The 288,358-nt window shown below is 47.9% G+C and overlaps 1 long non-coding RNA gene across 2 annotated transcripts; it reads right to left on the bottom strand.

The window, feature by feature from the left end:
- Positions 1-51,325: 51,325 nt before the first annotated feature.
- On the bottom strand, positions 51,326-285,277 carry LOC130706128 (uncharacterized). Of its 2 annotated transcripts, none has more exons than XR_009006536.1 (6): positions 285,150-285,277; positions 192,076-192,177; positions 121,287-121,341; positions 57,839-58,094; positions 57,531-57,670; positions 51,326-51,447 (listed from the first exon to the last, which is right to left on the bottom strand). It is a non-coding gene; the product is annotated as an uncharacterized LOC130706128 (long non-coding RNA). The 2 variants fall into 2 exon arrangements; XR_009006537.1 differs by having other exon boundaries at positions 57,839-57,949.
- Positions 285,278-288,358: the final 3,081 nt, after the last annotated feature.

The raw sequence follows: 288,358 nt of genomic DNA, 5'->3' as shown, positions 1-288,358 counted from the left end.
TAATTATCACATCAATTGTCCCAGTTCAGTTAACCATTAAGATCTGATTCTCAACGATTAATGATACCAGTTAGTACAATTGTGAGGAAAACGGCCATTTCTAAATTCATACTTCAAATATTCATAGAACATTAATATATGTATACTTTATGGAATGACTGAGCTCAATAAAAAATATTTAGAATATAAATTTGGGTGATGAAGTCAATATAAGCGTAAACTTCATAAAAGAGCAAAATCGACTTCAAAATCCCCCATAATAGCTGGTATTTGCAAAAATCAAATAAGAAATAAAGAATAAAATAAATCAGAAATAAAGGGGCTGAGAAGACTCATCACTGAAAGCAGAGGCCATATCTCGGGGTCACTGGGGGGGAACGGGTGTGAGGAGATTGGGGGAGATTGGAGTCCACTCCCCAGTGGCCTCTGCGGAAAACTCCTTTTAAAATTTAACATCCTCCTCTGCCTCGTTTGAGGAAGAGTTTTCTATAATTGACCACATTTCTTGTCGCCTTGACCACAGTAAACCAGGAGTGAAACCTCATAACTAAGATCAACTGTAGCCGACATTCTTCCTCTTCCTTTTCTATGAATTTCAACAGGTATTTCGACAGGTACATTTCGATATAATTTATTTATAAGCCCATAACAGACCCTTTTAAAAAGAAGTTTTATTTTTAAAGTTTTAAAAGAATTAGATGAGGAAATAATACCTGAATTCATTTACCCCGTCTTCATTTCAAATGGTTTCAGGAAGAGCCTATTTTGAGTTCTCCTTTTCCCAAATCAAATTAGTCACCACTGATGATCTCCACAGAGTGCCATTTGGTTCCTACCAGGTTTTGTACTCCAGGTAAACTCTTACAGAAAGGAAAGAGCGTACAGCCGCCTCTCACATGATGAATACCACTGGTTACCAGGCAGCCCTCAAACAAGCCACTCTAATCTTTCTCTAGGAGACAGCCCATGGATGGGGGCACAGCTGTGCCGAGCCCGGCTTGTACCAAATGTGGATTCCTTGGCAAGTGTGCTCCACACGTGCTTCTCCTTCTGAGTTGAATCGTCCAGAAGTGTGTTATTAGTCTACCTCTGAGAGCTACGGTGCCCTCCGTGCGGATGCAATATCTCCTCCACTGGTACCCCAGATTTGCTGCTCCCACCCTTAACCAGAGCCAGACACTACTATTACCCTCCAAACACAGTATTTAAAAAACACAGAGAGTTATGTAGGAATGCGAAGACCAAAAAGAGTCAAAGAAGGAAAGGAAAAAATAGTCTGAAAAATGTTTTTGTTTTTTGCAAAAAGTCCATGAAATTGTTTTTGAATTATCAACACAACATACTTTAAGTGTAGTTAGCAACCTACTACTTGAGTTCTGTCTCCAAAAGATTAAAATAAAAAGTATCAGGAGGATGTCTATGTCAACAGCAGGCACCGTCCCATGTAGAGGAAGGCGACTCACATCTCTGCCTGCAGGGAGCCCTGACCTTTCACAGAAGAAAGAAGGTCTCCCTTCTCCTCCTTCCTTTGGGGGATTCCTCTTCTGATTCAACCCAGAGGTTAGGGGACGTTTTCCCGTCACCCTGATTAGGGCTGAAAAGACCAGGGAGACACCAGCATCAGCTCAGAAGCCACTCACTGCTGCAGAGATGGGAACATTTTGCTTCCTCTCTCTGACACTGCAGATGACGTGAAGTTCAGAACACGTGACAGTGTTTCCAGTTTTACCAAGTTCCTAGTTCAGGGGGCGACCTGCACTCAGGGAAGACTCAACCAACCATGAAAGAGCAGAACGGAACCAGAAATAAAAGAAACACACTGTTGATACATTTCTCCTAAAATATCTTAGTTAGCCTATTACTAATCAGAAATTTAGTAACAACAATAGCAATGGCTAAGCATGATCCATGTGAGGGAACCTATTAGGGGTACACGTGGGTTAGCATTTTAATGTTACCTAAACTCTAGGAGGTAGATGTTATTGTTATTATTACTACTCTGGCTGTTACTATTATTATTATTTCAGGAAATAGCACACATTAAGAAATGCAGCAGGGCTTCCCTGGTGGCGCAGTGGTTGAGAATCTGCCTGCTAATGCAGGGGACACGGGTTCGAGCCCTGGTCTGGGAAGATCCCACATGCCACGGAGCAGCTGGGCCCGTGAGCCACAATTGCTGAGCCTGCGCGTCTGGAGCCTGTGCCCCGCGACGGGAGGGGCCGCGATAGAGAAAGGCCCGCGCACCGCGATGAAGAGCGGTCCCCGCACCGCGATGAAGAGTGGCCCCCGCTTGCCGCAACTGGAGAAAGCCCTCGCACGAACCGAAGACCCAACACAGCCAAAAATAAATAAATAAATAAATAAATAAATAAATAAGAAAATCCTTAAAAAAAAAAAAAAAAAGAAATGCAGCAGGTTTAAACGTTATTATCCAGTTGTTTAAAAAAGTAGAACAATGTGTGAATGCAAATTTAATTCGATTTTGCAATCATCTCCAGAATAAAGCCTTATTTTAAATTTTAATATACCAAACATAATACCTGTGTATGCAAATGAGGTAATATACATATACTTTCATATTGTTAAACTATCAAGATCTCCATGGCTTCTCCATGTTCAAAAACATTCTGGATCTATGTATAGAATTCCAGGCAATATTTTACCCTCTTAAAGCAACGCTTAACACAATCCTTTTCCAGTACAACAGAGTCAAAAGGACAACTCCTCAGAGTGCCATGTAAGTGGATGTGTCCTAGTATGGATTTACCACTGATGAGTTGGTTTTTTAAACTTGATAATATGAACATCTGTGACTCGTAACTGGGGCTGAGGAAACTGGTTCCTTTGTGACCACCTAGAGGGGCAAGATCGAGCATGTGATTCAGGACCTCGGCTGAAACACGGTGAGCTCAGCACCATGGACAGAGCTCAATGGGCGCGCTCCCTCTGTCCCTCTCCCTCTCTGTGTCTGTCTCTCCCTGTCTCTCTCCCTTTCTCCCTCTCTGTCTCTGTCTCCCTGTCTCTCTCCCTCTGTGTGTCTGTCTCTCCCTGTCTCTCTCCCTCTCTCTCTCATCTCGCTTCCTCTCTGTCTGTCTCTGACTCTCCATATCTCTCTCCTTGTCTCTCTGTCTCTCTCCCTCTGTCTCTCTGTCTCTCTCCCTCTGTCTCTCTCCTTGTCTCTCTCCCTCTTTGTCTCTCTCCCTCTGTCTCTCTGTCTCTCTCCCTCTGTCTCTCTCCTTGTCTCTCTCCCTCTCTGTCTCTCTCCCTCTGTCTCTCTCCCTCTCTGTCTCTCTCCCTCTGTCTCTCTCCTTGTCTCCCTCTCTGTCTCTCTCTGACTCTCTGTCTCTCCCTCTCTGTCTCTCTCCTTGTCTCTCTCCCTCTCTGACTCTCCATCTCTCTCTCCTTGTCTCTCTGTCTCTCTCCCTCTCTGTATCTCTCTGACTCTCTGTCTCTCTCCCTCTCCATCTGTCTCTGACTCTCCGTCTCTCTCTCCTTGTCTCTCTGTCTCTCTCTGTCCCCCAGCCCCTCTCCTTTGTAACAAAACAAGTTGACTTCCTTACTATTGACTGCACTCTGCTCAAGCCTGAGAGCAGAGGGTGCTTTCCCAGGCATGATAGTTACCTTCACAACGCACACCTTGCACGAGGCCCCCAGGCTCCACCAGGGCGGAGGAGACCAGCCCCGGGGGGGGGCCCTGCCCACTCTGTGCCTGACAGCAAGCTTGGCATCAGTGGGAGAGAAAGCCACAAAAAGTTCTAATGTGGAGGTACACACATCTCCATCCCAGCGCCAGCCCACACGGAAACCCGCGGGCCACCGGGGGTCAGGCCCTCCCCACACTCAAGTCCAAGATGCAGGTTCTCACCCAGGCTCTGTCTCCCACCGGCCCCGTTCACCCATCTGTAGAACCGGGACCATCACAGCGTCACAACACTAGCAACACACCAGGAAGGATGATGCAGACCACGCGAGGGGGAGGTTAGAGATGACAGGCATTCGGGCACGTGTTCAACCGTCCCTTAACCACCTCCCAGCCCTTCATGACGCTGGGCAGCTGCCGGACGCTGCCCCACTGTCTGTCGGCTGGAAATGACTTCTTCCAATTCTGGTATAAACATCCCAGCTGCACTCCAAAGTCCAATCAAAACCTACTCCCTCTGTAAAGCTGTCACTGATCCTTCAAACCCAAATTAAACTGACTTCTTATCCGACGTCCCCATGGCACTGTGTCCACGACTTCTCAGGAAAGCTGTCTCATTTGCCCTGTGTTGATGCTATTTATGTCGGTGACCATCTTCCCAACTGGATTATAACCTCATTCAATATATGAATCATGTTTTAATTGTCTCTGTATCACCAGATCCTAGGAGTCTTCCTATTCGTGGTTCACAGTCAGTACATGTTCATAAAATAAACGCATGACTATAGAACCTACACCCTTGCTGGGGAACCTAGCTATATGAGTAAAGCTGCAAAAGACAGAGTAAGGTAGCACATAAAGGGGAAAACAGTGCTCAGCACACCATCTACTAGTCAGCAGGCCATAAACAACTGCTGCTAAACTGATTTAAATTTTGTTGAAACAGTTTCAACAAAAAAATCCAGAAGAAATGAAAGCATTACTACTTAAGAAGGTATACATTACTTAAAAAGATAAACCTATGTACTTATATGTATACATATACGTTTACCGTATATTAAAATAGTGCTTAAGAATGAAAAGGCAAGTCACAGACTGAGAAAAATTATCTGCAAAGCACACATCGGGTAAAAGACAAGTATACAAAGAATTCTCAAACTCAATGAGAAATAAACAACCCAATCAACAATGGGCAAAAGACTTGAACAGACACCTCACCAAAGAATGTATACAGACAGCAAACAAGCACATGAAGAGACGCCAACATCATACATACAGCCGCTCTGGGACACAGCCTGGCAATTTCTTGCAAAGCTAAACATACTCTTACCACGCAACCCAGCCATCACACTCCTTGGTGTTCACCCAAATGAGCTGAAAACTTATGTCCACACAAAAACCTGCACTCAAATTTTTATAGCAGCTTTATTCACAATTGTCAAAACTTGGAAGCCATCAAAATGTTCCTGAGTAGGTATGTGGATAAATAAACTGTGGTCCATTCAGACAATGGAATATTATTCAGCTAAAAAGAAATGAGTTATCAAGCCATGAAAAGACGTGGAAGAACCTTATAACTACATGAAAGAAGCCAATCTGAAAAGGCTACAGAGTGTATGATTCCAACTGTATGACATTCTGGAAAAGGCAGAACTATGGAGACGGTAAAAAGATCAATGGTTGCCAGGGGGTGCGGGGAGGGTGAGGTGAACGGACAGGACACAGAGGATTTTTAAGGCAGTGAAACTACTCTGCCTGATATTATAATGATGGATATATGTCACTATACGTTTGTCCAAACCCACAGAATGGACAACGCCAAGAGTGCATCCTGAAGTAAACTATGGACTTTAGTCAATAATCATATACTAATACTGGTCCGTCAATTGTAACAAATGCAACAACAACGCAAGATGTTAAAACAAGGGAAAGTTCCTGTGGTGGAGGGGGGTACTTTCTGCTCAATCTTTCTGTAAACCTACAACTGCTCTTAAAGTCTATTAATTTTAAAAGGATGGCTCTAGCTGCTGTTCTTCCTTCACTATTAATATTATTCTAGACACATGGATGTTCTGAACTAGGAGAAAATCCTCCCGGGAGCCCGCAAGTGGAGGGATCCGGGAAGGGTGGGAATCCAGGATCGTTCCCATTTCAAAGTTCAGGAAAATGACGGGCAGGGGATAACCAGCCCAAGGACCCAGAGGTATCCAACTTCACCTTGGCTTGACCTTCAAGTGCATAGTCCAGAGCTGGAAACAGCCACGAAGGATGCGGCCTGAGGACCCCTCTGGGTTTGGGAGCAAATGGAAACAGCCCTCGCCCAGGGCTGCCACTGGGAAGGACCACCCCAAGCACTTCCCTCCTGTGGAAGAGGGTGATCTGACAGGCTGAATCACACCACGGTGGGTGACTAAGGGCCACGGCTTAGGGGGGACTGCTCCTCTCCCCGGGAACAGCTGGGCAGCAGAAATATCTTAAAGGTTTCATGAGACGATTTGTAGTACAAAACTCAGATGTGGAATTCTGGCAGATTTCCCAATAAATGTGGTATGGCAATTGTCAGTTTAAAAATCCCTAGGCGTACATCCTCCCAGGCCTCAGGTGAGCATATGAGTTGATGTCGCGGCGATCGTTATTCTACGGAGGAATAAACATAGGCCTACGAGAGAGGACGCGTTCATCCCGTGCTGTAAACCCTGGCAACCGCGGAGTGGAGAATGGAATCGAGTTTCCAACGATCTTGTGCAAAAAGTACAACATCCCAGTGACAATCAGAATCGAGAAAGGGACTCACTTTAATAGCAAAGGCCATCACCCCACCACGGTCACCCTGCTCCCCAAATCACAGAGGCAACAGCATGGCTGTACCCTAAGACCCATTCCTACCGAGGGTTACCTGCTGACCGGTGCCCCTCCCACCAGACTCGCGGGTTGGGGTCCTGACCCCCAGCAGCTTAGACGTGAACTCATCTGGAGACAGTCCTCGCAGACGTGGTTCATTAAGATGGGGCCCCCCTGAGCCCCAGTGTCTGGACCAAGAGAGGAAGTTTGGACACAGACCCCTCCCCCCCAGGGAGACCACCTGGTGAAGACGAAGGCAGAGACTGGGGTGATGCATCTACGCTCCCGGGGAAGCTAATGATGCCAGCAAAGTAGGAGGGAGGCCTGGTACAGACCCCTGAGCCTCAGGAGGCCCCCGGGACACACTGGCCTCGGACTCCCAGCCTCCAGACTGGGAGACCACAGACCCGGCTGTTCAAGCCCACGTGCAGTGCCTGGTGAGGAGCCCAGGACCTCAGCCCTCAGGGCTCACTGGCCTGTAGCTCCGAGGACAAGACTTGTTCTTTCCCCAGATCTACAAATTTCAGGGAGGAGGGGAGCAGACACAACTCACGCGTGAGAACGGGAGACGGTGCAGCCAGGACAGGAGCCGGGGTGGGGGGCGGTGCTGGGGGACAGGGACACCCAGCCCCCCTCAAGGCGGCCCAGCCCCTCCATCTACAGAAGGACCAGGACGCAGGCCCAGCCTTTCTATCCACTTGAAGGTTTTCAAGAGAACTCTTTTCTTAAACACCTCTTCTATCACTCGCTGTTTGTAGGAATCACTTTTTCTCTCTGAAAGGCACACTTCACATCTGTCCTCAAACCACCCTCTGTGGATGAGGTAATCACGCTGAGGACTCGGTCCAGACACTGGTCCCGGCTACTTTGACACAGACCGTCCAGAGCCACGGGCGCTGCCTGCACAGACGCTTGTCCGGAGGGAAGCTCGGTGCCCGGCGACCGACTTCACGTGCAAAGGCCGCAGACCACACCGCAGTGCACCTGCATCTACTGCTGTCCTGGCGCTCGGTCTGTGCGCAGAGCTTCTGGTGTTTAAACGGCTCCTGCCCCCTCCCCACCGAGGAGAGGACGGGGCAGGAGGAGGTGGGCTGGACGGCAGCCGCCCCAACACCCAGGGACGCGTGCAGGTCGCTGGGGACGAAACGGCGCAACTGCCAGAAGCCGGCGGTCCTTCCCCGACGCTGCGCACGCGTCCGCCCGTCGACACCGGGCTCTGCCCTCGAACCATCAGTCTGGAGGCTCCCCTCCCATGAGTACGGACGCAGAGTCCACCTTTAAAAGGCAGCTTGACGGGTAAGGCGGGCGGAAGACACCCCCAAAGCTTTGCACAGCCCCACTTGTTAGAAAAGGAAGAGCTTTCCACTCGGCCCAAACAGGACCTTCCCTGGGTATAGAAAACCAAGAAGGGGAGAGAGAGACAGAGGGGGAGGGGAAGGGGAAGGAAGGAAGAAAGGAGTGAGGGAAGGAAGGAGGGAGGGAGACAGACAGGAGGTGTCCTCAAATCAATCCCTGGACTATTCCTCCTCCGGGCCCAGCTAGGAAGCGCGGCCTTTGCAGACACCAGCCCTCCTTCACCCCTGGGTCTCATCCTCAAGGACGACCTGACCTCTCTCAGGCCTGAGGCATCATCAGAGGCGGGAGGAGGGTCCACCTGACCTGGCTGTCACGGGAGCCCTGGCCTGTGTGGTCAGCGCTCACCCAACTGCCCCGAGGGCTTCGGCGTCGCACACCCGTCCAGTCGCTGGGACTGAGCACGGCCCTGCCGTACTGAGTCCAGGCAGGACCCCGCCGGTGGTACCAGCGTCCACTGGATGCTGGCGGTCCCCTTGCTAAGTGGTGTTGAATTTTCTTGGGTAGAAGTGAACTGAGTTTATACAACCCCAAAGAATAGATCAGATGACGTCTCAAAAGTCACCCCACATCTTAATTGTCTGATTATGGGAAAGATGAGTGGCGGGGACATCTCTTTCCATTTCCCCAAAGTTTAACACCCATGGCCAAAGAAATTAAGACACTAAGGCAGTTTCTCTTACCAGAAAACAAACAAAAAGATCTTTTGAAAAGTGAGAGAAATAATATACGTTATTTATTTGGGGCCAGTTGTGTCATGTTTAAAATTGAGCTCACAGGCTGGTTTTCATTCTTTGCTGAGTTACACATGTCCATCTATAAGTTTAACATTGATATACAAATATTTTTATTATAAAATTTCTACAGACAAAGGTCTGATACGCTCCATGGCCATTAGAGAGAAGGACACTCTCAGCAGCTATTTCTCCCTGGTTCCAGCTACAAAACTTCCTAGTTCCGGGCTATTTAATGGCTGTTTTTGCTATATTTTAAAACTTTAGTATTTATGGTAAATTTACAAAGGGAATGTGAACTGATGCACTCCGAAGGCAGGAGAGAAAACGATCTCAGATGTTTTTGTGGGGTTTATATTCAAGAATCGTTTTGGAAGGTGGAAAACCCACTCGCTTCCAAACCATGCCCAGGGGTGGGCATCAGGGCGGACCTTTCCTCTTTCAGTAAAGGAAGTGCCTTTCTTAACGATCCTGGTGACGTCATGGCAGAGGTGCAGTGGGGTGATAATTAGTGGGTTACAATTAAAAATCACAACGTGTCACATGGGAACTCCCTGATTAAATGAATAGAGTGACAGCGGCTTCCCTCGGAAATCATCACGATCTAGTCAGCAGGGAAAACTTCCAAGTTAGCACGTGGGCAGCATCCAAGTTTTCAAGAACACCCTTATGTTTGAGGACGGGAAGATTTCAACAGATCGAGTGCACACTCACGAGACACTCAACGCGACAGTGATGAACCACACAGGTGAGGCACTAACGGGCGGAAGCTGTTTTCTTACACGAATTACAGCACAGCCTCTAGCGGTCAGGACGGAAACGGAAGCAGGCGGAGCAAGGGCAGGCGAACACGTGATGGGGCCCCCACCCCCTGTGGCCCTAACGTCCTGTTCTTGACACTCACCTGCCCACCAGCCCTGCTCCGAGAACCCCATCCCCCCGGACAGAGACGCAGCTCCAGGCCAGGTCCGTGCCATCTACACGTCCACACGCACGGGGATCCTAGAACCTCACCAGACATGCACACCACGTCTTGGAAGAATTCCTTCTTTGAGTCAGTAAGTGGGTGATAAAGGATATTCGTTTCGCCCACATACACACATTTGAAAAATAAATTAAATAAAGTAGGAAAATAAATCTAAACCACATGCACGCACACATACACCTGGAAGCTGCATGCCCAAGACGTTCCTCGTAAGTTGGACGCTATCACAAATGCTTTAAAGAGAGATGAATTTTAGAAACTGGACTGAGTGAAAACCAGGAGGGATGAGGAAACCGGAAAGTCAGGCACAGAAAGAGGCGACTGAAGGGCAGCAGGACGCCTGTATTTTGCGAGAGGTGTGTAATGGAACATCTGCACGGTGGCCTCCCCTCGGATGCCCCAAGGCCAAGGTTTTGCTGAATCGGGTCCCAGGAGAGCTGTGCAGCCCTCCCCCCTCCATCCCCACAGGACCCGGGGGTCAGCCCTCCCCCCTCCATCCCCACAGGACCCGGGGGTCAGCCCTCCCCCCTCCATCCCCACAGGACCCGGGGTCAGCCCCCCCCATCCCCACAGGACCCTGGGTCAGCCCTCCCCCCTCCACCCCCACAGGACCCGGGGGTCTGCCCTCCCCCCTCCATCCCCACAGGACCCGGGGGTCTGCCCTTCCCTCTCCATCCCCACAGGACCCGGGGTCAGCCCTCCCCTCTCCATCCCCGCAGGACCCGGGGTCAGCCCTCCCCCCTCCATCCCCACAGGACCCGGGGGTCTGCCCTCCCCTCTCCATCCCCACAGGACCCGGGGTCAGCCCTCCCCCCTCCACCCCCACAGGACCCGGGGGTCTGCCCTCCCCCCCTCCATCCCCGCAGGGCCCAGGGTCAGCCCTCCCCTCTCCACCCCGCAGGACCCGGGGGTCTGCCCTTCCCTCTCCATCCCCACAGGACCCGGGGTCAGCCCTCCCCTCTCCATCCCCGCAGGACCCGGGGTCAGCCCTCCCCCCTCCATCCCCACAGGACCCGGGGGTCTGCCCTCCCCTCTCCATCCCCACAGGACCCGGGGTCAGCCCTCCCCCCTCCACCCCCACAGGACCCGGGGGTCTGCCCTCCCCCCCTCCATCCCCGCAGGGCCCAGGGTCAGCCCTCCCCTCTCCACCCCGCAGGACCCGGGGGTCTGCCCTTCCCTCTCCATCCCCACAGGACCCGGGGGTCTGCCCTCCCCCTCCATCCCCGCAGGACCCGGGGGTCTGCCCTCCCCCCTCCAGCCCCGCAGGACCCGGGGGTCTGCCCTCCCCCCCTCCAGCCCCGCAGGACCCGGGGGTCTGCCCTCCCCCCTCCATCCCCGCAGGACCCGGGGTCAGCCCTCCCCCCTCCATCCCCACAGGACCCGGGATCAGCCCTCCCCCCTCCATCCCCGCAGGACCCGGGATCAGCCCTCCCCCCTCCATCCCCGCAGGACCCGGGATCAGCCCTCCCCCCTCCATCCCCACAGGACCCGGGGGTCAGCCCTCCCCCCTCCATCCCCGCAGGACCCGGGATCAGCCCTCCCCCCTCCATCCCCACAGGACCCGGGGGTCTGCCCTTCCCCCTCCATCCCCACAGGACCCGGGATCAGCCCTCCCCCCTCTCCACCCCGTAGGACCCGGGATCAGCCCTAGAGCTGGACGGGGTGAGGCCCAGGTCAGAGCCGTCCAGTCTTCCTCAGATGGAGGTAGATGCATGTCCCAGCTTAGCAACCAAACCACAGGAAATGGCAGCGCAGGGGGGCAGCAGGGCCTGGGCCTGACGCAGAAGGATGGCGCCCGTGGCCTGGGACAGAGGAAGCCTGCAGGTCTGGAGGGCTTTCCGGGTGGTGATCAGGACACAGCTCAGCCAGGTCCAGCGGGGACCTGTCGGGTGACAAGTGATCCAGACCAGCTGAGCCAGCCTTCCTGGCTGCAGGGACCAAACATGCCATGTACGCAGCCCGAGGACACGGAGGGTGCAGGAGGGTATGTGTCCTGCAACCTCCACCCTCACAAGGGGTCCTTGTGGGAACAGCTGCGCTGACACCCCAGAGGCCACTGTCCCTTGGGGCCTCTGGGGCATGACCTGGGGGAGGGGTGCCCTTGCCCCTCTCACTGGCTGAGGAGGTGAGTGACAGCCCGCGAAGCCCAGCGGCTCGGGAAGGCCCTCCAGGGCCTCTGGGTCCAGCTCTCCAGATGGACCTGCCTATGGGACTCTCTGGGGACATTAGCGATTCAGATCCTCTGTCCGTGAGCTGCCCACTACGCAACCACACACGTAGATGGGAGAACCAGAGACGCAGGCCCCAGGGCGGTAGGGACCCTAAGAGCCCAGTGAAGAGAAGAGGGAATCAGACCCCTCCCGACCCCATGGGAGAGGCAGACGCCGGCCTCTGCTGAGTACCTGTCTTCAGTGAGAGGAGCCTCCAGAGGGTCAGCAACTCACTTTCCAGAGGCTCCACTCCTCACCCAACAGGTTTAGAAGCCAAACGCTTTGTGCTGTGTGATACGTGACGAAAACGAAAGATTCCCACCCAAATACGTCACTTTCGGGCCCTGCTGAACGTGGCACATTTTTCACAAATATGTGTGGACAGGAAAGCAGTTTCACAATAACTATTCTCTAAATAGATATGTTATGACTTTTTCCCCCTGACGCTAGTCAGAGGAAGAATGCTAATTTTACTACCAGTTATTATCTGGAAATAATCATGAATAAAATAAGGACCTGATGATCAAATTTCTGGCAGCTGCTATGTCTTTGGAAATAACGTACCGAGTCAGAGTTGAGACACCAGCCTCCCAGTGTGGGTCCCGGTGCACAGTCTCCCAGAGGGGGATTTGTGTTCAAATGGGGATGAAGGCCGTCACAACGAGCGTGGGGCGGGGGCGGGGGGGGGGGGTGTTCAGAAATACCGCGCACACGTTGTGCACCAGGTTACAAGCACACAGAGCGGGGGCGTCTGGTCCCGTCTGGAGACCCACGCTGCGCGGAGGCTGCAGGTGCACAGCAGCCGTCAGATGCCCTTCCTGTGCCTCCCGTGACAAGGCCCCAAGCGCTCGCACTCGCCTCTGCCTCCTTAGAAGGGTCTCTGCTAAACCAGGGGTGTGTGTGTGTGTGCGTGTGTGTGTGTGTGTGATGGGGCAGGGCTGTGTGTGTGTGATGGGGCAGGGGTGAGTGTGTGTGTGATGGGGCAGGGGTGAGTGTGTGTGTGATGGGGCAGGGGTGTGTGTGTGTTTGATGGGGCAGGGGTGTGTGTGTGTGTGTGATGGGGCAGGGGTGTGTGTGTGTGTGTGATGGGGCAGGGGTGTGTGTATGTGTGTGATGGGGCAGTGGTGTGTGTGTGTGTGTGTGATGGGGCAGGGGTGTGTGTATGTGATGGGGCAGGGGTGTGTGTATGTGATGGGGCAGTAGTGTGTGTGTGTGTGTGTGATGGGGCAGGGGTGTGTGTGTGTGATGGGGCAGGGGTGTGTGTGTGTGATGGGGCAGGGGTGTGTGTATGTGTGTGAATGGGCAGGGGTGTGTGTATGTGATGGGGCAGTGGTGTGTGTGTGTGTGTGATGGGGCAGGGATGTGTGTGTGTGTGATGGGGCAGGGGTGTGTGTGTGTGTGATGGGGCAGGGGTGTGTGTGTGTGTGATGGGGCAGGGGTGTGTGTGTGTGATGGGGCAGGGGTGTGTGTGTGTGATGGGGCAGGGGTGTGTGTGTGTGTGATGGGGCAAGGGTGTGTGTGTGTGTGATGGGGCAGGGGTGTGTGTGTGTGATGGGGCAGGGGTGTGTGTGTGTGTGTGATGGGGCAGGGGTGTGTGTATGTGTGTGATGGGGCAGATGTGTGTGTGTATGTGTGTGATGGGGCAGGGGTGTGTGTGTGTGTGTGTGTATGTGTGTGATGGGGCAGGGGTGTGTGTGTGTATGGTCATCTTCTTCTTCCTAATCAGCACTGAGGTCAGTGCAGCATGCAGTGGACTCAAAGGAGAAAGGAAACAGTCTCAAATGCTCCTCGTATCAGGCAGAGCCCAGCGTGTGGACAGTCCCCGTTCAGCCTGCGTTGAGTCTGTATTTTTTAGAGGATGTCAGTCTGATCCGCTACTGTAAAAACTCGCTCGTTGAGAAAAAGCAAGCTATGAAATTAAATAGTATTTAAACAAAAGCGATGTTGCTTTAGAAAACCAAAAAGCTCTTTGAAGTTACTGATGCCGGTTTGATCAAACCAGAGCAGAGAGCTAGCGTTTACCCGCCAAATGCACACCAGCCTCCGAGGGCATCTCTGGTTTGATTGTAGAAGGTCTGCTGTCTGTCACGTTCAAAGAACTGGGTGTGCATCTTGCAGTTACAGTTTTCCAATTTGAACAGTGTTACTATACAGACTTATTTTCAGGCTATTCATTATTGTTCTGGCCATAAACAGATTGAAATGAGTTGGTAAAAAAATATGCGATATTCATTACTTGCCAACACTTATTGTTGAATTAGTGCTGCAAACCCAGGCTGATGTCACCTGCTCTCCGGGTGGGCGTCTGCTCACACCCATGCCCAGACCTCGGCACACATGCAGTTGGTCTCAATCAAACTCGTTGCATGGCCCTGAATCCCACCAAGGCGCCCATTCCCTAACTGCCCCTCTGGGGACCGTGTAGGGCCCCGTTTCCATGAGTGACATTCGTGACCAGTGATCCTGGGCCAGCACTTGTTGCTGAGAAAAAAGCGTGATTCACAAGCCAGAGAAAGTCCCACTGACTCGTTCTGCTTCCTGGACAAGCTAAAGGCCACAAAATACTCCATGGTGACACGGAGCCTGTGAGTGGAAATGCACCTGAGCTCTGGGGACAAAATTATGAATGAAACAGTCAATATTCATCTAAATATGGGCAAACCAGTAACTGCTTCTTATTGGACGTGCCGGCTTCTGCACAGAGTGTAACATCTACACAGAAAGCATCTTGGTCGTTTATAGCAGGAACTTGTAAAACCAGTTCCCTAGATGCCTGAGTGAATAATAACCTCCCTAATCAACAGCCACTCTCGTTAGGAAGAGGTGGCTGCTACTATTTAGAGGGGGGCATATTTTTGCACAAGGTAAAGCAAAAGAAAAACGTCAGCAGAGCAGAGCAAGAAGCACAAGAAGAAACACCCTCAGCTCACTGCTCAAGGCTCGCCGGGCACCTGCCACCATGCCCCTGCCCACTGCCCTCCAGGGACCCGGCTCGCGGGGACCCTCAGCAAAGCACGTCGCTCTGAAACCTCAGCAATTCCCTTCACAGCCCAGCACCGTCACCTCTGCCAGGACAGAGGACGGCTGCTCGGCCAGCACCACACACCGAAACCTCCTGCTTCTGAAGGGGTTTACGGCTTTCATGGCATAAACACAAGGCAGCGCTTCCCAGCATCTCCAAGATCTTCCCCCTTCTCCTTCATCCTATTTAATGCAGCTGCAGGGAGCAGTGAGGTTCTGGCTGCAGCAGGCATTACAAAGGAAGCTGTCTTCACAGGCTCTCCTCCCCACAGCTTGCATAAAAAACACGGGTTTTAATAACTGCAGGTCCCTGGACTTACTCGTTCCCAAAGGGATGCTGAAGCCAGCAGCCCAGCTGCTGCATCTTTGCTTCAACAAATGGAGAGAGAGCCAGAATAGTTCTCGCCTTACCCATCGCTCGGATGTTCAGTGATTATTGGAATCAGGGTTAATTGGAGAATGAACTTGTCTTCTCAGAATGACAGCGGTGTCGTTCTAGACCGCCGTGCCAGTCCTCTCTCCCAAACCCTCCTCAGCAATTAAGACGCTCCCCTGCGGCTGCTACCGCGTCTATGGAGAGATGAGTATTTTACTTATAAAGGCAGAGCAACGTACGGTGGGAGGGAGGACAGTGAGAAAACCTGGTGCAAAGTGCCGAGGGCAAGCTGCTCCCGGAGACTAACTAGTCGGGTGCTAATCGCTCCTGGCTGCCTGCCTGATGCCACCGCACTAGTGGAAGTACATCTGAGCTGGGGAAAGTAAGAGACGAGTCATCCTGGACTTACCGAGGCAAGACTCCCGCCGTGCTGCCCGCAGCGTCCAAATGCACAGAGCAGGCGGCTTCTCAGCAAACAGGGAGACGTGCAATGGGAGGAAGGTTCAAAATCACTGCAAGAGAGCGAGGCCAGAGGCGAGCCGGCGTGCATCCGGGGCCGGGCAGTCACGGCGTGGACCAGGCAGCCACGGGGCTCCGCCAGACAAGTGCACTGCAGCACGGTGGCGGGCATGGGATTGCGATGCATGTCCCATATATTCAAGCATAATAGAAAACACGGATCTGGAGTCGACTCCATGTGGATGCGGGGGCCGCCCGGCACCGAGCAGGAAAGGGAGGCTCCCCGCTCGTAATGGAATCAGCCACGGGGGTGGACACCTTCATTATGGTGCAGCCCGAGCCCCCGGGGTATCGATTCCAGAGAGCAGGTGCCTGTGCCTCCTGTTTTTTTCAGAGAAACGTCTATAATCTCATTTCACAAATGATCCCTATTTAGACAGGAGCCACCTCTTGTGATGATATCATTTTAGCCATAAATGGGCAACTTCCTGGGGGTGTCACAGCACTGACGACACGGCCTCTGGAAAGTGAGTGGGCAGGGCACGCGGAGGCCCCGTCACCCGGGGCAGCTCCCACTCCCCGGCAGGGCTCCCTGAGGTCTGAAAAGTTATAGCCCAGGAAAGCCCTTCACCCAGAGGGCTCCGGACAACTCCTCCTCCTCCCGGGGAGGGGCCGCCTCCGGGCGGGAGGTGGGGGTCAGCCAGGGAGCGACACACCGGCCTCGGCCACAGGACCCCTCCGCCTGCCTCGTCAGGCAGCCCGCTCAGAGGGCCTCGGAAACGCTTTCTGCTGGCAGCGGAGGTTGGGGGGCTTGGCGCCGCTGCTCCTTGAAGAGCTGAGACCCCACCCCTGCTTCACCCACGCCTGCAGTACTCACTCTCCACGACACCCGGTCGGAGGACGGAGGCGGAGCAGGGATGTCCGGGAGGCTGGGTCGCCGGCACCCGTGCACGCAGCCTTGCCACGAAACCTCGGTCCTCTGTACGGGAGCACTGGAGTAGCCAGGGAGCTGGGATCTATTTACGTCCACCTCTGTCCCATCATCATCTGTGCCCAAAGGAGAGGGGACGGTGAGGATGCAGATTGAGAGTAAGAGGCCGCAGTTGAGTCACCACGTGGAGATAGTGAGAGAGGAGCCCAGGCAGCTTCTCATAACAAACCCCCGGAAACTTCCCTTCCACTACCCTGGTGACCCAGAGACCCACGTGGGAGAGGCAGCTTCCCACGGACTCGCTCACCACTGATGAGCTTGGTTAGTGCAGGAGGACGTCGGCTTTACTAAACGACGCTAGAAACGTACTTGAGTCAATCACGGAGGCTCTGGGGCGCCGTGTGTTTCTACGGGCTCGAGTTTTCATCTGACAAATTCCCAGCCAGGGTGCCAGCCGATGGGGAGAAGCCTGTCCTGCTGGGTGTTCACTCGAGTCCTAGGGGATGGCGGCACCGAGAACGTGAAACCCACACATAACGCACGATGCCGCATTTAGGACACAAAGTCATAACGGGTCCAAATGGATGGGGACTCGAGGTGCGTGACGTCACAGGGAGGGGGCCCATGGGATTCGCCTTGAGGACACACATCGGGCTGCTTCCAGGAGTGTCCTCTGGCCCGGTCTCAGGTGGCTTATGGAGGCCCCGACAGGAACCTCGCAGACCCCACTCAGGGAGGAAGGCGCCTGTCACAGCTGAGATGAACACAGGGTGCATCATGTGTGGGGAAGGCATGTCATCGTCAGTGGGTTGAACTGTGTCCCCAAACTTACATCCACCTGCAACCTCAGAATGTGACCTTATTTGGAAACAGGGTTTTTGCAGATGTAATTAATTAAGGATCTTGAGATGCAGTGACCGTGGATTTATGGTGGCCCCAAGTCCAAGGTCAGGCATCCAAGGACCTCCAGGGCCTGCCGGCCACGCCGAGGCCGGGGGAGAGCACGGCCGGACTGTGCCTCGAGGCTCCGAAAGGAACGTGCCCTGCTGACACCGCGACGCTCGACTTCCGCCTCCAGGCTGGGGCCAGCACGTTTCTGCTGTTTCACGCCCCCCGGCCGGTGGTCCTTGGCTTTGGGGCCCCAGGAAACACGTGACCCTCCTGTCTGTCCCGGAACATTCCCAGACTTGATTCAGGGGTTCGGCTCCCCTGGGACATTTCACACTGCCGTCACAAGGAGCTCAAGGTGCAGATCTGCGTCCCTGAGATCCTCTTGCCCGGCTCAGCGAGCTTCCCCAGCGTCACTGCTTTGCTGTCTGGACGTCTTCTCTAGGGTTTCCTGGAACCCCAGAGCCTAGAAGCTCCTTGAAATTGCCAGCATTTTAATACATGTGGTTTATACTATTGATAACGATTAGAATAATAATGCACATCGTTGCTGCATTCTTAGTCCTCCTAGCCTTCTCATTCTACTCCCGCTGCCTGAAATGCCTTCCATGGGCTGTGTCACCTTATTCTGGTGTGTCTGTGACCCTGGACAGAGCAAGACGCCCGTCCCTGCCTTGGCCGAGTGGGAGGAGGAGGGGACACAGCGGGGGAGGAGCCGCGGCTGCCCCAGGGCCCCCACCACGATGAGCCCGATCGCTCCAGCCTCCTGCAGCCTGTGACCCGCTTCACGGGGGAGACACGGAGGCGCAGAAAGTGCCAGAGCCCAGCGATGCGCCCACACGGCCTGGCTCGCGAACGCAGCCCCAGAAGCCGGGCTCCTGGCGGATGCAGCAGGCCTCCCGAGGGCACAGCTCGGAGAGGCCAGGAAGCCCCTGGGAGCCTGGGGACGCTACGGCCGAAGTGGGGACAGGCTTCTCCACTGAAGGACGTGACGGGGATGGAGGAGGGGGTGGGGGGCCTGGGCAACTCACAGGTTCAAGGTCCTGCCGGGGCACAGAGACCTGCGGCCATGCTGGAGGCCCCTGACTGTTCCCCGGAACAGGGTCTGCGTGTGCCTTCTCAGAAGGAGGGACTGCTTTGTACGTGACCGCAGATGACAAACAAAGCTTCGCTGAGCTGGATTTACGCTTTCCAAGCTCTGAACACCAGTTTTATTCGTTTTTTTCTGGGGGGGTTGGGGTATAGACACAGGCAGGCACTCTCATTGGGGAAGCAGCCCCAGAGGTGTGAGGTCATCTGCCTGCATCACGTCAGAGCACCTCTGCGTCCCACCCTGTGCTCCGAGGACTGGGCCTTGGGCCACGTCTAAGACCAGCACCGACCTCCCTCAGAGGCGCCCGAGGGGACTCTAGTCCAGCAACCACATCCAGGATAGGTCCACCCCCGGTGACAACCATAACCTAGACTTCAACAAAGCCTAACACGCCTGCCACCTCCACGCGACCTCCTTTCATCAACACCAACGTCTGGGCTGTCGTAATGCCACCCGAGACGTGAGAACTGCTGCACGAATGGAAATGAACAGCCACTCGGAACAGCCCCGTGGACTGACTGGTGAGCTCGCAACTCAGAACTCAACGCGCGATTGTGCTGCACGACGCTCTGGACAACTGCAGCCACGGGGCCCGGCCCTGGCAGGCGGCTAGTATCGGCCTGGGCTCCCCCGAGAAGCAGCACCGAGAGAGGATGGATACAGACACGGATACGGACAAAAGGAGATTCATTATGACGAATGGGCTCGCGTGATTATTGCGGGACTTCTCGGGAGGCCGAGAAGTCCTGCGATCTGCCGCCCGCAGACCCTGGACGGCCGGTGGAGCAATTCGGTCTGAGTCTGGCGGCTGAGAACCAGGAGGGGCGGGAGAAGGTGGACGTCTCAGCTCAGGCAGGAAGGGCGAGGCTTCTCATCCTACCTGGGCCCTCAACGGGTGTCCGCGTTGGGAAGGGCCGGTCTGCTTCACTCAGTCCACAGATTCACAGACTAACCTCCTCTGGAAACACCCTCACTGACACACCCAGAAATACTGTTTTACCAGCTACGTGGGCCTCCCAGTCAAACTGACACATAAAGTTAACCGTCATGTGTCCAACTGGGAATTCAGGCTTCTTCCCACAGCACAAAGCAAGCAACAACCTACATGCGACGCAGCAGCTCAGTCCCAAAAGGAGGAATTTCAGCAAAATGGCAAAAATGAGACCCTTTGTGAGTAAATCAGACCAAATGCCCAAGAGAATTCCATCCCTGAACCCACGGGCTCCACCTAACCCCCACGTGGAGACATGGAAGAGCCACACAACATCCATCCTTCTCGAAGCAGCTACATGTACCGAAACCACGCTCTTGCTAGTGGGTTGGTTTTCTTTTCTTTCTTTCTTTCTTTTTTTTTTTTCAAAATCATAGATTCTTGAAGAACTACAAATCTAAAAAAACAAGTTCTCATGTTGTATGCAGCTTTATGCTGGAATCCTAAGAGGTGAAGGATTTAAGAATTGGTAAACAGGTGAGCAGTAGCTCAGCACTTTTTTTATATCTCCAGTCTTAAGCATCAAAGCTTCAACAAGTACTTTGTTTTCCTTCATTAAATGAAAGATTATCTTTCCTTCTGTTTTCTTGGTCACACATTTTAACCTCTAGTGTTGGTATCAACGAACAGAGTCACAATTCTTAACGATGAAAGGCCGCAAGCTGTTCACAAATAAATCTCATTCAGAGAAAATCACCTCAGAGGCTCTCTTGTCTGCAGGGTCTCTGTTCATAACCTCCAGAAGGATTTTGCAGGTGTTTAGAATAGAGATCCCTAATCTTTCAGAGGTAGATGTAAGAAATGAAGAGAAAGTCCAGCTAGTAAGTTATGGGAACAAAAAATAAACTGAAGAATTCTTAACAGTAATGCCATTTATATCTACAGAAGGGAAACATAATTAGTTGACTGATGATTTATGCCCTTGCTGACACAACTATCACAGTGGAAAATAATTCAGCAGGATTGAAAATACATGCAGTACTTGAATCTTTGGATTAACCTGAACTCTATGTCATCCAAATTTGCCTGTGTTAGAATGTATTTTCATTTGCTCATGTTGCCTAATAACCTAAATTAATACAAACTACTAACTTCAATTTATCGTAACTGCATGCCTATCTAACAAGGACTCCATGTCAAAATTATTCTCCAGTTGAAGACTTTCAGACCTTAAAGATGAAACTTTGTAGGAATCACTTTACAACTCAAAGTCATTTTCATGGGGTGAAATGTCCCATCAAACCAGGGTCTGACCATTCCCACTGGCCCTTAAGTTCTCAGGCCGGACAAACACTGTCTTTAGTTCTTCAAGGAGATTCTCTCCTTACGAACATGTATAGACGTATAGAGGTCTATATGCTGGTTGCATTCATTGGAAAATGAAGGCAGAAAGGATTAAGTGCAGATTACTTCTTACTGAGCTGCCTACCGGCACTATCAGAAGTTGCATGGGTGTAATTGCATTTATTCAGTACGGCTTGTCTGGCGTAGGCGGTGGTGTCTCCAATCTACAACTGAAGACACTGAGGTCTGTTCAGAAAGTGACTTCTGGAGAGGCTCTCTGGCCCGGTCAGAGTGCTCGTCTCGCCCTGTCCCTCAAGTCCTGTCCTTGATGTCGCTAACAGGACTCCTTTTGTTAAACCACACCTGCCCTGAGTCCACCTGTCTGTGTGCACCCTCCCTCCTGGAGACGCTGGGATCCCTGAGTCAGGGTCCTGCTGGCTCGGGGGGATGCAATTCTTCTTTACTAGTCCAACAGCAACCAAGAGAAGAAAGAATAACTCCTTGAAATGCACATCCCAAACCAGAAAAACCCTAAAATAAAAACCAAAACAATAAGTACCCCAGGAAAAAGAGGAGAGCCTAATGGGAGGGAGCCGAAGTGATCAGAGCACAGAAACAGGCGGAGCGATGAGAACCAGTCCTTCCCCATGTGCACAGACTCCATCAGTGAAACAGAACTCTGAAACAAACAGGCTTTAAGAAGCTGTGCATGCTCTCACATCATAAGTGGATGACCCAGTGGCCGGGCCTCTCGGAAAATGATTCCACATTATGCACCCGACTGAGACCCTTTAATCAAAAGTTGTCACAAGAAACAGACTGGGTAGGTTTTCCTAAAACATGAATCATAATTTTTTAAAACCCTCTAATATTATTATGAGTTGCCTTAGCAACATAACAGAGGGATGGCCTTGCGATGAAACGTGGTCCTGACACGATTCCACCTGGAAGACAGAGAGCTCGCCCGCCATCCATGCCCACTGTCCACACCGGCTCCCCGCCACGACCCACCACGACTCACCACTTCTTGCATCTCAGCACCACCTTCACCAAGATTACACCAGCTTCAGCCTGTCCGAAGACTCTTTTCTGTGCTCAAACAGGTATTACTGAGAAGCTGAGGCTTACAGAGATTAAATATTTTGCCCAAACCTATGAAGTAAGAATCCAGGTCCAAACCCAGTTCTGTCAGACTCACACTGACAATATCCTCAGTGGAACCAGCTGTCATTCGTTTCCACGTCGGAGCCTTGCTGAAGTCTGACTCCTGGTGCAGCCAGACAAGGGCCGAGCAAAGGCTGAGCAACCGAAAGGGCAGTTTCCACTGTCGTAGAAGAGTCCTTAGCATTGAGAAAGGAGAGGCATTTGGCTGTAGATTTTTAATGGGAAACGTTTCCCAACAGGACTATTCAAAAATGCATAATGGCAGCTAAGTAATAAGTACAGAGTTTAAGTGGAAAAATGTATTTATTATCTGACTCAGATATTAAACCAGATAAAGCCCTAACACGCCCATGGGTGGAGAGCCTGGATCATTTATCACATTAATACTCAGAGCAGAAGGAGGAGACTTGAAAAGTCTGGATGATTCTAAATCACTGTCCTTAAGGTTTAAAACGAAAAATAAAAATCAATTTGCCAGTTTAATAAGTTGAAGCTGAAGTCCTTAATGAACTCACCTTCTTTCACATCCCCTAAAACAGATCTTACCAGTCCAGATCTACTACTAAACCACTTTATGTTTTGAGATTGTCATAGTTTCATCACATAATTAGACACGTAAGAAGGTGTCTCCTCTACCAAAATGTCTGTGCCATAGATTTGACTTCTCACTAAAATGTTTTGAAAAGTTGATCCTTATAAACATCTGAAACACATGTATAATTCATACACGTGGAACTGTTTTTCTGAGCCAGCGATACCTCAACGTGTGCTCCTGTAGGGGCAAACTATTTAGTTTTGTGTGTGTGACTTAATGCTCAGCGAAGAAAAATTTAGTTTTGTGTGTCATGGGCTAAAGGGGCTGTTAATTATTTTGTTTAAAGAAAAGCATTGAGATTTGAGATTTGTTCTCCTGTCTTCTCCTTGGCTGCCTTGTGAATAAGCCCTATCTTTGCTGCAAACCTCGGATGTCTCAGTGTTTTGGCTTGCTGTGTTTCTGACAAAGGGAACCTGGCTCAGATAAATCGCCCAGCAAAGAAAAATCCAACATACCACTCAGATTTGTACCACAGTTGTCTACTCTGTGTGGTTGACAGGGTCTTGGTGCTCCAGCTGGGTGTCGGGCCTGAGCCTTTGAGGTGGGAGAGCCAAGTTCAGGACACTGGACCTCCAGAGACCTCCTGTCCTCACGTAATATCAATCGGTGAGAGCTCTCACAGAGATCTCCGTCTCAACGCTAAGACCCAGTTCCACTCAACGACCAGAAAGCCCCAGTGCTGGACACCTCATGCCAAACAACTAGCAAGACAGGAACACAACCCCACCCATTAGCAGAGAGGCTGCCTAAAATCATACTAAGTTCACAGACACCCCAAAACTGACCACCGAACACGGCCCTGCTGACCAGAAAGACAAGATCCAGCCTCATCCACCAGAACACAGGCACTAGTCCCCTCCACTAGGCAGCTTACACAACCCACTGAACCAACCTTAGCCACTGGGGGCAGATACCAAAAACAATGGGAACTATGAACCTGCAGCCAGCAGACAGGAGACCCCAAACACAGTAAGTTAAGCAAAATGCGAAGACAGAGAAATACACAGCAGATGAAGGAGCAAGGTAAAAACCCACCAGACCAAACAAATGAAGATGAAATAGGCAGTCTACCTGAAAAAGAATTCAGAGAAATGATAGTAAAGATGATCCAAAATCTTGGAAATAGAATGGAGAAAATATAAGAAACATTTAACAAGGACCTAGAAGAACTAAAGAGCAAACAAACAATGATGAACAACACAATAAATGAAATTAAAAATTCTCTAGAAGGAATCAATAGCAGAATAACTCAGGCAGAAGAACAGATAAGTGACCTGAAAGATAAAATAGTGGAAATAACTGCCACAGAGCAGAATAAAGAAAAAAGAATGAAAAGAATTGAGGACAGTCTCAGAGACCTCTGGGACAACATTAAACGCACCAACATTCGAATTATAGGGGTCCCAGAAGAAGAAGAGAAAAAGAAAGGGACTGAGAAAATATTTGAAGAGATTATACTTGAAAACTTCCCTAATATGGTAAAGGAAATAGTCAATCAAGTCCAAGAAGCACAAAGAGTCCCATACAGGAAAAATCCAAGGAGAAACACGCCAAGACACATATTAATCAAACTATCAAAAATTAAATACAAAGAAAAATTATTAAAAGCAGTAAGGGAAAAGCAACAAATAACATACAAGGGAATCCCCATAAGGTTAACAGCTGGTCTTTCAGCAGAAACTCTGCAAGCCAGGAGGAAGCAGCAGGACATATTCAAAGTGATGAAAGGGAAAAATCTACAACCATGATTACTCTACCCAGCAAGGATCTCATTCAGATTTGACGGAGAAATTAAAACCTTTACAGACAAGCAAAAGCTAAGAGAATTCAGCAGCACCAAACCAGCTTTACAACAAATGCTAAAGGAACTTCTCTAGGCAGGAAACACAAGAGAAGGAAAAGACCTACAATAACAAACCCAAAACAATTAAGAAAATGGTATTAGGAACATACATATTGATAATTACCTTACATGTAAATGGATTAAATGCTCAAACTAAAAGACATAGACTGGCTGAATGGATACAAAACAAGACCCGTATATATGCTGTCTACAAGAGACCCACTTCAAACCTAGGGACACATACAGACTGAAAGTGAGGGGATGGAAAAAGATATTCCATGCAAATGGAAATCAGAAGAAAGATGCAGTAGCAATTCTCGTATCAGACAAAATAGACTTTAAAATAGACTATTACAAGAGACAAAGAAGGACACTACATAATGATCAAGGGATCAATCCAAGAAGAAGATATAACAGTTGTAAATATTTATGCACACAACATAAGAGCACCTCAATACATAAGGCAAATGCGAACAGCCATAAAAGGGGAAATCAACAGTAACACAATCATAGTAGGGGACTTTAACAGCCCACTTTCACCAATGGACAGATCAACCAAAATGAAAGTAAATAAGGAAACACAAGCTTTAAATGATACATTGAACAAGATGGACTTAATTGCTATTTATAGGACATTCCATCCAAAAACAACAGAATACACTTTCTTCTCAAGTGCTCATGGAACATTCTCCAGGATGGACCATATCTTGGGTCACAAATCAAGCCTTGGTAAATTTAAGAAAACTGAAATTGTATCAAGTATCTTTTTTGACCACAGCGTTATGCGACTAGATATCAATTACAGGAAAAAAACTGTAAAAAATACAAACACATGGAGGCTAAACAATACACTACTAAATAACCAAGAGACCACTGAAGAAATCAAAGAGGAAATGAAAAAAAATACCTAGAAACAAGTGACGATGAAAACACGACAGCCTGAAACCTATAGGATGCAGCAAAAGCAGTTCTAAGAGGGAATTTTATAGCAATACAATCCTACCTGAAGAAGAAAAATCTCAAAGAAACAACCTAACCTTACACCTAAAGCAATTAGAGAAAGAAGAACAAAAAAAAAAAAACCCAAAGTTAGTAGAAGAAAAGAAATCATAAAGATCAGATCAGAAATAAATGAAAAAGAAATGAAGGAAATGATAGCAAAGATCAATAAAACTAAAAGCTGGTTCATTGAGAAGATAAACAAAATTGATAAACCATTAGACAGACTCATCAAGAAAAAAAGGGAGAAGACTCAAATCAACAGAATTAGAAATGAAAAAGGAGAAGTAACAACTGACACTGCAGAAATACAATGGATCATGAGAGATTACTACAAGCAACTATATGCCAATAAAATGAACAACCTGGAAGAAATGGACAAATTCTTAGAAAAGCACAACCTTCCAAGACTGAACCAGGAAGAAATAGAAAATATAAACAGACCAATCACAAGCACTGAAATTGAAACTGTGATTAAAACTCTTCCAACAAACAAAAGCCCAGGACAAGACGGATTTGCAGGTGAATTCCATCAAACATTTGGAGAAGAGCTAACACCTATCCTTCTCAAATTCTCCCAAAATATAGCAGAGGGAGGAACACTCCCAAACTCATTCTACGAGGCCACCATCACCCTGATACCGAAACCAGAGAAAGATGTTACAAAAAAAAGAAAACTACAGGCCAATATCACTGATGAACATAGATGCAAAAATCCTCAACAAAATACTAGCAAACAGAATCCAGCAGCACATTAAAAGGATCATACACCATGATCAAGTGGGGTTTATCGTAGGAATGCAAGGATTCTTCAATATACACAAATCAATCAATGTGATACACCATATTAACAAACTGAAGGAGAAAAACCATACGATCATCTCAGTAGATGCAGAAAAAGCTTTTGACAAAATTCAACACCCAATTATGATAAAAACTCTCCAGGGGGCTTCCCTGGTGGCGCAGTGGTTGAGAATCTGCCTGCCAATGCAGGGGACACGGGTTCGGGCCCTGGTCTGGGAGGATCCCACATGCCACAGAGCAACTAGGCCCATGAGCCACAATTACTGAGCCTGCACATCTGGAGCCTGTGCTTCACAACGAGAGAGGCCACGATAGTGAGAGGCCCGCGCACCGCGATGAAGAGTGGCCCCCACTTGCTGCAACTAGAGAAAGCCCTTGCACAGAAATGAAGACCCAACACAGCCATAAAAAAAAAAAAAAAAAAAAAAAAACTCCAGAAAGTAGTCATAGAGGGAACTTACCTCAACATAATAAAGGCCATATATGACAAACCCAAAGCCAACATCGTTCTCAATGGTGAAAAACTGAAACAATTTCCACTAAGATCAGGAACAAGACAAGGTTGCCCACTATCACCACTATTATTCAGCATACTTTTGGAAGTTTTAGCCACAGCAATCAGGAAGAAAAAGAAATAAAAGGAATCCAAATTGGAAAGAAGTAAAACTGTCACTGTTTGCAGATGGCATGATACTATACATAGAGAATCCTAAAGATGCTATCAGAAAACTACTAGAGCTAATCAATGAATTTGGTAAAGTAGCAGGATACAAAATTAATGCTCAAAAATCTCTTGCATTCCTATACACTAATGAAAAAGAATCTGAAAGAGAAATTAAGGAAACACTCCCATTTACCATCGCAACAAAGAGAATAAAACACCTAGGAATAAACCTGCCTAAGGAGACAAAAGACCTGTATGCAGAAAACTATAAAACACTGATGAAAGAAATTAAAGATGATACAAACAGATGGAGAGATATACCATGTTCTTGGATTGGAAGAATCAACATTGTGAAAATGACTATACTACCCAAAGCAATCTACAGATTCAGTGCAATCCCTATCAAATTACCAATGGCATTTTTCACTGAACTAGAACAAAAAATTTCACCATTTGTATGGAAACACAAAAGACCCCAAATAGCCAAGCAATCTTGAGAAAGAAAAACAGAGCTGAAGGAATCAGGCTCCTGGACTTCAGACTATACCACAAAGCTACAGTAGTCAAGACAGTATGGTACTGGCACAAAAACAGAAATATAGATTAATGGAACAGGATAGAAAGCCCAGAGATAAACCCACACACATATGGTCAACTTATCTTTGACAAAGGAGGCAAGAATATACAATGGAGAAAAGACAGCCTCTTCAATGAGTGGTGCTGGGAAAACTGGACAGCTACATGGAAAAGAATGAAATTAGAACACTCCTTAACACCATACACAAAAAGAAACTCAAAATGGATTAAAGACCTAAATGTAAGGCCAGGCATTATAAAACTCTTAGAGGAAAACACAGGCAGAACACTCAATGACATAAATCACAGCAAGATCCTTTTTGACCCACCTCCTAGAGAAATGGAAATAAAAACAAAAATAAACAAATGGGACATAATGAAACTTAAAAGCTTTTGCACCACAAAGGAAACCATAAACAAGACAAAAAGACAACCCTCAGAATAGGAGAAAATATTTGCAAACGAAGCAACTGACAAAGGATTAATCTCCAAAATATACAAGCAGCTCATGCAGCTCAATATCAAATAAACAAACAACCGAACCAAAAATGGGCAGAAGACCTAAATAGACATTTCTCCAAAGAAGATATACAGATTGCCAACAAACACATGAAAGGATGCTCAACATCACCAGTCATTAGAGAAATGGAAATCAAAACTACAATGAGGTATCACTTCACACCGGTCAGAATGGCCATCATCAAAAAATCTACAAACAACAAATGCTGGAGAGGGTGTGGAGAAAAGGGAACCCTCTTGCACTGTTGGTGGGAATGTAAATTGATACAGCCACTATGGAGAACAGTATGCAGGTTCCTTAAAAAACTAAAAATAGAACTACCATACGACCACCAATCCCACTACTGGGCATGTACCCTACGAAAACCATAATTCAAAAAGAGTCATGTACCCCAATGTTCATTGCAGCACTATTTACAACAGCCAGGATATGGAAGCAACCTAAGTGTCCATCGACAGATGAATGGATAAAGAAGATGTGGCACATATATACAGTGGAATATTACTCAGCCATAAAAAGAAACGAAATTGAGTTATTTGTAGTGAGGTGCATGGACCTAGAGTCTGTCATACACAGTTAACTAAGTCAGAAAGAGAAAAACAAATACCATATGCTAACACATATATATGGAATCTAGAGGAAAAAAAAAAGGTTCTGAAGAACCTAGGGGCAGGACAGGAATAAAGAGGCAGATGTAGAGAATGGACTTGAGGATAGGGGGAGGAGGAAGGGTAGGCTGGGACGAAGTGAGAGAGTGGCATGGACATATATACACTACCAAATGTGAAATAGATAGCTAGTGGGAAGCAGCCTCATAGCACAGGGAGATCAGCTCAGTGCTTTGTGACCACCTAGTGGGGTGGGATAGGGAGGGTGGGAGGGAGACGCAAGAGGGAGGGGATATGGGGATATATGTATGCGTATAGCTGATTCACTTTATTATACAGCAGAAACACATCATTGTAAAGCAATTATACTCCAATAAAGATGTTTAAAAAAAAGCATTAATGAAAACATTTGATAATGAAAAATCTTTCTACATAAGTTATGGCTTTTCTTTACAATTTAATTATTTGGGGGAGTTTGTTCTCAGTCCACAAAAGAGTTTTAAATCTTGACAAATATAATAGCACAAAACTAGCACAATGCAAAACGGTAAATCTAAATGTTCTAAATAATCTTAGTTTCTGCTGAGAAATTGATTTCTGCTGTTTTGTTTTATTTAAATTAAGCAGTTGTTCATTATCTGACAACTCCTTTGCATTCAATCTAAGGGGGAATGACAAATTATTGTGCTTATTTTATTTAATTTTTATATTGTTAGGGAATTCCATGGAAAATGTAAGTATTTGCAGAAATATAATGTATTGTAATATACAGTGAGTTAGACTATCTTAATGATACTGTGATCCAAAGATTTATGTGTATATGATGGTAAAACCCCAAATCCTAACAGTAATCACTAACTACAAACTCAAGATTTTTGTCTAAGAACAAAGCTCAGTCGTTTAATACAGACACTAAAATAGCAGCACATAATTTTTTAATACTATGTTTGAATACATACATGACTACTGGGGTTTTATGCATGTATTTTTGTGTTTCTCTCTCTGTGTAGGTGTATGTGTTCTAACTGGGAAAAGAAATATACGAAATAAATAAAGGAACCCTCCAAGAAAGACTTTGCAGCAAACTCTTAGCTCCCAGTTTCAGCACTTTTGATGATGAACAGATCCCAGAAGTCAAATGTTAAATCTGAAACCAGGAAATGAAGCAAGTGTAACAACCAAATTTGTTGTAGCACTCACCACGGCATTCTTTACACAGAAAGACCCAAATAAAAGTTAAATTCCTCAAAAGGACCCTTTTCATCTTTTGGAAAATATAAACCCTACAGCCCTTGCTCTCAAAGCACTGTGGAACAACTTTCTACAAATAGAATGGGAATCCATTCTGCTAAGAAGGTTAAGTCACAGCGATGATAATGGAAAATAAAATATTAAAGTTTTCATTCTTAAATATTATAATGATTTTTTGCTGCTTGCCAACCTGCAACTGTTATGGGCTCTGTTGCTATGGCGACGTCCTGCTAGTCCCCAGTATGTTAGGCAGAACGACTGTGGGCCCTTTGCAATTCAATCCAAGAATTATCCTGTTTCCTGCTGCAACAGGCATCAACCATTTCAGTCCAGGAATTATCCTGTTTCCTGGTGCTGCATTCATCAACCAATTCCTGCTTGTCCTCAGGGCTCTTGCTTCCTGTTCTTCTGAGACAATCTTCATCGTTCACACGAGTTGCACTAGAACATTTCCCTTCTCACATCTTCACAGGACTGGTCTCAAGGATGTCTGGGGGGGGGAGGTCAGGACAAAGTCTGGGGTCCCACCTGCCCTCCTGTGCGAGCTCCTTACTTGCTTGCACTGAGTATGTATGAGACATTTGTATGTCGCCTGAAACCTCACAAGACTCATAGGAGGAAGGCATTATATAGATTAGGGGCCTGAGGTCAGGAAGGACTAAGTGATTTGCCCAAAGGGACAGAGGAGGGTCCACGTCGCCCGTGTTTTGGCCCTGATTCTTTTGAATCCCCCAAACTGCAAAATCGAACAGAAAGGATCACTTTACCACTTTCGCAAAAATGCAAACAGCAGTGCACATTATGCCTATTTCCTTGTGTCTGTAAATACGTACACGTATAAAATAAGGCTGACGTCTGATGACGGAATAACTCCACGAGGAGAAGGAATGTCGGCAAACTTATTAATTACGTCACATTTGCGGTTCTCTTCACAGGTTCATACATTTGCTTAACCTGTGCACTCCTGGGTTTGCTGTATAGACAGGCATTTGGGGAAAGATCCTGAGTTTGAACACTGCTACTATGAATGCGCTGGTGGACTCCGTCATCACCGGTGTTTCAGCAGGGCCTCCCCCGGAAATGTGAACCGCCTTTCCAGAACCTTAGAAATGAGCCCAGTATACGGAGCCAAGCTCCTCACAGACCCCCATAAGTCACCAGGTCACCAGAACAGGCAAACGTCCCGGGCGGCCGCTCCCATACAGGCACCGGCTGTCACGCTGCCCGGCTCTGCCGCGTGACCCCAGCCCTCCAGGGACTCTGCCCTGTGACTTACCCCTCTCCACGCGCCTGGGGTGCACCAACCAGCCCAATAGTATCCCCCTCTCTCTCAGGCCCTCCTCTGAGTCTTAGCACCAACTTTTCCCATGAACAGTATGTGTCACATTAAAATGACCTGTAAAAATGGTTTCTCCCTCCTAGTATCTTTGAGGTCCGGGGTTGCAGGTTATTCAACTTGGAACATCGCACAGCACTTGCCACGGCACCTTATGTAAAAATAAATCCTTCGCGTCTGTGGAAAGAAGAAATAAAGGCCCGGGAGAAAGAAGGGAAAGAGCAGGAAAAGGAAGGAGAGATTCCTGGGCAGTGACGGAGCCCATTCAGCATAGCACCGGCCGTCTGGCGGGGAGCCCTGCCCCCCCCGACGACACGCAGAGCTCAGCGCCCAACACCCTGCCCCGGAGCTGAGTCGGGACGGGGACCTGCTGTCACTCTGCAGGCTGCGCGTCGGGCGGGCTGACCCTGGCTTCCGCCTCTGCCTCCTTGGGCCATTGCCTGGTGTGCGCGGGAAATCGTAAACGCATCTGCGTCTGCACATTCCTGAGCTCACCGCAGGCCAGAATCTAAAGCAAAACAAGCCTCCGCTAGCTCTTCCAGCCCAGGCCTCCGTTCAGAGGGAGTGAGCCCCCCCAGAGAGGCCCAGGGCCCCTCCGAGGGGCTGCAGGGGGCTTCCCGGGGCCCCTGCACAAGCCCACGTGCTGAGCGGGGCTCCCCGACAGGATTAAGTCTGAAAGGTCCGAGCGACGAGGCGGATCAGACGCGACTTTACTGTCGACACAAACAACCGGTGCGCTGAGCGCTCAGGAAACGTTGTTATTAGGATGAATCGTACACGAGCAAATCCATTGCCACACGTGCAAACGGTCTAAATTCTCTCGTGTGTTTTTAATAGAATATTCTTAGTGCGCCATCTTCTACTGAGGGTATTAAAACTAATAAAACCTGTGCTGTGTGATCACGTTGCATCCGGGTATAAAAGGAGCTTGTGTTGAGGACACGTCACAGCCAAGACGACACGGCCCAGCGTGCTTTCAGCTACATGCCTCTGGAACGTGCTGTGTGGACACCGCCCGGGAAGCCAGCTCTCCCGGGACAGTCTGGGCCACAGGCAGGTGCCTGGACATCGCCCGGAGTGAACCACTCTGCTCTGCACGCCCGTCCCAGGCCAGCCCGCATCGGCCCCTTTCCCTCCGCGGCTGCGAGCCCAGCAGGGTCCTCACGGCTGTGTGTCAGAGTCTGTCAGGAAGCTCATGCAAAATGCAGGGTTTTCCATCCTCCGTGGACCTAATGAATCAAGGTCTCTGAGAATGTGCACTTCAAACCAGTTCCTGAGAAACCATCCAGGCTTTTCAACACGTGTGTGTTCTTAGATGTTGTTACGTGTAACAGTGAAAAATGTTGAAGCAATTTAAAGATCAAGAATAGGAGCAACAGGGACTTCCCTGATGGCCCAGTGATTAAGACTCTGAGCTCCCAATGTAGGGGGCACGGGTTCGATCCCTGGTCCGGGAACTAGATCCCACATGCCACACAATGCAGCCAAAAAAAAAAAAAAAAAGAAAGAAAGAAAAAAGAAAAGAATAGGGGACAACAGGGAACTCTACACAATACTCTGTAATAACCTATAATGGAAAAGAATCTGAAAAAGGATATATATATATATATATACCTGTATAACTGAATCACTGCTGTACACCTGAAGCTAACACAACATCACAACACTGTAAATCAACTATACTCTAATAAAAATTAAAGAAAGAAAAAAGAATAGGGGACAGAGTTGGAAAAAATCGTTACATGGACATGAAATACTCCTAGGTATTAAACTCATATAGTATAATAACACTTAAAACGGCTGCACTTATAAGTTACAATTTATGACTCATGTTTAAAAGTTGGTTAAGACCCTAGGCACACCACAAACTCAAGTTTGTTCTCTGAATGTGTAAGTCCAACGTGCATGTGTACACTCGTGTGTGGCGTGGCCGTGCGGGTCTGGGTCTGCGTGCACCTGTCACACGGAGTGGGTGTCATACAGCCTCGGTGACAGTGGTTATTTCAGGGGTCAAATATGGAAATCACAGAGCATATTCTTCTTCTACATGTCCTGCATTTACCAAAGTAAACATTATTTACAAAACCGGAGGAAAAAAGCACAATGAATTTAACTTTAACAAAGAAAGGAGAAAAAGGTAAGTTCTATCCTCATGGGATATTAAATAAGGAGTTTAGAAAGATGTCCAAACTTCTCTGGCTGGCTGGATACTTCTAACTGGGATGGGTTTACATGGCGGGACCCTGGGTGGGAACCACGGGGAAGAATATGTCCGTATCTTAAAGGCACTGAAAGTATAGAGGCAGAAGAGGCCTTCATACTAAGCATTTAAATTTCTAATACTGCTCACAATGTTACCATACATTTTTTTCCCAGTAACTTAAGAGACAATGAATATAAAATCTTTATGGTATAAAAACTCAGAGAGACACTCAATAGTTTTTTAACAAATTATTGATGACATCCTCCTCAACATCTTTCCCCAGGACATATTTATGGGAATTTATCTTAAAATGGGAGGTAACTTCTCAATGATAGACACGTCACTTTGTCAATCTCTTATCAATCTCATTCTGAAAATTCTGTAATTTACTGTATTTCCTGAAAAACTGAGTTCCAATTGTGACTCAAACGGTAGCATCATGGCTATTTTTTTGTTCTTCTCCCCTGCAGACAGCTGATGTTGTTTCAATACAGTTGTGGAAATCACTTACTCACAGTCATAGACACACTGAGTTTTAAAGAGAGAGAGTACCCAGGGGAATAGCTCATTTTAAGGAAGAAAATAAAAACCCATGAGGGGAAGGAGTTGATCCAGGACCTTTGGCTTCAGTGGCAGGAGCGTGGACAAAGCTAGACCCTTTGATGCCCTGTCTGGTCTCGGACGTCTGTCATCTTGGGACCCAAATCAAGCATATTGTTCCTACCCAACTAATCTGACCCGACCAATGACCCAACGTGTGTGGCCCAAGTAAACAAGCCAAGTATTCATCACTGTACTTTCTGGTTAGAAATCATTTCAAGCGGAAAGTGCACGTACTGTCATGCATCCCCGTGTACCTCGCGGGGATAATCTTGGGTCCCTGTTGGCTGGCAAAGAGTAAGTGTAACCACGCAGACAAGCCTTGTTACCACCAGGAGGCAAGTTTTAAAATCAGCTGTTATGACACCAGGAGAGGCCCAGCTCAGAACAGAGAGAACAACAGCTTTGTAGTCAGAAGGCAGTGCAGTCAAATTCTACCTTCTCCATGTACTTCCTGCTGCACCAGGACAATTCCCTAATTTCTGTGGACCTTCGTGTCCCCATATGTAAAATGGAGACAACAAATAACCTCACAGGACAGGGGGTTGAGTGAGAACACACACCCGGCACATTCTGAGCAATCTTTGTACGTTACACACCCGTTCCTACTTAAACCTCACGCCAGTTCTATCAGGGAGGTTTTTCTTTGCAGATTCAGAACCTGAGGCTTAGGTACTTGGAGAAATTTCCCTGGGCCAAACTGTTTCCAGCTGACACTCTAACCCAGGCAGGTAGGTGCCAGACCTTGAACTATTAATACAAACACACCGTAACAACGCTGAGTCCATCCCTGCACACCTTAAGGCTCTAAAATGTTCAAGCACAAAGGAAAGATTATCATCTCCTTACACAAGATAGACATGTAGATCTATGGACTAAATCTGAGAGCCCAAAAAATAAACCATTACAAGCGATTTTCAACAAGGATGCCAAGACCATTCACTGGGGAGAGAATTGGCTTTTCAACAAATGAACCTGGGACAACTAGATTTCCACACATAAAAAGAAGTTGGACCCCTGCCTCAGGCCATATGTAAAAATTAACTCAAAATGGATTGTAGACCTACATCTAAGAGCTGCAACCACAAAACTCTTAAAATAAAGCATAGGAGTAATTCTTTGTGGTCACAGATTTGGCGACGTTTTCTTAGGTATGACACAAAAAGCACAAGTGACAAAAGACAGAAATAGGTAAATTGGACTTCATTAAAATTCAGAACTCTTGTGCTGCAAATATACCATCAAGAAATTCAAGAGAGGGCTTTCCTGGTGGCTCACTGGTTAAGAAACTGCCTGCCAATGCAGGGGACACGGGTTCGAGCCCTGGTCCGGGAAGACCCCACATGCCACAGAGCAACTAAGCCCGTGTGCCACAACTACTGAGCCCGCGCACCACAACTACTGAAGCCTGCACACCTAGAGCCCATGCTTTGCAACAAGAGAAGCCACCGCAATGAGAAGCCCGCGCACCGCAACGAAGAGTAGCCCCCACTCACAGCAGCTAGAGAAAGCCAGCGCGCAGCAACGAAAGTCTAACACAGTCAAAAAAAAGAAAGAAAAAGAAAGTCAAGAGACAACTCTCAAAATAGGAGAAAATATTTGCAAATTATAAACTGATAAGAAACTTGTATCCAGAATATATCAGTTGTCTTTACAACTCAATAACAAAAAGACAAATAACCCAATTCCTTAAAATAAGCAAAGGATCTGAATGGACATTTCTCCAAAGAAGACATACAAGTGGTCAATAAGCACAAGAAAAGATTCTCAGCACGATTATCCGTCAGGAAAATGCAAGTTAAAACTACAAACAGATACCTCTGTACACTCATAGGATGTCTGCAACAAAGGAGACAGATAATAACAAGTGTTGACAAAGATGTAGAGAACCCTCGTGCTTCGCTGGTGGGGATGCAACATGGTGCAGCCACGTGGGAACCAGCTATGGGTTCCGCGGGCGTTAGGGTTACCATGTGACCCAGCAATCCCTCCCAGATTTATACCCAAGAGAACAGAAATCATACGTCCACATACATACTGTTCACAGCAGCATTATCCAAAATAGCAAAAAAATGGAGACAACACAAAGGTCCATCCACTGATGAACAGATAAATAAAACATGGTACATCCATACCATGGGATATTATTTGGCAATTAAAAAGTACTTATCTGTCCTAAAACACAGGTGAAACTTGAAGCCTTGCTAAGTGAGAGAAGTCATACCAAAGACCACCTATAATATAATTTTTTATATAAAATGCCCCATACAGGCAAATGTTCAGAGCCAGAAGGTAGGTTATCAGTTGCCAGGAGCTGAGAGGAGAGAACAGGCAGCAACGGCTAATGCACACAAGTTTCCTCTGCAGGTGATAGAACCTGTTCTGGAAAGAGAGCTGTGATGGCTGCCAGCTCGGCGGGGAGACTGAAACCTGCTGAATTGCGCATCTGAGTGAAGTTCACAGTATGTGAATTACATCTCAGTGCAACCGTTTTCAAAACCTTATATACTGCTGTCATAGAGCAGAATCAGATGCACACGGGCTTTCCCAGCCGAGTGTTCACCCAGTGGCTGCTCACTGTGGCCAGGGCACTGACACCTGGGCGTCCAGGTGAATAACAAGGTCAGCAGAGGACCAATAACCCACACACCCCTGGTCCTCGGGCCTCTCTTGCGCATCAGGGCTTGAAGGAGGTTACCCTGCGCTTACAATTGCGAAACCCCATACACGGCCAGAAGCTGATGTGAAGTGGACAGTCCACACACACACTCACCCACACTCACACACACGCGTGTGCTAGCACCTGTCACGTGGGATTCCGGGTCACCGAGATGGAGAAAACATGCTCACATCACGTAAAAAATCGCCAAAATGCCCACATTTGAGTATATTATTACTTGGGCCTCTCTGGTTAATTTTTTAGCAGAGGACGTTTCATTCAGCCAATTCCAAGGACACACCCACACCCGCAAAGTCATGTACACAGAGGGCTGGGGGCTGGCTGGGGGTTTAGGTCACAAATTCAAATCCGAAGAAGCAGCACCGTCCGGCCAAGAGATGACACAGAATGAGCACCTCGGTAAGACACATATTTTGACATTCTTGATGGAAAATAGCAAAGCCAATGTTTTTATACCGTACAGAGTCCATTCAGCAAATGAGAGACTGCATTAAAGGCAGAACAAAAATGAAACCACTAGGGAAATAAAGGTGATTAAACTCACATTATGCCTCAAAAATAATGTTTCTGTTAATAACCACCTGGCTTTATTCTATTTACCACCAATTTACCAGACTGGGCAGCTTCGATACTGCTGGGCTGCTTTTTGTAACTTTTAATAGAAAAATCTTCAGTAAAATTGAATAGCATATTTCTTCCCTTCCTGAGCTACTCCCTCCTTCACCAATCAAACCCGAAGCGCGTTTACGTCTTGCATCCCTTCACTTTGAAATAACTGGGACGCAGGCACCGAGAAGCTGGACCACAGATGCAGGGGTAACGCTCCCCACTGTGCAGACATCCCGGGCCGACTCGGGAGGTTCCCTCCTCTCACGATATTTACTGAGTGCTTATTACCTGCCAGGCCCTCTTCTGTGCGCTGGACAGAAAAGGCAACACGGCAGACAAAGAGCCCATCCCGCGGAGCTGACGTTCTATTGAAGGAAACGAGCAACAGAACAAATATGTTTACCTTTTTGTGGGGAGAAAAGAGGAGAAAGAGGTTTAAGTCTTGGGCCTTTGACACACTAGAGAACATGTCAAATGGAGATAAAGGCACCGAAAACTAAAGCAGGGAAGGCGGCAATGAGGCGGGTGGGGGCGGGGCCTGCACTTGTTTTCGGGGGCCGGGGACCTGCGGGGGGCGCGGGTGACCCCCAGGTCGCGGGAACAGGGAAGTGGTCGGGCTTGAGAATGTGCGTGGAGACCGGCGAGCCCGGGGCTGGGGGCACAAGAGAAGGCGGTGGCCATGAGGTCCGGCCTGTACGGGGGTGCGGACCCTGTGAGTAACCCTGTGGGCCTCCTGGGGCCTTTGGTTTTTCCAGCGAGTGAGCCGGGAGCCCTGGGTTTACTGGAAGGAGCGTTTAGTTGTCCTGTGTCTGGAGGGTCCCTGGGGCTGCCGCGGTGAGCGCTAAGGAGGGTTAACCCTGAGGCGGGGGGTGGGGGGGAGGCCAGGGCAGCAGGCAGGTGGCAGCAGGCAGGTGGCAAGGACGCGGCCTGGACGCCCCAGCAGGGGAGGTGGCACTGGGACACCGGGCGTGCACTGAAATTAGACCAGGATCTGCCGAGGGACGGGGTGGGGGACGTCAGAGTCCAGGGCAACCCCGAGCGAGTCACCGAAGCTGGACGGTCAGGGCCGCAGGAGTGGCCTTGGGAGGGGACGTGGGTGTGGACCGCATGACGCGGTTTAGACGTGACGCAGCTGGACGCGTCTCACCGAGCGAGGAAGTGGGTGGAAAAGAGGAGAAGAGAGAGGCAGGTGCCGAGCCCGAGGGCCAGAGCCCAGAGAGACCGGAGCGTAGCAAGGGGCGGCCGGGACGGAGTGGGAGCCGAGGGGGTCCTGGGATCCGGGGGAGGCCTGTGGGGAGCCGGGGCCGCCGACGGTGTCAGACGGCGACGGACCGAGAACGGGCGGGTTTGACAGCCTGGAGGCCGCAGGGCCCCTGCCCCCTGTGCAGTGGGGCTGCCTGAGCAGAGGAGGGAGGTGGTGACCCCCTGAAGGGGCAGAAGGACGGGGGAAGCTGAGGAGGAAGCATCGTCAAGAGAGATCCTTAAAGACGGAGAAACGCCAGCACCGCCATGCTTCGACGGGACGCCTTGCACGCTCACAGGCGACGGGGCGCGTCCTTGGGGCGTGGCCCAGTGGGGACCTGCGGGGGACGCGAGCGATCCCGGGGTCGCCGTAAGGCTGGGGTCACGCGGGTGGAGTGAGGCCCATCTGCGCAGCCCCGCTTCTCCCCCACCTCGCGCAGCCACGGGGCGGGTACGGGTGCCGGCGAGGCGGGGGCAGGGTTTGTGGGCTGGGATGCTGCCACGTGAGCAGGACAGACCCAGAGGCGGGCGGGGGGTCTGCGATCACGGGCACTTCGGTCCTTCTGCCATCTCGATACTCCATTTATCCGGGATGACACTAGTGACAGTTATTTAACAGTTTGCTGTATTTCAGGTTTTAAGGCGACCAGCTCATCTCGACACAATTGTAAGGAGCCTCTACTCTTGGCAAAGTGCTGGTGGGAAAGGGGGACAGAAGATGGACCAGAGTCCTCCCCCCGTAAGCTGAGAATCCAGCAGGGGGACCACGAACTACAGACCGAGAAACAGGGTAACCAGACGATCACTGCTCCACAGGACGCCCGTGGACCAGCGCTCCATCCTTGGGGCTTCAAGGAAAACGTGAAGCAAACGACCCGCGGTGTCACCACAGACCCTGCAGCCGAGGCCGCCTCCTCCCCCCGGATGCTGACTCTCGCCGGCCGCTGCATGGAAGCCTCACCACGTGCAGTCTTGTCCTCATTACTTCATTGTCCCCCCACCCCCGTCACCCAGTCTCTCTCAAAGGAGCAGATGCGCCCTGACGAGGCCCCGCCCGTCCCCTCGGCGCCGGCTCCGTCTGGTTGATTTATCCGAGGCACAGATGTGGGCGCGTTGCTATTTGATAAAGGGACGTGTTTTGGTCTCTCTTCCCCTCACACCTGGTCTAAGGGCACGCGGACCTGCCCGTCCCTCACTGAGAAGGAGCCGCACGTCCTATTCTGCCTTTCTGGTTTCCACCACCTCTGACCGACACCTTCACCATCGTCCCTCTGCAAACCGTCGCCTCCCGAGAATCCCCTGCAGCACCGCGGCTGGAGTTACCTTCACAGATCCCCAAGCCGACCAGCACTGTCAGGTCTGGGGACCGAGCCCCGACACGGCGTCTGTCTGTCTGTCTGCAACGCTCTCCCCTCCGTCAGTCCAGGAAACTGGCACAGGTTCCCAGATCCCAGGAAAGCAGCCCATCCCCGTGTTTCCTCTGACCTCGCAGGCAGAATCACAGAATCTTCTCTGCGTCCTGGTGGCATTTCTGACGCAGCCCGTCGACTACCGTGACGAAGGCACGAGTTACGTCCACGTGTCCGTCCTCTCCACACTCTGCCCGGGGTGGAGAGCTGTGTGCCGGGCTGTGGCGGTGGAAGGTGCCCCATCGAGGCCGCTGTCCCAGGCTGAGTGGCCCCTGGTGGTTTCCTCCCCACCACTTCCCACGTACACCTTTGGGTGACACCAACCCCAGGTACGGCTTTCCCCCCAGGATTCACTTTTACAAGATAAAGATAAGAAGTACTTTGATAGAGATTCAAGGTCAGAAATTAAATCCCGTGCAGCCTCCGAGTCCTCAGGAGCGTTTCCTAAAAACTCTCAGGAATCCAGCCTGGACGTGCTTCCTGCAGGGGCCACGTGTTCCAAGCGTCGGGGCCTCGACCCTGGTGCGCGTGCAGTCCACACGGACACCGGGCTCCACGCGTGCTGCGGGGAGGCGGCAGCTGGGGTCCAGCCTCCGGCCAGACGAGGCCTGCGTGGTGGGCAGGGCCCCCGAGAATGGCGGACGGACAGAGTCAACCTGCAGGGGCGACGCCCACTGGGCAAACACTGGGCTCCCCTCCCCCCCGTGGCCTGGCCACCTCTGTGCCCAGCGTCCAGCGCGAGGACCGCCACAGAGCCCCTCGCCGACAGGTCTGGTCCTGTGCTCTACAGCAGGTGGACGGCTCCATCTAGGGGACACACACGTCCTGGCCGGCGGCTCTCGGGGGAGCTCCTTCTGGCACCCACACCAGGCCAGGGGAGAGTGGTCACTCCGGGAAGAGGCTGCCATCGGAGATTCTCCTCTCTGCTGCCAGCGGCCAGTGGCACCTACGGCAGATGTGGGAGGCCCGTCGCCTTGGGGCCGATGACAGCAGAGACGATTGCAGGAGGAAACCCCTCCCGTCCCCACCGGCACTCTTCCCTCACCGGACGCTTCCTGGCACACGACCACCCTCCGACTTTCAGGGCACGCCCAGCATTTAGGCCACAGCTTGCAACTGCGAAGCAAAAGCCGGAAGCGGTGGAAGGGTTGATCCCCGTATGTCCACAGTCTAATCAGCTCAGCACTGACCTTTCTGTGTCGTCTTCGGCAGCATCACCACCACGCTCTGGTTTTCTGCTCCACCCCCGACAAGATGAGGCTTTTTTTTTTAAAAAAAGGGGGACCCTCTTAGCACACTGACAGCAGCAAGATGTGATGTGAAAACGTGCAAAAATGTTCCAGGAACCACAAGGGTCACATGAGGCCCCAAGTACGGCCATCAGAGGGTCAGCTGAGCCAGGCGAACACCCTGCCACCTCCGGGGCCCCAAGCCGTGCTGGCGAACCCTCCAGGACTGGGGACCTCACTCAAATGAGGAGAAAGGCTGGCGTCACTGCAGCAAAAGGAAAAGACACCTGCGTGTCAGGACAGGGGTCAGTGCCAGGTCTGCACGTGAGGCCGGCTGCCAACCACGCGTGCAGTGCTGCAGCCAGAGCGGGTCGGGTCCCAGTGGGCGTGGAGGGACAGAACACGTGAGGCAGAGGCTACGGGTCGGGTCCCGGTGGGCGTGGAGGGACAGAACACGTGAGGCAGGTGCTAACCGGACTCCTTCAGGAAGTGTGTGCTCAGAGCCCAAACACGCGGCAGACCCCAAGTTAATAAGACCACGGTGCCTGACCCCAGGGTTTCCGGAATGAAGGATAACGAGACGGCTTTGATGTGATGAGCTTGATGCTTCCATGAAAGAAGGCTTCCATTCCTTAGAAAAATCAGGCCAATAGGTGCTAATGTTGATCCTGTTTTATTTCCCCAAATTTAAATGATCCTACAGTTATATTTTGCGTTCCAATTTTATTTAAAATTAACCATATCAAGGGGTCAAGGATAGATACATGCCCTAAAGAAAAGGGGAGAGGATCCTGCACCACTCCCCAGATCCAGCAAAAATTCAAAATGCATCCTCCGCCCATTAACAGGAAGTAACTGAGGCAGAAGTTTGGGTGCATCTTACGCACTTTATTTATGGCAGCATCCTGCACCCATCCAGAAGTACCGCCCAGATCGCAGGGGCCGCGACCGGGCTGAGATCCATGCCAGGAGGAAAGGCTTCTCTTGGTCTCCGGTCAGGATGCCGTGAGCAGCTCTCTGCTGGGCTCACGCAGTCACTGTCCCCAGGCCGTCCTGACACCAGGTGTTTCCACAGGGATAAGCCCCATCCAGAGCACACCTGTCCGTTTTACAGATGAGGACATCAGGGCTGGAACGGAATTCTGGAAAATCACAGACACTTATTCACCTTCGGATCTTTCCACCAGGTCAGGGTCAGGCCTCTTAAAGGCGTGAGAATTGTGTGTAGCTCGAGACGGACAAACACCAGCCCCTCAAAGGGACAGAGACCCTGAGAAACCTGCAGGCACGTGACAACACAGACACGGGTCCTCAGACCTTCTTACGAAACAGTCCCATTTTCTGAGAAACAACTGAGTTTCCAGCGAACAAACATCGGGTTGTAGCTACGTGTACAATCCTTCCCGCCCACGAGGTAATGTGGACCCTCACCTATTTTCAGATTGGGCTGCAGTTCTATTATTCCTTCCAAGCCCCTAATTTCATACAGAAATGGAGGCCACAGGGAAGAAAGCCGAGAAATGAAACCACGAACCAGAGAGGGCTCTTAATTTACCCAAGTTGGCAAACTCATAACGGCCTTACTTCCTGAGAATTACTGCTAACTTTCAATCTTTATTTATTGCCCTAAATGTTATTTAAGAATTATCTCGTTCTGCTGCTCAGTTTCCAATTTGGTGTCTAGCAGAGGCTCCTCCAGGGGATGTGAAAATTGTAATTTCATGGGAGGCTGAGAGCGTTTTTCTCGTTTCTTCAAGTTCAGGGAGCTGTCCTTAGTGCTGTCTAATGCTCCTGGCACACAGGATACCTCAGACCCAGGGTCCTGGGGTCATTCTCGAACAGAACTCCCCAGAACCGAGCCCACCAGCCCTCAGAGGGAAAGAATTACCTGGCGTACTCCTCCCAACAGTTACCGTAACTCCATGCAGCATTGGATGGAGGACCCGGGCTCTCCATCTGCACAGGCTCTGCATCTACCAACCGGGGCACACGGATGTACATACGGTCCACCTAGCACGATACCCTGTCCACGGATGCACACACGGTCCACCTAACACAATGCCCTGCACGTGGATGCGCACGTGGTCCACCTAACACAATGCCCTGCACGTGGACGCACACGCGGTCCACCTAACACGATGCCCTGCACGTGGACGCACACGCAATCCACCTAACACGATGCCCTGCACGTGGACGTACACAAGGTCCACCTAACATGATGCCCTGCACGTGGACGCACACGCGGTCCACCTCACACGATGCCCTGCACGTGGATGTACACGCGGTCCACCTAACACGATGCCCTGCACGTGGATGTACACGCAGTCCACCTAACACAATGCCCTGCACGTGGACGCATACGCGGTCCACCTAACACGATGCCCTGCACGTGGACGTACACAAGGTCCACCTAACACGATGCCCTGCACGTGGACGTACACAAGGTCTAACACAATGCCCTGCACATAGACGCACACGCGGTCCACCTAACACGATGCCCTGCACGTGGACGCACACGCGGTCCACCTAACACGATGCCCTGCATGTGGACGTACACGCGGTCCACCTAACACGATGCCCTGCATGTGGACGCACACGCGGTCCACCTAACACGATGCCCTGCACGTGGATGTACACGCAGTCCACCTAACACAATGCCCTGCACGTGGACGCATACGCGGTCCACCTAACACGATGCCCTGCACGTGGACGTACACAAGGTCCACCTAACACGATGCCCTGCACGTGGACGTACACAAGGTCTAACACAATGCCCTGCACATAGACGCACACGCGGTCCACCTAACACGATGCCCTGCACGTGGACGCACACGCGGTCCACCTGACACGATGCCCTGCACGTGGATGTACACGTGGTCCACCTAACACGATCCACTCACAGCTCGTAAGCACACGAACCAGGCAGTCAGGCGGCCTCTGCAGGCCCCACGGCGGGTTCCCTTGCCCTGAACCAGCCCGCTTGGCTACGCGCACTGGAAACTCGCCACCTTGCTGTCTGCAAGGCCTCAGCTTAGACAGTGGTTCTCAGCTGTGGTCACCGGACCGGCACCTGGGCACCGCCTGGGAACTCACCAGAAATGCACCCACTGTGCCACCCCCTGGACGTACTGAATCAGCAAGTCTGGCGCGGGGGAGGGAGGGTTGCGGCCGCTTGAGTGACAGTGAGATCTCCCGGTGAGTCTGAGGCCATTAGTGTTTGTCGGACCAGCAGGACGGCATCAGCTTGAATATTTCAGTGGCCTCAGGAGGTTCCAGAAGCCAGGTTTGTGTGTTTCTCTTTGGTTAAACTTCTAGGATATAACAGCTCTCCAAGGAGCCAGCGGCGGCTCACTAAGCAACACATGCAGCTTCCAGGAACTGCAGGTGCTTAAAACACTGCTTTTGTCGTGTGCAAAAGTGCACCCACTGACGAGCCCTTCGAGAATAACGTGCACGTGATGCCCGAAACCCTTGCAGACAGAGCCCCGTCTCCCCAAGACATCGGGGAGAATACCACCCCCTTCAATCCACGAGAGCCAGACCCTGCTGGGCTCCGGGGGGCAGCGGTCATGGAGAGAGCCCCCCGGCAGCCTGACAATCAGATAAGAGTGGGGACAACGCTGGCCCCCAAGGATGGGCCTGCTCGCTCTACTGAGGGGTTTGAATAAGGGGTGTAGTTTGGATCAGATGAAAGCTTGAAGACAGCCTTGCAAAAGGGCAGTAAGTAAAAAGGGAACAGCAGGGTCAGTCGGGTGGGAGGGAGGGCGGGAGGGACCCCGCACCCCAGGGAGGCGGTGCCCCGAGCCCACGGGCGCTTCCTCGCTCCTTCGTCCTCAAGGGGACCCAGCTCGTCCACCTGCCCAGCTGCCCAGGCTGAAAACACACCACGTGGGGCAACTCTTCACGGAGGTCAAGTCCAGCCAGCGGGACACAGCACAGATTGCCAGATGCTTCCTGGCATCTTCGGGGGCCCCATCGGGAAGATGAGGAGGAGAAGCCGAGCCCGAGCGGCCCCAGGAGGAGGTGACGACACCCCGTATCCAGCAACAAGGCGCTGCTTCCAGACGTAACTAAGGGCAAAGAGTCGCCTGCCGTGATTTTCGAGGGCGCTTCCGTGGAACACATTACTGCGCTCTTTTACTTCATTTCACCGTCCCAGGCCCATCCCTCTCGATGGCCTCCCGGCTAATGTCACAGCCTCTGGCATGTCCCATTCATTCTGCCGGCCCCTCCCAGCCAGAGTGACCCCCAAGGACCCAGCCCCTCCTCCCCATACGAAACAGGCACCGAGCACCCAGCTCTCTATTAACCTGCCAGGCCCACGTCCACAGCTTCCTTGGGTGCCCAGGGAGCCGTTCAGAATCCCCGGGTACCTGCCTTCCCTCCACAGACGAAGGGAGAGCCCCGTCCCAACACACCTGAGTAATTCACGGTTGCCGCTGCGCACACCTGCCCAGCCCGAGAGCAGGCGCGCCGGCCCCACGGCACCGGGCACCCGCTGGTCTGCTGCTCCACCCGGGCGGTGGTCCTGGCATCTAGCATCCCGTCTACCCATCTCCAGAGCAAACACGGGAACGTGCAGGGCGGGCAAGGAGACAGCGCGTTGATGCACAAGCTCAGACCTGACTCCCAGGTTCAGGCTGAGTCTTTGGGCTTCGCTCACCTGCCCTCCTCCCAGTAACGTGGAGCTAAGTGGCCCGGCCCACGTGCCTGCCGTGAGGGTCCCGTTCATCGTTTCTGTCACTGGCCGCTGGGCGCACAGCCTGGAGCTCAGAGGGGGCTGGCGCTCCGAGGTCCGCTGCCACGCGTGTGGGCAGGGGGCCGAGAGGTGCCCCCCAAGCCCGCCCCTCTGCTAAGTCACCTGCCAGTCTATCATGTGCTCACAGCCTGGCAGTCCTTGTCTCCTCACAGGCAGCCTGACGGCCACGAGGACACCGGCGCTCAGGACAGAACACGCGACGGCAGACGGAGGCATCGTGATGCTTTATTTATCTTGAAAATCACCCCAAAATACACAATTGTGAACAATACTTTCATTCATTTTTTGAGGCCCAAGCCATAACTGCATTGGTCCTTAAAGCTACGACACTCCGGTGGCAAAGGGATGCTTCAAAGACAAGCACAAGACCATCTCCCTTCTCCAAAGACAAGGCCCTCTCTCCACTCTCGGGAGGGATTTGTGGTTTAACCTGAGGAGGAACTGACTCCAGTACTGAGAAATGGTCCCTTCCCGTCCACGTCCAGCGTCTGGCTTCTCAGATGTGGTAAAATCTTCTAGCACACAGCCACCTAAAAAGAAACCCAGATCAGAAGACGCTTCAATCAGCAAATCAAAAGAGTCCTGAGAGCTCCCCTCCCTGGGTGTTCTAATGTGTACTCAGCACATCAAGGTCGTTTTCACCAGGTGTGGCATGGAGTGACGCCTTTACTCAATTCGGAGACACGTGGGTCGTGCTGAGTCCCTGACAGGAGAGCATCCCCGGGTCCAGGTACCTGCTGCTCCCACCTCAGGGCAGCCGGGAAGTGCCCGGGCGTCGCCCTCACACTGCCACCCCGCCCAGGCTCCAGGCTACGGAAGCTACACCTGCCGCCGTTTTCCATAAATGAGCTAAACACAATGCCGGCCTGTGCTGAATGAAGCCGGCCAAACGCCCCCGAGGCAGAGGTCTTTTCAGAAGTGCAGGCGCTTTTACAGACGTTACTTAAACCACACGCTGGACACAGACTAAAACCATCGCTCAGCAGGGACGAAAGTCCCTGGGGCCTCATCGGAGGGCAGAAATTCCAAGTCGATGGGCAAACTTATTCTTTGCAAACTTTAGCGTTAAAGATCCAGATTTGGAAATGGTGGCCATCAGTGAACTCATTTCTAATGGTAATGGACTACTTTAAAAGGATTGTTTTTAAATGTAGTGGAGAAATCTTCTAAGCATCATAATGATTTTTATTGTTTTGGTAAAATTATCCTTAATAAAAATGGACTCATTCAAACATTTCCATCCTTTTGCATTAATGCTCTTTCTGAAAGGGATCATAGATTTCTGTGTGTGTTGAAAATGATCTCAGAAGGACACTTCAGAAAAGCCTGAGTGCCGGACCCAAGGGTGCTCGACCGGTCGGTGGGACTGACCAAACGGGAGGGCCTGACTGGGCCACCTCGTTCGTAGAAAAAGACGCCTCTAGCACTTCCACCTCCCTGGTGCCCGGAGAAGTCACGATGCCCCCTTGCTGCCTTGGTTCCCGGGACTTCTGCAAAGGAAGCCGAACCTGTCCTATACTCAGCGAGGCACAGGCTGCATTCTGACACAGCAGTGGGGCTTGTCTGATGTGACAGCAGAATCTGCTGAGGAAACAGCAGCGGGCGGGGGGCTCTGAAAACAGAGGAGACGGAAGACCCCCCCGCCTTGAGGGAAAGTAGCTTTTCTTAAAATCGTTATTATTTTTTAAACAACAAAAACAACTTACCATTTCCAGGAGGTTGTGTGGATCCGATGGAGGGTCAGGCTCACACCCTGGGCCCTTTCTTGGATTTCTCTTCAGACCCTCCACTGCCTGAGGTCAGAAACTTGCTCTGTGTTGACTCTTTTCCCTCTAAGAGAGACCGAAGATGCCATACTGGCTGTTTGGGCTGGTTTAGCTTAGATCAGTGAACGAAACCTTAAGAACGTCACCTCTCTAGATAGCGTCTTGCTTCCTGTCACTTGGGTGACATCAAGAGTACAGTTGCTTATATAAACGAAAACCGCAAAGCAACCAACACAAAGGAAATGTGGAATATGCGTCCTCAAATCTTCCACAGGCGGGCAACAGCACATTCGTTAACTCACTAAACGTAACGAGTACTAAAGATTAAAAACTAAAAATGTTTTTTGGAGAGTATTTTATGTTCCACGCTTTAAACCTCACTTCTTTCCAACATTTTAAGGAATGATAAAATCCATACTATGACAGACTCCAAGACTATCCAAATCCTTAAATGGAACAAGTGAACACGCGTCTGAGCTGCCCTCATCTTAGAATGCCATGTCCTGCAGCAGGGCTCAAGTCGCCAGAGCCTCGGTGTGTTTTGATCAGTAAGATTAATTCTGAACAGAATTACATTTGAAAAATATTTAAGTAGTTTCCTTTCACCTCAAGAAGAAAATACAAGGGAACCGAAGAGTTTGGGGGAAGAAACGTAACGCGTCACTCTTTATTTTTAGGAGGGGCCAGCTGTGTGTGGAAGTCGACGTGTGAACAGACCGCGGGCGGGAAGGCTCGGGGCGCCTGGTTCCCGGGTCCCCGCGGGCTGTGAGTCTACGCGATGCTTCGGCTTCACAGACGACCTGGGGGGTGGGGAGGGGCTGCGACATCAGCTACTGTCCCATCTGGTCAAAGGATCCCTTTCTTTAAAAACGTAATGGATTTTTTCAAATTCTGAAGTTGAAATAAAACTGAAATCCTGGTAATCAGACCGGTGAACGTGCGGACCCCCTGGGTTACAGCCGTGACCGGGCTCAGCCTTTCCCGGGCGCTGACCGGCCTCCAGCCACCCGTTACCAGCTTCTTCAGTGTCCAGCTCTCTCTTTCTGCTGGTTTCTGCCCACAAGGACTCAAACCGGTTCTTGTCTTTTCGGCTCACAAACACGCCCACCCCGGCCCACCTGCTGCTCTAACGCGGCCTCACCTTCGGGGACTGGACGTGTGTGCGGGGACCGTGCAGTAAACACGCCTCCCCCACTCCCTCCCAGCAGGGTCACCCACACCCGACGACCTCAATGCCGCTGGCTCTTCCAGCGTCCCACTGCACCCTGGCTACAGGTCCTCACCTGTCCCCTCCGCTCACCCCGCGTGTCTCACGGCTCCTCTCCCCTTCCTCACCCACGTCCTTTCTAGGAATGTCTCAGCTCCAGTCCACATCCTGATGCTGACGGATCTTCCCAAAGCAGCTCCAGCCCAGACCCCGCACCAGGACAGCCGAGGCCGCCCGGACGTGATGGTCCAGACGCACAGCCTCGGGACCAGGGCTGGGAGGTCAGCCCTCACGCCCCTGCCCTCCCCTGGCATCCTGCCCACATGTGAGGGCCACTCGGTCCTCCGGTCTGCTCAGCAGGACCCAGGGGTCAGCCTGGACCACCCCTTCTGTATCCGCGTCCAGGTAACTCTCAGCACTGCTGATTCCGCCGCCAACACCCCCTTCCCGTGGCTGCGGCTCCCCCGCTCTGCTCCCCACCCGCCCCCCAGGCCACCGCGTCCCCGGGTTCCTGGCAGAGTCTTTGGAGGGTCTCTCCGGGTCCCGTCCTCCGTCTGCACCTCTAACCCAACCTCTGTGCCACAGCCCTAGGGAGCGTCCGGAGATGCAAATCCCAGCCAAGGACGCCCAGCACAGAACAGCCCTGGGAGCTTCCCACTGCCTTTGAGACTCCAAACTCCCACCACGGTTCACGACAGGCTGCGAGCTGACCCCCACCCTCGCGCCCGTGTCCTCTCTCACGGCTCTCAGACTGCACCCCAGGCGCGAGAACCTCCTTCCGACACGGGTCCTGCCGTCCACACCGCGTCCGGGGCCTGAACAGCTACGCCAGCCCCGAGCCCGGACCTCACGGATGCCCAGCGAACATCTGCCGCGTTAACTAGCACATCAGGCCCCGCATGCTGGGGTTATAACCCTGTTCTAGAACAAGGCATGAAGTAACTGTGAACATGGGAAACGCCTCCATTTCCTACTGCCTTTCCTGGGAAGCCGTTCACTGAAGAATCGTAACTAAATTCTGAAAACCAAAGGCACGGCCCTCAGAGATGCACCTACCACAGAGAGTGCACCTACACAGAGACGTTCACCGTCTCCCATAGGATCCTGAGCTGGTTAACACTGAAGCACAAATGTGAGTGATTTTAATAATTTATACACCAGTCATACCTAAAAGAGCAGACATTTCTAACATTCAGTGATAATCTTTAGAATTCCAAAAGGAAAATGAGCATATATTTGTTGGGGAACAGTCACAATATCCATTTTAAAACTTCTCACTACTCTTGTGGGTATTTTAATAAATATTTCAGCTAAATAAGATAACTGAAAGATTAGATTGTCATTAAATGTTAAGTTATATATAAATAAAGTTTATATATAACTTAACATTTCACTTGAATAAGAAGTTTGAGTTATTATGGAAATAACTTAAGTGCCCATCGATGGATGAACAGATAAAGAAGATACAGTATATATATTACATATCATATATAATACACACACACACACACACACACACACACACACACACACAATGGAATACTATTCAGCCATGAAAAAGAAAGAAATCTTGCCACTGTGACAACATGGATGGACCTTGAGGGTATTATGCTAAGTGAAATAAGTCAGACACAGAAAGACAAATGCTGCATGGTGTCACTTATATTCAAAGCAAAAACAAAAAATAAGTCAAATTCGTAGAAACGGAGAGTAGCAAAGTGGTGGCCGGGGCTGGGGCTGGGGAGACAGCTGGTAAAAGGGTACAGACTCTCAGCGCTAAGTCTCAGGTAAGACCTGAGGACCTGATCTGAACATGTGATAACACTGCATTGTATCACTGACATTTGCTAAGAGAGTATAACTTAAATGCTCTCAAGGGGCTTCCCTGGTGGTGCAGTGGTTAAGAATCCACCTGCCAATGCAGGGGACATGGGTTCGAGCCCTGGTCCAGGAGGATCCCGCATGCCGCAGAGCAACTAAGCCCGTGCACCACAACTACTGAGCTCGTGTGCCACAACTACTGAAGCCTGCGTGCCTAGAGCCTGTGCTCTGCAACTAGAGAAGCCATCACAATGAGAAGCCCGCGCGCCACAATGAAGAGTAGTCCTGCTCAGAGAAACTAGAGAAAACCTGTGCACAGCAACAAAAGACCCAACGCAGCCTAAATAAATAAATAAATAATAAAAAATAAATAAATTAAAAAAAAATGTTCTCACCACCAACAAAAAAGGATAAATATGTGAGATGATAGGTATGTTAATTAACTAGAATAGTGGGGATTCCTTTACAGTGCGTACCTCTAACAAATCACCGTGACATACACATATATCTCACAATTTTCTGTCAATTATTCCTTAACAAAGCTGAAGTTAAAAGAGAAGAAATCTGAGTCAGACCAAATATTTTATAGACGTTTAATTTCACTTTTCAGTGTTTTTGATTCAAGATGACAAAATAAATATGTAAACAGTAACAGAACTTCTTGTGGTCTTCTGCCATTGTTGCGAATTTTTTCAGTTTCCAGATATGGAGATGAATGCAATGACAAATTAAGAAAACTGTCTTACTGTAAGTGACCTGCAAAGAAAAGAAAAACATTGTTAGAAAATCCGCGGCACAGCCAGTGTTTCAGATCACAGGGTGAGGGGGTCCGGGCATCACACACCCCGAGATGCACCCGAGGAACCGTGCTTCACCGTCTGCAAAACCAAACCTGGAACCAACCATTCAGCGAACATCAACGATTTACCGTGTACAGCGACCTGAAGTCACTGTGGGCTGTCAGAGGAGAGGTGTGAACGACACCTGGCGGGGGAAACAAGACGCTCTGCCCGTAACTGCAGAAGGGCCAGCACCGAGGAAACCGACGGCTGCCAATGTTGCCACAGAGCAGCTCGGGGTCCCTGGCTCTTCCTCGGCAGGATGGCTTGGTGGTCCGCGGTCTCTGGAGCCCTGGGGACCAGCTCCGTCTACCGCAGGTCCAGGACTACGCGGGCACCGACAGTACAAGGTGGCGGCCAAGCGCACGGGCGGCCTCCCCACACCCCCGAGGCGCCCGCACGCGGTGGTCTGCTCGCCCTTGTCACCTGACGTCTGGTCCAGAGGGAGCGTCTGTTGTGCCTTCAGCGCCCATGGCTGCCTACGAGCTCCCCAGAACTTCCCATTCTGTCTCTTTGTATTTGTTTTTCTCGTGGAGGCTCCAGCCAGGCCCACGATGCTCACGGCTAGGAAGACTCCGGGGCTGACAGGCGTTGAGGGCTCACTGCCCACACTGTGCGTTCACAGGCCCCCGTCCTCAGGACAGCCCCACACACCTGCCTGGTCCTGCCCTGCCCCCCGTGCTGCTGCTTCTCCCTCATCATGTAAAGTGCAGTGGCACGTGGCAGCCGCCAGGCGTGGCTCTGAGCCTTGGCGGTGGGAGAGGTGGAGGCACACAAAGCAGGACCTGCATGTGGGAGAGGGTCTCCTCCCGTCACCCCCGGGCCCTGGGGGCCGGAACTCCTGCCGTCACCCCTGGGCCCCGGGGCCCGGAACTCCGCACACTTGCTCCCGGCCCTTCCCTGACTCACCAATCGCTTAAATCAAAAACGGTTTCTTTAGCTACGGTGCCAGCTCTGTCTCTACTACTGTACTTATTTATATCACATTAGGATTATTTTCTAGATATCCCTTTCTAACCAGAAAATGAGCTGCTTTGAAAGGACCATATGTTACGAGTCTCTGCCATCCCAGTGCCTGGCACACGGGAAGTTTAGAGTGTGATGTGCTGAACAGACAGGAGACTGAGGTGAGAGCGTGCGAAACAGCCTCAGACACGGGGCCTCTGCTGTTATAACCGCACGAGGCCACGCAGAGTCTGGGAATCGCAATTGGACCCCAGGAAACTGACACCAAGGAGGGTCGCTCTTCTGAAAGTGGCTGAGGCTGTAATCTGAGAACGTTCTAGGAGAAGCCAAGCAACACTAGGGCAAACGTTCTTACCAAGATGGGGTTTTCCCTGGAGACGAAGCCCACACGCATCAATATGCCACCCAGGTCCTTTTCCAGTTTAGGTGACTGTGTGTGTGCATGTATGTACGATGTATGCATGCACATATATATGGGCAGACGTACATACACATAGATGCATAGATATGCACACATGTACATATCCATATATATTGATTCCTCCTCTGCCTGTGTATGTATACGTACGTGTGCATACACGTGTGTGTGTGTGTGTGTGTGTGTGTGTGTGTGTGCATACACGGACAGAGAGAGAGAGAGAGGAACCACTACATATCTGGAAAGAAGCAAAACCTTATAAAATGTAAGGCCCTACATCACATACGTAGGCAATTCAAACAATCTGTCCCGTCACCCCAGACTGTCCTTCCAGGATTCTGTTCCCAGCTGCTCCCTTATGACAAGGACTAAAGCATCAGGTCGGGCACCAGGGTCGGTCTTTGCTCTGGAAACTCCAGAGATCCCCAGCCTCACCCCTGAAACGTGACTTCGTGAGGTTCTTCTTCTCACACAGGCAAGTCCTGCTTCTGAAAAATGCAGGGTGACCCTTACCCGTCCTGAACGACACTCTGTGAACTCTATAAGCAAACGGAACAAACCCACATCACTGTCACACCCCCATCCAGGTGCAAAAGGACACGTTACCTTCTTGTAACTTTACTTCCGTCTCAAACCCACCAGGCCCGCAAGAGACAGGGATTCTGTTTGGCAGGGTCCCCACATCAGGCTGGGCGTGGAGCCAGCGAGAGCAGGGCCCCAGGCCGCCGTCCCCACGGAGAAGTTCCAGCGTCTCCACGAGGGGCCCGCTCGACTCGGAGCTCGAGCCAGAAGGAGCCCTCCTGCCAAGGACCTGGCTGTGCCCTCGCTGCCCTCCCCTGTGGCACCTTGGCGGGGGCAGATGAAAAGTGCAGCATCACCCCCGTTTATAATAAAGAGCAGCCGGGACTTTGCAGAGCATTTGGACAGCAAACTCCTCCCAAAAACTGTATTTAAAATTTGAGCGCTTGCAGATGGAAACACTACAGACTATCTGTAAACAGCAGTAAAGACAGACGTTGAAATGGACACGCCACATCTCACTGCAAAATCATGAGAGAGGACACCTTACGGGGTATCCACATCGAGACAGCAGAACTGGGCTAATACGAGGGGAAATGGAGCTGACGTGGAACCAAGGCTGCAAACAATGTCTTAGCCACACTCTGAATGGTCCCGGCCAGGTCCTTAAGTAGAGAAGACCTTGAACCCGCCCGTTTATTTATTGACTGTTTGTTACAATAAAACACACAGGCATACTTGCAACCACACACACGAAAATACTTCTCCTTTTAGAGTTTGTGTTCAGTCGTTTTCAATACATCATTTTTGGGGGTCTAAGACTTCTATAAGTTACTGCAGAGGAAAAAGTGCTCCCAGCCCGAACTGATCCCACTGGGGTTACAACCAGAGTTCAGGGCAGGTGGGTAAGTAACATCTTTTACCAATCCTCCTTAGTAAATGAGACTCTGTCCTGTATCTTAAAATATACTGATCTTCCTAAAAGTGAATCAGACAAATTTTTTTTTAAAGAAGCATCCAGAATTTAAAAGAATTCTTTATCTGGTCCTTTGAGAAAATTAATGCCCAGATGTAATCGCAGACACCCTGATAACACCCGATCGGAGATTCTCCACCCCTTTGTCCCTGGGGATCTAGACAAAACAGAATATTTTTATTAGCAAAAGTGTGTCCTTTGCACATTTGAAAACCAGTGTCTTGCTGATTCCTGGGAAGGGAAGTTCATGGCCTCAACCTCAGTGTCAGCGTGACCGTGTGTTGCACAGCGGGCCTTCTGTGCAGCTGCAGTGTTCTGTCTACATAGACATGTGTGCACGGTCAACGCCCTGCATGCAATCGGTGTGAGCACGTTCACACGACAGCCTCTAAATCCTGATCAAGGGTGTTTACCTTGGTCGCTGCTTCTCAAGGTCGCCGTCCCAGGGGGACGGGCGGCACCTCCTGAGTGCCTCTCACCCCCCGGGAGCAGCATCTGTGTGTTGCCCAGACTCTGCTCTGCACCTCTCAGTCAGCGGCAGCCCACTCATTCCCACAAGCACTCTGCACCACTCACCCCCCCGTGTGTCCACAGCTCCTCCACGTGGACAGTCTACAAGGGTCTCAGGGCCCTCCTCTAAAACCGGCAGTGACATCGAGCAAGGGGACGCTCCCCAGAGGCAGTGGTGACAAGATGGGAAGCACAGAGACCTCGTCACGGAGAGAAGAAGGAAAGAGCCCACTCTCCTCCTCACACCAACAGCTGTGCGTGGCCCTGACCGACCCCGCGCTGGCCAGGCACTTACAGACGGACAGACGGACCAGAGAATCCTGCGCGAGAACACACTGGCTCCCCGACCTTTTCTGCAGGGAAATAAACTCAGTAAAATCGTTTGACCCTAAGCCCTTCCGAGTCTTTAGCTGGGTTATCAATTTAGCAAATTATTTCGACTCCTTAACTCTTTTTATCACATCGATGGATGGTTTTTCCAGGCCTCTGACGGCCTACACAGGTTTCTGCCTGCCCATATTTGTTGGTCTATAATTACAGGAAATCACTCCAATAACTGGTCCACAGATGTTAGCTGAGCTCAGCAAGGCTGATCCACCCCTGCAAATAACAGGGTGTCTCTGCTGAAAGCCAAACAAGAGGAATGCCACAGGCCACCCCAATCATGTCTGTGTCTCACAGAGCATTTCCATCACCAAGAAATGAAATAGGTCATCTCAACTGTGCTTCCGTGAACATTTCCCAAAACATATTATATTTCATGGCTGGCAGCTTCTGATCTTGACATGCTGGAAAATTAGAAAACCCTATTAGGAGCCTGCTAATGTCGAGGGTAACCACATCTTAATATTTAAGATGTTGCCTTCACTGGAACTATTTATCTCTGGAGTGCATTCATACTGAAATTAGTATTGATTGCTCTGTAAACACATGACCATCACAGGAGCAAACGTCTAGGACAAGCCAGCGCTTTGGTTTTCCACCCGAGCTCTGACACCTACTCACAAGGTAACTTTGGGCAAGTCACCGGCCATCTCTGCCTTCCAGCTTCTTCATCTAGGAAATGTGTGTAATGACACCTTGTCCCAGTGGGAGAGTGACTAACCACTCTGCCTGCTCTCGGGCCTTGGGGAGAAGCCTGGTGATACGGGGTGAAGCAGGATGGACCACAGCCCATGCTGAGCCAAACAGACACCCCCTTTTAGAAACTTCAAATCTGCAGAGAGATTCTGTTCATTTCTGGAGTGTAGACACACATGCGAATCCAGAGCTGGAAGGCAGTGTGGTCCTCAGGCCTCGGGTTCTGGAAGGACTTGCCCAACATCCAGACAACCAGCTTCTCATCTTCCTAAAGACAGGCTGAGCGGGTTTTGGGCCCTTTAAACCCAAGGATCCCCAAGATCAGTGACCATATGTCCTGTGTGATCAGTACAGTCTCTGATCACATGGTTACCAGCATCCCTTTCACTCTCAAACATGCCCTGATTTAGCTAATAAATGACATGGTCATGATCTCTAAGGCCGCCTCCCCTTCTTAGATTCAGTGTAAAATCGAGCGAGATAACGTGTATGTGAGGTTTCTGAAACCTGTTAGGCTGTAATGTGTAAGCTCTTACTAATTAGGGCAAGTAGCAGAGGGTTTTACTTAGAGTAAGAAATCAGCAAACACCTGTGGAAGGAGAGAAATCTGTCTTCAAGCCAGCAAGGGCTTCAGGACGGTCTGAGGACAGCAGCGACGGGCACACGCGTCCTGTCAGGTTGACAATAAGCACGGGCCACCCCCGAGGGACCTCACTACCTCACGGCCAAGTTGGTTCCCCTGGAACTCAAAAATCCTTCAGAAACAGGATGGCCTCCTTGTATTTCAAAAGCAAATAAGTAAACAACTTGTGAGATAATCAACAACAGAAATGGCTCCACTCTCTATACAAACACTCCAGTAATCTTATGATTTATCTTACTTCAAAATTATGCATTTGCTTTCTAGAAAGTGTTTTGTAGCCATCAGATATTAATATATGTGTCTGCTTCCTGGTGTATCTCTTATTGGATGATAATTAAAATATCAAACCATAGCTCACGAAATAATTCTCTTGCACTGCAGGGGACGGGGCCTTTGTCTCTCCCCGCTGCCTTCACATCCCTGGCTACCCTGGAGGGGTGGGTGGTACCCTTGCTTTCCTTCTGTCTTGCCTCCCATGAGAATCAGGGGCTGCGCTCTACGTCCAAGGCGTCACGGTGTATCTCACCCTGGGCCAAAGGCAGAGCCGCCAGCCCTGCATCTGTCCCTCACTGGGAGGGAGCAGCAGGGCAGAGCACCTCACGGTGAAAGAATATGACAGAAACATCAGTTCCACTCATCTCTATAAATATAATCACACCAAAGCAAAGTCCTTAAAACAGGTGTAGAATCCAAAGTAGCAGAAGCCACTGGCCCACAAAATTACTAAATTCTGGTATCAATAACTCACCTTCCAACCCAGAAATGGTTTCCACCACTAGATGAGGCAGCGAATTCTTCTCGGTCCCCGTCCACAGAGGGGAGAATGTTATACTCAAGACACAGAGAGACAGAATTCTCTTTTACATAAGATTCTTGGTGAAATCTTACTTTGTGGAATTATCGCAGTGGAGCTGCTCTGGTCCAGGCACTTCTCAGCTTGGTGCAATTATCTCAAGATGGGAAACCATGATGGAGAGAGATGTCTGAGCTCCAAACAGCAAGACGTGTGAGAGCTGTGTACGAGCCACCTGTGTGCACGCGTGAAAAGGCAACATGTGATATGACACATTTCCCAGGTATGGAAAAGCTGTTCAAATTCGCCACGAAAGAATAACGCTTATATGGTAGCAAGCAACCAAGGCAATCATGATGGCGCGTGACATGCACGTCTCCAAAGACGTGTGAATGGGACTGACCTTGTCCGCTGGCCGACGAGGTGAGAGTGGGTGGGGCCAGCTCCCCGGAAGCGTGTCCGCCTCAGCTGCTGAGCCCAGGACTGTCTTCAGTAACACCTGCTTCAGCCGCATCTGCTCCTCATTGCACGTGTCAGATTCAAGGGTTTGGAAAGTAAGTCGCACAAAATAAGGCACCAAACAATTCTTTAACAGACGAGAAGTCAAAGTCCCAAACAGCAATGACGTTTGAGTTGAAGCAACAGTTGAAATGGGTTTCCTTTGAATTAACAAAATATTTCTGAGAAAGAATAAGATCTAGAATAAAGTAGCCAATGAACGTGAAAATTATGAAGCTCGTTTAAATATCACAAGTTACTAAGTTAAGGAGTCTTCAGTTTGGGATGAATTCACTTTAATTTCTGCCAAGAGGAATGTGAGTTTACAGCCCGATATGTGCAGGGTGGGGCGTGGGGGGGGGGGGGAGCCCCTGCTCTCCGGGACGGCTGGTCGACCTCCGCAGGGGCCTGGCTGGATCTGACAGCAAAGGCAACTCACAGAGCGGCCAAGAGCTGACGAGCTAACTGAGAAGATAGTAAATGTGGTTTGTTTGCAGGAGGACTTCCTGACTTAATGCAAAACAGAATCTCAGGAAACTACCCTGTGATCAAATCAACGCCTCATGCTTCTTCCTCTGCAGCTCGGACACCGACACGCTGACCGTCAACCTAGGTCAGCAAAAGAAGAAAGCCGTCGCTGCGGGAAAGTCTGAACCGGAGCGCTCACCTGACCAGAGCAAAGCATGATAAGGACGGAGGAGCACTCAGGGCAGGGGTCGTGAACGTCTCCTACAAGGGCCGGAGGGGACGTATTTTAGCCGCTGAGGGTAACATTCTCTGTCCCGCCTGTCTCGGTAGTGGGAAATCAGCCACAGCAACACAGAACAGTGGGAGTGGCTGTGTTCCGATAACACTTGCTTTACAAAAACGGGCAGTCGGATGCAGGCTATGGTTCGCCGGTCCTTAGCCAAAGCTGACCGAGGTCTGGACACGGGTGAACCTGCCGGTGTGGAGAGGACCCAGGAGAAGGGGTCCACCTTGCAGAGTCGGCCCGGTCCCTACCGCCTGCTCCCAGGGCCTCCGGGGATGCCCTGCACCAGCCCTGGCATCTGCAGGCCCCAGGAAACACAGCCAGCAAGGTGACAGCCCCACCTGCCCGTTTTCTAGGCAAGGACGGGCTGGCACTGCCCACCTCGGAGCCGCTCCGTGAGGGGTGCTGGGGCTGCAGGGGACCTCGCACCCCCTACCTGCTCAGATCCCTCCTGGTGCTTCCGCCTTCTCCGAAAGCCCTGCTCCTCCCTCAGGTATTAATTCCAAACTTCCTTCAAGACTCAGGCCAGCACCACCCCTAGTGATTACACACTGAGCTCTCCCCACCTCGAACCCTGCGGAACCGTGGTGGTCTCGACTACGCAAACCAGCACACTGAGTCTCTACTCTCTCTCCCCTGTTCTTTATTCTGTTCATCTGTTTCTTCTCATCAATTTATAAGAGGCTAAAAGGCGCTATGATATTCTGCTTGGGGGCCAGGACACAGCTGGTGTTTAACAAATGCTCTTCACGGCAAGTCCTCACCGCAGACACAAGCCCTGTGCGGAGAGGACCACGGAGACCTAGAAACAGCCGCCGTGAGCACCGCCGGCCAGGATGCATTTGTTTCGGGCACTTTCTATCACAAAGATGGTAGCAGATTTTAAAACAGGTTTCCAAGAGTGTTTTCTGCATTTTCTTTCTCAATTCCAGAGGTGGGGGGGGGACCCTAAGAAGAAAGCGGGGAGGGGGGCAAGCTGGTGGGAGAGGGAGGTGCCCAGGAGCCGTCAAAGGGGCCCTGAGGGTGGAAATGGAGGGGAAACTCCCCCGGGGGGACCACACAGCCGACAGGGCGCTGGACTGGACCCGGACACCCTGAGGGACAGAGCGGTGACCCCTCCTCGGACTCGGACGGCGTCCGGAGAGCTGGCCTGTGTGGGCGGAGCCTGCAGAGCAGCCCGAGGTCACCTCTTCCCCTGAAGCCGCACTTGTGGACACAAGCCCCACAGGAGCTGACCTCGTGATCAGAACGTGCTCACATGTCCATCCGCACACGTCCGGGAAGAGTTACAGGCGGATCCACACCCAGAGAACCAGAAGACCCCCGGCCAAGGACACAGACCCCAGGCCACGCCCTCCGCACCCGTCCCCCAGCTCTCCCACCCCAGGCTCATCGAGGGTCCTGCCCGACAGCCCCCGAGGGGAAGGACACACCGAGCTTTCTGTTTAGATTTCTGAGGTGTTGCTGAGGTCTAACTGGGGGCTCTTAAAAGCAAAACGTCCCCAAGACCCTCTGGAACTACTTTCTGAAGGAGGAAAACAAGCTTCATGACCGGAATTTGGGGAGAAATTCTTCCGAGGCCCCTCTGTCACCCTGAGGCCGTGCCTCCTGGCAAAATCGCATCCTCTCACCGGTCCTTCGTTAAGTCCCACTAAGGCTCCATCTGCATCACCCTCGGCAGAGCCGGAGCTGCAGAGTCCAGAGAACAGCCCCACGGCTGACCCTTCAAATGCTGTGTGTGTCTGTACACATACTCAGACAGCTGGTGACCAACCGATGAAGGCGTGTCTTTAAAATAATAGTTTGTCCAATATGAATAAGTCTTTAGCTCATTGACAGCAACAGCAATGAAGGGATAACACTCTCTTTAATTTAAAGCAGCACCTGGAAACTATCAAAAGCAAATCACGCTCTTATTCTTCAGATGCAAAAATGAAAGCACCTCCCTGGCTTACTGGTGAAAACCTGACATCAAGTATGATCTCCCATAAAGCTACTTTGAAAAGATAAATGGCTCTTTGTTATTGATTGCTGCTCCGGTTTAGATGATAATCTCCAAAATTATAATCTCTGCTTTCCTCTGCAGAGTGCCCTGGTCACAGAAGCAAAGACTAGACTCTTCCAGACAAGTGACTTGAGGCCCAGGTTGCAGGTGGAATGGAAGGTGAATCTCTGGTTCTTTAAAAGGCAAGTGCCCAGCAGAGCAAAAGGGCACATTTGGGCTAAGTCTGGGTCACGGGCTCTGCTTCCTGCTGACATGGGGTAGGACCATCCCACCCCATCCACCTCCTCCACTTCCATTTCAGCTGGAAAAAATCCAGTGTGTAAAGCTAACATCCTCACTTGAATTTTAAAAGTTCCACTTCATCATCTACCCTCGCAGAAAATGTCAGAGCATCAGTAAGGTCTGTTCCAGGTGTTAACCCTGAATGACGATCGAATAGAGCCTCCTTCAAAAAATCTAGTTCCTCAGGTCAAACCAACCGTCATTAAAAGAAGAGCCACTGGGGTTGATTACACGGTCACCTCCCCAAAGTCTACGAAATTTTCTAATAAAATGGGAACTGGCATCTCTTGACATACGTTCTGAGTGGAGCTTAACTGACAGGAAGTGAGTCTATTTTATTGCAGGAAGGGGAGGGGTGAGAGGCAGCAGGAAAAACAGAACTGCAACGTCAGTGAATCCGGGGACCGAGACTTATGAGGAGACCCCCCCAAAAAAGAACAGGGAGGCTTGAGCGACAGGACATTTTATAAAGGAAGCCATTGGACCAAAACAAAGAAGAGGGTCCCCTGACGCTGGGCATTCCATCAGGGGTCCCCCAACCGTGCCGATGACACACAGCACATAAAACTCCCATAAACGTAAATGAAGGCACGTGACACAGGCTTCCCCCCCTCACCCAACCCCGAGGGTCTCTGGGGGTCTGGCTGGGCGAGGACAGTGAGGAAACGTCGGGACAGGCCAGGAGCTCCGGGCACCTGCCCTCGGGCACCCACGGGCCCTGGTCTCTGCCACATCCTGCTCCTCTCTGCCCCCGTCCGGGTTGAGAACCGGTGCCCGGGGGCTGGCGGCCCCCCACGTCAGCACCAGCGCCCTTGCACGGGAGGAAGGGGGCCAGGGGAGCCCGTGCCCACCCCCGGCAGTCCTCGAAGGCTGGCCGGGCGCTGCCTGACCCTGACCGCGGGCCGGGGGAGGCTGAGCAGGGCGGCTGACCGTGAAGCATCACCAGCCCGCCTCTGAGCGTGGACGGCTGCCCACTGACCCATCGAGGCAGCGCCTGGCTACACAGGACAGCCTTTGCCACTGGAGGGCTCAGTCTCTTCAGCCTCGTAGGGCTTAAAATCATGTCTTTCGTGTGCTCAATTGTTGCCTATGTGGGAACAGCCGTCTGAAATTACAGGGAATCAGTAAGAAAATACGGTTTTATATGCAAACACTCACTTTGTTCCCATTTCAAGAACACACTTAATTCCTTTAAAAAGCTAAATCACATCGTACTAGAATATGACCATAATTCTGTTAAAATCATACGATGCAACTGGTGTCAGTTCTCACATTAATAGATACTAGTTGCAAAATCAGCGAGTGTCAAAGAAAACTGAAATAGTTTAACGTCTTCATAGAAACTAACGGCAATCAAATTTTTAAATGACCTTTTTAAGTGATATTTTTGTTCTAAGTGATCACTGCTGACATTTACCTCTTTATCAAGATCTTGACCCTGAATTTCTTAAATGCTTCCTAATTTCAAAAATAAATATGCCCAGAGGCAAGACAGATCAGTACTCTGCTTCACTAATCAATCTGGATGAAAAATGGGAAATACATAAAAACATACTTGAGCCTGGAGAGTCCTGTGACTTTCAACTAATAACCTGAAAGCACAGATTCACAGCCTCTCTAATCCGTAACAGTAAAAGAACACATCAGCTCCCAAAAGGAGGGCTTTTTTCCACCGGAGAGATAACACTTCTTCAAAAACCAAGCACCAAAGAATAGGTATTACCCTCCCCCATTATGGCATATTTTGTCTTTTAAAATGCCTTTGCTATAGTATCGGAGAAACATAAATTCTCGTGTTATTGGGCTCAAATTTAAGCCAAACCGCTGTCCCTAAAATCACAGTTCTAGTTGAGACAAAAAACACTTTGCCCCGGGACCGAATCAGTTGCCTTGCTGCTGGTTCCCACACGGCGGAGGTGGAGCTGGCCAGCTCTCAGGGTGCTTGCTGCCGCAAACCCCGAAACACCCGTGGAGAGCACGACCGGCACCTGCACCTTTACGGGGATCCCCCGCACCTGGGGCCACCTGACCGCACGGCTCTGGGTCCTTAGGCCCAGCAGCGAAGGAAGGAAACGTTTTCCTTCTAAGAGGAAATCAGGTCTCGGGACTCAGTCTGTGACTAAGGTGGTCACGAGCCATCAATACGAAAAGGCAGCAGGAAAGGCCGTCCTTTCTCTTCACCCTCCCATCCCTGCCTCGGTGACCGTAAAGCGACAGGTATCCATCCGGTCAGGCAAGACGTGGCACCGGGCCCTCCTGCCGATGCCCCCGGGAATCCCAGTAGCAGAGGAGGTAGTGAAGCGGGAACATGAGTGCCGGCGACGGAGCAGGTCCTGAGACGCGTGATGTCCACGGGAAACAGACGGTATAAAGGCACAAGCCTTTCAGAAACGCAGCGTCACGTGATCAGTTTTGGCCCAACTTCTCTGCGATCTCCACTGCTCTCCATTAAAACCTAAGTCCTAATCATGCCGGCTGTCAGACATCTGAAGCACGCTCCCAGAAAACCTTACCTGGGACACCAAATTCCAAGAGGGACACGTCGTAAGAGTGCGAGCGCAGAGACTGTCACAGCCGTGGGGTCTGCAGTCCCGACCACGTGAGGACGCTCTGGCCAGACGGGAGAGGGTCCAGGCATCAGACGCCTGAAGGGCTGCCCTACAGAAGGGGCGCTGGGTCTCCGGACCTTCTCTGCAGCTGTGACCCCCTGAGCGGGAAGCACAGGGAAGCAGGTCACTCCACCCCGGGCAGGGCGACAACCGTGCCGCCCTCCTGAGTGCACGCAAATGCCCCTTAGGGAAGCAGCAGAAAGGACGCCGACTTGTTAGGGCACCAGCGTGCCCTAACACGCTAACCGCTTTCAACCAGCGTGCTCTGAACTCCCTGCAGGCGTGCCGGTGAGGCTGTCTCCGGGTTGGATTGTGAAACGGTTACAGACCCGTAAGAGGCACAGGGGGTACAGAGCGCCCGGTGTGTGCCCCCCCGAGGCTGCCCCCGCACCCCCGCCTGTCCAGCCGGGGCAGGCCCAGACCAGGGAACCGACCTTGCCCGTGGCGAATGGCTGGCTCTGCACAGCTTCCCGCAGGAAGAGCTGTGTAAGCCCTACCGCGATCTGGACCCACGCCCTGGCGGTGCCCCAGACCCTCCTACCTGCACGGTGCCCGCGAGTTTCAGCCACTCTGTGATGCCCATGTTTTGACGCAGCTGGAGGATATAAAACGTGATGGCAGTGTCTCAACAGTGTGACGACCAGGGACAAGATTGTGCCTAGCAGCTCTTACAAAGCAGGGCAGAGAGTGCTGCAGGACGGGCCTCAAGTTGCTGGTGTAGTGGCGGCCTGGCATCAAAGAAAGCTTCTGCGCTTGCTGGAAAATGCTCATAACTTCCTAAGAAAGTGAGATTAGTTCTAGTCGGTGGTGGGCCCAGAGGTTCGGCGGGATGGCGTGGGTACAACCTGACGACTCTGTACGAGCCGTCAGATCATCTAAGACCCAAAGCGCCCCAGCACACATCTGGATTCTGGGACACTGCCTCAGTCTCTTTTAGTTCTAAGCTAAGTTACCCTATATGAACGTAACACTCCACCACACCAATGCCAAAACTGCACGTGTACTTAACAAGCTAGAGCTCACCTACTTTATATGGTGCGTAACAATAATCCCAAAATGCAAATTAAAGCAATAATGAAATGTCACTTTAGCTTATCAAATTTATGAAGACAAAAGACAAAATTTAAATCGCCAAGTGCTGGCTAAGCTGCTATAAAGAGTTCTCTCGTGTTTGCCAGTGGTGATATAAATTCCTACAGGCCCTGGGGAAAGTGTTAACTTGGAGATACATACCAAGAGTCTAAAACATGCATATACTTTGAGCCAGTATTTTAATTTCTAGGAACAATTCTAGGGAAATTTTAATTAGTAGAGGAAATTTTAAAATTATGTTTTTGTTTTTACATTGTAAAAGCCAAAAAACTGCAAACAACCTAAATGTCAATTCTGTTCTCATGTGTATTAGACACTTCCTTTGTGCCAGGCACCACAAAAAATAAAAAATGGGTATAAAAGATTTGAAGTAAATATATTTCTGGTATTGGTAAAGTTTATAACCTGGGGGGGGGCAGGGAGGGGTGAGCACACCAAAATAAAAATATAATTTCACTAAAACATGATGACAAAAACACAGCTGAGAAATGGCCTGTGGATCATCTTTTGCTAGAATGTCACGTAACTATTAACCCACTGGGTCCCACTTAGAGCCCAGCCACCACGTGGCAAAGCCAAGCCTCGTGGGTGGTGGGTGACGTGGAGGAGACGCAGGTGACCCAGTTGACAGCCCTCAATAACGTGCTGGCTGACGGCCAGTGTCACTGCATCCCTGTGGGTGGACGCCTGGGTCCCCCCCACCCGTCAAAGCGGCAGGTGACCACAGCCCTGGTCACACACAGAGAAGAACCACCCAGCTGAGCCAGGCACCCTCAGTCACTGGAAATGACAAATCGATGGCTATTGTTTCCAGCCACTGAATTTTGAAGTGGTTTCTTACACAGTCATAGAAGCCAAAAGAGATGGATTTGCTAGAAAATTATTTGGCCGAAGAAACACTCCATCCACTAGAGATATTTTAGAGTCCTCATTCTAGCAGCCTGGGCTCTGACGTCTGTAACAGGATTTACTGAGCCTTGGGCTGATCAGTGATGCGACAGATAACATTTTTGCAGACGCTTTTATCAAAACCAGCAGCCACAAGTGTTCACCAAAAGGTGAGGCCACGGCGGGGTTAAGACGGGGACACACCTTGGGCCCACGGCCACACACACACACAACGGCCGCCCCACGGCCATCATCACGCGAGGGTGACAGATGCCTGAGACCCAGCCTTTGGAAAGTGCCCCCCATAGCTGTGCTTCCCCCGACCGCCTTGGCCTTGGGACATCCCCGGGGGTCCTCACAAGGCCCCTGGCGACGTGGGGTGAAGCCGCGGAGGGACTGGCTCTGGACTGGTTGGCTCAGCCATGTTGCCGAGCTCTGTCCATCCCCCCTCAGACAGCTAGCTGGAATCCAGGTCCCCGTAAAAGGTGATGGAGCTAGAGAAGCACAGAACACACCTATGTGACAGGTGTGGCCTGGCCCAGTGGTCCCAGCTCTGGACGGAAGGCGTGTGTGTGACCCTGTCCCCACCGCGGCAGGCTTCACCCTCATCACCTGTCACGAACCCCCCAGGGGCCATCTCTTCCTATCAACTGCCCTCCCTGTTATCATTCAGGACTTCTCATTCTCACCCTGGTTTGTCCTTTCTTGTCCCTTTAGAAATAATAAGGAATCCGGGGGACATCGTCTCTAGGAACCGGACTTGGGCTTCAGGCCCCACTTTACAGCCAGCCTGTGGGGACCGCCCTCCACACCTGTGTGTCCAGGAAGGGAAATCAGACACACTCACCTGTTACCGACCTTGTCCGCGTTCCAGGCACCTGCCTCCAGGCCACACAGACGGTCGTGATTCCATAAGTAATTGTTGAATAATTTTTCCTGATATTTGCCCCACTCAAACCTGGTCTTCTTTCAAAGCTTGACTCTCTTCACAGAAAGTCATCCATTTCATGTAGATAATTTTCACAGCGTGGGTTCAGTTAAACAGGTTAACTGTGGCCATTTCAATAGGACCTCTTTCCCCTTAATTATAGCATGAGGTCACAGGACCCTGAGGAACTACTGAAAATGTCCTTTGAAAACCAGCAGGAAAAATTGCGTTTGTGTAACACGGTCTCTTCTCAAATGCAGTGACACACAAAAGAGCTCTGGGGCCCGACTGCCGAGGAAGGAACCCCGGACTCACCCTACGTTAACTCTGCAGCCATATCTGATGCCCTGAACTCAGACTCTCCATCTGTAAAATGGGGTAATAACAGCAGCCGCCTTCAACACACGGGTGGAGGCTGAGAAACCCTGCAAAGGACTCGGCACTGTCCCTGGAACAAATGACAAGTGCAGCACCTCCTGCACAGGAAAATGAACGCCTTTCAGAGTGGGGTCGATTTTCCTCATTCTTATTACTATTTTTTAAGTTCAAACAAATCTTTACACCCATCACTTCCCAAAGCAAGGCCATCGCTGAGACCAGGAGCGTCTGCAGTGATCTTCCTGCCCTTCAAATCTACGTCTGTGAAGTCCTGAATCACAAGACTTTGTCCTCACCTCCTGGTCTTTGTAACAGTGACAGAAATTTTGTGGGGATATTTAAATTTGTAAATACTCTGGAGAAATACAGAAAAAACAAATTGCTTTTGCTGCCAAACTCAGGAGCCCTGGTGACTTCTATAGCTTCTAAGACAAAATAGCCATGCTTCAATTAATTCTAAAATATTATTTCTGTTTTACCTGTAAAAACAGCCTGTTTTTTTCTTTTTTTGTCTCTATAACTCACCTTGGATATTTCAATACACTTACTCAAAACTTTAAGTATCAGAGTGCTTTATAAACAGAAGCACTTTGGTCGATAATGGTATCATGTCATAAATGTATTTTTATAGATGAAAAACTTGAAAAATTTTTGTAAACTTTATTTAAATACTTTGTTGTCAAGGGCTGGCCTAAAAATCATAAACGTTAGAAAAAAATGACATGAAATTGTGTTTTTGTTCAAAAATCGCTCAGCAGGCTTCTGGTTAAAATAATGTCAAGTTATCAGGCTTCTGGGTTGAGAAGTAGAGAAAAGCTATATCCAGTATATCCCTCTTTTGATCATAATAAAATGAGAGGAGATAATAGTAAAAGCAATTCCTCCCTCCCCCCAAATTGCAGAGGTAAAAACCTAAGTTAAGAATGAAAATAGCAGTATCACAAAACCAAGAAGTCAGACAGGACTAGCAACTATCAGAGCAGATACACATTAAAAGAAAATTCTTGACATAGAAGATTTGAGATAATCACACTGAAATCAAAGGAGAGGGAATGAGATCAGAAAAGTCAGAAAAAAGATAATAGATAGGACGGAAAAAGACAGTCCAGGATAAGGATAACTGGCATGGCTAAGGAAGAAAACCCACCTAACATCATCAAAGGAAGTAGAAACAAACAGGAAATAAAATAACTTCAAAGATACAATAGGAGGAAGTATCTATGACACAAAGAAAGCATTAAAAACCACAATTAAAAATAATGACACAGGGCTTCCCTGGTGGCGCGGTGGTTGAGAATCTGCCTGCCAATGCAGGGGACACGGGTTCAAGCCCTGGTCTGGGAGGATCCCACATGCTGCAGAGCAACTAGGCCCGTGAGCCACAACTACTGAGCCTGCGCGTCTGGAGCCTGTGCTCCGCAACAAGAGAGCCCGCGATAGTGAGAGGCCCACGCACCGCGATGAAGAGTGGCCCCCGCTCGCCGCAACTAGAGAAAGCGCACGCACAGAAATGAAGACCCAACACAGCCAAAAATAAATAAATAACTAAATAAAATTTAAAAAATAAATAAATAAATGACACAATATTCTAACAAATTTGAACAAAATAACAGATACCAAGAAATATCTTGATTATGTAAGTAAGAATTAAGTATAAATCTTTTCTCAAACACACAGGCATAAAGTCGAGGATGAAATTAACCTGGTGTGATACACCTCCAGAAGTTTACAGGTAAATGTGACCCCAGGATATCATACCCAGCTAAGTCATCCCTCAAGTGGAAAGAAGGCTGCGGTGGTCTCTCCAAACGTGAACAGTGTGGGCAACGTGGCACTCGTGTGCCTTCCTGGGTGAGGAGTTCAATTCATAATAAAGTCCAGCCCCCAAAATAGGAAGTGGAAAATCGTGGTACGAGGATTACTGTAATATTCTGTGCTAGAAGACAATGGGACAGTATATCAGGAGTGAGCACTAAAGGAAAGGAAGTGCATGACCCAAGAATTTAATCTCAGCCAAGTTTTCCTTTGAGACTAAGAGCAAAAGACAGGCATTCTCATCCAGGAAGAAAAATCAGAAAATAAATACCCATGGCCCATGTCGAAAAGAACCACTTGATAATAAAATTAACCAACCAAGAGATCAAAATAAAGAAGTCAAGTTGGAAAAGCCACAATAAAAGGAGTGGTGGGTGGGCATGGGCACTGAGTCCACGTGAATGGCTGAAAGAAAGGCTCTGCAGAAGTTGGGTTACATGGCATATATACTGTAGACCTCGTCCAACGGACTTACATGCGTGTGTGTGCACTCACACATGTGTATGTGTGTATATGCACAAACACATAATTCTATTCTTGTGGTAGAGGAGAGAATACAGGAGAAAATATAGAAATACTACTCTCATATTTCAAAGCTTCTTAATGGTTTTTTTCAATTTTTTCTTTTTTTATTCTTAGAAGGCCTTTTAAGAAACTATGTCTATTTTTGATAAAGAAATATTTATGTGAAACACAGTAATGAGGGGGTGGGGAGGAGAGATGGGGAGAAAGGGATAGGGCTGAAAAAGAGAGATTTCCGAGGAATTTCTAGACATTCCTTTGTGCTGCCAAAGTTTAAATTAAGAAGCAAAAATCACATTTCTTGTCCTTCATGTGAAATGAACAGCTAAGGAAACTGAGTTAGGCGGGTAATAAAAGAATCTCAGGCTGAGCGTTCGTCGAAGCTTCGGAGAAAAGAATGAAAAATTACACTTTGCCAAGAGACTTCAGGGCTTCAGTTTGCAAATACTGATATTTCTAGGTTTCACAGAGACCCTGAAACTAAAAGCTATGTTGCTTTTAAATACACATGTTTATAAAATTCCATCATGCATTTCAGGGTGATTTGGTACCTACCTCTTGGTCTGAATACCAAAGGGCACCAAGTAGATAAGAATATTTAGGGAGAGAAAATACACGCCCCGTAAAAGCCCTACGATTAAGTGCTGACATGGGAGATCGAGGAGACCGCGGTCAAAGTGCACTCAGGTCTCAGTGACGAGACGGAGTCACAGGTGCTTCCGACAAGCCTCACTGCAGCCACACGACCTCCTCAACGTGTACCGCATACGCTGCTGGCCACACGCAACACAGAACCCCAGGGGACTCGGAAATTAGCAGCCGAAAACTTAAGAGGCGACCCTTATCATTTTCTTATCGTATCCAGGAACCACTGTGAAGTAAAACTGAGATTTCTTGAAATAGTGACTGTTGGCAAATGGAAGCAAGGCTTGCTGTCCACTTGGACTGATTTCCAGCTTCTAGCAGAAGAGCTGAGGGTAGCATCACGGGGAAGAGAGCAAGGCTCCCACGAGCTACAAGAAGACCAGGCAGCCAACCCTCTTGACGCATAGGTAGTTCGTCCTGGTGGTTTGCTGGCTGGGTTTCCAGGGCAACCACAAGGAGAGATGTTGGAGAGTGGACGGCAGGGAGACCGCCGGGGTGTCCGGTGGGTTTTCGAGCAGCAGGTTTGCTTCTTCCTTGCGGGGCCAAGGATGAGTTGAATTTTTTAAAATCTTTTTTTATGGAGTTATCATTAACATACGACGTTATATTCGTTTCAGGTGCAGAACACGGTGATTTGATATTTTTACACCTTATGAAACGATCACCACAATAAGACCAGTCACCATCTGCCACCGTACAAAGTTGCTACAATATTAATGACCATATCCCCTGTGTGTTCATCATATTCCTGTGACTTATTGATTTTACAGCTGCACATTTACAAACAAACAAAACAAAACAGAAACAGACTCACTGATACAGAGAACAGACTGGTGGTTGCCAGGGGTCGGGGAGGTGGCATGGGGACAGAGGACATAGGGTAGGATCTGAGCTGCACAGGAGCAAGTGGAGACGCTCCCCCAGCAAGATTCCTGCGGGTCTGCAGCGCCGGGAGGAGAGCACCGCTCCTGGCCACGGCACCACGTCGGGGCACGTGGACGGACGCCCTCCCGCCCGAGATCAGTGACGTCACGGGAGGGCAAGGTGCCACCTGCCACCACAGCAGAGCAGGGAGAAGGCAGCGAGGACTTGGAACAGCAGGAAATGTCCAAGGAAGTGAGTAAAAAGACACGGTGGGTGGAAGCACGAAAAAATAAAAATTTGAACCTGATTCCTCCAGGAATTTGCTCATGATTTTATTTATTTATTTACTTACTTACTTATTTGCCTACTTATTTAGGCTGCGCCAGGTCTTAGTTGCATGCATGGGGGATCTAGTTCCCCAACCAGGGATTGAACCCAGGTCCTCCCCCCCACACTGGGAGTGTGGAGTCCCACCCACTGGACCACCAGGAAAATCCCTGCTCATGATTTTAAACTTCCCCCTTGTGGGCACAGATTGAATTAAACCACTTGCAGACTATCTGACACAGTGCTGACAGGGAGCGCCCAGTGGGCGTGAGACCCTTCTGCTACCCGTGGTCCCGCCTCCAAATCGGACCATCTAGGGGGCTGCTTGCTGCTGTTGGAAGCGCACCTTTCTCTACCTCTTGGCGTCTGGGAGAGAGTTTTAGTTGTAATTTTCCTTTCAAGTAAGAAACCATCATTGACGCAGCATTTAAGCCTAGGTGGCAGTGGGGAAACTGCATATACTGAGGTACTAAAATATCTAAGTGAAATTTAGTTCACATTTCCGTTAGCCTTCGGGAATCCACCCCAGAAGACGAGTGACTGAACAGGCCGGCACCTCGTCTGGCTCAGCTGTGCTCAGCCCCGTGCCGTCCCGACCCAGAGCCTCCAGCAGACTTCTCCCCACCAGACAGAGTCCCCACCAGACACGGTCCCCACCAGTCTCGGTCCCCACCAGACACGGTCCCCACCAGACACGGTCCCCACCAGTCTCGGTCCCCACCAGACATGGTCCCCACCAGACACAGTCCCCACCAAGCATCTTCCGGGCACGCTTTTCATTCCACCAAGAGCTCTGAGAGGACAGCGTGTGAAGAGGGTCTGGTCCAGATGCTCAAGCACGTGGGAGCTCGTGCCAGGGGTCAAGGGGATAAACTCAGTGACCGACCCACGTGGCTCCTGGCAGCAATGAGCACGCCTCCCTCATTCACACACCTGAGGAGGCGCTGGAATCACAAGGCCAAACAGAGTTATCTTAACACACTTCCCCCCTTGACAGATTCGACAGATTGCAGATTTTCAGGAAAAATAACCAAATTCTGCCATTGTAGGATGTCTTGTTCTCAGATATACGCTGGACTTTATTAGAATTTCATTTTGCTAAACTTAATTAAAAATCCTGATAAATTTAACTGGTCTACTCTCCTTTGAAACATAGTGACTCCTCTTTGCAAAGTTTTCTCTGCATTTAAATCATCTTGATTCGCCCAACAACTGGTGAATGAACAGGGAAATAATCATTTTTGAGAATATGTGCCAACCACACGCATTATCTTATTACGTCCTGACAATGCTGTTGCCCGTTTCTTTAACAACGGAAATGCAGGTTCTGAGAAATTAAATAACTTGTCCACACAGCATTAGGTCAGAGATGAGAACCCTGCCTGATTCTGAAGCTGGTGTGTCCACCACACTCATAACAAACCCTGCCTCACAAAGTCCTGAGGGGCACACAGGACAAAGGAAGGGAGTGGACAGCCCGGCCAGGCTTCTGTCCTTCGCTCTTGAGCCAATTCCAGAAGTCCCCCTCTTGCCGATCAGAATGAGACCTGGACATGGCCACACCGAGCCAAGCACGGAGGAAGCGTCAGACCAGCCCCGGTGAGTCATTGTCACGGGAGAGACGCCTGAAAACTCTGTGTAGACCATAAAGCACTTTACAAATATTTGCTTTTACTTTCCTCTCAAGATGTATTTGGAATTGTGTCTGAGACATGTAGCATATGTTCTGTTTAAGCTTAACGTTAAGATAAATACACACAGGCGGCAACTATTCTGAGGTGTGGCCTAGTGCTTTATGGTCTGCACAAGAGGTAGGGGTAGATGCTCAAAGGCCGCCTTTGGGACCGCGTGGGAAGGACCGCTGCTCCCCACTCCTCACATCAGCACAGGCTCCTGCAGGAACCCTGGAGCAGTGAAACGCCAGCAAGAAGATGCCCTGTGTGCCAGGCATCGGGCAGGGCAGTTTCACTGTTACCCGTTCCCACCCTCAGAGTCACCCCACTGACAGTGAGGAAGCAGAGCCTTGGAGAAGCGAAGAGACACCGGCGGGAGGTGGATGGTACCAGTGGACCAGAGGCTCCAACACCCGGGCCTTCCCGCAGCCCCCGGTCCTCAGGGCCTATTCCAAGGTCCACCGATGTCGGTTTTGAGGAGACTACATCTAAACCCTGATCTCGTGCTGTGTACCCAGACCAGCGGGTCAAAGACTTAGGCCCAACACACCCGGCCCTGGGCCGTATTCAAAGTGAACAATAGTTCTTATTTCCCAAAGAACTTACTGTCTTAAAGGGAAGGTGTAGATAGAAATATGACATGAAAGCAAATACATTCATTTGACGAATCTTTCTCAAGGAGGTGCCCAGTGCAAAGCCTGAGAGGGAATCAGAGACATAAAACAATTCCCTCCTTCCAAAGCCCTGCCGTGGATGAGGGCAGAGCAGGGGGTGCAAATGCCAAACCAGCAGGCAGTGTGTAATGGGGACCCACTGCATGTAACAGGGACCCACTGTGTGTAACGGGGACCCACTGCGTGTAACGGGGACCCACTGTGTGTAACAGGGTAACGGGGACCCACTGTGTGTAACGGGGACCCATGGCGTGTAACAGGGACCCACTGTGTGTAACAGGGTAACAGGGACCCACTGCGTGTAACAGGGACCCACGGTGAGCCAGGAGACTGCAGACAGGAGAGAACCCTGGCAACCTCAGGGTCTCGGGTGCCCGGCGGAGTCTTGTGAGAAGCAGCCAGTGGGTCATCAGCACTCACACAAGACGTCTTGAGACTCAGAAATCCTCAGATTTGCAAATGCCCCTCCAGCATTTATTTCTCTTGAGAGGATTTCTCTTTATAGCAAAGAATCCTCATTCTCTTAACCCTCCTAACCGTCTTTTCCTTCAGCAGCACAGCTGGCCTTCTTTACTGTGCTGTATTTTCCCCCATAAAGAAATGATTTCTATCACTTCATAAAAATTCCTTTTAAGTTCTTTCCTGAAAAAAATCCCCTTGTGTACAGGGCACATGGCAGTCATTCACATCCTTGGTCAACTGCTGAATATCTCTACTTACCCAAAGTAAAAAGAACTGGATAAGAAAAGAGACAACAGACATCAATACTCCAGTCCAGTTGGACAGAAAAAAACTCACAGTAAGAGAGCAGCACGTATTGAGTGCCTACTGCATGACAAGCAGGGCTCTAAGGGTCTTCCACACATTAAATACATTAATTTAATGTATACTCACCCTATGAGGTAGGTACCACTTTTATGCCCGCTCTGCAGATGAGAAGACTGAGGCATGGTAGGTTAAATAACATGCCCACACTCCCCACCCTGGAAGGCATCAGAGCTGGGAACTGACTCAGGCCGCTGGAGTCTGTCCTTAACCACTCACTGTATGGAATGTGCTGCACAGAAGGGGTCAGATAAAAACCAGGCAAGGGGCTTCCCTGGTGGCGCAGTGGTTGAGAATCTGCCTGCCAATGCAGGGGACACAGGTTCGAGCCCTGGTCTGTGAAGATCCCACATGCCACGGAGCGACTAGGCCCGTGAGCCACAGTTGCTGAGCCTGCGCGTCTGGAGCCTGTGCTCCGCAACAAGAGAGGCTGCGACAGTGAGAGGCCCGCGCACCGCGATGAAGAGTGGCCCCCGCTTGCCTCAACTAGAGAAAGCCCTCGCACAGAAACGAAGACCCAACACAGTCAAAAATAAATAAATAAATAAATAAAATTTTAAAATTTGGGAAAAAACCACAAAAACCAGGCAAGTGGACAGGGGGCAGCTACCTTCCAAGTGGCACAAAAGGACAAGTGTTGCCTGGAGATGACTCTCTGAAGTAGGAACAGTGTGTCTAATTTTCTGAATAGAGCAAGACACAGAGAAGAAACGTGGAATATCAAGACTTACTGTATTTCTATTCAATATTAAAATTCATGAAAAGGCAACCCACAGAATGGGAGAAAATATCCTCAAATCATACATCTTGGAAGAGATTAATATCCATAATACATAAAGAACTCCCAGAAGTCAACAAAAATAAAATAATTCAAAAATTGGCAAAGGACTTGAACAGACATCTCTCCAGAAAAGATACACGGATGGCCAAGAAGCACATGAGAAAATGCTCAACATCACTAGTCATCAGGGAAAAGCAAATCAAAGTTACCACGACATCCATCACTTCACACCCATTAGGATGGCTATTATCAGAAGAACAGAAAGTAACAAGTGATGTGGAGAAACTGGAACCCTCTCACATTGCTGGTGGGAATGTGAAATGGCGCAGACTCTGTGGAAAACAATTTGGCTTAAAAAGTTAAACATAGGATTACCATGTGATCCAGCAATTCCACTCCTAGGTATGAAGCCAAAGGAATTGAGAGCAGGGACTCAGATTCTGACGTGCCAACGTGTTTTGCATTCACAATAGCCAAAAGGTGGAAATAACCCCAGTGCCCATCAACAGATGACGGATAAACAAAATACCACATCTCCATACTGTGGAATATTATTCAGCCATAAAAAGGAATAAAGTTCTGACAGGTGCTACAACATGGATGAACCCTGAAAACGTTAGGTTGAATGAAATAAAGTCAGATACAAAAGGACAAATGTTGTATGATTCACTTATATGACATATCTAGAATAGGCAAATTCATAGAGACAGAATGTAGATTAGAGGTTACCACAGGCTGGGGGAGGGGAAGAGGGTACAGAGTTTCTGTTCAGGATGATGAACAAGTTCTGGAAATGACAGGGGTGATGGTTGCACAACATTGTAAATGTACCTAATGCACCTGAAATGCAGAGTTAAAAATGGTGAAAATGGTAAATTTCCACAATGAAAAAAAATCAAACTCCTTAATGTAGAATTCAAGATGCTCCCGATCTTCTACACCTACCATTCCAACCCTATTTCCTCTACACCCCTTCCCCCCAGGTAGTGCCGCCCTCCCCCCTGCCTGTATGAGGCTCCTGATTTACTGACTCTGTCACCTCTGCCCGTGCTATCCCCTCCATCCCCTAAATCCACGCATCCTTCCAGATCCCCTCCTCTGAGGGTTTCCTCTCGCTGTGGGTACCCTCTCCTCCCTAAGCTTTGCTAGGAGTTTGCCGGTGCATCCCTGGGAGCACAGTTACTGCAAACAGACTCTCTTATCCAGTACCATTAACTACAGGGAGAAGCTGTGTTGAATTCATCTGCGTGTCGTCAGAATTTAGCCCAGAGGCTGAACACAGCACATATTTAATAAACATTCACTGAATGCATCACGAGGAGGGAACGAAAATAAACATTAACATCATAGTTCCCAAACTGTGCTCCAAGGCACCCTGGGGTACCAGGGCCTGGCTGGAAAATTTTAAATTTCAAGGGAAACACAGCAATACCCCACTTCTGTTGGACCCCCAGAAGCCATTACCTCACTTATAAGTAGGATTACACTTCACCTGACGACCAGGAGTAACACTGTCCTGATGGGCACTTCCTTCTAGATGGAAAGGGTTTTCCCCACAACACGAGACCTCTTGCTCCCAGGCACGAGCCGGGTATTTGGGACTGAGAAAAACGTCACTGGATCACCTGAGAGATGGCACATTCTTAGGAAAGTAATGAAATCACAGAACGCTGTACTTGCTCCTCTGTTCAGTTCAAATCCTCGACGTCTCTCCTTGTGGGGCAGACGTAAGCCGGGTTCTCATTGGTCTCAGCATCTGTTCTCCCAGTTATTTGGATATCAGTGTATTTAATGCTCTAATCTCCATTTGCTTAACGTTTTTATTATTTTGTCATTATAATCCCATTAGAAGAGATTCTAGTTGCCATTATGGTCCTTTGTGGAGTCACCGTGACTGCTTTTGAAGGACTGTAATAACTTGGAACCCATCCAGACGTGAGAATAGCCATCACCACCCCCTAGATTTAAAATTCTTCTTAATGACGATGGTCACATCCCCTGACACCCCTTCAGAGCCTGAGGAGTGAGAAGGAAGAGTCAGTGGCTCAAACCCTCCACTGGGATCTTCCATTAATAGCACTGCTACAAGGATCACTGATTCATAAATGACCAGCCCATTCACTGGTGAAGGACGGGTTACAAAGTTATTTTTGTAATAAGATGTCTTACACTTTCAACTGTTAGTATTCAGGATAAGCATCATTTCATCTTGGAATGCTTAAGGAAACCTAGCTCTGTAAAACATATCAAAAGTTAAGCTGGTGTGCAAACGCTCTTTTGACTTTAGGAAAAAAAATATAATAACATCTTCGAAATGCCTTACCAAAGGGTCCACGTGAGTTGTGACCAAGTGAGAACCCAGCCCCTCCCTCCATTCCAGACAACCTTGCCTGCATCACCGAGACTCAACAATCTTGTAATAAACATCTACAAAAAGGGAAATGTGGGACTTCCCTGGCGGTCCAGTGGTTGGCACTCCACGCTTCCAATGCAGGGGGCGCGGGTTCGATCCCTGGTCGGGGAACTAGGATCCCACATGCTGCATGGGGCAGCAAAAAAAAAAAAAAGAAAAAAAAAAGGGAAATGTTCTAAGACTCTATAATGAATAAAGACAGTTTCACAGGCTTCACAGCTTTACAGTTTTTACAGAATCTACTAGGTATGAATGAAAACACGCATTTTGTCGCAACTCCTCAAAATAACCCAACGGATGCATGAGTTCAAAAGTAAAAATGTCAGACTAACTGGCAATAACTTGAAGCAGCAGCTTCATTAGGGGATAAGAGATTTTGCTACATTAGAAGGTGACATTAGCGATTAAACAAGCTTAACATAGGTTAAAATTTTTAAACTTGCATTCTAGCTTAAAAGAGTATTGCAAATTGTTTAAGCAGTGAAATTCTGTATTTGCTTAGAGGGCTTTAATTATGTTATCAATGTCAACGTGCTCTGGGGTCTGATATATGTCATGGAAAATGCACTGAAGTAAACACGTATGACTGGATTAGTTTTTAAGCCTGAAATCAAGGATTAGAACATTCCTGTCAAATCGCACACCTGACCTCCTCTCCTAGGAAGTCCTCTGTGATTGTCACAAATGAACATCTGTCGTCCTCCTGTCTCAGGAGATGATAAGAGGGTCCTCTCCCATGTCCGGAGGCGGCCAGACCTGCATCCGGCCCCTCTGAGCTCAGAAGGCTTCTCGGCAGAGGAAGGCTCAGTCCCCCATGGAAAGGACGGGTCCCCCAAGAGGGACACAGGCGGGAGGCGCCCCTCCACCCTGAGCTGGGTCCCAGGGACCGAGGTCCAGCCCCAGCGGGCCGGGGCCAGAGCTGCCCCAGAAGCAAGGGCAGCAGAGGGAGCTTCCCCCAGGGAGGGAGGGGGGAGGGGGCCCGGGAAGGGGGACCTGCAGGCAGTGGTGCCCGCACAGGACCCACCGAGGCCCCAGGACGGGCGCTGACCTTCTGAGCCGCGTCCTGTGTCCCCGACAGGCCCCGTCCACAGTCAGCACCCAAATGTACTTTCCAAGGACTGAGCTGAGGTTCCAGATGAGCATCTGAACTCTGAGATACTGTCAAGTACATTAGAAATTATTGCCGTTGGGCATTATGCTAAGTGAAATAAGACAGACAGAGAAAGACAAATACTGTCTGATATCACTTATACGTGGGAGCTAAAAAATACAACAAAATAGTGACTATAACAAAAAAGAAGCAGACTCACAGATGTAGAGAACAAACGAGTGGTTACCAGTGTGGGGAGGGGCAATAGAGCGGTGGAGGAGTGAAAGGCACAAACTACTGGGTGTAAGACAGGCCCAAGGATGTATCATACAACACAGGGAATATAGACAATATTCTGTAATAACTGTAAATTGAAATTTACAGTTTAGAAATTGTGTAAAAAAATTTTTTTTAATTTTTTAAAAAAGAAATAACTGCCCTTGAATTAGAAGGGTTTGAATTAGGCTTTGAATAAGACATTGAGTTATGACACAGCTCTGCCGTGTGTGGGAACGTGGACGGTCTCCAGGGCACAACCTAAGAGGAAAAGAAGGGCAAAGGCCGTCTTACCGCGTGATTCCACGGAAGACACATGGAAGAAGGTTGCAAGAATGCATGTGGCGTGCCCCCGAGCAAACTTCACCGATTCAGTTTTTATTTGTTGGCTTACAAATGGAGACATAGCTAGACACAGGTCACATGACACTTCGAATTAAGGTGAATCCCTGAATACATCAGGCTGCTCTGAAGTTTTGGGTTTAAGACCAGCTGTCTGCCTCCCTGGATTTGTCATGATGTGACGATCTTTTATACTAGCCTTGCGTTTGTTTTCTCAAGGAAAGTGTGAACTACCTAAATGTTTCTGTACAGTTTTATAGATCCCTGTCCTTGCTTCTGACTAATGCTTAAGGTTATTAAAATGCACACATCTGTGTCAACTAAACTGAATTTTAATAAGTGATCTTTAGGGGAAAAGACAAACTTGAGGCAACGTTGCAAACCATTTGAACTTGGTTTTACACTAGCATTGATGTTAAATATCACCTCTGACAAAATTTTCAAGTCAACAGTGATGGTGTTGTTCTCTGAAGCAACATTTACTGTAACTCCCAAGGTCCTTAAATGACATCAAGATCTTAAAAATAATATTAAATTAGTTAATAAGTGGAAAACCTTTGGTTACCTAGACAATTTTAAATAAATCAAAATTCAGAGAAAGAAAGAGAGAGAGAATAGGTCCTGGGTCATCAACCACAGGCTTTACTGTTTAAAGTTTCTTTTTGTAAAATTCTGGTTAAGATGATAAAATCAATCCCTGCATACACTATGTTAAGGGTGATTATATCTGAAAGCTCACATTAAAAGCTTTAAATAACACTGTCATCTCACTGCATGGAAATTCTGTATACACACAAAAGCTATGGTAAAATTAATATGCAAAAGCAGCTTTTATGTAGGAGGATACTGGTCATTCCAAGCTGGTGGATGCATTTGCTGGTGACAAGCCACTCTTGATTTTCCGTGTGGTTGGTCCAGAGAGCTAGGCCTCGAGAAGGCCCTCACTTGACAGCTGCTAGCTTTTGTTTTTTAACAAGACACCACACGTCCCTCACTTCTGAGTCAATTTTCTTTATTATAATATTGCTTCCGGAAATATTCATTTCCACATGTTGTATCGTTAAACTGGATTATGTGGAAACCACACAATATCCCCTGCCCTCTGAGGATGCTCTAGGGTATTTTCTTCCCACTGCTGTAGACTGAGTGTTTGTCTCCCCCGCCCCCAAAACTCACACACTGAAATCCTAACCCCCAAAGTGATGGCATTAGGAGGCGGGGCCTTTGGGAGGTGAGAGGTCATGAGGGTGGGGCCCCCATGCTGGGACCAGTGCCCTTATAACAGAGACCCCAGAGAGCCCCCAGCCCTTCCCCCACGTGAGGACACAGGGAGAAGATGCCATCTGTGAACCAGGAGGGGGTCCTCACCACACTGAGTCTTCCAGGGCCCTGACCTTGGACTCCCCACCTCCACAAGTGTAGGAAGTAGATGTCTGTTGTTTAAGCCCCCAGACTTGGTGCTGCTATAGCAGCCAGGACGCACTAAGGCACTGGGGTCAGATCCTGGGCTTTGAGCATGAGGCTCTCCAGGTGTTTGCTGTCCTGTCGTTTCCACCAACACCTGTGGTGCCTGCCAGTGGCCAAGCACCAGCAGCCAATTCAATCATCTGTGAAAGGCCGGGGGTGGAAAGCAGTGTGGCCTATTTGAGAGCCATCGAGCTGTCAGTGCTCAGGGGTCGGCCCCCCCAGGCAGCAGAACAGGCTGGCATGACTGCAGCCCTGGTGCAGCTTGAGGGCGGACAGAGCGCAGTCACAGAGGCCGGCACAGAGCCTCCCGAGAAGTCGCTGACGGTGGGGTGAGGTGCGGGACGCTGAGGGTGGCAGTGGGTCCGACTGTCAGTGAGGGTACTGCTCGGGATCCCCGGGACCCTCCCACTTCCGGGGGGACTCTGCGCTCCCCAATCTGAGGCCGCCATCGACCTCAATGCCCTCACAGTCGCAGCCGCTGCCCTGAGTGGGGTGTCCCCGGCAAGAAGGGCCTGAGAGGCATGGGGGCCACGGCAGGAGCCCCAGGACGGAGCAGACCCGCGAGCTCGGACTGCAGGGCACCCAGGACAGGTCAGGACTCCCGAGGCCTCACATCACGGGTGGGCAACTTCTGAAAGCAGCCCGCTGGCCCAGGTCAGGCTGAACTAAAGCTGACAGCACCAACGAGGTCATTTAATTTTATCTGATGCCCTCCTTTTTCTCTTTAAACCACTTTATGGAGGTATGATTGACATGTGAAAAGCTGTGTATGGTTAACGTGCACGACTCGATGAGTTTGGGGAAAGTACACAACCCGTGACACCATCGCCACCACCGAGGGCACAGACAAACCCCTCCTCCTCCCAGCACGCCCTCCGCCCCTTCATCATCATCATTATTGTTATTATTGTTGTTATTGTGTGTGCACGAGTGTGTGGTAAGAACACAACGTACGCTCTGCCTTCCTAGAAAGTGTTAAGTGCACTATGCTGGTGGCATATATGACATTTCTGGAGAAAGCGTAAAACACACTGATCCGCCTTGCCCATCACCATGATCATACACATGCAAAGCTTCTTTACTGAGCCCCATCGGTTTTCATGACAATTTAGTTATTTTTAGTTTCAATAAGAATCTAGGGCTTCCCTGGTGGCGCAGTGGTTGAGAATCTGCCTGCCAATGCAGGGGACACGGGTTCGAGCCCTGGTCTGGGAAGATCCCACATGCCACGGAGCAACTAGGCCCGTGAGCCACAATTACTGAGCCTGCGCGTCTGGAGCCTGTGCTCCGCAACAAGAGAGGCCCGCGCACCATGATGAAGAGTGGCCCCCACTTGCCACAACTAGAGAAAGCCCTCGCACAGAAACGAAGACCCAACACAGCCATTAATAAATAAAATAAATAATAAATAAATAAATTTTAAGAAAAAAAACTAGATTTGGGGAGTTTAACACCAAAATTAATTCCTTAAAAAAAAAAAAAAAGAAGAATCTGCTCTTCTCTGTACCAGAATAAACAGAAATATTTAGAAAAACAAATATTTGTAACCATAACAATTCCAGAACCCTGAGGTAAATTTCTTCTTTCAAATTTTCTATAATTTTGAGATAGTTTAACATGAAAACTTTTAAAAGAACATAAGAATACGATGCACACGTAAGGGCACTAACACCTTGGGCAGCTCTCAGCACAGCCCTGTCACTCAGCAAACACCTGCTGGATTACTGAAAATAATTAGCACAGACCGGGACAAACTTCACGAATGCAATAAATATCAGAAGTACTAAAGGTGTGCTTACCCTTTAAAATAGAAATGCACTACCTACTGACCGACCTATCTACCAATTCATCCTAAGGACAGAGGTAGTGTGTGAAGGGGCACATACAAATATATTGCTTGTGGTGTTTTTTTTAAACAGCAAAGTATCAGAAACAAGGTAGAAATCCCACAGATTAGTTGAATTATGCTTTAGGCACAATGGAATATTATAAATAATGTATTAGAAAAAAGAAACATAGAAAAATATTTACTGTACAATGTTAAGCAAAAAACTACAAAGCAGCATGCACATTCTTCTCCTACTTACATAATCCATGGATAAAGAAAACACGAATAAAAGAAGAATACAAATAACAGTGATTCTCTCTGGGCAGAAGATGTAGATACATTTTCCCTCTGCCTTAACTTAATCTCTTAATTTTTCTACAAGAAACATTTACAAATGTTTCTACAAGGAACATATAGAGTAATGCTCACTGTACAGATCGAGTTTAGATTCACTTCTTGCTCTGCAATTTACCAACTGTGTTATATTTCTCTCCAGACATGTTTTCTCAACTATGTAACAGAGAAAATGCTCCTATCTGAAAAGAGTGTTGTGAAAATTACATGAGTGCTCAATAAATAGTATCAGTTTTATGTATTACTTGTAGAATGAAAAGGCTGGGGGGGGAATGATATTGAATATTTTCCTCCGGAAAGGGCCGCACTGTAAATAACATCCCCATTGAGGTCTTTCTTATTAGGCAAATAAAATTGGCCGTATTGTATTTCCCTGCTCTTGGTAACATGGCATCAAGAAGCTGCATCTTCAGCTGAGCATGAGATTGAACACCCAACCCAGCGCCATCTCTGTCGTGGACCAGCTCTCCTGCTCCGAATGCATTTCCTTGCCATCGCTGCATGTCAAGTCCCGAGGCAGCTGCAGCGGCCGCGGGCAGGGCAGGGGGGTGGGTACGGAACGCCTTGGGGGCCCCGTGGTCCTCTGGAGATGCCAGTGGGGAACATACTGCAATGACTTGTCCGTCTGCCTTATTTCTGGTGCCTTGTTTAAACTGTCATTAAATGCTGCTGTGCCCAGATAAACACCTCCTGTGGCTCCTATCTTCCTGTTGGCAGAAAATCCACACTGCTCTTACCCACGTGGGAGGCCAGGTGGCCCGGGTCCCGAGGAGACCACACTGCTGCTCACAGTAACCCAGGCCCTTGGAGAGCACAGCGTCCAGATCCTCCCGGCCAGCGGCTCCTGCTTCTTGCCCTTTAGGTCAACTGTGCCCGTGACTGACAGCTGACCATCTGTCCGTGTCCCTGAAGTGACCTGAAAGACGGCTCCGGACACAGGATTTGTCACCGGGGAGGGGGCAGGGAGTCAGGGAGGAGACCATTCCCACTGGAAAGAAGGAAGCTGAAAGCACGACTCCGCTGACAGATGCAGAGTTGGAAGCCCCGCGAGTGTGTGTGTGCGTGCAGGTGTGTGTGCCCGTGGTGTGTGCACTCACACGTGCGTACCTTGTCCTGAGGGCAGGTGCAGGCTCGGTGTCTGCGCCCTCGGCCTCCTGTGCTGGGTTTCCTCCATCCTCTGAGTTGCAGCCCGGGGCTCACGGTCCAGGCCTCTCTCTTCTCTGCCCAAACTTACTCCCCGGCTCTCCTCCGACCCCGCCTCATGCCGTCTGCATGCGGTAGCTCCAGGGTCCATCTCCAGCCTGGCCTCTGCCTGGGTCCCAGGCTCACATCCAGGGACCTGCCTGATATTCGTGCTTGGACGCCTAACGGGCCACCCAAACGAGCATCGTCCAGAACTGAACTCTCGGTTCTTACCCCAGATGTGATCTCCTTTTCCTGCCAATAACTGCTTTCGATTGCTCGGGCCTGGCATGGACTCATGTTTTCCTCTGTCCATCAGCAGATCCTATCACTCCATCTCCAAAATATCGCTGGCCTGGCACTTCCTGCCCTCTTCAGGGCTACACCCCAAACGGCCCGCAGTCACCACCCCCAGATGACGGAAGAGCCTCCAAGGGCCTCCTGCCCCCTGCATCACCCCGTCTCTGGGGTGGTTTTCAAGTGCAGCTCCGGTCGAGATGCGTCTCTGCTGGAGACCCTCAGGGGTCCCCCCACCCGGCCCTCACCATGAAGCCGGGGCTGCACGTGACCGGTATGGACCCCTGCATCTGTCTCCCCAGCCCTCAGCCCTCCCCCTGCCGTGAGCCCTCCTGGAGAACCCAGGGCCTGCAGAGCCGGCCCCACTTCACGCTTCTTTCTGCTGAATGTCACCTTCTCGGGGGGCCTTCAAGGACACCCTTTCCTGCCATCCTCTCTGTCTCCCCATTTTCTCCCTACCAGGATGCAGTTCCCTTCTTAGCATGGGGCACCCCCGCCATATTACGTTATCCGTCTGTTATTTGTCTTGTGCTGAGCCCACAGGATGTAAGCTCCCTGACAGCAAGGGCCTGTGGGTTTAAGGCTCCTTCCCCAGGGCCGCCAACAAGCGCTGGACGCAGACGCCCCGAGACTATTTACTGGATAAGTAGTTCCAGGAGAGACAAACTTAAATAAGAGAAGGACAGGGCCACCGGGTGGACCAGACGAGCCTATAAGCAAAGAAGTGCAACGTGTTACAGTGAGCATGGGTGCAGGGAGACTCGAATTTAATGCAGAATTGGCACCACGAGTGCCCCGATGCTGGGCGAATCACTGAACTTCTGGCTCTTGGTTCCCTGACCCCCAAAGCCAGCACATTTGAGTGATTCATCTCTGGGCTCCATGACACTGAAGATGCTGGGGTTCAGCTGCTGCATCACAGGCTCCTGGTCCCTTGGGGTGAAGGTGCTGAGGTTCTATTGCTGCGTCCCAGGCTCCTGGGTCCCTTGGCGTGAAGATGCTGAGGTTCCATTGCTGCATCCCAGGATCCTGGTCCCTTGGCGTGAAGATGCTGAGGTTCCATTGCTGCGTCCCAGGATCCTGGTCCCTTGGGGTGAAGATGCTGAGGTTCCATTGCTGCATCCCAGGATCCTGGTCCCTTGGCGTGAAGATGCTGAGGTTCCATTGCTGCGTCCCAGGATCCTGGGTCCCCTGGGGTGAAGGTGCTGTGAAGATGCTGAGGTTCCATTGCTGCGTCCCAGGATCCTGGGTCCCCTGGGGTGAAGGTGCTGAGGTTCCATTGCTGCGTCCCAGGATCCTGGGTCCCTTGGGGTGAAGGTGCTGTGGTTCTATTGCTGCGTCCCAGGATCCTGGTCCCTTGGGGTGAAGATGCTGAGGTTCTATTGCTGCATCCCAGGATCCTGGTCCCTTGGGGTGAAGATGCTGAGGTTCCATTGCTGCGTCCCAGGATCCTGGTCCCTTGGGGTGAAGATGCTGAGGTTCCATTGCTGCATCCCAGGATCCTGGTCCCTTGGGGTGAAGGTGCTGAGGTTCTATTGCTGCGTCCCAGGATCCTGGGTCCCTTGGGGTGAAGGTGCTGAGGTTCCATTGCTGTGTCCCAGGATCCTGGTCCCCTGGGGTGAAGGTGCTGAGGTTCTATTGCTGCATCCCAGGATCCTGGTCCCTTGGGGTGAAGATGCTGAGGTTCCATTGCTGCGTCCCAGGATCCTGGTCCCTTGGGGTGAAGATGCTGAGGTTCCATTGCTGCATCCCAGGATCCTGGTCCCTTGGGGTGAAGATGCTGAGGTTCTATTGCTGCGTCCCAGGATCCTGGGTCCCTTGGGGTGAAGGTGCTGAGGTTCCATTGCTGTGTCCCAGGATCCTGGTCCCCTGGGGTGAAGGTGCTGAGGTTCTATTGCTGCGTCCCAGGATCCTGGTCCCTTGGGGTGAAGATGCTGAGGTTCCATTGCTGCGTCCCAGGATCCTGGTCCCTTGGGGTGAAGATGCTGAGGTTCCATTGCTGCATCCCAGGATCCTGGTCCCTTGGGGTGAAGATGCTGAGGTTCTATTGCTGCGTCCCAGGATCCTGGGTCCCTTGGGGTGAAGGTGCTGAGGTTCCATTGCTGTGTCCCATGATCCTGGTCCCCTGGGGTGAAGGTGCTGAGGTTCCATTGCTGTGTCCCAGGATCCTGGTCCCTTGGGGTGAAGATGCTGAGGTTCTATTGCTGCGTCCCAGGATCCTGGGTCCCTTGGGGTGAAGGTGCTGAGGTTCCATTGCTGTGTCCCAGGATCCTGGTCCCCTGGGGTGAAGGTGCTGAGGTTCTATTGCTGCGTCCCAGGCTCCTGGTCCCCTGGGGTGAAGATGCTGAGGTTCCATTGCTGCATCCCAGGATCCTGGTCCCTTGGGGTGAAGATGCTGAGGTTCCATTGCTGCATCCCAGGATCCTGGTCCCTTGGCGTGAAGATGCTGAGGTTCCATTGCTGCATCCCAAGATCCTGGTCCCTTGGGGTGAAGATGCTGAGGTTCCATTGCTGCATCCCAGGATCCTGGTCCCTTGGCGTGAAGATGCTGAGGTTCCATTGCTGCATCCCAGGATCCTGGGTCCCTTGGGGTGAAGGTGCTGAGGTTCCATTGCTGTGTCCCAGGATCCTGGTCCCCTGGGGTGAAGGTGCTGAGGTTCTATTGCTGCGTCCCAGGATCCTGGGTCCCTTGGGGTGAAGGTGCTGAGGTTCTACTGCTGCGTCCCAGGATCCTGGGTCCCTTGGGGTGAAGGTGCTGAGGTTCCATTGCTGTGTCCCAGGATCCTGGTCCCCTGGGGTGAAGGTGCTGAGGTTCCATTGCTGCGTCCCAGGATCCTGGGTCCCTTGGGGTGAAGGTGCTGAGGTTCCATTGCTGTGTCCCAGGATCCTGGGTCCCTTGGGGTGAAGGTGCTGAGGTTCCATTGCTGTGTCCCAGGATCCTGGGTCCCTTGGGGTGAAGGTGCTGAGGTTCCATTGCTGCATCCCAGGATCCTGGTCCCTTGGGATGAAGGTGCTGAGGTTCTATTGCTGCGTCCCAGGCTCCTGGGTCCAGAATCTCATCTCTTCCAGACCGTGGGCTTCCCTGTGGATTTCATCACTTTGCTCAAAAGGATCCACCGGATTCTGATTGCTGCCCGCATGGTCCTCCATGGGCTGCCACCTCCCCGCTGTCAGCAGCCGGCCTCTGCACCAGGCCTGGCACTGCTGGTCGCTGCCCCTTCTCCGGCTCCTCACAAAGCAAACGCCTAAGAGCCTCCCCGACAGCTCGCCCTGCAGGGTTAGGCTGGAAGCACAGAACCTCAACTTCCAGCCAGGATGGTGCAGTCGGGAGCCCCTGCCTTTACGCCTCTCGTTTTTTGTTTTCATTTTTAAGGAACTACAGTGTGACAGAAAGTGGCTGATGGTTTCACTGACTAAGAGCCCACTTGCAGAGACCTGAGCGTGACACCCGAGGGGCCACACGAGGCACAGGTTGGGGTGTGCCCCCCAGATGCACAGTCCAACTGGGAACCTGCACTCCGCTGAGGCCAAGACAAAGGGAAGCAGTGCCCTGCAGCCCGTTTCAGGTTCTGGCACTTCTCTCACGACCTGAGGAGGCAAGAAAAGACGAGGGATGGGCTTCTGATAAATCCGATTTTAAAAATAAACCATATAAGGAAACGTGGCATCGCATGTGCAAATAGTACAAATCCTTCATTTGACAGTTGAGGAGACTGAGGTCCAAAGGAAACGTGGCTGATTCACAGCCACTGAGTGACCCACCGGAGCGGGGGCCCAAGAAGCAGCAGCCCCTTCCCACCACGTGCACTGGGTTTCTTAGGCGAACACGTCGTAAGTTTGGCCACGACGGCATCTCTGCAGAGGTCACAGCCATTCCAGATCCTGCGTCTGCACCCACCCGCTCCAGATCTGCATTTCAGGTCCAAATAACCCCAGTTTGGGCCAGAGCACCACCCGAGCGCCTCTCCACATAATGCAGGGCCAAGCACGCCCTCCATGTCCAGCCACACAAGCCAGCACAGACACCACGAGTGTCACCGTGCGGCGTGGAGGTGACGGCACCCTGGGCTTCAAGATGTCTGGGGTGCGTCCTGGCTTGTCCACGGTCTCCTGTCGAGAGGCCATCTTCTCAGAAGCAGGAAGGGTGGGATTTGCTGCAGCCGCAGGGCTGAAATGTCTTGGCATCCTCAGATAACCAGGGCCTGAGAAGGCACCGCTCCCAATGCAGGCCGACGAGCAGGCTGACCCCAGAGCTGCCAGCAGCGCCCACCATCCCGCGATCCTGGCAAGTCGTTCCCGCTACTTCTGTCCCCTTATCTTTGCTGGTGCCTCGTGTGTGTTTATCTCTAAAAATCCACTCTCCTGTGTGTGTCTGACTTCAGCTCAGAGAGAAGGTTACAGAGGACCCAGCCCTGCACGCCCGGCCCATGGGGAGGGTTTGGGGAGTTAGGGAAGCCTCTTCCCGAGCCCTGTGGAGACCCCTCCTCGCAGTGGGCCCCCAGGCTCCGCTCAGCCCCATTCTGCACTCACCCGAGTGGGGCCAGGGTCTGGCCACCCCCTAGCAACGACCCGGGTGATGTCGCTCCAACAGCACTTGGTTCCTTCTGACTTCTGTCATCGTGATATACACAGGCACCACTTACAGTTTACAAGCTGCTGTCACACGAACTCGATGACACTAAAAGCCCTGGACTTTTACCCGGTGGCAAAACTGAAACCCCAAGAAGTGAAATTGCGCCCGTAGCTCAGACTTAGCGCACCGCGTGCAGGCCTCACATGCAAGGTCTGTGACCCCCAGGCCCTCGGCCGCTTCTCCCCCTTGAGGCAGCACCGTCCTCACGACCCCACGTCAGGACTTGCTGGGCTGCAAGCGGCCGGAGCATCAGGCCAGTCTGCCTCCCCCCGACCCAGCTGGTCAGTGTTGCCCGGGACCTTGGGCTCCGCCCAGCCCTGTTCATGCCTCTCCACGTGGCTCCTGCCTGAGGGGGCCTGGCCCACGGCCAGGGCTGCCCACCTGCCCGTGAGCTGGGAGAGGCTGCAGGGGAGCCCTGGGCTCTCGGCAATCAGGTAAGAACAGGACGAGGGATTCCCCCCAACACCGGCTTCCTGCCTGAACTTTTCTGTCACCAGGTCCTCAGGGCTGAGCCCTCATGTCCTGTCTGTCCCCTCCCCAAGGATGACGAGCTCCCACCCACGTACCCCCCCCCCCGAGCCCTTCAGGCACAGCCCAGGGGCCTGGGCATCACAGCCTCGAGGGTCCACGCTGCTGCCTTGTCCCCTGCAGAGATCCGGAGCCTGCCTTGCTATGAGCGTGGCCCCATCAGCATGGATGCCATGTCTCAGGACCCAGAGGCCCAGGTGCTGGCCCTTCGCTGTGAGGTTGGCGGGGTGGGGGGACACCTTTGGGGCCGCAAGGGCAGGGTGGCATCCACATTAACAACCGCTCCTACCATGCCGGCATCACCCTGTCCTGCTGGCCCGGCGCCCGGCCTCTCCCTCCAGCACCGCCCAGACAGTGCCTGATTTTCCCACCTCCTGCACTTGGATGCTGGCTCTGCCCCAACAGGGAATGGTCTCCTCTGCCCCTGCTATGGCCCCAGTGCCCGGACCACGCCAGCTGGTGGTGAGTGGGTGTCTGATGAGTGAATAACGAAGCTACTTCTAAGGTGACAGTAGTCAGACATGACAGGACACCCACCCCCTGCAGGCCCCTGTCCCCCTGCACCAAGCACACAGCACCACCTTACGTTCCTTCTTTCCTCTGCAGGGATCCTGTTTTCCCAGATACACAGGGGTGGCGTCACAGCCCCATGAGGGTCAGGACGCCCAGTATGTGCGACTCAGGGCTGAAACATTCCACTCAAAGTCCCAAATCAAAGTGAATAACGTCCCTCGACGGGCGGGAGCATGCAGCCGGGTCAAGACAGCGTGAGTGCTGCCACCCCGCGGGCCCCAGGCTCGCTGGGACGATCGTCCAGGCTGAGGAGGCACTCGGACACGGGACTCTGCAAGCGGCAGCCTCACATCAGCGTGGTCGGCGGATGGACAGGGGACCCGTGCTGCAAACACAAGGGGCAAAGCCTCCTCCGAGGGGCCTGGGTGCCGGGCAGGAGGTGCTGGGTGACAGGAAGGGCCTGGGGGACGAAAGCGGGGAGTGAAGACGCAGGGTCTTCCTGGAAGCGGCCGGGGATGGGGGAGGACAGGACTGGACGTTGGCGCTCCCGACAAAGCCCGTGGCAGACAGGACCTCGAGACGGGGCGAAAGCGGCCTCCGACCTGCAGGTCAGGGGTCAGCACGCTGCAGCCACCACCCGCTTTCACGAATCAAGCCCCCTGGAGCACAGCAGGTCCCCGAGGACACACCGCCCCCGGCGCCGTGAGTGCGACACGGGCAGAGCCCGTGGTGACAGACGGCCAGGGCAGGCGAGACCCAGGCCCCTTCTCCAAAATTACTAAGAATCTCAAGATGTTCTCCAGGCCCGCGGTCCCGCGTCCTGTGTGACAAACCCTAACACGCTGAGCGGACCCTCTGCAGCAAAGGAGGGCAGACCTCTGGTGGGGACAGAGCCACAGCGGCCGAGCAGGACGCCTGGGGACCCCGTCCTGAGACTGGGGACGCTTGGGGGGGGAGGGTTCGGACTATAACGTGGGGCCGCCGCCAGCCCCAGGGCTCGACGCCAGCCCCAGGGTTCGACGCTGCCACGTTTCAAAGACATAAGTCTTCCCGGAGGAGGCGGGGCTCCCGGGGGCGAGGGCCGTGCTCCAGAGGAGGGGGTCTCCCTCGGGGAGGGCGGGGCTGGCGCTGAGGCCCCTCCCCTCCAGGCACCTGCGGCAAAACGGCTGCTCGGCTCGCCCCCCGCGGCCACCAGGTGGCGCTGCCGCCCAGCCCTCCGGGAGGGACCGGCTGCCGGCGGCAGGGACGCAGCATCAGCACCACGGTCGCTGGGAAGAGGCACCGGGGGCCCCTGGGGTTCAGCTTCCTCCCACGTCTAAGACGGGACAGGACGGAGTCGGCAGCGTCCTGAGATGCTCGTTAGGCCAGGGGGAGGGCAGGCAGCCGCTTGTTCCGCTTTTTGCTTTTACTTATTTGGGGTTTACCAGGCTTCCAGTGTCACTGAAAGGCTGAGGCAGGCTGATGGTGGAAAGGGGCGCCGAGACATCACAGCCCCTCCTGGAGACACGGGCAGACATGGCGGAACATCACTCGTGTCTACAAACCCGCGAGCCAGCTTCAGGGCGTCACCGCGCACCCCATCGCGGCTATCCGAGCTGGCGCTTCTGGAGGCGTCACCATCTCCCGACTTCTCTCCTGGGCAGGGACAGCCTCTCGGTCAGTGGCTCTCAGTCAGGGGGGATCCCCTCGGCGCCCCCCAGCAGGGGCACGTGTCTCGAGACATCTCTGACTGGAGGGCCTGGTGGGTGGGGTTGCTGAACCCCCCGCAGGGCACAGGACAGCCCAGGGCAGAAAGGGACCCGGTCCCAAAAGCCCAAAGTGCTGAGGCTCAGAAACCTCTGTGCGGAATCACCAATTCCCAGCAATTCCTTGGTTCTGAGGGTTAAATAACAAGAGATAACTATTCAGGAAATTGCACGCAACCCGGCAAATTTCCAACACATCACAGTTATTATTGGCTATATGGTACCTATAATTTTGTCTGTATCTCTCTCCGGGTCTGATCGAGGTGGCACAGAAGATGGGTCTGGAACCCACAGAGCTAGCACAGAATTTCTCCAAGCCCTCACGAGCCTGGTTCTACTGATGCTGAGGACGGTAACACAGCCCACGAGGTTGCAGCGCTGTCACCACTCACCCCTCTCGTGCGACGACTCTAAAACCCATTTAACCTAGAAATAAAAGCAGAAGGAAGTCCTGTCTAGCCATTTATTGTCTTACATGCTGTGTGAGAGCTACAAAACCAGCATTATTCACAGAGAGGCATTAAATGATTCAGGCAAAGCCCAGTAGAAGTTTCAGGGGACGAGACACAGTATCGATTTGGCCACAGCAAACGCCCACCGGAGGGCGTGGCACAGGCACTGCCCAGGGACGCGGTCACGGCCACGCTCGCCGCGAGAGCCCCACCTCCCGCACGGGCCCAGGCCACGCGCGGCGGCGGACGTGGCTGCCTGGGTCTGGGGGCAGCTGTCCTGTCTCCACGTTCCCAGTTCCCAGGGCCACGCGGGCTTCCCGTGAGCCTTCAGGGCAGCCACACCAGCACGTGGGGGAGGGGGACGCTGAACGGGAGGGGCTCTGCTGGGGGTAATTCATGCCAATTTAAGGACAGAAGAGATGAGCATCCAGAGATCACAGAGCAGTGCGGGGCGCAGTCACTATCTGATCCCCACAGACCAGACTCACTTCCTCCGGTCACCCTTGTTGCCCTCGACTGAAACACGGAATTTCCACGGACACACATTACAGACGGAGCATCATGAGTGCAAGCGACTGTTGTGCAGTACCTTGAGGGGGGAGGAGCAGAGCCAGAGAGGACACACCTGGAGAAAACTGGAAGCTGCCAGCCGTCAGCTTCCCAGCAAAGACGCTGCTCCAGCAATGCCCCTTGACCCCCCCCCCCACTCCTTAAACGCACAGCCCACAAGGTTCTGCCCAGTAGCTTTTCTGGGAAGAAGAATCTTGCACAGAAACGAATGCACCTTACTGTTGCCATTTTCAGCTCCTCCGGGGCTGAGGCAGAAGAAAGGCAGAGGAAGGAGGTGACAGCTCCATGCGTTCGGAGCCTCGCTTCCTCCTGAGTTCAACATTGAAAACTCAGAAAATGTAAACTCTAACAGCAGACACGGAAATGCTACACGTTATTCAAGGTCAAAGTGTCAATTTCAAGGACATTCTAGAAGCTCACTCTCTTTCTCGAAGGCCAACGACCAGAAGACAAAGAGACCTGCTTCAGACCCCGAGGGGGGAGTGGGTGCAGCCTGTGGGGGGAGGAGGATGACAGCTTGTGAGGGCAGGAGCAGCAGAGCCAGTGCCTCGGCTTTGAAATAGGGTTCACACTGTTCAGAAATCAGTCAGATAAAGGAAAACCGGAAACCAGAAGTCATGCCGTGAGGGTGCATTTTGTGCACTGAATCCTAAATCTCCCTAATGTAAGTTTCTATCAACACGCCCCCAAAGAAAGTGTACAAAATGAGAAATGGGGTGGGGGGGATGTAGAGAAAGAACTCTGCCCTGGACTTCGTCACACCAGGTATATGGAATGTGAGGTAAATACCCAGAAAGCAGACCAGCAGCAAAATGTTTTCTCATCAGCAGTCACACGTATTACCTTCCTGATTAGGTCAATGCCAAACAGAATCCACGCCCAAACAAATCACAGAGTTGTAAAAGAAAAGTTGTTTGTTTATATTTGCAACCTCAAGATTAATCATCTGCAGGGAGATTTCGATGTTTTCGCCACAGAAAAAACAGAGACCAAGGTTGGCTTCCTGGAATTTAAGTGAGAAGTTTAAACACATTTAGAGAAATTCATATATTTCCACTAACTTCTGGCCATTTTAATTCTAATCAATGAATAACTTTTCACTACATGATGTCCTAACTCAGAACGTATTACTAGTTCTTCCATGTAACCTTATGTAAGTGGCCCTCCTTGTACATGGGGTGAAGAGCCCAGTCGGCAAGCACACCCTCTACAGCTGCCACATCCAGGACAGGGACCACTGCCACACAGGGGCTGTGCACTTTGGAATCTGTCTGGTCCTAACTCAGACGTCCCATGAGTGAAAATACACATTGGATTTCAAAGTGTATCACTGGATTGTTTTTTTGCAAATACACACACAAAAAAACCCCACAGTTGCAAATGTCTCCTTAAACATTTTTCTCTTGATTACACACTGTGCAGAGGAGAATACAGCAGGCCCGAGGCTGCTATCTTCAGAAAGGCCTGCCTGCAAAGCTGACCTTTGCGGATGTCTGAGAACTTGACTGGTGAACAGTTCCCACCCTATAAACTGATGTAAACATCCCCTAAATGATAAGAATGGCTCATTGTGCTTGAGCCCTTAGCATAAACAATGTGGGATGTGCAGAACACCTGCTTTTCCTTCTGGGAGTCTGGAATTTTAGTGACCGTGGTCATCACGCAGGCACTGGGCAGCCAACCCCCACCTGGACCCTATGCGAGCATCTCTGATAGACAATACTTCATGTCTTGTCCAAACTCACTGCTGGAGGAGCTGAAATGTCCTGTGGGACTTCACTGGGAGAGACCCTTGGAAACTGCACCTCGTTTCTCTGGACTTGGCCCCCATGCACCTCTTCCCTTGCTGATTTTACACTGCATCCTTCCCTGGGAATAAGTCTTATCTGTGAGTAAGACTACATGCCAAGTCCTACAAGTCCTCAGGAAGTCACCAACCCTGGGGTTGGCCTTGGGGACCCTGACACAGTTGGTGTCACAAGTGGGATTTGCTAGAACAATCCTGACTCTTCGAAATATGGTGAAAGCTTGTTTGGAAAAAGAAGGATGAAAGGGGAGGTGGCGGTGAAAGTCCTTTGATGCCTGGTTAGCAGCTGAGTTATCCTCTGTAAGGGGCAAAAGTTACCTATGAAATTCAGCTGTGACACGTCCAACCCAAGAGGCATGGTTCCGCTGGATTCTTGGACTGTTTTTGGCTGTTCTGGATAATGTGAGCGAGAAAAAGTGTGGCCCAGTGATGCACTTTTTTTGTTCTCCCCCAGGTGGGAAAGGAAAGACCCAAACATTCCTAAGGTGAGCTTTGGATGTGCTAAAAATATGAAAAGTCTGTGGCACCCTTTCCTTCATGTGGGAGGAATAAAGGTTAAGTCAGGTTACAGAGGCTGAAGCAAAGCTTTAGATAAACCAGGAAAAAAAAGAAGGAGAGAAAACACTCCAGGCGATGTGCACCTGGTCCACCTTGCTTTCCAGCCAGGATCTCCAGGCCGCTGTAACACCAACCCTGTAAGTGCTGAGTTTAATGCTAGGGATTTGGGTGAACCTGCAATGAGAAAAAAAGAAGGGGTTGAAAACTGTATTTTGTGGCTATTGCATCAGAATGCATAATAAAAACAGATGTAAACTGTGTGTTTGTCATTTCATAAATGCTAGAGGGCTCATCTCAATCAAAGAGAGCTACAAAAAGAAAAAAATGTTAGTGAGTCACAGCTTCTTGCTTTTCACCACTGGTGGCAGATTGGAATTTAAGCTCTTTGAATATTAGAAATAGACCAAATTTACATAACTGATGATGGTTGCTATTATTTTTTTCTATCAGAGCTTGTGGGAAAGGGATACAACAGGAAAAGAAGCACTCTCCAGTTGGGGACACACTTCTGAAGGTTTTTTGGAGTTTTCAAAAGCAGTTTTTAGTTTGTTAATGAGCTCTCGTGAAACGAGACATCTGCCCCTTCGAGGCTGATTACTTCCCAGCCTCTGAGCGGGTAACTCAGACCCCAAGACCAACAAAGAGAAGGGCTTAGGGAAGCCTGCTGGTCACTGGATGTGGGGCATGGCTATCCAGCCACATCACAGCCTGGCCGACTCCCAAGAAAAGCCACTGGCTGCTTTCATCCCGGCTTCACAGGTCCTGGCCGTCCAGACCTCACTCTAGGCTGTAACCTCAGCGTGGCTGCCGTGAGCTGGTCCAGACCCAATGCTCGCTGTGCAGAATGGAATCAGGGGAACGTGCTCTGCTGGGTAAACGTGCTCTGCTGGGACCAGCAGGTTTAGGATGCTGTTCTGCGGGCCGTGAACTGTGGAAACACCACGGATGCTGGCTGGCTGGTCTGGGTCACCTGCCCACGCCCCCAGGAATGTTCTCGGACCACCCGAAACCAGGCTGCTGATCAGCTCTACGTTTCTGATACACGGACGACTGCATCCCTAATGCCCGATGTGTGCAAAACTGGACGGCGGGGCAGGGCGGACAAGTCAGGGCGGTGACCCTCCCGCCCACTCCTGACAGCTGGCCCCGAGCCCCTGAGCCCCCGGGGCCACTGCTCCACTGCTGCGTCGTGTGTGACAGCCTCCCTTCCTGCCCCTCTCCTGGAGCACGCGGTACCCGGGCACGGGGTGACTAAACGCCCTGTTCCCAGACAGGCAGTGGTCTCTCCCAGGCTGCTCCCTGGGTAAATAATCGCAACAAAAGGGCTCAGGTTGTGTAAAGCTTTTTTAAATTTTTGTAAAAATTCATGATTTTTCCCTGACCCCTCCTGAACAGGATGCATCTTTCTGGTCACATTATGTAAAAACTTATTTTGTCAAAATGCACCTCAAAATGCTCCTCTTGCATCCAACCCTTTCTCATGGAAGGTCTGCATGAAAATAAGAAATAACTGGGCAAGACTGCAAAGTTATGATTACAGACTGGGACACGCTGATTTACAAAACAAAATAAAACAAAGGAGTAAAAAACCCCAAAGCCCCAGCACCTGGAGACACACGGGGAGGGAGGGCGTTAATGGACGTGTTTTCAAAGCCACTCCTGAAAGTTTTCCCTCCACCCCTCCCCCCAGAAGACAAATGAAGAAACGCCCTGCGCTGCCTTTCGAAGCAAATCCCAGCTCTCAGGTTTAAAGTGTCTGCACCTGGCAGGGCTGACCAGGGACAGTGGAACCTGCCCAGCTCCCGCCCCTCCCACGACACCCAGCCCAGACGCCGTCCACGCTCGAGCAGACGGTGAGCTGGTGTGATGGAGAAGCAAACCATCTGGAACTGACCGCCCCAGGCAGCCCTTGGAACGCCAGGCCTGGAGTGGGCGATTATGGCTGGACCAGGAGGGAGACCACATGGGGGCCCGTGAACCTGACGGCCAGGCTAGCGCCTGCCCAGCTGGGGCGCCTGGCGCCGCAAACTCAGTTCCCAGGGCACCTGCGTGTCCTGTGGCGGTACCCTCCTGGGTGAGTCTCTGATGACCACAGCACGGCCTCAGCCCCGAGGACACCAGCCTACTGGCCAGAGCTATGCTGGGTCTGAGCTGATGCCTCAGGCTACGTAAAACTGAATAAATAAGGTGATGACAAAAACTTGAGGATGCTGTCCCTCAGATTTCTAAGGCAGACCTTCGTTATTAATGGGACTGGCTTTAACTGGCTGAATCTAGGCCCCTAGGGCTGTGCAGGGGACAGTTGGTCACCAAGGGGGTCTAAGCCTGCTGTCCTCAGAAACGGCCACTTGCATGGCTGCCCTTGGCTGGGTCTGGGCACAGGACGGTGTAAAATGTTCCCTAAACGACAACGCCGCCTCGCTGGGCCAAAAACCTGTGTGCGATGGTGCGACGCAAGAGAAATGCTTTCCTCTGAGTCGGGAATTCGGTGGGTGCAGGGCAGAGGGTGTGGCCTCGCAGCACACCAGGGCTCGGTGGGCTTCCCGGGAGGACTCGATGTCACACGTGCCGTGTGTGGCCACAGCGTGCCGCTGGAGCGGCTAACTCGTCCCGTGTGACTCCCGGGAGGGGGTCTGGAAGCCCGTGCTGGCCCCGGACCTCAAGACGAAGCACAGCCGCCCTGCAGAGTCCTGGGAGGCCTCGGCTGTCAGAGCCGTAGGCGCTCTCTGGACCGATGACCATTTGAAATGATATTTTGAATACATCGGGATAAATCAACTGTATTATTAAAATTAATTTCACCTTTCCTTCCCTCTACTATGACCAGTAGCTACTTTACGATCACCAGCAGCTGCCACTGGGTGTCCAGCGGGCCTCCTGCCCCTGCCAGGCTCCACGGAGCAGGCACCCCACCGGGGACGTCAGGGCCCCACGAATGTCCTTGCCGACAAGAAGAGCCGTGAGCATCTTTCTCCCAGGTGTGCTGCAGGGCTTAAATGAGCTCGTGTATGTAGGGCCGTCGGAACAGCACCTAACGTAGTAATAAGGGGGTATAAATGTGACGGTTATTATTATTCCCATATATTTAACTGAAAAAATTGGAGTCAGAAAGGTAACTTTCTGTCATGACTAAAAGTGTGATTTGCATCCAGGTTTGATTCCAAAGTTATGTTCCTAAGAAAAGCATAAGAAAGAGATTTAGTATTTTTTATTATTTTCATTAGTATTTTCCCTCCATTAGAGCAGAACTAACTCCCTTTGAAAACAAGGGTCATGCAGACGGTAACCTCTTACTATTTCACAGTCAGTAGCGAGCTTCTGAAAACTCTTTTAGAGGCAAGCAGGTGCCCTGTATTTCACCAGATGCTCATGACACTCTTTCTACACCCGAGAAAAGCCATTCGATCGGAGGACTGACGTTGTTGCCATCTGATTGCACGAACAACAGGTTCCATCATTATCAAGTATCTACTGACACCAACACGAACTTTTGTGCCACGCGCTCTGTGTGCTATAACCACATACTGCATATATGTGCATGGTGCACGTATGTGCTACATACCACACAGTGCATATATGTGCTATATATGTGCTACACGGTGCATACATGTGCACAGTGCATATATGTGCTATATATATGCCACACGGTGCATACATGTGCACAGTGCATATATGTGCTATATATGTGCCACATGGTGCATACATGTGCACAGTGCATATATGTGCTATATATGTGCCACATGGTGCATACATGTGCACAGTGCATATATGTGCTATATATGTGCCACACGGTGCAGACATGTGCACAGTGCATATATGTGTTATATATGTGCCACACGGTGCAGACATGTGCACAGTGCATATATGTGCTATATATGTGCCACACGGTGCATACATGTGTACAGTGCATGTATGTGCTATATATTGCTACACGGTGCATACATGTGCACAGTGCATATATGTGCTATATACGTGCCACACGGTGCATACATGTGCACAGTGCATATATGTGCTATATACGTGTCACACGGTGCATACATGTGCACAGTGCATATATGTGCTATATACGTGCCACACGGTGCATACATGTGCACAGTGCATATATGTGCTATATACGTGCCACACGGTGCATACATGTGCACAGTGCATATATGTGCTATATACGTGCCACACGGTGCATACATGTGCACAGTGCATATATGTGCTATATATGTGCCACACGGTGCAGACATGTGCACAGTGCATATATGTGCTATATATGTGCCACACGGTGCAGACATGTGCACAGTGCATATATGTTCTATATATGTGCCACACGGTGCAGACATGTGCACAGTGCATATGTGTGCTATATATGTGCCACACGGTGCAGACATGTGCACAGTGCATATGTGTGCTATATATGTGCCACACGGTGCATACATGTGCACAGTGCATATATGTGCCACGTGGTTCACAATGTACATGTGTGCATGGTGCATGTACAGTGCATATATATGCATGGTGCACATGTGCTGTATGCTGCATAGTGTGTATGCATGACGGATGTATGTGCATGGTGCATACATGTGTTGTATCCTGCATGGTGCATGTACGTGCCCAGTGCTGCATGTACACAGTCTATACCACGTGGATGATAGAACATTAGTGTGTTAGAGTCTGCAGGGCATCCTGGAGACCAGCTGGTCCCACCTCTGCAGGTTTCAGGTGAGGAATCTGAGCCTGGTGAGGTACCTCTTACCCAGAGTGACACTACCTACGACACTTCGGTCCGAACCACCCAGACTCAGAGAAGACGCTCCATGATTTTCTGGTTCTCTTCCCGGCTCTGAGGCCTCACAGGGGCCAGCAAGCAGCACCTCACAACACGAAGTGTTTTATATGCATTTCCCGTTCATGTCACCAAGGCATCCTTCCACGCTGCCGTTTTTATTATCCCAATTTTAAAGGTGAAATGGAAACTCAGAGAATTTAAGTAAATGTCAAAACAGTCATAAAATAAGTAGCAAAACTCAAACATTAAGCCGGTTCTTCAGGCTCCAAGTCCCATGGTCTTTCCAGGGCTCTTGCAGACTTCATTTAAATTCCAAGCATTCTTATTGCTTTAATACCGGCCTAAGGCATTTTTAATTTTAAAGAGGAAGCTCATGATGCCCTTATATTCCTGGCTTTCTTTTCCTGGCAGTTCAGGGGCCTGGCAAGTGTGCTGCTCGTAACTTATGCACACATTAGTGATGGCCGCAGGTGGCCCTGTCACACAGGATGGCAGGCCGGGTCCCGCGGGCAAAGCCCTGCATCCGTCGCAGATGCTGAGCTTGCCGGCAGGTCTGGGTCTGTAGCCCCAACAGGGCCATTTTGCTGCTTCTCCACGGGTTAACATGCGAGGTTTCTAAACATGATTTTACTTTCGTAGGACGAAAGGGTGTCCTTTGCTTCTACCCTGTTTTCACTCTTCCTTGGCGTCTGAGGTAGAGGCCTGTGTGTCCCACTCGGTTTCCTTCACGTTTTCTCTCCGTGGCCCCGCGGCAGGATGAGCGCAGGGCCTGGGGCTCCCCTCGCCACGCCCTGGGCTCCCGCACACGGAGGGCCTGTCTCCCCGGAAGCCCAAGGCCAAGTAAGTGGGATACAGGTGGGGCAGACTCAGGCCTCGCCCTGGGTGTCCTCAGAGCCAGGCTCCTGGCCCGGCTGGCCCAGGGCCCCGCCGTCCAGGCTGCTCACGCGGCTCTCAGGAAGCAGGAGGTCCTGCCAGCGGCGTCCGAGGTCCTCCTGGCCCCAGCCCGGCCCGCAGACCCCGCTGCACAGCCGGCACTGATCCCCTTCCCGAGCGCTAGCCCCGCTGCAGACCCCAGGCCTCTGGTGTCTCCTCCGCCCCCAGTGACCCCTCCTCACCTGCACACCCCCACCCCCGGGAACTTGAGCTCATCCTCAGCACCCAGCGGGCCCTCTCGGGACTATCGTCCTGGACCGTCCCAGGCAGAAATGGACACACGGATGCTCCCAGCTCACGTGTCCATCGTGCTTCAGGAACCCATTACGTCCTGTCCTTCAACGGGCCCTGAGTTCTCTGGGAGCCAGACTGCCCTGCCGTGCAGCTCCTGGACAGTCCCAGACACACACACAAGACTCAGCGAAAATACGTCAACACGAACAAGTCCCTCCTCTGCCACCTCTCCCGTGTTGGTCCCGAGACCAAGTGATGGCTGTTCCTAGAAATGAATGACAACTAGACCTGACTTTTAAATAAGGAAAATGATGAAAGACTTAAAATACCATTTTGTTTTGAGTTTACAATGGCTTTGGTTAAACGCGTGCATGCTTCTGAATCAGTAATCAATAATCCATCACCGAGAACACACCCAACATTGAGACAATACCCGGAGACGGCAGGCACAGCTGTCCTCCCGCCCAGAGCGAACGCACCAGGTGTGCAGCCCGGCAGAGGCGCCGAGCAAGGCCACGGCGGTGCAACAAACGCCTCCGGGGCTTCACCCCAGCAGCCACCCAAATAAACCGGAGAACCTTCCTAAGCGATAAAATGTTCTTTAAAAAAACCCAAACAACAGCAGTCGCACCAACCTCAGGAGTTAGAGGCTGGAAGAACATCCTCAAGAGAAGGTCTGACAAGACATGGTGCTGAAGTGACGCGGTGTGAGCGAAGGTGCTCGGACCTTCACGGAGAAGGTCAGCAGGCCCGACACCCCCGGCCGGGCCAGCCACCAGCCCCGCGGCTGCGGAAAAGGTACAACTAGGCGCAGGCGTCCGGGAAGGACAGTGTCTGCTGCAGGTCAGCACCATGTGAAGGTGTGAAAGGCCTTGTTACAACGGCCTGAGATGGCCACGGCCGGGCGCGCCCTCGCAACACGCTGGCCAGGGCTTTATTCAAGGGAAATTGTGGGAGGCTGGCGAAGTGTCCTCTCTCACCCTGTCCCCAGGAACCAGGGGGACGTCAGCATCCCTCCCCCCACCACGCTGTGCCTCAGGCTTCGCATCTCCAGATGCTGCCCTCGGCCTCCAGCCGGGTGTGGGTCTGTGAACAAACGGGCGGGGGGTAGGCGGCATGGCCTCCTTCCTCCCTGGGAAGTTCTTAGGAAAGAAGCGGCAGACGGCTGGCAGGAAACGTGCTCGGAGGTCGTCCATCAGCAGATCCATCCCCCCAGCCTTTAATTTCCACTTTCGAAACCCATGTAACAGCCTCTAAACAATAGCTCCTTGGGGTGCCCTGTTGTTTCCTGGTGGAAGTTGGCCCTCGGCCCCGCCCCCTCTCCTTAACGCCCTTAACCCCTGGCGGCCCAGTGCCCTCTGCTCTGGGGCAGGTGAGCTGGCAGCCCCCCTGCACCCGCTGTAGCCTCGACCCCTCCCATCGGGCAACACCCCCAAGACTACACATGGTCCTCCCTCACAGCCCTCAGTCCTTTTCAAAGCCTCTGACTCTGATTCTTAACTTGTTCCTAATTTGCTAGAAGTAAAAACCGCTCTCCACTCTTATGTGCCCTCCTATTTTCATGAGACAAAAGCAAACATGATTTATAGACATGTTTAAATCACCATAGAAGAAGCACACAAATACTTATCCTCCCTTAAAAAACAACCCCAAAACTAAGCTAGAATAGTGTCCAGCAAGTAAGAAACACTCTGTTTGGGGGGAAGTTACATGAAATAGAAAATGTGGTTCCTGGGCACATGGAATATAAGACTCTTCTGAAGATACAGACTTAGAAATTGCCAACCACACAGAATCAGAGCAGGCACTAAAACATGCCATTTGCTGAAAGAGTCTAAAATGCTAGCAAGCCCCACTGTCCAAGAGAAATACAATGTGAGCCATGCATACAGTTTTAATTTATTAGCCACATCTAAAAAGAAAGGAAATAAGGGGGATTCATTTTAATATATTTCGTTTAATCCAGTATATCTAAAATATCTCATTTTTAACATACGGTCGACATAAAAATATTGAGATGCTTTACTTTTTTTCATGCTAAGGCTTTGAAATCTGGCGTGTGTCTCACACTGCGAGCGCCTCTTGGTTTGGACCAGCCCCATGTGGAGAGCCACCGGGCAGCACAGTGGGGCTGTTTCCAAAGGAAATGCGTGACTCGATGTTCCACGGTGGTGTTGTCACCTTGGTTCCACGGTGGTGTTGTCACCGAGCTCTCCATCCAGAGCAACCCTCCTGTGAGACATGGAGCCCCGGCCCAGGGGGACTGGGAAGACCACAGGCCACCAGGCAGGGGGGCAGCACGAGAACGAGGCATTTCCAAACACCCCGCACGGCTCTGCGGTGTCAGCCTCGCCCGCCCGCCCGGCGGGAACCGCAGACTTGATGCCGGCAGGTGGTCGGGGTGACCGTCAACACACTCAGCACGGACGCATGTGTGAGCTTCCGCGCCGGCAGAGGCCTCCTTAGAAGTCAAGTACATACACAACCTTCTGAATTCCCACACTAGAACCGATTTGGAAACGCTGAAGATTCCTTAGACTTTAAAGAGGCAACTGGCTGAGCTGCGCGGGGGAAAGGCTGCCAGGAGACCCAGGGCTGCTCTTTATTTCTCTGTGTCTGATTGGCTGTTCTTATTGATCCAGAAATAGCCTCAAACGAAGGGGATGTGGGAGCCTTTGCTCCCCAAATTTTCAGTTTCTCCCCAGAGCTGAGACACCAAGCTCCCGCGTGGACCGTACGTCAGTGTGAAGTGACGACGGGTCCCTGGACTCGAAACAGCTGTTCCCAGGGCTCCCGGCTCCGTTCTCACCACAAGTCAGGAATAGCTGCTTGCCCCGCGCACCTCAACCCCCAGAGCCTGCTTCCTCTTCTCCGAGGGACAGTCCCATCCCGGCAGCGCGAGAGGCAGATGGACGGAAACCAAGGCAAATGGGGGTGAATTTCGAGCCGTCCCACTCGATGGAGCCCTAAACAGAGCTATGCAAACAGGCCACCATCCAACCCAGGGGAGGGCAAGAGCAAGCCCAGCTCTCCTCCCCACGGCCGGTCCCCGCGCAGGACCGAGGGCTTGCCGAGGAAGCAGCAGGAGATGAAGAGCCCTGGACACGGGATGCACACGACCCGCAGGCCTCAGTCTGAGGTCCAACGCTGTGAGCGCCTCCTCTGAGTAAGGGGTACTCCCCCCCCACCCCCGCCGTCTAGGGCTTTTGCAAGAATGAAAGTGGACGATCTCGGCAGATACCTTTACAGACCAGCATAGCGGGGCTCAATGAAAATGTCAGTTCTGTCCCCCACAGCCTTGCCGGGGAGGGAAAAGAGCCCCGGCCCTATTATGTCCAGTGCTTTCCACCTTCCTCCCAAAGAGTCTAAGATCAGGCAGAAAGACCAGATAGAAAGCTGGGTTTTGAATGAGGAACTCAAAGTGCTGACTGATTTCCCTTCTACCTGTGGGTTACCAACATCTTCTTCATCTTCAGAAATGTTCTTTAATTTTGAAATAATTAGAGACATAGAGAAGAGGTGCAGAAACAATGCAGGGAATTCCCACAGACTCTTCCCCAGATTCTCCCCAACTCAACATTTTACCATGTTTACCATTCTTTCTCTTTCTGTCTGATCCATTTGAGACTATCTTGCAGACATAATAGTCCTTTATGACTCATTGTGTGTTTCCTAAAACCAAGGGCATCTGTCTTATAATTGCAGGAGAATTATCAAAATTGGGAGGGTGGAAACTGATGTGATACTATTATTTCATTGACAGACCTAACTCAAATTTTGTCAACTGCTCCACTCCTGAGTTTTACAGACGTGGTGAGTCAGTACCTATGCAGGGCCAGGTCGTGGTCAGGGCAATGAGCTACGTCTCATCAGAAACTCCATAAACAGGGGTGAAGGTGCCAGAGAAGGAAAGAAAACTGGGAGGAAGTAAGAGGCCCAGGTGGGAGCCGACAGTGAGCCAAGCATCTGAGCTCCACCTGCAGGAGGGACATTTCCAGGGGCTGCAGGAAGATTCTGGAATCTTGGTTGGGAGTCCCGCTCTCTCCAGGTGCCTGGGAATGTCAAAACCATCACAAGGTGGCGCCTTCCTGCCCATGTTCCTGACTCTTTTCTGGAGGCAGGAGGGAGGAGGGGCATCCTCTCAGCCTCGTGTGGAGGCCCTGCTTTCTCGTTCCCTGGGCCTGGCCAAGTCCACCCAGACCCAAGGAGTTAACACAATCGGGTACCACTTGGTGGAAACACAACCAGCCTGGGGTCAGCTGCACACACGGTCCCTGCTCCCCTTGGAGACCTGGTCCAGCAGGTCCCGGTGACTGAGGTCCACGGAGTCTGTGCGACTCGGGGGCGTACTGCCTCAGCCGTGTCCCCTATACACACGATTCTGTCTGGCTGCAGGAACGCCCTCTATCACTGCCCCATCCCGGGGAGACCGCTTCTGTGAGTCTGTGGTCTTCCCTGGGGACTGAAGGGGACTCGGAGCTCCTGCCCTCCCGCCACGCGGCCCACAGGCCAGGGACAGCCTGCAAAGTCCCCCAGTTAGCGCCGTCCCCACAGGGATTTCCAGGAGGAAAAGCTCTCCCTTCTGTTGCACAACCACCGGAGATGCGTCCGCGTTTCTTGTTTTCACAGGGACGGGACCGTCTCCACGGCCGGCGCCCCTACTGCTTTAACTTGTGCTCAGGCTCATGTCCCGCCCCCGCGTGGCTCTGGCGGGCCGTGTGCAGGAGGCCCCACGGCCCAAGATCCTGGCACGGCTTCTCCTCCTGCTCCGGTGTCTCCCCACCGTCGTCCACGGCCTTCTGTTCTCCACACGCATTTACTTCTCTGATCTCCACCTCCGGCCTCTGCACGTGCTTCCTCCGCGACCTCGGTCACCTCTCTCTGCCGGGCCATCTTCTCGCCTGGGACGCAGCTCCGCGTGCTCCGCAACCCTCCTCTGCAAAGCATCGCCCCAGGGCAGCCTCGGGCTTCTTCCCTGTGCCCTGAGTGCCCGGCGCTCACAGCGCGTGCAGCCACGATGACTCACGTGGCCGTCACCCCCAACACCCCGCAAGTTCCCGCCAAGCCGAGCGGTCACCTCACTCGCCCCACACACACGGCGAGAAGCAGAGAGGCTGGCGCACGGGACAAAGCCGACAAACCCAGCGAACGCGGGATGGCCAACCGGAAGGACCGGACCCTGCTGCCTTCATTCCTTTAGGAGGTGAGGGGCCGTGTGGCTCTGACCTGTGCCGTTATTACTTTTGCAAGTGCTGCAAAAGAAGGAACCAGGATTCTCACGGGTGACTCAGGAGCCTTAGCCTCAGACCCCAGGCAGACACACCGGTGTGGCCTTGTCGGATGGACATGCACAGTGAAATCATGACACAAAGGCAGGCCAATTTGTTCCTTCGTAACGTGGAAAACCAGAATAGCAATGGAAGGGAAAACTAACAAAGTTCTGAGATGAGAAAACAAAACCACGGAGTTAAATGCAATTTCTAGGGTTCAATGCATTTCGATCACATTGTCCACTGATGTGTCCTTACCTGGTAATGCAAGTGAGCGTGGAAATGAGTATAAATCATGGACCAGATCCAGGCTCTCCCTGCCATCCGACGGGCCCATAAAGCCAGGCCACTGTCTAGGAGGGCAAGGGTCTTCCCCCTTCAGACAAGCCCCGAGGGGGTGGGTGGGAGGGAAGAGCACTTGCAGATGGACCGTCCCCAAGGCTCCTGTGACCCCAGTGCTCTGTGCTTTCCAGGTTTTATCTCCAGCAAGGGGGGAGCCCATTCTACCCCACGAACACGGCTAGACGCCAGACGCTGGGCAAGAAAGAGACAAAAAGGGATGCTTTTAGAGCCTCATCCCCAACAACTTCACCTGGTTTGGGGGTTTTAATGCCTCCAGGTTAAAGTCTTGCTGTTTCTGGTACAGCCCACACTCTCCAGCCACCTTGTCGTGGGGGCTTGGGAGCCAGTTACCCCCCAGGGTCGTGCTGCGTTGTTAGTGTGGGATGGACCCAGGGTCCCCGAGTGAGGCTCTGCCTGTTTCTTCTCTCCACGAAGCCTGTGTTGACCTGGAGCCACGTTAAGGACTCAGTAGGTCCACCGCAGCCCCTAGAGGATGCGCACGCAGCCTCTGAAGGCCCCACCTTAGGAGAGAGGACGAGAGAATTCCCAGGTATAATACGGTCCATAGGTCTGATCTCTGCTCCAAGGCCCCCGGGGCCGACCGAGAACGCAGTGTGGCCTCACCGAGGGGCGTGACTCTCCCACCGACCCCAGACCCAACACTTGTCCCTTCCCTTGACCACAGAAGTGACCCTCACGAAGACCCGATACCGTCGCCCCGATCCCAGCACCTAACGCGCTGTAGCCTGACGGGAAGGTGACCTGGTCATGCTGCTAAACACAGTGGAGGGGGGAGCACAGATGCTCAGAGCACCCACGTGAGGCAGTGTCACTGATGATCCCGTGTCCCCGGGGACCGGGACGCCCTGGGGGGGACCCGCAGCCCGGGCCCTACATCCAGATGCCAGGCCGACCGCGCCCTCACTTGGGACACACACCCTCCTAAGTCACGACGGCACCCTCAGATCCGCGACAGAGGCTCCCGCCCACCAGGCCCTGTCCTTGGGGGCTTCCCTGCGGTCACAGTCACCAGATGCAGCCTCATCTTCCTGTTGGTCTGTCTCTCAGGGGACCCAGGATGGGGGGTCAGAGCCCCCAAGGTCTCATCACCCACGCCCCTGTTTGGCAGAAGCAGGGGGCTCCCGGAAGGTCGGTGACCACTTCCCACCCCAACCACTGTCCCTGCTGTTCCGTGTTTTGGGAGCCGCACCCAGATATCAGCCAATCCCCCACTTCACAGGGAAGCAAACAGTAATCTATATTTTATATATTTGTAAAAAGTTGAGTGCAAGGTGCACCGCTTTCAGGCACCAGGCAGGACCACAGAGCTGGGCCTTGCTCACGGGGTAAATTCCTCCCTGGGCTCCGCCAGGCTGGGCACTGACCTCAGGGCACTCAGATCTATGCTGACCCATCTCATTTCAGTGCAAAGAGCACAGCTCAAGACCCAGGGAAGCCTGGTTCCAAGTCCTGTCTTCACCCCTGCTGCTCACATGGCAGGTCCCAAGGCTCCCGGAACCCCAGCTTCTCTCGTTCGTGTGGAACAAGGTAACCCCACCCACCTCCCAGGGATTCTACAGGGACAACGAGAGGGCCTGCGTATCATGGGACGGCAGGTGTGCACACGGCGCAGAAAGGAAATGCGTGCTTCCCCAAACTTCTGCATCCTCCCCGCTACCCATCCCTCAGGTACCAGGGAAACCCTGAGTCAGCCCCACAAGGGAACCGCGGTCTGACCCTCTGGGCGCCAGGGCCTGGGGGTGGCTCGGCCCTCCCCCCGCTCTCTCCCCGCCCCCCTGCAGGTGGGGTCGGGTGTACGTGTCGATGTTGGACAGGTGGGAAGCTTGGCCCAGGCTAAGCCTGAGCGGACTCCCCTGGCATTTCGGGGAGGGCTGTCTGGCCCCCGGCCTGAGCACCTGCGTGGCCGCTGGAGCCTGGGGCTGGCCTTGCTCACAGGGCCTCCCTGCCTCAGGACCACGTCCTCCCAATGTCGGGGCTCAAGGGAGGAGCCCAGCTGAGTCCGGCCCAGGCACCTGCTCAAGGTGTGTCCTCCTGTGACGGGGCATTTATGCATCACCGTGACTGGGCCCTGGGGCCAGGTACTCGGGCCAACACTGCTCCGGGTGTTTCTGGCTGAGGTTGCCGTCTGAGTAAAGCAACACTCCCAGCGTGGGTGGGCCTCGCCCAATCAGCCGAAGGCCTGAGTGGAACAGAAAGGCTGAGAGAGAGGGGCTTCTCTGCCTGATGACCTTCAAATTGGGACGCTGGCTTTCTTCCTGCCTTTGGACTTGAACAGAGACACAAGGACAAGAGTCCTTGTCAGGCTCCAGAACCACATGAGCCAAAATTCCTTATAAGAAATCTAAATCTCTCCCTCTAGAAAGATAGATAGGTAAATACATATATTTATACACACACACACACACACACACCCCCTCTTGTTCCATCGCTGGGGAACCCTGACGGCCACACCTTCAGACGGAAGCCACGGAGTTTCTCATCCACCATGGGGAGAACCTCGAGGTACCACAGAGCTGCCTCTACGTCCATCCATGAGGCCTCCCAGGGGGCTGGCTCCTGGCCCACCTTCCACAGACAGCGTCCTTCCGTCTTCCCGTTCCACAGTCCAGAGAGAGGAATCTTCAAAATAAAAGGCGAGCCCGGTCCGTGTGTAAACGCCCAGATAACACGCCAACGTCCAAGCTGCCACCATCATCCTGCTCCCGTGTCACCTTCATTATCAATACGACTGTCTTCAATTCCTCAACTACTGAGATCTTCAGATGCCTGAAGTTAACAAACAACTAAGAACAGCTGGGAGCAAGCAGACAGGTCCCCTCCTGAGGCCCCAGAAACGCCCTGCAGGTGCACCCACACCTCTGTCCGGGTGGCACCAGCGTCCCTCCTTTACACTGACCGCCAGGCTGCTCCCCACAAGGCCAGCCGGGGCCCCTCCCCGCGGTGTCCACGCCTGGCGCTCAGAGGCTTCTGGTCAGAGACCATCGGTTTGCTGCCCCTTTGTTGCCGTGAGGACGGAGGGGGGTCTCATGGCCCATCCACGCTCACAGCCCAGGAGGAGCCCGTGTCCTCAGGACCGACTGACCCAACGTTACCTCTTCAGGACGTCAGCACTCAGCCCTCCACAAGCGGTGAGTAATCGGCTGACCTGGACCCAGTGCAGCCCTCGGACGTATGACCCTAACTGAACACCAGGGGACGTCCCCACGAGGCCCCCCTCGCGATGTGCACGCGCTCGTGTTCATGTGCTCATATGTCGTCATCAAGGTAGGGCTGATGCTGTAATTTTATTACACGGAACTCACAGCACTGTCCACAGATCAGCCATCTATTCCAGCAACACTGAACTGGTTGTCCCTTTGGAAGGTAACGTTTGCTTGAACCGACCCTGGAATCACTCACGCGCAGCAGCTAAACTACTCGTACGTGTGTATAACAAACCTCAGACCTTCGGCTTCAATTGATTAACTATTTTAAAACGAATCTCTGCGACATTTCCCCTAATTGGTTATGCTTTTCTCCTACATTATTTCTCCAGTAACAGGACACCAGTCGCCTGATAAAGGCACACGTTCAATTCAGTTCAATTTAAAATCGCTGTTATCAGCTGCCCACCGTGCACTTGTGCTGGGCGCACCCAAATCGGTAAGAGGCCACCCTGACCCTGGGGAAACCTATCGATACCTTTAAGAAGGTGCATTAAATGTCACCACTGTGTCCTTCTTAGCAAACATCCTAAGTGTGAGCGTCAGCGTGAGGAAGGGGATGTAAGGTGGGAAGTTGTCATTCTGACCCGGGGGGACACTAACGAGGAATGACATGGGAGGTTGGGGGTGGCAGCCGTGCTGAACCCGTCCTGGCATCAGGGTCTCCACACCTCACTCCAGAGAGTCTCCACCACTGGACCTGGCACACAGGACAGCCCATCGCCGGCTCCGACGCAGGTGAGACCTGTCGCCCGGGGACCAAGCCACCAGGACACGTGAAGGTGCAGCGGGACCCTCACCAGCGCCTTCCCAGGCTCCATGTCCCATGGGAAGCAGCCCCTCTTCCTCTCACTGTCTGTGTCTCTGTGCTTCACACTTCCACACGTTAACCGCTGCTCGTGCCAGGAAGAACTGTGCTATAAATCAAGTGTTTGCAGCATGATTCACGTGCCCCGAGTCCCTGCTTAGCAGTGAAATTGCACTGCTAAATAAGTAAGCCCTTGATGGAAACATCAATCACTGTCTTTATCTGGTGCTTTTGCCAAACTTTAAAGCCAGGATATTAAAATACACACTAAAACTACTTCTACTGTATATGGTTTGTGGTTGCAAACAATAAAAGCATCTCAGACACACATGCACACACACAATCATGCTGGCGCATGGATTCAGGCAGAGCTCAGAAATATTTTTTACTTATCTTTAAAACCTGATAAAATAATTTTCATCAAAGATGAAATAAATTCATTATTTCTTAAAAAGCTTTAACCTTTAATGCAGATTATTTTTACAATAAAATGACTTCCTGGCATTATTTTTAAATGTTGGTTTTGGCAAATATTAAAACTGCCTTGAATCCAAAACAAGAACTTCGGCATGTCTGGAAGAACTTTCGGGATCCCTCTCACATCAGGAGTTCAGGGCGAGCCCTCCCTTTCCTGAACAGCACCTCCCCCTGAGGACGCAGGAAACTGTGACCCATCCCAGAGGGGACGGTCACCAGGTCACCAGGTCGGAGGACACAGCAGGCTTCTTGTCTAAAGTGGCATCTGCCTGGCAGCTCTGACACAGCCTCTGCCGACTTCCACCAAAGTACACGTGAAAATGAGAGTAACGCACCCACCTCTGAGCACCAGGGCCGGTGATCACCTGGCCATGAGAGTCGAGAAGCAGCGTCCGCTAACCCGATGCCCACAGCACGGGTGTGCCCCCCTGCAGGGCTCTGGGCGGGCGTTCTCTCTGTCGGAAGCTCGGCCTGCAGGCCACTTCCACCCAGGACCGGCCCACCGTCGGGGAGCTGGCGGCTCTCTTGCCCAGTTCTCTGTCCACTTGGGGAGGACAGGCTCGCAGAGGAGAGCAGAGCCATCAGCGACCGTGCCCCTGCGTTGGGGCATGGCGACCACCAGCACGGATTCCCCTGGACAGGGCTGCAGCCCGGAGCGCCTGGCATCCTCACAGGCAGGGCAGGAGGAGATCCCCCGAAGGACAGAGCCCCCGCGAGGGGACACAGAGAGGCCACCTGCAGCAGCCCCGGGCCTCTCCCAGTACACACACAGCGGGAAATGCCACACACGCAAGCACACGAGAACACTGCAGCACGACGGGGTCTGACCAGCGCTCAGGTTCTGAACTTGGAAAGTGCGCTACAGAAACAGGAAAGAAACACTGAGAACGGCTTATTTTTGAAAAAAAAAGGTAGGAAAGGATGATTGCCAGGAACGGTAGACTGAGACGAAACAGGATAGAAAGAGATGAACGTGGCGAGTCAAAGAAGGAGTGCAGTGAAATAAAAAGCAAGAGCTGAATGAAACCTGTGTCCAGGCAGAAGCCGCAGTGCAGAGAGGTGAGTGTGCCCAGGGGGACGAGGTGAGGTGCGTCCCGGCAGGATGGGAGGCTGGCCAGGCAGCAAGACTGAGGCAGGACGGCGACGCAGAGTCCCCTCCCCCCGCCGGCCAGCACCTCATCCTTTAGGGAAAAAAGAAAGACTCCGAAATACGCTGAAAAGCGCACACACCCGCACATCCAGGCCTGACTCTGCAGCCTGGCGCCCAGCCCACCAGGCTTCTCAGGGAGGATTTTTGGAAGATCCCGGGTCACACATTGAGCCAATTTCAACGACCACATCAAATCCTGTCAACTCAATATCAAATTATAGTGCGTTTTCCATATCAAGGTTTTTAAACATTAATTACTTTTTTTATTGAGGTGACACTGGCTTATAACATTGTATATGTTTCACGAGTACAATATTGTATTTTGATCTCTGTATACGCTACAGGGAGCTCCTTTCAAAATACAGCTTCTAAGGCTTAGTGTACAGATGGATTTAAAGGTGTTTTTAAAAATAATATGCTTTGATATTTTCAATGACTCATAAAATATATATCAGTTTATCTTCAATTCAAACTAGTTTGTCTTAACCCAAACACCTATATGTCTAAAATGCATGCGGGGGAAAAAAAAATAAAGGATGTAACAATGTTTCTTTAGTTGAGAACTTAAACCAGCAGCTGCGGGTTAATGTAACTAAGGACAGGTCATGTAGGGGACACCGGTTCAAGCCCTGGTCTGGGAAGATCCCACATGCCGCGGGGCAACTGGGCCCGTGAGCCACAACTACTGAGCCTGCGCGTCTGGAGCCTGTGCTCCGCAACAAGAGAGACCGCGATAGTGAGAGGCCCGCGCACCGCGATGAAGAGTGGCCCCCGCTTGCCGCAACTAGAGAAAACCCTCGCACAGAAACAAAGACCCAACACAGCCAAAATAAATAAATTTAAAAAAATTAAAAAAAAAAAAAAGACAGGTCAACAGCAATGGCCACTTTATGGGAGATGTCACCACAGACCGCTGTCACAGACACTGGCACCTCTGGGGTATGTCATCTCACTGTCTTTTACAAGGAATCACACGCCGCCCAAGCCACTTGATCAGAGAAGGTCAGGGACTAAACGTGGACGCTATAAAAGCCCATCTCTCAGCAGAGGCTTCAGACGACTCTGTGCACCCTAGTTTCTACCAAAGGCTGACAAGAAATTACCAACACTCAGAATTTTAAGGGACCTTGACTGGCTGCAACCAAATGACATTTTAAACCAGGAGCCTTAAGCCTGACATTTTTGAACATCCCATAAGCACATGTGCAAACAAAATACTTGCAGAATTCAGCGGAGACTGAGGTTCAAGGTTCAGAAACGCTCAGAAGGGTGAGCGAGTTCACTGAGATTTAAACCCATGATTCCAACACCTCACCTGCAGCAGTGCACCTTCTCCGTGGCTTCATATACAAAACTGACCCGAGAATTTGTCTCCAAAAGTCAGGACACGGTCACAGTGTCAATTAACTTGGTAACTTTATCCACACTGACCAGCTTTACTTCACAAAAGAACCTCGTAGGTGCCGCCCCGGGATGATCACCAACAAGAAGAATGGAGGCTGGGAGAGGTCTCCTGGGGAAGCAGGTTCTCCCTACAGGGGACATGGCTCGGGACGCTCAGGTCCTGGGGGTGGTCGCCAGCAGTGGGGATGCTCCTCTCCGCTCACCCTCGGCTGCAGCCGCTGCGACTGATACCCTCGCGTTAACTCACCTACTGATGCTAACAGACCAGACCCGATTCAGTATCCGGAGTAACGACCTGTGTGCTCGTCCCTCCGCGGGTCCACAGTCCGGGCTGGGCTCGGCCGGGCGCCCAGCGTAGGACAGACGGCAGGAATGGCTCGGAGGCACAAGGTGCCTGCACTCACGCCCGCGGCCGCGGCCTCTCCCTCCCTGTGGATGTCCACCCCCTAGACGGCTACCCCAGGCCTCCCACCGGCCACACCCGCAGGCCTTGCTCGGAATTAGACATCATCGTTGCCGCCTAATTCTCTGGTCAAATCAAGCCCAGGGCTGAGGCCAGCCCAGATTCAAGGGTCAGGAACTACACCCTGCCTCCTGACAGGGCACCTGTCAAGAATTCTGGATGTTTTCAACCCACCTCTCACCGTAAGCAAGCTCTTCTGCCTGTAACTGGATTCCTCCCAATTGGGAAGACGTCTGAAAGCAATGGCCCAACCAACCTTGTGGCGCTTTACACAGAATTCACAGTGTCCAAGAAGAAGAGCATATCTGCCCACTGTAAGCGTGCAGTCGACGGGCCAGGGCTGCTGTGGGCCCCAAATCCACAGGTTGAGCCCTGGCCCCTGACCTGAAGGTGTCAGGAGGGGGCCTCTGGGAGGTGATGAGGTCGTGAGCGGGGGCCTTTGTGGTGGGATTAGTCCCCTTGTGAGAAGAGACCCCAGAGAGACACCCGCTCTCCCCTCCACATGAGGACACAGCGAGGAGATGGCTCGACACGCCAGGAAGAGGCCTCACAGGGACCTTGGTCTTGGACTACAGCCTCCAGATGGGAGAAACAGGCGCCTGCTGTCTAAGCCCCAGAATGGACTCGGCGGGGCTGCTGAAGCTCCTTCAGGGAGCAGAGCCCAGGGCCCCTCAGGAAAACCAGAGGTGGCCCTCCTGTGCTCCTGTCCCTCGACTCACGCCACCCCTCATCCGCGGGAGTCTCTTTGGAGACAGTGTTCACGTCCAAACCTCAGCAAGTATTCTTAGTGGGGAAATGGACCAAATGGATGACATAAAAAACTGCTTTCTTATTTACAGCCCTTCACTCCTGACAGTGTGTGGCTGAGGTTTCATTCTTCCTCGCAAGTAGGACGAGCAGTGGAAAAGCTGGCGACTCCACACGTGTCACACGTCTCACACGCTCCTGTCAGTCGTTCACCTTCTCCCGGAAGGGGCACGTCCCGGAGACCGGGTGCCCTTCTGGTGCAGAGGACGGCCAACGGCACGATCCTGTCCCTACAGGCGACGTGAGCCCCGGGGGCACCTGCAGACAAAGCTGAAGGTCTGCCTGAAGAAGCGGTTTCAGGTCCACCTGGCATCTAAGGGATAAAGAGCTCACAGCCCCACAGGTCTGCCCCACGAGACAGGGCATCGTTAGATCTGGTGTCAAACGCCAGGTTCACTCAGGAAACGTCTCAGCAAAGAAGCAGCCATAGAAAGTTCAGCCTTGAGCCACAGAACTTCCTGTCTGCACGTTAACCCGGCTGTAAGCGTTAACCTGAGTGAGTAGGTACATCACTTGCTCAAGGGTGAGGAGGATCCAATTTCTGCTCTGCACAAAAGCACCTGCTCCAGGTGAGCTGGGGCTGAAACCCAGCCTAGCTCAGGGTCCTCACCTCCCAAAGGGCTGACCCTCCCACATGGCACAAAGACACCAGCCCAGCTTTGAGTAGCCCCCAGGGTTAAGAATAAGCTGCGTGGAATAGAACAGCTCTGGCCTTAAAACTATGGATACACAGCCTTTCGTTCTGGCAGTAATTAACTAGCATGTCCAGTTGTCTAATAAAGCCATGTTCAGTGCATGAAATAAAGCCCTTTAAGCATATGAGGATTTTATCCATCTCCAGTCGGTGGACAGCAAGGGGGTGAAGCAAGGGGAAGCACGTTCTCACCCCAACGTGGCGGGATCATCAAGATACAGGCTGGAAGGAAAACCGTCGTCATGGCTGAGACATTCACTTCCCTCATCCAGCTCAGCTCGGCGCTGCCTTAGTTATTCTTAGTTTATGAATCATATCATCTGGCATCCTATTTGCACAACCACCATTCTTTTTGGAAAGAAAAAAAGGCATTATAAATAATTTCAGTCTCTGGGTAAAAGAAACTTACTTGAAGGATTTGATCTTCCAAAGACAAGACATCTTATGTTTAACCTAGTAAGTTACAATGCCATTCACCTGGTGTTTGGAAAAGTGAGGCACCCCAGGTGTGAAAATGTTCCACTTGATTGAACATCTTTTCAGCAACAGACCCACCTGGTGTACTCCCCCATCTCGCATCCTGAAGCTCCAGAGGCCCTGCCGGCTGTTCCTCCCCCTGTGCCCCTGCATTGGGATTCCCAGTCCACACCATTTTGTTCTTTCACCATATTTCATAGGAAACCCACCCTTGGAAGATTAAGGACTTATTAAGGGTCATGATGGAATCATATACTGACTCAGAGTGAAAACCTGCCTTTGGGTCTCAGCAAAATACTCAGCAGCTGTGACAGTGAAATTCACACACAGCTTTGGGTCTAATTACTGATCTGCAAAACGGGGGCAGTATTTCCCATCTCACAAGAAAACAGTAGGACTAGCCAGAATAAATATAAAAGAGCCTTATAAACCAGAAACACCGCAAAAACACAAGGTGTAATGTCCACCATTCATGTTAGAACTTAAACTGAACACAAGTCACATCACTGTCTACACAGATCTAAGAATCACATGTAAGTTAAGCGTGAAATTAATGAAACAGGGTTTTATTTCCCCAGATACACTCACTGCCAAACTCTTACCGGACCCGTCATTGGGCACAATTTCTCCTTCAGACAGCTCTGCAGCAAAGGGAGCAAACATACTCATTGATTTTCCTTCACTTGTCCACATGAAATTAAAGGCTTTTTATAACCTTCAGCACAAAAGAAACTTAGGGGATTTAGGACTCCTCAGAGCGGCCGTTCCCACTATTCCAACAGTTATGTCCCCTCTGCCTTTGACCTCAATATGCAAGCTTCCCATGGCCGTCCACATGGCAACAGCCCTGCTCACGGTTCAATACTGTGTAATTGGGTCCAGTGCCCCAAAGGCGTCTGAACCCTCGCGTGATGGAGCGCACACACTCAGGGCCCAAATGCAAGAGTCCTTGCTATGTAGCTTTTTAAAACTAAGCGCCCCATTGCAAACATTCAATTTTAATCCCAGATTTTATTTCGCCAACACACAACGGGGCAACCTGCCCCCACGGGGGGAGCACAGGCTGACCACGGCCCCTAAATTAACCCCTCAGGAGTTGGACACAGAAGTGAAGGCAAGAGCCAGGCTCGCTAGCTCTGACCACTGGTACCAGGTTCAGACCACTGGCATTCTGTCTGCTACTGGGACCTGGGGACAGTGAAGACCCCTCCCGAACCCATGTCCAGTAACCACGGCGAGGCGTGTGCACCCCAGACACGGGCCAACACCCCACGCGGCTTCCCGCCGCCCTCGCACCAGGCGCCGGAGGCTGGAGGTTAAGTGCCGGCCATCACATCACCGGGAGGAACCCAAGGTCGGAGTAACACTGAGTCTTCATGGACACCACGCCGCAGGTTGGCAAACACGCAGATCAGTGACGTAGAATATATGGAAAGGACTTAAAATCATTCCCCCCAGTTCTCATACAAAGCTTATTTCACAATCATTCTGCATTCCCTGTGGAGATATAATGTATCTCAAAAGTCAAATACTGCCACGTGCTTAATCCGCTTGATGCTTCATTATTTAGTTATTATGAAAGTCTGCATAGGTAAGTACCGCTGCTGCTTTACTGCAAAATCAGTCATTCACGTAACTTCCAGTTATTTGTACCAGTCGAGTAGGCTGTGTCCTGATACACGGGGGAGTAGATGCTGTGAGACCACTAAGCTCAGGGGCAGTACCCCAGCCCACTGTGTCGCCCAAAGAAAACAGAATTTACTAAGCTCACTCCTGCCTAGGCTTGATTTTCCCAAATGGCATGGAGATTCCGAGGGAACGGCACTGACAAACTGATACGGAATCCAGACCATGTAAGGACTAAGGAGCCCCAGCCCCTTCACTGGTCGAAGGCACACTGTCTGGGAAACACGCTCACAGGCCGTGTTCTCTCCTATAGAGGTACAGCTGATGCGTCACGTGACGGTCGTTACATGTAAGTCGTGTACGAACCCGTGAGACATGGAGCAGGAGAGGGAAGATAAACCAACCTGCCAGCCTCCCGCTGCAGCGAGGGGCCACCCGGCTCCTGGCCCTCCGGAGGCCGCTGCCCCCAGACAGGGGGTGAAGGAGGTCAGGACCCAGGGACGCCTCTCAGCAGCCGTTCTGACAAAGGTCATACTGAGACAGGCTGGGCCCCCGTGCTGCAGGGCCTGCACCTGGACACACGTCTCCTCAAGCAACAGATACAAAGAAGCTGTACGGCACTGAAAATAACTGCACGCTTGTGCAGTTGGGGCAAATTCTGGGCAAGATACAAAAAGACCAAAAAAGCCCAACTGCCACGTCTGAGGAGCCGGGAGCAAAAGCAGGGAAGAGGCCGACTGAGCCACCAGAACAAGGGAAGGGAGTCAAGGTGGATGTGAACGGGAAGAAAAGCTCAGAGCCTGGGGCGGGTCCGTGCATGTGAGTGTGTGATGGGGCAGGTGTGTGCGTGTGTAAGTGGTGGGGCAGGTGTGTGTGTGTGTCTGTGGTGGGGCTGGTAAGTGCGTCTGTGTGTGTTTGCGTGGAAGTTTTCTCCTTCACAGCAGACATGCTTTACGCACCCAACTCCCAGTGTTCCCAAGAAAAACGTGAAAAATAAGGTCATCTACAGAGGTGCTCAACAGAATTCAGTCTGGCTCTTCACATCATGAACCAAAATGATCACAGGTATCGAAACAGCAGGAGAAAGGATGAATTCTGTGTCCCACAGCAGCCAAGCTGACCCCAGAGCAGGGCGACCTCATTACACTTCCCCGCAGCCCCGCTGAGCATATCAGCAATGAGACACCAGAAAACAGGTGGGTCTTCTTCCAGACATTCAGCTACAACATACGTAAGTTACTGGAGCATACAGTACTTCTAAAATAAGTAAAAATCAAACAAAATGAAAAGCCATGATTCATGCCAAAGTCGATCTTTTTTTAAAATTGTGGTCAACTACACGTAACGTACAATTTACCATCTTAACCATTTTTGAGTGTTTAGTTCAGTGGCGTTAAGTACATTCACACTGTAGTGCAACCATCGCCACCATCCACCTGCAGAATGTTTTGTATCATCCCAAAATGAAACCCTCTACACAGTCCAAAGTTGATCTTCTTAATCAAAAATTTGAAAAGTCTTCTATAAAACCACTAAGGTAAAACCAAATTACATTCAAGTTCCTAAGGACCCTATTTGCCATTAAAATGCAAAAGCAATACCACTGTGTCTGAGTCTGAAGAAATTTCCAAACATTTCCTAAATAATTAAGCAGCTTCAGACATATTAGATCAAATTATGTGGGAAAAACTAAAATTCTCACATCTTTCACCTCTAAAAGCTATCATTTCAGCCAACTCCCTCTTTCTCCCCATTTAATACGATTCTTTCCCATTTCCACACCTAATGTCACAGCCTCAAGTCCTCGGCAGTGACTTCAAAGTGAAACACTCTATTATATAAAAATATTTTTAAGGAAACTGCCTAGCAGATGGCATCAATATTCAAGTCATAATGGAAGGCAGCTTTCTTGGTTCTAGAGTTTGGTTACCTGCATTCTTATGAAAAGCAAATGAAGCGTCTCAATTTGGAAATATTTGCTATATTAACTTGAAACTTCTTATATAACAAACTGTCTGAAAATAGAAAAAACTCATTTCAATATTTAAAATCCACTTAGATCCCCACAGAACAGTACTTAACTTTTAATTAATTTTATCATTATTTTTGATGCTTCTCAGAATCAGTAATGAACTCACCTGGAAGAGAGAAACTTATCTGGAAAATGCATTCCAACCTTAAATTGTGTTATACTCACAGTTGTTGATGGACACAGTTTGCAAAATCTTTGTTTCTTCACATGTGACTTGTTCATATTTTCATTACTAACCAAGACTTTCAGAAAATAGAAAGAGGCTCAAAAAAATATCTAACCATGTTCTAAACAAACTTCCCTATAAGCAGTAAATTTGCTCAAATTTGCAGCTGAGACATAATTGATTGGGGAGAACCAAAACAGAGACAGGTCTATGAACTTTTTTGAAAAATAATAGAGTCAGTAATATAATCTATCCATAATCATAAGTTTTAAAAAAACCTAAGATCTTATTTTTCCAAAATACTCAGTGTTTTACATTGGAATGCATGGTATAAAACAGTGCCTTGTCATTTACGAATGGGACCCCGGTAAACATACCAGCAGGTCAAGATGCTGTTTACGATAAAAGTAGAGAAATTCCCAACAGATTACATTCTTCTAATTATCACAGAAGAGTCCATTATGATTCATTTTGTTTAGCTAGAAAACACATAAGGAAATGTCAGAAGCCTCTGTTTCATATCCAGCAAAAGTATCCTGGGACACAGACAGACATATTTGGCAGGACACAACTGATTCTAGAAATGAATAAACTCTGATAAAACCCTGTGCAAAAAAGAAGCAGCATCTCGATCTTTTCCTCAGGACTTGAGTCTCTGAATAAAACACTTTAAGTTAGAGCGAGTGAGACCCAGATCCACAGGATAACACGCGTCACATAAATTATTCTGTTTGTTTAACTTTAAAACAGCAAAGTTCCAAAGGATTTTTTTTCAGACTTTTTTCCCTCCATCGTGTTTCCTTAAAAGTAATACAAACCACCTTACTTACAACCTCTAACCACATACATCTGCCTGACAATGAGAAATCACAGGGTCATAGAATCTCCCACTTCAAGATATCCATCCTATTGTTTCGTTCATTGAGATCCTCGAGGTTTGAAGAACATAACACCTGGCCAGTTCCTACCCTGATTGCAAGGAAAGCCTTGATTGCAAACAGGCTCCAAATCCATTCCATGCTAGCCAATAATGTGGTTTGCCTTAATAAATATCATCCACAAAGGAAACAACTTTGAAATTAATATATTCAGCTTTATAAGACGACCTGTTTCCCTTCAAATTCCAAGGCAACAATCATCTGAATCTATTTCCTTCTTCAAATAAAAACAGGTCTCTGAGCTCCGGTCACAACTCACTGTAGAACTGAATCATCCATTTTTTTTTTTTGCTTGTTTCAGTCAATATATAAAACAACCACCTTAGAAAACCAAGATATCTAAATTATGCAATCATATTTCTCAATTTTCCACAGATATAACACCAAGAATCTCAAATCAGAAGAACAAAATGCATTTACCTGTGTTCCTGTCTGGTAATATACAGCAATGCTTCTGCAGAATGCCGGGCAAAACCTGTTTCAAAACAAATAAATAAAAGACATGTGGTTATCATTCAGGTAGAGAAAGGCATCTCATTAACCGTTGCAAGTGTTTTTCTAATAAGGCCATTCAATGTTGCACAGTCATCATGCCCAGAACGATCTAACAAATTAAACAGTACTGAAAAATTCTGATACATACATTTTTCATCAAAGAGGTTAATCAGGTAAGTGTGCTGATTATATATGCTGCTCCTAGGACGGTAATGCAGTTCTGTTTTAATGTATGTCTCTAATGGGTCCTCAAAGTACCTTGAAAGCTGCACTCAGGGGACGCCTACAATAAGGTAAATGGGCCCACCAATTCTGTGATGGCTTTTAAAATATGAGATGCAATTAGAGCCTGAAAATGGAGGCTTGATGGGGACAGTTCCTTGAGTCCATCTTCTAGGATCTAAGCCAAGACGCTTTTATCAAGGATGAGTCACAAAGAAAATGTGAAAGAAAAGCCTGTGTTTACACACACAGTTTGGTAGGAAAAGGTGAAGGAAATATCTTATTTGATAAGCAAAAGGAAGGTGAAAATAATGGAAAATGGCTTTCCCAAGAAACTTCAGTACTGTGAGGCAACCGCAAAGCGCAGACGTAGAAAGAATTTGTGACTGAAGAGATCTCTGTGGGAAGTTCATGATTATGCTCTCTCAACTCAATTAGGGTAAAAGCTGAACTTGCATCTTAAATCCTCTACCGATGAGGCTGCAACCATTCCCCAGCCCTCCCTGATTACAAATCCCGACATTCTCAGCCAAGAAGCACGCGTTACCCCCCTCTGGAGCAAATGAATCAGGCAGTGGAGGGGAGAAGCGGGTGTTGCAAAGACGCTGCAGTCTCAACGCTGCCCTCGACCAGCTCAGGGTCTGCTGAGTATACAACAGGCTCTAGTAAATATGATCAATGAATGCAGAAGTTTTTCTCCAGAATAATGATTCCCTTCCCTTCCACACCCTCACAATGCCTCTACGTCGAGACAAGAAACCCTGGGACCATGTTTGACACTCATCTCTCCCAGCCCTCAATGTCCGACTGTGCAAACACACACACACAGACACACACACACTTCACACCCTGGGCTCCTTGTAAATCTGCATCCCTTCTGATTCCAAAGCTAACACACCCACTCACTGACTTTCTCCAGCACTTTCCAGAGGGACGCTCCTCGGCTTACCTATCCATATTTAAGACTACGGCCTAATCATTGTCGTAAACGTGGGATCAGACAGGAACGGTCAATGGGTGCTAAGGCTGGGGGGATTTTGATGAGGAGATCTGAGTGGTTTTAAAGAATCCTCGCAGAGCCCCAAGGGATGTGAAACAGTAGTAATTACACCCGAGAGAGACGTGACCAAAATAAGCATCTCTGTGAGAGGAAGTGGGCGGGGCCGAGGGAAAGACCCCTGTACAGCAGGAGCCTCCGCTGCCGGCTACACAGCGCCCTCCGTCTACAAGGCACCCTCTGACTCTGGGTCCTGGTTTTCTTCTCCTAACTCTTACATTTGAAATTATTTCCAAATATAACGTTTTTTTGAGTGTTGCTCTTGTTCCTTGACCATCCTCTGCTCTCTGGGCCCTTCTTTCCTGTGTCATCACTTTCGCTGGCCTCGTGAGGAAGCCAGGTGGGCTCCAATCAATAAGCCACTTTTGACTGGGCCCCCTCGGTCCCCGAGGTTCGTGTACAAGTAAAGAACTATGCTGTTTAAACAGGAAATAACACTGTTCCCCTCTGAGATGCAGATGGCAATTCAGTGTCAGGACGTTACTAATGTTCCGTTAACTGTTCTGGCCAATTGCACGTTGGCGAAGCCACCTTAGCTTAGTCTCCAGGAGAGGCCACGTCACCTCCTAACAGCTGCCCCCGCCACGTCGCGTCGCCAGGATGGCCGGTCCCACGAGGGTGTGGGGGTGCTCGCAGGTGGTGGTAGCAGGAACGCGGAGGCCAGGCGCCTGCTGGCGTCACCCCGTGAAGGCCGGGCGAGTCCTGTCCGCGACCCCTGGCGCTCACCCTGTGCTTCCTGCTCAGCTCCCCACAGGCCGAGGATGCTTGGTGCCGCTGGCTTTGAAGGGTGGAGGCCCCGAAGCCGCTGCCCGGACGGAGGGCGCAGCACACACGTGGTCCCCGTGTCTCTGCTCTCACCTCCCAGGCAGCTGGCAGGATGGACCGAGGGCACGCGAGCAGGACACCGGCCAGAGTGCATGGGACAGACGTGCTCAAGGGCAGGCGATGTCACTGCCCCTGATGTCGGGGCCGTCACCGCACGCAACCCCGCTCGTGAGCACAGGCGCGGGCAAGGCCGCGGCAGGAGGGCCGGAGCTGGGGTGCGGGTCAGGACTGCTCCGGCCAGGCGTTCAAACCCTGGGCCGTCACCCGGCAGGCCTGCACAGGGATTACAAGGACCAAAACCGGTAAAGTCACACCAGCCAAGGGGCAGAAACCGCCTGCGTGGGTGTCGCCGGGGGCTGCGTGCAGACTGCAAGGATCCCGTCGGGGACTAGGGGCCGGAGCCCCGGAAGTCGCATTCCTCTCAGCAGGAGGCCCTCCAGGTCCCCCGTGGTGGGGTGGTGTCCCCGAGACCCGCTGCAGGGGGCGCCCACTCAGCGGCACTGTCTGCACCCCGCGAGGTGCTCTCCCCACAAAACCGGGCGTGAGGAACCTCCTGGAGACGCGGGTGACCACGACCTTGACTGTGCTGATGGGCTCACAGGCGTGTGCAAGTGTCCAGACGCAACAAACTGCGTGCACTGAATGTGCGCAGGCTTTGTATATCAGTTATACCTCAGGACACTTGATAACAAGGTTTCTGCTCCAAATTCTCCATGAATTTCTGCTGTGCCTTTAAACACACACGTGTGCACACACACGCACACACACAGACACCGCACGTCTAACGAGCTCCCAGCGCTGCTCACCTGCTCAGCCCGAAGAACCACCGGCTCCCAGGCTGCGCCCAAGCAACACGGCGATGTGTCTAACGAAGCCGTCCTGTCGGTGCACGTGGTCAAGTTTTAGGTGGGCAGAGCGACTACAGTAAAAATCCACAGGCACAAAAAGAACAGGATGGGCGAGCACAGAAGAAAGAGACTGCAGCGTGTCTCTGTGAGATACAGGGCTCTCTCAGAAGAGCTGGCAGTCGGGGACCCGGCCGCCTCCGGAGAGGTGCCTGCAGGGGCCCCAAGGGCAGGAGCGAGGCCGCTGGAAACCTTCACCCAATGCGGCCCCTCCAGGTGCCCACACAGGCAGCCCAGCCCCTCTCCAGCCACCAGAGAACGAGCTGAACTAGAGGAAGCCAGAGCAGCGCAGGCTCCAGCGGAGCCCCGGGTGAAGACAGGAGAGCTAAGTGGCTGGCTGGCTGGCCCCCCTGGACCCTCCTCCCACCTTCCTCCAGAGTGAGAGGGGCGCGCTTCCCCCCACCCACCCTCCCTCACCCTTCCGTTCTCCTCTGGAAAACAGAAAAATACCCCTTATGACGCGGGCCTCCAAACGGAAACTCTGGCTCCCCATCAGGTCTCTGTGTGGTCAATTCCACCAGCCAACAAGCCCCATTCATCCACCAAAACATTTTCCACAAATTTTAATCTTTCACTTAATTAGGACTTACAGCTGAGGATTATCACACATTTAAAGAAAACTCCCACTTTGAGAGACACTAAAACAGACAGAAAACTGGAATTAGAGAAAAGAGAAACATTACAGGGGAAAAGAGAACATTTTCAAATAATGATAATTAATATTTCAGAAAGCGAGAGAAGATATTTCGTCCATGACTCAAGAAAAAGATGTTAAGTTTATGGAAGGAAAATTCACAGAACAAGATGGCGCTTTTGGAAGTTAAAAACAAGAGAACCAAATTTTTTACAAAAAATAAAGAGTTGAAAAAAATTCAAGGAAATAACCCAGAAGGTAGATTTAAAAAAAAAATACAGAGAGTTAGGAGAAAAAAAGAGAGAACAGAAACGTATTTGGCCATCCCTGGAGTATCTGACCAATGGTGCATCCAGAATGAAAGGTCCACGAAACAGAAGGGAACACAGTGCTGACAAGCCACAGCAGGCCCCGTGTCTAAGGGACAATTTCAGACTCGACAGGACCCCGGAGCACCCAACACAGAAGGGCCAGCCTCACGCACACTACAGGGAAACTTCAGCACAAAAGGAGGGTTCCAAACGCACCCAAGCGCAAGACCCTGGATGCCAGGAAATGCAGGAACAGGGCCTTGGAAATCCTAGGGGAAACTGCCCCCAACATCAGCCATGGATGAAAGAGAGACGAAGGGACAAGGAGGAGAACCAGATCTTCCTAAATGACCCACCGAACCCCCAAGAGGCAGCTGCCAGAGGACGTTCTTCGTGGCCACCGCGAGGACCCGAGGGGTCCAGAGGCGGGGGTGTCAGGGAGGGGCAGGGGTCCCAACGTGGCGCCTGGGCGGTGGGCCAGCACGCGGGGTGGGGGGACGTCGCCCAGATGGACAGCAGGCTGAGGCTGAACACGCAGAGAAGAGGTGACAATGCGACGGAGACATTGAAGAGAAAGCCAGGCCTTTTAAAAAAGGCAATTAACGGTGAATGAAAGATGTTACCAAAAAGGCACAATCTTATCAATTTAATGGGATATAAGTACTAACTATTAATGTATCCCAAAGTCAGGATGTAACCACATTGGGCATTTGGGGAGGGGGAGCCCCAGCCTCCCCCGGCCGCAGCGGGAAGTCAGGGGAGGGGGAAACGGTGAAAGAATGGGGACGGCGTCTCTGGGTCCAGGGCGAGGTATGAAGGGGGTATGAAGCAGCCGACTCTACTCTCTATCATAAGCCTCTTAAAACGACTCCTCTTTTTATACTATGTACATGTGTAAATTAAATGAACTTACAATTAACTCACGTAAAGTAGTGCATGGCCAGTCTGCATAATGATTTTTACAGCTACAGGAAAGCAGTACTAAAATGTCCTTAAGAAGAGAAAATTTAAAACGACCAAGACACCTATTTGAATTCAAGTACTTCTACTAGACATTTTTACATCTATCTCATTACAATTTAGATACATCTAGAAACTCAGGCTTCACCTACTTACTCAACACACACGTCCAGTAAATCCAGATAAAAGCAAACACACAGTTAAAAGCTAGAACAAAATCTGAGCAAACCCAGCCCTGACCCAGAGTCACTTTATGTTTATAAAGGGATATGGAATAAGGAGTTAAGAATGAGGCAAATGCTTATATTTAAGCGACAGTAATGAAAACAGTGTGGTGCTGGTGAGAGAAGAGACAAATGGATCAGTGGAACAGACGAGACCCCCATAAACATAGTCAACTGACCTTTGACAAAGGAGCGAAGGCAACGCAATGGAGCAAAGACAGTCTCTTCAACAAACGGTGTTGGAACAACTGGACATCGTGTGCAGAAAAATAATAATAATCTAGACACAGACATTACACCCTTCACGTAAATGAACTCAAAGTAGATCACAGCTTAAACGTAAAAGGCAAAACTATAAAACTTCCAGAAGATAACATGGAGAAAATCCAGATGACCTTGGGTGTATGGTGATGCCTTTTTAGATACAACACCAGAGGCGTGACCTATGAAAGAAATAATTGATAAGCTGGACTTCATTAAAATTAAAACCTTCTGAAAGATGCTGTCAAGAGAATAAGCAGACAAGCCACAGGCTGGGAGAAAAGACACATCTGATAAAACCTGTTATCCAAAATATACGAAGAACTCTTCAAACTCAATAACAAGAAAACAAACAACCCGATTAAAAAATGGTCCAGGGCTTCCCTGGTGGCGCAGTGGTTGAGAATCTGCCTGCCAATGCAGGGGACACGGGTTCGAGCCCTGGTCTGGGAGGATCCCACATGCCGCGGAGCAGCTGGGCCCGTGAGCCACAATTACTGAGCCTGCGCGTCTGGAGCCTGTGCTCTGCAACAAGAGAGGCCGCGATAGTGAGAGGCCCGCGCACTGCGATGAAGAGTGGCCCCCGCTTGCCACAACTGGAGAAAGCCCTCGCACAGAAACGAAGACCCAACACAGCCATAAATAAATAAACAAATACTTAAAAAAAAAAAAAAAAGGTCCAAAGACTTTGACAGCTCAGCAAAGAAGACATACATACAGATGGCAAGTAAGCAAGAAAAGATGCTCCACATCGTATGTCATCAGGGAAATGCAAATTAAAACAACAATGAGACACCACTACACACCTATCAGAATGCAAAACAGTACAGACACTTTGGAAGATAGTCTGGGGGTTTCTTAAAAAACTAAACATACTCTTATCCTATGATCCAGCAGTGAAGCTCCTTGGTATTTACCCAAAGGAACTGAAAACCTTTGTCAACACAAAACCCTACACACTTCATCCACAAATGCCAAAACTTGGAAGCAACCAAGGTGTCCTTCAGTAGGTGAATGGATAAATAAACCGTGGTCCCTCCAGACAATGGAATATTATTCAGCTAAAAAGAACTGAGCCTTCAAGCCATGAAAAGATATAAAGGAAACTTCGATGCATACAACTGAGTGAAAGAAGCCAATCTGAAAAGATTACAGACTGTGTGATTCAACTCTATGACATCCTGGCAAAGACAAAACTGTGGACAGAGTGAACAGAGGGAGCACGGAGGATTTTTAGGGCAGTGAAACTACTCTCTCTGACTCTGTAATGATGGATACAAGTCACTATACATTTGTCAAATCCACAGAATTTTCAGCGCCAAGAGTGAGCCCTGATGTAAGCCAGGGACTCTGGGTGATGATGATGTATCATTCATTGTAGGTTCATGGATTGTAACAAATGTCCCATCTGATGGGGATGGTGATAGTGGGCTGGGGGAGGAGCGGGGGACAGGGGTACATGGGAAATCTCTGTGCCTCACCCTCAATTTTGCTGTGAACCTAAAACTGCTCATGAAGTGAGAGTGGCATGGACGTATATACACTACCAAATGGAAAATAGATAGCTAGTGGGAAGCAGCCGCATAGCACAGGGAGATCAGCTCAGTGCTTTGTGACCACCTAGAGGGGTGGGATAGGGAGGGGGGGAGGGAGACACAAGAGGGAGGGGATATGGGGATATATGTATACGTATAGCTGATTCACTTTGTTGTACAGCAGAAACTATAACACACCATTGTAAAGCAATTATACTCCAATAAAGATGTTAAAAAAAGAAGTCTTTTTGAAAATGCATATATTTTACCTGAAGTTGAGGTATTTCTCGTTTCATCACAAAGTGAACAGACACTGCTGCCCCATGCCCCCCACTCCAAGCAGGAAGACAGGGCCTTTTGTTCTGTGGAGCTCCATCACCTTCCAGGACAGGTGGATCCCAGGTCACAGACACAGGCCACAGGGCGCTGGGCTCCATCAGGAAACCACAGCCTCCTACCTGGAGGACCAGTCTCTGCTCAAAAGGGATCCCGTCCCAGTTGCCGGGCGACCCTGCCCAGGCCCCTGAGGCTTGCTCTGCCTCCGCCCCCGTCTCCTTTCACGATCGTCTTTCCTACTTTTCTACTGTAGACAAGGGTGCATACCGGTCCCATCTAACTAAATGTTATTCAATTTATTTGCAGCGTAAGAAAATTTCAGTGCACAGACCATGTGTAACCAAGATGTTCACTTAATCGATCGCCTTTTCTGGGTTAAAAGGCAGGAAACCATCCTTCAGGGCTGTTCCAGGGTGTTTTTCTACAGAATGGAGAAAACTGCTGCGCTGGTTGGGTTTTCCAGGGAAGCAGAACCAACTGGATAACAGGATGTACAAACACTGCGTGTGCACGTGTGCATGTGTGTGTGCCTGTATGTAAACATACATATCTATGTGTACATACCTATCAGCCTCCATAATCGCGTGGCCGATTCCTCATAATTAACCCACCGTTCTCCTGCCGTGAATGAAGCTGCCGGGAAACGGGGGACAGGGACCTGCCTCCCTGCTCTCGGTTCTGCGGGTACATCCCTCGATCGTACGGCAGTTCTATTCCTAATCTTCCGAGGCACCTCCACACTGGCTTCCACGGTGGCTGCACCGTCTGACGCTCCCACTGACGGCGCACGAGGTCCCTTTTCTCCACGTCCTCACCACACCTGCTATTTTCTGGTTTTCTGATGGCAGCCGTCCTATCGGGTGTGAGGCGGCCTCTTCACCCACACGTTGCGGCGCTGTTACGCGACAGCACCCCCGCGGTCAGCTGAGAGCTTTAGGAGTGTCCCCACCGCACCCCAGCCGCGCCTCGGAACCTTTGGGATGTCTTCCTGTCCTTCCCCAGCCCCGGGTCGACTGCGGGAGGGATGCTCCTCACTCCAGAACGTGTCCCACAATTCCCTTTGCGACAGGACCCTCCGTCCCGCGTCCTTACCCATCATGTACCCTAGACGGTTCCCACGCCCACCAGGTACTCCCGGGACCCGCCCCCTCCTGAGGGCCTCGTGGGCTCCCAGACTGCCTCCCCACCTGCTCAGGGAACCCCCCTTGGGACTCCTGCGGATGAGGGGCTCCCCTCCCCACGGCCCTGAGGACGCCCGCATTTGGGGGTGAAAGGGTCACCACCCCGGCTGACCTCCTCCAGCCCCGCCTGCCACCTGATGGCCCAGGAGGACCGCTCGGACACAGGGAAGCCCGCGCCTCTGTCCTGCCTGCACCTGCTTCCCAGCTGCATCCTTTACATCCTTCCCACGGCCTGACCTTCCGGACACTCGCAGCCTCTCAACCCCCACCCGGCAACCTTCCTTCCTCTTTTCTGTCTATTGAAATCTCGAGCATTTTCCCAAATTAAGCTTGAATCAAATACCCTCCTTGACTTGTCGTGCCACGTAGGTCCTGGTCACCTTCATCACCTCTCCCACATGGCACTGTGTCCCCTGCCAGGAGCACCACCCCCGCGGGCTGCAGCTGCATCTCTTTATACCCGTGTTCCCGGCTCAGAGCATCGTAAGGCCCCAAACAGGAGGGCACCATCCACGGGCAGCCTGAGCTCCAAGGTGCGCGTGGGGGGGAATGGACCCACAGACCCTAAATGTGAGGACACTAACGGGAGGGGGGAGGAGAAGGGGGAAAGGAGGGAGGAAGAGGACAGAGAGGAAGAAGGAGAGACCACCACCAGGGAAACACGTCTGGGGGACCGGGAAGCGCCGGAAGCTGGGGAGGCTGGAGTCACGGGGCCCTGCCCAGGAGCACGTGTTCCATCCCCTGGAGACGGGGCGCTGTGCGGAAAGACGTCCGCAAGGCGATGTGACCCCGAGGAGAGCAGAGCACAGATGGGAGGTCGAGGCGGGTGGAGGAGAGCGACGCCTTCTGGAGGCTGGGAAGGAAAGTGACCACAACAGCACAGAAGCCGAGACGACCAGATTTCTAGCTCTCCACGCGGCTGGGACACTGTTTCTCAAATTACACTCCCATGGGGGAGCAGGGGGGAGATTCAGGGTCAGAGAAGGTGAGGAAACACTGGACACGCATCTCATCTCGGTGGCCGACAGTAACCATGAGCAACCCTGACGTCCCCACGACATCCTGAAGGAGGAGATTCTCCCCTGACGGCGGGGGGCAGCTTTTCTGAAATGTTTCTAGGAGAAAACGAACGTCTAAGGATCGTTTCTGTAACTTTCTGTGCAGCCACGGGATGGAAACAAGACAGGCCACGCTCCACCCGCCATGGCTCGGGGGCCCGCGAACCGTCCGTCCCACGCGGCGCCCAGGACCCACCCCACCCAGCCCTGAGTCCGCACGAGGGCGAGGACCGCGGGCAGAGGGCCGGAGCTTCTGCGTCCTGACGCCCTGGGCGACGGCTCACGCACCCGACGACACAGGAAGGACACGCAGCACAGGTGCGGGTGGTGCGTCTGCTGAGTGTGAGGGAGCCTGCCGTCCCAGAGCTCGACTCACAGACAGAAGCAGAGACGCTGACGGAGCAAAACCGCCCCCGTGGGAACGACCAGAAGTGACAGCCGTCGGGGCACGAGGAGGGAGCGGAGATGGGGTGTCGCACACCAGCCCCCGCAAGGAGCCACCTGGATAGATAAACCCGCTGGGTCTTGGTCACCGTCGGTGTGGGTGGGTGTGCGCGTGTGCAGGTGCCCGTGAGTGTGTGCGTAGAAACACACACGTGTGTCGGGAGGGAGGCATTTCTCACTCGGAATATTTATTAAGGCACCATTTCAAGTATTACAGACAAAGGTCCTGCCTGACCCCCGACACCAAGTTTCCAGGGCCCGGATGGGCGAGAGCAGCTCAGTCCTGGCCTTAGACGCAGGGACCACACTGACCCCTGGGACTGCTCGTGGGAAGGCCCCAGAGGTCCTGAGGAAGTCAGTGCAGCCAGGTGGGAGGCGGCTAACATCTTCTGTTACATTTCACAGGTTATTCATGGCCATCACAACGACAGACTGAGTGTTACCGATAAGAAGGGAGTTGGGCCGGTCAGGAGAGGGGAAACTTTGTGTTCTTCCACATTTATTTCTACTGATGTATTTCGTAAACGGTTTCAGTTGCAATTTTGCTTTCAAAATCTTATAATCTGAGAAATATGGAACAGAAGAGGAACCAGATTCTCTGGTAAAATATCCTACAACCAGCCAAATTATAGGGGGCAAATGTCTCACCTAAAACCAAGGGATAAATGAGATTCATGGGGAGACTAAGTCCACGCAGATCTATTAGTGCCCGGAGAGAGTTTTCCAGCTCAAAGAAAGCTTGTCTATTAATTTTCTAAAAAGTAAAAATCCCTATTCTAGGTTGCAGAACTTTGCTGAATTGTTTTACATTTTTTTTCTTTTGGCTGTGCCACTCGACACGAAGGATCTTAGCTCCCCGACCAAGGATAGAACCCGTGCCCCCTGCAGGGGAAGCATAGAGTACTAACCACTGGACCGCCAGGGAAGTCCCTTTGCTGAACTGTTTTAAAAAGAAGTATTCTACCTTAAAGTATGTAAGATCAGATTTATTACTGTTGTCACGCTGCATGAAATTTTTCCCAGTTCTTGGGACGATCACTGAGGCTCTGCGGGCGCGGGCGGATCACACTTCTCTGTTGGGCCACGTACGAGCCCCTGCCCGCTGTGCACCGTCTCTGGGGGATACAGCCGAGGGACCCGCGACGCGTGAGCACGGCACATGCAGGCTGTGGGTGCCGCTGCTCGGAGGAGATCTCGTCCGTGTCAAGACGCGGAACCTGCAGCAGGAAAGGGGCGACGTTCTCAGCAGAGTCCCGCCAGCGGTACGCACTGTGTCACCAGGACCGTGGCGGACACGGATGTTACATCACGGGGACTGAGCCCGCACGCTGTCCCGGGACCCACAAGGCAATGGCAGTGGAGGAGGATAGCCTGGCCGCCGGGGCCGAGGGCGAGAAGCATGGAGATGGGCTCCAGGGTGCGGTGGTCATCCGGCCAAAGGAGTGAGAAGAGGGGACAAACCTGACAGAAGGAGGTCAAAGGGAGGAAGGAGGGCCAGGGACACCGGTGATGAGAGCAGCCCCGGCGGGGGGACGCTGCCCTCCCCTCCCCCCCGAGGAGAGCCAGGGAGGAAAGGGGAGCCGGAGCCCCGTCAGCTGGGGAGGGAGGGGTGGGGGCAGAGCCTCTCCTGAGGGCCCGCCTTCCTTCTGGGAAGCAAGAGCGTGCAGGCAACCGGGGCAGGAGGGCCGGCACTACCGGCCCAGGGGGACGGGAGGAGGGGGAGCGCTGGTAGGACCACGAGGCTCCCAGTAGCGGCTCTGGGGCTGCTTGTCAGCGGCAACGACTCAAACACATGCTTCCCCAGCAGCAATCACGTCTTTTCAGTATCGAGTGGGGAAGATCAGTGCTGGAATTAATCCACTCTTGGAACTTTGCCAAGTAGGAGAAGGACAGACTGGGGGGGAGGGGGCAGTTAGTGGCAGAAATAACGACTTGACAGACTCAGGCGGGCTCTGCTCCCCAGGGACCACGGAGACGAGATGGGACAGACGGGGGACAAACCAGAGGGTTGGGGCCAGGTCCCGACTGCGGCAGGGCTGACCTCAGAGCAGGTAGATGCCCTCAGCACAAGTGAGAAGTGGAGCACGAGGGAGGCCTGATGGAGAAAACTCAGCACCACCAGACCTCAGGTCCCCAGCTCAGCACGCCCTGTGCTCCCCGAGAAGAGCCTGTCCCTCTGGCGGACGTTCCAGCAACAGAACGGCTGCTAGTTCAAGGCTGACGAGCCTGAAACTGGTCTTTGCAAATGACAGTCAGAGAGCAAAGAACCCTCCGCCCAGAGGCTGGGGGGTGGGGGAGTACATTCCTCCAGCCTCGTTCTTGTAGCCCATGGACTAAACAGGTCAGAACCCAACTCCTCCTGGGATCCTAGCCCAGATTTGTTCCGACAGCATCTCTCTCCGTGTAATGACGAAAAGGTTAAAATAGTAACCATGAGCTTTTTAACATATGACCAAGCCAGCTTTCATCAGCATGGACCCTGGAAGCCTCCTGGGTATATTTACTTTAGGTTTATTGAGGAGCAAGTGACCAATAACGTTGTAATCCAAAGTGTAGGCATGACGATTTGATACACGTGTACATTGTGAGATGATCACCACCATCGAGTTTATCAACACGCCCCTCACCTCCCAGAGGTGACTCCTGTGCGTGTGTGTGCGTGTGTGCATGTGTGCATGTGTGTGCTCTGAGAACACTTGGGACCTACTCTCAGCACCTTTAAAGGACACGATATGGTATTGTTCACTGTAGTCACCACGTTGCACGTTAGATTCCCCAGAACTTATTCGTCCTACAGCTGGAAGTTCGTGTCCTTTGACCAAGGTCTCCCCATCGCCCCTCCCCCAGTCCCAAGTAATCACCATTCTTCTCTCTGCTCGATGACACAAGCGTCTGTGTGTGTTTGTTTCTACATATAAGTGATGCCACACAGCACTTGTCTCTCTCTGTCTGGCTTATTTCACTTCGAATAAACGTCTGCCGGGTTCATCCATGTCGCCACAAGTGGCAGGATTTCCCGACCCTCACATCTTCTTTATCCATTCATCTGTCACCGAACACTTAGGCTATTTCCACGTCTTGGCTCCTGTGACTAATGCAATGAGCACACAGTGCAGATACCTCCTTCAAGATCCTGATGTCATTTCCTTTGGATGCACACCCAGAAATGGGATGGATGGACCATATGGTGGTTCTATATTTAATTTGTTGAGGAACCTCCATACTGGATGTACCAATTTATATTCCCCCCAACAGTGTACTCGGGTTTCCTTTTCTCCAACAAATAATCCGATTAAAAAATAGGCAAAGAGCATGAATAGACATTTTTCCAAAGAAGACATACAGGTGGCCAACAGGTACATGAAAAGATCCTCAACATCGCTGATCATCAGGGAAATGCAAATCAAACCACAGTGAAACATCACCTCACATCTGTCTGATGCCAGAATGGCCCTCATCAAAAAGACAAGAAGAAACTAGTGCTGTTGAGGACGTAGAGAAACAGACGCCCCCTCAAGCCGCCATCGACCAGCACACCATCCATCTGGGGCTCCAGGCACCACCAGTGTAACGAGATTAAGAGTGAATCCTGAGCCGAGTTAATAACCACTGTCTGCTGAAAAGTCGAGAATTAAAGCATGTGAGACTCCTCCCCTCCACCCCCTAACTGCAAATCCTAACTCACTTTCCTGGAAACGCCGGCTCCCTCTCACTTCCCAGCAGCTGTGGGAGCCTCACAAGCCCCCTCGGCCCCGCTGTGCCCCGACCCACAACCTTCGTCCCTGTCACAAGGAAGAGCAGAGCCGGCGACAGGGACCACAACACCGACGAGCCGTCCCCTGACCCCTGTGACATCAGAGATGCATCCCACGTACCTGACACTGAACCCCCAATGTGTCCTGGACACCACGTTCTCCTAAAAGGACTTGCGTCCCTGATGTCCCATCTCTGCCCACATATTCACCCAGCCCCCACCACTGACTTTTTCACACGAGCGTTTAAACAGGCTCAGATTTCTCCATCATTAGAAATGAGATCGGCTTCCAGCATGACAGCGCAAAAACCCCTGCTGCCCACTCCCCAGCAAAGGTGTGAAGATTATAGCAAAAAAATAAATGAAAACAACATTTCAGCCTCTGGAAATGGTCCTGAGGACAAACAGCAAGTGAGGAAAATCTATTCCAGAAAATCTGCACAAATTTGGGGAGAAAGATGAGAGTCCGTGGTACTGGAACTGAATCTGCTCCCTCCCGCCCCTCCCAGCTCTGGGAGGCCGAGCCTGCACCCGCGACGGGGCCAACACCAGTGAACGCGTGCAGGGTCGGGACCCCTTCATCCCCCTCCCCGGCCCCACGCGTGGCACCAGTGTGCTGAGGACAGGGGGCCCTGACAGCCCTGCCCACCGGGGATGTGCTGGTTCCATGTCGGACCGGCAAGCTGAGAGGACCCGAGGCTGCTGCCGCCCCCCACCAAGTGCTCAGTTCCTGGCGGGATGGGGTGCTGCTCCGAGAGAAGCCTGCCTTCTTCCCAACCCCCAGCTCCAGCAGCAGCAGCGAGAGCAGACAAAATAGACTTCGAAATAAAAGGTGTTACTAGACACAAAAAAGGACATTTTATAATGACAAAAGGGTCAACCCATCAGAACATATAACAATTATAAATATATATGCACCTTAATAACAGAACACCAACGTGCGTGAATCAAAGACTGACAAAAATGACATTGATAATAATAGCTGAAGACGTCAATACCTCACTTTCAATAACGGGTAGAACAACTAGACATAAGATCAACAGGACAGAAGACTTAAGCCGCGCTAAGTCAGCTAGACCTAAGACACATCTGCAGAACATTCCCCCAACAGCAGCAACAGAGTACACACTCTTCTCAAGCGCACCTGGAACATGCACCAGAACAGACCATCCGCTGTCATTAAAAAAGCTCAACAAATTTAATATGAGAGAGTTAACATAAATTATGTTCTCTGATCACAATGAAATGAAATTAGACATCAATAACAGGAAAGAAATTGGGAAACTCACAAATATGTGGAAATTAAACAAAGCACTCCAAAATAACCAATGGAACAAAGAACAAATCAAAAAGGAAATCAGAAAATGCATTGGGATTCATGAAAATGAAGACAGCTAAAGCAATACTTCAGGAAAATTAATAGCTGCAAATGCCTTTATTAAGAAAGAAGAAAGATCTCAAATCAATAAGCTGAACTTCCACCTTAAGACACTGGAAAAAGAAGAGCAAACTAAACACAAAGCAAGAAGAAGGAAGAAAATAATAAAGATTAAAAGCAGAAACTTGTGAAACAGAGAATATAAAAACAAAAGAGAAAAATGAAGTCAAAAGCTGGTTCTTTGAAATGATCAACAAAATCAACATCTTTAGTTAGACTGACCAAGAAAAAAGGAAAGGTTCAAATTACTAGAATCAGGAATGAAACAGGGAACATTATACAGACTTTACAGGCGGAAAAAGATTACAAAAGAAAACTATGAACAACTTGCACCAACAAATTAGATAACTTAGATGAAATGTACAAACGCCTCAAAAGACACAAACTACCAAACCTGACTCAAGAATAAAGAGACGATCTGAATAGACCTTATAGCAAGTGAAGACAATGAATTAGTAAACAAAAACTGTTCACAAAGAAAAGCTCAGACCCAAATGGCTTCTCCACTGAATTCTGCCCAAAAATTAAGGAAGAATTCGTACCAATTCTTCACAAATTCTTCCCAAAAATATAAGTAAAGGGAACACTTCCCAAACTCATTTTATAAGACCAGTTTACCCTGATACCGACACCAGGCAAAGACCTGTTGAGAAAAGAAGGCTAAAGATCAATATGTCTCATGAACATGGATGCATAAATTCTCAATAAAATACTGGCAGAACTAATCCAGCAATACAAAAATAATTACAGGTTCTTGATGAAAACATTCGACAAACTAGGGATAGGACTAGGGAACTTCCTCAACCTGATAAAAGACATCTACAAAAAACTACAGCTAACATCGTACTTAATGGAGAGAGACTGAATGCTTTCTCCCTAAGATCAGGAACAAGGCAGGGATGCCCACTCTCACCACTACTATTCAACATAGTCCTGGATGCCCTAGACAGGGCAATTAGACAACGAAAAGAAATAGAAGCATCAGATTGGAAAGGGAAGAAGTAAAACTATCTCTATTTGCTGGTGACATAATCTTGTACATAAAAAATTCTAGGAAATCCATTAAAAATAATTAGAACTAATAAATAAGTTCTACAAGATTGAAGGATACAAGATCAATATAAAAAATCAACTGTAATTCTATGTACTTGAACAATCTGAAAATAGAAACAGTTCCATTTATAATTACATCAAAAAGAATAAAATACTTAGGAATACATTTAACAAAAGAAATGAAATCTTATACTCTGAAAAATTACAAAATACTTTTGAAAGAAATTAAAGATCTGAACAAAAAGTAGCCCCATGTTCATGAATCAGAAAATTTAACTCTTCAAACCAACGTACAGATTCACTGTGATCCCCGCCAGAAATCCAATTGACTTCTTCATAGAAACTAACAACGTGACTCTAAAATTCATATGGAATTGCAAGAGACCCAGAGTAGCCAAAACGATCTTGAAAAAGAAAAACAAAGTTGAAGGACTCACAGGTGGATTTTGAAACTTCCTACAAAATAGTAATCAAGACATTGTGGTTCTGGCACAAGAACAGATCAGTGTAACAGAATTGAGAATCCAGACGTAAACCCATAGATTTCATGGTCAACTGACCTTCAACAAATGTGCCAAGACCACCGAATGGGGAGGGTAGACCTCTCAACAGATGGTGCTGAGACAACCTGACAGCCACGCACCAAAGTATGAGGTGGGACCCCAATCTCATACCATACACAAAAATTAACTCTAAATGGCTAAAACACCTAAACTCTTAGAAGAAAACGTCATGGTAAAACTTCATGACTTTGGATTTGGAAATAAGTCGATGATGATGAGAAAGGTCTGGAGACGATGGTGGCGATGGTTGCACAACAATGTGAACATCCCTGATGCCACTGAACTGTACCTTTAAAAATGGTTAAAAGGATGAATTTCATGTGATATATATTTTTCCACAATTAGAACAATAAAATTTTTTTAATCTTTAAAAACTAAAAAAGGGCCTCCCTGGTGGCGCAGTGGCTGAGAATCTGCCTGCCAATGCAGGGGACACGGGTTCGAGCCCTGGTCTGGGAAGATCCCACATGCCACGGAGCAACTGGGCCCGTGAGCCACAACTACTGAGCCTGCGCGTCTGGAGCCTGTGCCCCGCAACGGGAGGGGCCGCGATAGTGAAAGGCCCGCGCACCGCGATGAAGAGTGGCCCCCACTTGCCGCAACTAGAGAAAGCCCTCACACGAAAACTAAGAGACCCAACACAGTCATAAATAAATAAATAAAAAATAAATAAATCAAGTATAAAAAAAAAGAATTAATATTCCTGTTGTACAAAGGAAAAGAAAATAATTTAAAAAAAAAAAAAAAAACTAAAAAAGTAGAAATTTTAAAAAGAAATAAAGCTCTAATACAATGTGGATGAACTCAACCTTGAAAACATTATGCTTAAGTGAAAAACTCCCGTCACCCAAGACCTCATGTCACATGATTCCATTCATATGAAACATCCAGAACAGGGAAATCCACAGAGACACGCAGTAGATTAGGGGGCGCCTAGCACTGGGGTGGGGGATGGGAGGACAGGGGGATGAAAATGTTCTGAAATTGACTGTAGTGATGTTGTATAAACTAAAAATCATGGGATTATACACTCTCAATGGGTGAACTCTGTGGTGTGTTAATTATATCTCAACAGAACGGGTTTTTTTCAAATGAAAGAAAAACTTGCCCTGAGTAGAAGGAAAGTTTGCTCTTATTTAAAAGAGTGAGTGTAATGTTTTTTCACCTTTCCTAATAGTTCTTGCTTTGAAATTGAATTATCAAGAAACAGAGACTTCAATATATTATTTAAAATAAAACATAAACAGTAGAATAAATTCCTTCTAAATTTCTGGGGAAGAATGAGAAGAAAGCTCACAAAAGACACACAGCACAGAGCAAAGTATGTAATCTTTTAAAGTTTTCAAGCATATAAAAGCATATAAACTTAAACAACAGCACAAGACATATGTTACATTAAATAGGATAAAATCACCCAGAAAGAGAAAGACTAGGACTGTGTCAAAAAATAAAATCCAACTCTACGTTCTCCGAAACAGAGAGACATAGAGAAGAATTGAGATATATTATGGTTGAGCTCAGGACAAAACTGTCAAACATAGGAAGGAGATTTCATAACAGATAAATAGTAAAAGTCAAAATCTATAATGAATGCATATGCACTGAAATGGCTAAAGGAAAAATTGTAGAATATTTAAGAAGAAAGTCAACAAAAACACAGTAGCACACAGCTGCTACCGCCCATCTCGTGTAATATCTCAGGGAGCCAAGTAACACGAGGCTGTGAAGACTGAATAAAATACGAATAAAGATTATTTCATATATCCATATAAATGGAGACGTGCATACCACTATGTGATAGAGTCTCCCAGTGTCAGTTCTTCCTAACTTTATCTGTAAATCCAACATAATCCCAATCAAAATTCCAAACACGATTGCTTGGAAGCTTGAAACATGATTTTAAAGTTTATCTGGATGAATAAACATGTCAGGAAATGAAGGGGGATCACCCTGTCAGATACTGAAAAGCTTACTGTTAAAACAGTATGAAGTTGCTAGACCAATGGAAGCAAAGAAAAATCCAGAAACAAACCAAAGTACGGATGGAAATGCACAGCTTGATAAGGTTCCATCTAAAACTCAATTAAAATGGACAAAAGATGGATTAATCAATTAATTTAGGTGTGGACAACTGGACAGCCATTTGAAGAAAAATCAGTGGATCCTGGAATTGGTCTGTGATCTGATTAGATTTGCAGAGCTGGGTGACCCTGTGTCCGTGGTAAAGGGGGACCAGGGATCCACAGTTCGGGTGGCTGATGCCTATAATCTGATGCCAGCAGAAGAAAAGGCTTGAGGTCACTCGGTATTTGCTATCATAGAACATCTTAGGGGAGATAAATGGGGTCGTTCAGTTGTTTCTATTTGTTCTGAAGAACTAGAGGAAAGAAAATGATGAGCTGGGTGCTGAACATCGGCTGCATTTCGGAGCCGGGGAAACACACCGGATGGCCAGCTCAGCTCCGTGGGGAGGTGACCCCTGGCCCACAGTCAGTCACCCCTAACCCCAAGGAGCAGGGCAAGAGCACAGGTGGCAACACAGCCCCGCCAGGGCTCGGGAGGCGCCAACCTGCGACGCTCCTGGAAACCTCTCACCCAGAACAGCGGCCAAGACGTGAAATGACGGCCTGACCAGGGAGGGCAAGGAGAACAGGACAGAAAATCCAAGGACGAGGGTCTGTGGAGAAGAAGGAACCAGGAAACCGTGTCTCCCTCTGGGAAGTGGGGAGACAGCGAGGGGGAGGAACGGCCCAACCACAGGGGTGCTGCCCCCACCCACCCCCTGGGGACACGCCCCATCCTGGGAGCGAGGATGGAAATTCTTGGGCTTCCTCTGCAGGGAAGTGATGCCTGAAAAGTGTACAACGGCTCTGGGGACCTGTCAAGGGGGAAATGCAATGACAAAGCTGAAAAATGTCTGCATTTGAGGAAAATTGACAACGAAATAGCCGCAGAAGAAGGAAAATCGGGGCAATGTAGTATTCAAGTAGGCAGAGAGAAATGCTAAGGAAGCGATGGTTGCATGGATACAAACTGGTCAAGTGCGTTACGAAGAATGAAACAAGGGCCTGGAGTTTGACTTTTAACATCAAATTGTTTTGTAAATCAGTGGTGACACTTTCTCAGCCCGTCTCCAAACCCTCTGCTCCCTGAAGAAACCGCTTCCCTAGTCCTTCCCTCCTTCCCTCCTGGGGGTCGTCATGCTGTCCCGCAGGTGTCCTGCCCGCAGGGCGCGTGGAGGCCACCGGGTCCTTATTAGATGCCACTGTATCCAGACCGCAAGCCTGAGATTCTGGGGAACAATCTCTAACTCTCGTGGGTTCTCTGACCAGCTCCTGGTCCCTAAATGTTGCAGGTACGACTTGAGACCACGTGTGCACACTCGTTATGAAGCCCAGGGAGTCGTTTGTTTTTCTTATAAAATTTATGAAGTTCAACTTTATCCGGCCACCAGCCTGGGGGCAGATGGAAGTCTCCGGTGATTAAAAAGCCTTGAGACGTGGTTTCCTTTTAGTGATTATCAGTGACTGGCTGTCCCTTTCCACAGAGCAAACTAAGAAACATCTATTTTAATTACTGTACATTCAAGCTCTCAGAGTACACACATAAATGGAATTCTTCTTTTGCTGCAAAAGAAAATGTGCACCATAGCCTAAGCTGGAGAGAAAAACCCTGCACAATCTGCCAGGACACAGGACGGGGCGGGCAGGGCTCCTCTGGTGGGAATGAGGGGCACATTGGGAGGCGTGACCACAAGCCAGGCCCCATCGGTGGCTACTCCAAGGGCTTTTTTTTTTTAATAAATGTATTTATTTTATTTATTTATTTTTGGCTGCATTGCGTCTTCATTGCTACGTGCGGGCTTTCTCTAGTTGGGGCGAGCGGGGGCTACTCTTCGTTGCGGTGCGTGGGCCTCTCATTGCGGTGGCTTCTCTTGTTGTGGAGCACGGGTTCTAGGCACGTGGGCTCAGTAGTTGCGGCACGCGGGCTCAGTAGTTGCGGCTCACAGGCTCTAGAGCGTAGGCTCAGTAGTTGTGGCACACGGGCTTAGTTGCTCCGTGTCAAGTGGGATCTTCCCGGACCAGGGCTTGAACCCGTGTCCCCTGCATTGGCAGGCGGATTCTTAACCACTGAGCCACCGGGGAAGCCCTGCTCCAAGGGCTTTAAAGAACAGTCACCAATGAGACGAAGGCTCAGGCATGACTCCCAGCATGTAGGAATGGTTTGGGGGTGGCCGATGGGTCACAAAGGGGAAAATAATAAATTGCCTCCAAATTATGCAAAGCTGCATAGTAAACAAAGTGAAGAGAAGAGGCTAAGAGGCCTGAAAGGGGGAGCTGAGCGATGCTGGTGGCAGGTTGGGGCCGGGGGACCACGTGCAGCCACCTGGTAACTGGCTCCCTGAGTCCGTGTGCAGGTGATGGGGATGCCTGTGGAGACCTGGGCGTCCTTTTCTGTTGATGAAATTTAGACCAAGTTGGAATCACCGCTTTCCTAAGAGAGCAATTCCACATCTTCAGGTCCTTGAATGTCACTGTCTCCACGGAGGACCAAAGTGCCAGGGGACACGATGACGCTTCAGAATCGTTTCCGGACTGTCTGACACTCCTGCTCTCTAGCCGTTCCCCTCGAGGACTTGCTGACCTGTGACGGCATCACACCTGGAAGAGGGACAACCTGTATGTAGGGCGTGCGACCACGCGATGGCAGGATGGAGCATGTATCAGATGTATGAGACCTAGCAGACCACATCCCCCAAAGCACCGTGTCCTCGGAAGAGAAGTCACATCCCCAAAACTGGCATTCACCAAAATGTTTCTGGGGCGCTTCTGTAAAATCACCCTCAGAAACAAGAGCACGTCTCTGGATCACCCACCGTCGTGACAGATCCTCCTTCTCCGCGGCCGACTAGATTTGAGGTTAAGTATGAGTAGCGCTGGTCCTGGAGCTGTGACACAGTGTGTGTCCCACACCTCACGGGACCTCCTCCCAGGGAGATACTGTCACACGTGTTTCATGAGTGGCCACGGTGGCTCACGTCTCTGCGGATAAAGTTCCCATGGATTCACAGTCATGAGATTTTCTGAATCAGAAATCAGAACAGGAACAGTGGGCCTCCAGCTACGAGTTCAGGAAGGCTACAGTGAAAGGTCACATGAATAATGAGTGGGGCTGACGGCAGCTCCAAGTACATGACAGACCTCGTCTGCACCTAATGGATATAACCTCAAGGTCAGACTGTCACACGTGTGACACCTTATGACAAACAGAAATCAGAGTCTTAGGAATAAATAAGAACAATGTTCTTTCTCTTATATGCCCCTTTTTTCATTGTATCCTTAAGGTCAGGTATACTTCTTAAATACAAACAATAAAGGCAAAAATGTGAAAATATTTTTAATTAGCTGAAAATAAAGCATATAACCACTATAAAAACTGACATCTTTAAATAACTGACAAGTATCTACATTTGAAGCAATGGGCATGAGGGATGGAGCTGATGAGAAACTTTAAAAATAAAATTTTAAGTGTTGAACTATCTTCTCAGATGTTAATAAACTTTTTCAAAGTGAGTGTAAAATCAGTACAATTATCACACAAAAGTTGAGAAAAATATGTCTACAATATTCACTTGAGCAGAAGACAAAATATACCACTTAAGAAATGCTGGGTTCACCTCCTGGAATTTTACTCAAAACAGAATTACTCAAAGATTCATTTCCCCATTAGAAACCAACATGAACAGGGGATTACACACCGAGAAATCCTCGACATAAAGCATAGATGACGAGGTTAAAGTAATGTCTTAGATAAAATAAATTCTAACATGCGGCCAACATCAGTATGATTTGTTCATAATCATCAAAGCCCAAATCTAAAACCCTTTGTGTTTATCGCTAAAAGATTACTGTCACCAGGCTCAGTCTGAATCCAGAGCGAAAAAAATCTGTACGACTGAACTATAATAACATCGTCCTTCTTTCACTCTCAGATACCTTGGATATCACAACGAATCGACACTGTAATATGGACCCCAACACCTGCCAGAAGCATATACATGACCTCACATCCTCTGTTCCTTCTCCACCAAATTAGAGAAATCACAGCTTAAAGGGTTTACGTTTGCTAATTAAAACAATCAGGGGCATAAAGTTTAGATAATTAAACATACTTGAATTCAACACATTCCAACATAAAACTGTAAAAAAATAAATAAATAAAGCTGGTTGCTCCCGGGAAAGACACAGAGGAAACACAGGTTTTCTCTTGCACAGAACAAATCCTGATGGTCAGAGACAAAATTTAATTTGAAGATTCTGCCTCTGAACCCAGCATTCAACGGCCCCTTGATCTATGGTGACAGCAGGTAAGCAGCGTGCATATTGGAGTCCCAGGCTCGGACAGCAGAAACGCCTGACCGCTGCTGGGCATCCGTGTGACCGGCGGGAGAATGACCTTCACGATGGAGAGAAAACGAACAACGTGTAAACAAAAAATCGCAGCCCCAGACGGCTGAGGTTGTGAAAACGACAGAGACCCACCTGCCTGCAGACCTGGGAATCTGACCCCGTGCCACAGAGCAACAGGAAAAAACCATCTCTGAGTGGCTTTTCCCAAAAGTCATGTGGGACAGGGAGAGACCCAGAAAATTAAGAAGGCAAATGCCAGGCTGATTCATAGAAAGGGAGAAACGGCAAATCTAGGAATGAATGAGATTATGAGTGTGAGGCCCACAGGTAACAATGTTGGGGGGAAACACTTAGAAGCTGGGGTTGTGACCTTGAGAACCTGCGGCCCAGGCACCGCGGGCTGCCCATCCCCTTGGCGGGGCTGTTGTCCCCACCCCGCCCGGGGCCTTGTCTCCACCTGCTGGCGGGACACGCTGGGAATGAGGGTGGCAACAGCCGGACGGGAGCCAGGAGGGAAGCGCGGATGGAGACGTTGCCCTGGAACCGCCCTGCATGCGCCCAGCCTCCAGAGACCCCACCCCACCCCGCACCTGTCCCAGGTGGGCTCACAGGTGCTCCCGGACATAGTAGGGGGAGAGGAAACGGAGAAGAGGCTCAGAGAGAAAGGTTTGGTGCCACAGTGAAAGGCTCTGAACGACACGGGACAGGAAGCCTGATCCGGTGCCTGCTTTCTAGTTCCGGGAAGTTTTTAAAGAGGGGCTGACGGCCCGAGCTGAAAGCAATAAAGAACGCTGGAGACTGGGGGGATTCTGTCCTGCACTTAAAATAAAGCAATTAAGTAATTATCACACGCCCCCAAATATGGTCCTAAGATCATATTTTTTCTTCCATATAAAATTTAAGAGGAAACCCATGAGAGTGGATTAGAATATTGTGCCTCATCAACTATCCCCTCCACCTATTCTAATACAGATGGAACAGGGAGGGTCAGAAATAAAAAGGACGCTCTCGTGCTAAGGGAACAAATTAGACAGGGGTGCCTCCCCATGCACACCCACCTCTCCCCGCTGAGAGGACTAACGAGACCCAGAGGCTGGTGGCCAGCGGTGTGGAAGCTTCAGGAAGGCCGTCCTGCCTGAGTGGCCCCGGGACGCACGTCCGGCGGACAAGCTGCAGCCTCTCAGGAGAGGGGCAAAGGCGAGTGAGCTGGGACCATGCACTCAAAGCCACACTTAGGGGAAAACTTTATCTTTTCTCCCAAGCAAATGCCCCACAAAAGCATGTCCTGGCAGGAGGGGAGCAGCTGGGGGAGCAGCTGGGAGGGCAGAGGATGAAGAGAGTCCGGTGGCGGATGATCGCTGCAGCGACCGCACTAAACCCGGAGGGACATCGCAGCATCGTCAGTACAGAGAAGCATGAGGCTCGAGAGGAATCTGCAAGTGCAGCCGACAGTGCAAATCAAGAGAGAAAGCGCAGCTTTAAAGTACAATCCTGAAACCAATCTTACCAGCCAGAGTGGATACAGAAGCATCAGGCTGGGGTCTAAGCCGAGCATGAAGAGGCGACAGTAAGTTCCCTGTACCCTCCTGCATTAACCAGACTCCAACGGGGATGGATGGAAGGTCTGCTGAGGAGCTTTCCACTGGCCAGTCAGCCAAAGCACAGGTCAGAGAGCACAGGCCTGAGGGCAGCCCTGTGCAGCCCTCCCGGCCCACGTGAGGTTGTGTGTGTGGAGGGACCACCCCTCGGCTGAACACTGAACGCTCACCATTTCCAGATTTGAGAACCCATTCAAGGCTCCTCCATCTAGAAAAGACTCAGATTTTCAACAAGTTTATGTTTGAGATTCCTAAATCCATTCGGCAGTTTTCCTATATCTGCGAATCCAAACCACTCAAAATTCCAAAGAAAAGAGATGTGAAAAGAAGCAGGTGTATATTTATGCCTTATCCTCATAAATGACAAGAACATTGACTAATATAAATATTAATTTTTATTTTAAAATGCCTTACTATTTCGAATGATCCCTTAAAGAAATAAACTAGCAGTGTTAACGCAGGACCTGGCCATTTGTCAGTAGGTGCCGTGAATTTCCAACACAGATAACACTCACCATTTCATGACTGTAAATGTTTATTGAAAGGAATACTGTCTGACCGCCATTCTTGAATCCTACATTTCATAGCTCCTAACTCCCAGTGAGTGGAAATATATAAATTTTGTTGAATGTAAATTAGTATATTATATCAAAGCATCTTGACAAACAATCAAAGAGGGCCTCCTGCAACCACGAGAGCACCCCTCCTGTGTTTTCCTGCCCAAAAGAGATTCTAGAACACTGAGATTTTATTTCCAACAAGTATGGACATGAGTTAAATGCTGAAACGTGATGAGATGCCATATCTGTCTACCTGAAATGAGAACTAAGAAATTACCCTTCCTAGTGGGCCTAAGGTCATCAGATCTTAAATACTGGGGATTCAGTCATTATTTGTTGTTTAGAGCCGGCCACTCAAGCCAGGGAGAAAACGATGCTATTGGCATTAATGCATCCTTGGCTGACCTGGCCCCGTCCAGGAGCCCCGTCAGGGTCTACACCCTGACTCCCAGCTCCAATCCCAACACCATCCTGCTTGCTGAATTTCACCCGCCACATAACCACGCTGTGAGCAACAGGAATAATCCACACCAAAGACAACTCACGGGAACCACGCACTCAAATGCAGCAGTGCACACAGAAACAATTTACAAATAGTAAAGTACAACACAATTTTGGGGCATATACCTGCAGTCAGCTCGGCTGCCAACTTCACACCGATACACCTGAGGGACCTACATACCGACCCGACTCTCAAATGACCCACATCCTCTGTGGCAACAGAGAAGCACTGTGATTAATTTCCCCAATCCTGTCCATCAATTATATAAGCTACTGAATAAAACAGGAAATAATGTCCAGACACATAACCACGCATAGTGTGTATCTATCTGTGTGTGTGTCACCACCAGGCTTCCGGGAACAGGGAAAATCACCATTTCAAAAGCTGAGGCTTCAAATTAAATTACTTCCTTGTTTGATTCAAAAAGTGCGGATTCAGAAGCAACCCTGGTATGGTCTATTCTAAGTCTCTTATTTCACAGATGTAGAACCTGAGGAAAGGGTAGAATCGAGTGAATTTCCTGAGGCCATACAGCTATTTCCCATCACTGCTGATGTCCAGGGCTCCTGCAGGACCCCCAAGAAAGCGTCCATCAGCCATGGGACGCAGTGCTTCCCAGCCAGTCAGAGAGCAGCTTACAGGGCGATGACTCAGCCCGTGGCCCAGGTCTAACCGCGGCGCAGAATCTGCTGCCCACAAGGTATGCGGTGCTCTGTCCTCCGCTGTTTGCTCTGGTCCTAGTTGGAAACGAGCTACCTAACTTCTCAGCACTTCTGCTCCTTGGCGTCTGTGTATTACACGTTCCGACAGTTCCAGAAGTACTCGGAAGACAGGTTCTAATTTCTTTCTAATTCAATTCTATTTGGACCTACTTAGAAGAGCCACAATCATGATGAGTTTGTGAAATTATTGTTTCTACGTGTATTTCAGGAGAATTACAGAAAACGGTTGAAAACACTGATGCAGAAGGTTGTAATTTCTTTCAAAAGTCTGCTAATCTAAACAGTTGGTGGGATGTGAATTTATACTTAACTGCCTTTTGAAACACTTTCCTAGGACAATTTACATTTATTTACTTCGAGCCACAGAGTATTATCTGGGGAGTGAAATAGCACATAAACTACCAGCAGAGAATAATCTCTTGGCCAACACAGCAAAGCATCTGCCAGCAAATACCCTCCCACTTGGAGGGGCACGTCCTGCTGCTCCAGGACACAGATAACGAGCTGGTACCACTCCATCTTGGGCCCGGATCAGCGGACACTCACCAGGCCAGCCCTGCCAGCACGTCCAACAAACACTGCTGCGGTCAAGGCTGTCAGATACACTTCCTGTAATTTTCTGAATAATTCCCTAGCTTGTTTGGAATTCTAATTTAATTTCACAGTAAATGGTAGCAGGCTTGCAAAAGTCCTGTTTAGAAGAAAGCTGATCAATTATCTGTGAGTCTACTTGTTAACTTATTCTTTCACCAATACCCACAAAGCAGCAAGAACTGTGCTGGGAGCTGTGGACACAAGAAATATTTGTTCTTTAAAAAAAATGTCCAAGGCAGATTTAGAGTTAAGGCTTCAAACTTCTTACACAAGTATTTAGAAATTCTACTGCATGTGTGAATAGAGAAGAACTCAAGTTCAAAGCTGTAACTGTAAGAGAAAGAGTAAGAGAGATGAATTACTGACAGTGCTCAATTTTTTCTTTCCTTTTCACTCCTTTATAAATTAATTTTGAGCATATAGAATATGCTCCAGTGGCAAGTACTCCCTCCAAGGAAGCAAGTCGACATGAGTGCCATGAAGACCCCGGTCCACGTCTCCACGGGTGAGAGCAGAGGGCCATGTGTTCCTTCTCAATTGTCTATGTATTAACTAAAAATGAGAACGAAAACCTTCTAAACAGCAAGAAAATTAACAGACTACAAAGTTAATACAGAATATGGAAACAAAGAGATAAAATTCACTTTGCAGATAATACAACGAGCCATATAGAGGAGCCAAGAGAACCTACCGACAAACTGAGATAGTCACCAGGACGTCTGGGCACCAAATCAATAATGAAACTCAGCAGGTACGAACCCAAGAGGAGTAGCCAACCAGAATAAGCAAGAGATTTTTTAAAATTCTATTCACAACAGGGCCTAAAACTGTACAATGCTTTTCCAAGTATAAATCTAACCAAGGATGTCCAACATCTAAGTGTGGAAACTAACAAATATTATTTAGAACATAAAAGAAGTCCTAAATATGTGGAGACATACACTGTGCTTGTAATGGAGAAGACTAAATATTGTAAAGCCATAAGTTCTCCATTAACTACTCTATAAATTCTAGCTGATTTGAATCAAAATCTCAATAGTGTTTTGGAAAACTTGATAAGTAGTTTTCATGTGGAAAAAAGTAAGAGGTCTAGAATAATTAAATAATTTTTTCAAAAACAAGATGGGTATATTTGTCTACCAAGTATTATGTTTTAAAGGCATAATAATTAAGAAGATGAATTATTGCCAAAAGATTTACTAAATAGACCAAGGAAACAAAATAGAAAGCACTGGAATAGACCCATACTCACGTGGGAACTTGACATATAACAGTGATTGATGTATTTCATATTGATGAGAAGGTGACTGAATTGGAAGAACAGATTATCCCTGGTGAAAAATAAAATTACATCCCTATCTCACCCCAAACCAACTCTAAGTAAATTAAATATGTAACAGTGAAATGCAAATTTTAAAGGCTTAAGGAGAAATAATTGGCATCTTTATCATATGGAAGAAGGTGTAGAAGATATTCTAAAGAAAATTAAAAAACAAAAATTGCAAAACAAAAAAAGTCAGTTTTAAAATTTAACTAAAATTAACATTTTTAAACAGGCACAACAATAGACACTACAAAATGGTTACAAAAGAAGTCACAGCTGACAAAGGATTAGTATCTCAAATATATGAAGAACATCTATAAATTAATCAGAAAAGACAAATAAACCAATAGAAAAATGAGCCAAGGATATGAAGAGACGATCAACACAAAAGAAAATATGAAGAGTCAATAAACCTTAGGAAAGTATGTGCAATCTCATTAGTGATCAAAGATTCACAAACAGAAAAACACAATGAGACTACCCCACAGCATTCAAATGCCAAAAACTATAAGTGTTACAACAGCGACTGTTGAATGAGAACGTGAAGTGAAGGAGTTCTCACAGGCTGATAATGGGGGCAAACCACATTTTAAATCAAACTGAAAATAAAGTCAAGCTGAAGATGGTCTTACCCTACGACTCCAAGATTCCACTTCAAGGTAAATCCTAGAGCAGGTTCTCAAACTCTAGCTTGGATCAGAATCACTGGGGTGCTGTTTGAAAACCAGGTTTCTGGGCCTCAATACCAAAGTTTCTGGTCCAGGAGGTCTGGGGCAGGGCCCAGGAATTTACATTTCTAGCAAGTTCCCAGGTGATGCTGAGCTGCTGGACCTGGGACCCCACTTCAAGAATCACTGCTATGGGGACCGCTGCTCTTTCACCCAAGGACATGGGGAAACTGCACACCACAGCCGAGCTCTAATGCCCAAAACTGGACACAACCCAAATGCCCGTCAGCCTGAGGAAGGGTAAACCGAGTCATTACAACCGTGCAGTAGGCACAGACGTCCACCCGCAAACACTTGCAAACAACTCTACATGTTTTATTATTTACGGTGGAAACAGAGATGCCTTCTGTGACAAAAACACGCCTGGGGTGACATGAACCAGATGCCTGGGAGGACCGGTCCAGGGTGGGCACAGAGCGATGGAAGCGAGGGGAGGATACAGGAGCCTCGAGGAATCACATCCTTAAGGCTTCACTTCTTGGAAAACTGAAAGTATGAAGCACATTTGGCTTGATGTCAAAATTCAATAAACCTGAGCAGGGATGGAGTGGTGAGCCTTATGTGGTTCTCTATTCCTAGGTGTGCACTTGGAATAGTTTATAATAAAATGAAGAAAATCCTATATCAATACGAACTGTTTAAGAATCAACTGTACATAGTAAACGAATGCTTTATAAAAGCATTTTATTTGGATTAAACCTTACGTCAGAACACAAACACGTGACTTTGTAGCTAAGGGAGTTTCTCAGCCAGTGAGTCCCTAACGTGGTCCACAGGCAGGTGGGCACCTACTCTCTGCACGGCACCTGGGCACCTGGCCCCCCAGAAGCTTAGGGGTGTGTCCAGGGAGAGGGACTCCAGTGACCGGAACAAATGCTCTGCCAGAGCCACTGGCTGTGCCGTTAGGGAGAAGACGGGGGTCAATAAGAACTGGGGTGCACTTACAAAGGTGGGTTTTTAGTTGAACCTTTGAATTCAACTAAAAAAAGAGGAGCGATGTGTCAGGTAAAAGGTGGGGAGACGTCACCGCCTGCAGGAGAGACACACGTGCGAGGTGGTCAGGGAAGGGTGGGCTGTTCACCTGGAACCCAGGTTCTGACCCGGGGCCATCAGAACAGAAAACAGCGAGGTGACAGGAAACCGAGCACTTAAGAGAATCCAGTAAATGACATGTCGCTACCCGGCTCTAATGCCAAGCGAAGTTCACCTTGATGACGCTCTTCCTCGTACAGCTGCATCCAGCTAACTCATCACTAAGCTGTCAGCTCCGCGGTGAAGGTGCTTCCAGAACGGAGCCCCGTCCGCCGCCCCCTCTGTCCACACCTGGACGGGCAGAGCCTGCAGCCCCCAAGCTGCACAAACTGTGAACCAGCCCCCGCTCCCTGCCCAGAGCCCGCCCGCAGCTGTCTCCCAAAGGACCACCAGGCTCCGCGGCCTGACCGAGGCTGGAAGGCCCTGGGCCCCGCTCTCTGCTCCAGTGCTCTCCGTCCGCGTCCCATATGGTCCCGTGGGGCCTCGCTCCGTGGGTCCTTCTGTCTGGCAGTTGGCAGGTGCTCTCCCGACCCCCGAAGGCCTCTGGTCGACCAGGTGGCCGTCTCATCCACAACCACAGGCCCAGCAGCTTCCTTCCCCTGCTCCTACTTCCCACTCTCTTCACAGAAATTACAAGTTTGCTTACTACTGTGTCACTATTCGTTGCTTATCCTTGTCTCAACACATAGGCTTTAGATCGCTGAGCATTCACCATCAAGATGCGCGCCTGGGACACACAAGTGACAGAGAAACATTCTGCGGGATAAATGAGCAAATGACCAAACACTCGCCGTGTTTATGTTTTTGCAAAGAAACAAAAGAGAAAATGGTTTAAGAACAGAGTGACAGGTAAGGACCGGGAGCAGAGGAAGAACGCTCGCTGACCTTCCCTAAAGCATGTGAGCCCCGGCCACGGCCCCAGCGCTTTCCCCAGGGACCCGGACGCTTCACAGGCCCTAGGAAGCTGTTTAGGCCACGACAAGTGACATTCATTCCACCAGGATGGAAAAGCCAAGGTGATAAATAGATGGAGAATCTCGGAGAGGTCTTTGAAGTACAGTTTATTTTTAAACCCCTGCAAGCAGGCGAGTACTTTTGCCATTTGATAATATCAGGAGAGTCGGAAGCAACGAGTTATTAGTAATTAAAGTGATTTTTCTAAAAACCTGGGAAGTCTTCCCAGGACTCCATTCTAATTTCTAACCAGTGGATCTGAGAATTTACATAACAAAGGTCACACTTGAAATGTGGGGTGAGTACTACTAGAAGACCAGTGAAAAACTCCTTGAAGCCCTCACAGACTCTACAGCAACAGGGCAAAAAGAGCAAAACTCAAGAAAGAGTTACCCTGCTTGCTTTATTTCTTTAATTGGGAAACAGTGATCTAAAACATAAGCCAAATTTATTAATACTATGACAAGAAATCATCTTGGCTAACACTAATTTATTTTTTATCACCATTAACACTAAAAAGCTGCAAAAAAAAAAAAAGCAAAACCTGAATATTAGAAGTACGATGAGGAGCCTATTTTAAGCCCCACCTTTTTCAAGTTTATGTCTGTAACGCAACCACGTCCCTCCTCCGAGCACGTGCCCACCCTTCTGCACGGCCTGCATCCTCTCATCGGGATAGCACACTTGCAACTTGAGTACCTAGGCCTCTGGAAGGGAGCCATACGCCAGAGTGAACGCGGAGAAACGCCAGGATTCTAAGAACATTTCCGTCTGGTTTGTCAACCCAGCTCTTCACTAAAGGCAGTCACGTGTCCTGATGCCAAGACAGCAGACAACCTCACAAGATTTACACAGCCAAGAAAACAACGCAGCCCAAATGCTGATGCCGTGAGGTAATTAGCTAATGAAGTTCCGTGTTGTAGCAAATGTACTAATACCCGAGGTTCAAACCCCAGTTCCACCATCAACCGGCTCTCCAGACAAACAGCAGTCTCTCCACAAAGCCCCAGTCACCCAAACACAGGTTTTGTCCACCTCTCAGTTTTTTAGTGACAATAAAATACATGTGTAAACCCATTTTTTAAATAAATAGACTATTTTTAGAGCAGTTTTAGGAATGTAAAAAAATGGAGGAGTTCATATAGCCCCTTCTTCACCCCCCTGACCCTCCCCCCGTGTTATTAACATCTTGCAACGTACGGAACATCTGTTACAGCTGCTGGACCAATATCATATCAATACATTATTATTAACTACAGTCCACAGTTCAGTTAGGGGTCACTCCTGGGGTTGGACATTCTACAGGTTTGGACAAATGTATCCACCACTAGAGTATCATACAAAGTAGTTTCACTGCCCTAAAAACCCTCTGTGCTCCACCTCTTCATCCCTCCCGACAATCCCTGTAAACCACTGATCTTTTTACTGTCCCCATAGTTCTGCCTTTTCCAGAATGTCTTATAGTTGGAATCACACAATCTGTAGCCTTTCCAAATTGGCTTCTTTCACTTAGTAATGTGCATTTAAGGTTTCTCCATGTCTTTACATGGCTCAAAGGCTCATTTATTTTTAGCTGAATAATATTCTCTTGTTTGAATATACTACAGTTTATTTATCTCTTCACCTGCTGAAGGACATCTTGGTTGCTTCCAAGTTTTGGCAATTATGGATAAAATTGCTATAAGCATCCATGTGCAGGTTTTTGTGTGGACATAGGTTTTCAACTCATTTGGATAAATACCAAGGATTGTTGGATTGTTGGAACTTCAACTGTTCAATTGTTGGATCAAATGGAAGAGTGTAGTTAAGTTTTTTAGGAAACTGTTAAACTGTCTTCCAAGGTGGTTGTACCATTTTGCACTCCCATCAGCAGTGAATGAGAGTTCCTGTTGCTTCACATCCTCATCAGCATTTGGTGCTGCCAGTGTTCCAGATGTTGGCCATTCTGATAGGTATGTAGTGGTATCTCTCACTGTTTCATTTTTCATTTCCATGATCACATATGATGTTGAACTTCTTTTCATATGCTTATTTACCATCTGTATTCAGGTGTTTTTAGATTTTTTACCTACGTTATTTCTTCTTTGATGAGGTATCCATTCAAACCTTTTGCCCATTTTTAAATTGAGTTGTTTTTTTATTTTTGAATTTAAGAAATCATACTAATCTTTTATCAGATGTGTCTTTTGCAAATATTTTCACTGAGTCTGTGGACTGTCTTTTCATTTGCTTGACATTGTCTTTCACAGAGCAGAAGATGTTTTTATTTTAATGAAGTCCAGCTTACCAATTATTCTTACATGGATCATGTCTTTGGGGTTGTATCAAAAAAGTCATCACCATATCCAAAGACATCTAGATTTTCTATGTTATCTTCTAGGATATTTTTAGTTTTTCATTTTACATTTAGGTCTGTGGTCCCTTTTGAGTTTATTTTTGTGGAGGATGTGAGTATGTGTCTAGATTCATGTTTTCTGTGTGGATGTCCAGTTATTCCAGCACCGTTTGTTGAAGAGATTACCATTTTTTCCATTGTGTTCCCTTTGATTCTTCGTCAAAGATCAGTTAAGTATATTCAGTGAGGTCTATTTCTGGGCTCTCTGTTCTGTTCCATTGATCTATTGACAAACAGATATTTCACCAATACCACACTCTCTTGAACACTGCAGCTACATTTACAGCAAGTCTTGAAGTCGGGAAGTCAGTCCTGTGACTGTTCTCCTTCACTGCTGTCTTGCCTATTCTGGGTCTTTAGCCTTCTCTCCGTAAAAACTTTAGAATCAGTGTGTTGATATCCACAAAATACTTCGCTGGTGTTTTGACTGGGATTGCATTTAACCTATAGATCAAGTTGTGAAAAACTGACATCTTAACAATACTGAGTCTTCTTATTCATGAACATGGACTATCTCTCCATTTATTTGGTTCCACTTTGATTTCTTTCATCAGAGTTTGGTAGTTATCCTCATATAGATCTTGTACGTACTTTGTTAGATTTTTACCTATGTCATGTTTCAGTGCAAAGATAAATGGTTTTGTTTTTAATTTCAAATTCCAGTTGTTCACTGTTGGTATATAAGGAAGCAATTGACTTTTGTATATTAACCTTATACCCTGCAACTTTGCTACAATCACTTATTAGTTCTGAGTGGGGTTTTTCGGTTGATTCTTTGTGATTTTCTACATAAACAATCAGGTCATCTCAAACAAAGACAGTTTTATTCTCCTTTCCCAATCTGTATACATTTTATTTCCTTTCCTTGTCTTGTTTCACTACCAGGAATTCCAGTACGAAGCAGAAAAGTAGTCGTGAGAGGAGATATCCTCCCCTTGTTCTTTTTTTTTTTTTTAATTTATTTATTTATTATTTATGGCTGTGTTGGGTCTTCGTTTCTGTGTGAGGGCTTTCTCTAGTTGTGGCAAGTGGGGGCCACTCTTCATCGCGGTGCGCGGGCCTCTCACTATCGCGGCCTCTCTTGTTGCGGAGCACAGGCTCCAGACGCGCAGGCTCAGTAATTGTGGCTCACAGGCCTAGTCGCTCTGCGGCATATAGGATCCTCCCAGACCAGGGCTCGAACCCCTGTCCCCTGCATTGGCAGGCAGATTCTCAACCACTGCGCCACCACGGAAGCCCCCTCCCCTTGTTCTTGATGTTAGTTTATCACCATTAAGTATGATGTTAGTTGTGGGGTTTTTGGAGATTTTCTTTATCTGGTGAGGAAATTTCCCTGTAATCCCAGTTTGCTCATAGTTTTTATCAGGATTAGATGTTGGATTTGGTCAAATGCTTTTCCCACAGCTATTGATATGATCATGTGACTTTTCTTCTTTGGCCTGTTAGTGTGATGGTTTACATTAATTGATTTTCAATACTGAGCCAGCCTCCCACACTCGGGATAAATCCTCGACTTGCTCTGTACGCCTCAAAAATCAGTAACTTTAGTCCCTGCTCCCACTACCCCCATTCCACCCCAATCTGGCTCCACTCTCAGACAGCTGACAGTCACCCGTGGCCTCTGTGGCCCCAGTCTGACAGACGTGTTTCATCACCATCCTCCTCGGTGCGTCCACAACATGAGGCACAGCATGCACCCCCGTGTTCCTGGAACTCTTTCCTCTTCCTCAATTTGCCAACTTCCGGATTCTCCTTCTGCCTCTCTGATCACTCCTTTACAGTCATTCATTCATTCAACAAACCTTTCTAGACTTCATTCTAGACTTCAGCCCCAGTGTTACATGTTAGGCATGCAGTCCTGCCCAACACACGCATGCCCTGCTACAGCACCCAAGTTAGCGGAGAGCAGAAACGTTACAAAGGAAATGTTTACGACATGGCATGACGGGTGTGTCCCCCAAGGTATGTTGATGTTTTAACCCCGAATACTTCAGAATGACCTTATCTGGACATGAGCTCTTTACAGAGATAATCAAGTTTAAGTGAGGTTATTAGGGTGGGCCCTAGTCCTACATGGCTGGAGTCCTTATAAAAAGGAGGAATTTGGACACAGAGACAGACACGCACAGAGGGAACGAGATGTGAAGAGACACAGAGAAGAGACGGCCACCTACGAGCGAAGGGGGGATCCCTCCCTCGCAGCCCTTAAAAGGAACCACCTGACTGCACCTCGATCTTGGACTTCCAGCCTCCAGAACTGTGAGACGATAGATTTGTGTTGTTTAAGGCCACTAATTGTGTGGTACTTCATCACAGCAGCCCCAACAAACCAAAACACACAGTGAAAAGCACCTGGGCAGAGGGGTAAGAAAGTGCCGCGGCCAGGACAGGCCTGTCACCCAACACAGCGAAGTGCAGGGGAACCGGTTACCCCGCCGGGGACAGAGGAGGAAGCAGCACGTGACGGGACAGCATGTCACACGTCGTAAGCCACGGGAGCTGGTCCTCAAGCCATGAATACAGCTCTGTGCTGAGTCCCGAGGGTCCTCCCCGTGAACCACCGAAGCTGGGGGTCTCGGGGACCCTGACACAGAGCTGAATCAGGCATTACACTCAAGCTTTAGCACCCAGCATTATGAAAGTCCTGAATTTCTTCCTTATAGCATTTATCTATAATTATTTACTGTGTCATTACACAGCCCATCTCCCCAAAGATTTTTAAACCAGGTCTTATCTGAGTGTGAAGATCCAGCGTCTGGAACCAAGGCCCCACACGGCAAACATCTGTGGTGGCAATAGCTGAATCCATCAGTGGGTTCACATGTGAATACAGCACGAAGTGCAGCAAAGCCCTCTGTAAAGGCCCGGCAGCTGTGCAGTCAGGAAGCTGTGTGAGCACATAAAGCCACGCACGGCTCATGGATTCATCCTTTACGAAACTGTAGAAGTGACAAAGATGCTAAGGTGACAGTGGGTAAAACAATCAGTACCAACACTGCTGAGAACATAATATCCTATCTGAAATTTATACAGAAGCGTAAGAAGCTGGCGGATTTGGTTTGCTTATTCATCACAGGCAGACAATCCATTCGCTGGCAGGAGAAGGATGGAAATGACCACAGGATCCCGAGCAGAATAAAGGTGATAATTCACTGAAATTTACAGCCAGTGAGCAGATAAAAGACAGAGGAGGCACCACGACGGTCAGATTGGATTCACCACCAGCCTCCGTTCTTCCTGCTGGAAGGCAGGTGAGAGCAGGTGAGAAAAGCCCACCGGAGATTTCGGGCAGGCGGGTGGGACTTCATTAGTGCAGGACGAGACCGAGGAGGGTGATGACAGGCCCGGTCCCATCGGCAGTTCCTGCTGTTCAAACTCAAGACGCGGGAAGAGGGCACACGGAGGAGTGAGCTGGGGGCGGGGAGCCGAGCAGGTGCGGGGAGGCGGTTTATCATCCCACCACGTCGAGTCCTGACGCGGCAGCGCGTTGATTCAGCTTCAGCCACGCAGGTTCCCAGACCCGAGCGCACGGTGCGAGGTGGGTGCCCGTTTTTCTCCGAAGCACGTGCTGGTGCGGGAGAAGCGCGAGCGCCCGTGGCCGGGGTCACAACGGCTCAGCTCGGCCTCCGGGGGCTGGGCTCGGGGCCAGCGTCCTGCCTGGCGTTCCCGTGCGCCCACGGATGCAGGACCTTAAGAGAGTTCCTGAGTCTCTAGCGTGCCCTTGACAGTCAGGGAGGGATAGTAATAAAGACCCCTCAGGGAGAGAGCGGAGACGAGAGAGGAACCACACGGAGCCACTGGCACGGCGGACCGGCGCCCGGAGCCCCTGCCCCGCGGGCCCCGGGGCCACGGCACGCGCTCGAGGAGCTTCACCAGCTGAGGGGACAGCCATGCCTTCCCCCCGCGGCCACGTCTGCGCACCTGCCGGGGGTCTGTCCCAGCAGTCGGTGGGTGGATGAGAAAGGAGTGAACCATTGACGGACACAGAGCCAACTGTCCCCAGAAGCCCGCAGGCCCTTCTCAGACCACGTCTGTCAACACACGCGGTAAAATACACACTAAACAGCTACACCGAGATAGAGTAAGAGTCAAACATTTTAATCAAGCTGTAGCAACATAGGAGGCTGATTAACACCTTATTTTACATGATCGGGCAGCAGACATAACACTGGCCTGATCTCAAAGCGCTGCTGAGCAGGGGCTTCGCTCACTACATGACATGAACACACCTGCTGGAAACGCCGAGCCCCACTCAGAAGCTGCTGGGAACAAAGGCCGTTTCCCCGCACAGACTCACAGAGCGCTTGAGTTCCTATCTGCTCCCCCCTGAGGGGTCCATGCACCCCAAGTCCTGAACCCCTGCCCTAAACTAAGATGTGACGTCTTTATAGTCCTGGAAACATTTCACAGAATGTCAACACTCAGCTTTGTGTCACAACTATCTTAGAGTTTTTATCAACAATCTCGGGATATCAGTGTGTATCAGGGTCCCTGTGAGACTGCTGGCACTAACCAGGAGCTGGAGGAGAGTTTGGTAAAGAACCCACAGGAAAGTCTGGGCAGGAAGGAAAGTAACAGACATCGCAGGGCTGAGGGCAGTAACCGGTACCAGCCTCGGACCTGCCGGGGCCAGTGCTTTTTACTCTCAGATTCTTCGTCTGCAAAGTGGGAGGACACACACAGTACACACCGAAGGCGTCTTTGACAAGATGACAACAGACTCTACCCACGCTCATGCTTCATTCCATGTTTTTTCAGAAAATGAGTTGAATTACTTGGATGGCATGCAAATCAAACAAATACCCAGGATGCCAAGACGACAAAGCTGTGAACTCAGATCCCTAGGGGGGTTTTCTATATGAAAGCCAACAATGGAAGTATTTGTCACAGGGCGCCCTAAACTAATGGTGCCCATGCAATGAGACAGAATTTGGTAAAAATCTATACACAGCTAAAGCCCTTGAAATTTGCTGAGGAACAAGGACGATACATCCCTTCGAAAAAAAGCTTTGCCTGTCCTACCGAGTGTCTTGGTGATTTTTCTAGCGACTACATTTACAAAGCCAGCTGCTCCTCTGCATGTCACTATAGACAAAAATAAGAGCCTCAGAAACAAATCCTATGTCACCTGGTCTGCAAAGACTTTTAAAAATGTTTCCAGGAATGGGAGAAAACATTTGCAAATGATGTGACCAACAAGGGATTGATTTCCAAAATATACAACCAGCTCATACAGCTCAGTATCAAAAAACAAACAACCCAATCAAAAAATGGGCAGAAGGGGCTTCCCTGGTGGCGCAGTGGTTGAGAATCTGCCTGCCAAAGCAGGGGACACGGGTTCGAGCCCTGGTCTGGGAAGATCCCACATGCCGCGGAGCAACTAGGCCCGTGAGCCACAACTACTGAGCCAGCGCGTCTGGAGCCTGTGCTCCGCAACAAGAGAGGCCGCGATGGTGCAAGGCCCGCGCACAGCGATGAAGAGTGGCCCCCGCTTGCCACAACTAGAGAAAGCCCTCGCACAGAAATGAAGACCCAACGCAACCAAAAATAATAAATAAATAAATAAATAAATAAGTATATATATTAAAAAAATACAATTAAAAAAAAAAAATGGGAAGAAGATCTAAATAGACATTTCTCCAAAGACATACAGATGGCCAAGAGGCACATACAAGGATACTCAATATTACTAATTATTAGAGAAATGCAAATCAAAACTACAATGAGGTACCACCTCACACCAGTCAGAATGGCCATCATAAAAAAAATCTACAAACAATAAATTCTGGAGAGGGTGTGGACAAAAGGGAACCTTCTTGCACTGTTGGTGGGAATGTAAATTGATACAGCCACTGTGGAGAACAGTATGGAGGTTCTTTAAAAAACTAAAAATAGAGCTACCATACGACCCAGCAATCCCACTCCTGGGCATATGCCCTGAGAAAACCATCATTCAAAAAGAGTCAAGTACCACAATGTTCACTGCAGCTCTATTTACAATGGCCAGGACATGGAAGCAACCTAAGTGTCCATCGACTGATGAATGGATAAAGAAGATGTGGCACATATATACAGTGGAATATTACTCAGCCATAAAAAGAAACAAAACTGAGTTATTTGTAGTGAGGTGGATGGACCTAGAGTCTGTCATACAGAGTGAAGTAAGTCAGAAAGAGAAAAAACAAATACCATATGCTAGCACACATATATGGAATCTAAAAAAAAAAATGGTTTTGAAGAACCTAGGGGCAGGATAGGAATAAAGACGCAGACGTAGAGAATGGACTTGAGGACATGGGGAGGGGGAATGGTAAGCTGGAACGAAGTGAGAGAGTGGCATGGACATATGTACACTACCAAATGTAAAATAGATAGCTGGTGGGAAGCAGCCGCATAGCACAGGGAGATCAGCTCAGTGCTTTGCAATGACCTAGAGGGGTGGGATAGGGAGGATGAGAGGGAGGGGATATGGGGACATATGTATGCATATGGCTGATTCACTTGGTGTACAACAGAAACTAGCACAGTATTGTGAAGCAATTATACTCAAATAAAGATCTATTAAAAAAAACTGGTATTTAAATGTTTACAAAACTTTTCCTTGTTAAATCCATAATGCATTAATTGATCATGTATATAAGGTGCAAAATATATAAGGAAAGCCAACTGTTTAATGCTAAAATATAAATTAATTATTTAATAAATGCATAAAACTGAACATTAAACAAAATAAAAATTGAGGAAATAGTCCTCTCTCAAACAAAATTCCTTGCAAAACAAGAGAATCCATGAAGAATTAATGAAGTTTATCTTCCCAAGAGTGTGGCAGGCTGGATATTCTAATTACACCAACACTGGAAACAGATATTCAGAGCAAAATAACTGCGAAAATCTTTCTTAAATTTACAGATGTGCTGAAAATATATCTTTGAAAAGTTTAAAAGGCAAGCGGATCATATGCAATAAATATATAAGTAAATAATAAACCTCAAGCTATTCCTCACATCTTACACAAAAATTAGTCAAAAATAGTTGAGACTCAAATATAAAACTTAAAACTATATAATTTTTGGCAAAAATAATAGGAAAAAAATCTGTGGCTTTGGGACAGGCAAAGAATTCTTAGACACAACTCCAAAAGCACAGTTCATAATAGAAAAAATGATATACTACACATTATTAAAATTAAAATATTCTGTTGTTCAAAAGAAACTCAAGAAAAAAAAGACAACTCACAACTGGGGGAATATATTTCTAAACCACATAGATGAAAAATGACTTGTACCCAGAATACATAAGGAAATGTCAAAATTAAACATCAAAATACAAACAACCCTTTTTTTAAAGTAGGCAAAACATATGAACAGACCTTTCATCAAAGAATAAAGATGGAAAGTAAACATGTGAAAAGAGGCTCAATGTCATTAGTTATTGGGGAAATTCAACAAAAACCTCAACAGAGATGTAACCACCTACTGTCAGAAAAGCTGGGAGAGTCACCCAGCCTTAGAAGCCCAAGCCACAGGGACCTGCAGCCACGGGGACATGGAGCCACAGAGACCCAGAGCCATGGGGACACAGAGCCACGGGGACACAGAGCCACAGGGACCCAGAGCCATGGGGACACGGAGCCACGGGGACCCAGAGCTACAGGGACCTGGAGCCATGGAGACACAGAGCCACAGGGACCCAGAGCCATGGGGACACAGAGCCACGGGGACCCAGAGCCATGGGGACATGGAGCCACAGGGACCTAGAGCCATGGGGACACAGAGCCACAGGGACCCAGAGCCATGGGGACCCAGAGCCACAGGGACCCAGAGCCATGGGGACCCAGAGCTACAGGGACCTGGAGCCATGGAGACACAGAGCCACAGGGACCCAGAGCCACGGGGACCCAGAGCCATGGGGACACAGAGCCACAGGGACCCAGAGCCACGGGGACCCAGAACTACAGGACGGACCCAGAGCCATGGGGACCCGGAGCCACAGGGACCCAGAGCCACAGGGACCCAGAGCTATGGCGACACGGAGCCACGGGGACCCAGAGCCAAGGGGACTCAGAGCCACGGGGACCCAGAGCCAAGGGGACCCGGAGCCATGGAGTCACGGGGACCCAGAGCCACAGGGACCCAGAGCCATGGGGACCCAGAACTACAGGACGGACCCAGAGCCATGGGGACACGGAGCCACAGGGACCCAGAGCCACAGGGACCCAGAGCCATGGGGACACAGAGCCACAGGGACCCAGAGCCACAGGGACCCAGAGCTACAGGGACCCAGAGCCATGGGGACACAGAGCCACGAGGACCCAGAGCCATGGGGACCTGAAGCCAGGGGGACACGGAGCCACAGGGACATGGAGCCACAGGGACCTGGAGCCACGGAGCCATGGGGACACGGAGCCACAGGGACCCTCGTGCTTTGGGGGAGGCAGCACACAGGGAGAGGGTTTGGCAGTTTCCAAAGAAGTTCACACATGCTTTCCCTTCAACTGGCCCCCCATCCTGGTGCTGAAATGAAACCCCCATGAGAACTGAGGACCTATTTTCACATAAAATCCTGCACAGGAACATCCAGGGCAGCTTCACTCATAATCGTCGGAAGCTGCAAATAGCTCAAGTGTGTTTCCACGATGGAATCGACAAAGAAACGGACACAGTCACACCATGGAACACTGCTCAGCAAGTTTCCGAGCGGAACTCCTGGGGCCACAGCAGCGGGATGGACCTCAGGTGCACTGTGCTGAGGGCAGGGAAGCAGCTTCACAGGCTACGCAGTGTGTGGCCCCGTTCACACGGCATCCTTGGACAAGTGCATGTGCAGGGACAGGAAAACAGCCGGTGCCTGAGGCCTGAAGAATTCTGTCTGTAACCTGTGGAGCACAGCCAAAATTACACCTGCAAGTAAGTCTTCCCCCTTAAATCTTCATATTAACTAGAAATAGCACCATAAACAAACAAATAAGCTAAGCATCCAACCTAAAAAGCTAGAAAAGAACCACAGAACATAACAAAGAAAGGAAAGAGGAGGAAATAATAAAGAGAAAAGAAGAAGCTAATGGAAACTAAATAGAAAAAAGTGCACAAGAGAGATGGTACAACAACAAAAAGCCTGGTTCATTAAGAAATTCTGGCCAGAATTATGCAGAAAAAAAAGAAAGAGCATATAAATTATATCTCAATTAAGGTGTTATTTAAAATTGCTTTAATTTTAATTAAAAATTAAAGGCACTAAAAACCAATATCAGTGAACAGGAGAACATAGCTTAAAACAACACAGGGATCAAACAGATCCTAAGAGACAATGAACTTTTTCCAACAAATTTGAAAAAGAAGATGACATGGAAAAGTTTAGATAAATGAAATTTCCCTAAGCTGTCTCAAGAAGAAATAGAAAATCTGAATAGTCCCTAATCATTACAGTTATAGAGTCAGAGGTTTTAAATCTTCCCACAAAGAAAACACCAGGTCCACGCAGTTTTAATGGCAAGTTCTACAAAATATTTAAGGTAAAAGATGTCCAATTGTACAGAAACTATTCCAAAGCAAATAAAAAGCACCAAGCTGCAACTCACTTTATGAGACTAGCATAAATGTAGTAGTAAATCCTAACAAGAAAAATAGGAGAAGCAAAACAAACTGGCTAGTATCATGCAGCAACATGGATGGAAAATCATAAACAAAATAAAAGCAAGCTAAATATGGAAAGGTAAAAAAAAATGATACAAGGTGAGCCATATCCCACAAACATAAATCTGAGATTAGAAAATATATGAATACCCACCCCATTAACAGATTAAAGAAGAAACACCGTTTTATAATCTCAACAGAGGAAGAAAGAGCACTCGTGAAAATGTAATACCCATTCATGATTTTTAACCGTACTTAGCAAAACAGGAACAGAAGAGAACTTTTTAAGCTCAATAAACCTACAGCAAACATTCCATGGTGATGAGAAACCACACAAATGTGCCCACTAACACCTTTTCTTTTCATTAAAAGAAGAAAAATGAACAAAAAGCTTAAGGACTAGATAAAGCCCAGGGGAATTAAAGATGGAATGGTAAATGACGCAGCTTCTAGAAGGCAGTGCAGGAGGCTGCGTGGATATTCTGCGTGTTCCACCTGTTCCCGGGAGCTAAGCTCTGGGGCTGTCCCCCCGCCAACCCACCTCTGGCTGCCAGCTGGGGTTGTCCAGTTGACGATGGGCAAACGCAGGAAGATGGTAAGTTTGGGGCGTTTGCTCCCCAGCGCGCTCCCTGATGGTCGGGGGGTTCCAAACAAATTTTCAATTGTTCAAAGACACTAACAACCACAGCTCTGCCTGCAGCTCCCGTGGGCCTGCACCTTGTCCTTCTGACCTGAGAGCAATGGTCTCCCAAGTCCCTTCACCAAACTGTCCTCATTTCAGGGTGCCACCTGCTTCCCCACAGGACTTGGTGACATAACCACTAACCACAACGAACAAGATTAATGAGTGGACTTGACTAAACTTAAGAATTTCTGTTCATTAAAAGAAATCATAAAGAGCATGGAAAGACAAGTACACATTGGGAAGAGAAATTTGCAATATGTATAAATGATACAAGATTTGTATCCAAAATGTTAAGGATTTCTAAAAATCAGCAATAAGAAGATAATCAAGTAGAAAAATCAACAAAATTTTTCTATAAGCATCTATCACAGTAGGAAATATGTATGGCCGACAAATATAAAAAATAGCCAATCTCATTAATAATCAGAAAAATACAAATTAAATGAGATATCACTTCACATCCAAAAGACGAGCAAAAAAATTTTAATCTCACGATGACAAGTGCTGCCGAGAACTGAGAGAAACCCAGGGCCTCACCCATGCCCAGTGGGAGTGGACAAGGGTACAGTAACTTTGGAAAGCAGTTTAGCATCATCTAGTAACAATGAAACAGGTCTTCCACAAGACAAGGGCATACAGAAATTCACACACAGGTGTCAGGAGATACGAGCAAGAATACTCACAGCATCCCTGTAAGGACAAAACTGGAAACAATACAAAACTGGAAACAATGCAAATGTTCATGTAGCAGAAAATGGAGAAATCAACTGTGATATATTCATACAATTGAAATTTCTAACAAACAAAGCTCAGCTACAAGCAAAATGCAGATGAATCTCAAAATACTGAACTGTAAGATACAAGAGTAAATCAGAGAAGAAAAATACACCATGGTTCCATTAATATAAAGTTCAAATACTTGCAAGAGAAAGCAATATTTTGTTTAGGGATTAGAAATATTTTTAGTAAAACTACTTTTTAAGTTTTTTTTAAAAGGCAAGGGATTACCTCTGTGAGGCTCAAAGAATCAAACAGGGGGACATCCCTGGTGGCGCAGTGGTTAAGAATCTGCCTGCCAATGCAGGGGACACGGTTCGAACCCTGGTCTGGGAAGATCCCACATGCCACGGAGCAACTAAGCCCATGCACGACAACTACTGAAGCCCGTGCACCTGGAGCCTGTGCTCCAAAACAAGAGAAGCCACCGCAATGAGAAGCCCGCGCATTGCAACGAAGAGTAGCCCCCGCTCACCGCCACTAGAGAAAGCCCGTGTGCAGCAACGAAGACCCAACACAGCCAAAAATAAAAAATATAAATAACTGTATTTAAAAAAAAAAAAGAATCAAAGAGGGACCCAGAGAGAACTTTGAATAAAATCGTGAAGCCTCAATTTTTTTCTTAAACTGAGTTTTTATCATATCATTTTTTCATACTTTACACATATTTTAGAAATATTTTTATATCTGTACAATATTTAATGAAACCATTTTAAATGAAAAAGAATGCTACTGCTATTACAAAAACATGTCTAACAACCAAAAAACTTCCGTCAGCCCCTAAATGATAGCCAGACACCTGGCTATTTTTCCAGAGGAAAAAATAGGTTTCCACCATTCCAATTTCTTTTATCATTTATCCCAAGCAGGAAACATTATTAGCATCTGAATGGTGATCCTGTAACATTTGCTTCTATTCAAAGCATAATTCTAAATTAGCTTCCTGAAAAACCACTTTGAAAGACAGCTGAGTCCAGGCAACTTGAACAACATAAGTAAAATAAATACAGCAGGTGTGCCGCACTGCACAGTTTGATCTCGGTGATTCTGGAAAATACCATGGCTAACTGCTGCCCACCTGCCGGTCCAGGACGGTCCCTCGTGAGGCGGGCATTTAACACATGCAGGATCAGTGCCGCTGGACCAGGGTTCTCAGTGGGAGACTGTCCTCGGGGTGTCTGGCAGAGCTGAGAGAGCATTTTTGGTGTTTACCATGACTGGGGTTATTACCGGCTTTAAAGAGAAGGACCAGAGATGCCATATTTCCTGTAATGCCTGGACACCCTGCACAACAAAGACTGGTCCTGCCTGGCCCGCGACTTTGAGGTGGTTCTCCAGATGCTCCTGTGCGTCAGTCAGTCCAGCAGACCATTATCTGAGCGAGAACTTAGCTCCGTCGTTTAAAAAGTGCTTAATGTGTTCTGCTCAGGCTCACAGATATATAAGGAGGGCTGTACTTTGGCGTTTTTTTGAAGCTTTACAAAGAGTTTTGCCTTTTCTTCTTTTTTTTTTTACTATTTTGGAAAATCATTTCATGGAGGACAAAATGTTAAGATGGTATTAGAGTTGCCAAAACAGCTGCATTGATAGTGACCCTTTAAACTTAAAGAGATACACCTATGTAGCTCTTCTCTTTAATAGCAACTATGAATCAAATGTGTCAACTTTTACTTGAATATAAACAAACACGCTCATGCTAAGTTTACGCAAGCTTCTCCTTTTTCCATTAAGTCACTGACTATATGCACGCCTTAGCACATACTTATTAAAATATGTATTATTTTATTATAAAGTCTTTTCTTTTTATTTCACCTCTATAATAGGAGTGGGCATTATGTCAGTGTTTAGTTATGTATATTACAAAGTTATAATAGCTACATGTTTCTTTCTTTTTTAGCAAAAAAGGGAAAGTGCTGGACACATTCACAGTGTGAGACTCCTCCAACTGACCCCGGTGAACTTTGTCTTTCCCCTAACAGACAGACTTGTCAAGATACAGCCTGGATTGTTAATTGTGTCACTGGCATTTTTACAAACACATTTTTTTATATGTTCTTAACAAAAGGTGGAGGTTAAACACACACAAAAAAATATCCATTATTCAGCCTGATGCAGCAGAAATCAGAATTACAGGATCAGGAGACGTGTATTGAGAGAGGTAATCCCCATGGGTACCAAGAGACCCAAGAATGCAAGGCACCCACATTCTTTCCTTGGGGCATTTCTAAGTGTGGCGATTGCAGCAGAGCAATCCGCTCCCTTTGGGACCAAGAACAGATTCCTTAATGCTTGGGATTCCCCGAGCTCCTATTCCTCAGGTGACAGTCAAAGCCACTGCGTACGAGCAACCACCAGGGAATTTGGTTGGAGGGTCCCGGTGTTTGATGTTTTAATGAGTAATAAAGTCCTCTGTGACTGACCCAGGCACGCCCTATCTTCTTGCCAGCATCATGACACAGTAACGGGCTGCTTTATTAGCCTCTAAGATGTAAAGGCAAATGCCAGACCCAACACTGAGGTTCACGGCAATCTGCTGAATCCCCTTCTCTGTCTATTTCCTGATCTGAAAAACTGGGGAAATGTTACATAAATCACATGGACGATTTATGGAACCATGAAGCAGAACATGCAGGCACAATTACCATCTAGTTCCTCTGCTACTGAAAATAATGCTTCTAATTTGAAAGCCTTACTTTTCACAGTAAATTGACACATCATACACAAAACCAGTTTCAGACTGAGAGCAAATATAAATGAGGAAAGTAAAAACAAAAAAAAATTCAGGAAGAAAACCTAGGAGATCATCTTATGACCTGGGAATGAGAAGAGAATTATTAAATAACATAAAAAATAATGCCAGCATACAGGAAAAAATGATTATATTAAAATTGAGAACATCTGCTAATCAAAATATACCCTGAAGAAAGTTAATTCAATCACAGAGTCAGAAAAAGTAACTGAAATCAAAGATGGATAGCCAGAATATATAATCTATTACTATATAAATTTTTAAAAATACAAGGACAATAGCTCATTAGAAAAATGGGCAGAACATTTATATAAGCACCTTGAAAATGAGCCAAACAACCAAAAATACATATAAAGGTGCTTAACTTCATTAGCCACCAGATAACGCACATTAAAACTATAACTGGGGGGAGACCTTCAAGATGATGGAGGAGTGAGACGTGGAGATCGCCTTCCTCCCCACAAATACATCAGAAATACATCTACATGTGGAACAACTCCTACAGAACACCTACTGAACGCTGGCAGAAGACCTCAGACTTCCCAAAAGGCAAGAAACTCCCTGCGTACCTGGGTAGGGCAAAAGGAAAAAGAAAAGACAGAGACAAACAAATAGGGACAGGACCTGCCCCTTTGGGAGGGAGCTGTGAAGGAGGAAAGGTTTCCACACACTAGGAAGCCCCTTCGCGGGCAGAGATGTGGGCTGGCGGCAGGGAAAGCTTTGGAGCCACGGAGGAGAGCGCAGACACAGGGGTGCAGAGGGCACAGTGGAGAGATTCCCGCACGGAGGATCGGTGCCGACCAGTACTCACCAGCCCGAGAGGCTTGTCTGCTCACCCACCAGGACGGGTGGGGCTGGGAGCTGAGGCTCAGGCTTTGCAGATCAGATCCCAGAAGAGGACTGGGGTTGGCTGTGTGAACACAGCCTGAAGGGGCTAGTGCGCCACGGCTAGCCGGGAGGGAGTCCGGGAAAAAGTCTGGAACTGCCGAAGAGGCAAGAGACCATTGTTTCGGGGTGTGCGAGGAGAGCGGATTCAGAGCACCGCCTAAACGAGCTCCAGAGACGGTCACGAGCCGCGGCCATCAGCGCGGACCCCAGAGACGGGCACGAAACACTAAGGCTGCTGCTGCAGCCACCAAGAAGCCTGTGTGCGAGCACACGTCACTCTCCACACCTCCCCTCCCAGGAGCCTGTGCAGCCCGCCACTGCCAGGGTCTCGTGATCCGGGGACAACTTCCCCGGGAGAACGCACAGCGCGCCTCAGGCTGGTGCAACGTCACGCCGGCCTCTGCTGCCACAGGCTCACCGTGCATTCCACACCCATTGCTCCCCCCGGCCTGAGTGAGCCAGAGCCCCCTAATCAGCTGCTACTTTAACCCCGTCCTGTCTGGGTGGGAACAGATGCCCTCAGGCGACCTACATGCAGAGGCGGGACCAAGTCCAAAGCTGAACCCCAGGAGCTGTGCGAACTAAGAAGAGAAAGGGAAATCTCTCCCAACAGCCTCAGGAGCAGCGGATTAAATCTCCACAATCAACTTGATGTACCCTGCATCTGCAGAATACCTGAATAGACAAGGAATCATTCCAAAATTGAGGCGGTGGACTTTGGGAGCAACTGTAGACTTGGAGTTTGCTTTCTGCATCTAAATTGTTTCTGGTTTATGTTTATCTTAGTTTAGTATTTAGAGCTTATTATCATTGATAGATTCATTTACTGATTTGGATGCTCTCTTCCTTTTTTTTATATATAGATTTTTTTTTCCTTTTTCTTTTTTTGTGAGTGGGTATGTGTATGCTTCTTTGTGTGATTCTGTCTGTATAGCTTTGCTTTTACCATTTGTCCTAGGGTTCTGTCTGTCTGATTATTTTGTTTTTTGTTTTTCGTTTTTAGTATAGTTTTTAGTGCTTGTTATCATTGGTGGATTTGTTTATTGGTTTGGTTGCTTTCTCTTTCTTTATGACTTTTTAATTATTTTATTTTTAATAATATATTTTAAATAACTTTATTTTATTTTACTCTTTCTTTCTTTCTTTTTTTCTCCCTTTTCTTCGGAGCCGTGTGGCTGACAGGGTCTTGGTGCTCCAGCCAGGTGTCAGGCCTGTGCCTCTGAGGTGGGAGAGCCGAGTTCAGGACATTGGTCCACCGGAGACCTCCCGGCTCCACATAATATCAAATGGCGAAAGCTCTCCCAGAGATCTTCATCTCAACATTAAGACCCAGCTCCACTCAAGGACCAGCAAGCTACAGTGCTGGAAACCCTATGCCAAACAAATAGCAAGACAGGAACACAACCCCACCCATTAGCAAAGAGGCTGCCTAAAATCATAATAAGGTCACAGACACCCCAAAACACACCTCCGGACATGGTCCTGCCCACCACAAAGACAAGATCCAGCCTCATCCACCAGAACACAGGCACCAGTCCCCTCCACCAGGGAGCCTACACAACCCACTGAATCAACCTCACCCACTGGGGGCAGACACCAAAAGCAATGGGAACTACGAAGCTGTAGCCTGTGAAAAGGAGACCCCAAACACAGTAAGTTAAGCAAAATGAGAAGACAGAGAAACACACAGCAGATGAATGAACAAGGTAAAAACCCACGAGAGCAAACAAATGATGAGGAAATAGGCAATCTACCTGAAAAAGAATACAGAGTAATGATAGTAAAGATGACCCAAAATCTTGGAAATAGAATGGAGAAAATATAAGAAATGTTTAACAAGGACCTAGAAGAACTAAAGAGCAAACAAACAATGATGAACAACACAATAAATGAATATAAAAATTCTCTAGAAGGAATCAATAGCAGAATAACTGAGGCAGAAGAACGGATACATGACCTGGAAGATAAAATAGTGAAAATAACTACTGCAGAGCAGAATAAAGAAAAAAGAATGAAAAGAATTGAGGACAGTCTCAGAGACCTCTGGGAAAACATTAAACCACCAACATTCGAATTATAGGGGTCCCAGAAAAGAAGAGAAAAAGAAAGGGACTGAGAAAATATTTGAAGAGATTAGAGTTGAAAACTTCCCTAATATGGGAAAGGAAACAGTCAATCAAGCCCAGGAAGAGCAGCGAGTCCCATACAGGATAAATCCACGGAGAAACACGCCAAGACACATATTAATCAAACTATCAAAAATTAACTACAAAGAAAAAATATTAAAAGCAGCAAGGGAAAAACAACAAATAACCTACAAGGGAATCCCCATAAGGTTAACAGCTGATCTTTCAGCAGAAACTCTGCAAGCCAGAAGGGAGCAGCAGGACATATTGAAAGTGATGAAAGGGAAAAACCTACAACCAAGATTACTCGACCCAGCAAGGATCTCATTCAGATTCAACAGAGAAATTAAAACCTTTACAGACAAGCAAAAGCTAAGAGAATTCAGCACCACCAAACCAGCTTTACAACAAATGCTAAAGGAACTTCTCTCAGCAGGAAACACAAGAGAAGGAAAAGACCTACAATAACAAACCCAAAACAATTAAGAAAATGGTAAAAGGAACATACATATTGATAACTACCTTAAATGTAAATGGGTTAAATGCTCCAACCAAAAGACACAGACTGGCTGAATGGATACAAAAACAAGATCCGTATATATGTTATCTACAAGAGACCCACTTCAGACCTAGGGACACATACAGACTGAAAGTGAGGGGATAGAAAAAGATATTCCATGCAAATGTAAATCAAAAGAAAGATGCAGTAGCAATTCTCATATCAGACAAAATAGACTTTAAAACAAAGACAATTACAAGAGACAAAGAAGGACACTACATAATGATCAAGGGATCAAGCCAAGAAGAAGATATAACAATTGTAAATATTTATGTACCCAACATAGGAGCATCTCAATACATAAGGCAAATACTAACAGCCATAATATGGGGAATCGAGAGTAAAACAATCACAGTAGGAGACTTTAGCACCCCACTTTCACCAATGGACAGATCATCCAAAATGAAAATAAGTAAGGAAACACAAGCTTTAAATGATACATTAAACAAGATGGACTTAATTGATATTTATAGGACATTCCATCCAAAAACAACAGAATACACTTTCATCTCAAGTGCTCATGGAATATTCTCTAGGACAGATCATATCTTGGGCCACAAATCAAGCCTTGGTAAATTTAAGAAAATTGAAATCATATCCAGTATCTTTGCCGACTACAACACTATGAGACTAGATATTAATTACAGGAAAATATCTGTAAAAAATACAAACACATGGAGGCTAATCAATACACTACTAAATAACCAAGAGATCACTGATGAAATCAAAGAGGAAATCAAAAAATACGTAGACAAATGACAATGAAAACATGATGACCCAAAACCTATGGGATGCAGCAAAAGCAGTTCTAAGAGGGAAGTTTATAGCAATACAATCCTACCTCAAGAAACAAGCAAAATCTCAACTAAACAACCTAACCTTACACCTTAAGCAATTAGAGAAAGAAGAACAAAAAAAATCCCCAAAATTAGTAGAAGGAAAGAAATCATAAGATCAGATCAGAAATAAATGAAAAAGAAATGAAGGAAACAATAGCAAATATCAATAACACTAAAAGCTGGTTCTTTGAGAAAATAAACAAAATTGATAAGCCATTAGCCAGACTCATCAAAAAAACAAGGGAGAAGACTCAAATCAATAGAATTAGAAATGAAAAAGGAGAAGTAACGACTGACACTCAGAAATACAAAGGATCATGAGAGATTACTACAAGCAACTATATGCCAATAAAATGGACAACCTGGAAGAAATGGACAAATTCTTACAAAAGCACAACCTTCTGAGATGGAACCAGGAAGAGATAGAAAATATAAACAGATCAATCACAAGCACTGAAATTGAGACTGTGATTAAAACTCTTCCAACAAACAAAAGCCCAGGACCAGATGGATTCACAGGCAAATTCTATCAAACATTTAGAGAAGAGCTAACACCTATCCTTCTCAACTCTTCCAAAATATAGCAGAAGGAGGAACACTCCCAAACTCATTCTATGAGGCCACCATCACCCTGATACCAAAACCAGACAAAGATGTCACAAAGAAAGAAAACTATAGGCCAATATCACTGATGAACATAGATGCAAAACTCCTCAACAAAATACTGGCAAACAGAATCCAACAGCACATTAAAAGGATCATACACCATGATCAAGTGGGTTTATCCCAGGAATGCAAGGATTCTTCAATAGACGCAAATCAATCACTGTGATAAACCATACTAACAAACTGAAGGAGAAAAACCATATGATCATCTCAATAGATGCAGAAAAAGCTTATGACAAAATTCAACACCCATTTATGATAAAAACCCTCCAGACAGTAGGCATAGAGGGAACTTACCTCAACATAATAAAGGCCATATATGACAAACCCACAGCCAACGTCATTCTCAATGGTGAAAAACTGAAACCATTTCCTATAAGATCAGGAACAACACAAGGTTGTCCACTCTCACCACTGTTACTCAACATAGTTTGGTAAGTGTTAGCCACAGCAATCAGAGAAGAAAAAGAAATAAAAGGAATCCAAATCAGAAAAGAAGAAGTAAAGTTGTCACTGTTTGCAGATGACATGATACTATACATAGAGAATCCTAAAGATGCTACCAGAAAACTACTAGAGCTAATCAATGAATTTGGTAAAGTAGCAGAATACAGGTTAATGCACAGAAATCTCTTGCATTCCTATACACTAATGATGAAAAATCTGAAAGAGAAATTAAGTAAACACTCCCATTTACCACTGCAACAAAAAGAATAAAATACCTAGGAATAAACTTACCTAAGGAGACAAAAGACCTGTATGCAGAAAACTGTAAGACACTGATGAAAGAAATTAAAAATGTTACAAACACATGGAGAGATATACCATGTTCTTGGATTGGAAGAATCAACATTGTGAAAATGACTATACTACCCAAAGCAATCTACAGATTCAGTGCAATCCCTATCCAACTACCAATGGCATTTTTCACAGAAGTAGAACAAAAAATTTCACCATTTGTATGGAAACACAAAAGACCCCGAATAGCCAAAGCAATCTTGAGAAAGAAAAATGGACCTAGAGGAATCAGGCTCCCAGACTTCAGATGACACTACTAAGCTACAGTAATCAAGACAGTATGGTACTGGCACCAAAAACAGAAATATAGATCAATGGAATAGGATAGAAAGCCCAGAGATAAACCCACACACATATGGTCACCTTATCTTTGATAAAGGAGGTAAGAATATACAATGGAGAAAAGACAGCCTCTTCAATAAGTGGTGCTGGGAAAACTGGACAGCTACATGTAAAAGAATGAAATTAGAACACTCCGTAACACCATACACAAAAATAAACTCAAAATGGGTTAAAGACCTAAATGTAAGGCCAGACACTATAAAACTCTTAGACGAAAACATAGACAGAACACTCTATGACATAAATCACAGCAAGATCCTTTTTGACCCACCTCTTAGAGAAATGGAAATAAAAACAAAAATAAACAAATGGGACCTAATGAAACTTCAAAGCTTTTGCACAGCAAAGGAAACCATAAACAAGACGAAAAGACAACCCTCAGAATGGGAGAAAATATTTGCAAATGAAGCAACTGACAAAGGATTCATCTCAAAAATTTACAAGCAGCTCATGCAGCTCAATACCAAAAGAACAAACAACCCAATCACAAATGGGCAGAATACCTAAATAGACATTTCTCCAGAGAAGATATACAGATTGCCAACAAACACATGAAAGAAGGCTCAACAGCACTAATCATTAGAGAAATGCAAATCAAAACTACAATGAGGGGCTTCCCTGGTGGCGCAGTGGTTGAGAATCTGCCTGCCAATGCAGGGGACACAGGTTCGAGCCCTGGTCTGGGAAGATCCCACATGCCACGGAGCAACTAGGCCCGTGAGCCACAACTACTGAGCCTGCGCGTCTGGAGCCTGTGTTCCGCAACAAGAGAGACCGCGATAGTGAGAGGCCCACGCACCACAATGAAGAGTGGCCCCCGCTTGCCACAACTAGAGAAAGCCCTCACACAGAAACGAAGACCCAACACAGCCAAAAATAAATAAAATAAATAAATTTTTAAAAAAAAACTACAATGAGGTATCACCTCACACCAATCAGAATGGCCATCATTAAAAAATCTACAAACAATAAACGCTGGAGAGGGTGTGGAGAAAAGGGAACCTTCTTGCACTGTTGGTGGGAAGATAAATTGATACAGCCACTGTGGAGAACAGTATGGAGGTTCTTTAAAAAACTAAAAATAGAACTACCATACGACCCAGCAATCCCACTACTGGGCATATGCCCTGAGAAAACCATCATTCAAAAAGAGTCATGTACCACAATGTTCATTGCAGCTCTGTTTACAACAGCCAGGACATGGAAGCAACCTAAGTGTCCATCGACAGATGAATGGATAAAGAAGATGTGGCACATATATACAGTGGAATATTACTCAGCCATAAAAAGAAACAAAACTGAGTTATTTGTAGTGAGGTGGATGGACCTAGAGTCTATCATACAGAGTGAAGTAAGTCAGAAAGAGAAAAACAAATACCATATGCTAGCACACACATATGGAATCTAAAAAAAAAAATGGTTCTGAAGAACCTAGGGGCAGGACAGGAATAAAGAGGCAGACGTAGAGAATGGACTTGAGGACATGGGGAGGGGGAAGGGTAAGCTGGGACGAAGTGAGAGAGTGGCATGGACATATATACATTACCAAACGTAAAATAGATAGCTAGTGGGAAGCAGCCACATAGCACAGGGAGATCAGCTCGGTGCTTTGTGACCACCTAGAGGGGTGGGATGGGGAGGGTGGGATGGAGATGCAACAGGGAGGAGATATGGGGATATATGTATATGTATAGCTGATTCACTTTGTTATAAGGCAGAAACTAACACACCATTGTAAAGCAATTATACTCCAATAAAGATGTTAAGAAAGGAAGGAAGGAAGAAAGAAAGAAAGAAAGAAAAACTATAATCGGACACCATTGCAAACTCCCCAGGATGACTGAAATGAAAAGCATAGAATACACCAAGAGTTGGCTAAAATATAGAGCAACAAGAATTGTCCACACTGTTGATGGAAGTGTATTTGGGTAAAAACCACTTTGGAAAACTGTTTTGAAATATCTGTTCAACCTGAATACAGGCCAACGTATAAACTGTAACTTCCAATTCCAAGTCTATACCAAAAAAATGCAAACATATTTTCACTATAGGACAAATAAAAGAACATTCAAAGCAGCACTACTCATAATAGGCAAACCCTGTGCACCCACCAAGTGTCCACCAACAAGAGAAGAAACAAATAAACCGTGGAATAAATTAGGAGCAATTTACAATTAATGCAAGATAGGTAAATCCACAAACAAATGTTGAGGGGGAAAGAGCAAATAAAAGAAAATACACACCAGGTTTATCCAAAGAATGCCAGGCTGGTTTAACATCCAGAATTAAATTAGTGTAAAACTCCATATTAATAGAATAAAGGACAAAAAAAGAGATGATCAGAAAAAGATGATGGTGGTGGCCTAGGGCTGCAGCAGAGGTGGGAGGACTGGGTGTGGGTGGCCAAGGGATGTGCGATTTCTTTTGCGGGTGATAAAAATTTTATAAAACTGATTGTGGTGATGTTGGTACATCTCTATGGACATACTAAATAATACACTAAAAGCTGCTGAATTACAAACTTTGAACAGGTTAATTGTGAATTATATCTGGATAAATTTGTTCAAGAAAGTTAATATGTACGGTACAATTATATTTATATGACGTACAAATATAAGCAAATATAAGCAAAACTGATCTAAGATGTTAGAAGTCAGAACACTGGGGACCCTTGGTGGCAGAGGAAGAATGGTAACTGGGAAGGGGCACAGGAAGCCTCATGGAAACTGGGAATAGTTCATTTGTTGATCTGGGTGTGTTCCCCCCATGAAAATTCAGGGAGCTGTAAACTCAAGAACAGCACACTTTCTGTAGGTATGTTGTATTTCAATAAGAAGTTTCTCTTTAAAAAACTAAATTGATTTACACATGAACCAGCCCTATTATTTCTATCCAGTCCCACTTCCTGACAGAAAAATTACTGACCTCCACAACCTACAAACACACTTCCCTTCTACTTCATTTACTTCCAGGGAAAAGCTGAAGAAATACTATTATTTGTGCTACACCACAAAGTGATAAAATATTTTAAATAAATGAGAAATGTAGAAGAGCGCTCAGTATCAAAAATGCTTATGTCAATAGGTACCACTAAATGTCAAAATCATCTTCAAAATTATTTGCATCTGACATACCAAAACATATTACTAATATTTTAAAATATTTTATCTACTAAATAATCCATTAAAATATGTCTAAAACAAGCCAGGTTTAAACATATCTTTTAAATAAAGTCACAAATACTGAAAGCATTTACTTACTTTTAAAAGAATATATGTGAAATAAATATAAATATATTATATAGCAAGAATATAGTGAACATAAAAAATCACAAGATTTTTGTTTTTTAAGTTCTATATGAAAATGTATTAATAATCTTTAAAATCATGTATGTAGAATATGGTGAATATTTTAAAAACAGCAGCACAGTTTTTAATCTCCCCAAATCCCCACATCAGAACATACAAAGTAACAAGTTAGCAAAACACAAAAGCTCATGAATACCACTTACAAGAAAACTAGGTGAGGAGAGAGCCTGGTAAAGTACAAAATACAAGGAAACAAGCAAACCACCGGTGGTACCAGGAACTGCGAGGCTTTGTGTGCAAGGAAAGGAAGGGGGAAAGGACAGGGCAAAGGGCAGACTGAGAGCATCACCCTGCCCCCAGGGCTGACAGGTGTTCCCTGCACACGGGCAGCCAGCCTGAGCCGGGAGGGGGCTGGGAATGGAAGGGGTTTTACCCAATCCGACAGCCGTGATGAAGCCAATACGACCCCTATGGACTTGAGGTTGGTCAGCCAGACCTCCCGTCCAGGACAGGGTCCCACACTGAGAAGAAACTGCTCAGGCTGTAGGGGTGATGAGAGAGGAAAGAAACTGTCTGGACAAAGCCGGGGAGGGGGACAGAGCCAGGGAGCCTCAGAAACCAAGCTGCCACATTTTAACTCTCCATGCGAACATCAGGAGGGGAGAGATCAAGGAACTGGAAAGTTATCCTGGCCCTGCTTTCCTCTAAAGTTCAGCAAAATTCAGTTCACACAAAAATGAACAACAGGCAAGTATCAAGGTCAAGCCTGATATAAAGTTATTATGAGAAACAAAGTAGAAATATCTCAATAAAGCTGGGGAAAATTAATTTAAGAAGAAAAAGAAAAAAGAATCAAAGAAAGAAAGAAAAGAATCAAAGGAGCAGAATAACATCCCTACACACAATGGAATCCTACCAGAAAGACAAAATAAATTTTAAAAAACCACCTGCTACTCTAAGTTATCAGACATGAAACAACCATGTAGATCAAAATGAGGAAAACTTAGAAATGAAGTGACAGAACTCAGGGGAAAAAATTAGAAATAAACAGTAGTTCACTTCAGAAATGATGAATCGATTAGAACAAACATAATAAATGATGCATTAAGAGAAGGTAAAAAAAAAAAGGAAGGAAACTTGAAAATAAAAAAGAAGTGAAGTGGCAAATATTAAAGGCAGGCAAAGAGGATACAAAGAACAGATGATAGGAGTCACTACAAGTGGATATTAAAGCAGTAGAACAGAGCAAATGCTCACAGATATAATTTATGAAAAGTCTACTGAATTTAACAAAAAAAGGTTTGACTACGTATTGAAAGAACACACCACGTACCAGAGAAACTGACTCAGAACAACTAACACCATGGCACATTATACTGTAATTACTGAACATTAAAGAAAATTAAAGTCCTCTGGCATCTAGACAAAAAGACAAGTGACTTTATAAGGGAAACACATTACCTGCCAGCAGCCTTTGCCACAGCACTATGTTGCAAAGAAGGAAGGCAGAACATAAGATAAGCAGGGAAAGGAGACATAAGCCAGTGGTTTTCTACCCAGCAAAGCTGACCTTTCACGTATAAAGGACACAGAAAAACTGATGTCAACACGTAACAACTTGAGGATTATTGTTTCCATGAGCCTCTTTTGAAGAAATGACTGGACCACAGGCTCCAGGAAACCATGAAGACATAAGACCAGTAGTTGGAAGTAAACACATGTAGAACAGACTAAATGAGGGTTAAAGGAAGAACACAGTATTTAATGGATACATGTTCTGACAACACTGACAGCAATCAAAAGTGGAGGAAATGTGACAGCAAATGAGAAAGATCGTTCATGGTTTTCAGGGGTCCTGTTGGTGATAGGTTTCCCTTGTTATTTTAATCGTGCTGTAGGTATAATGTGGGATAGAGCAGATGCATAATAATAGATTGTTCTAACTCCATTACCTCTGTGCTCTTGAAAATCAGCATGGGAGAAAAGAGATACAAATGTAACATAAAAGAGGTGTAGTAAAAATTGCATTTGAATTGCAATTACCAGTATGAATTCAAAATGTAGTCTGTCTTCAAAAATTCACATTTTTCCCAGCTTTTCCCCTACAAAAACCTAGAAACAATGACCAACCTGCATCTCTAGAAATAAGAATGTGGTCTTGATGCCACTTTCACTAAATACAGCAGGTTTCCTAGACACTGGCTAATCCAAGTCTGGGACCAAAAAATGGACAATACGGGCATCTCTAAAAGACTCTAGGATTGGGTGGAAAGGCCTCAGATGCCAACTTGAAGAGACCCGCCCCCCGGCCAAAGACAGGAGTCACTAAAGTCTGAGCACCAACACGGATAATAATCTCAAAGGACTAAAAAATCATTAAATGTATTTAATCCATGACTTACAATAATACTTTTAAATGAAGGGTCATCTTTGCAGAGTGACGGGAACAATTCATTATTTTGCTATCTTGTAAATAAAGAGGAAGATAAAGCATTTATCTTGCCTGTTCTGTTGTAGAATGAAATAGCTGAAGGAAACTCTCTCATTATACAAACAACTCCAAAAGGATAAAGGGCAGCACTCGGAGTCTGATGCCGCCACTTAAGGTGACGTTAGAAGACAAACAGAAGAGCGCTCTGGGTGCCATCTAAGCCAGGAGGTGGGTGACCTGCTCTCATGGGAAAAGCCACCATCTCCTTAGCGATGCAGCCGTGGTACAAGGCCTGACCCGCTCTCCAAAGTCCTTCCAGCGACCGAGGAAGCTGCTGCCACTCCCACGAGGGCCTCGGACTCCCAGCTTCACGACTTATTCCTACAGAAACGCAAATCCACCAGCAGTCCTCTTAAAGGGGCCTCTGCTTCCTCTGCACCTTCCTGCTGTTCTGAGCCCAGATGACCACACCGGGCACCTCTGTGACCAGGCCCTGTGGGGCGCACCGAGGGGCCCTGCATTCAGAGTCTGTTCTGACCCAGTGCCGCTTCGGGGACAGGCCTGGGGCAATCCCACCGAGGACCCTCCTCCGGAGACCCAGGACTAAGCCAGGCCCCGCCCCCCAGCTCTGACTGACAATTAAGGGATACTGCCCATCACTTCATGACTCTTACGTTGTTTTACTCTAGTTCATTCTTTAGAATTTTAGGTCTTAGGCTGAGTAACACATCATTTCTCACACTGTCTCCATAAACTATCCCTAAAACAATTATTTGCCTTAATAGAGAAAATGTCCGGGTACCTAAGAGAATTGGATTCCTGTAGCCAAATCCCCACCAGTCACAAAAGGGCTTCCCAACAATCTCAAAGCACTACCTTCCTCCAAATCTCGCCCTCACCGTGACCAGGACCTCAACAAGGTGGACAAACTTTAAACTCTGCCAGGGACTTTGAAAGATTTATAATGTGCGTAGCTATGGGAAGCTCTTTCCCGCGTTTGCCCTAAATCCCTTGGCAGCAGTAAGAGCCTCGTGGAGTTCTCGAGCTGCCGTGTACCCCACGGTCCCCCACGGGTTTCCAAGGCATCACCCCTGAGAATGGTAAGTGTTCCCTGAACCATTTACAGATGTAGGGCCACCTCTAGGGCAGGAGCCAGAAAACTCTTTCCGTGAAAGGCCCAGCAGTAACTGTTGGAGGCTTTTCAGGCCACAAGCCGCTACCCACCCCATAGAGCCCATGTGCATCCATGAACACGCGGCCATGAATGCACAGCTGGCTGGACCTGGCCCGCAGGCCAGTTTGCAGCCCCAGAGGTAAGAACACACTGAACAAACTCAAAATGTCTTCTACCTGACAAACCTCCACCTACTCACAGGCCTTTCTTCTCCAGACAGAACGCACATCAGCTGTTCTCCACGGAACAGCCCCAGGCCCGTCCTGGCCACTCCTCGCTGAACGCACAGCAGGCCCTGGAATGGATGCGTCCCCTGGCCCCTCCCCTGGTCTCCCCTCCCTGGGGCCTCCCGCAAGGGAAGTTCATCCCTCTCCAAATATATTCTTAGTAAACAACCTTCTTCAGCTCTAAAAAGAAATGAGCCTTCAAGCCATGAAAAGAGAAGGAGGAACCTCCAATGCATATGACTGAGTGAAAGCAGCCAGTCTGAAAAGACTACAGACTGTGTGATTCCAACTCCATGACATTCTGGAAAAGGCAGAGTTATGGGGACAGTAAAAAGATCAGGGGGTGTCAAGGGGAGGGATGAGGAGACAGAGCACAGAGGATTTTAGGGCAATGAAACTACTCTGTTCGATACCGTCATGGTGACTTCACGTCATTATAAATTTGTCCAAAACCAAAGAATGTACAAACACCAAGCGTGAACCCCAATGTAAACCATGGACTCTGGGTGATGGTGATGTGTCAGTGTAGGTTCATCAATTGTAACAAATGCACCATCTGGTGGGGATGGTGACAATGGTGGGGGGGGAAGCAGTACATGGGAAACCTCTGTACCTTCCTCTGAATTTTGCTGTGAACCTAAAGCTGCTTTAAAGAATTGTCTTTTTCTAAAAAGTCAACCTTCTAACATATTTCCAGCTCTAGTGCCATATCAACCTCACCAAACAAACATTTTAACCTGCCCAGCCCCCCGCCAAAGATCAACCAAGTCAATCCGACATTTCCATCTTCCTCTCCCACCCTCAAAATCGGCTCGCCCACTGCACCACCCCAAGATCCTCCCAGCTCTGTCTGCAGGTCCACACATCCACGCTGAGCTGCAGGCAAGACACTGTTAACATTTGCTCAGTGCAGACTTCCTACCCAAACTCTCCTTAAAATTTCTAACCACCTACACCCCAGCATATGTATTTATTTATTTAAACGGCAATTCACCATGAATGACTGTACAAGTGGAAACATCACAGTTAAAATTCTGAGTGGCGTGAGCTCTGAGATGACATGCCTCTGGGAAGAAGAATCGCCCTTGTGAAGGACAGGACAGGGACCCACACGTCAGCAGTTTTATACAAAAGCAGGGCAACAAAGCCCATCACTCTGTCTGCCTCAAACCAGCTGCATCCAGGCCTTGTGCTTTGAGCGCTGGTTCCCCCAGTGAGTGCCCGCAGCACAGACAGGTCTAAATTTAAGACAGAGAAAAGGTTCTTCAGGACCACACAGCTGCTGTGTTACCGTGATGTCCTGCTGTCACAGATGGTTCTTCAAGTCCAGGCGCTTATTTGTTATGTAAGGACAGGTCCGTCACCCACCCAGAGACAGTCTTCAGAGGAAGGAAATGTTCTCAGATCAGAACCCAAGGTCTCAAACATGACCAGAAAGACCTGTGTTCAACCCTGAGATAAACGTGTAAGTGTCAGAGCCTCAGGACCAACTGACCTAACCCGAGAGTGTCCACGAATCCAAGGGCCCGGCCGACACAGGAGGAAGGTTTACATGTGAGGCTGGAAATAGCCCCAAACATAAAGAGACCTATGATTTCGTTATTCTAAGTATTTCAAGAATTTGGAGACTCAGACTAACATTGAGAAGAGAATTGTATTCCAGGTTCACACCTGAAGTTCATGAAGTGTTCTGAGCACGTCTAAGATCTCATACGCAGACACATAGACAAATACACATACACACACATGCACAGACACACACGGAGACACCCAGTCAGACATACACACATAGACACACACACACACAGACACTGACACACAGAGAGACGCCCAGGCGCATGCGCGCGCGCACACACACACCCGGATACAAAGACACACACACACATACCCAGATACACGCACCCAGACACATACACATACAGACACCCCCAGACACGCAGACATAGAGACACACACACACAGACACACACACACGCACAGACACACACACATACACACACGTGACACTTAACAGGACAAGGACAGCCCTACTTGAGTTAATAAAGTCTCAGTCCTGAAAGTATGTGATTTACATGAAATAATTTTTTGAGAAATAAAACAGAGCACATTTGGGAAGAATCTACCAATAAAACCGTCAGGATAACCGCCTTCTAAACCACGCTGGTGGGAGAATCAGACAACGACAAGGATGTGACCCAAAAGCTGTATTTCTAAGCAGCTCTTCTTTTTTTACACTGATTCCCTAGAGGAAGGCAGCTTTTTTTTAGGGCAAAAAGATCCAACCGCTCTAAAGAAACACAAATTAAAATGCAGAGAAGTGTGCACTGCAATGAAATTTACAGTTGTTTTAACTAGAAATCATTCTTCCCATTCAACAAAAATGTACTGAATAATAGTTCAAGGCACTAAGAAAAGGCAAGGAAGCCCTCCTCAGCCTGTGTCTGCTCAGGATCTGTTGGATGCCCTGCAACGATGGTGCACAACGCCTCCGGCGCTCACATTTTTCACTTCAAAGCCCACAAATGAAAGCGGTGTATCCGGGCACACCTCTAAACCCAGCCACGAGGCCTGTGAATTCCTAACGCACCACCATCCACCAGCCCGCGTCCTGCACACGCGCAGCCTGACCCCGGCCTCCAGGTAGGGGCTTGTCTCTGTGGGGCAGGTTCACAGAATGATTAAACATAATTACATCCCAGACAGTTCTTACCATATTCACCAAGTAATTCAACCTGGGTTTCCCTGTTCTCAGTAACAAATCCTGTGCTTGGTTATTTCATGTTTATTTAGGGCAACATCTTAACTACGTTTATATATGTCACCTAAGAGGAAAAGTCCACTGCTGGTGGTGAAATCACAAATCCAGGTCCTGCTGAGGGACCATCAGCCTCAGTAAATAATTTTTTCCAGTACTTTAAAAATGGTACAGGAGCTCTTCTTACCTGTTATGCTCTGAAATATAGATAAAAAGATGAAAAACTTACTTTGCAACTATTTTTCCAGGAAACGTAGAAATTTTGTTCAAATTCATGGTAAAAATAAAATCTCTAAAGATGAAAGCTAAATACAAATTTATAATATATTAGAAATAAATATCGGTGGAAAAGAAGAGTGACCCCAATTAGCATTTTCCCAAAATACAGAGAAAATCCAATATTGGAAAAGGTAATAGCACCATTTCTCAGTAAATGATAGCACAATAGCTCATTGCCCACTTAGTGGCAGAAATAAGTACAGCCTTTACTTTATACATAAACTACAATAAATCCAGAATAAAAGATTTGAAGGAAAAAAATGAAATAAAAATATTAAAGTAAAATATAGCTGAATGTTTATGCAAAATCTGGCAAACGAAGGCTTTTTAAGCATGACACCAAAGTCAGAAATCATAAAGGAATACATTCCTAGATATGACTGTGTGAAAGTTTACTTCTTGCATAAAAAATTGTAAAGTTGACCATCAACAGACAATTGGTACATATATACAACAGAATACCACACAGCCATAAAAAAGAATGAAATAGTGCCATTTGCAGCAATATGGATGGAACTAGAGGTGATCATACGAAGTGAAGTAAGCCAGACAGAGAAAGACAAATAACATATGATATCCCTTATATGTAGAATCTAAAAAATAATACGAATAAATCTATATACAGAACAGAAATAGACTCACAGACATAGAAAACAAACTTGTGGTTACCAAAGGGGAAAAAGGAGGGGAGAGGGATAAATTAGGAATTTGGGATTAACAGATGCATGCTACTATATATAAAATAGATAAACAACAAGGATTTACTGTATAGCACAGGGAACTATATTCAATATTTTGTAACTGCCTATAATGGAAAATAATCTGAATATATATATATATATATATATATATATATATATATATATATAAACTGAATCACTTTGCTGTACACCTGAAATTAACACAATATTGTAAATCAACTATATGTCAATTAAAAATTATAAAATTGAAACTTAAATGGCAATCTGAGAAGCAAAAAATATTTGGATCATAAATACAAGAAAAGAGTTAAAAACCCAACCATGCAATTCACACACACAAAAGAGGAAAATGAAGGAAAAAGCATATTCAACAGAATCACTAACCTAAGTAATAAATGAAATCACCCATTACGTGTCACCTGTCAAACTAGTAATTATAAAGAGAATTTTAAAAGCAAATACTGTTAAGTGTGTAATCTTGGTGGGAAGGCAAACAGGTGCATTTTTCTGTATTGAAATATACACTGAAAATCTTTTAAATCTTCATATCTTTTGAAACATTTTAACTCCAAAAATGTATTCTAAGGAAATAATAAAGTAACTGAATAGAGGTAATTCGTCCAAGCTTTATTTATATTACAGGAGAACTGGACATCATTGTCAACCTGAGAGGCTGGCTACATCAACTGAGGTGCACCAACCTAACAGTATTCATCTGTGGATAAAAACATTTTAGCAGCTACGAAGTACACCACTGTATGGGCAGACCTCAGTGGACATAACCAGCCCACCCGGGTGACAATGATGTATACAACGGAATATTACTCAGCCACGAAAAAGAAGGAAATCCTGCCATTTACAACAGTGTGGATGGACCTGAAGGTATTATGCTAAGTAAAATAAGTCAGAGAAAGACAAACACCATATGATCTCACTTATATGTGGAATGTAAAAAACAAAACAAATGAGCAAACATAAAACAGAAACAGTCATAGATACAGAGAACAAACTGGTGGTTGCCAGAGGGAAGGGGGATGGGAGGATGGACAACATAGGTGAAGGGGATTAAAAGATACAAACTTCCAGTTATAAAATAAATAAGTCACAGGGATGTGAGGTACAGGATGTGAGGATGTGATAGGGAATATCGTCAATTATATTGTTAACAACTTTGTGTGGTGACAGATGGTCATTGGTCTTATCATGATGATAATTTCATGATGTGTAACAATATTAAATCACTATGTTGTACACCTGAAACTAATATAATATTGTACGTTAATTATAACTCAATAAAAATAGATAAATATTTTAAAATATTTTTATGGACAAGGAGAGTTGCCATAATATACTGTATTAATTTGTTAAAACATCTGTTATTGAAACAATTGGTATATTCATTTTATTAATATATCTTGTGGATATATATATATATATATATATATATATATATATATATATATGGACATAAAAAACATGGAAAGTAAACCAGGACAACAATGACCATCTCTGACCCAGCAATCCCACTCCTGGGCATAAACCCAGAGAAAACCATAATTCGAAAAGACATATGCACCCCAATGTTCACTGCAGCACTATTTACAATAGCCAGGACATGGAAGCAACCTAAATGTCCATCAACAGAGGAATAGATAAAGAAGATGTAGTACATATATACAATGTCATATTACTCAGCCATAAAAAAGAACAAACTAATGCCATTTGCAGCCACATGGATGGACCTAGAGATTGTCATACTGAGTGAAGTGAGTCAGACAGAGAAAGATAAATATCATATGATATCACTTACATGTAGAATCTAAAAAAAGGGTACAAATGAATTTATTTAAAAGACAGAAATAGAGTTACAGATGCAGAAAACAAACCTACGGTTACCAGGGGGTAAGGGGTGAGGAGGGATAAACTGAGAGGTTGGGATTGACATACACACACTACGATATATAAAAAATAGATAACTAATAAGGACCTACTGTGTAGCACAGGGACCTCTACTCAATACTCTGCAATGGTCTATATGGGAAAAGAATCTAAAAAAGAGTGGATATATGTGTATGTATAACTGATTCACTTTGCTGTACACCTGAAACTAACACAACATTGTAAATCAACTATACTCCAATAAAAATTAAAAAGAAAAACAATGACCATCTCTGAATCTTGTTTTGTTTATGCTAATCTCTTCAAGGTAAGATATAGTGCTTGTATGATTTTTAAAAAGAGAAGAGACAACTAACTTAACACAATTTACAATTACAGTGTTCACAATTTCTACAAGTAAATCTCTGAACTAGCCAGAGAGAAGGTACTTTCACAAAGAATTTGTGTAATTTATTTTTAATATAAATGTACTTGCTGCTAAAACAGTTAAAATTATTTAGTTATAAAGGCAATGGATATTCGCCATCCTATGCCCAGGAGTCCTTGTAGGTAAGTGTGATCTTCCTGCAGATATGAGGAGATCCAGGGCTCATGAGCATGGCCCCTCACTCACTCATGGGGGGGCGGTGAAAGGAGACTGCAACGAGCCTGGCCACAGTCAAGGAAGGTTATTGACGCATCTGAGTGAGAGCTTCTCAGTGGGGCTGGGGGCTGACCTCACCCCCTGGGGGCATCTGGCAATGTCCGGAGCCGTGTTTGGCGCTCACGGTCAGGGGGAGGGTCCTGGCATCAGTGGGTGGGGATGTGGAATGCTGCCCTCATCCTACCACGCCCAGGACAGCCCACCACAGAGAATTCTCTGCTCCAAAATGTCAATAACAGTAATGAGTGTCTTTTAAACATTATCCCTACATTTCCATGAATTCCCACAGTTCAAGTTCTACCCAAAGGCAGAATCTGGCAAAACTGCCCTTTTCAGCAACTTTGCCTGTAAACTGAAGGCAAGGCAGCCGCTGTGCTGGGGCGCTGGGGGGCTGGGAGCGGGGAGGAGCAGAGGGGGCGTCACAGGCCACTCTGGGGTTACCCGGGGCAGCAGGCGCTATGGAGGCTCCTCACGGGCCCGCTGTGCTGGCAGCTTCCGGGAATTGTCCCGAGAAGCCTGTTCCTCCAAGAGGCAGTGTCTGCCGTGGACCAGGAGCCACACGTGGTACCCTCCTCCCGTGGCCACAACACGGGCTCCTGGAAGCGTGGAGGCCGTCAGGGCGGCCCTGGTTCCCGTCCCCAGGACTCTCCGGTCTGCCCTGTTAGGCGTCTTGGTCCTCAGGGAAGGACAGTCCAGCAGGGAGTGAATTATCCATGGAAACACAGGGATGCCCCGTGGACTGGATCTGGAGGGTGAGTTGGGAGCCACTCAGGCTGCTGGACCGACAGGTGGCAAGGGCGTCAGTGGACCCACGGTATTAGGACGCAGCGGAGCTTCTGCTCCGAGCAAGGGCAGAGGGTCAGACCAGGGGATCCTCTGAATCCCCCACTGGCACCACCACATCCCCTGGAAAAGCTCACGGGAGCCTGCAGAGACCCCCACAGGTAGGACCACCAGGAACTCAGGCGTCTGAGGCATGAAGCACACTCACTCACCTTCACCCGGAAAGTCAAGGTCTCAGACTAGCAGAGCCACTGGCCGGGGCCGAGGGGATGTGGAGCGGGGAGGGGAGACGGGAGCCCCGCAGAAACTAGAGCTACCGTCACCCCCATAGTTCTTCTCCGCTGTGTCACGTATATATTTACAATGAAAACTAAAGCAACCTGAACAACCTGTAACCTAGTTTCCGAAAGGCTGTGTTGGCGTTAGTTAGTACACAGGGCCCAGAAACCAGGAAGGGGTCAGGCTGAGCTCAGTGAACTTTGTTCCCAGACCCTGACTAGGAGTTAGACTGTGCGATGAGCGGGATAAAAGTAAGCGTGTTTGCATCTTATACGGGATGGAGGCATTTACAACAGGGAGTGCTATTTGACAGCGTGGGGATGAAGAATGGGATCCACGGAGCAGAATCCAGCGGCGGCTCCCACGGGGGCCGCCCAGCATTTCCAAATAGGCTCCCTGCACCTCTGTCACTTTCCCTCGCTGGGATCGACCCCTTCCCAAACGGTAACGTGAGCACAAACATCAACAACAAAGGAGTTTTCCAGCCTTCCTGGCAGCCAGACGCAGGCAAGGCCCCCGGGTCTGGGCCCCCGACCTTCCCTGTGTGGGAGCAGGCATCCCTGGAACGAGGCTCGTGCCCGGGTACCAGGGCATCTCCTCATCATGCAGGGCCCTGCAGCGGGGCTGACAGCCTCGTACAGAACATCTCTCTCCAGCCCCACCGAAAGGTCTGTGATGTGCCTAACATCCCTTCTTTGCAATTGAGAACTCTACCTAATTCCTGGAAAAAATATGCAGTTGTCTCTCGCTAGCTGCAGGGAGTTTGATTAAAGAGCTGGTAAGAGCACCGAAGAGACATCATGCCTTGTCTTTGCTGAACCAGAGGGGGAAGCAGATTTTTGAAAAGAGAGAAGAAAGGCTTGGTCTCCACCCTAGTGTTCATTGCAGCACTATTTACAATAGCCAGGTCTTGGAAGCAACCCAAATGTCCATCAATAAATGGATAAAGAAGATGTGGTACATGTATGCAATGAAATATTACTCAGCCATAAAAAGGAACAAAACTGGGTCATTTGTAGGGATGTGGATGGACCTAGAGACTGTCATGCAGAGTGAAGTAGGTCAGAAAGAGAAAAACAAATATCATGTATTAACGCATATATGTGGAACCTAGAAAAATGATACAGATGAACTGGTTTGCAAGGCAGAAATAGAGACACAGATGTACAGAACAAACGTATGGACACCGAGGGGGGAAAGGTAGGGGTGGTGGTGGTGGGATGAATTGGGAGATTGGGATTGACATATACACACTAATATGTATAAAATAGATAACTAATAAGAACCTGCTGTATAGAATAGGGAACTCCACTTCGCTGTACAGTAGAAACTAACACAACATTGTAAAACAACTCTACCCCAATAATAAAATAAATAAATAAATAAAAAAGAAAGAAAAGGCTTGGTCTCCTCAAGGCTCTTACACAAAACTCCCACCAAAAAATGACTGTGTTCCTGGCTATGGAGACTGACACCCCATGTCAACATCCTTTTCTGAGAGCATCAAGAAGGTAAAAGAAGGTCTTAGGACACGGAGGTGCAAACATGTGAGGTGGTACCAGGTGAGATGCACGAGGGGTAGAAGAGGAGGGAGGAAGGTCATCAGGGGGCCAGTGACAAGGGTCCACCTGAAATTTCAACATCGTTCATGCCTTAAATCTCTCCTGGAGTAAGAAATAAGATAGACTACAAATTGCCACCTCTTCCTTTGAAAACTCAAATGAAAGCCTCTATCTCTAAAGGCTTCAACTGATTATTCTATTTATTGGCATCAGGGATGGTAAAAGGTCACACCTCTGCTCTCAAATACACTCCAAATGGTGCAGATGGGTGAGTGGGCTGTGGCCCTCTGGGGGTTTCCTGAGAACACACTGCAGCCCCGGGTGTTTTAGGAACGAACTGCAGTCAGATTGCCCCTGAAGGGGCATCTGTGCCCCGTCTCACTCGCCATCAGTGAGTCTCAGACACACACGCAGAGCCACCGCAGCCAACTCGTGGAAGCCCATTATAAGCCTGGTAAGGTCATTCGACGCCCCTGCAGAAGCCCCATTCCGGGTGTGAGGTTTCACCGCAGTCACGCCCACGTGTGCCCACAGAGCCCCTCCTCCCAGCACACATGTGACAGCACGTGTGACATGTGACGCCAGCAGGACCAGAACCCAGACCTCATCTCACGCTCACTCCCTGGATCTCCAGTGGCCCCTCCCCTCCTTCCCAACCACTACACACAAGCACCGCATTTCTGAGCCGCTTACAGACACGCCTCCATCTGAGCAGGAAAATCCTCTGCTAGAAGCTGCGAGACTGCCCCCTGGGTATTTACCCACCTCCATCACCTCCATCACCTGCATCACCTGCATCACCTCCATCACTACATCCCCTCCATCACCTGCATCACCTCCATCACCTCCATCACTACATCACCTCCATCACTGCATCACCTCCATCACCTGCATCACCTGCATCACCTCCATCACTGCATCACCTCCATCACCTGCATCACCTGCATCACCTGAATCACCTCCATCACCACTACTACCAGCGCCTCCCGCCGTGTGGACGTGGCCCAGAGGATGAAAGGGGTCACACGGTACCTGAGCAGTCCCCATGGTGGCGGAGCCGGTGCGGGCCGGGTGTTCACGGGCAGCTGCTGGGAAACCGGGCTGCTACGGCCGGGCCTCGGATGGTGGGAAGGCCTATGATGAGGAATGGATAGAAATGGGGAAAACATGATAAAAGCGGGTAAACAACCTCCCCCATGGAAAAAGAAACATATGGAATGTACATTAAAAAAACATGACACTGAGCAATAATTAAATCAATCTAGAACAGCAATATGGCAAGAACGAAATAGGCAGAGATGCTGTATATAAAAAATAACACCAGGTATTTTTAAATAAGACCGTGGAACCGAGAACCCTGTAGGCACCTACATCACATGGGCATTATGCAAGTATTTTGATTCTCAAGCTGGATTTGAGGTTATGATAGATTTCCCAATTTCAAAATATTCACCCAAAGAGAAATAATAAAACCATACTTTAAATTAGGGGTGATGATTCCTCATATAACTTGAGGATGGAAACAATATTTGTGAACTTAGACTGGTTCTGCAAAGAACCAGCCAGATTCCAAGAAACAATAGAACAGTCCCAGGGAATATTAATAATCGATCATTTTCTTTCCACGAAAAAAAAAGTGCTATCCCCAGATAAACCCAAGCACAGCATTATTTTAAAAGAGGTGCTAGTTCATATACTTTGATAAATTATAAAGCCTCTGCTCCTTTTTTCATTGCATACTGATACACGAAATTACTGTTTCCCCCAAAATGAACCAGATGAAAGAGGAACATGCATTTTTTTGAGAAGACTTGTTTATAACATCACACTGGAAAGTGTGCTGTGCTTTCTTCATACTGAGCTTGTAGGATCACAAATGCTCACCCACAAAACACTTCACGTGGCCCTGAAACACCGTGGTCACATCAGATTAATTTCCACGAATCCAGAAGAGCTGCACGCTCTACCCCATCTTCTGAAAATCCTGTTTTGTCAACAAAAGCTCTGACCAAGAACCAGTCTGATCGCATGCTACTAAACACCATGTACTTACTTTCAAAGGTACAATCCTAAAAAGTTGAGAAAATGAGCCATTTCTTACTGTAGCAAGCACCCGCCACAAGCACTGATTACAATACACACACTGGATAGCCACCCTTGGTCTCCAGTAACCAGTTAACACACATGTGTTGTGACTTGTCAATCTAAACTGTATATTAGTTCCAAGTTATTGAAGGTTAAAATGCCTGACCCTCCCAGAATTGACATCCGGCTCTTCTGCTGGACTAATTCACTTACTGTATCACCAAGATCTCTCCATGTCAGCACACAGGCACGCCTCCTTTTAATGAACTTCACTTCACTGCATTTCGCAGATACTGTGGTTTTTACAAATCGAAGGTTTGTGACAACCCTGCACAGGGCAAGTCTGTTGCTGCCATGTTTCCAACAGCCTTTACTTGCTTCATGTGTCTAAGTCACATTTTGGTAACTCTCACTATATTTCAAACTTTTTCATTGGTATTGTATTTGTTATGGTGATCTGTGATCTTTGATGTTACTATTGTAATTGTTTTGGGCATCACGAACCTCGCCCGTAAAAGACGGGAACTTAATCATTAAATGTTGTGCGTGTTCTGATTGCTCCACCGGCCATTCCCCATCTCTCCCCCTCCTCAGCCTCCCTCTTCCCTGAGATACAATACTGAAATTAAGCCAGTTAATAACCCTGGCAAGGGCTTCTAAGTGTTCAAGTGAAAGGAAGAGTCGCACGTCTCTCACTTTAAGTCAGAAGCTAGAAATGATTAAGCTTAGTGAGGAAGGCATGTCAAAAGCTGAGACAAGGGCTTCCCTGGTGGCGCAGTGGTTGAGAATCTGCCTGCCAATGCAGGGGACACACGGGTTCAAGCCCTGGCCTGGGAAGATCCCACATGCCGCGGAGCAACTAGGCCCGTGAGCCACAACTACTGAGCCTGCGCGTCTGGAGCCTGTGCTCCGCAACAAAAGAGGCCACGATAGTGAGAAGCCCGCGCACCGCGATGAAGAGTGGCCCCCGCTTGCTGCAACTAGAGAAAGCCCTCGCACAGAAACGAAGACCCAACACAGCCAAAAATAAATAAATTAATTAATTAATAAATTAAAAAGCTGAGACAGGCTGAAAGCTGGGCCTCTTGCACCAGTTAGCCAAGTTGTGAATGCAAAGGAAAAGTTCTTGAAGGATATTAAAAGTGCTCCTCCAGTGAACACACAAATGATAAGAAAGCAAAACAGCCTTATTGCTGATTTGGAGAAAGTTTCAGCGTCTGGTTAGAAGATCAAACCAGTCACAATATTCCCCTAAGCCAAAGCCTCATCCAGGTCACGGCCCCAACTCTCTTCAATTCTATGAAGGCTGAGAGAGATGAGGAAGCCGCAGAAGAAAAGTCTGAAGCTAGCAGAGGTTGGTTCATGAGGTTTAAGGAAAGAAGCCATCTGTATGACGTAACAGTATAAGGTGAAGCAATAGATGCCAATGTAGAAGCTGCAGCAAGTTATCCAGAAGATCTAGCTAAGATAATTAGTGATTTTCAGTGTGGATGAAACTGGTTTCTATTGGAAGAATATACCATCTAGGACTTTCATAGCGAGAGACGAGAAGTCAATGCCCGGCTTCAAAGCCTCAAAGGACAGACTGACCCTCTCATTAGGGGCAAATGCAGCTGGTGACCTTAAGTGAAAGCCAATGATCACTTACCTTTCCAAGACTCCTAGGGCTCTTAAAAATTATGCTAAATCTACTCTGCCTGTGCTTTATAAGTGGAGCAACAAAGCCTGGATGACAGCACGTCTGTTTATAACACGGTTTACTGAATATTTTCAGCCCACTGTTGAGGGTACTGCTCAGAAAAAGATTCCTTTCAAAATATTACTGCTCATTGACAATGCACCTGGTCACCCAAGAGCTCTGATGGAGATGGACAATGAGATTAATGCTTTCAGGCCTGCTAATGCAGTATCCATTCTGCAGCCCACAGATCAAGGAGTAATTCCTACTTTCAAGTCTTATTATTTAAGAAATATATTTCATAAGGCTATAGCTACCAATAGCTGCCAGAGACAGTTATTCCTCTGATGGGTCTGGGCAATCGAATCAAGTCAATTGAAAACCTTCTGGAAAGGAGTCCCAATTCTGGGTGCCATTAAGAACATCCGTGGTTCATGGGAAGAGGACGACATATCAACATGAACAGGAGTTTGGAAGAAGTTGGTTCCATCCCTCATGGATGACTTTGAGGGGTTCAAGGCTTCAGGGGAGGAAGGAACTGCAGATGTGGTGGAAACACGAGAGAATTAGAATCAGAAGTGGAGCCTGAAGATGTGACTGAATTGCTGCAATCTTGTGATGAAACTTGAAAGATGAGGAGTTGCTTCTTATGGATGAGCGAAGAAAGTAGCTTCTTTAGATGGAATCTACTCCTGGCGTAGATGCTGTGAAGGTTGTTGAAATGACAACAGAGGATTTAGAATATTACAGAAACTTAGTTGATAAAGCAGCAGCAGGGTTTGAGAATACTGACTCCACATTTTTTTAATGTTGCTTTTTTTAAAATTCTTTTTCATATTCTTTTCCATTATGGTTTCTTACAGGATATTGAATATAGTTCCCTGTGCTATACACTAGGACCTTGTTTATTGGCTGCAATTTTGAAAGAAGTTCTGTGGGTAAAATGCTATTAAACAGCATCGCCTGCTACAGAGAAATCGTTCCTGAAAGGAAGGGCCAATCAATGCAGCCAACTTCACTGTTGTCTTAAGAAACTGCCACCCCAGCCTTCAGCAACCACCACCCCGATCCGTCAGCAGCCTCAACATCAAGGCACGACCCTCCTCCAGCAAAAAGATTACAATTCACTAAAGGCTCACATGATGGTTAGCATTTCCTAGTAATAAAGTACTTTTTAATTAAGGTAAGTACATTGGTTTTTTTAGGCACAATGCTATTGCCCACTTAATAGACTACAGTATAGTGTGAGCGTAACTTTTATATGCACTGGGAAACCAACAACTTTGCGTGACTTGCTTTATGGCGGTGGTCTGGGCTGGAACCCACAGTATCTCAGAGCTGTGCCTGTACTTAATTATTTTTTCTTGCCTTGAAGACTCACAACTGGCCCTACAAATCCCTTACTGTTTGACATTTGTGTTGTTTCCAATTTCCTCCAACTGGTAACAATTTTGTATATATTTTTGATTGCTCTCAGTGAGTTTATGCAGAATAGGTTTCTATGAGTAGAATTACTGGGTCAAAGGATATGCACATTATTAGCCCCAAATGCTGCCCAAACATTTGTACCTATTTACCCATCACATAGTATCAATTTTTTTTGTTTTTGCCTCTGTTGAAAAGAAAGCTTCTCATTGTTTTCATTGAGTTTTAGGGCCTTTTAATATGACTATTGATCAAATGTATTTCTGTATAAATTGCCTGTTCCATAGATTAGTCTACTTCTTTGGGGGTGATAAATTTTTAATTACCAAACAAGTATCTCTTTATAAATTCCAGAATTTTATAATTCTGCTCTGTCGGTTACAAACGTTTTATTTCATTGTCATTCATGTGTTAACTTCATCAATGGTATCTTTCAACAATTTAGATGGGTTTAACATTATTTATGTGTCCAGATATATCAATCCTTTCCTTAATGGTTTCTGTGATTAGAAAGATCTTCCCAATTCCACAATTTAAGAGATGTTTTCTATTAAATTTTCTTTTAGCTCTTCTATAACTATTTTTAATGACTGGAACTTTTTAAAATGTATTTGAAACTTTTTTGAGTTGTGAAATAGAAATTTTTTTTTTCTCTCCAGTGGCAACCAGTTACCCCAACAAACTGGCCAAATAATCCATATTTTCTCCACCAACTTGAAAATGCCACTTAAATAGAGAAGTTTTTTCTGCAGATCTGTCTACCTTCTGTAGCATTGGAATGAGAGTTTCTCTCTGGTAGACCAGAAGTCCCACCATTCAGATTTTCTTTAAAACTCTTTTTTGGACAATCTTGTGTATTTATTCTTTTAGTTAATTTTATTATCCCTTAATTAACTCCTCTCTCCTCACCTTTATTGCCCTTCCAAACAGGATTCTGACTAACATTACAGCGCACGAGTGCACACGCATGCACACACATGCACACACATGCTCACCTGAAGGGAAGTGATGTGTTTCAGTACTGAGTTTCCCACTACAGTGTCTCTCCATACCAAGCACTTGGTAATGTCTTATGTCCTTTCCAAGCATTTTACCACTTTTTCCCCTATAGCCCTCATCCATTCCTGTTTTATCCCAAGGTATTTGGTAGGGTTTGTTGTTTTTGAGAGTGGACCTCAAAAACAACATTATTTTATCATGTGCCGTATAAGGATTTTTATTTATTAGTTTTTTATGTGTCCTATATAATCAATATTCCTACTGATCTTAGCAGATTTTGTATAATATCTTCCATTTTTCACTGAAATTAAGTCTTGATTTCCAACATTTTATCTCCTTTATTTTCCCATATAACCTCAACTAGAGACCCCAGAATAATATGGACTAATAGTGATCATTTTGACATTGTTACTTTGTTCCATTTTTAGTATTTCCTCCATGATTACCACGCTTGCTGTGGTTTCCGATTATATTCTTACCCCTGTTGAGAAAGGTCCCTGCCAATGCTCTTTCACTTAGAATTTATCATAAATGGCTACTGTATTGTTTCAAGGTCTTTCAGTATCTACTGATACAACTGTATGTATTTTTTCTTTTTTAACATGTTCATCTTATTCATTCCCACAACAGAGATTCTATTATTGAAATAATCTTAAATTTATGGAACAGAACCTACTTGGTCATATTTAATATACAGTTAATTCAATGTGCTAACAGTTTGTTTATGAAATTTACATTTACACTCAAGTGAAATTAGTCTTTTTCTGATCCATTACTAAATTATGGGATTATTCATTATAAATGAATTATTTATAATTCATTATAAAAGAGTGATGCTTATTTCTCTGAAATAGTTTAGTTAACATAGAATTATCAATTCCAAGAAGTTTCTGTAGAATTTACCTATGAAACTGAGCCAGTGCCTTTCATAAAAGCACATTTATGGAAAAACTTTAATTTTCCCATGGTTACTGTTCCAGTCACATTTTCTAACCTTTGTTGAGTCAACTTACGGCACTTATATTTACCAAGAAAACCAACAATTTCATCTTGATTTTCCAACTTCTCAGCAAAACTGTCTACAGATTATCATATGATTTTCTTTTAACTTTATTATTTGTGATTCTATCACATTTTCCATCTCGAATTCTTTATATTCTTGAATTTCCTCTTGTTTTCTTTCTTAATCTTGCCACGAGTTTATTCTCAGTACATTTTTTGCATGTTCTTGTAAACATCACCGAACTCTATATTGTATTTAATCCAACCTGAGAGTCCATTTTTAATCTTTTTTTTTTTGGCCACACCACACAGCTTGCAGGATCTCAGTTCCCCAACCAGGGATTGAACCCAGGCCATGGCAGTGAAAGCCCAGAATCCTAAGCACTAGGCCACCAGGGAACTCCCTGTTTTTAATGTTTGAGTTTTGCCCATTTACATTTATTGTGATTACTGATAAACTGGAACTTATTTTGTCCTGATAGTTCATGCTTAATTTAAAGTTTTTCTTTGTACATTTTACTATCTTATATAGCAGAGGATATATACTATCTTATATCCCCAACCTTTCTGGCACCAGGGACTGGTTTCGTAAAAGACAATTTTTCCACAGCCGGGGTGGGGATGTGATGGTTTCCGGATGATTCAAGCACATTACATTTATTGTGCACTTTATTTCTATTATTATTACATTGTAATAGATAATGAAATAATTTTACAACTCACCATAATGCAGAATCAGTGGGAGCCCTGAGCTTGTTTTCACTTGCCACTCACTGATAGGGTTTTGATATGACTCTGCAAGCAGTTGGTTTATTATGGTCTCTGTGCAGTCAAACCTCTCTGCTAATGATAATCTGTATTTGCAGCCACTCCCCAGCACTAGCATCACCACCTCAGCTCCACCTCAGATCATCAGGCATTAGATTCCCATAAGGAGCGCACCACCTAGATCCCTCGTATGTGCAGTTCACAGTACGGTTTGAGCTCCTGTGAGAATCTAATGCCACCGCTGATCTGACAGGAGGTGGAGCTCAGGCGGTAATGTGAGTGATGGGGAAAGACTGTAAATACAGATGAAGCTTCGCTCGCTCGCCCGCTGCTCACCTCCTGCTGTGCAGCCCGGTTCCACTACTGGTCCATGGCCAGGGGGTTGGGGACCCCTGTTGTATAGGATTTTCATTCTACTTTTTTGTACCTATATAATTTATTTCTCCCTTAAAAGTTTTAACATATGCAATTATATACATGTTTTTCTAGCAAAGTCATTAATTAACCAGTGTCTCTAACATCCTTTTGAACAAAACAAGGACTTTAGCCCTATGCTCTCACTTTCCTCCAAGTGTAGACTTCCCTCCCCCATACCACATCTGCTCTGATATTACTGTTATGTGGATTCCAAGTATGGTTGCTTATCAAACAAAGAGAAAATGTATTCCTCATTCTAAAATCAATACTCATAAATGTGTCTTTGGTATTTTTGCTCACATCTTTCTGGTATTTTGCTCACATCTTTCTGGGTTAATTTTTCCTTGGTATTTTTGCTCACATCTTTCTGGTATTTTGCTCACATCTTTCTGGGTTAATTTTTCCTCATCCTCAAAAACATGCTCCTGTTTTTCTTTCAACATGGTCTCTGTGGGGTCAAATTTCCAAGTCCTTGTTATGTCTAAAAATATCTTTATTTCACCATCGATATTGAATGACAGTTAGACTAAGTATAGAATTCAAGAAAGTCAACAGATACCTCCAGGCACCTATTGTTCCTGTTGAGACATTTCTTGTCAATCAGTAAGCAAGTTCTATTTCCTTGACCAAGTCTCTCAGGATTCTGCCTTGACTCTGGAGTGTGTGATGTTTCACAATGATGGTTTTTCTTTGCCTTTATTCCAGCCTCGCAGGTGGTTCAATTTTTCAATCTGAAGACTGTTTTCCTCAATTTGGGGAATTATCAGCCATTTGATCACAAATATTGATTAACCACCTTTTTTTTAATAATTCCCTTCTTTAGCATTTTTGCCTTTTGCATCCATCTACTGCAACATTAACTGTGCTTCCTCATGTTCTCTCTTTACCTTTTTTGTGCTTAATTCTAGGGAATTCCTTCAGCTTGATCGTCTAGTGCACTGAATTTTTTTTCAGCTATGCTTGATCTGGGACTATCTACTGAGTTTTCATCTCAAGGGCTATCATTGTTATAATATTTCTACTTGGTGCTTTTACATAATTACCCATTCTTGCTTTATAGGTGTTCCACATGGCATATTGGTTAAAAACACAGGATCTGAAGCAGAGGTTTGAACCCAGGAGCCACTCTTTACCAGTAACACATCCTCTGCATGCCTGTTTCCTAATCGGTAGCTGCTGATAACAGGACTTACCCCCATGAGGCAGTTATAAGGACTAAGACCTTATTACTCATGTAAAGTCCTCAGAACTTCAATAGAAACATCTTAAGAGCTCAGCGATGACACAGGAGTGGTCTCTGGGGCCAGTAACTTACTTTGGCTGTATGAAACCATCCACCCTACTTTTCACTGCCTCTACTGATTTTAAGGGGAAACAAAACTAAATTCTATTCTAAAATTCTTCCTTTTTCATGGCATCTGCTCCTGCTTTGTAGACGAAATGTGAAATCTCCCTTCAAACACATATGAGGGCTTTTTCCAAGTTCTCTTCTGGTTTCTCCTTCAGGAGGTCACCATTTATAACTCAGTGTGTTTTGCCTGTCAAGTGACGATTGCCTTCAAATGGCCTATTTTTTACCATCTACTCACCCTCATCCTTCCACAGTCCAAGCAGCCTGAGTCCGGCTTCTGGGCTCGAGAAAGTGGACAGGCAGGCTGCCACTGAGAAGGATGTCAGCCATCCCGAGACTAATATTAGCTGGAAAAGTGTGGACCCCACACTTGGTGAGGCAAGGAGGAGTCTCAGGCTCCCAGGCTCTTCTGAGTGTTCACAGCTGGGGGTGTGAGAATGTGCCCCCGACCCCAGCCCACTGGTCCCGGGTCCCAGAGGGAAAATGTTCGGGTCAGCAGAGCAGGCCCCAAGGAGGATCCGATCAGCAGCATCTGTGGGCTTTTTAGGCCCTAAACCTCCTGTAAACGACACTGTGTAATTTTAATATAAACTTAACTTTCCATTTTTATTCCTTAGTGCTGAAAGGAATAGGATTTAAGAAATGTAACACACACACATGCGCACGCTTCAAGAATGGAAAGGAGAGCATGGTTCATATTTATATTTTACAAAAAGTATTTCCCCTAATAGAAACAGATGAAATTATAGGAATCTACTTTCCAAATAACATTTTCTTAATTATATCATATGCACATGAGTATAAACATTATACCAAATATTCCCTACCTAATTTATGATATCCATAATTATTTCAACTGGCCATCCCAAAATGTCTCAGGTTTTTTTACCCTCTAAAAAGGAATATAAACCACTATGATATGCATGTGATAATAGGAACCGCAGATCATGTATGTTTGCTCTCTTGATACTTTAATAAGATGGGAAGTGGACTTCCCTGGTGTCCAGTGGGTAAGACTCTGCGTTCCCAATGCAGAGGGCCCAGGTTTGATCCCTGGTCATGGAACTAGATCCCACATGCATGCTGAAACTAAGAGTCTGCACGTTGCAACTAAGAGTTCACATGCTGCAACGAGGATCCCGTGTGCCGCAACTAAGTCCCAGCACAGCCAAAATAAATAAATAAATAAATAAAATTTTTAAAAAATAATAAAAATAATCAGATGAGAACATGTAGAAAGTTCAAGTTCTGTTTAGTGCGGTAAAAGGTAATCTTTTTTTTTATTGGTGGCTTGTGGGATCTTAGTTCCCCCACCAGGGATTGAACCCACTCCCCCTACAGTGGAAGGGTACAGTGCTAACCACTGGACCACCAGGGAAGTCCCAAGGTAATCTTCATTCAAGATAGTACTGAAATAAGAATATCTTCTATGGTAGCTAAGAAGAGGTTATGGTAAAGCACAACCGAACACAGCAATGACACGTGTGTTCTACGTTTCTCATTTTGTCCCTGCTACAATACACAGAGATCAATCATTCCTCACTTGGTCCCTGCAGCCAAAGCCAACATCCTCCCCATTTTCCAACACACTTGAATTAACTGCCTTCTCTGTATCCACAGACAAGGGAGGAAAGCAGACCCTGTTCCCAGAGATGTATTCTAAATATCACACACTGAGGTGAAAATAATTCATTCAACATATTATCAATTCCGATCAGAACTTATCATGTTTTGTCCAGACATCACATCAGAGGTGAGCGCCCATGTTTAGGGCACGAGATCATCTATTAAAGTTTTAAGAAATAAACACATCTCAATAGATGCAGAAAAAGCTTTCGACAAAATTCAACACCCATTTATGATAAAAACTCTCCAGAAAGTAGGCAGTGGGAACTTATCTCAACATAATAAAGGCCATATATGACAAACCCACAGCCAACATCATTCTCAATGGTGAAAAACTGAAACCATTTCCACTAAGATCAGGAAAAAGACAAGGTTGCCCACCATCACCACTATTATTCAACATAGTTTTGGAAGTGTTAGCCACAGCAATCAGAGAAGAAAAAGAAATAAAAGGAATCCAAATCAGAAAAGAAGAAGTAAAGCTGTCACTGTTTGCAGATGACATGATACTATACATAGAGAATCCTAAAGATGCTACCAGAAAACTACTAGAGCTAATCAATGAATTTGGTAAAGTAGCAGGATACCAAACTAATGCACAGAAATCTCTTGCATTCTTATACACTAATGATGAAAAATCTGAAAGAGAAATTAAGGAAACACTCCCATTTACCATCGCAACAAAAAGAATAAAATACCTAGGAATAAACCTACCTAAGGAGACATAAGACCTGTATGCAGAACACTATAAGACACTGATGAAAGAAATTAAAGATGGTATAAACACATGGAGAGATACACCATGTCCTTGGATTAGAAGAATCAACATTGTGAAAATGACTATACTACCCAAAGCAAGCTACAGATTCAGTGCAATCCCTATCAAACTACCAATGGCATTTTTCACAGAACTAGAACAAAAAATTTCACAATGTGTATGGAAACACAAAAGACCCCGAATAGCCAAAGCAGTCTTGAGAAAGAAAAACAGAGCTGGAGGAATCAGGCTCCCAGACTTCAGATGATACTACTAAGCTACAGTAATCAAGACAGTATGGTACTGGCACAAAAACAGAAATATAGATCAATGGAACAGGATAGAAAGTCCAGAGATAAACCCACGCACATATGGTCACCTTATCTTTGATAAAGGAGGCAAGAATATACAATGGAAAAAAGACAGCCTCTTCAATAAGTGGTGCTTGGAAAACTGGACAGCTACATGTAAAAGAATGAAATTACAACACTCTGTAACACCATACACAAAAATAAGCTCAAAATGGATTAAAGACCTAAATGTAAGGCCAGGCACTATAAAACTCTTAGAGGAAGACATAGGCAGAACACTCTATGACATAAATCACAGCAAGAGCCTTTTTGACCCACCTCCTAGAGAAACGGAAATAAAAACAAAAATAAACAAATGGGACCCAATGAAACTTAAAAGCTTTTGCACAGCAAAGGAAACCATAAACAAGATGAAAAGACAACCCTCAGAATGGGAGAAAATATTTGCAAACGAAGCAACTGACAAAGGATCATCTCAAAAATTTACAAGCAGCTCATGCAGCTCAATACCAAAAGAACAAACAACCCAATCCAAAAATGGGCAGAAGACCTAAACAGACATTTCTCCAAAGAAGATATACAGATTGCCAACAAACACATGAAAGGATGCTCAACATCACTAATCATTAGAGAAATGCAAATCAAAACTACAATGAGGTATCACCTCACACCAATCAGAAGGGCCATCATCAAAAAATCTACAAACAATAAATGCTGGAGAGGGTGTGGAGAAAAGGGAACCCTCTTGCACTGTTGGTGGGAATGTAAATTGATACAGCCACTGTGGAGAACAGTATGGAGGTTCCTTAAAAAACCAAAAATAGAACTACCATATGACCCAGCAATCCCACTACTGGGCATATACCCTGAGAAAACCATAATTCAAAAAGAGTCATGTACCGCAATGTTCATTGCAGCACTATTTACAATAGCCAGGACATGGAAGCAACCTAAGTGTCCATCGACAGATGAATGGATAAAGAAGATGTGGCACATATATACAATGGGATATTACTCAGCCATAAAATGGAACGAAATTGAGTTATGTGTAGTGAGGTGGATGGAGCTAGAGTCTTGTCATACAGAGTTAATTAAGTCAGAAAGATAAAAACAAATACCGTATGCTAACACATATATATGGAATCTAAAAAGAAAAAAAAATTGTTCTGAAGAACCTAGTGGCAGGACAGGAATAAAGGCGCAGACGTAGAGAATGGACTTGAGGACATGGGGAGGGGGGAGGGTAAGCTGTGACAAAGTGAGAGAGTGGCATGGACATATATACACTACCAAATGGAAAATAGATAGCTAGTGGGAAGCAGCCACATAGCGCAGGGAGATCAGCCTGGTGCTTCGTGACCACCTAGAGGGGTGGGATACGGAGGGTGGGAGGGAGACGCAAGAGGGAGGAGATATGGGGATATATGTAAATGTATAGCTGATTCACTTTGTTATACAGCAGCAACTAACACAACGATGTAAAGCAATTATACTCCAATAAAGATGTTTAAAAAATGGTAATAAATATGTTTAATAAACAAAGCGTATAGAAGATTGTCATGTGGCATATGTCAGAAATAAGGATTATAGAAAAACAGTTTACAGCATAATGAAGTTTCATTTACAGAATGTATTTCAAGAACAACAGGCAGCAAAAGAACTAAGTGTGAAATCCAATTATCGGCGCATTAGGCACTTACAACTTCATATTTGCGATTGTTTTATAATCACTGTACTGCCATTAGCACAAGATGTGTAATGGTGTGTACCAGGTCCGCACTCTACATTCTGCTTCATATTTTAATTAATGACTAAAAAGATAATAAACAGCATTTCAGTACAAAATGCATTTTGAACAGTATTAACTTATCAAGCATTGCAAGAATCAGTGATGTTGAAGGAATTAAAAGACAGTGGCCAGAGATGGACACAGCAGAGCAGCCCTGAAGCCCCGACGTCCCGCAGAAGGCGAGCCGGTGCTCAGAGACGCCCCACGATCACGGCTAGACGCATTTAAAGGGCTTGTCAGCAGATCAAATTAAACCCCGATTTTTCCACAGGACTGACCCCCACCCAGAGGAAGCATCTGGGCACAAACCTCAGCTGCAGTTCCAGGCCCAGAGCGGAGGCCCCGGCTGGGGCGTCACAAACCACAGACACAGGGTGCCGTGCACAGTGGTCTCCCCGGCAGGTCAGCCAGACAGCAGAGCAGAGCTTCCGTGCCAGCGATTACGGAGGACGAACGGTGACTGTCGGGGAGAGCCCCCCCGCCACGCACTCGGGCTGTGCCCTCAGGGGTCGTCTGAGGACGAGACAGGCATCCTCTTGAGGGGACTATGAGTTCTACTGATTTCGGGCCCCTTAACTCACAGGGGTGGACACACTCCAACTCACAACAGAATGAAGTAATTGTATCTGTGATCCCACGTTCTTTCCCAATGCTACGCCACCAAGGAACCACTTAAACTAGACAGGATCGCGCTGTGTAAGAGAGACTGAAAACACGTCTCAGCTAATGAGACAAGCCGCGCACAGAGGCTGTGAGAGAGACGATGGATGGACGGAGAGAGAGAGAGAGAGAGAGAGAGAGAGAGATGGACAGCCAGACAGACAGAGGGAGGGAGACAGACACACACAGAGGGAGACACACACAGAGAAACACAGGGAGACAGAGAGACACAAAGAGACAGTGACAGAGGGAGAGATAGGCAGACAGAGAGACAGGGAAACAGAGAGACAGAGACAGATAGACAGATGGAGGCGGAGAGAGAGACAGACACAGGGACAGAGACAGAGAGACAGACAGACAGAGGCAGAGAGACCAAGAGAGACAGAAGCAGAGATAGAGAGAGACAGAAGCAGAGACAGAGAGAGACAGAAGCAGAGACAGAGAGAGACAGAGACAGAAGCAAGACAGAGAGAGACAGAGAGAGACAGAGAAAGAAGCAGAGACAGAGAGAGACAGAAGCAGAGACAGAGAGAGACAGAAGCAGAGATAGAAAGAGACAGAAGCAAAGACAGAGAGACAGAAGCAGAGACAGAGAGATAGAGAGAGAGCATGAATACAGATTTACTCTCAGCAAGTTACAGACGCCAGTTATTTCCTTAGCAGTAAAAAGTTAGAACAAAATAAAGGGTCTAAGAAAAAGTCAAAAAATTAATGGGAAAGTTTCAAACAGTGAGGAAGAAGCTGAATGAAAACAGTTGTTGATAACTCTTTCCGGAGACACTTTGGGGACACACTTTTTAAGGGGATTTCCACAGTAAAGCAGTGACCATGGGCCCACACAATGATATAGAAAATACAGATAAATTTTGAGGAAGAAATCCTGATAGATTTGAAAGGTACTAGGCAGCTAATGATCAAGTACAAATGTCATTACCGAGTAAACGAGGTGTTTCTGTCGCAGAGAAACTGTCGGTCCACGGTTCAAAGGCTTAGGGAAGGGCAGGGGTCTACAGCAAGGTCATGAGCGTTGTCCGCCTAGGCCGCCCTGGGACAGCTACACGCCTGCACTTTGAGAAACCCCACCTCCCAGCAGCCAGTCACCCTGCGGAGGACACAATCAGATCCCACCCGGAAAGGTGCGCACGCCCCTCCCTGTGGGTCCCGGTGGGCAGCCCCATGGTTTTCCCCTGGGAAGGGGGGGCACCCATTCCCTCTGAGGGGAAGTGCCCTCCCCGCGCCCCCCTCGGTGGTCCCAGCAGGACCAGGAGAACGTCCTGCTCATCAGAGAGGATGAATCCCACCCACACCCTAGACCTGGGGTGTCTCCTCCTTCGGGGGCACCCACCGCCCCTCACCTGCCCGGCACACGCAGGCCCTTCCCCTTGAGATCTCCGTGCACGAGCTCACCCCACACCCGCCCACCACCAGGTGCACACGTGGCACTTCATCCACGTGTCATGGCAACAGCAGGGGTCCAGGGTGCCAACCCCACTGATCTGACACCCAGGGGCCCTGTGCCACCTTGTAACACAGAAGGCACGTGACCTTCTCTGACCCTCACGACAAGCAAGGGTGGGAACCACGCCCACGACTGGACAGGAGAAGTCAGGGTGGGGGAGCGAGACACGGTATGTCCACAGGAGCCCTGGCCGGGACCCCGACTCGGGTCCCTGACCTCAAGGAGCAGGGAGCCTCAGCGATGCCCTTGGCCCCCAGGAAGCTCCCCGTCCCCTCCACCTCGCATGGCAGCCAGGCCCAGCTCCCAGCCCCTCCCCCCAGCCGTGGGTCCCTCCTCTGCTCTTTACTCGTCCCCCTCGTCCCTTCCTTAAAGTCCTTTTAGCCACTGTTCCCTTATTTCAAAAGCATCTTCAAGCTCTAAAGGTAAAACGGGAAAGCTAAGAAACTGCCTTTTGGTTACGGGGTAAAAGCAACCAGAGGTTGTGCAGGAAGTAGATAAATATATTATGGCTGTTATCCTGTTCCTCGGGCTTTGACAAGCATAAAACGAGAGACAGAAACAGAGAGAGCAAGAGAGGGAGGATAAGATTGAGAATATCTCCCTTAGCATCAGGCCAGAGGCGAGTTTAGGGTTTAGGGAGAGAACACGAATACTTAGTGCTACCGGCCCGTTGGGCAAACCCACAGTAACCAAAGTCTCTCACAAAGAAAGTAAAACTGACTATATTTAAGATAGAACACCAACAGGGACCTGCTGTACAGCACAGGGAATTCTTGCTCAGTATTCTGTAATAACCTAAATGGGGAAAGAATCTGAAAAAGAATAGATACATGTGTATGTATAACTGAATCACTTTGCTGTACACCTGAAACTAACACAACATTGTTAATCAACTATGCTCCAATATAAAGTAAAAAGTTTAAAAAAAGAAAGTAAAAACGCCAAAAACAAGAAGCATATGAAGGCTCCAACATCTGAAGAAGCTGCTGAAATTCTCTGAGTCAAGAATTATTTGAGGTTCTCCGTCCAAGGCAGCAGATCCAGGGTTCAAGCCTGTGCCTGTTACAGTCATAACAAGACCGTCCATCCTCGGGGACACTAGGGTTTATACGATCCCAAATCACACAGTCACAGTATTAAGTATCTGTGTTTATTATTCCTTCTGGTCTTGCGCTTATGTGCCCTGGTCATTTCATAAAGATAATAACTTAATATTTTTCTTTTATGGCTGTCTATATGGCTGTCTAATTTATAGAACCTCTTTAATGAGAAGAGTGACAAGCATAAAACTGTAATTGAACAGGGAAGCTTTCTGTCTCACTTAACGACGGCTACAGAAAGCAGAGCTGTTTGATCAATCACCATTTCTCTGCATAAAAAGTGCCTAAGAGAAAGAAAATGAAATCGATCAACTAAAACCGCAGCACGTGCCACAGGAAACACTGAGGAGTACAAAACGACGTAGAGGGAAGAAGTTACAACCGATTCCTGTCTGTGCGTCATCTTTGCCTATAGAGCACGAATGCCTCCGCCTCTGGTCTTGTGTTACCTCTTTTCCTTTTGAGCTTGAAGCTGCTTTTGAAATAAAGAGGACAATGGCTGAAAGGATGTTAAGGAAGGGAAAGGGGGAATGAGTAAAGATCAGAGAGAGGGAACCACACCCCCAATCACAAGGGACTCCGCCGTGCTCCCGGGGTGAGCACACAACCCAGGCCTGCTCCGCCAGTGCAGCCCGCCGCCGACCACGGCTACCAGCTACTAGTCAGGATGTGCTCGCCACTCAGTGACCGAAGGACAGTCAGCGTACGGCTTTCCTGGGGCGACCAGACGTGATGGGGGTGGTGAGGCTGCAGCAGCCACGGGCTCCCCGTGGAGAAGGCCGCCTGAGAGACGCACCGCAGCCTGGAGCCGGAGAACCGCACCCCAAGGCCACCACTGGAGCCCTTAGATCCTGCTGCCAACGACACGATCCCATCAAGTCCCCGAACATTTGTAAACCACAGTGAGCTGAGCATCTGGCGCTTGTAACCAATCGAGTGAGCTACTATTCTAGCCCAGGAAAATGTTGCCTGGCATCTTCTTCCGGTTCTAAGATAACATCTTACGCCCGGTTTTCCAAGGGGTTTCCAAATGCTCTTGGTAAAGATCATATGCAAAGGAAATTAGCAACAGAGAGCATTCTTTTTCTTCTTCAAAATGGAAGAACTAGAAGGGAAAACTCAGCAGCAACTAACAGACCAGGATGAAATCTGCACGCAGTTTCCCACAGATACATGAATGTAAGTGTTGGTAAGATTCCCAGATTGGATCATGTCCCAGCAAACAAGAAGAGATTAGGCCACAGGGGTACATAGGACCCTGGAAACTACAGGTGATTTGGGAGTTCAAGACCACGGACACAGGACAACCCTCCTGTGAGCTGGGATGCACCTGACTTTGGGTCTGGGTTGTATTTCAGGGAAGATCTTTCGAGAAGGCCAGAGTCGAGGAAGACGTAAAAAGTGTGGTGAAGGTAGCAGGTGACGAGCATCCCCAATCCAAAGACACCTCCTCAGCAAGGACTCTGAAACAGCCTCGTAGCTGATCATAAAAACGGCTTCCCTGGAGCTCAGCTACTGCCCGGAAGGAATGAGAATTTGGGAGGATGATGGGGAGTAGGGAGGAAAAGCTACGGTTTTCCCTTCTCAGACTTACACTCCTGATACAACTTCACAAAAAAATCTCACTCTGAGGCATTATAAGAGGGAAAAAAGCAACTGCAGGCAGTTGCCATTTACTTAGGGGCAGGTCACTCCCATTGCAAGTGACTTGAGTAAGGATCTGGGGCTTTAAAAAGTGAAGATGAGTCGACATAAATCAGTGCAGGACAATCAGTGCCCTTTCTGGATGACTTAACTGAATTAGAGTGAAAACATCATAGGAAAGTTTCATATATCTTGAGGGGATGTGAAAGGAAATAATTAACTTTGCACCTCCAAATATTCTCATGTTAGAATTTTGCTGGCGAAAGTACGGGCTGCTGAGCCACACACTGGAAATTACAAAACACAGGGCAAATTCTAATATGTCCACCCTGTCCTTTGTCACTACGTCCCTGACAAGACACAGGAACAGGAAGGTGATATCAGAGGACCAGTCACTCTGGGGCGTGTCTGATGCAGAAAGATGTGTGTGGTCCAGTGACGGCTCCCACGGACACAGAGCAGAGAACAGGAGCTCGCGCTGAACACGCCGAGGGCCCGGGGGACCCGAGACCCCCCAACCAAACACACGGAGCCCATAATGGCTCACCTTCCTTCCCACTTACAGGAGAGTCTGAGAACTGGACACACAGCAACGAAGAGGGTAAAGAGCAAGCAGTTTCCCTGGAAATCCCAGAATCTGAATGAAAATAGCCTTCAAGGAGTCCTCGCGAACAGGGCGGCCTCACACAATTCAATGATCTGTTATTAACAAACACACCATCCTCTCTCCTGCTTTTAAAGACTCTGCAGTAAGAACCTCTTGCAGCAGTTCTGGAGCTCAGTCTACTGTAACGTAGATGCTGGCCTCCTGTTCTCACTGCCTTTTAGATTCCCCATCCGCACCCCTCCTAACCCAGCAAGAAAAGGCAGTGCTACACTCACGTCAGAGCTGCAGGTGGAACGTATGCAGTAGATCAATCTCTTTATCCATAACTGAACTTCAAATTTCTCCTAAAGGTCCTTGAATGGTACTTCCTTCCCAGAGCTAGCAAAACACTAACTTCCATTCAATAGTGCAGCACAAATATAATACGCTCGTTCGTTATGTTCACCATTCTCAGCGTAAGTCCTGCAAAGTGGGAACACGAGATTCTAGGGAAAATGCACTTTGCTGCTGAAACAGAAAAAAGTCCCTGTGGCTCAAGTATTTCTACTTCCCAGGGAAGGCTAATACTTTGAACCAGCCTCTTGATACTAATTGCACCTTGTGATTTGAGTTTTATAAAAGAAAGAATTGACAACTAACTTTAGAAGAAACAAAGTTCTGAGTGTGTGTCTTACATAATCCCTCTCCAGCAGCCAGGCCCCTGGTAACAGCCGAGTCGGCTCTGGCCAAACAGTCACTAAGCCTTCTGGCCCCGTTTACTCGACCACATGAGTCGGCTGAGAGGCCTCAGAGGTCCCTCTCACTTTCAACCAATAAATACTGGATGAAAGATTATACATCTATGCAGAAGTTATAAAAACGAGCCACACGCAGATGTTATTTTTTTAGAGTTTACATACATAGCGAGGGATAAGCCATGAGCAAAAATCAACTACAATATAAGGAAAACACTGTAATTCTATGGGGCGAGATGGGGTGAAATGCAGTGCGGACTCCCAGACGGGAGAACTGACACCAAGCTGGAGAAGCGAGGAAGGATCCCTGTGAAGGAGGGGGTGCCCGGGCTGGACCTGCTGGGACTTGAGGGCAACGTCAGGGGTGGGTGTCCCGGGGCCGTAGTGGAGCAAGGGAGTCAGAGAGACCGTTAGTGTTGGGTTTGGCTGCAGCACGGGGTGCATGAAAGGGAAGAGGAAAAACGAGAGCGGCTGGATCAGCCCCTGATCTGCAGACCCGGGAAGAGCAGGCTGAGAAGCCGGGACTTGGCTTCGAGGCAGCGGGGACCACCCCACTGCCTTCCTGAGCAGGGAAAGGCCGGATGGAGCCGCTCTGGGAAGGGTCTCCGGGGCCCCCAAATATGGTGGAATCAGGGGCACGACAGGAAGCAGCCAGTTGCACTGGATCGGGGGACGATGGACACAAGGCCAGAAGCGGGGTCAGCACCAGAGCGGGTCTCAGAGGCAGGAGGAACACGCCCACCCCCGCGGCCGCAGCGTGGACGGTGCGGGGACAGGAAGACACGCCTCTCCCGCTGGCCATTCCCTCCTGGGGGGCGGGGCAGAGCAGGTGGTCCTGGGCCCCCGGGCTCCCAGCAGTGCCCGCTAAGCTTCCAGGCAGGGTGGGCCACCTCCACCCTCTCGGGCCACGGTCACTGCACAGGGCCACACCCTCTGGCACGATTCCAGAATCTAGGGGCCTGAACACCTCACACAGCCCGGACAGCAGCCCATGAGCCAGGGCCACGAGCCTGTCGCCTGCCGGCCAGCCTCTGCCCTCTGAGGAACTCCTGCCCCCCAGCACTGCTCGAACGGCCACTTTTCTCTGCCCTTCTCCGGCCTCTCCTCACCCCCCTCACACCATTCAGAGCATCTAGAGCCCCAATAGGCCCTGGACTTGCTGCCACACACCCTCTGTCTCTTTCTGCCCTGTGTGCTTCTCCCTTTCTGGACAGTCTGAATTTATAACCCTAACAACCCCTGGACACAAGACTCCAGCTGCACTTCACCCTGCTTGCAGCTGTGGACGCCCTCGTTCTCCATTCACTTCTCTCCAAGGAGGAAGGGTCGGCCCCAGGGTGACCATGGGTTCCAGGGGGTTGACTCGATCTTAGAAGTTACAATGGTTCGTGACCCCTCCCTGACCAAAGGCCGCAGCATGGAAGCCGATATCCAGTGTGTCTGTGGGGCTGGAAGTCCACAGCAGTGGGTGCTGACTGGGGGAAAAGCTCCTTAGAGGGGTGATGGTAAAAAAAAGATTGAGAAACAACCTTCCATAGGCTGTGAGCTCCCCCCATGGTGAATTTCACCCTCAAAGGCACCCCCAGTGTTTAGCCCAGAGCTGGACCCACGGTAAGGGCTGAAAACGTTCAGACTGTCCGCTCTCCTGCCCCCACACCACCACAACCACACGACCACACCATGTGACCACGTGACCACACCACCACACACCACATGACCACGAGACCACACACCACACCACCATGTGACCACGAGACCACACCACCACCAGACCACACGACCACACAAATGTGACCATGAGGCCACACGACCACGCACCATGTGACCACGAGACCACATGACAGAGGCAGAGGGACACGTGTGGCCCCAGAGCCGGAGAGAGAGGTGCAGACACAGCTGCGGTGGAGACCAGGCCCCAGAGGCCTGCTGGGGGACAACTGTCTCGGATGGAAAACAGGTGCAGGAAACTGCGAGGAGACAGCAAGGAGCCTGCGTCCCAGGGTCCCCAGACGGGATGGCCGCTGCGCAGGCCCCGGACGTGTGGAAGAGCGCTCGCACGCCTGACTTTTCGCCGAGGTGCCCAGGTATGGAAGGGGCACCCCCAACAGCTCGCATGATGTTCGCATTTATGTTCCACTTTACTTAAGGCAAGAGTTGCAGCCTGCAGAGTTTTCCATGAGACTAAAACCCATGGGGTCTTGTGAAAATCCTACAGTCCTCAGTTTCTCTTTAAAAAGGAGACAATATGCATCTAGAAATCAAGATTATAAGACTCGTTGTCAAATTATTCAAATTATTTCCTCTTGTAGATGCCCTTTGCTAGATTATCTTCTTAAACAGCTTCATTAATAAAGATATATTAATAACAATTACAACTTAATGGCTGCTTACTATGGGTCAGAACTATACATATTAACCACCAAACATGCACCCAGAATTCTGTGATGTGAGAAGAAAATTCCAGAAGAGATGGTGCAGGAGGCCAGGCTGGTTACCGTTTATTTGGGTGCCGTGACCTGTGGACGGGCAGAAAATCAAAGGACTCTGGGGAGAGGGGTTAATGGGAAAGGATTCAGGGAAACCATAAATCCTGATCGTAAGGAGTATTAGGCTTCCCGTGGGTGACAAGAAGGCAGGGAGGGTCACCCAGGAAGGGGAGGGTGGGGCACACAGAGGGGACAGGCACGGCTCCCAGCCGCCAGGGCAGAAAAGAACAGAATCCCACCTACGAGAGGCAGGACCACATACTTTAGTCTCAACAAACATCACCAATGCCCTCTGCACAACCCACACTGAGAAACACACATGCTTGCACACACACAGACATGCACGCAGACCTGTACGGGTGCATACACACATGCACACCTGCAGCCCTGCACACGCTTGCATACACACATGCATGCCTGCAGCCGTGCACACACACATGCCTACACACATGCACACCTGCAGCCCTGCACATACACGCAGGCACACAGACGCACGCACAGGTTCCCCTACTGTGGACACCAAAGAAGGCGTCCTGCCAAGTGACTCTCAGTCTCTACCTTGAGGGGCAGCAGGACGATGGGCCCGCCCAGCTGGGGGGTGACGGCTCCGTCCCCGGCGGACGTCAGGTGCTGCACCGTGCGGGCAGGGCTGTGGGCCCCTGGGTGGCACCTGCATGGTCATATACAGCCGTCGGACTCGGGGCGTCAGGACTAAACGGGCGTTAAAGATCCTCCCACTGGGCCTCTCCAACGAACCTCCTTCTTGTCTCTGAAGAAACACTCCCGCTGCACAGCTACCCTGAAGAACTCCAACAAGTCGGGAACCTTCGAAACACTGGCCCACAGACGTCCTCACTCAGGCCGGGGCCTCTGCGTGCCTCAAGCCTGAGAACAGCACGGAGAGATCCTCAGAAGGGCGACTGGGCGTGTCGGGCAGACGAGACTCGAGCAAGCAGGCACCCAGAACAGGGTAAGGTGGCCTCCTTTAAAAAGTGGCCCCATTTTAAAACTTTTTAAAATGTCATCCAACAGTGCGGTCTTATCAATGTGCTCCTTCCATGTAAGCACTGCAGAGGCCTTAATTAAAGCAAGTAGAAATGCTTATCCAATTACAGTAATTATAACATTAATTCGTAATATTTAAGCCCTTTTAATAATCCAAAGCGAGTTCACAGTCAGTAGCAAGTGTTTGATACGCATCGTTAGTAAAATGCGTTTTTGCCAAGGATGCCGCATCCTCCCGTGGACTTTGCTAGGAACGCGAGCCAGCAGGAAACAGAGCATCAGGCAAGCTGCCCTCGCCCGTTGCCAACCTAGTTTCCAGTTCCCAGCTTAGCCCACCTCAGGTGCACCTCATTCTTCCATCCTGCCGCTCACTAATGAAGCCCCACTTTCCCACGAGACTTACCCTCCACGCCTCCCCCCGCCGCCCGCCAGCCAAGCTCACACCCTCCAGGGCCCTGGTGCCTCCACAGCCCCACTCGCTAGACACGGGCTCAAGGCAGTAACTGCTCAGGAAGGGAAGGGGCCCAGCATGGGGTGGAACATCTAGAGAAGGTTCGGCGCCAGCTCCCGGAAGCTCCCCACGTTCGTAGGGAGGAAACCCGCTCACCCCAAAGAACGCCTGTGGGTAGGGACCTCCAGGGATCCTGTAACCCAACACACATCAAGCTGCCTCCAGCCTCCTGAAATTCTAGGTCAGAACACACAACCAACCTCAAGACTCTCAGGAAAATATCCAGTGGGAAGCCCATCTGTAAACATTTACCTCCGGGGTCAACAGAAACAAGTACCTATTGTTTGCTGGGCCTTGGGTGCACCCCCTGCCAGGCCCTGAGCGGAGCTGGGCCGGAGTCGGGAGAAAGGCGGGAGCCAGGCCCTGTCGGGAAAGCCTTGGAGGTGACAGACGAGAGCCTGACGCAGAAACCACCACATGAAAACGTGGCAGGGCCCCCAGGACACCAAGTGTCGGTGAGGGTGTGGTATGCCTGGAACTCTCGGCGTTGCTGGATGGGACGTAAGAAAGCGCGACGCGCAGAGGACCGCACGCATCTCTCCAAAAGTGAAACCCACAAGCGTGGCCCAGCAGCTCCCCTCCCGGTACTTACCCAAGAGAAATGAAAACCTACATCCACAGAATGGCCCACCTCATCCACGAAAGCCAAACGCTGGTAACGACCCACAGAGATGGGACAAACAACGCCGGGGTCCGTTCATGGTCATACAGTGGAGTCCTCACCAGTAATAAAAGGAAACGGCTATTGACTGGCGTTCAACAACATGAAAAAATCTTAAATACATTATGTTGAGTGAAAGAAACCAAACACAGTCAAGCACAATCTGTATGGATCCATTTGGTTGTCAAGAATAGGCAAAACTACTCTGTGGTGACAGAAGTCGGAAAGTAATTGTCTCTGGGGACCTCTGGGAGGGGGCACTTCCTAGAAGTGGGTACAAAGGAGGTTTCTGGGGTTGTGGTCTCTATTGTGCTTGGGAGGGTAGTTACGTGGTGATGTACAACTGTCATATTCACTACCGGTCCATTTTATTGCACGTAAATCACTCCTCAGTAAAAACTTATGAAAGAAGTGATGTCAGGTGTCCCGACGGGAATTAACTGAAGCTCAAGACAGTGCCTGCAGACAGGCGCTGGCAGTTAGGGGGGCTTCACAGACAAAGGGCCCCTTACCCATGCTTGAAAGGGAACAAAAAGGGCCAGATTAGTTGTTGGGGAGCATTTGATGCCACGAGGCTTTAGGGGGTGGGAAGGTGGTCCCAGGAGAGAGACCTGGGGGAGGGCCGTGCGGGGTCCAGCAGGGAGCAGGCAAGGGGGCGGGGCCGGGAGGGGAGCTGAGCACCGGGCACCTGCGGCTGCAGAACTGGGCAGGGGTCAGGGGTCAGGTCGCGGAAAGACTTACAGGTCGTGCCAAAGGAGTCTCAATTCCCCTACTGGAGGCTGGGAGCTGGCGAAGGATTTTAAACAGGGGAACGAGGTGATCGATCAGGCCTGTGCTTTCGTGAAGGACAGATGAGGGGGCCCTGAGACCACTGCAGAGGAATCCGCTTGGACTGAAACAGTGACCAGAGAAAAGCAGTGAGGGCTGAGCCAGGGCAGTAGCTCTAGGGATGAAGCACCAGCAGGAGGGACAGCTCTCCCCAGATCCCTAGACATCACATTAAAGGTTTCTAAACGGCGCTTAAAATCAAGAAAGAATCCAACCAGCTGCACAGAAATCCTGAGGATTTCCTGAAAAGCAGAGGTCAGTTTGGACGGCTGGTGGGCCACGCGAAGCGGCGAGAAAGTGGCCGTGAGGATGCAGAGAGCAGGCGGGTCCCCGGCAACACAGCTCGTCCTCACTGTAGGGGTCCCCAGGCCTGAACTCACCTACTTTGTTCAGGCTCAAGTTACAGCGCTATTCGCCATCAAGTTCAGTGGGAACAGATCAATAACAGATATCAAATAAGGTGTCTTTCAACAGACACACACGTAAGACAAGGTCTAACCGGCTGATGGAAACGTGACGTGAGTCCGCTGATTCCAAGTCTACAGCGGCTTCACAGAGCACAGCCATCAAAGGAGGAAACGCACGCAGCCTCCCTAAACAGTCGCCCCCTCCCTGGGGTGCTGTGCTAGGGCACGGGCTGCTGGGCCTCTCCCCAGGCTGCCCAGAGGGCTCCAGGGCGGCCCGTCAGCCGCCGTGACCCAGGACCCCCCCAGCACGGGTCACTGTCACGGCACACGTGGCAGACGGTTCTGCTGACTCAGGTCCGGGGAATGATTCCGGTTGTTAGAAACAGTTCCTGCCATCAGGCCCGTGGGATTTCAGAAGCACAGATGGACAGAGGACCCGGATCATTCAGCGCGAGGACATCACGCCATGAGGACAGGACACCCGATTCAACCAACAGAAAGAGAAACAGAGAAGCAGCCCTCGTGACACCAACGTGGTGACAACAGGTGGCAGGAAGCACTGTGCCAAGTTCTGTGGAAAGGTCTGAATAGAGGCGTCGGAAATGAAAACATAATAATCATGATAAAACAGGAGGAGAGGCTGGGGACGCCGAAGGGCAGTTACTGAGCTGCAGGGCAGGCGAGGCTTCCGCTGGAAAACCGCACACGATGCGGGGTTTGACAAACACGAGGTGACAGGCAGGAGGAATGACTCCAGGACCCGATGCCTATCCAACAGGACTCGCAACAGGAGACCAGAGAGAGCAGGGAGGAGGAGAAGACAGAGAGAAGACAGATTCCCGAACACAAAGGGAAAGCGGCAGCTGGAGCTTGAAGGCGCCCGAGGGCAGCAGGAGACAAGACACAGGGCAGGACTCCAGCCAGGACGGCGGGGGCACAGCCCCGTGAAACTCCGAAGATCAGATCAGATCAGGGCGGGAAGGGCGCGGGTCGCCCATGAAGAAGAAAGACGAGGAGGTGCAATCAGACCTCAGGCACATGGCCGTGGCTGTGAAGGGTAATGACTGAAGTTTCATTCCAGCACTCAGTAAAATTAGATTTTACGTGGGAATAAAATATTTTTAGTCACCGAAGGACTCTGAAAGCTTTCCCACTCACAGATGTTAACAAAGGCCCTCTCCAGAAGACAGACGCCAGCAAAGTGAAAAATGAATAAAAATTAAGAAGGAGACACGGGAGAAGAGCCAGCGGCAGATGAAGCCGGGAAGGAGGCGCAGGGCACGGCGGACAGGCCGCGGCCGGGCCGGAATGTCCGGCTGAGGGTCACTGGAACTGAGGCTCAAATAAAATTATGTAAGTATGCTCAACCTCACCAGTGATCTTGGAATTTTAATTAAAACAATGGTATGACAACTCTTCATCAGAGCAGAAATCGTAGAAGGTGGATAAAATTCAAACTGGTAAACACTTTACCCATCAAAGTCATAGGCATGAATATTCATTGATTCAGCAATTCCACACATTCACAAAGATGAGTATGCAAGGTTGACTACTATAGCATTGCTTATTCTAGGAAGAAAAAAACCAGAAACGACCTACATGCCCATCACCAGGGGAATGGTTAAGCAGATCACAACACATCCACACTACAATGCGCTGTGCAAATAAGGCCGGGAAGGAAAGGTGGCTAAAGAGACGTGACAACTAAACGTAACTCTGATCCTCACCTGGAGTCTGTACAAAAGAGAAAAAGGCGATAAAAGACATGATTGGGTCAATTGACAAAACTGGGGTGTGGGTGGTACCTTAGCTAAACACACTGTATGATGTAAAGTTGACACTGATCACTGTACTGTGACTGTGGACTGACTATCCCTATTTCTGAGAAACACGTACTGAAGGATCTAGAGGTGACCTGCAAGGACATTTGCCACTTACGCTCACGTGGTTCACAAAAAACATACAGCATATGTGAGCTGGTGTGCAGAGAAAGGAGCGTGACAGAACAGTGACAACGGGTGAATGTGGGTGAGATGCGATGGGTGTCTCTCTACTGTTCCTTTCTTGAAATTTTCCTCAGTTTGAAATTAAAAGGTTTGAAATAAAAAGGTTTCTTTAAAGGAATAAAGTAGATTTTTATGCACATATGTTAAAATGGAAAGCTGTTTGGCACATTAAGTGAGAAAACTAGCTGGAGAACACAATGCACAGCACGATCTTATTTATGTTAGAAATCTACACAGGGGCACAAACATACATTCATAATGGATATACAGTTATTCGTACAAGTACAAAAAGATGCAGTTACATCTAGGGAGGATGAGAACTTGGGGGGCTTAGAAATTTTGCATTCAACTGTGAATTACCTGGAGTATTTTCAAATCTCTTAAAAACATACTCTTTGTTGAACTGTTTTCACTTGACAACACTGGCGGGAGGGGGGAGAGATGAAGACTGTGGCGAAGGTGATGCCCCCGGATGCCCCCAGCTTTTCACTGCACGGGACCAGCTGGTCACACGCTCCCAGGATCAGGAGTGGAAGCGTCATTCACTCAGAAAACATGCAAAACGCCAACGACGGTTCCGTCGAGGTGCTGGGATTACAACTGATCGTTGCGTTCTTCTTTGTACTTTTCAGTGCCCTCTAAGTTTTCTACAATGCGCTTGTATTACTTTGAAAATTGGGCAAATTATACAGAGTTTATATATATAACGTAATATATCATCTAATTAAATCTCCAACGTTAATTGTAACAAAGGATGGTTCAAAAGCGTGTGTCAAATGAAGGTGAAAAAGTGGAGAGAGCAAGCCGGGCTTTTTCCCCAGAAAGAAGTAGGGAAATGCGGAAGCGCATTCCTGGCTTCCTGGCAGCAGAGGCCACATGCAATTCTGTTGCAAGAGGGGGTCTGTCCAGAGTCTACCCTGGGCGTCAGGGTAAACCTACCACCCAGGCCGCCTGGGCCCTCCTCCCCCAGGTGCCACGCAGGTGCCCAGGCATCCCGACCCTCACGCTCCCGCGTTCATAAAGTATCTTTATCTTTCACAGACGAAAACCACGAAGGAGCAGGAACAGAGTACTTCAGCACTCGAGGGTAGGAAGTGGAACCAGATCATACGTGTCACGGACTCAGCCTCTTTGCAGTTGGTCACGTCATCCCCACCCCACCGTCACTTTCCCTTCATCCGTCCTCTCGTTCCTGGACGTCCAGGCCACCCTTCACTCACTGCCCTGGAAACACAGCCTCGGAGCCCCCCCGGGAACAAATGTCCCCCCTCTCCCCTTCCCGTCCAGTCCTGTCATTCTCTGAGGCCCTGACAGATCCAAACTCCCCCGGGACCCGCGAAAGGGACCCTTCCTCCTTCATGACCTTCCATCCCGTGGCCCCAGCAGGGGGGAGCAGCCCAGACCCCAGGGGGTGGTCTGTGGTCATCACCACCATCCCGGCCGGGGGGCTCTCAGTCCCCAACTTCCACGGGAGGAAACGGACCGCCGGCCACACCACTCGTTCCAGACAGACCTCAGGGTCATATCCCGGGCCAGCTGCCCCGGCAGGCCTGTGCTCCCCTCCCAGAGCCGGACGAGGAGGCCCGGGCCTACAAGACCCTGACACCCCTGTAAGGACGCCCTGAAGCCAGAACGTCCGACCCACAAGCAGCAGCCTGAGGGTGGGTGCAGAGGCTCCCCGAGGCGGGTCCGAGACTGGGGCCCGAGTCCCGTTTGTGCCCCCTTGGGATGGACCTCCCTGCGGCCTGAGCCAGGGAGAGGCAGCCGGAGCCGGGCAGGGGCGGGGGTGGGAGGGCCGGGGGGTCACCAGGGCCCCGAGGGGGCAGGATGAGACGGCGCTGCACCTGCAACGCCAGGACGTCATCCAGAACACACTCGACTGGAGAGAGAACCACGGCCGAGGTCTGTCCCCTCTTCCCCACATCAGGGGTCACGCCACAGCGATCGAGAAATAAGGCGCGCACGGCGCCGGGCCTCAAAGATGCTTGCCCCTGGGTTTTTATAGGATCTGGGGGAAATATTACACAACCTTGCATGTTTTCAAATTGGCATCTAATATTCTCCATAAATTCAAGTGTCAAAGGACGTAAAAACTGGTATAACTGACATTGGACATTTTGAGAGAAAACTCATGTCACACGTATCAGCTGGAGTCTAAATGCTGTACAGACTTGATACCAACCATCATCCACGTAAAAACACGTGAGCAAGCTGGTCTCTGATGGTCTAAAGCATTGCATCACTCATTTTTGTTCTTAAATTCTCATATTCATCCCACCCTCCCCACAAAACTGAATCCTGCTCAGACACAGATTTAGGTTCAAAAGGCTGCTTTCCCTCTTTCTCAGCACGTGCACACACACGCATATATACATGCATGTATATAAAGTCAGAAATGTATTGTTCAATTTTATGTGACATAAAGATTGCAAATAATAATTTCCACCTGACTAAATTTTTATTACTCTTAGACTTGCATAATTGACCCAAAAATAGAAATATATTATAAATTTTGATGAATGAGTATTTTTTGTTGGCCACACGGCTTGAGGGATCTTAGTTCCCTGACCAGGGATTGAACCCGGGCCCTTGGCAGTGAGAGTGCAGAGTCCTAACCACTGGACCGCCAGGGAATTCCCTGATGAATGAGTATTAAATATTAACATTTAAAATTTAATTGGAAATGCATCTCCATGAGATAGAGATTTTTTTCCAATCATTAGTGTGTCTACTGATAAATATTACTTTTTAGTGAAGGAAACAGTTCAGCATCAATGACTTTTTCAACAGCTATAAGTACGGAGAAACTTACATTAACAAGTGGGTGACAATGTAACAAGCACCTTGTTATGGCAATGACCCTCAATTCTACCATCAAAAATACCTTTGCTAATTAGCTACCAACTCTATTTTATCCTCTTTCAATTATGTTGAAAGCAGGTAAGGAGACACCAAAAATAATTTGTACCTACTCATTAGAGCCATTAACTTTGTCAACGGCAACACTGCTGTCTTTCCCCTGATGGCCTCTCCTACCCGGCAACACGCCGAGATTCAGGATGACAGGTGCAGACCTTGCCTTTACGAAGTGGGAGAAAGGTGGAAATGAGACCAGAGGAGAAAAAAGAGGTTCAAGCATAACAAAAACTTTCTTAGATTAATATATTTTAGGGAAAAAAGCACATATGAAACTTACAATCAGGAAATTAGTTTCCTTAAAACACTCTCATAGTGTTCTCCATAAGAAGCCTGATGCACTGACAGAAGGAGCACCTCATTTTGAAGACACTGAATTAAGATAAAGAAATGACACAAATTCCCTTTCCCACCTAAAATGTCAAGAATGTATCTGCCTTTTGCACTCAGCTTTGTAAACTCAGAAAACAGTCCCAGTGATATTTCCCCATGTACACAAGCTCATGAAATTACTTTAAAAATATGAAAACCATACTAAACCAAGAAAAATGACAGATGCTCACGTGCCTCTTAACCCCCTGAACCGTGTTCTCCCACTAGAAAGCGCTGCAAACCACCTTCTGCAGCGTTTCTAAGCAATTCAGTCTCAAGCAGCAGCAGGCAGAGGCACACGTATTAACACCTGGGGACGTTTCAGGAACCGTTTGCAAGCAGACTTAACACCTACCTTGGTCACAGGATTCTTTCACTGTTAAACTATTTCCTAGAAAAATCACAGTCTTCAGGGTAACCCAAGTGACTTGGGCAACTTTACTTAACCCTGCAATAACTGATGACTCCTTCCAACTGTCCGGGACATCATGCTGTCATAGTTCGACTTTCCCGGATAAGATAGTCAGCCACGCACAATGTCTGAGCCACAGGTGTGCGTTGAGATGTTTGGGGTGAGTACCTATGGCTTGTCATGTATAGTTGACAGCACCATGAGAGGTGAAGGGGATCTGGGGTGCCCTTGAAATCCCCTGAGGAGGGCTTGTACTTGAGGACATGGGGAGGGGGAAGGGTAAGCTGGGACGAAGTGAGAGAGTGGCATGGACATATATACACTACCAAATGTAAAATAGCTAGCTAGTGGGAAGCAGCTGCATATCACAGGGAGATCAGCTCAGTGCTTTGTGACCACCTTGAGGTGTGGGACAGGGAGGGTGGGAGGGAGACACAAGAGGGAGGGGATATAGGGATATATGTGTACGTATAGCTGATTCACTTTGTTATACAGCAGAAACTAACACAACATTGTAAAGCAATTATACTCCAATAAAGATGTTAAAAAATAAAAAAAGAAATGAAAAAAGAAATAGTTCTAAACCAGAAATATTCTAAGTTAGGCATGTGATTGGCAGATATAAGTTCATGCTCAAAGAGCCCTCAATTACCTTGACATATAAACTATAACTTCAGGTTTCAACGTGTTGATTGGAATTTTCTGTAACAGTAGTGTAACCCAAATTTGTTTGGGTTTGTTTCTCAAGTCTTTTTATGAATAATTAAAATATTTTTTTGAGCATTAAAATTAAGCAGTGCATGATCTACAGATCTAATGCAATCCTTATCAATATACCAATGGCATTTTTTTCACAGAACTAGAACAAATAATTTTAAAATGTCTATGGAAACACAAAAGACCCTGAATAGCTAAAACAATCTTGAGAAAGAAGATCAGAGCTAAAGGAATCACACTCCCTGACTTCAGACTATACTACAAAGCAACATTAATCAAAACAGTATGGTACTGGCACAAAAACAGACACATAGATCAATGGATCAGCATAGAGAGCCCAGAAATAAACCCACATCTATGGTCAATTAATCTACAACAAGGCAACAACATACAATGGAGAAAAGTCAGTCTCTTCAATAAGTGGTGCTGGGAAAACTGGACAGTTACATGTCCATGATATCAATTAGAACACTCCCTAACACCATATACAAAAATAAACTCAAAATGGATTAAAGACCTAAATGTAAGACCAGACACCATGAAACTCCTAGAGGAAAACAGGCAAATCCCTCTTTGACGTAAACTGTAGAGATTTTTTCTGGATCTGTGTCCTAAAGCAAAGGAAATAAAAGCAAAAATAAACAAATGGGACCTAATTAAACTTAAAAGCTTTTGCACAGCAAAGGAAACCATTAACAAAATAAAAAGACAACCTATTGAATGGGAGAAAATATTTGCAAATGATATGACCAGTAAGGGGTTAATATCCAACATATATGAAGAGCTCATACAACTCAACATCAAAAAAAAGCCAGTTAAAAACTGGGTAGAAGACCTGAATAGACATTTTTCCAAAGAAGACATACAGATGTCCAACAAGCACGTGAAAAGATGCTCAACATCATTAATCATTAGGGAAATGCAAATCAAAACCACAATGAGATGTCACCTCACACTTGTCAGGATGGCCATCATCAAAAAGAACACAAATCACAAATTTTAGAGAAGATGTGGAGAAAAGGGAACCCTCCTATACTGTTGGCTGGAATGTAATTTGGTGCAGCCATTATGGAAAACAGTATGAAGGCTCCTTGAAAAACTAAAAACAGAGTTGCCATATAATCCAGCAATTCCACTCTTGGGTATATATCTGAAACAAACAAACACACTAATTCGAAAAGATACATGCACCCCAATGTTCATAGAAGCACTGTTTACGATATGTAAACAGCCAAGATATGGAAGCAACCTAATTATCCATCAACAGACGAGTGAATAAAGAAGATGTGGTATATATATACAATGGAATACTACTCAGCCCTAAAAAAGAATGAAATTTTGCCATTTGCAGCAACCTGGATGGACTTGGAGGGTATCATGCTTGGTGAAATAAGTCAGACAGAGAAAGACAAATACTGTATCATATCACTTATATGTGGAATCTAAAAAATACAACAAATTAGTGAATTTTACAAAAAAGAAGCACACTTGGGCTTCCCTGATGGTGCAGTGGTTGAGAATCCGCCTGCCAATGCAGGGGACATGGGTTTGAGCCCTGGTCCGGTAAGATCCCACATGCCGCGGAGGAACTAAGCCCGTGTGCCCCAACTACTGAGCCTGAGCTCTAGAGCCTGCGAGCCACAACTACTGAAGCCCGCATGCCTAGAGCCCATGCTCCACAACAAGAGAACCCACTGCAATGAGAAGCCTGTGCACCGCAATGAAGAGCAGCTCCTGGTCGCTGCAACTAGAGAAAGCCCACGCACAGCAACGAAGACCCAGTGCAGCCAAAAATAAATTATTAATTTTTAAAAGAAGAAGAAGAAGAAGCAGAGTCACAGATATAGAGAACAAACTAGTGGTTACCAGCGGGGGAGAGGGAAGGGGGAAGGGGCAGGACATGGGGAAGGGAGTAAGAGGTACAAACTATTAGGTATAAAATAAGCTACAAGGATAGACTGTATAACACAGGGATATAGCCAGTCTTTATAATAACTATAAATGGAGTATAATCTTCAAAAATTGTGAATCACTATACTGTACACCTGTAACTTATATAATATTGTACATCAATTTCTTAAAATGCTGCAATGAAAAAATAATAATAATAAAAATATATAGGGGACTTCCCTGGTGGTGCAGTGGTTAAGAATCCGCCTGCCAATGCAGGGGACACAGGTTCGATCCCTGGTCCGGAAGATCCCACATGCCGTGGAGCAACAAAGCCTGTGTGCCACAACTACTGAGCCCACGCACCACAACTGCTGAAGCCTGCATGCCTAGAGCCCGTGCTCCACAACAAGGGAAGCCACCGCAATGAGAAGCCCATGTACTACAACGAAGAGTAGCCCCCACTCACCTCAACTAGAGAAAGCCTGTGCGCAGCTACGAAGACCCAACGTGGCCAAAAAGTAAAAATAAAAAAATATATAGGACAAGAAAAAATTAACTGGTGCATGAATATTGACTAAGAATTGAGTATGGTTAACTTTAAAATATTGATCACATGAAATAACCACAAGCATCTCAATATTATAATATTTAGGAATTTATAAAAAATTGGTAGTCTACTGAGACACTGTATTTATTATGTGTCATCAACCCCAAAGGCAGTCTGAAGCCTTGCATGGTTTGAAAGGAGAATTCATGCAAGACGTCTACCAAGATCCCACCAGTCATTAGAAGTTAACCGTGTGATTGTGCTGAGCAGGAGCCAGCCCCCATCTCTTGAATCATAGTGTTATCACCTCCTAAATGCATTCAACTCTTCCCTCTTAACATCACAAACAAAAATTATAGCACAAGAATTGGGTTAAATACTGGTTGCTGAAGAAAATTCTAACAAACATATGTCAGGAAGTGAGGTTGTAGTTCCCATAGCAACAATCACAGGGGCCCTTAGACCGATTCTGTGCATTTGCGTTGTTTGACTCTAAGAAGTAACTTAATTCCTTAACGTGTCATGTAAACATTCAACCAAAACCCTGTGTCACAATGAATTCCTTTCTTCCTTTTGTGTCAATGGTCGTAGAGCCCTGTAACCACCATCACCCTCCACATTCACAGAACTAATGTGGTGCTTTAACAACACTTCATTTTTTTTTTAACATCTTTATTGGAGTATAATTGCTTAACAATGGTGTGTTAGTTTCTGCTGTATAACAAAGTGAATCAGGTATACATATACATATATCCCCATATCGCCTCCCTCTTGCGGCTCTCTCCCACCCTCCCTCTAGGTGGTCACAAAGCACCAAGCTGATCTCACCATGCGATGCAGCTGCTTCCAACTAGCTATCTATTTTACATTTGGTAGTGTATATATGTCAATGCTACTCTCTCACTTCATCCCAGCTTACCCTTCCCACTCCCCATGTCCTCAAATCCATTCTCTACGTCTGGGTCTTTATTCCTGTCCTGCCCCTAGGTTCTTCAGAACCTTTTTTTTTTTTTACATTCCATATATATGTGTTAGCATACGGTATTTGTTTTTCTCTTTCTGACTTACTTCACTCTGTATGACAGTCTCTAGGTCCATCCACCTCACTACACATAACTCAATTTCATTTCTTTTTATGGCTGAGTAATATTCCATTGTATATATGTGTCACATCTTCTTTATCCATTCATCTGTTGATGGACACTTAGGTTGCTTCCATGTCCTGGCTATTGTAAATAGAGCTGCAATGAACATTGTGGTACATGACTCTTTTTGAATGATGGTTTTCTCAGGGCATATGCCCAGGAGTGGGATTGCTGGGTCATATGGTAGCTCTATTTTTAGTTTTTTAAGGAACCTCCATACTGTTCTCCATAGTGGCTGTATCAATTTACATTCCCACCAATAGTGCAAGAGGGTTCCCTTTTCTCCACACCCTCTCCAGCATTTATTGTTTGTAGATTTTCTGGATGATGGCCATTCTGACTGGTGTGAGGTGATACCTCATTGTAGTTTTGATTTGCATTTCTCTAATGATTAGTGATGTTGAGCATCCTTTCATGTGTTTGTTGGCAATCTGTATATCTTCTTTGGAGAAATGTCTATTTAGGTCTTCTGTCCATTTTTGGATTGGGTTGTTTGTTTTTTTGATATTGAGCTGCATGAGTTGCTTGTAAATTTTGGAGATGAATCCTTTGTCAGTTGCTTCATTTGCAAATATTTTCTCCCATTCTGAGGGTTGTCTTTTCATCTTATTTATAGTTTCCTTTGCTGTGCAAAAGCTCTTAAGTTTCATTAGGTCCCATTTCTTTATTTTTGTTTTCATTTCCATTTCTCTAGGAGGTGGGTCAAAAAGGATCTTGCTGTGATTTATGCCATAGAGTGTTCTGCCTATGTTTTCCTCTAAGAGTTTTATAGTGTCCAGTCTTACATTTAGGTCTTTAATCCATTTTGAGCTTATTTTTGTGTATGGTGTTACAGAGTGTTGTAATTTCATTCTTTTACATGTAGCTGTCCAGTTTTCCCAGCACCACTTAGTGAAGAGGCTGTCTTTTCTCCATTGTATATTCTTGCCTCCTTTATCAAAGATAAGGTGACCATATGTGCGTGGGTCTATCTCTGGGCTTTCTATCCTGTTCCATTGATCTATACTTCTGTTTTTGTGCCAGCACCATACTGTCTTGATTACTGTAGCTTTGTAGTATAGTCTGAAGTCAGGGAGCCTGATTCCTCCAGCTCTGTTTGTCTTTCTCAAGATTGCTTTGGTTATTAGGGGTCTTTTGTGCTTCCACACAAATTGTGAAATTTTTCAACACTTCATTTTTAAGAGGGATGTGAACACTAATAAGTTAATTACAGCACTTAATCACAGTTGTAGTGAGTGTCAAGTGTTTTCACATCTTCATTCATTGTTTGCATTTTAAGCTATTTAATTTTAAAAAAAACCCGAGCTAATATTTTTTTTCTTTAATGTTTTTTGCCCTTCTATGAGTATCATTAGGAATCAAACCTCTTTATTAACAAGACTCAAGAAATAATAAGGAAAAAATGTTAATTGCATTTAGACAATGGAGAAAATATAGGCAAAAAATTTTAACACAAAATTTTAATATTCAATTAATATAATGCATTTATAAATTTGACCCTATAAGGTGTACTAGGCCAAACAATTTAGTGCTTATTAATAATAAATATGAAATGTTAAAACAAATAAATGCTAGTAGAATCCTCAACAGACATGTGACTAATGTAAATAAAGGTGACGATAACAAAAGTTTAAAAAATGGTTATACATATTTTCATACCTGGCCTGAAACAAAACTAAAAAGTGCTTTAAAAGTCATAAATCACAAATAGGCCAAATGAGTGAAGGGGGTCAAAAGGTGCAAACTTCCAGTTATAAAATAAATAACTCCTGGGATGTAATGTACTGCCTGGTGAGTTAATAATTTTATATTGCATATTTGAAAGTTGCTGACAGTACATCCTAAAAGTCCTCATCACAAGTAAAAAAAAAAAAAATGTGTAACTATGTGTGGTGATGGATGGTAACTAGACTTATTGTGGTGATCATTTCACAATATATACAAATATTGAGTCATTATGTTGTACACCTGAAACTAACATAATTAGTGTCAATTAAAAAAAAATCGCAAACACTACACAACTGCATGGAGTTAACGGTAATTCCTCTCCAAATGCTGTTTCCCCTTATACACAATCTAACACAAGTGGATTTATCTTGGTACTCTTTGTTGACATCTTCAATAATTTGTATTCTGGTACAGGAGAGATCCCTTCCAGCCCTTAGAAAAGGGATATGACATTGTGATATAGTAACACCAATATGATTGGTCTCCATCCCAGTTGCTGGCAGAAGAGTTCCTAAAACCCTTGGAATTTCTGAGTGAGACAGGTAAAAGGAGAGTCTTTGTTATTCATAACAAGCCCCTTTCAACCCACCTGAGCTATGCTAATGAGGTGATTCTAGGAGGATGGGGGCCGGTTGTCAAGGGAACCAGCTGATTAGAGGGTTGGAACTTTCCGCCCCACCCCCGACTTCCAAGAGGGGAGAGGGGCTGGGGATTGAGTTTAATCACCAGCCGCCAATGATTTAATCAATCGTGCTTCTGCAATGAAACCTCCAAGAAAACTCTCAAGGAAGGGTTCAGAGGCCCTTGGTGGACCCGGGGAGGTGCAGGGGAGCGGGGGGGTGGCGAATCCAGAGGGCAGGGAAGCCCCCTGCCCTCCTCACCCCTCACTCTGTGTGTCTCTTCCTCTCTACCATCTGGCTGTTCCTGAGTTGTATCCTTTATAATAAACACCTTCTTGTGTTCTGTGGGTTGCAGCAAATTATTGAACCCAAAGAAGGGATCGTGGGAACCCCAATTTGCAGCCAGTCAAAAGTACAGGTGATAACCTGGGACTTGCTGCTGCATCGCGAGGTGGGGAGGTCCTGTGGGCTGAGCCCTTAACTTGTGGGTCTGTGGTGACCCTGGGAGCTAGTGTCAGAACTGAATTAAACTCTGGACACCCAGCTGGTGTCGGGAGACTTGCTGGTTGGTGCAGGAAAACCCACACTTTTGGCGTCAGAAGTGCTGTTGGGAAAAACAGATCAGGGGCAGAAGGAAAGCAAAGACTCTGCAGTGACCCCAGCAGAGGACACGAGGAGGCAGGAGCAGACATCCTCTGTCACTAAGACGGGAGGTGCAGGCACGCAGGGGGCTGGAGGGCACATGATGGCAGAAAGAAGGTTCTGGAAACCAGATAACATAAATCACCCTCACCTTCCTAGAATAACTTCTTAGAACAACTTAGCAGATCTGTGAAAACATACACAGGCAGACCTCAGAGCTACTGCAGGTTTGACTCCAGACCACCTCAGTAAAGCAAATATCATGATAAAGTGGGTCATGAATTTTTTTGTTTCCCAGTGCGTATAAAGTTATGTTTACACTAGACTGTAGTCCATTAAGTGTGCAACAGCATTATGTCTACAAAAAATGTACAGACCTTAATTTAAAAAATACTTTACTAGGGACTTCCCTGGTGGCGCAGTGGTTAAGAATCCACCTGCCAATGCAGGGGACACGGGTTCGAGCCCTGGTCTGGGAAGATCCCACACGCCGTGGAGCAACGAAGCCTAGGTGCCACAACTACTGAGTCCTCGTGCCACAACTACTGAAGCCTGCGCACCTAGAGCCCGTGCTCCGCGACAAAGAGAAGCCGCTGCAATGAGAAGCCCGTGCACTGCAACGAAGAGTAGCCCCTGCTCACCGCAACTAGAGAAAGCCCGTGCTCAGCGATGAAGACCCAATGCAGCCAAAAATAAATAAATAAATAAATTTATTTTTAAAAATACTGCTAAAAATTGCTAACCATCATCTGAGCCTTCAGCGAGTCATAGCAGTAACATCAAAGATCACTGATCACAGATACCATAACAAATATAATCATAAAGAAAAGCTTGAACTATTGTAAGAATTACCAAAATGTGACACTGACACAGAGACACAAAGCAAGCAAGTGCAGTTAGAGAAATGCCACCAATAGAATTGCTTGAAGGGCTGCCACAAACCTTCAATTTGTAAAAAAGGCAGTGTCTGAGAAGCACAATAAACCCAGGTCTGCCTGTATCGTGCTTCCCCTTTACCCAATATTCCAAGAATGCTCCCAGCCGCACTGCTGTGAAACACACAGCTTGAAACCCCCTGAGTGTGTGTGCATGTGTGTGAGTGCGTATGTGTGTGTGTGTGCACGCGTGCTAATGCCTAGATGCACTCTGGTTGTGCTGTATGGACTCTAGGCTATTCATCCACTAAAAGGAGTAAAGACCTGTATGTACTTACGGAGAGAACCTTCCAATGTGCGCCGGTAGGGGAATGAAGTTTTTTGCAGAAAACATAATCACATTTATGTTACAAAAAGCCATTTGTGGGCAAAGTACCAGGTCTAGAACTACCCTGCCCAATACAACACCCAATAACCACATGTTGCTCGAGCACCTGGGGTGTGGTTAGTCCAAATGAGATGTACCATAGTGTAAAACATCAGATTTAGAAGGCTTGGTACAAAAAGAATGTAAAAAGCTTTCTTGATTATTTTATAAGGATTATAAAATGAGGTGATAATATTTAAACTTGGCTTAAACATAATTTCACCTGTTTATTTGCACTTATTTTAATGTGGCTTCTAGTGAATTTAAAATCAGGTAGTACCTCCAATATTTCTTTTGGACACACAGTCTAGTAGGTACTCACCATGGACTGGATTGGAGAGGGGAAAATTCTCACTCTTTATATACTTCTGTGCTGTTTTAATGTTTATGGTAAATAGAAATTACTTCCATAATTTTTAAACAAAGTGATTTTTAAAAGAAAAAGGGCTCCTTAAGTTAAATTTGTTTCACCTTATGCTAGGGAAGCTCCATAGAGGCAGCCAAAGCTGTGTTAAATATGTCTGAGCTCTGGGTGGTCGGTATAGATGATGGTGGTGCTGGTATTTTTACTATTATCACCACCACCATCATCACCATCATCATCATCATCATCATCACCATCACCATCACCATCATCATCATCATCACCATCACCATCATCACCATCATCACCATCATTATCATCACCATCATCATCATCATTATCATCACCATCACCATCATCACCATCATCATCATCATTATCATCATCACCATCATCACCATCACCACCATCATCATCATCATCTAAACTACCCAGATTAGTACTGAACACCTTTTAACTTGGGACTGAGAGTCATCCCTATAATCCACATATTCTAGATATGAAGCAAGTAAACAGCAAACACTCAGTGTCACAGCTGGCAGACTCATCTTAAACCAGCCTCGGGGGGCACAGGGACATGAGGTAGTTGAAGAGAGTAGTAAAAACCAAAAGGGCTTCTGAAGGAGTTTCTCTCTACTTAACAAGGGAGACCCACCCAATTTTCCTATGAAACGTATTTTGATCTTAGTGTTGACAGATGTCTCTAGATGCATTTATGAAAAGCATTTGCAAAACATTTTAAAATGTTTTAAAAGCATTTTAAAAATGACACTTTTGAGTATTTGCACAATATTCTTGGAGGCATTTTCAAGTAAATATGGCCAGAAAAGTAGAAATACACATGATGACGTCTTTAGAGTTTATGGGAATTTAAGCCATCATGGACATAAACTAAGGACCAGTCCCATCACGACAGAGCAAGGAGAGCTGGGTGAGATCAAAGCCAGGGCAGGGGTCAAGAGCTCGGACAGCAGACAATTCAACCTGTACGTCCTGTTGCTGGGTTCAGCGCGTGATGCTTGCTCTGATGATACTTTTGTTGACTTTAATCCAAGTCCCCCAAATAAAAAGATCATCTAAAGGTAGTTTTTTTCATGTTTCCTGCCAGGACCAGGTCGACACGCCGTACAGAAAACGGACCCAGATTTCCACTGGGTGGGAGGACTGCAGATCCATTCAAAAAACTCACCGTGCTTTTCACAAAGTACAGTTTTTAAACCAAAATCGGGCTCAGGGGTCAAATGTTTGTCCTGCAGTGGACGAGAGGAATGGGTCCTCATCTGATCGTGCGGTGCCCGACTCGGAAGCGGAGCTGCCCACCTCACCCCCAGCCCCGACGGGGTCTGCTCACAAAACACACAGTTCACCAGCCCTACAGAAGTGACCGTGTCAGCACGGCCGACCCAGCGACCACAACTCACAGCCAACAAACGGACTGATGTGGACAAAGCGGGATCATCCAGTCCTCACCTCAAGGGCCATGCACCCTGGAGAGTGCAGAGCCCGCAGAATAGCCAAGGGCAATGCTGTGTGAATTACAGAAGCTCACCGAGGGGGAGGAGGACGTTTGGTTTGGGGCGATCCAGCGAAACTGGAGAACAGATGGCTTTCTGCAGAGCACAGCATGTACCCTCAGTCTCCAAATTCAATTTCCACAAGGAAAAAAGGCTTTTGGGCATCAGTCAGAAAGTCTTCAGTCACAGACAAATTGACAGAATACGATCCTGTAACTAAATAAATCAGAAGTGTAACCTACTCCCCAGGGTGAGGAGGCGAAAAACAGTGAAGCCGGCACAGTGACCCAGCGGCCACGTTGCCTTCTGCACCGGGCGCCCGTACACAGGAAACACACGGCGACTCTGGGGCAGGAGGTGGGCTTTCGTCCTCAACCCCGGGACCCCAGGACCCTGGAGGGTCTCTAACAGCCTCACGCTGTGGAAATCAATTCAAATAGTAGGAATAGTGTGTTTGTTTTTTGCAGGAACATACAAAACATGTAGTAAGAGAGTCTAGATAAGGCCTTGAAGGTACTGGTTAAAAAGTGATACAGGAAGATAAAACCTTTTATTATTATTATCATTCATACCTACGAATATCTTCCCCTCAGAAGACATACACTGTTCCAGACATGGAGAAACCCCCCGGGCGGCTGCGTTAGGGCCTCAGTGACCGGAACCCACACCTGCTGCAGCGACAGCTCAGCTGGCGGTCGGCGGTGTCACCACGGACACGCCAGGACAGCTCCTGCTGCCTTTTGGGTCTCATTTCTGGTGGAAGAGTCCCGTGGAATCCAACAGGCTCCTGACCCGTCCTCTGGTTCATGTGGTCACGCAGAACTGGACGTGGAATCTTCATCTAAATCATTCAGAGTCCAGTGTTTCCCTCCAAACGCACGGGACTCAGGATTTTGAACGGATATTAGCTGAGATTTACTCCTATCTTCCTTCCCAAACTAGGTGAAAGTTTCCATAAAAAAAAATTTTTTAAGACCAATATGGGAATATGAAGGCTTATGGGGATTATCCCTGTGCCATTTCACTGCACAAATCATGTCACGTCTTTCCTGACTCGAAGTTAGGGGTACACGTTCCGGAACACTGGCTGCTCTCGCTGTGGCCACTCAACCGCGTGACGATGACACTACCAACCCCATGAAACAACCCCCAGCGCTTCTCCACGGGCACCTCATGGAAATTCAAGAGGCCGACACTTCTCTCCTACTGAGATCCGACACCACAAGTCTCTGTAACTCTTCACTTCGTAGAATCTTAGCTTCATACTACTCCAAATTAGTCCTTTGGATTTTTCTGGTTATCATTATTTATTAACCTTAAAAGATTTTTTGTGTGGATTTTCTTTCTCTGGAGGGTCTGGCTGATAACACTGATGTTCACGGACCACTGAGCACACCTGGCGATCGTGCGCTATCTCACATGAGCACATCACCTGTTTTGCTACCACAGGGCACAAACGACCACGTTCTACTCCAATAAATGTCTTCCAAGTGATCAAGTTTGCAAATTTGCTGAATTTGATAAAAGTCACTTGCTAATACGTAAACTACTCATCACTAGCACCCACCCCACACTTCTGCTGCAAGCGTCCGGTGTTTCAAGTGTGTCCACATCTCCTTTAAAAATGCTTTGTGACGTCTCCCGTCACCGGCACGACCAGTACACCTGGTGTGGCCTTCTGGTTCCCTCACTGGCAACAAGGGAAGATAGATGAGGGAGCGCCATGCAGCGCCAGCACCAGGGGCAGAGCGTGGACGAGGCCTGGCTGGGACAAGCGTCCTCTGCAGACACACGGTTCACAAACGGCCACGGGAGAAGGAGACGCAGCCGCCAGTACGGGGCCAGACCGAGCGACCCGAGTCTAATTTCTCTTCTGTAGACGTGAACGTGCTCGAGGAAATTTATTATCCAAAATCTCGGGCCCAATTCCGCCTCCATCACAACTGAGAGGCGGAGGCCGGGCCTGTGCTGCGTCAGGGGCCTCGGGGTGTCCTCAGCCTCGGTCAGCCCCGCCGTCCACACTCACGGTCCCAGGCCATCTGAGGTACTTACGGCACCGATGAAACAGCTCATAAATAAACTCTCGATGCGCCCAAGCAAGCTTGCATCCCGGCCTCGCTTATTCCACGGTCCAAAGCCAGCAGGGCTTCTTGGGGTGACTGGTTCTTTGGGGCTCTGCTCTGGGAGGGCAGGATTTTTTTTTGCAAAGAATGCACATCCTCTTCTGCAGCGTCTCCAGCAATCGTGAAATGGTGCTCCAAGTATCGGGCAGGGCCCTCCCCACCCAGAGGGAAGCATTTACCTGGAAGAGCTCCACCTCTGATCCCAAGAGCCTTTGCACATGGAATCACAGACAAGAGAGATGCAAGGTGGTAATCAGTCCACTATCAAAACCTGTTTGCTGCACAATTCAGGTCACCCCAGAGTTCCGTTCTGGAGATCATTACAGAGATTGATTTGACCCATGTCAAGGAATACTATGACTCACCTGGAGACCGCGGTTCCCAAGAGAAGCATAACTCGCGTGAGTGTCCAGCCCACACTGCAGGTCTAAGTAGCTACCCGGGGAGGACCTGGAGGACAGTTGTATGCCCACACCCAGGACATGCGTGTGCATGCATGTGTGCTTGTGTGTGTGTAAGTATGCATGTCTGTGTGTCACACACATGCACACGTGTGCCAGAAGTGGGGCAGAAGAGGAAGGGGAGACACCTGACGTGTCCTCCTCTCTCACCTGCCCTCCTGCTTCCTCAGCCGCCTCAACCTTCACGATACTGCGCGAGTCCACATCCCTTAGTCCAAAAGTCCAAATTCAAAAGGCGCTGAAAATCACAAGTGTGTGGGCCACTCACTGAGCAGCAGAGCCCAACTCCCCCGTCCCTCACAGAGAGGCGACAACTAGCTGCAGCTGCCCTTCGTCACCCGCGTGGTGTGAGTATCCTGCCCCTGCAGAAAAGATAATGCCCATCCGCCCTCGGACAACCTGAGGGTCTCCGGACAGCGCCCTTCCTCTGCCCTTTTTCCTCCCAGCACCTTCCACAACCCAGGCCCACGTGTCCCCACAGGAGGTGGTTCCAGGACAGGAGCTCTTTGCTTCTCGGCCGTCCTCCTGGTTCAGCGCCTGGTAAACAACGCCACTGCAGACATCCCCGTTGACTAAGTGTTACTTAAACCACAGACTTAACATTATAAATTTCTGAAATCGGCGTACAGGCTCAGCTGCAAAAAAAAAGAAGGTAGATAACTGGAATGGAAACTTCCGTGCACAGGAATATGGTTTCGAACGAGGAAAACCCCATGTGTCCTTGTCCTGCAGTTTCGCACACCAGTCACCCAGGAAGCCGATCCTCAGTTTATTGATTTGTAAACTGGAATGAGCAGCTCATGCCCACAGACATGAAGAACGCGAGTAACGTAGGAAAGGATGCTTTAAGCCTGAAAGCGGCAGAAACATCACTCTCTGGCTTCAGTGGTGGGTAGGGAGGACCGCAGGTCCCGGAGCCGCAGGTGTTTAATTTTAAAAGAGAACCAGGCAATTTTTTAAAATTTTATTGGGTTATACTTGATTTACAATATTGTGTTAGTTTCACAGGCAATTTTTTAAGTCCCTTTCTAGCCCTGTGGTGTGTGAGCTCTGATTTCATGACTCAGCCGGCCAGCATTTCCTAAAGGAAAGGTCACGCACAAACGGAGGAGGAGACGCGGGTGGAGAAGGGAGATCCCGCGGGTGGCGGGCGGTCACCAGGGAGGCGGGAAGCAGGGGCGCGGTCACCTCTGAGCGCAGCCGGCCTGGCCCCAGCCCTGCTGCCCCAGCAGCGCCCGGACCCCACCTGCACACACACACGTTCAGCTCTTCGGCTCAACAGGAGTCAAGGAGAAGACAGTGCTTTATCTACAGACGTGCCCCAAGCCTCTACGACATGTGCGTGTGCCATTAGGGAAAAGATCATCTCAGAACGCATACTTTCCCTGGAAAACTAGGCTATAAGTCACCACGACAGCCAGATGGGGCTTCCTGTGGGTAAAGAAATCAGAATTTGAGGTCTGAGTAAAGCACTGTTTAAGATGAGCTCACCACTGTCTGATCAAAACCATGTGAAACCCTAGTGAGAGAGAAGAGACACTCAGAACCGTGGGGCGGGGGCGACAGTGAACCAGGCCTCAGAGCGCTAACCCAAGTCTTCACGTCAGCAAGTCCAACGGCTAACGAAGCCGGGGGTCGCCAAGCTGCGGGGACCTGCGGGTCAGGGCACGAGGGCCACGGACAGCCCTGCCCACCGGCTCGCCTACCGCCCAGCACGCCCGCCCACGGAACGTCTCCATGCACCCATAACAGGGTCCCAGCGAATTCAGAAAAAATCTACACGTGGGAAAACAGCAGAGGCAGACTGCTCGCCTCCTAGTACTAACAAGGGTCCGGCTTCAGACGGCACTGATCGTGGTAAAGGGATCTGGGCAGCACCCGTGAAACAGTTCAGAGGATTATCGACCACACACCGTCGTTCACCAGGCGCGGGCAGGACGAGTTCCAGGACATGAGGCCCGGGAGCACGACCCCGAAACGCGTCTGACACAGGCCGCCCCGGATGCAGCAGCGGACAGCTGAGCCTGCGTCACCGCCGGGTCCCGGGGCCTGTGCCCCAGAGCATCAGCTGCGGACGGACCCGGGAGCCTTGCGGGGAGGCAAAACCTGAGGTGGGGGGTTCACCCGTCCTGGACTGAGAATGACACAACAGCCCTGGGCTCTGGGAGGGCCAGCGGCAGGACAGGGAGGGCCCCCTGCTCCCTCTGGGTCTCGGTCAGAATCCGAAGGTCGGGGGGAGTAGAATAAGGCAAATAGGAAGCTGGACTCTAGAATGTGCAGGAAAAGAACACAAGGCAGAACCACTGTGTGACTGAGCTCGGAGACGCTCCCTTCTCACTGAGGGGAATAAACCCAGAAGAGCGGACGGCGGGGCCACGGAGCTGAGTGCACAGGAGGGGCACGTCCACGGCAGCTGTGGGTGCCCTGATGGCAGGGAGAGAGCAGGGGTGGTCACCACGGCAACCTCCTTGCCAGGAGGTCCCAGGAAAACACACAAGCATGCAGCTTCTGGGATGCTGTGGGACCAGAGGGAAAATGCCTTACAGAGGGGGTTTCCTGACAGCAAGAACGCTCTCTTAGGGCTCTGGGTTTGTCAGCGTTTGCTTTAGAAACTACGCTGCTTCTGAGCTGATGACTGGGGAAATGCCTGGTACAAAAACAAAGATTTCTAAACAGCGGTAAGCCACCCTCTTGAGGCAGCATCCCTGTCCTGTGACCCCGTCAGACGGGGAAGGGGAGTCAACCCAGAGCTCACTCAGACCCCGTCAGCATTCCCAGGGCCGGCAAAACCCACAGGGAAAATCAGGATGCAATTCCTTGTAAGGGTCATGTCCTAGATACTCACACAACTTTTGCCTTTGACTCCAAAATATTAGAATGTCTTCCTTAATTAAGAACTTTATTTTGTGTGTGTTTATTTCTCATTTCAAGTTTCTAACGTGAGAAAGCACAAAGGATAATATAACAAAACTGGGTATCCACCGCTTACATTTTCTTCAGAAATAAGACCTTAGTGCTGGGAGTCCACTGTGCCACCCTCCAGCAGAGACGCCTACAGGTGCAGACCCACACTGTTGTACGTCTCCTTATCTTTATCCATAAATAAACATATTATCAATGGGTTTAAACGTACATCAGTGACGTCCTATGATACAATCCTTACAATACTTGCTCTTACTTTTTACTCAAGAATCCTTCCAAATGCTACGTGCAGACCACTGGCCATACTGTAATAAACACCGTTAAGCCCTTGGGCACTTGTGTAAGAACCTCTCCAGGATGGACACAAGGAGATGAGTTCTCCAGGTCGCAGGGTAAAGCCTTTCCACTCTACTGGACGTGGCCAGACTGCTCCTGCAAGCAGACGCACAGCTAATCCTCCATCCTGCAGTGTGTGGGCTCCTTTCCTCCATGTCCTCACCATTATTCAACACAATTAGCTCTTTTAACTTTTGTGACTATGACAGGCTTACAATTGCACCTGGTATTTTAATTTATATTTTCCTGATTACTCCGTTATGGACCAGCTAGTTTCCCTCATCTGTGCGTTGGGACACGCTCCCAGCCAAACGACCACATGGGTGAAAATTATTTTTTAAAAAGCAACCATCTAAAGTCTAGAAACTGTCCTAAGAACATGCAACAAATGAAGAGATATTCGAGAAAATCAACTAAATCCTGGTAAAACCAGCCTGCAGTACAGTCTCAGCAAACACAACCCACTCCCACCGCCCCCCCACCCCCGGCTTGGTGTATGGGAAGCTCCATTCCAGGTGGGTGTGGAGACGGGTTTCCTCCCCCCTCAGCTTCAATGAAGGGGTACAGGAGGCCAAGCCACCAGCATTTCTCGTTCTCCTTGACTCTGAGTTGCAAAGGCCAAACTCCTGTCGGTGCCACCAAGAGGCTGGGAGAATCCTTCCTCTACCTGGTCCCAGCCAATAGGGTGGAAGGCCTACTCCAGGTGCAGAAAGCTACTTGGCACCTCAACTGTCCTCTGCCCATAAAACAGAGGCTCTATGATAAGAGCGGTGCTGTGGACTGAATGCTCTTGTCCCCCTAAAATTCATATTTTGAAGCCCTAATCATCAATGTGATGGTATTAATTGGTAGGGTTTTCAGGAGGTAATTAAGTTTAGATGAGGTTATGAGGGTGGAACCCCCCTTATGGGATTAGTGCCCTTATAAAAACAGGAGGAGACAGGAGATTGATATCTCTCTCTCTCTCTCACACTTTCCCTCTCTCCCTGTCTCTCTCCCTCCCTCCCTCCTCTCTCCATGCATGTATCAGCAAAAGGCCAAGTGAAGACATATCCAGGAAGAGAGCCCTCACCAAGAACCTGACCACATCCTGATCTCAGACTTCCAGCCTCCAGAACCATGAGAAATAAATATTTGTTATTTAAGCCACTCAGGCTACAGTAATTTGTTACAGCAGCACAAAATGACTAAGACAAGAAAAACAGATGCACCAGTGGCTGCCCAGCCCTGCTGGTAGAGCAGGGGTCACTCAGAGAGAAGCAGGCCACTCCACTCCCAGGCCTACAGTCATGCCTCACAGATTGTGCCCTGAAGGCGAGGCAGCCCATACAAACGGAGAACCCCAAAGCTCTCTCCAAAGGAACTGACTTCATGTGAAACAGACTATAAGAAGTTCAAGCCCAAGAGCACTCTCAAGACGATGGGTATTTAGATGAAGCAATTAAAATGAGGATGGTAGCTCTATGACAACAACAAGTTAAATGCGAGGGAAACAAGTTTATCATAAAGAAGCAGGGAAATACACATCTAAGAAGAGCCTTCCTGGGGTCAGAACAAATCTCAAAGACTGACCTCAGAAACTATCCTTGAAAAGGGGCCCAAATGTAATTGCATCAGACTGTGGCACAAATTATTGCCCTGGGCATAACAGAAAACAACAGAGAAATCAGCTGGCAACTAGTGGAGCCTGACAGCTGGATGTGGTACCAAATGAGGCAGAAATGTTAAGAGAGAGGAAAAGATTGAGACAAAGAAAACTCTGGTAAAACTACTGTTATCTGGGGTGACTGTGTGCAAGGCCATACCCTCTAAAGAGCTTCACGTGGCAGGGGATGTAGACTCCACTGGAAGAGTCCAGCCAAGACTTTCAAAATTAAGCATTGGGCTTCCCTGGTGGCGCAGTGGTTGGGAGTCTGCCTGCTAATGCAGGGGACACGGGTTCGAGCCCTGGTCTGGGAAGATCCCACATGCCACGGAGCAGCTGGGCCCGTGAGCCACAATTGCTGAGCCTGCGCGTCTGGAGCCTGTGCCCCGCGACGGGAGGGGCCGCGATAGAGAAAGGCCCGCGCACCGCGATGAAGAGCGGTCCCCGCACCGCGATGAAGAGTGGCCCCCGCTTGCCGCAACTGGAGAAAGCCCTCGCACGAACCGAAGACCCAACACAGCCAAAAATAAATAAATAAATAAATAAATAAATAAGAAAATCCTTAAAAAAAAAAAAAAAAAATTAAGCATCAAGGAAAAACAAAAGCAAGCCCCAGAGGGAAGATCGAAATCCTGTACTACCACGGTAAATTATCTAAAATGTCCAGTTTGCAATACAAAATTATGAGACATGCAAACAGACAGGAACGTGTGATGCATACACAGAGAAAAAAAAGGCAACAGAAACCGCTTAAGAGAAGACCCAGGTGTTAGACGTAACAAAGGCACCAAAGCACCCACCAAAAATATGTTCACAGAACAAAGGGAACCATGCTTGCAGAAGAACTGACACTGTCTTGCCAAATAGAGAACATAAATAAAGACATAGAAATTGGAAAAAAGAGCTAAATGGAAATTCTTGACTTGAAAAGTACAGTAATTGAAATGAAAAGTTCACTTGAGGGGCTCAACAATAAATCTGACTTGCAGAAGAATAAGCAAACTTGAGATAGTTCAGTAGAGATGATGCAATGTGATGAGCAGAACGGAAAAGGGAATGAAGTAGAATGAAGACAGCCGTAAAGAAATGTGCTCCATCACTTGCTAAATCAACATACGTGCAATGGGAACACCAGAAAAAAAGGGAAATAAAGAAGCAGAAAAAAATATTCAAAGAAATAATGGCTGAAAACAAAGTTCCACAATTTAATAAAAAAATTAATATACACATCCAAGAAGCTCAACGAACTCCAACCAGGATAATGCAGAGACCACATACAGATACGTCATGATGCTAAAAGCCAAACACCAGGAGAAAATCCTGAAAGCAGCAAGAGAAAATGATTTGTCACATGTAAGGGAGCTCCAAGAATATGAACAGCCGAAATTACATCAGAAACAATGAGTTCAGAAGGAAATGGCATATTCTAAGTGCTGAAAAAAAAAACTGTGAACTAAAGATCTTATATTCAGAAAAACTACTTTTCAAAAATGAAGGTAAAATAAAGAAATTTCTGAATAAATCAAAACAGAGATTTTGTTGCTAGCAGAACTGCCTTAGAAGAAATACTGAAGAAAATTTTTCCATCTGAAAGCAAGTGACCCAAGCCAGTAATTCAAGTACATAGAAAAAAACACACCAGTACAGTAGGCAAAACAACAGCATCCCCCAGCCCCGCAAATCTCCAGGCCCTAATATCCAGAACCTGTGACTATATTAGGTTACATGGCAAAGGGGAATTGAGGTTGCAGATGGAATTAAGGTTGGTAATCAGCTGATCTTGAGATGGGTAGATTATTCTGGATGATCTCAGTGAGCTCAGTGTAATCACCAGGGTCCTTATAAGTGTAAAAGGGAAGCAGAAGATACAGAACCAGAGAGATGGCTGGGGGGTGGGGGTTAGTCCCAACACTGCTGCCTCTGAAGACGAAGATGAGTCCTGCGGCCTCCGGAAGCTGAAATAAGCAGGGAAAGGGATTCTACGCTAACCCCTCCAGGAGGAACACAGTCCTGTTGACACCTGGACGGTAGCCCAGTAAGATCCATTTCAGACCTCTGACCTCCAGAAATGCCAGATAATCCATCTGTGGTCCTTTAAGCCACTAAATTTGTGATCATTTGCTATAGCAGCAATAGAAAACTAATATGGCTAGTAAAGATAACTATATAATTATAAAATACCATATAAATACTTATGTCTTCCTCTTTCTTCCCTTAACTGATTTAAAAAGCAATTGCAAAAGACAATATGTATATGGTTATTCATGCACATAATCACATAAATGTAACTTATGTGCTTTTTTTCTTTTGTTGTTTGTGCTTTTGGTATCATTCGTAATAAATCATTGGATAATCCAGTCATAAAAATTTGCTCCTAAATTTTATTCCAAAAGTTTTATAATTTTAGCTCTTATATTTAGGTCTTTGATTTATTTGTTAATTTTTGTATATGGTGTGAGGGAGGGGTCCAACTTTATTCTTTTGAATGTGCTGCATATCCATTTGTCCCAGTGCTATATTCTCCCTTCATTTAATTATCTTTGCACCCTTATCAAAAATCAGTTGGTTCTATGGCATGAAGACAAAGAGCCCAATGGAGCAGAATAGAGAGCCCAGAAAGAAACCTTTGCACAGATGGTCAAATGATCTTCAATAAGGGTGCCAACCCTACACAATTGGGAAAGGATAGTTTCTTCAACATATGTTTGGGAAAATTGGAAATCCTCATGCAAAAGAATGAAGTTGGACTTCATTCATTACCTTCACCACCTGCAAAAATTAACTCAAAATGGATTAAATACCAAAACATAAGACCTGAAATGATAAAACTCCTATAATACAATAGGTGAAATGCTTCATGGCATTGGACTTGGCAATGATTTCTTGAATAAGATACCAAAAGCACAGGCAACAAAACCAAAGCAGACAAATGGGACTACATGAAACTTGGAAGCAACCAATATGCCCTTCAGTCGGTGACGGGATAAATTAACGGTGGGCCATCCAGACGATGGAGTATTATTCAGTGATAAAAAGAAATGAGCTATCAAGTCATGAAAAGACATGAAGGAACCTTAAATGCATTTAACTGAGTGAAAGAAGCCAATCTGAAAAGGTACAGACTGTATGATTCCAACTCTATGACATTCCGGAAAAGGCAAAACTATGGAGACAGTAAAAAGATCCGTTTTTGCCAAGGGTTGGTGGTGGGAAGAAATAAAGAGGTGGAGCACAGGGGATTTGTAGGGCAGTAAAATTACTCTGTATGACACTATAATGATGAATGTATGTCATTATATATTTGTCCAAACCCATAGAATGTACAACACTAAGAGTGAGCCCTGATGTGAACCATGGACTCTGTGTGATGGTGATGCGTCAGTCTAGGTTCATCAGTTGTAACAAATGTACCATCTGGTGGGGATGCTGATAATAGGGGGGGGGGCTGTGCATGTGGGGGGCAGGGGGTGTATGGGAAAACTCTAACCTTCTCCTTAATTTTGCTGTGAATGTTAAACTACTCTAAAAATACTGTCTTGATTTATTTTAAATTCCTATTTTTATTTGGGTTGAAAAACAGAGCTAATAAACGAATTCAGCAAAGTCACAGATACAAAATCAACACACAAAAATCAGTTGCATCTCTATAATAGCAATGAACAATCTGAGAAGATAATTTTAAAAAATTTCCATTTACAAAAGCATCAATAAATTAAATACTTAGAAATAAATTTAATCAAGGAGACAAAAGACTAGTACACTGAAAACTACAAAACACTGCTGAAAGAAATGGAAAGAGACATAAATGAATGGAAACACATCCCACATTCATGGATTGGAAGATTTAATATTGTTAAGATGACCATATTATACAAAGTGATCTATAGATTCAATGAGATCCCAGTCAAAAATCCCAATAGCGGTTCTTTGCAGAAAGAGAAAAACCCAGCCTAAAATTCCTATGGAGTCTCAAAGGATCCCAAATAGCCTAAACAATATTAAAAATGAAGAAAAAAGCTGAAAGGCACACACTCCCTGATTTTAAAGCTTACTACAAAACTACAGTAATCAAACTGTGGTGCTGGCATACAGAAAGACATATAGACCAATGGAATAGAATAGAGAGCCCAGAAATAAACCCTCATATCTACGGTCAATTGATTTTCAACAAGGGTGCCATGATCATTCAATGGGGAAAGGACCGTCTTTTCAACATACGATCCTGGGGAAACCTGAATACCCACATGCAAAAAACATGAAGCTGGACCCTCACTTTACACCACATTCAAAAATTAATTCCAAATGGATCAAAGAACTAAACTTAAGAATTAAAAGTATAAAATTCTTAGAAGAAAACATAGGGTCAACATATAAAACTTTTGGGGAGTTCCCTTGCGGTCCAGGGGTTAGGACTTGGTGATTTCACTGACATGGGCCCCGGATCGATCCCTGACTGGGGAACTAAAATCCCGCAAGCCTCGCGGTGTAGCCAAAAAATATATATATATCTAAAACTTTTGTGTATAAAAGTATAATATCAAGGGAGTGAAAAGACAACCCACAGAATGGGAAACAATAATTTGCAAATCATACATTTGATAAGAAATTAGTATCTGGAATACATAAAGAACCCCTAGATGCAACAACAAAAAGACAAAAAACCCAATTCAAAAAATGATCTAAGGACTTGAATAGATATTTCTCCAAAGAAGACATACAAATGTCCAACAAGCACATGAAAAGATGCTCAACATCACTAGTCATTAGGGAAATGCAAATCAAGACACAGTGGATACCACTTCACACCCAGTAGGACGGCTGTTATCACTCTTATTTATACATTTGTCACCACTGCTAGGTACACGTCTGAAAGAACAGAAAACAGGAACTCAGATTACATGTACATGCATGTTCGGAGCAGCATTACTCACAGCAAAGCAATGTGAGTCGTGAGTAATGTGAGAGGTGGAAACAACCCAAGTGCCCACCAACAGATGAAAGGATAAACAAAATGTGGTCCATCCATATAATGGAATATTATGAAGCCTTAAAAACGGAGGAAGCTCTGAAACACACTACAACATGGATGAGTCTTGAACACATTATGCCAAGCGAGATAAGGCAGACACAGAAGGACACATATTGGATGATTCCATTTATATGACTTACCTAGGGTAGGTGAGTTCACAGAGACAGAAAGTAGAATAAAGGTCACCTGGGGCTGAGGGAGGGGAAATGATGAGTTAGGGTTTAATGGGGACAGAGGTTCTGCTGTTAAGAAAAAAAGTTCTGAAAATGGATAGTGATGAAGATTGCATAGCATCATAAATTTACTTAATGCCACTGAACTTCAAATGGTAAAAAGGCTAAATATTATATTATGTATGTTTTACCACAATAAAAAAGGAACAAAGTGCTGATACACCCACAACATGGTGAAGCCTGGAAACATGCTGCTCAGTGACAGACACCAGTCACCAGCGACCAGGAATGGTGTGATTCACGTCCAGAGCAGACAGATCCACGGAGACAGAAAGCAGATCAGTCCTGCCCGGGGGCGGGGGCTGGAGTACCTGCTAATGAGTACAGTTTCTCTGGGCGGCGATGAAAATGTTCCAACACTGACTTGGTGACGGTTGCACAGTTTTGTGAATAGACCAACAACCCTGGAATTGGACATTTTGATGGGTGAATTGCAGGGTACGTGAGTTATATCTCAATAAATCTATTCTTAGGGAAAAGCTGTGGCAAGCTTCCCCTGGGTGCTCACCTATGCCCAGGACACCTGTGGGCATGGTTCCTGCACCCAGTCAAACAGCACAGAACTCTGCCATGATTAACAGCAGCTGGTATTCAGGTCAGATGTGGGATCACGTGTTCCCTGGAAATGCGATATTTATTTATATATTCCTATTCTCTCTTAATATTAAAATACAATCATATGAAGCATAGTGCTTAATCAATACTTGGTCTGTTACTAGTTGTAGGTATAGAAAAGCCTTTCATGTTTGGAAAGAGACTCTATGAGGTGCATGCTCTACCTTGTGATACCTGGTCTCAGGTGGGAATAAGCAGTTTACAGATCTGTGCCTACGATTCCCAAACTATTTCACTGAGTCCAAGGGCAAGATAATGGCATTTTTTTTAATGCTGGAGGGGATTTAATAAGAAGATCCCCGGATGTGTCGCACTTCAACTCTTGTACCTAACTTGAGGCTTCCCTCACCTACATACACCCCTGGCTTCAGGGCACAGCCTCCTGCAACCTAAAAATGTCATTTTTACTAGAAATTCACTCCTGTGCATATTGAGCAAGTCCTCCTGTGCTCCAACTACAGTCAGCAACTCCTCGGCTGCATTACAGCCCTATCCCCACCTTGGAGTCCTAAGCCTCTGCTACAGACCAAGCATCTGTGTTCTCCCAACATTATGTTGTAACCTAAGCCCAAGGTGATGGTGTCAGAAGGTGGGGCCTTCGGAGGTGATGAGGTCATGAGGGTCGGTCATGCTAAAGGGACCCCCGAGAATCCCCAGCCCTTCCCCTACGTGAGGGCACAGCGAGAAGACACCGTCTGTGAACCAGGAAGCTCTCACCAGACACGGGATCTGCTCCGGAATTGTGAGGAATAGACGTGTGTTGTCGGTAAGTCGCCCAGTCTGCCGTGTCTCCTTATAACAGCCTGAACGGACTAATAGACATCTTTCCAGGGCAGAGCCACCCTCATTTCCGAAGTCTGTCTCTGGTCTATAACAGGCAGTGTCAATATTTGTTGAAAAACTGAATGAGTCAATTAAATTCTTTAGCTCTTTCTCTATTTCAAAACGAGAAATCTACTACGGATGCCAGGATCCGACAGTCTGCCTTCAACGCGGCCCCAAGGTCTACCCGAGACACAGAACTTTCTGGCTCAGGTGTTGAAAGGACCAAAGCAGGAGGCGCAGGCTTCTCCCAGAGCCCAGCGCTGGCACCTCGGCCGAGCTGGGACCCACCGGGGACCAGCCCTACCCGCAGGGAGCCCACCGAGCCGGGCTCTTCGGGGTCGGACACGAAGCCTCTCTCAGGCAGCAGCTCACGTGTCTTTCAGCTGTTTCCCATGGTCCACCGCCTCGGTGAACCTTGTTTTATTTCTCAGCCCTCAGCTGTCTACTTCCCTAATGAACACAAGGACTCCCAAACCTCTGGAGAAAAGGCCTTCATTTGACTACTCTCCTGACTGGGGTCCAAAAAAAGTGTTGCCCTGGGTTTTCCTGAAACTTGCTCACATCCAAATATATTCACCAGCTCAGAGCCCAATTTCCCTGGGGACCCTGTCCCCAGACACCCTGCAGGGCTGTGACTGAACCAGCGCTCTCTCAGCTGTGTCCAGGCTCCAGGGCGAGGCAGCCCGAGGCTGTGTGGGGATGCGGGGATGATTCTCGTCCTGATAAGGAATGTTCCGGTGTTTCCCCCACCCCCATCCGACTCTGAATGGGCAATAACAGCTTCTTTCAACTCCCAAGTTCCAGGGAGTCAGCTGCTGGTTTTAATGATCCTCAAAAACCCGTGTTCCTCCAGAGGGTCCCCGAAGGAAGTTACAAGGACCTGCTTCCCGTTGCATGATTAATGTGGATCCTGGGGTGAGTGGCTCTCCTCCCCGCCGTGACCCAGGTCAGGGTCACCCCATCCCGCTGTCCTGCTCCCTCCGAGTGGACCTAGATTTCCAGTTAAGCTCACGCACTGCCCAGCACTTCGTGCACAGGAAGATGAGAGTGAATGGCCAGCCCTCGAGCCCCCTAAGTACAGAATCTGAAAGGGCGTGAACTGGCCCTTCAGATTAAATCAACAGGCCAAGAGAAAAAAAGAAAATCCAGCATTAGACCCAAGTGCCCAACAAGATATCAACTTTTACCTTAAACCATCAGCAGCTGTTGAAATTTGAGAACAACTAGTTCATCAGATCAGACACCAGAAGGCTGCGCTCTGAGACTGAGTTAGGACAACTCGGATGGGGGAGGGGCGAGGAGAGGGAGAAGTCACGTGTGCAGCCACGCGTCCGCCCCCGGGCTCCACGCCGCGCAGCCCGCGAACGCAGAACACGCCCCATAAACGAGCTTCACCCGCTGCATTCACCAGGCGTTCTACTCAGTAATGCGCGTGCAGAACTTCTACACGTGTTCTCAAATCAATTTTTAACATAAGACTTACTGAGAACTGGGTGGTACTGAGATATCACCTTCGAATCCCTGATCTACTTTTATCAAGGATTGAATCCGCAAACATTCCCTGATTCTCCATGTACTGTTCTTGTCTAGAAGAGCAATGTCTCTGACCTCTCGGTGGTATGTGCCCCTCGGCATGTTTTCTAGGAAGGCTCGAAGTACCCATAGCTGTCTGCATCATCCTACCTGGTCTCCTTGGAAACCATGACTTGCAAAACCTTCCTTTTCAGCATAAATTCTGCAACACCTCTTTCCTTGATACCCAGGACAGAGGTGCAAGCAGAACCAATCCGTACAAAAAAGAAACAGAGGTGGCATATTGTAAAGATAGATACATCATAGTTAGAAAGGATTCAGTTAGATTCCAGTGTTTCTGCTGCTAATTTTAAGGTCCTTCATTTGGGTCTTGTATCAAATTTTAAAATAGGCCCACATTCAAATGACGGCACCACCACTGTGTGATCTTGGACAAGGAGGCAACCTTTCTAAGCCCTGGGTGCTTTTCTGTGAAAACAGGGGAACTAGACCAACACCAAACAGCCTGACTTAGCAGCCTGCCACACCAGGGACACGCCAGCAAAGGCAGCTTTTTGCTTGGTTTTACCTGCAAATGCTGCGTAAATGTCCAGTCTGCGGTTCTGAACAATATTCTCAGGAAAATCAACTAGTCTTTTGGGCAACCAACTGTACCTCTACGTTTTGAATCGTTTGCATCAAGCTTAAAACAATCCATCTTGGCGACATCTATAAATTAAAACAATTAAAAACGAAGCCGCTACCTGTTTTAACTCCGGTGTGGTCTCGTAAGCTATTATTTTATTAATAATTCTACTAAAACGCAAGAATCAGTAAAGATGACAATGAATGCACTTGTTTTCCTGCAATTGAACTCAACCATTTTAATTCGCAGAAACATAAATTTACATGCATACTTTAACCAGTGTTGTGGACTGAATGTGTTCCTCCAAAATTCATCTGCTGAAGCCCTAACCACCAACATGACTGTTTGGAGACGGGCCTTTAAGGCCGTAATTAAGGTTCTACGGGGTCATAAGGGTGGAGCCCCAAATGACAGGACTCGTGCCTAATAAGAAGAGGAAGAGACAAGAGGAGGAGGACGGAGGCCCTGAGGTCACAGCGAGGAGAGGCCCTCTACAGTCGGGGAAGTGGCCTCACCAGAAACCAGCCCCGCTGACCCCAACCCCAGGCATCCAGCCTCCAGACTGAGAGAAGTAGATGCCTGTGCTTGAGCCCCATCTGTGGTATCTTGTTATGGCAGCCAGAGCAGGTTAATACAACCAGAGGAAAAGAAGCACAAATACACTCCATTTATGTAACATCACTTTGTGGGGGAATCCATGAAACACTCTGCTTCAGCCCATTATGTATGAAGAACAAACAAAATCCAGAAAGAATAAACTAAAATTTTAATTTGAAAAATATGATCAATTTTGTCCTCATTTTCTAAATTATTCATTTTTCATCAATTTTCTGCCCAAATCACTATAAAACAAGTAGGTCAAAAATCATCTGAAAAGAAATCTGTGTCCCTTTCACCAATAAAATACAGTTCTCCATAAAGCATTAAGAACAATGTTTTTCACATTCTGATTAAAAACGACAAAACCCGTTGCTAAGTGCTGGTGGAAGCTCCACGGTTATCCCCTCCTCCCAGGCCCCGGAGGACGCATTTTGGACAGCAGAGGGCACCAGCTCTCCTGCTCGCCGGGGCTGAAGCACAGCCAGCTCAGTGCCCCGTGCCCACGGGGCTGGCGTGCAGCACTTCTTTCCACCACCTGAGGAAGCCACACTACGCTCAAGTACACCTCATCCACAACAGTGACAGAGCAGTTCTGTAATCATCTCCACGGTTATCACAAAGCATCATCGCTAAGGACCAAACCTGGAAAGGAGGTGGTGATTTGTAAACAAATGACTTAATAGCATGTTAGAATGGAACGGTGAGATGAGAATTTCTGAAAGGTGGTTTGATCCAAATAAAGTAGACGGACGCCACATTTTAATTTTTTTACTGTACTGTGGAAAGAACACTTAAAATAAAATCCACCCTCTTAACCCATTCAAGGTCCAACACAGCACAGGCCGGAGGTGGGATGTGGGGCAGCAGGGTCCCGAGCTCATCCTCCCACTTAACTGAGACGCAGGCCCGCGGGCGAGCGAGCAGCCCACCACCCTTCCCCGCCCCACCACCACCTTCCACCAGGGTCCCATGGGGCTGACTATTGCAGGCACCGCATGTAAGGAGAACCACGCGGTGTTTCTCCTTCTGAGACTCACAATGCACTTCGGATGCCTCTTTATGTCAACCTTCTTCTATCCCCTGGCCACCTGGCACTCCCTGGGGCATGGCTGCTGACGACCAGGCCCTGGGGCCCAGGAGAGACCCCGCAGGCATCAGCCAACAGCCTTACCTGCAGCACGAGGGCAGCGCTGTCTGGAGGGGACCCGGCGGATGGGTGTCCTGAGCGTCCACAGTGCTGCTGGCCGGTGAAGGGAGAGAGCGTGGATGTGAGGCACGCAGACACGTCTGTGCCCTGATTCTGCTCAACGTGCCACACCACGGGCTGGACAGGCCACGCTTCTCCATGCTCACAACCACCCTGCGAAGTAGAACAAGCCTCCCTTTTCAAGTACAGAACCCAATCCTTAGGTCAAGTGACTCATCCACTATAAGACAGTAAGGGGGACTTCCCTGGTGGTTCAGTGGTTAGGAATCCGCCTGCCAATGCAGGGGACACGGGTTCAAGCCCTGGTCCAGGGAGATCCCACGTCTCAGAGCAACTAAGCCCGCGAGCCACAGCTACTGAGCCCACACGCCACAACTACTGAAGCCCATGCGCCTAGAGCCCGTGCTCCGCAACAAGAGAAGCCACCGCAATGAGAAGCCCGCGCACCGCAACGATGAGCAGCCCCCGCTTGCCATAACTAGAGAAAGCCCGCGCCCAGCAACGAAGACCCAACACAGCCAAAAATAAATAAATAAATAAATAAATCTAAAAATTAAAAAAAGACATAAGGAGTGAGGTCAGAATTTGAACTTAGATATATGTTTCTCCAAACCCATATTCCTCACAGCTACGCCACCACACATACACACGTGTGTCACCAACCAAAACAAAAAAAAGATCTGCAAACAAAATTCAGAACCAGCTCTCAGAGGACACCGGGCTCGTGAGCTCTGAACATCTGACGGGTTAATTCTGGGGAGTCTCCTTAGAAATGGTGAACTCTGTGAGTTACAGGAGGAGAAAGATGGTCAGAGAAGGGAGGAGGGAAAACACTTGTGGGGAGTGGTCTAGAAGCAGAAACAGATGTGGGAAGAAGCGCCTTCTCCATTTTAGGGCAAGGATCCTTCACAAAATCAGTTTTACCTTAAAATGTAACAGGCAAAGCCTGGGGCAAAATCTTATAGTCTGTGCTTCTGGCTTAAGAGGCAGAATTCTATTCCTATTGGCCAGTTTGGTGCACTACCATCATTTTAACTGATATATGTCTGGATAATTTTTATATCTCCAGGCAAGAAGAAGGAAGTATAAGCCCTCTTGTAACAAAACACATTTAATATATGTAGTGGCACATGATCTATTTTATGGAGAAAATTCGAGATGATTACAAACATAATTGGTTTGTTAATTATGAGAGATGCTGAAGGTCCCTAAAGTGAGATATGAACAACCAAACTTCAAAGATAATTAAGAAAATGCATGTTGGAAATTCCAATATATCAACAATTACATATTTTAATCCTTTAAAACCTAAGACATAGGAGAAAACATGAAGTGTTACAATCACATCACTTCTTAAAAATCTATACCTGCCACCAAAAATTATCTACAGTTATTATAAATGACAGGTGCAAAGTAGAGCTTCCAAGAGAGAGAAATCCTTATTATGTTGGCTCTTCCAGCAGCAGTAAAAATTTTTTAAAAAGTAGTATATTAGTTGGGGAATCATACACTCAACATCCCCCTATATACTTTTTATTGTGGTAAAAATATACATAAAATTTACCATTTTAACCTTTCTTAAGCGCACAGTTCAGTGGCATTAAGTACATTCACAATGTTGTGCAACCATCAACACTACATACATAGTTTTAAAAATATTCATAGCAAAGAGGCTTATTAGCACAACACAAAGAAATAGGAACAAACCAGGTACAAGCCTAAACGCCTGGGTTTCTGCTTAGGAAACAACAGGAGGTAGAGTATAGGTCTCGGGACGCCGCTGACGTGGTCCCTGCCCCCAGACTCCCCGAGCACGGTCGGTTCACAGGACCCAGCCACTCCGGGCTCCCTGCCTCGGCCGTCACGTCGGCGAGGGTGACCCCCACATGAGGCGACACGGCAGGGACTCGGTGGGCTCCATCCAAAGCCACGGAAGAGTGAGGCTCAGCTTCCCTGGCCCTTCACGCCGCCCTCCCCCCCACCAGGTTGCGTTTCTGGTCACTGGAAGGTCCACGGCCGTGGACGTGCCTGAAGACCAGGCGACAGCTCTTCTGCCACCTGGTCCCCCGGGGTGTCCCCCGCGTCCCTCACAGTTCACACTCCCCGTCTGCCGTGGACACTAAAACAGCCGCGTCCACACCGCTGTGATCAAGGGCCTTGGGAACTTTCCCACAGAGCAATCAGCTGGATATATTTAGGGAGGATGAATGTTGTCAAAATTCATTAGGTGCCAACGAAAAAGAAATGAATTACCGTGGCAGGTCCCTGCCTATGGGCAAAGAAGCCCAGGAGACCACGAGTCACCGCAGGAGAGGCACAACCCGAGTGACCGGAGGCCAGACATACATCTTCTCTTCTCCCACCTTTATTGAAGTATAAGTGACACACGACACTGTGTAAGTTTAAGGTCCACGATGTGATGATCTGATACACGTATATATTGTGAAGTGTTTACCGCAATGAGGTCTATTAACACTTCCTTCACCTCACATGGTCACCATCTGTTGTTGTGGTGGTGGTGGCAGTGGTGAGACACTCACAGCAACTTCAGGTACATAATACACAAGTGACTAGTCACCATGCTGTATGTTAGGGCCCCAGACTTACTCATCTTATAACCGGAAGCGTTGACCGTTTGACCGACAAAGGGATCCGGCCAACCCCCAGGCCCCCGGCAACCACCATTCTACTCTCTGCTTCTATGAGTTCAGCTCGTTCTATTTTTTTTTTAATTCCACATATAAGTGAGATCATACAATATTTGTCTTTGTCTGGCCTACTTTACTTAACATAATGCCCTCAAGTTCCTTCCTTGTTGTCACAAATGGCAGGATTTCCTTCCTTTTTAAGGGTGGTTAATATTCCATCGTGTATGTATACCATTGTGTATACATACCCATTCATCCGTCAGTGGACATTGAGGTTGTTTATATCTTGGCTTGTAAATAATGCTGCGACAAACATGGGGGTATGGATTTCTCCTTGAGATAGTGGTTGCATTTCCTTTGGATATATAACTTATATCTTCTCTTTTTTAAATTTTTTCAAAAAATGTATACAGGTGCCGATATTTTTTTTTTAATTTATTTAAGAGCATTACCAAATTACTAGGGTATTTAGGTTTTTAAATGAATGAAGGAATACTATAAGCATAGCTGTTATTACTCAGGAAGGTAAGGTTTCTAACATTAACATTACATGCTGTTACTTTTTAAAAGCTGGCCCGTCCCTGTTCCACTCCAAATAAATGCTTGTAGGGGTCGTTATTGGCAGATGGTTGGGAGAGCCTGGGAGGACAGGGACCTACAGAGGCACTGACGCTTATCCCCACATCCACTCTTTTTATTCTTAGTAATACTACAACCCCTGAGTTTAAGGTTTTTGTCACGGTGGTGGCAAAATATAAATAACATAAAATTTGCCATTTTAACCACTTTTAAGTGTATACTTCAGGGGCATTAATTACATTCACAATGTTGTATAACCATCTGCAGTGTCTCCAAAATTTTTCAACAGCCCGAAAAGAAACTCTGTGCCCTGTAACACCCCCTCCCTCGCTTCCACCAGCCCCTGATAACCTCTATCATACTGTCTTTATGAATTTGCCTGTTCTGGGTATTTCACATAACTGGAATTTTGCAACATTTGTACTTCTGTGTCTGACATTTCACTCAACACAGTGTTTTCCAGATCTATCATCCTGCAGCACGTGTCAGCCTGCATCTTTTTCAGGGCTGAATAATATTCTACTGTATGGATGGACTGCATTCTGTTTATCCATTTATCGCTGATGGGCAGTGGGTTGCTCCACCTTTTGGCAGCTGTGAATAAAGACTAGCACATACAAGTCCCAGTTTGAGTTGCTATTTTCAGATCATTTAAGCATATTTTAGGAGTGGAACTGCTGGTCATAAGGTATTTCTGTGAACTTTTTGAAGGCCTGCCAAGCTGTTTGCTGCAGCAGATGAAATATTCTTCATTCCCACCAGCAACGTATGAGTGTTCCAGTTTCCCCACATCCTGACCAAAACTTCTTTTCCTTTGCTCTTGTTTTGGGGTTTTTAATTGTTCTTTGTTTGCTTGTTTGTTTGTTTTGTAGCTCTTGAGTACTTTACTTTGTTTTAAACATCTTTATTGGAGTATTATTGCTTTACAATGGTTAGTTTCTGCTTTATAACAAAGTGAATCAGCTATATGTATACATATATCCCCATATCTCCTTCCTCTTGTGTCTCCCTCCCACCCTCCCTATCCCACCCCTCTAGGTGGTCACAAAGCACCCAGCTGATCTCCCTGTGCTATGAGGCTGCTTCCCACTGGCTATCTATTTTACATTTGGTAGTGTATATATGTCCATGCCACTCTCTCACTTCGTCCCAGCTTACCCTTCCCCCTCCCCATGTCCTCAAGTCCATTCTCTACATCTGTGTCTTTATTCCTATCCTGCCCCTAGGTTCTTTAGAATGATTTTTTTTTTTTTTAGATTCCATATATATGTGTTAGCATACAGTATTTGTTTTTCTCTTTCTGACTTACTTCCCTCTGTAGGACAGACTCTAGGTCCATCCACCTCACTACAAATAACTCAATTTTGTTCTTTTTTATGGCTGAGTAATACTCCATTGTTTATATGTGCCACATCTTCTTTATCCATTCATCTGTCAATGGACACTTAGGTTGCTTCCATGTCCTGGCTATTGTAAATAGAGCTGCAATGAACGTTATGGTACATGACTCTTTTTGAATTACAGTTTTCTCAAGGTATATGCCCAGTAGTGGGATTGCTGGGTCGTATGGTAGCTCTATTTTTAGTTTTTTAAGGAACCTCCATACTGTTCTCCATAGTGGCTGTATCAATTTACATTCCCACCAACAGCGCAAGAGAGTTTCCTTTTCTCTGCACCCTCTCCAGCATTTATTGTTTGTAGATTTTTTTGATGATGGCTCTTCTGATTGGTGTGAGGTGATACCTCATTGTAGTTTTGATTTGCATTTCTCTAATGATTAGTGATGTTGAGCATTCTTTTCATGTGTTTGTTGGCAATCTGTATATCTTCTTTGGAGAAATGTCTATTTAGGTCTTCTGCCCATTTTTAGATTGGGTTGTTTGTTCTTTTGGTATTGAGCTGCATGAGCTGCCTGTAAATTTTGGAGATGAATCCTTTGTCAGTTGCTTCACTTGCAAATATTTTCTCCCATTCTGAGGATTGTCTTTTTGTCTTGTTTATGGTTTCCTTTGCTGTGCAAAAGCTCTTAAGTTCATTAGGTCCCATTTGTTTATTTTTGTTTTTATTTCCGTTTCTCTAGGAGGTGGGTCAAAAAGGATCTTGCTGTGATTTATGTCATAGAGTGTTCTGCCTATGTTTTCCTCTAAGAGTTTTATAGTGCCTGGACTTACATTTAGGTCTTTAATCCATTTTGAGTTTATTTTTGTGTATGGTATTATGGAGTGTTCTAATTTCATTTTTTTACATGTAGCTGCCCAGTTTTCCCAGCACCACTTAGTGAAGAGGCTGTCTTTTTTCCATTGTATATTCTTGCCTCCTTTATCAAAGATAAGGTGACCATATGTGCGTGGGTTTATCTCTGGGCTTTCTAACCTGTTCCATTGATCTAAATTTCTGTTTTTGTGCCAGTACCATACTGTCTTGATTACTGTAGCTTAGTAGTATCATCTAAAGTCCAGGAGCCTGATTCTTCCAGCTCCGTTTTTCTTTCTCAAGACTGCTTTGGCTATTCGGGGTCTTTTGTGTTTCCATACAAATTGTGAAATTTTTGTTCTAGTTCTGTGAAAAATGCCATTGATAGTTTGATAGGGATTGCATTGAATCTGTAGATTGCTTTGGGTAGTAGAGTCATTTTCACAATGTTGGTTCTTCCAATCCAAGAACATGGTATATCTCTCCATCTGTTTGTATCATCTTTAATTTCTTTCATCAGTGTCTTATAGTTGTTTGTTTGTTTTTGCCATACTGGTAGGTGTGAACTGATATCTCTTTGTGGTTTTGATTTGCATTTTCCTAATGACTGACTAATGATGTTCAGAATATTTTCATGTATGTTGACCATTTTATATCTCTTTTGGAGAAATAGCTCGTAATGTCCTTTGCCCATTTTTAATTGGGTTGTTTGTTGTCTTATGGTTGATTTGCAGGATTTATACATTCTGAATATTAAACCCTTACCAGGTATATGATTTGCCAATATTCTTCTCTATTCATGAATTGTCTTTTACTCTATTGATGGTGCCCTTTATGCACAAAAATTTTCCTATGATATAAACAAGGTCCAACATATATATATATATATATATATATATATATATATATATATATATATAGTTTTGTTACCTGGGCTTCTGGTGCTGTATTTAAGAAACTATTGCCAAAAAAGAAAAAAAGAAAGAAAGAAACTATTGCCACACCCAACGTCATAAAGATTTGCCCCTATGTTTTCTTCTAAGGGTTTCAGCTCTTACAGTGGTATTTGATCCATGATGAGTTTATGTCTGTATGTGGTATGAGGTAGGGGTCCTACTTCACTCCTGTGCATGTGGACATCCCGTTTTCCCAACATCGTTTGTTGAAGGCACTATTCTTTCCCCACTGAACAGACCTGGCACTCCTGTCAAAAATCAATTGCCTCTCCCTGTTTTTATATGGCTCATAAGCTAAAAATGGTTTTCACATTGTTACATGGCTAAAAAATCAAAGTAATAATGTTTCATGACATGTGAAAATTATATGGAATTCAAATTTCAGTCTCTATAAAGTTTTCTTGGAATATAGCAATGTATATTCATTGATGTGTGTCCAGGACTGTTTTCACATAATAATGGCAGAGATGAGAAGTGCAAGAGAAACCATATGACCTGAAAAGCCTAAAATATTTATTATCTGACCTTTTATAGAAGAAGTGTGATACTCCTGCTCTAGGATAAAGAAAACCTTTCCCAGCTTACCTTGAAGACAGGAATGACCATTTGACTACGTTTTGGAAGGTAAGATGTTAGCAGAAATGTTGTGTGACTCCTAAGACATGTGCTTAACAACAGGGAGTGTGCCCTTCTTCATCTTCAGTGTTCCTCCTTACTGCTGGGTAGAAAGCAGATATGATGACTGGAGCTCTGGCATCCATCTTGGCCCATAAGATAGAAGACCCAAGTTGAAAGATGGCAGAGCAACAAAATAGAAGCTTGTATCCCTGATGCTAAAGGAATGTCCATAGAGCCATGCATGTTCCTGGTATGGCCCTTGTTTATATTATAAAAAATCAATGTCTCTTTAATTCACTGTTATTGCAGGATCTTTTTTAGATGGTGTGTCAGAACCTAATCTAGACTGAAATTCATCTGCCCCTAAGAGCTGCTGTATTTCAATGTCATTTAAGTCAATTAAGTCAAATGCCATGCGTTTGGCAAATGATTATTTTGTTCCTGGCACAATAAATCAACAGAAACTGTCTCTACCAACTGTGAGACCCAACTGTTAGAGTCACTTGGTGAAGAATTTCTTTCATTTTGCCAGGTACTGAGTAACAGGCTTAAGAATATTCTCAACAAACTACATACATACCAAAGGAAAACAAGGTCTTTACCAAACACAGTATTTAAAAGTTATCAATTATCAAATCATCTTGGTCCTAGAAGGGCCCTTGAAAATCTTCTAGCTCATATTACTAATTTTTTTGCATTTGAATTATATCTCAAATAAACTTATACACAAAAACCCCTATATAAAATACAGATAGAAGCAGACAAACTCATATTGAAACCAGGGTGGAGAGATGGGAGCCCCACCCACTCCCCCTAATTCTCAAGTTCCTTCTGCAATACAGGCATAGCTCAGAGATATTGGGGGTTGGGGGGTGAGGTCTCAGACCACCACAATAAAGTGAGTCACATGAATATTTTGGTTTCCCAGTGCATATAAAAGTTATCTGTACACTATACTGCAGTCTGTTAAGTGTACAATAGTATTATGTCTAAAAAAAAACCTAAACATATCTTAATTTAAAAGTACTTTATTGCTAAAAAAAAAAAATGCTGAGCCTTCAGCAAGTTGTAATATTTTTGTGGGTGGAGGGTCATGCCTTGATGTTGAGGCTGCTGACTGATCGGGGTGGTGGTTGCTGAAGGCTGGGGTGACAGTTTCTTAAAATAAGACAACAGTGAAGTTGGCTGCATTGATTGGCCCTTCCTTTCAGGAACGATTTCTCTGTAGCAGCAATGTTGTTTGATGTTATCCACAGTAGAACTTCTTTCAAAATTGGAGTCAATCCTCTCAAACCCTACTGCTGCTTTATCAATTAAGTTTCTGTAATATTCTAAATCCTCTGTTGTCATATCAACAACCTTCACAACATCTACACCAGGAGTAGATTCCATCTCAAGAAGCTACTTTCTTTGCTCATCCATAAGAAGCAATTCATCTTTCAAGTTTCATCACAAGATTGCAGCAATTCAGTCACATCTTCAAGCTCCACTTCTGATTCTAGTTCTCTTGTGTTTCCACCACATCTGCAGTTCCTTCCTCCCCTGAAGCCTTGAACCCCTCAAAGTCATCCATGAGGGTTGGAACCAACTTCTTCCAAACTCCTGTTAATGTTGATATGTCGTCCTCTTCCCATGAACCACGGATGTTCTTAATGGCACCCAGAATTGGGACTCCTTTCCAGAAGGTTGTCAATTGACTTGATCCGATTGCCCAGACCCATCAGAGGAATCACTGTCTATGGTAGCTATAGCCTTATGAAATATATTTCTTAAATAATAAGACTTGAAAGTAGGAATTACTCCTTGATCCATGGGCTGCAGAATGGATGTTGTGTTAGCAGTCATAAAAACAACATTAACCTCATTGTCCATCTCCATCAGAGCTCCTGGGTGACCAGGTGCATTGTCAATGAGCAGTAATTTTCTTTTTACTTTATTTATTTATTTTTGGCTGCATTGGGTCTCCATTGCTGTGCGCGGACTTTCTCTAGTTGTGGCAAGCAGGGACTGCTCTTTCTTGTGGTGCGCGGGCTTCTCATTGTGGTGGCTTCTCTTGTTGTGGAGCACAGCCTCTAGGTGTGCAGGCTTCAGTAGTTGTGGCACGCAGGCTCAGTAGTTGTGGCACACAGGCTCAGTAGTTGTGGCTCACGTGCTCTAGAGCGCAGGCTCAGTAGTTGTGGGACGTGGGCTTAGTTGCTCAGCAGTATGTGGGACCTTCCCGGATCAGGACTTGAACCGGTGTCCCCTGCGTTAGCGGGTGGACTCTTAACCACTGCACCACCAGGGAAGTCCAGCAGTAATATTTTGAAAGGAATCTCTTTTTCTGAGCAGTAGGTCTCAACAGTGGGCTGAAAATAGTCAGTAAACCATGTTATAAACAGATGTGCTGTCATCTAGGCTTCGTTGTTCCATTTACAGGGCACAGGCAGAGTAGTTTAGCATAATCCTAAGGGTGCTAGGATTTTTCAGATGGAATGAGCATTGGCTTCAACTTACAGTCACCAGCTGCATTAGCTCCTAACAAGATGGTCAGTCTGTCCTGTGAAGCTTTGAAGCCAGGCACTGACTTCTCCTCTCTAGCTATGAAAGTCCTAGATGGCATCTTCTTCCAACAGAAGGCAGTTTCATCTACATTGAAAATCTGTTGCTTAGTGTAGCCACCTTCTTTAATGATCTTAGCTAGATCTTCTGGATAACTTGCTGAAGCTTGTCCATCAGCACCTGCTGCTTCGCCTGGCATTTTTATGTCATAGAGACGGCTTCTTTCCTTAAACCTCATGAACCAACCTCTGCTAGCTTCAGACTTTTCTTCTGTGGCTTCCTCATCTCTCTCAGCCCTCACAGAATTGAAGAGAGTTGGGGCTTTGATCTGGATGAGGCTTTGGCTTAGGGGAATGTTGTGGCTGGTTTGATCTTCTAACCAGACACTGAAACTTTCTCCAAATCAGCAATAAGGCTGTTTTGCTTTCTTATCATTTGTGTGTTCATTGGAGGAGCACTTTTAATTTCCTTCAAGAACTTTTCCTTTGTATTCACAATTTGGCTAACTGGTGCAAGAGGCCCAGCTTTCAGCTTGTCTCTACTTTTGACATGCCTTCCTCACTAAGCTTAATCATTTCTAGCTTCTGACTTAAAGTGAGAGACGTGCGACTCTTCCTTTCACTTGAACACTTAGAAGCCCTTGCCAGGGTTATTAACTGGCTTAATTTCGGTATTGTTGTATCTCAGGGAAGAGGGAGGCTGAGGAGGGGGAGAGATGGGGAATGGCCGGTGGAGCAATCAGAACACACACAACATTTAACGATTAAGTTCCCGTCTTTTACGGGCGAGGTTCGTGATGCCCAAAACAATTACAATAGTAACATCAAAGATCACGGATCACAGATCACCATAACAAATACAATAGTAATGAAAAAGTTTGAAATATTGTGAGAGTTACCAAAATGTGACTTAGACACATGAAGCAAGTAAAGGCTGTTGGAAACATGGCAGCAACAGACTTGTTAGATACAGGGTTGTCACAAACCTTCGATTTGTAAAAAACGCCACATCTGGAGCTTCCCTGTTAGTACGGTGGTTAAGAATCTGCCTGCCAATGCAGGGGACACGGGTTTGAACCCTGGTCCAGGAAGATCCCACATGCCGCGGAGCAGCTAAGCCCGCGAGCCACAACCACTGAGCCTGTACTCTAGAGCCCGGGAGCCACAACTACTGAAGCCCACATGCCTAGAGCCCGTGCTCCGCAACAAGAGAAGCCACTGCAACGAGAAGCCCGCGCACCGCAACTAGAGAAAGCCCGCACGCAGCAACAAAGACCCAACACAGCCAAAAATAAATAAATAAAATAAATGTATAAAAATACAAAACAAAAACTCCACATCTGCAGGGAGCAATAAGGCAAAGTGCAATAAAGTGAGGTCTGCCTGGACTCAAACTTTATTAAATACTTTCTAAGTGCAACTCAAACTTTCCAATAAAGCTTGTCAAATTATATTAGTAATTACCACAGCTTTACTGAATCTGTTCTGGTCACTGTGAAATTTTTTTTTTCTTTCTGACTCTTCATTTCACTTTGAATAGGTTAAATTACCAAGTACCCGGATCTACACGTGAATTTTAGTACAATTAAAAGTAAAGTTCTGTGGTCAGAATTTGCGGTGGAGGCATTTTTGTCCCAGTCACGCCTCCACCTACGAGGGAATCTCTTAAGTTTCGAGCCCCGGGCTCAGCTGCTTAGAGGCAACCCAGCTCCTTTACGTACTGTAACTGCAGGGCCCTATTTTATGGTACATGTGATGCAGGTCAGGGATGTGTGGCATTATAAAACTAACTGGCCCACAACATGTGGATGAGTTTTATGACCTCACGGTAGAACAGCTTGGACTCGGGAGTGACGCCCAGGCCAAACAGCACTTGAGGACTCACAGTTGCTTCCTAGTTGTTATTCTCTCACAAGACTTGTTCATGGGTTTTAGAAGAAGCCCACAGTTCTTTTTTAAACACCACAGTGACAAAAGTATATAATAAGCGTTCGGATAAGTTGTGATCTCATTTCTTCTCCCAGATGGAGTAACTCATAGGAAATAAGGCAAGTGCTGAGTAAGGGTTTAAAAAGCCTTGTGATAGAAGTCATTCTCTAAAGAGGAACTAAAATAAAACTGCTGTCCCCACACTCCCCGCCCTGCTGGAGAGAGGAGCCTTCGCCGCTGCTCCGATGCCATGCCCGGGACCCTCCTGTCGAAGGGAAGCCATGAGTGGCAGCCGCTGGCCCAGCTCAGTGCACCGGGAACTCTGTGTAGACAAGACACCATGCTTCCTGGAGAACGGATCATAACTCAGTAGCACACCAACATATTTAAACCCTAACACAGAATGGGAAGCTGTAGGACACAGACATAGGATTATGGGAGCGAACGAGCTCTCCAATAAGAAGCCAGGAGCACGGCCAGATATGGGGCTCCCTGCACCCCAAGACCCTTGATTTACTTACGACCCTGTCACTTTCTGCTTCATCCTTGATGTTGTTTTAAATAAGGAAATTAATCAGCTAAGGTTCAAGACCACAATTAGGAAGGATCTCTGTTTCCGTTTCCCTGATTTTTCTCACCCTTTTCCAGTTCAGCTGTAGGTCCTGAGTTCCTCACGTCCTCCGGGTGCACAAGGCACCGTGTCAGCACCCGCATGTCCACACCCTTGGAGAAGAGCGCGCCAAGCTCCCTGCCAGGCAGGCTCACCTCCTCTTAACCAGCATCGTCGCCGGATGGGGTCCGACCAGACACCATCTGGGCATCTCCAGATCGCCTTTGCCACCCACTGTGCATTTATTTCCATAACTGTAACTGTCACTCCTTATCTCTCCTTCTTCCCAGATCCTTTCAGACAACGTCTCCTAGGAACGGTCTTGAAAGTGGAGACCCCGACCTAACACGACCCCACGTCAAGGTGCCACGTACACGCCTTTCCCTTTGGATGTTCCTCCTGGAATATGATGATAGCACAGTCAAGAGGGCCAATCACAGCCCCTCGGATTCAGGCAACTCAATAATTCCTGAGCAGAGGGCTCTTTATCTCAATGAGCAAAAAGTGTTACTTGAAAATGGTATCACTGCACTTTCCTTAAATAGAGACATCTCCCTAAAAATTAGGTTTCTCAGAGAAGTACAATAATAGCATGCAAAGGCAGGGGGTTGTTAGCCCCAGAGCTCAGGGTGATGGGGCCGTTATCCCAGCTGCATCACTCCTCCTCCCTCCCAGGCATAAAATCCAGAGCTGATTTTCCTACTGTTCCTTCTCCCCTTATCCCCACACTCCCCAAAACACCAGATTTCCCGATTCCTGACTCCCTAAACTAGTGGTCTTCATGATTTTGCACAAGCACCCCTTAGAAAAATTTTGAAGAACTAGAAGAGCATTGCAAACGGTTAAATTCCTAGGATAGTATAATGACTGCCATTCAATGAAACTGTTACCCCGTTCTTTTCAACGTATCCAGTAGACTCACAATGACCATATCCATTCGGTGGCCACTATCCTCCGAGCTGTCTGCTGTGACCAAGTAGATGGACCCCACGGAGGGACAGTGCTCCTGGCAGTGGGAAAGTAGTGACCCTGAGCTGTCTCTTTTCAAAACACATGAACCAGGCCGTTAGAAATTTCACACCGTTACTTTAACTCCTTCAACTCCTAATTCCACTCCATTTACCCCAAAGAATTTCATCCTAAAGTAATATATTTTACACTTGAAAGTTTTTATTGATCATCACTTCATTCTCCTCTGCAACAAAGATATGTATGTGAGTTAAAATAAGACATCCTGTGACCATGAGGTTCCAAGCGTTTTACACAGATACTGCAAATTTCTATTCATAACTTTAAACATAAAAAGGAAACTTTTACCACTTCATAACAGAGCTCTTTTTTTTAATGTTTCCTTGAATAAATATGACTTCTTGCTGGACTGAAAGCGGGTCCAGCACCATTTCTATTCTCTATTTTGTTTGCCAAGATGTAAGCATGAGAAGCCTTTTTCACACAGACGCTCCAGCCACTGATTTCTGCAAAGTGCTATAGCAAAACTCACAGCAATCTTCCATCCAAAACCACTCTTAATGATCCACCGGACGACAATCTGACAGGTCCTCCTCCGGTCTGGTGGAAAAGGAAGGACTCAGGACCACCTGACCTGCACCAGGACGTGTTCCCCAGTCCCTAGGGTCATCTCTCTCCCCTCCCACCAGCATCCCGAGTGTCCCCCAGAGACGGGCACACTCTCTCCCCACAGGTCTTTGCAGGGACCAGGGCAGTGGCTCTAGAGGACAGAGGTGGGACGAGAACACTGGGGAGTGGAGCCCCTTGATCTCAGGACTAGTTTTAGGGAAGAAGGGAACTTATGTCATATTGTGTGTTTCACTGTGTTCTGTCTGTAATGCAGGGTCCATGCAGACGTCTAACACACACACGTTCACACACGGGAGGGAGACTATCCACCACAGTCACTAAGATGCCTGATTCAAAAATCAAAGTGGCATGCTTGCCAAGGGAAACATCACAGGGGTTCCTGCCCATCTGTCTGTCATCGAGCTCTGATTCTCCAGCATCGGCATGTCTACTTGTGAAATGTAAAAACACACAGACCTTTTAGGGACAGTGCTTCACAGAGAGAGGAAAAACGATAACACTGAATTTCGGGCCAATGTCATTTAAATAATGCTGGAGAATCCTATTACTTTTCAAACTTTTAAAATAAAATAGTGGTTTACATCATATTCAAGGTGCCCAAGTACCCAATTAATTACCTCCTCTTCCTTCTGAGACCCCCTTACGTGACAGCCAAGGACTGTACGGAGAAGCAAATCTATAAACACAAAAGAAGCAGGTGCTGGAGAATCTGAGGGAACTGCTGAGTGGGCAGAGAAGAAGACTGAACATGCAGAGCCAAAGAGGTGACAAAATAGGCAGGAGCGAGGATGCAAGCCCGGCCACCCTGCGGAGGCCCTGGGACCCAGGACGGGTCACTGGGGCAGACAGAGATGTGGTAAACGTCAGCGACTGTATCGTCCTCATATCCCTTCACACAAAATGCCCACCAGCCTGCCCCACCCACTCGTAAAATCGGAACTTCTTCCCTTCAAAACCAGAATTGATTTGATCTAAATGAAGACCTGAATTCTGGGACTTAGAGCTTCTCCAGCACCTCGGCCAGCTTTCTGCCCAACCGTCCTGAAGAGAAGCCCACCTGGCGACAAGCCCCACCTGCAAACACAGAGCCGGAGCCAAAGTGACAGAATAGGCGAAAGAGACATTGCAAGGAATAGAGTGAAAAAAAGCAAATTAATCTCCACAGAAAAATTTGAGAAGATATTGGACCATGAAAAAAAGAAGCAGAACAAAAAGAAGTCTTAGAAACTGAAAATAAAATTGAGATTAAAATTCTGATGGAAGTGTTAGAAGGCAATGTTGAGAAAATTTGCCAGAAAGTATACAAAAATATAAAAGAGACTCAAAAGTATATAATGGAAAAGACATAGGACACTATGAATCAATGTGAGGAAGGTCCTGCATACAAAGAAGGGTTTCAGAAAGAAAAGAGAAAAGAGAAGAAAATAAAAGAAAAAAAAGAAAGGAAAAGATAAACAACAGAAAAAATAGATGGTAAGAGATTATCAAGGAAATACTACATGAGAGTTTACAAAAGCCAAAGTCACATAATTCGAGACCAAAAGCATCCACGTAGCCCAGCATTTTGACTGAAAGGAGGGAAAACCTACACCCATGTATATCTTCGTGAATCTTTAGAACACAAAGATAAAAAGAGAAAACTAAAACTGTCCAGAGAGGAGAAGTCACTTATAGCAAAGGAACAAGAATTGGACTTTCCACACTAAATTACAATAAACAAAGGAAAAATGCCTTCAAAATTCTTAGACAAAATTATTTGACCCTGGAATTCTATACCCAGCCAAACTTTCACATACATGAGGGCAGCATTTCAGATGGGCAAGTTCAGAAAACTTATCTTCTACTCTTATTTTCTCAGGAAATTATTTGAAGATGTGTATCAACAAAAGGAGGGTAAAAATTGAGGCAGAAAGACAAGAAATTTAAGGAACTCTAGGTCAAAGCAACCGAGAAATGAGAGTTAAAAGGGAGAGGCTGCACTTCATGCCCAGAAAGCAGTTTGTTCTGAAAATCAGAACAATGGTTCAGGAAGAAAACCTCCTGCAGGTCAGTCACTTGATGGGGGGATCAAAAAGGGTGGTTATATCTTAGGAACGTACATTATCCCTTGAGCATTTGGAGCAACTTTAAAAGACAATGAAGAAAGAAAATGCAAGAAAAGAAAACGTCATTAGAAACTCCAGGAGCAAGAAGCTGTTTCTTTCTCAAAAAGAAAACAATCAACGTGCACCAGTCGGCAGAGTCGTGGAAAATATCAGCGGTCAGAGGACAATGCAAACACATACGTCTATTTTGTGTCTTCAGCCTATACAAAAAGCAAAAAAATTAACTACAATTTCTAAACAGAACTTAAATGGACTCAACCTTGACAAATGCTGGCTGGTGAAGTGAAATGAGAAAGTAAGTAAATTGAGAGTTGCTAATGTCTCCACATCACAGAATGGGTGTCAAGTGACACCACCAGAGCTGCTAGAATAAGAAAGAAGGTGGGGATTATCCATTAAAGCTAAGGAGTCAGCAAAGAGAAGAAACTAAAAGGAGTAACTTTATAGGGAGAGAAGGGGAAGACGTGGTAAACAGCTAATAACATCTACAGTAGATTAACTAGGAGACATGGAAATCATCTGTGAAGACACGAAAACACAGAAACAGTAAAAAGTGAGTTACATGGTGAAATTTCTGTCTGATACTATAATGATGGATACATGTCATTACACATTTGTCCAAATCCACAGAATGTCCAACCCCAAGAGTGAACCATGGACTCTGGGTGATGGTGAGGTGTCAGTGCAGGTTCATCAGTTGTAACAAATGCACAGCCGGTGGGGATGTTAATGATGGCGGGGACTGTGCATGGCGGGGCAAGTGGTAGACAGGAAATCTCTGCGCCTTCCTCTCGATGTTTCTGGGAACCAAAAACTGCTCTTAAAAAATAAAGTACTTAAAAACAAAAAACATCTAGTTACAACTGATTCTCCTGGGGCTTGGGCTGGAAGAGGTAGGTAAGACCCTACTGCTTTTGATGATAATCCTTCTGTACTACTTGCCCATACTTTAAGTATATGCAAGTGTTACTTTAAGACATATGGAAAGATATATATTAAAATTAAATAGTTTTTAAATTTTTATTATATAACAGACCTGAGAAGCAAGAATAAGGAGACAGAGTTGAGCTTTTCCTCCTAAAGGAAATTCTTCACTATTGTTTCAAAGCTTATACAGAAAGGAAAACCATAGCCCTGAGTTTTTATTTGAAGGAAATACTAAGAAGGTTTCCAATACAGGCAACACCTGGTTAGATCATCCTGCCTTCTCTCCTCTCCCAGCATCCACCAGCCTCGGGCCAGAGCCACCCATTCACCCTGAACCAGCTTCGAAGCCTCGGGCACTCATAGCTCCGACCTCTGGGTCCCTCATCTTTAGAGAAGATTGATGACAGAGAAACGGCCTGTGCTTTGCTTTTCTTGTGGGGTCCTGTCCGGTTGTGGTATCAGGGTGATGCTGCTGGCCTCAGAAGATGAGTTTGGAAGTGTTCCCACTACCTGCATTTTTTGGAAGGTTTTAAGAAGACCTGGTTTAGTTTTTCTTTGAATATATGGAAGAATTCAGCCATGAAGCGATCTGCTCCTGGGCTTTCCTTTGCTGGTAGGTTTTTGATTCTTAATTCAATCTCCTTATTGTTAATGGTCTCATCAGGCTATTTCTTCTTGATTCAGTCCTGATAGATTGTATGTTTCTAAGAATTTATCCATTTGTTCTAGGTCATCCAATTTTTTGGCATAGAATTGTTTTAAAAAATCCCTAACGGTCCTCTTATGTCTAGGCATCTGTCATACCGTCTCCCCTTTCATTTCTGCTTTTACCTACTTGAGTCTCCCCTCTTTTACCTGCTGGTCTAGCTAAGGGCTTGGTCAAGAGCAGAACCACCGTTTCGGCGGCACCGCGGACTCAGTCCCCACGGCACCTGCCCCACTGGCTCAGGAGAGGACCAAGAACCCACACTGTCTCTACACTGAGGTCTGAAAATAATGATCACAGTATAAGTAACCTGGATAGAGTCTTGATGAATAATTAAACCTAAAGAACTACAGAGAAAGAGAAATTGATGTTTAAACTGAATAACCAGAATTATCTACTCCAGTTCCACCCACTGAGAGAGTGTGAAACCAGAGCCAGGTGAGGCTGTGCTCACAGAATCTCGGCTGATTAGGGGAAAGGGCAACGCTACAAGGAGTGAGGGGCTAGTACGTATATCAGCCGTCAGCAGACACGTGCCAGTAAATAAGCTCTACGTGGAAAGCGCGAGTGAACGTAACCATCGTGCAGAAGAGGTGATTGATTTCAGCGCTTGGAAGGCACCCAGCCGTCTTCAGTACAGAGCCTCCAACCCCTCCGCCCCCCCCACGCCACACCCCCGAGCCGAGAGCCGGCCGGTGGAAGCACGTGGACGCGCCAGCCGAGGGCGGCAGGCCTGTGCTGAGATGTGGCTGAGGATGCACCCGGGAAAGAGCAGAACCCGCACAGCCCTGCAGGAGCCAGACCCGCCCTGAGGTCGGCCAGGAACGCGAAGCCAGCCCCGCCACCCTCTCCACTCGCTGTCTCCCTGATGGGCGCGAGGAAGTCAGGCTCATCCCACACCCAGCATCACACACCCCGCAAAGCCATCAAGATCAGAACCTTGAGAGAATCCTGCAAGCATGTTTTTCGAAAGTTCCGAGTTAAACCTGTGAACTTCAGATGCGTCAGAGGACACGCTGTTTTGTTACTTCTAATTTAACATAAATACTCACAGATAGCTTTTTTTTATCAATAAAAATAAAAGATGTTCTAATCAAAAAAAGTCATAGAGAATGTTAGATTTAAAAGAAGCCAGGTGCCGAGGAGCGGGGCAGCCGTCGGTGGGGAGCCTGGCCGAAGGAAGGGCCCGTGTGTCGGTCCTGGCCCCCTGCCACCCTGGCCTGCTACCCTCCAGGCCTCAGTAACCTCAATGTCACTTTGATCTTCACAGCCCCATGTGAGGTGAGAAATTATCTTCATTCCCACTTCACTGATAAGTTACTGAAGCCCAGAGAGGCTAATGTCACGCTCAAGTGCACTCAGCCAGCTCTGGTCCTCACTCCCCGCCACCGCTCCAGGTGGTCACCGCTCCATGGTGACAACAGCAGAGCTGTAGGGCGCAGCCTCGAGGAAGCCTGGCGCGCTGGTCCTGCTGGCCTAAAGCACAGAGAACAGATCCAGCCTCGGACCACACAGTGAACTCGACGCAGAGCCCCGGGGAGCTGCGCACAGCTTCCCACCAGCCTCAGCACCATCTAGATTCTGTGAAAAACATGAATCCAAAACGGGGAAATCAAAGACACACAGTCTTAACTCAAAGACATCGGATCTGAGATGCAGCAGTGCATGACTGTAAACGCCCCCGGCCGGGGGGCCACTCCACCTGGTGAGTCAGCGTCGAGCAGCAGGGGTGCTGAAGGAAGTGGGTCCAAGTTAGTCATGGGCATCATTCTTAGGAATCTTAGGAATCTGCCAGAATATCCCATCAGCCAGTAAAACACGGTGAGACAACTTTCAGAACAACATGCCTAAGACCCAGTGTGAAGTAAACCTCATGTAACTGCACCATTGCCAATACATAACGGAAACTATTTTTTTAAAGAAAGCTCCTAGTGGGGTGCTTCCTAGTATATTTTTGTAAATCCAGCCAATCATTAGGTGATAACTGCTTTGCTGGATTCAGGTATCTTATATAAGATGCCTTCTGAATGTTATGAGATGAAGAACTAACTACTAAAGGAAACCAAAAAGTAAAGGAATGGTCAGAGTTGAGGGAAGGAAGCATTTATAGGCGTCAGTTCCAAGAAGAAAGGGGTTTCAGAGTTAGACTAGAAAGAAGAACGGACACAGGCCAAGAAAGAAAAATAACACAAGAAACAGGCTGATAACAAATTCTCCAGGTGGGTGGTATGGCATGTGCAAAGGACCGGTGGCAGGCGACAGTAAGACAACAACAGGGAATTTGAGCAGCACTTTGGGGCAAACGTTCCATAAAGGCTCACAATGGAGATCCTCAGAAAGGGGACATTTTGCAGAAAGCCTTGAGAGCCAGAAAGGAGAAATCTGGATTTGACAAAAGGCAACAGAAAACAGCATGCAAAGAAGTGACATGATAAAAATGGCTTTAGAAAGATTATCCCAGCAGCTGTGTGTAGGATGGTTTCAAGCTGAGAGAGACTGGAGGCGGGTGGGGGGGGGGAGTTCTGTAAGAACGTTCTCCTAATTCAAGTGCAGTGTGGCGAGGGTGCAGCCAGGCACAGCGCCCAGGGGACAGGAACAAGGAATTCTGGGCCCGTCCTCAGTTTCCCCATCTGTGAAATGTGAGGCTTCACCAGAGGACATGTCAACTGGAGCAGTTCTTGGTGCAGCAAGTTTTCCGTTCTCCATGATCCAAGATGTCTGGGTGGGCTGGATGTGACTATGGATTCAGGGAGAAGGGAAAAAGTAAATTCCAACCTGCACGGCTAAACAGCAAGGTCTGGTTTGGCAAGTTAAAGTTCATGCATCTTTGTATTGTCTTAAAATTCTCTTAAATACATGAAACTGCATCCGTTCTAACTGAAAACAGATCAGAGACCTCTCCCAAGCAGGAGGTTAATGGTCTCCAACCTCAGAGGCTGGAACTGCACCTCCGCTGGCTCAGGCCAGAAGCCTTGGTTAATCCTTGACGCCCCCTACACCCCTTTCCTCGGGCCTGGAAGACTCCCAACTCTGCTCCTGATTCCTGTTTATTCTTCCCAGAACCAGAAATGCCACTTCTGCCCCCAGGCTCCAGGCTGCTGGCCACGGGTCAGAGGACCAGTATCTGGGCACAGCTGTCCTCAAAGCTGAATCAGAATCGTGAGCATGAAAACACTTTTAGTATATGATTGCTGTATATTTATTTAATATTTATCTCCCTCCACAGACTCTTATCCAGCATCATCCTTCTCGTTTATTTACTAAAATATACATAATGGTGAGCACAGTTTTGGCACCTTGGGAGTTTACAAGAAAACACATCGAATGAATGAATTATTCATCAGTAATAAACACTAAATTAATGTCCTCTTTTGTATCCACCAGATATGCACCCTAAAGTTATTTTCCAAAGGATATATGATCAGCAAGTTACCCAGATGATTACGAATTGCTGGGGTGACTTACCAGACGATTAAAAACATGTATCCTGGAGGGGACGGTGCACACCCCTTCAATCCCCTCTGCTCTAAGCACGAATGATTCCTCCGAGGGGATGGAGGAGGCTAATTGCACCCTTTCTAACCAGTTTCACTCCCTGCCCCAAAAGGCGTGGGCGCTCAGGACGGATGGGATGCGGGGAAGCCGCGCCCCCCCCGGGTTTTCGTAGCTCTCGGGTCACCACCCTACTGACCGTGCGGGTCCCTGACTTTTCAACCAGGGCTCCGTCCCTTCCTTCAAGGTCCAGCGAGGCCTGTCGGCGCAAAGTCGCCGCTCAGTGGAATCGGGAAGATGAGCTGCAACTGGATACGACGCGATGATGCGATCGCAGACGCCCCGCAGGTTGCCGTGAGCGCAGAGGGGCTGGAAACATGGGGGCGTCTCCCCCAGCGGCTGCGGTGCTGGCTCAGAAACACTGAGGGACGCCCCTCGTGACCCCCAGGACCACCCCTCGCGTCCCCGCAGGACCACCCCTCACGCCCCCCCAGGACCACCCCTCGTGTCCCCACAGGACCACCCCTCACGCCCCCCCAGCACCACTCCTCCCGCAGGAGTAACGGAAGCCAGCTCCCCCCTCCCACTCAGGAGCGGAGCCTCCCCAACGGGGAGGACGTGGCTGAGCAGGCAGGGCCCGCATCCTTCAAACAGCACGTGGAGGACGCGTGGTGCTGCTTCTGTGAATCTCGGGGTCTCGAACGCCCACCGCCTCACAGTTACACAGACCGGCCGTCACCCCTCACTTGCGGTAGACCCTAAAACACACCCTGCGTTCTCTACACAAAATTTTTTTAAAGACGTCAAGCAAAATAATGATTATTTATCTCGTTTTATTATCTTGGATCATGAGAGGACACACAAGCCTGTTTAAGAATCAGATAAAGCTCCACCTGGTGCGCTGGTAAACTCTTTACACCTACAACATTGGAGCGGAGGAATAAAGAACTCAGAGAAGCTTCTGAGCTGGTGAACGGCTCGCCCTCCGGTTACGTCCTCTCTCTTCACTCTCTTTCTGGGTTCATTTACTGCCCGGGCACCTCCCACCTCCCCCAGCGGCCTCCCCGGGGACTTCTGACTCCCTGAGAATCTGTCCGTGATTTCCAAACACCTTTAGCGACACCTGGTATCTTAACAGAAACTCTAGACTCTTCTGTCCTAGAAGGAGATGTTGTCCAGGCCTACTTAGGATTAAGCAGCCTTCATTCTTCCTAGGCATCAAATGCCCCCGATTCTTGACAGACAAAGCTGAATTATAAAACAAATCGTGGCTACCTTAGCCCAGAAGTAACACTAAAGAAAAATGACAGGATTACAAACTTGCCCGATGTCTCTCTTCCTCCGAAGGTGCATGTGTAAAGTTCAGGTTCTGGAGGCGAAGCAGGGATCCCGCCAGAGTAGCCACTGTCCTCGCTTCCCCAAGAATGACAAGGTCTGAGGCTACGCGGCTCCTCACGGCCTAAACCTCACACCTGTGCCCCTCACTGCAAAGGCTTCCCAACTTTTCAGGCCTCTGTTCTCATGTTTGCAAGGGAGAGATGATAATACGTGACCCAAATAAGTCAAAAGACTCTCTTCTCTGTACTCTGTGTGTTCTTTCAAGGTAGGGTTTAGGAGCAAACACTGGGTTCACCCGAGCTCCATGCCACAAAAATCAAGGGATGACCCTATCCTGGGCTAAGAGAATGCTACTTCTTAAGAAAAAAATAATAATATTAAGCTTGAAAAACTAAGATGAAGCAGAAGTTTAACACTTACTGTAAGAATGAAGAAAGGGAAAGGAATCCCAGAAAAAGCCTTATGTTTTTTAACATTATGATTCATCTCATTTAAAGTCTTCAGAAGAGCCAAGAATAAGGACCAGTAGGAAGAAGAGAGGAGGAGAGGAAAGTGACCCTCCTCATGGATCATCAGGGCCGTGTCAGAAGCAACGCACCACCTCGGGCAATCATGCCCCAGTGGAAGAGGCCGGCCAGCGCACGAGGAACGAGGACCTTCTCAGTCACAGGCTGTCATGAGAGCGCATGGCTGGTGACACCTGTTTGCTGATGGGACAGGAAGCAGAAACTTTCACCTTCCCAAAGCCCCAAACAGCACAGGCCTGGAGACAGATATTTTGGAATAGAGCTATTTTCGATCTGGACATTTTTCAGACACTAAATTTAGCCAGCTTCAATTCTTTTTAAAAATGCTATCCCATTAAACCTTTGAAACAGGAAATCTACATTTATTATAAAGTTGGAACACAAGGTTCTCTGGTCAGCAAGCCCAGGAGGGACCAGGCGCCCAGCAACAAAATGCCACCGCAGGCGCAGTTGGGAAGATTGAAGGATGCGAACCAACAGAGGCCTTGAAAATCCAACACTGAAAATGTGTGGTATTTTTAAAATAATAACCCATTTGATAAGTTTTTTAAAAAGTGATGTTTTAATTTGCCATCTTGTTACCATTCACTAGTGGTTCTCATTCTCAAATGCTTATGGACCCCTTCACCAATTTCTTGTTTTTTTTCCCCATCCACTTTTATGCACACTTGAAAAACCTTTGCATATAAAGGGATTAGCCTGTTTTTCAGGATGAGAAGGACCGCGCTCCAGGCTCACCATGCAGCCTTACTTGGGTGGGCAAAGAGAAGCTCCCACGAGCTCTGGGCGAATCTACAGACCCTTTCCTTTGCTGCTCTTTGCTTGGTTTCCTTTGTGCCCTTACAAAGCCCTACCTGTGGCACAGTCGGCTGCCCTTTTCCCTGCACTTGGCGAGGTGGCAGCAAAATGAGCCTCGTATTCAACACTGGCGGGAGGCTCTGGTCACCAGCAGGTTCAAGGTTCATGGAATGTTCGTACCCACTGTATGTGGGTGTCACCATGGAAATCCCTGGAATCTACAAGCATGACCTTATTTGGAAAAGAGGGCTTTTTCAGTTGTGATGAAATTAAGAACCTTGGCGTGAGGAGAAAATCCTGGATTATCTGAGTGGGCCCTGGGTCCAATGACTAGTATCCTTAGGAGAGAGATTCGAGGTGGACAGAACGGGAGACACAGACGCAGAGGAGATGGCCCGTGAAGACAGGGCAGAGATGGGAGTGATGTGACCACAAGCCAAGGGAGCCGGGTCAGGCACCAGAAGCTGGAAGAGGCAGGAAGGATCTTTTCCTGGGCCCTCTGGAGGGAACGCAGCTCTGGAATGCCTTGATTTCGGGCTTCTCTTGTTTCCTGTAGTTTTAAGCCCCTGAGTTTGTGGTAATTTGGTACAGCAGCCCTAATACACTAGATACATCCATTAACCCAGTAATTCCGTTTCTAGGAATTTACTAGAGAAAAATTACACTTTCAGAAAACATCAAAAAAGATATTAATCACAGATTAATGGCCAAAAATTTTTGCAAGCAACTTAAACATTGAGCAATAGGGGAATGGCTGAATAACACTGCATACTGGAATATTATACTTCAATTAAAATCAAACTGTCAAAGAATATTTTGAAAATTTGGGCAAGTTCTCAGAAAAGAATATAAAGTGAAAAAACAAACAAACAAACAAACAAACAAAAACAACCCAGGACAGTTCCCACTTTGGGTTTAAAGAATAAGAAGACACAACTGTAATTATTTCTAGGTCACGGAATTATTGGTGACCTCCAAGTCATTAATTTGTGCTTCTCTATAATTTCTAGATATTTAGCAGATTAGATGACCAGAAAAACAAGAAAAGAAAAATGTACGAAAGCAGCCCAACCAGCCCCCAATTCACCACAGCTATGACAGAACAAAATATATCACAGGAGAGAAGAGTCTCCAAAAGTGGAATAAATATAACAAAGAGAAGATCTGGTAGCCAAGGAAATGCGTTACCAAGTCTGACAGTAAAGCACTGACCTCCGGGTTTTGCCTATTTTTGTTTCCCGGAAAAACACTGAATGCTTTCCAAAGCATATACTAACCCTAGAGCAGAGAAAACCTGTAAAGGATGGAACGGCAGCTCAGAGGCAGAGCCAAAGAATGAGCTGTGCACATTGCCCACAATTAATAATCTGAGTCGTCTCTGGGGACACTGCTAGACGTCTGACACCGTGGACCTTGATTTTACCCAATGTCCCTATGTGGGTGACTCTTTTAAAAACATAAGCATGTTGTAGCATGACACAAGCTGCTATATCTCTCACCTTCCTCCCAGTTTGGACTCCAGTGCTCTACTGGGGAAAGGCCAGGCAAGGGTTTCCCCTCTGGGTCACGGGATAAGACTGCATATGTCTGCCTGCCCACTGCCACCCCCAACCCAGGTGCCCCGCACGCCTCAGGCTGAAACGGGGCAGCCCCGGGTGCTCCACCTCTCAGAGCAAGGCAACGATGCCCAGGGGAGGCTTCCGCACCCCTGCCACGGGGCTCCTACCTTCCTGAAGCTTCTTCAGCCTCCCCTCGGCCGAGAGCTGGTCCAGGTCCTGCCAGTGGGGTCCGTCGTGCTAAAGTTAGCGGGACTTTGTTTCTGGGACTTGAGAACCCTGACACGTGAATTCCATCAGACGATGGCCGTATGGACAACTGATCGAAGGTGGACTAGTTACGGCGGGTCTAGTGGGTCATCCGAAGGTCTTTCTCTGTCCTATTCGCTTTACAACAGCTCTGCCATCCTTTACTGCACGGATGCATAAAGATTCCTTTAAGACATTATTAGATTACAGAAGTGTTATGCTGTGCCCCAGGCAATTTATAAATTCACAAGAGCCGTGTAATAGACACTACTGGTAGATATCCAGACAGCCATCCCCCTCCTGATTTCTAAGGGAAATCAGCTTTTCCCCAGGGGTCACCCTCATCTGCGTGGCCTCAGGGGCACCAGGCACAGCCTGAGGGGCAGCTGAAGATGAACCTAAACCCAAATAATGATCCCATCCTTCTCGCGGTAACCAGTCAGGCATGACAGGATAGGAGGTAAAGACTTCTGGGGACATTCTAGGGAAGGTCTCTTCACTCCATAAATGAAACAAGGGAGGCTCTGCAAAACAGTCAGCTGATCGCAAACCCTTTGCTCTTCTTTCCCACCTCCCTTGAGGTGCGTGTAGCACACGACAGAGGCCAAGGGAACAGGAGCAGAAGTGGTGCGTGTGCTCCCAGGCCACGCCCGCGTGGTCCCCCAGCTCTTCCCTCTCCTGGTTGGATGAGGATGATGGCGGCAGAGCCACCAGACAGAAAGAGCCTGGTTACAGGATGACCATTTGGGGGACCAAGAAAACCTGTCCTGACTTGACGTGACCTGGAAGTCAACTTGTGCCACGTTACCCCACAAGTGCTTCAGAGGGTCTTTGATACAGCAGCTATCGGACCCCACAGAGGGACGCGCCCTCGACATACGGCGAGCGCAGGCACGGGCCGTGCGAAGGGCCCAGCACCAAGCCTCCCAGGCCAGCCGCTCAGGGAACGGCACGGAGGGAGCAGCAAGGCTGGGCCTCAAGAGGGGACTCAGTCACGCGGGCGGCAGGCGGCGGGTGGTGCTGGGCGGCGCAGACTGCTCTGGGACGAGGCCTGGATCCCAAGCAAGGTGCTGATGCCACTGGGTGACACCCCCCTCCCCGCGCCCCCCCAACCCCGGCTGCTGGGTCCTTCCAGACTCCCTGCTGTGTCCCCCCCCCACCCCCCCACACAGCAGCTTCAGGGAAGAGACAAGGGTGCTGTGCGTGCTCTTTGGTAACCTGCTTCCTTCACCTAACGGGATACGGACACCCCTCTGTAGTATTAAACATTGAATCTTCATCTTTTTAATGGCTGTGTATTTTTTTACGACGCTATATCATAATGAATTTATCCAATCTCCGGTTATTGCTACTTTCCAGTATTTTACTATGGAACAAAACTGGAGTGAACATCTGTTTAGCTGATTTCCTGTAAATTCATGATTATTCCCTTAGGATACGTTCCCAGAAGTGAAATTGCTGGGACTAGTTATATGCAAAAGAAGATTTTTTTTTTTTTTTTTAAACGGAGTGCCTGCTGTGACTTTTAATAAAATACCATTGGAGAAACAAGCAAGTGGATGAATTGAAGACTAAGAATTACTGTTTGGTTGCTTTAAAGAGCTGCATAACCCATCTCTCACAACAAAAATAAAACTTTGAACCTAACCATAGTAATAATCTAGACGATTATGTTGTAGATGCAGGAATGTTATACAACGGTCACAGTGGAAGCTTGACGGTACAACATTCGACTGTTTATGAAAACGTCTAAATTATCTATAATATGGATTCATTATTAAGTTTTTAATAGAATCAGAAAACAGATATTCAGAAATTTATTTAGAAACTGTCAAAATATTACAAAGAATGGCAGAAAATGGAAATTATTTTTAAAGAGCCAGAAGTTTCATAAAACAAGCAAATCCATTGACGTGCTTGTGAGGTGTCCTGTCTTGGTGAGACTCATGCAACTTGGAGAAGCAAGAGGTACAGCCCGCCCGTAACTGAGGAACCTTCCTCGAGGGTGCGAAGGGTCAGCTGCTTATGGATCTACTTATTCATTCGAACGTTTATTGAGTGATATGATCTAAAATGCTACGGTGGGAATTGTGAGGTTGCCAAATCCATCCATTCCCTGTTTCTCCTGGCAGGAGCAGGAACAGGGTCTCCCCAGGAACGTCCCTGAGGCCCAGGGACCCCAGTGGCTGAGCAGTGGCATCCAGGGTCTGGGAACATGCAGTTCGAGGTCTGAGAGGATAAATACGAGGAAAATGTAGAAAAGAAAAACCAGTGCTGGTGAGGGAGAGTCTTCCCCACCAAGCAAGGGCAGTGGTGAGTCTGGTAAACACCACGGGGAGCAGCGTGCCCTTCACGCACCTGTCCATTCACAGCAGCACACAGGCAGGCCCAGGGCTGAGAAGGGCAGGCTGTCCTCCTGAAGGGCAAGACAAGCCGGGGGTTCCCCTTGGGGCGCGTGAGGGCCACCCCCATCGCAAGCGCACAGGGAAGGCATTGGGGCTTCCGATGGCATCAGGAGGAGCTGCTGAAATAGCTCCTGCGCCCCCAGGGGCTGGAGCTCTGCTCCCTGCCAGGCGGGGTGGAGGGCAAGGAAGCAGGGACTCCAGGGGCCTTGTCTTAGGCTGAGACACTTGATTTACATGAAAGCACAGTGGGAAATAAGATACATGTGACCTGAGAGATCTGAGTTTTCCCCGAGACACACAACTCGAACCCACATATAAATGCTAAGCTGAAGTAGACCAGGGGGAGGTCCAGAGCTCAGAGTCCGTCTCCCGAATCCACAGTTTCCCATCTGGTCAGGGAGGGAACGCAGAAATACGAGGAAAAGGTCACTGCACCTCTTACAGGTTGCCTGTGTATGTTTTGCTTTCCTTCAAAGTCTACTGTAATCATGAAAAACACTTCTGTGTTTGTATAACTGATGTATATGATCTAACCCAGCCCCTCTATACAAAGTCAACCACGAGAGCATCTTTCACGATTCAGCACTCGGGAAAACCTTTTCTTCACTGAAAAGCGAGTATGCAATGTACCCCACAAGGGAACCAAGCGAGGGCCTGTGTCTTCCGGTTTTGTTGAGTTGGCTTCCGGGAAACTCCGACTCAAAATTGATGCCCAGAGGACTATGTTAACCCTTGTGGTTACCATATTTGTTTGCTCTGATTGCCTATTTCTATTATATTTCGTTTCTTGGACCTTGTCCTTTTGTCAGTGAGTCAAAAAACTTTTTGGAAAGAGGTCGCAAAACAGATATATAAGAAAGTAAAAGAAGACTGCAAATAGTAAATACCTAAGTTTTATGGGAATTTGGAGAGTGGCTTGATTACGTCCAATGCAGGATGGCCCAAACTGGGCCCCAATTTCATTTCTTCATGATCAAAATAGTGGACACATGTTGGGCATTTACTATGTATGCTGTTCTAACTGCCTTACTCTCATCAATTCATTTAATCCTCCTGACAACACTACCATGTTAATATTGGATCTGTCCCTCATTTAGTGATGAAGGACAAAAACATAATGAGGGCAAATAAACTGCCAGTGCCACGCAGCCACCCAGGCTGTCTGACCCCAGAACCCTCACCCTCACTCCTAATCACTACCTACGTGGCCGGTATAAAAAGCTGCTGGTTGGCATCGTACAAAACTAGTAGGACAAATGTCCATGAGGCACAAGAGGATAATTTTATGTTGCCTGGCTTAAAATGTGTACTCCATGGGTGCTAGGAGATCATGTCAATATTTTTTTTCTTTTGTGCAGAGTATGACACATGTTTTAAAGATAATGACCACTTAGATTCACAAAGTTACTTTTTAACAAATTTTGCTATAATTTTATGCATGGGCTGGTTGCAAGTACTTATTCCTTTTTAACAAAAATTACTTTTTTTTTTCCTGTGGATACACACAAAAAGGCATACCAGACAAAAGTGTCACCGGATGATGGATAAATGTCACCCCGCAATGAGAGCTTTAAAGAGGAAATTTTTCGGGAAACTAAAAACCTTTACATCCCATTGGGTGGTCAGCACAGAACCCACGGTAATGACTGTTTCAAGCCCTACCTGACTCTGGACCTCAGTGACGTCGTAGGACCAAGTGCGTCGGTCCACGGCCCTGCTGTCCTGGGTACTGGCTTCCCAGGATGGACAGGCCACCCCGCCCCAGGCTGCATGTGATGGACCTATATCCTTTTAGATTGACCTCCTAAAGCTCTCCATTCTTGGCTGAGAGGAAACGCCGTGCTCTTCCCGGAGGGGGGATGGGGTCCTGACCTCCTTACGCAGCCAGGAGCCCGCCAAAGCAGCCACACCCTAGAAGTGGGCAAGGCCGGCTCTCCGAAGAGAGCAGTGTGCAGGTATCCTGCAGGGCCAGGCAGCGTAGACCACAGAAGCCGTCTGCAGTCAGCCTGGTAAGTTCAGCTCCTTGGAGACCCCCCAAGAAAGACGATGGCGCAAGAGCAAAGGTCTGGAGAAACTAACCGGGGACGCTTCCCAGGAGATGCATTCTCTCAAGAGGAACCGCAACTGAAGCTCCCTGCGGGAATGTCGGAACCTCCAGAAACGGGAGGCGCCCTCCCAGGCTGAGGGTGAGGGCCCTCAAGGGCCCTGGAGCTGCTGCCTGACGAGGCTCTTCACAGCGGGTGCGGCCAGGGCACAGGCCCCGCAGAGAAAGGGACAACTGGTCATAACACGCGGATGCCACTGCCTTGGCCCAGGAGATTAACACCGGCTCCAAACTTGCTGTTTGTCACTGGTGTTAAGCCCTGGAAGGGAAGGGTGCTGTAAAGGTAAAGGCTCTCCTAACGGCAGATGCAGGATTTAGGGGGGAATCTGCACCCCCCAACCATACCCGTCGACGCCAAAGCCCACACGCTTAGCTCCCCATAAACGGGAATGTCTGCCATGAATAAACTGGAAGCTACCGTGCTCAGTCTTTGTGACACACATGCCCAGAAGACAACGACACCTACTTTAAAAGCTGGCGATCTGCTGGAAATATGGTTACATGATAAAAACAACTTGTATGTAAAGCTGTGGTTGATCAGAATGATTTTTAACTGCAGAGAATGCTTTGCCCGCTAACTTCCTGTTGGGTGGCCCATAATTCTTTTATAACCAACATGCTGCCAATGTTTTAAATATGACTCCCATCTGGCCAAAATGATGAATCATAGTTATTTTTATTGTATCCAGTGAATGACCATGGCATATCCATTCCAAGGGTCAATAAATAATACATTTAATTAATTTCCCTTTAAAATCTATGATCAAAGTGTATATCACTCAACTCCTTGAGTGACTGAGAAATCATGAAGTTTTTCCTCAAATATGAAATTACAGCATTTCTTCAATTTCATCATGTAGGCACACGATGGAAGACACTCTGTTAAAAACACAGATAACAAATCCTCTAACAAGCTTTAAAATGTTAGAATTTAGTTTCAGAATTGGTTGGATTCTGGGTATCCAAAATCTAATGTGACAAATTGTGCAAAGTGCTTTTTCACTTTTAGTATTTAATGTGAAATTTCCACCAATTTCAAAAATGAAGTAGACAAAAATAGGAGAAGCAATAGACTGCTATAGGAGGACATATTTATGTCACTGAGGAGAAATCATGCAAAGCCATCTAAATTCTATAAAAATAAGATATATTGTTATTAATTCGCCTACAACACAAGAAACCTAAGGCACAAACACATTGGTGAATAAGTACATGTTTACTTCTATCTCCAGCCACTTTGGATAGTTATACTGTAAGTGGAAGGAAAGGGAATAAATTATTACCAGCATGGAAAATCGAATAGGATAGAATGTGTATTTCAGAAAACATCTTTGTGGTGAGAAAACTTAAATTCCTTCAACACTTTGGATTATTTACGTAGAATTCATTTTGCTCTTTAACCTAAAATGTAATCTGCAGATATGACATGATAGATCGCTAGGGTAAGTCATCCAATGCTTATCGATTTCTTAACCAAGAACAGAGGAAATTAAGGACAGGAGGGCACGAGGGAGAAGGAGGGGCTCGCAGACACAGAGCAGGCCTCCCTTGACAGGGGATCACAGAGGAGAAACCCCCCCCCCCATTGATGGAACTCCTGACCTGGGACGGGACTCGAAAGTGCTGGTGGGAAGGGGCTGCGTGCTTCAGGACAGGACTATTTCTTCTGTTTTCATTCACTGGGTCCATACCTCTCCCAGCCCAGATGTGCCTGAGCAGACAGTGTTCCCCACAGCCTGCTGGCCCTGCTTCCAGATGTGGGGTATAAAATATTCTAATTTGTTCCCTTCCAAGCAATGAGAAAGTCACACCCTCTAACAGGAAGTGGTACACACACTCTACAATTACTATCAGAGCTAAATCTGTGAGTCACCCAGCCACCTGCACTAGACAATTTGGCTACTGGAAAATCCTGATTAATGACATTTTTTTTTTAAACACCAGAGAAACAGCTTGACCTGCCAAAAATCACCATTTTTTTCATCATTTCACCATTTTTTGCCTTGGTTACCTATTACCTTTTGCGGAGAATATAAAGGAAGTAAAATGAAAATGGTGTTGTAACGCATATTAACCTCAAATCCAAATGTTGCTCCTTCCAAGGTGTCGGGGGAGGGGAGACGGCTCTGTGGTGTCGGCTTTGAGACAGAGAAAGAGTCCTTTTGGATGAGGCTGTGGGCTCTCTCAGGCCATGCTGAGATGCCAGGGGGGTTTCTAATAACTAATACAATCGATTCTCATCTGCAAGCAAGAGTTCCTTAAGTCATAGATTACCAGGCCCGCGAGTTCCAATCAGACACACTGTCCAAGAGGACACACGAGCTGGTTACCGTGAGCAAAGCCCCAAGACCCCCCGGCGCTGAGGCCCCTCGGGAAAGTCCTAGGCTGAAGTCCTCCTCAGATGGCAGAATAAGCAGGTGCGCTTTACATTTCCGGCTCCAAAACCACCCACAGCCCGTGCTGGCAGAATTAATCACAGGAAGGACTCGATGCCGATCGCTTTATTTTTGATCGATCCGAGCCAGCCGCGCCGGCAAGTCCCGAATTCCGAATCCGGAGCCCGGCCGAGTCGCCATTCACCGGGGAAGCGACACCCAGGCGGCCGGACCACGTTCCGGCGAAGCGCGGGCGCCGGAAAAGCGGCTCCCGACTTTCCGACGCAGGTCGCCCCCCGGAGCTGGTTCTCGCCGCTCTCCGCCGGCGAACCCGCGGGCCCCCACCCCACCCCCGACTCTTCACCCAGCCCCCGCCGGGTCCCGTCCACTCTGCTCCGCGTCTCTCGGCGCCGCACGCGGGAGCCGGGGGCCGGGCGCCGGGCACCCAGCTGGCCCGCCAGGCTGCCCCCGTGCCTGCCGCTCCCGCCCCTCGCCGCCCAGGCTGTAATAATGACAGCCTCCTTATTTCTCCTGCTACCGTTAGCGCGCGAGCCCAGAACGGCAACAGCCGCTGCCGGGGGAGGCTTGGTTACAGAATCCTGCGCCGGGTAGCGGCTCGCTTAGCAACCGCCCCGAAAAAGCCCCCGCGCTCCGCTCCCACTCGGAGAGCCGGAGGCCGCCCTCCCGACGCGCTCCTCCAGCCCCCCGGGCGCCGCGCCCCGGCGCCAGTGACCCCTCCCGCCGCCCGGCCGCGCGCCCCCCGCGTCCCCCGCGGGGAGCCCGGGCTCCCGGCGCCTTCCACGCGTCCCCAGGGGCGGTCGGCGTCCCCGCCTGCGCCGGGCGGGGGGAGGGGGCGCAATTTGCTGCCTGCCGCCCCCATCCCCTCGCGGTGCCCAGCCGGAGCCCGGCGCGCAGCCCCTCGCCGGCCGGCGCTCCCTCCCGGGTCCCCGCGGGTCCCCCAGCTTGCCGGGCCGAGCGGAGAATGTCACCCCTCCGCGACGCCCCGCTCTGCGCCCGCTCCCGCACGCCCTGCAGCTCAGGGTGAGGGGACCCAGTGCACAGGCTGCCCCGGGGTCCCCGCCCCTCACCCAGCCGCCCTCGCGGGGCCCCAGCGGTCCGTCGCGCCGGGCAGCCTTCTCCCCCGCAACCCCCGACGGTTCTCGCGCCCCTAGCCCCGTCCCCGCGCGGCTCCGGTCCCGGTGGCTCGCACCTTCCTCAGCGCAGACATCCTCGGGTGCTCCAGTTCAGCAGGTGCGGGGCGACATGGGCCGTCCGCCCGTCAGTTCGCCAGCCCGCGCGTCCCCTCCACTGCCGCCGCTCCAACCCGCTAGAGCCCAGCGCACGGTCGGTCCTCACGGCCGGCGCCTGCGCACTGGGCGCCCGGGGAGGCACCGGCGCACGGGGGGGCGGCCGGCGCGCGGCAGCATCTGGAAAGGGGCCGGGCCCGCGCCTTGGGGAGCGCCAGGCCTCTGCGCCGCGACCCCGGCCCGCGCTTGCGGCCCGGCCGCCTGGCGCGCCTCGCGCGCACGGCCCGGGGAGCGCGCGCACCGCCCGCCCCGCCAACTGTTGCGCGGGGAGCGACGGGTCACGCGGGGACGGCGGGGGACAGGAGGCGCCCGAGTGGCTCCCGGGGGCAGCGGCCTCACCGCTGCACGCGGAGCAGGTGCTCACGGCGCTGGAAAGTAAGCCCGCGCGTCCGACACGCACCCCGACACCTGGCACAGCGCGGCGGCCCGCTCGGGAGCGGGAGGAGTGACACGCGGGCGCATCGTGCGAGGGATTCGTGGACGAGGTAAAGTCTTCCCCATACCCGGGATGCTCACGCGGCACAGAGGACGCGGAGAGATGTGTATCCTACATGTTGGCAAGGGTATCGATGGGCTGCCCCTCCTGCTACCTAAACCGAGCCTCCACCTTTCCATGCGCGCTCCTCCCCGTAGAGAAACATGCCGCCGTGTCTTCGCAGGGAAGAAGGGTCACCACGGCGTCCCCAGGCCCAGGAACAGCGTCTCTCTGTCGGTAATCCTGGGGCGATGGGGTCTGGACGCCTTCGCGCGTCCGCTCCCAGAGCGCAAAGACCACAGCAGCCGGGGGATAAGGAAGGAGAATCGGTTCAGTAGAAATTCTGTTCACGACCTGCAGCGAACTGGAACAATTTAGCGACTTTGGCCATGTTTTGATAGACTGGGATTAAATTCATGGGAATGTCCTTCCAGGGTGGGACTGCCAGGGGGAGGGAAAGTTACCATGGCCTAGCGTGAAGCCGCCGCACCGGTAACCAGAGACCAACTGGCTTCGTTCCCGCTTATCCCTGTGTTTTACCTGACCTTGGGCCAGTCCCAGAGCCCCGGTTTTTAATACATCTGCAAAACGGAGCTTTCCACGTCTCTAACTGGGCTGTTGTGAAGTTTAAATGAGATTAAAGACGTGAAAGCTTCTAGAATAAGAGAAAACACCAAGATGAAAGTTTATAGGAAAATGGGCAGGGATTAGAATAGGAAAAGAGAATCAGGCGACCAAAAATATTTGGGATGAGACTAACCAATCTTTTCCAGAAATTCTAAGATCTTTAAATAAGAGCACTGTCTCCATAATATTTCTTTATATAATTGATCACTCACATTAATCAATTGCAGCTTATCTTCATAGCAGAGTTCCAAATGCTGAGGGAGTGGATACAAGATGAACTAAAGAAACCTGCCCACAATCACATTTCTCCTTAGTGTTTATCTTCCAACTTGTCTCCTCAGTCAAAACCAATGAATTGTGTGTTCCAAACCTCAACCACAAATCTAAGTTCTAGATCAATTTTTTAACTTTAAAATGTACTTTCCCTTTACTTCCCTCCTCTCCATATTTGTCCTCATCCTTTCATCTTTATTAATTAATTAATTTTTTAATTTTTATTTTATATTGGAGTATAATTGATTTACAATGTTGTGTTAGTTTCAGGTGTACAGCAAAGTGATTTAGTTACACATATATCTATTCTTTTTCATATAGGTTATTACAGAGTATTGAGTAGAGTTCCCTGTCTATACAGTAGGTCCTTGTTGATTTCATCCTTTCATCTTTTAAAAATTCATTTATTTATTCATTCATGCAAGAGCAACAACAAAAATAAGAAAAATGTACTGAGTGCCCATGATGTCTGTCAAAATGTGAGCAAAACAGAGAAGCCGTCTCTGGCCCCTGGAGCTTCCAGTCTAGAAAGAGAATCATTTTTTAAAAATAGCACAGTAACATATAATTACAAATTACAATTACTTTTCTAAAGGAAAGTAGAGGGTGTTATTGAATGGTAGAAGGGCAACCACACAGCTCTGAGATGAGAGAAGAACCCTTTTTGGGAATCCTCATTAAATCTTTATCTTCCTCTGGGTTCTCCCACAAGCAGGTCCTGAGACATGAATTTGAGTGCAGGTAGTTTATTTGGGAGGGTGAGGCAGAAAACGAGAAAGGAAGCAGGAAGAGTGAAACAAAGAGGGAGGGAATGTTTTTAACATTGATGCGTTATCAAGTTGGCCACGCCTGTGGAGAGTGGGATCTCAATTTGGCTGGGGATCCCCGAAGGCACCGTGTGGAATGTACCTCAGAACTGACTGCCTTCAGTAGAAAGGCTGGACATTTTTCCATCTGATTTCCATCTGCCAATGATTGCCTGTTGCTCCCCCCACCCCAGGTTCCTCTGGTTGAGTAAGTCCCACAGCTTCAGAGAAAGCCGTGAGGCTGAACTGTAGGGCTTAAGGTGCCCGCAGGTGAGTGCAAGGGTCTCTACAGCAGAACCAGCATGAAATAAGAAGGCCACTTCTACCAGAGCCCTGGAGAAGGAATGGGATTCAGGCAAGAAGAGAGTGGGGCAGGGAAAGGATTTCAGGTAGAAGGAAGAGCAGGCCTGAAGACCCAGGGGAATAACAGTCAGAGAAACCAGAACAAAGTGAGCGAGAGAGAGAATAGCATGAATGCATCTGGAGAGCAAGTGAGGGGTGTTCAAAGGACATTTTAAGGACTCTGAGTTGTATCTTATATACAGTGAAATTTGACATAGGATTTTTAGCAGGGAAATAAGATGTTCTGCATAGACAATCATGTCATTTGTGGACAAAGACAATTGTATTTCTCCCTCCCCAATTTATATACCTTTTATTTCCTTTTCATGTCTTACTGCATTAGCTGGGACTTCCAGTACAATGTTGAAAAGTGGTGAGAGGGGCACCTTGCCTTATCCCTGACGGTGGCGGGGTGGCATCTAGTTTCTCACCATTAAGTATGATGTTAGCTATAGGTTTTCTGCAGATGTTCTTTATCAAGTTGAAGAAGTTCCCTTCTCTTTCTAGTTTGATGAGAGTTTTATCATGAATTTTGGATTTTATTGGATTTTGTCAAATGTTTTTTCTGCATCTATTGATACGATCATGT

This window comes from Balaenoptera acutorostrata, chromosome 21, assembly GCF_949987535.1.
Source record: "Balaenoptera acutorostrata chromosome 21, mBalAcu1.1, whole genome shotgun sequence".
Lineage (NCBI taxonomy): Eukaryota > Metazoa > Chordata > Mammalia > Artiodactyla > Balaenopteridae > Balaenoptera > Balaenoptera acutorostrata.
The sequence above is the reverse complement of the archived record's forward strand: the minus strand, read 5'-3'. Positions and strand labels throughout refer to the sequence as shown.